General features: G+C 38.1%; 5 protein-coding genes and 4 long non-coding RNA genes across 12 annotated transcripts; 3 read left to right on the top strand and 6 right to left on the bottom strand.

Annotated features, from left to right (window-relative positions):
* Nucleotides 1-507: 507 nt before the first annotated feature.
* On the top strand, nt 508-5,295 carry LOC145988733 (uncharacterized). Its single transcript, XM_083123895.1, has 2 exons — nt 508-899; nt 5,032-5,295. The coding sequence occupies exons 1-2, from the start codon at nt 613-615 to the stop codon at nt 5,099-5,101; spliced, it is 357 nt and encodes a 118-aa protein (XP_082980021.1). The 5' UTR covers nt 508-612; the 3' UTR covers nt 5,102-5,295.
* Nucleotides 5,296-8,641: 3,346 nt separating this feature from the next.
* LOC145988792 (uncharacterized) lies at nt 8,642-16,802 on the top strand. Its single transcript, XR_014441788.1, has 3 exons — nt 8,642-8,804; nt 9,692-9,770; nt 15,983-16,802. It is a non-coding gene; the product is annotated as an uncharacterized LOC145988792 (long non-coding RNA).
* Nucleotides 16,803-17,010: 208 nt separating this feature from the next.
* On the bottom strand, nt 17,011-18,318 carry LOC145988857 (isocitrate dehydrogenase [NAD] subunit gamma, mitochondrial-like). Its single transcript, XM_083124144.1, has one exon. The coding sequence runs from the start codon at nt 18,305-18,307 to the stop codon at nt 17,150-17,152; it is 1,158 nt and encodes a 385-aa protein (XP_082980270.1). The 5' UTR covers nt 18,308-18,318; the 3' UTR covers nt 17,011-17,149.
* A 4,353-nt stretch (nt 18,319-22,671) lies between these two features.
* LOC145988921 (uncharacterized) lies at nt 22,672-27,443 on the bottom strand. Its single transcript, XR_014441803.1, has 4 exons — nt 27,243-27,443; nt 23,636-23,717; nt 23,097-23,193; nt 22,672-22,828 (listed from the first exon to the last, which is right to left on the bottom strand). It is a non-coding gene; the product is annotated as an uncharacterized LOC145988921 (long non-coding RNA).
* Nucleotides 27,444-30,159: 2,716 nt separating this feature from the next.
* Nucleotides 30,160-38,233, bottom strand: LOC145988999 (uncharacterized). Its single transcript, XR_014441805.1, has 4 exons — nt 38,102-38,233; nt 32,940-33,033; nt 30,516-30,591; nt 30,160-30,302 (listed from the first exon to the last, which is right to left on the bottom strand). It is a non-coding gene; the product is annotated as an uncharacterized LOC145988999 (long non-coding RNA).
* A 1,807-nt stretch (nt 38,234-40,040) lies between these two features.
* LOC145989064 (uncharacterized) lies at nt 40,041-50,752 on the bottom strand. The gene is made up of 4 exons (XR_014441807.1): nt 50,554-50,752; nt 46,705-46,792; nt 41,243-41,318; nt 40,041-40,150 (listed from the first exon to the last, which is right to left on the bottom strand). It is a non-coding gene; the product is annotated as an uncharacterized LOC145989064 (long non-coding RNA).
* A 7,431-nt stretch (nt 50,753-58,183) lies between these two features.
* On the bottom strand, nt 58,184-144,140 carry LOC145994042 (cilia- and flagella-associated protein 65-like). 4 transcript variants are annotated; one of them, XM_083130128.1, is made up of 12 exons: nt 144,003-144,140; nt 141,885-142,053; nt 133,285-133,426; nt 130,171-130,313; nt 120,453-120,672; nt 114,508-114,935; nt 111,624-111,894; nt 108,671-108,904; nt 105,203-105,400; nt 82,998-83,507; nt 73,229-73,461; nt 58,184-58,411 (listed from the first exon to the last, which is right to left on the bottom strand). In XM_083130128.1, the coding sequence occupies exons 2-12, from the start codon at nt 141,971-141,973 to the stop codon at nt 58,192-58,194; spliced, it is 2,688 nt and encodes an 895-aa protein (XP_082986254.1). In that variant the 5' UTR covers nt 141,974-142,053; nt 144,003-144,140; the 3' UTR covers nt 58,184-58,191. The 4 variants fall into 4 exon arrangements, with proteins under 4 accessions (XP_082986254.1, XP_082986271.1, XP_082986265.1 ...); XM_083130133.1 differs by lacking the exon at nt 58,184-58,411 and adding an exon at nt 72,251-72,502; XM_083130145.1 differs by lacking the exon at nt 82,998-83,507.
* Nucleotides 144,141-144,160: 20 nt separating this feature from the next.
* Nucleotides 144,161-189,869, bottom strand: LOC145994065 (cilia- and flagella-associated protein 65-like). Its single transcript, XM_083130153.1, has 5 exons — nt 189,647-189,869; nt 177,908-178,002; nt 169,955-170,174; nt 167,088-167,350; nt 144,161-144,319 (listed from the first exon to the last, which is right to left on the bottom strand). Exons 1-5 carry the CDS (start codon nt 189,708-189,710, stop codon nt 144,296-144,298), a joined length of 666 nt encoding a protein of 221 aa, XP_082986279.1. The 5' UTR covers nt 189,711-189,869; the 3' UTR covers nt 144,161-144,295.
* Nucleotides 189,870-190,324: 455 nt separating this feature from the next.
* Nucleotides 190,325-212,972, top strand: LOC145994070 (uncharacterized). Its single transcript, XM_083130157.1, has 5 exons — nt 190,325-190,474; nt 192,197-192,441; nt 201,335-201,563; nt 203,365-203,511; nt 207,933-212,972. The coding sequence occupies exons 1-5, from the start codon at nt 190,381-190,383 to the stop codon at nt 208,262-208,264; spliced, it is 1,047 nt and encodes a 348-aa protein (XP_082986283.1). The 5' UTR covers nt 190,325-190,380; the 3' UTR covers nt 208,265-212,972.
* The last annotated feature ends 9,867 nt before the right edge of the window (nt 212,973-222,839 follow it).

Consider the following 222,839-nt stretch of genomic DNA (forward strand, 5'->3'; position numbering starts at 1 on the left):
CACACCAGAACAAAAATATAATCATTATTAATTATTTCACTGAAGTTATATTTTTGCAGAGCTAGTCTTTATCTTGACCTCAATCAGTTTACACGATACTACTGAAACTCTAAAGTTTAATAAAAACAAAATCGATCAGCAGAACATAGCGAAATAAAACATCCGCAGAGCTTACTTTTCATACTCAACGAAGTAGGAAACGATATGTGTCTTGTTACTGTTCGCAGTGAATTGCTTAACTATGTAAAAAAATGCTTAATGATTTTATAGAGCTTTACATCTACCGATTGAAAGTAATAAAACTAGCAACCGAAAGCCGGAACTTGTAAAACAAAGGGTATTTTTGTTTTCGATGATGTCTCAAAACTAATCAAAGCCTGTCATTTATGTTCAATGTTTGGATTATGCAAGTTAAATGTAGCGTTTCATGTTGCCTTGTTGCAACCACTTGTGAATCAGCATAAACTCCGATTTCCATGGTATTTTGTTGCGCCATGGTGTTCTTCTTTCTTGACTTTGGTGCGTGTCAAACCAAGACAGCATTCAAGTTAGACTGCTACATACTCACGACTGGTTCGTCGAAAGAGGGAGAGGTACCACAAGCTTTTTGGAATGAGGTCGTGGATTCTATTCAGTTTCGTTCTACTGACAGTGTTGGGATTACAGTTAGTCAATGGTAAAGCTAAGAAGAGCGCCAAAACAAGTTCAACCGTGCAAGATACAACCTCTGTGACAACCACACAAAAGCCCAAGACAACTGCGAAGTCGAAATCAAAGAAAACTACAACTTCCACGACCCCAGCTGCAGAAGAAGACGAGGAAGAGAGTCAAGATGACCAGGAGGATGATGAATCGAAAACAATTGAAAAACCGAAGAGGAAAACTAAAAAGATAATTCCGTGTGTATAGCTTTTTTCTTGTTCAACACTAATACCATACACCAATCATATTTATAATGTTCTCTCAACTTAAAGTTGAAATAAACCCTAGTTGCACCAGTTAAGTTTTCTTCCAAGTAATAATGATCTGATTTGTTGATGAAAAGATTGATTGATTGTTTGAATTTAAAATTTTGGGTGCGTCAGCACTTAGCCTACTTTGCACCCGTCACATGATTCGGGGTCCAGGCCCTTACCTTATCTAAAAGATAACTAAGAACACAACTGTAATGTCGGAGACTAAAATATTCCGACTTCAGTTAAAAGCTGAGACTGTAAAGGGGCACTCAGCACGAGCAAGGACAAAAAACAAGACAACACACACACACACAGTCCAATGAAGATTATACTGGCCGTAGGTGCAGACGCCAGCCTCGTTAGTTTGCAAAATGCAGGCCAGGGTGTACTACGTGGAAGTGAGGTTGACAATTGACATAGAAGGGTCACCCCCACTAATTTATTTATTTATTTGCCTCTTATTTTTTTGCGGCGGAGATTAATGCTCATGCCTCTTCTTACACTCAACCACATACAAAAATAAAACTCTAACACAAGCATTTGGTTTAATTTGATTTGATATTTAGCTTCGCTTTTCTTCCACTTTTGGCTAATCGCGACGATAAGGATAAGTGTTTATATGATGAAATTGATGAATGGGCACTCATCAAGAACATACAAGCTCAGATTCGAACTCGGAACTGCTGGCGACATATCGCGCTGTGCTAACCACTCCGCCAAGGAGGTGGGCTCAAATAGTGGGTGCCCAGGAACATCCTATCTAATATGGTGCCACTGTTGATGTTGATTGATTGATTTGGTTTTTGAAGTCCACTTTATGCACAGTGAGGCTAATTGGGACTGGACCTACAGTTTAAAGTGGGATCCGAACCACTTGTGCCTCCACCGGGTATCGAACCCAGGACCCCTTGATTACAAGACGAGGAAACTACCACTGCGCCATCGGGAAGGCTCTACTGTTGATGTTACTAGACTCCCATATCAGATGATTTCATTAAACATAACGTAACCATCAACAGTACACTGGACACTTTTTACCACATCTTCCTGTACCAGCTCAGAAGAATTTCACTAATTCAGGTACTGGTAGCAATTTTCTGCATTTACAACCGTTGAATGCTGAAAAGTTTGACAAATTTCACCATTCGCTGCGTGTAAAGTTTAACATACAATACGGTATTAAATTGCACTCAAACATTCTAACTCCAGCCAGTAAGGTACATGTAAGATATTCCATAATACAAGAAACGTAGAGAAAATCTATACTCTGTCTCGGTTATCTCTTGAGCAAGGGGAATTAAGTGGGCAGAGCGAAGCAGTACACGCTCCTGCGAAGGGTGGTAACCCCAGTCGCTATCCCTTTCCCTCTCACGTGTTCATTGGCGGATCCGTCTCGCGTTACTACTTGAACAGAGACTTGTTTTCGTTCGCTTGCTCCAGAGATAACTGGGACACATTATAGTTGACAGATAAAGGCACTATCAAAAACAAGTTTCTTTCTACATGGAATTCATAATTATGATTGATCTTAAAAGCAAGCTTGATACATCGAAAATCCTTCACACGATAAACACTTGGATAATATTCATTGTTCTCAATCAACGAACAAAATGTGAAATTGATTGATTTATTGATTTATTGACTTGGTGTTTAAGTCCACTTTTTGCACAGTAAGGCTAATCGGGACTGAACCTACAGCTTAAAGTGGGATCCGAACCATTACATACCTCCACCGGGTATCGAACCAAGGACCCCTTGATTACAAAAAGGTGAAATTTATTACACTTCTTGATAGGAAAACGAAGAAATTCTATAGAAATATATTTTTTGAAAAATATACACAAAGCTCGTGTCAGAGTAGGCGCAAATCCAAGGGCGATAGGGGCGAACGCCCCTCCAAACTGCCAATATTTTGAATATTAGAATGCCTAATATTCTTGAAGAATCAAATATTGTCTTTATCAAAAAAGTTTAACAAGCTTCAGAATATTTTCTAAAGTTTGATTCAATCAACTTTATGGTCATGACAGGCTAATGGGAACTGGACCTACAGTTTAAATTTAATCTGAACCTGAACCACTGTGCAATACGCCTCGAAAGGGGATCGATTGATTGATTTGGCGTTTTAAGTCCACTTTATGTACAGTAAGGCTAACCATCGGGACTGGACCTACAGTTTAAATTGGGATCCGAACCACTATGTGCCTCCACCGGGTATCGAACCCGGGACCCCTTGATTACAAGGCGATGACGTTACCACTGCGCCATTGGGGAGGCCCTCCAAAGGGGATCAAAACTGAGACCCTTCACTTTACTCCTCATAACTGATCGTTCAGTTTAGCGTGGCAATGGGAGGAATTATGACAAGGACCTACAATAATAACAATCTATTCCAGCCCTGGGCGCTGTAGGACGTTAGCTTGCTTTCTGTTTACAGAATGATATATAAAACAGTGCAAGTGTAGGTTAGAAATGGTTTGGCGAGGTAAGGTTCACTATTGAAATTCGCCCCTCCAAACGGTAACTTCTGCATCCGCCACTGTGACAGAGTAAGAGGAATACACTATGCTACAGTCCAGCAGAATTAACTTGAGAGAAATGGCCGCTCTGTGAGTGATGCAACTGCATTGAATTGGCTAGAGCGGGGGACTTCCCGCTGTAACTTGCCAACGGAAACTAGTGTTTTTTAACAGAGTTCCCGTTGGCCCGTTACAGCGGGAAGTCCCCCCCTCTAGCCAATTCAATGCAGTTGCATCACTCACAGAGCGGCCATTTCTCTCAAGATAATTCTCCTGGACTGGAGCTAAGTTCTCCTGGCCAAGGACCCTCAGCTATATATTTTACACTGGGTGATATTATTTACATTAAAATTGTTTATTTTTGCAAATTCTTGAAAGTCATTCCGACTTTGTAATACAGTAAAACCTCGTTAATCCGGACTAAAGGGGGGATAAGTTGACCGGTTTAACGAAAGTCGGGATTGACTGAAATAACCTAAAAGAACAGTAGAAAGTGCATTAAAACTCCGTTTATAGCAACAAAACACATTTATAATGGTGTATTTAAAGGGCATAGGCCTAAATACACTATGCAGTACAGTACAAAGTCAGTGGTTGACTGCCTTTTCTTTGGGAAATTCTCTTGTTGACTTCTACCCACATTTAAAACCTTGCATTGTGTTTTTTGGGGGGGAGTTTTGCCTGTCCGGATTAAGCGAAGTCCGGATTAACGAAGTTTTACTGTATTATTATTAATTCAGTGTTTTGACATCTACCCACACACTGATATCTCAGAACATCCAGGCTTTTCTTATTCCTCTTTTGCAAGATTAGCGCCTCTCGTTAGTACTAATCGCTGTCGAACCAGGTTTTTCACAAAACGAGAAATAGGTTTTTGAAACAAAAGTGAAATTTCAGTTTTCACGGTTTTTCGTTTCAAAAATAGTTTCTCTGATTTCGAGAAAACAGAAACTGACCAAAAATTCCAACCGTACAGTGGAATGCACAAGTATTGTTCGGTAAATTGTCCATGACTACTTTCACTAATATTTCTCTTGCATCCTACGTGCTATTAAGTAATGTATTTTACATATGCTGGTGAAGAAGTTGTCCACAGCTTGAATGTCGCTTAGTTTCAATTCTTGAAACTCTGAGTGCGCAAAACTTCGTAATACTTATGCAACCCACGCACGCTACTGATGGACAAATTCTACTCTTAGAATCAGCCGCACAGATAACAGTAGGCTAATTGTTTATCGCCAGTTTCGTTATTTTCTTTTTTTCATTCTAATGCTGTTTAAAGAATGGATTTGTACTTGTGGAGTAGATTGTCCTATGCTTATTTGTGCCTTTACTTTCAATTTTGACCTTCTCGATTTAACAAAAGTGGCAGAAAAGCGGAAGTAAAATTAAACCAATCAATCTTTCAATTTCTGAACCCCACGTTGCGGAAAACAGAATGAATAAACACGGTAATGGACAATTTACTTATTACATTGGCCTTTGGCTGTACCAACAATCGAAGCAGTTCTTGAAAGCAAAAACATATTGCAACAATTTCTCTTTCTTTGTTACAGATCCTGGAAACGCGACGATGATGATATAAGTGAACCTTTGGGTCAGTGGAAAATTTCTCGACGCTTTTAAAGGAAGAGAAAGTGCCACAGAATCAAACCCGACAGTCGGCATTCTATTTGGATGTGCCAGAATTTTTCATAATTACAATATGTTAGAGTAATTAATTTTAAAATGCTAATAGCGTGCAAATAAAATGTATCTTTGATTAGAGTAATTAATTTTAAAATGCTAATAGCGTGCAAATAAAATGTATCTCTGATTTTATATGACTGAATTTCATTTTTTAACCTTACACAGACAGACAGACACACACACATACACACACATATCATGAAAAATTTCTCTACTTCTTGTAATCTTATTTGCATTTAATTTAAATCATGACTCGTTCAATTAAATTTCCGAAGGAATCCAGTTATGATATCTTGTTGTATCTAGGGTGTTCGAGAAAATGCACATAAGTCACAAGCTGCGATTTTCGGTTGCCTTCTCTTGTTGTTCTAGTGTCTCTTAAATTAAATATTATAAGTAAAAAATACATAGAGCATTTGTAAAGATTCTAATTACTGCTGATGCAACATGTATTTCATGTCTGTGATGTCTGCTATTAGAAGAAAAAAAAACATTAAAAAGATGTCTGCTGTAAAATTGTATTTCTTGACTTAAGTTCTTTTTCCCCGAACACCCTAGAGATTACTGAAAACGTGTTCTTGTAAGTTAAAAAGTACAGTATGGAAATTCAGTAAAAGGTTTGTGCTACTGCGCATGCGTTATAGAGTTTTCACACAAAACACTAAAAAAAAAAATCTCAACAAGCAATAATATACATATGAAAAGAACATTCGTATAATGCTTAATTTATTTTCGTAATCATGGAACAATTAGATCTGACTATACCGCGTTTGTTACAACCTGTCCCGGTTCCCGCGTTAGTTGCTCCCTGGCTTTTCTCGGTGCTGGGGAAAGTCAAAGCCAGGCAGCCAATTAAAATACGCAACGTCGCAACAACGTCTACGTAAGCGCCTCTCTTCTGGCTTCCATTCGCTCCTCGCTGCCCAGCAGACGATTTTTTCCTCGTTTCTCATTGGCACCGAAACTGTCGAGCGCTCCCTAGCGCGGGAAAGGGGACAGGTTGTAACAAACGCGGTATAGTATAGTGGGATCCATGAGTATTACCGTGCAAATTGTCCACGACTATTTTCATTAATTTTTCTCTTACATCCTATGTGTCTTTAAGCGATGGATTTTTATGTATGCTGGTGCAGAAGTTATCAACAGCTTGTTTTGAGTTTTTTTTTAATTCTTAAAGCTCTTATTGGGTCAAATAAAGTGCACGAACATGGTGATGGACAATTCGCACGGTAATACTCATGGATCCCACTGTACCTTACAAGATGAAGTTGACTTTTGAAGCACCAAAATACAAGAAGTAACTAATTATACAGGGTGTCATATACAGATTCATATAGAGGACATCAAAACAAACAACTTTTCTGAGTAACATTTTTCTTGTTGGTGCGTCGATTCGACGCTACAGCCGTTCAAAAAAGACCGTTTTGCCGCCGGGATGCTGGCAACCCAACACAACATTTGATCGTATCTGTGACGTCATTTCCTGCGGCGAAACAGCTCACGGCAGGATTGCAAAGATCACACAAATTTTGTGAAAAATGACAAACTACCAATAACATTATTAACTGTAAAACGAAGCGAGAAACGCGTCCAGCAGTCCGAACATCATATCCTACCAGCCAGAAGATCAGCAGTCATCTCAGGGAAAGGGGGAAGAGAACCAAAGATATGAGAAATGGTAAAAACGTATTCAAAATGAAGTGTCCATATCGGATTTTATCTCAGCCTACGTATCAAATATCAACAACAATAAATTTTATTGGACTTGCAGCTTACATGTGGCTGTTTACGCCCAGCTACATGTCAAATATTTGCAAATCTCGTTGTAAGGTTGATATCTACAGGTTTGTCCATATGCCTTGTGGTACTTTAGTGCTGATAACGGAAGTATCCGAAGTTCACGTTGTTACATTACGGCTAAAACACGTACAACCACAGTAACAATCTAATTATGAATCAGTAGCAAATATACTGCCCTGTTCACAGTTGCAAACTATTACATGTGTATCCGGTGCATAGATAAACACAGTCGTCGGAGAGCTTGTTTTATTACTACTTATATCCCTGTATTTTCAACCATTTTTGCCACTTGCCCCATAATGCCCTGAATATACGTTATATTATGTGTTGCTTAACTTTGGAATTTTGAGTTCTTTCATTTCTATTTTGTCATCTGATCAGTGTGTCACAGACAACTAGTATCAGAAGAACGAAGTGGATAGACTAAATTGTAGATGCCAACTTGGTAACTAGATTTACAAATATTTGACATGTAAGCTGAGACAAAATTCGATATGACCACTTCCACTTGAATTTTATTTTCTTTCTACCATTTTCCGTATCGTTTGTTTACTTCCTGTTAGGTTACAGAACGTGTTTTCTCGCTTTGTTTTAAGGTACATAATGTGTCATTTTTCACAGAATATGAGTGTTCCTGGTAACCCTGAAACGCATCGCTTCACGACGGGATATGACGTCACAAATGCAATCAAATGTTGTGTTGGGTTGCCAGCATTCAGGCGGCAAAATGGCCTTTTTTGAACGACTGTAGCACCGAAACTACGCACCAACGAGAAAAATGTTACTGAGAAAAGTTGTTTGTTTTGATGTCCTCTATACGTTTCCGTGGTCCGTGGGCGCCATTAAAATGACACCATGTATATTCTATTCATCTGTATGTCAGTTTTTTTTTCTTTTGGTACTTAACCAATTTGAGGATAATTTTCAGGGTATGAAGGAAATCAAAGGAGTGAGACTTATAATGTCAACTCAATAATTAATTCAAAAATTTACATTACACCTGCGATTTTTGTATTTCTTATGTGTAACTATTCCCTTAGGTTTATCAATTAATCGCACAACGCACAGCGGCTGTATTATTTTAGTTACTTGTATACTATGTATTATTCCATAGAGTTTGCATTAAATATGACTCTCATATAATGTAGCGCTGTTCAATCTTTCCATCCATGAAACCAACATAAAAACTTTTCGAACTATTTGACACAGATCTTCAATGTTTTGGGGCAAATAAAACTGGCATTTTTATCACAAAAATGTTTAAAATGAGGAAATATATCCACATAATAAAGGAATATTCAACCCAGAATGACATTAAATTATCTGTGGAGTTTAATTTTGATATTTGTCAGTGTTATCTTAGAACGGAACCACAGGTAAACGTGATATACGCTATTCTTATTATACGTTATACGTTAAATACGTTTATCTGTGACTCAACTGTTAGAAGATATTCTTTATCGACAACACGCGCATATAAGATTTTTTTAAAAAATGGTATGTACACATAAAAATGAAGTCAGGAGCGATTGGTATAACGGATGAGCGTAAATAAAAAAAAATAATTGAGTACTATACGGGTCATATACCTCGACAACAATAGAAGTGACATTAAAATCCGTGAAATGTTTTTAGGGGTAATATAAACAGTTCTTTTTCACTTTTTAATTACATACTCGAAGGTACGCACATGTCACTGGAAGAGTAAACGAGATATTGCTGATACAGAGAAGACATTGCAAGAATGATCTTAACAATTCACTTCGCAGTTATAATATTTATTGTTTTCACACCACTAAATGCCATGAATAAGAACAAATGTACCGTTTTTGGAAAACAGGTAAGTCACAACATTCCTTATAACATAGTGTATTTCGTTTCCTGGTTTGTTAAGTTGCTGTTTTAAGTCCATTTTATGCTCAGATAGGCTAGATAGGCTAATCGGGACTGGACCTACAGTTTAAAGTGGGGTCCGAACCGAACCACTCTGTGCCTTCACCGGGTATCGAACCCGGGACACCTTGATTACAAGGCGGCGACGGTTTCTTTCCTAATAATTACACTACTATTATCCGAAACTCGTATGTAGTCGTCTGTGATGTTCCGGACGAGCATGTTTGTTGGGATCTATTTAGAATTCCAAAACATAAGACGTACAAAACAAGATAACCAAGAAACTACATTTATACTTAATACTGTTTAAAAATGATTTCGTGCCGTTTCACTTCTTATTAACTTATAATGGTAGTATTCGACCTAGAAATTTAACGTACGATGTTTGAAACGTTATAACTAAATATGAAACAATGATACCAAACGAATAATTGTAGAAGATCCTAAGTATTCTTGAACACATTGGTAACAAGTGTTACAGTGTGCAATGTAATCACGTAAACGGAACAAATGTACAAAAGTGGAATTTTTTTTTCTGAACAGAACTTCAATAAATAGTAAAGGTATTGAAACGAGCATGTGTTTCCTTCCTTCCAATTTTTCATCGAACTCAAACATCCAGTTTCGCTTGTTCATATTACTAAAACAACTCGTACATCGCTACGAACTAATTCTCACAGGAGCTCTTCTACAGCTTATAAATCACTATACTAATATTTTAATTGTCAATTCAAACATCAGTTTCCACCACAGATAATTGCTTTAAAATTGAGAAACGAAATTGATATATCTCAGATCTTTCTTTTAGTTTTCATTTTTTCAAAAAAATTACAGTGCAAGACAACGGAAGAATGCTGCGAAAAGCACTACAAGTGTCGAAGAGTAGTAACGCAGAAAGGCACCGTATGCTGGCGTAAGTATTGCAAAAAAATATATTATATATGTATCAATTAATTTAGGATAATTGCGGTGGAGTCAAAATTGGGGAAAATTGCGATCATTTCTTGGAAAATGCATTTTTAAAAGTTACAGGTAGGACAATTACGAAGATTTGACTTACTCTGAATGGTGACAAACAAGCCCCATTCACGAAACGTTGCAATCTGACCAGAAATTTAGAATATTCAGTTGGGTATGAAATTACATATGCAACTGTACAATTTATTTCCAACAAACTTGGATGAATTCTAGCGAAAATAATATTAATAATATATATATTATAATATTATTGATTAAACCAATTCCCCATGACAGAACTTTCGATAGTTACCTGTTATCCTCGAAATCAATTATTCTTTTTTTAAAAAATGTAGTATCAGCAGTTATGTTATAAACTGGAATCGGTTGTCTATGGTTATACGTGATATATATCTTATAAAGTATATACCTCCCTTACAGGAACGGCGCTACAGGGGGGCTGAAGCCCCCCAAAACAGGTCTCAGCCCCCTCCCTAGATCTTTGTAGTACGATAAACGCATTTTGACCGAAAACTTACATGTATATTTTCCATTATAAAACTTCAATTCGGGCAAGTACAATGCTCAAGTAGCTTTTCTATTTTGGTTAGGTTGCTTTATTACGATGCGTTCTAAAATCAAAAAGGGGGCCAGCTGTGGTCACTGAAGCACTGAGCATTTGATACTAAGTAATTAGCTAATCATGAGTCGACAAACTTGCTACGTAATCTATTGCCTGCCTGGTAGGTGGACGTGTTCAGTGGCTTGGAGATTGTTCTTTAATTGTTGGCATATACAGCTAAATGAGCACATAGCCTCTAAAAATCATATCGCTATATTTCGAAATAGTCTAACAGGTGTGACAACATTATTTTTTACAAGTAGGTCGACGTTCAACATCTAAAGAAGCGGTATGTTTATTTTCGGTTTGTTAGTTCCTCATTCGAGTACCGACAATTGCACAAGTGTTCTCACTGGTTTCATCGTTACACTCGTATCTATCCTTATCGCTGCAAATACGATGCTAATGGAATCAAAGAGTACACAAACTACCTAATTCTTAAATGCTAAGAATTGGAAATATTAAAGAAAAATAATATTTGATTTGATTTATTTTACTTCGCTTCTTGTGCCACTTTTGGCTAATTTGCGCAGATGGGGATGAGTGATGATATGATGAAATTGATGAATAGACATCACAAACGTCCATTCCCAAGCCAGGATTCGAACCCCTGGCCTCGCAGCGCGATGTGCTAACCAATCCACCACAGGGGCCGGCTGGAAATATTAAAATTGGGCTCCCAGTGCCGACAGTCTAGTAATAAAACTGCTGTTCTAAGATGTCCCGGGTTCGATCTCAGGTGTAGGTAACATTTCATTAAGTGGTTCGGATTCCACTAGAAGCTGTAGCTCTCGTCCTGATTAGCCTCTGTGCATATAGTTAACCTCAATACAAATCCATCAACTAATCATTGCAATACGGTGCGAAAATCAGCACGCTTGGGCAATTTTATTGCTCACAGTCCTAATCCTACATGTTCATTAATTATCATTTGTGAGGTTCGAAAATAATTTCTGCAGTACCGCCACAGTGGTCAAATTTGATCCCGTATAGGAGAATCAATCTTTGAACCACATCTAAAGCTATTGATCCAATTCTGATAAGTATGCATAACTTATTCTGAAATAAAATTATAATCTTCGGCAGTTATTTTCTCTAATCAAAGTGCCCAGTTCAAGAGTTGCAACTATATTCATTGCTTTATGTCAATGTATTTGTCTCCTAGTGGAGGTGAATTTGTAGTGAAAATATTTTTGTTCCTTGAGTGTGGCACCTCATTTCTCGCATCCTCCCCATTTTTAGCCCCACGTTCTGAATTCTAGTCGTCATGGCAAAGAAAATGATATCATTAACACACTTTCTATTCAAAAATGGTATTGTTTATTTGATGCCTTCTTTATTAAGTTAGTGCCGCTTTTCTGAAGCACGAAAAGCTACAATCTTTTGCCGCTCCCTATGTTGTGATTGGACAATGTAGAGTTAATGGCTCTCTATGAGGCAGAAGGGAACTCAAAATAAAGACCCTTCAGCAGCTGCTTGCACTCGCTGAAGCATTCAAAATTGCCTTTTACGAACTTTATAACCTTTGTGCTATTGAAATGTGCATACCCCATCAACGGTAAATCAAGTGTTACCTTCGCAATCGAACTGGTAACGAGAGGTTGAGTGCTCTATCTATTCTGTCCTTTGAAGAGCTTGCAAAATCTTTGGATTTAAACAAGGTTGTAGCTGCTCATAAAAGCAGATGAATCTTATAGTATTTCTTACCGTGGTTCGTTTTCTCATTTTAGCAAAATAGTACTCACACTCTTTACACATAAATAGTATTACGTGTAGTCAGTGCCGGATCTACAAGCCTTGGGCCCCCCCGCAAAATATTACCAAAGCCCCCCCTACCTACACCCACACGCACCCACCCAACTCAAAATTTTTAAATGAGAAGGGGGTTGGTTATTTGATTGTACACTGTTTTCTTACACCTGGAAAATAATAGGTACGTTTGTTACAATCATGCAGTCGTAAATTTTCCTGATTAAAGATTGGTTGAAGGAACCTTTACCCTGGCATTTCTCGTGAAATTCTAGCCTGACTGCCACGTGGGAAATCTGGGGTGGGTGATCTAAGGTAGGAATTTTTCCGGCTTTGTTCTCGTATAAAGCAGCTCTAGGGCCCACCCAGTCTCAAATCAAATGGTATCGGGGGGAGGTAAAGGCGGTCGCAGCGTGGTGCTGATCACATCACCTCCAAGATGGCCGACATCGAAAATATGTGGGGCCCTACCCAACTCCCCCCATTCACTAAATGTGCCTTCATGGCACGGTGCTATATGCATAGGGAACTTTAGCTTCACCTGTATATATTGCATTCCTTTCTGTACCCCTGTGTAACTACGTTTATTTTTTACATACACGAACCCTCTACTATGTCACTAGCTGAGGACCCCCTAAAAGCTCACATGTCTCCGGGCCCCCCAACCTGCTCCGCACTGCGGGTTTTTGCGGCTTGTAGATCCAGCACTGCGTGTAGTATCTATACATATATCCAGCGAGTTGATAATGAGTGTAGTTTTTATGGTGTATTTTATACTGTTCATATGAATAGTAAGTCTATGATATTATTCCACTCAATAATGGCTTAGGAACAGAAAACAATATAATTATTGCATTGTATTTCACGTTGATTAGTGACTAAAATAAATTTTGTATATTATGGGACAAAATGCAACATCTCGGTTCTGATTTGTTCTGATGCAAAATATGTCACTGGTAAAATTATACGGTAGTAAAGTTTTAAGTTAATACCTTTCAGCCGGTATTACTTAGCCCCCCGAGAATTTGAGTTCGAAATCTGTAGACCCCCCCCCCACTCATTTCAGGCTGGCGCCGTCACTGCTCCCTTATGGCGTAGTGGTAACGTCGTATCAAGGGGTTCCGGGTTCGATACCAGGTGGAGGTACATAGTGGTTCGGACTTCACTTTAAACTTTACGTCCGGTCCAGATTAGCCTATGTGTGCATAAAGTGAACTTGAAAAAAAAACTAACTGAATGTAAGGTATATTACAGTTTTGACATCCTACTATCCCGTGCCGTATTATGATTAGATAAATTAACTAAAAATATATATTTTAAGCCCCCCACCAAATTAAATAAAGACAAGCGCATCAATTAGTGTCACTTCAGAAAAAGAAACTGATATCCTACTGAAAGTTATTTGGAAACAATTACAAACCGTAGATGCCCATGGAGATTATAATCACCCCATATCTTCCAGTATAGCACCTTAGGTTTCCCGTCCAATGGGCGTACACCAAATTGCCAACCCCACTTCCACGTAGTGCACCCTGGGCTGCATTTTGCAGACTAACGAGGCTCTGGCGTCTGGCCTCACAGCCAGTATAATCCTCTGTGGGGCTTTTCTTGTCCTCATTGTGTGCTGAGTGTCTCTTTATACAGACTTAACTTTTAACCCAAATAAGAATATTTTAGTCTTCCGACATTACAGTTGTTCTATTTCAGTTATGGACCCAGTATAATGTGACGGGTGCGAAATAGCATAAGTGCTGACGCACCCAAAATATCAAATTCAATCAATCAAACCTGTCCAACGTGCGAAGTAAAATAAGTCAAACCGCAATTGTCTGTGGGACTTTACATTTTAAACTACTTTGATCGCAATTGTCCGTGGTCGGACACCGTACCAATGGTCTCCGGGGCAGAGAGTATATATAAGTCCTGTAAATTATTATTATTAAATCAAGAATAATTTTAGTAATGGAACTTCGAACCAACAAGTTAAGATGCTTACAACTTTTGAATAGTCTGCTTTTATGTTAATGCATGTATTTTTCTTTCCCGTGAAAGAATACAATGGCGAAGTGGAAAAGACAATCAAAACGATAACCGTTCTTTTATTGACAAAAGCTCGTCGCCGGTGTACGTAATATTTTGATCATTTGAACAATGCAGTTACAAGTAACAGTTGCATTTCTTGGGTAATTCTAACTGTAACTTACTACTTTCAAACGTAAGTAACTGTAACTGTAATAGGGTTACTTTTTGCAACAGAAGTAACGTGTTCATCAGTTACTTTTATAGTTACTTTACGACACTTAAATTGTTAACTTGAAAATTTGTAACGTAGGAAAAGAGCTAAATTTGGCTACTCTGTTACCAACCAGGCATCTTCTCTGGATGGTAGGGTGAAAGGATTTTCGTTGAATCGCTTCAGGCAAGGCAGCTAGACATGGGTGCATGCTAATCTTAGATTGCATGCTTTATTGCAATACGTCATTTCTAAATACGCACGAAGATTCAGTGTTTTAGAGGATTTCTGCATTCATTTTGAACATGGTAGTCGAGATAGCAAGAAGTAATTGTTCAATATGAGCAAATGTTTTAAGTGTATGCATGCATACATAGAGTAAAATAAAATTAATGATCATTTACACAAAGCTGATTCCTTGTTCCATCATTTTCGGTTGTTATAACATAAATACTATAAAAAGGTAAAGGTAAAGGTAAAGTGTTCCCCTGTGCATAGCACCACGCCATGAAGGCGTATAGGGGGTGTGGGGGTAACGCCCCACACTTTCTTGATCCGGTCGTGAGTGGGGGTGATGTGATCAGCATCACGCCCCTGACCGCCTTTACCCCCAAGGGTTTCCACGTTTTTCGACGCTGGGTGGGCGCCGGGGCCGCTTCCACCGTTAGAAAAGTTCCCGGATTTGAACCGGCCGGGGATCGAACCCGGGACCTTTAGCATGGTAGTCAGACGCGTTACCGACTGAGCCACCGCGGCCATCATAAATACTATAAAGTATATGAAATATGGTTACATTATGTACCAGCAGTGCCCCCGCACTATGCTAAACTTTATCTACAAAGGAAAATATATTGTCCTTGCCCCGCCAGTTTTAGCAATTTGTTCCCCGGTTTTGGGACCCAATCGCCGCCACTGTGTACCAGAAACATAAATATAAAAACATGTAAGTCTTCATATCCTGTACAATAAGTATAATGATCACTGATGTGTGCAATTTATTTGTAGGAAAATTTACAGAAGGAAGTAACGGTAGAAGTAACTTATATTTACTTTTCAAGTACCACTAAATGTAACTGAGTTACTTTTCAAGTACCAGTAAACGTAACTGAGTTACTTCTTTAAACGAGTAAGTGTAATTTAGTGGATCAAAAATCCACTAATCCGAACACTGCAATATTTCAGGTTAGCATTTCATGCAATTTGGTGCCACTGTGGTAATATCTATACATACGTGAGCAGTGGCGGCGATTAGGTGGGAGGTTTGCCCATGCACTGTAGCATCATAATGCTAAGCCTTGTCTACCAAGAGAAAGTAAACATTCATTGCCCCTTCATTTTTGGCACCCTATCGCCGCTACTTTACGTGAGTAATGGTCCTTAAAATACTAAAGATCAAACACACAGGTGACGTATTGACAAGACGGATATTAATTTTTTAAAAGTACTTTCCCAAGTGGAAAAATTCTGCACATTAGCCTATACGATTTCTAGCTTATTGCAGTTGCTTTATGGATATTTTACAATCTACAAAATTAACGGTAACAATTACAATAATCTATTTCAGCACTTCCATGGTGGGAAACTACGACGTCAACTCCATTCGCTACTCAGATCCCTTAGTTGAGGAAAGGAAGTTCGAAGCAAGGAAGCCGATAAGAGATCATGATACCAAAATAAATAGCCAAGTTTATTCAGAACACTATAACTCATTTCAATGCGTACATTCCCACACTTACTTGTTAGTGGGTTCACAGCAATGGCGAAAGCATGGTTTCAAAGGCACAATTTTGCATCTAGACATTGTTTTCGCAACCAGCAGGAAAGTATGAAATCCAGAATGGCAAGTGCCACAAAGTTGCTGTTGTTTCACATGTCTGCTGGACACACGCACATATACATACATGAAGTGATAAGGAAAAACATGTAACATTTTCACTTCTAACTCTCTCTGCTTGGATTCTCAGTAATTAATACAGCACATTGATGTAAAGGATCTGGCGTTATTTCCCTTACGACTTTTGTAACTTTTACCTTCAGTATATTTTTATGCGTTAATATTCCTAGTATATGATTTGAGGTGTAAGTGAGAGATCATTTTGAATTTTAAATCTTGCACTTTAAATACACTATTTCAAGAGAATGGATAGCTATTAAGTTGTCGATGCATGAATAACATGGTCAACACTACGGAGGTTGCAATCAGGCACCATGTAAGAACACTTCGTAAACTAAAATAAATATTATATTGTATGCTTAAATAAGCTGGTAATACATTTTTATCTAAACGTGAATTATCCAATCTCAACAAATTAGAGTACAAATTTGCATATACGTTCGCAAGAGAAGGCACTTTCCCTCTGGAAAATATATGTCACCGTAAAATTATTATTACACACATATAATTTTATTTCAGTCACAGTAGTTTATGCTAATTATTTAAAGGTGTTGCAGGAGGATGGTAACTTCAAACTGAAGGAGTATTTTTTGAGGGAGCGACACTATTATAGGGGAAAATATGTCTCGTTTGTCCCTCCCTGGAAAAAATCCTGCGGACATCCATGCAAATTTGTATTAATATTAAAACGAATCGGCCAAATTTCAATATATTTGTGTATATTTATTTATTTATTTCACTTCCTAGTAATATTGCTTAAAAAATTCCGAAATACAGGATCAAGTGTTACACAGTTAAAACCGGCGACACATGTTTACTTGATGGTTGTGTCGTAATCTAGTCGCTTCCATGATCAGTCCTGTTCCCACCACGCGGCTTCTCCCTCATGTAGGCTCGAGTATGTTTAATAATGTTCAAAACGACGTCAGAAGTTGTCGCCGTTCCCTGTATGTCAGACGTGTGAACGCGGTCCTGGTTGACGGTCTTCTCAACCGCCTGCGAAATGACTTCGGCGTGGTAGGAATGTCCCAGATGCCTCAGCAAATCCACGGAAGCGTTCAACATGCAGACGGGGTTGGCTATGTCGAGTCCTGCGATCGCCGTTCCCGTGTACCTGGACCCGGGCTCGAACATTGCATACTGTCTCCCGTAATTCTTTCCAGAGACCAGTCCCGGTCCACCGATCATCCCGCATAAGACATTGGCAACGATGGATCCGTACAGATTGGTCGAGAGCAGGACGTCGAACTCGTTGGGGTTCTTCACGAGCTGCATGCAGCAGTTGTCGATGATGATATTGTCCTGTTGGATGTCCGGGTACTCCTTGGCAACCTTCTCTGCAGTTTTCAGAAACGTCCCATCCGAGAGCTTCATGATGTTTGCCTTGTGGACAACCGACACCTTCTTCCTGCCATGTTTCCGTGCGTACTCAAAGGCGTACCGTGCGAATCTATCGGTGTTCTTTTCTGTGATTATCTTGAGCGACTCTATGACTCCCGGCACGGCCTCGTGCTCCAGAGTCGAGTACTCCCCCTCTGTGTTCTGGCGAATCACGACGACGTCTATGTTATCATGGCGAGAGGGCACGCCTGGGAATGACTTGCAGTGTATGACGTAAACGTAGAGGTCCAGCTCCGTTCGCAACGCTAGATCTCGCGACCATACGCTCGGATTCATGCTCTTCGTCTCGACATTGCCCTTGATGGCGACGCCGTTTCTTCGGATGGACGTGATCGCGTACATCACCTGCTCGTTGCTCTCCTCCGAAATGTCGATCGTGACTTCTTCGAAATCAACAGGTGCTCCGACGAACCTGAACACTTCCTTCACGTATCCCATGAGCTCCGGTCCAACTCCCGAACCAGGTAGCATGGTTACCGTGTCTCTTCCTCCATATTTGGCATTTGGGACCCACGGAGTCTGAGAGTAGGAGCGAGCGTGGAAGATTTTGGCCTGGCGGAGTCTGTAAGCTACTCTTCCAAGCAGAGCACTCATGTTTTCGAAACCATAAACGCTAATTTCGACCTAGGCTGACTTCACATCCAATTCCCGGCTGCAAAAACGGAGAATAAATATGGTGAAACGAACCAGTCAAAATTCACTGCAGCACCTTGAAAGCCCAACAAAACCCGTAGGTAGAGACATTTGTATTCCCAGGCTCCGTAGCTTGCTGCAAGCCCAATGGCATCAACTACCTCCGCTAAGAAACCTGGGAATATAAATGCATCTGACTGAACAAGTAGGCGTATACTAAGGGTTACTGTTTCAGTATAAAACTGGAGTGAGTTGGAGCACTTAAAACTTCTGTGTAGAGTAATGACTCAAATGAAGCAGAATAAATGGCTTTACAGTGTCAATAACAATAGTGGCCGACCTCCGCGATGGAGTGGTTAGCACACCGCGACCTGGGCATGAATGCTCTTTCATCAATTTTATCATATCATCACTCATCCTCATCTTCACGATTAGCCAAAAGTAGCAGAAAAGCGAAGTAAAATCAAACAAATCAATTATATCAACAAAAATAGTGGAGATGTACTCTTATAGTACCCACTAGGCAGCAAAAATTTTCAAATGGAAGTATTGATTTAATCTTAGCTTCAAATTTTTAAAAACCCAGCGCAGCTTTTGCCTCTGAATTAGACTTACATAGGACAAATCGGAACGACTTGAGATGACCGGACCCTTCTCCGATTTTCTTCATATTTGGCATACTCAGTAATTGAGGCCTCCTAATCACGAATCTGAAGTTAAAATTTGTCGGAAACGTCTAGATATTGCAAAATAAGCGAAAATAAGGCGTTAGTTTTCGTAATGGAAACAGTAGATTTTCGCGAAATTTTTTGTTTCTCAACCAAATATATTTATTCCTGATACTACCACGACACCAAATTTTAACTATGTTTGCCTAACCTAACCGAAATAACCTAACCACGCGCCAATGGTTCGTGGGGCTAGCGCCAATGGTTCGTGGGGCTAGCGCCAATGGTTCGTGGGGCTAGCGTCAATGGTTCGCAATTTATAGACGTGACTGACAATTTTTAACTTCAGATTCGCGATTAGGAGGCCTCAATTAGTGAGTATGTCAAATATGAAGAAAATCGGAGAGGGGTCCGGTCATATCAAGTCATACCGACAAATCATTTCAGAACATTTGGACTAAGAGTGAAACTAAAACATTTCCATAGCTATGACAAACCCCCTCCCAAAAAAATGAAATTACGAAGAACCTGATTCATTGGTAGATAGTCAAATACATACATACATGATATATCCATAATCAAGGAGATAGTCTCTGCAAGGGTAAAACTTACAAAATAAAAACTATCGCAGAATTTGCACACACCAAATTGGAAGCAAATAACTGATAGGAACACGGGATCAAATACACAACCTACTCAAATTTCAAACGGTTCATGAAACTGAAGCAACCAGCAGGTCCTCTAAAATTAAATGGTATGTTAACACTCACATCGTATCCCAATGTATTTTATGAGCTCACTCAGGAACCAAACCCAGGATAAACAGGACTTGATTGGGAAAAAATGGCTAGTCATTGTTAAAAGCTGGAACATTATGTTACTACCTTTGATGATTAGTTTTCTTTTTATGAAAAAACATTACCAGGTCTCGTAGAATAATACATGAACTCAGTTGCATGGATAACCGATTCCTTGTTATTTGAAAGGAACTGATAGCCCATCAACAGTTCAACTCAAAAGAATAAAATCAGTTGGTTTTTCCATGTTAGCGCCTAACAATAAAAATGTAATTTCCATATTTGTTGGATGCTAATAGCATATATATAATATATATATATATATATATATATATATATATATATATATATATATATATATATATATATATATATATATAATAAAGGAAGGCTAAACACAAGAACATAAATAATCCGTCTTACAGTGTGCTAGAGTGAATAATGTGTTATAAATAACTGATATAGCATAAGATGTTAAGAGTGCAAATATCAACAAGACACTATCAACATTTTGACTTACGTCCATTAATAATTCTCAAAATAATAGACAGCATAAAGATAACTCCACACACAATATTATGGAAGTAGAAAAAAATCTTATCTAAGTATTTTACTGGTACTGAGATTTCTATACTACAGGCACAGATTACTACAGGTGTGTTGACTTCCTTCTTCTTCTTCTTTTTTCTGACCCTATCAACTGTTAGTCGATTTTAGTCATCTTTCTGAGTTTTTTGCAAAATATATTTAGTTCACTATGCACTTATTTTCCACAAAAAAATTACACATATCCATAAAGAAGCCATATAGTGGGAGGAATGGGATCCTTGAGTATAGTAATTAGAGATGTAGGGAATGGAACTCCATGGCGACGCAAACCATTATATAATTTGTCCTGTTCTCTGTCGAAATTAGGACATTGTAAAAAATATGTGTGGCATCTTGATTAACTTCTCCACATGTGCAGGCTTGTTTTGTTGTAATATCTAATCGTGCTAAATGTTCATTACTGCGAACATGACCTGTACGTAGACGTATTATAAAAATATTAACTGATCTTGGAAGATTATATGAGTAGTATCAAGGTTTAGTTTGTGAATGTTCTGCAAACCGGTCATCATCATCATCATCAACAATTTTTATTGGACTTACAGCTTTACATCTGGCTGTTTACGCCCAACATAAATTTTCATAGTTGATCAAGGTTATCCAATATTCATAAAATAAGGTTGAGCCACAGATGGTGGAAACGTGTTCAGTGGCTGCTAGAGACACGCAACGCTATTATAACTATATAGAAGTTGACACAACTGCGTTTTGTGCTCTGATGACGTAATGTAGGTGTAAAATGAAGTTATCTACGAAAGCTGGCCCGAAAATCCGTGCAGCTGCGTTGTATTGCCAAGATTATCAAGAGTTTAACACCTGCACGTTGCAGCACTGTTGTATTATTGACATTTTCACACTTGCATTTTGAGTTTGAGATATTTTTTCTTAGTTCTTAAGTCCAATTTATGCACAGAAAGACTAATCGGGTTTGGACCTACAGTTTAAAGTGGGATCCGAACCACTATGCGACTCCACCGGATACGAACTCGGGACCCTACATTACAAGACAATGACGTTTTCACTGCGCCATCGGGGAGGCACTCGCATTTTGTCTCCGCATTTCATGCCAAAAACTAAGTTACGTTTCTTCTTCTACTTTTAGCTATGGATTAGAGCTGTACGTAACAGGCAGCTAAATAAAAATAAATCAATAAAAATAGTGAAAATTTGGGAAAGCTCAGTTTATACACACATGCACGCACCATGAAGCACACGTCAGGTAAAGTAGACATTGTATATGGTGAAACATGGAAACGGAATACCAAAATTTTGCAATATCAATGAGACACAGCTCTTGAAATTCAAGGTAGACACGAGTGAGAAGCGAAAATCGTTAGCACTCTCGCCTGGTTCCGAGTTCGATTTCTGGTGGGAGCCACGAAAATTTCGGCGTTGACCCAACATCGTGAGAACAATTGGGGAGCTACTTGAAAAGAAGAAATAGCGGGCTCCGGTGTCGAAAACTGCCGCGATGGGACTCGAGACGCTGACTACGCATAACTCAATGAAAAATCCGCTTTGCAGGTCCCTGGCGCATATAGTCCTTACAACGGTTATAACCTTATAGCCGTCTATGTAAGAAACATAGAATAATTAAGCAATATACAAGGTGGTGGGAATTAACTAGGCATTGAAAATTTGCTTTATTTTTTGTAATATCTAAGCAATCTCAATGAAATGCCAGCTCAGAATTCAACGTAGGCACCGGCGGCATCTACCAGCTTCCTCAAACGAACGGGGATGGAATCCACGGTCTATAGGAACTTTTTAAAAAAACATCCTGAATACGTGCCTCCAATTGTTCCACAGTGCGGGGTTTTGTCTTGTACACTTCCTCCATGCCCAGCACCACAGGAAAACAACGTCAGAGGGCGTAAGGTCTTGACTTCTGATAGGCCATTCGTGATGTCCTCGTCGTCGTCTCAGCCAATGTCTCGGAAAATTGTGGTAAGTGCAAAGTGTGGCGCCGCGCCGTCATGCATGAAAACCAGCTCACCAATGTTTTCCTAGCGAGATAAGATTGACCACACATAACCTTGAAACATTGTCAGGTAGCGTTCGCCATTGATGAGGTCATGCAGAAAATATGGACCCACGACCCAAACATCGTCATATTGTGATTCCATAATGTATATGTACAGAAAATTTCATCGAGATTGCTTAAATATTACAAACACTGCAGCAAATTTTCAATGACTAGTCACTTCTCACTCACACTGTATAACAATAAGAGCACATATATGAACCCTCCTTTTGCAGTAGCTTTTATTCACTTGCAATATTTACACCAATCATAGAAATACATTAAGCATTTTGCATGTAGAATGTAAGCAGACAATTTATTGAATTGACTTTCTTACTGCGGATCAAATATTTCTTTGCTTGCATACTAACGTCTATTCAGCGACCTGTAATTAAAGATCAAAGAAAATAATTAATTTAGCATTACCAAGTACTAAAGAATATATGCAGTTTTTATAAATGGCAAACTTCCATGAGGCTTTCTTCATCTTTAATCTTTTTTTTTTCTTTTTTTTCATAAATATTGCTCCACAAATTCCTCTGCAATGTAGCCAGGAAGTATCCATTAAATGTAAAACCTGAATATTTTGGATCACATGATAAAGGATCGCAACATCAAGGAAACATGTAATATCTATACATGTAATTCCTCACCTTTGGCGTTCCGATTTTATCCTATTCCGATCACGTGGGCTGGTTGAATTTCCATGGGATAATTTATGTCTGGGGGGCGTGTGACCACCGGTTCGGACTGAAAAGAAAATGTAACAAACATTATCATCCCCAAATAATCAAATGTATATTTTACTATTGCTTACTGTATACGTACCCCTGCCACAAGTAATTAATAAAAAGTTATACATAAAGTGCTTTTGAAAACTACTTGTCTCTTTGAGAAAATATACTAAAAATAAAACTAAGGGTAATATTATCATTAAGAATTCACTTCTGTTCTTAATGATTTACTCTACTTATTAACTACTTTTCTCACCTACACAAATAATTAAATATTTTTTCTCCCTTTAATACATCGTTATCAGAAATTACCCTACGTTAAAAATATCAAATAAAAGATTTGATTTGTTACATAAAATGAACGCCTATGTCCCTCAGATCGTATTTGCTTCTCAAAACATCCAATTTTAAAGCATATAACTAGTTATAGTTATCATAATAAAAACAACATATCATACCCCAGCAGATGTTAACTTTCGATTTCCACGGATCACGCCTACAATGCAAGTTACTGTGACAGCATCTGGTAGAGGCAGTGCACTGAAAGAGAACCAACGAGATTCACGATCACAAGCAGCATTCTTCAAAAATAGATATAAAAAGAGTCTTGTAATTTTATTATTATATTTATATGGTAAATTCTTATTACAAAATTATTAGATTTATTAACTTTTGGAGTGACCAATTATTTTAAGAACTATACATTATTAATTAGCGTCATGGTGGAATTTACAAGTTTCCCCCTGAATTGATTGAGTTTTTTTAAGTCCACTTTATGCACAGATAGGCTAATCGGGACTGGACCTACAGTTTAAAGTGGGATCCGAACCACTATGTGCCTCCACCGGATATCGAACGACGTTACCACTACGCCATCGGGGAAGTCCTACTTATAAGACACTTTCATAAGAGTATGTGTGCGTATATACAATACTTGCTTCATAAAGTTTAACCAAAGGTTTCCCCGATGGTGCAGTGGTGGCGTTGTCGCCTTGTAATCAAGGGGTCCTAGGTTCGATACACGTTGGTTCGGATCCCATTTTAAACTGTAGTTCCAGTCCCAATTAGTCTTACTGTGCATAAAGTGGACTTAAAACGCCACATCAACCAACCAAAGTTTAACCACATCCTGCAGAAATGTGTGTGTATACATATTCATTGGTTAAGAACACCTTGCTCTATCCACTTGCGACTTTACAGTTTGTGTTATCCCTATGACATAAAACAAATTTTGTAACAACGTTTCTAGCCTAGAATGAGTTAGCGTAATCAACAAAATAGATGACCTTGAGGAAACTACAATAGACCCTATGACAATACTGCTTATTAAAAAGACAATGAAAATGTGCTGAACCTAATAATCTCGTTAAATATGCGAACAGCTTTATGCTGTACAAAAGTAATTCTACCCATTTTGATATGTCACATGACCACTATTCATTTAAGAAAATGAGGTTGACTCCAAGATGGCGGCTTTCAAGATGCCAACCATCTTTGTGGTATGGCCAAGATGGGTTTTTGGCTTCACCCAGTGGCGGCTCGTGGTCTAACTTTATGGTGGTGCACTTCAGCATCGCGTCCAGAAGAAGTGTCTTATAACCCTCTCAAATACACGCTCTTTTTTTTCGTACATAATGATGTTAAATGTATTAGTAACCCAAGTTATGAACACCTTTTACTGAAAATGAGGCTATGGGAGAATTTTATTTCATAAAAAATATTAATTTTTACAAATTTGAAATACCGCGGCGAATTTTCCGTCGATTACGAAAAGAGCGATGCTATTGGATATAGATAATTCAACATTCGATAACCTGACAAAATCACTATAAACATAGAAATGCCGATCTACAATATTCAATATTATTGTCGCTTTGCAAAATATTTAGTAAACACTTTCCCCTTCGCTCAACTGATAAATGTGAACAAGAATAATTAAATTTGCATACAGGAAACAAGCAGGATCGGGCGACTACCCAGAGCGCCAAACTGGGGCATCCTCCTTGATTAGAGCCAAATCCTAAGCGTGAGTTTATTTTTTAGTCCACTTTATGCACAGAAAATCAAATAGAGACAGACGATCTACAATTTAAAGAGGGGTACGAACCACTATGTGCCTCTACCGGCTGCGTGGCAATTTGTTTTAAAAAAGTTGGATTTATTGTTGACAAGAATTACTCGAAGCTACTGCTGAATAACTTAATAAGTATATTGCAAAATCATCTAAGCTCAGAGATTATCGTTGTTTTGATGTCATTACGTAGGTATTAAATAAACATATACCTACAATAAACGTATTCTTTAACAGCATTATAGTATTTAAAAAATAAGGCTATTATTTCTCGTCATTAAAACCGTTAATATATAACATGGTTATGATTTATATTGGAGGATGTGGAACGTAGGGGGAGCCAAAAATCCATCTCGCGTGGGTGAAAATTTTATCTTGAGCCACTCCTGCAAACAAAATAGCCCATCTAACGCAACGACCACATGCAGAAAATCAGTTGCAATCTATCTAACAGTTGTTTATTTCTAACGACCGACTGACCAAACCAACAGACTTAAGCGAAATAAAGAGAAGACAAAAAATATTAAAGAAAATGACAGTACTCACTCAGTTCACACTGCCCTGCTTCGTACTTCAGAATTTGTTTTCCCTTCCGCCTTATCTGTCTTATTACTGCAGTCGCTGGTGCGATTTGTACGTACGAGTAGCTAACTTCCCTCCAAATATTCAACAACGTTAAATAATACGTATCTGCTTTCGCTATGTATAGTTTCATCATGCTCACTTTGCAATGAAAGAAGAACGAGCTTTTGATAGTGTAACAATTTTGCAACACAATTGAAAGAGCTGACTGATCCACGCCCCATCCTGCCTGAGCGGGTGGATAATTCGACTACAGTGCCAGAAGAACAGTTTATTTTGGCCAAGCAAAGGCAATGCAAGACATTGTTTAAAGCACGCATTTCGCATTCAGTTGTCCTCTCCTCCCTCCTGTCTTCTTCTTTGCCCCTGTCATGCTCGGAACAGGGTGGGCGAAGATACCATAGAAATGTTCCTTTTCCCCCAAAAAAATCCCTCGACTTACAGTGATGTGTGTGCTGCCTCTACTGCGCCACACGATCTCGAATGGAATGGGATTGCAACACTGCTGTATCGTGAACACAGCACTAGCAGTGTGAGTTTAGACCATAATACCGCGATGTAGAGGAGCAAATCCCTTCTCTTTTCTTGCGTTCTGCAAACAGCGGCAGACGAGTAAACGGCGACTTGTGTGCGAAGCGAACATATCTCAGCGGCAGGCGCTGGTAAATCGAAGCCGATGGGGCGATTGGGCTTCGGAACGTTTGATGTTTTGAAGGAGATAGTGTTCAGTGAATAAGTTTAATAAAAAATAATTACATTGCAGATTTATTTGGGTGTGCACGTGCGAATAGGCAGAAGCGGCTACTGGCTTCACTCACATCATGTTTAGGAATATTGGATTGGTGTGTGTCAGCCCGTTTGTTTTTGATAGGGGTGGTTTTACACTTTGAGTCCACGATGTAGTATTTCAATTCCCTTCTATATTAATTCCGTTGCTTATTCTTGTGTCGATGACCTAACAAAAGTAAACCACAGTATAATAAGGACCTTGATTTCACTGGTTTCAATATGCAGACACGAGTAACATCCCCACTTCATTCTACGAGAGCAACCTCAATGCAAATCCCAGTGTTTTTAAGTACCGTTCTTTCCTTTCAACACACCAGTAGATGGCAAGTTATGGCACATAAACCACGGGCCATTTACACTGTCTCTGAAGAAGTTTTAGTGTCTTTAACGTGTTGTGCATGTCTTGTGCGGGTCCCTTTATGCAACCTTCAACTTCTAACCTTTCTCAAAGGGGCTTTTTACACCTCTTTTTTTTTAAGGTCCAGGTAAGAATTTAAAAAAAGGAATTTTTCCTCATATACTTTGAAGGATGCAAAATGGCTGTATGTGTCAACGCACCCAAAATACATTTAAATTAAATTAAAATTTAATGATTTTTTAAATTCATTCACATAAACACTTACCTTTCCTCCCAATTTAATACAGTTTGTTTTCCGAATCTTGGGGTACGACTGCACAACAAACAACATGGTCAAGATCAAACGTATCAGTGTGAGTTTCATCCTCTTCTGCACACGAAACTTCTTGATCCAATAACTTTCATTTGGCGAGACTTCTAAATGTACCAGATCTCAATAACAATGGATTTGCAGTGTTTTACTCTGAACATTTTTCAATGAACGCTGCTATCGTTAAGAGCGCACTAAATTCATTGGCAATTCCGTCAACTATGAATATATCGATTGTGTACTGTGATTTTAAAAATAAGTATACTGCATGTTTTCTGCAGAAGAAATGTTGAGCAATAAATGCAACTTACAAGAGCGAACTTAACAGTCGAGATTATGGCAACGAAAATTCTTTGGTTCAGATTACTTACATGCCACTGTTTCAATGGATCAATGCGATTTTCTTGGGAGTCCATTAAAACACGATAAAAATATATGTGAATGCCTAACATAATGTCAAAGTTATGCCATTAGTTTAAATTTTATAAAATATACATTTTTTCCTCTTTGTGTCTGATTTCCATCTTGTTTTTGCCATTATGTCTTTTGAGCAAAATGTTTGTCTTTTTCATGTTAAATGTTACTATAGGAATAGAGTAAATGTCAATTCCGATTTGTGATCGAAAAGTACTTCTTATAAAATCACAAATTCGAAATTTAATTAGCGAGAAATTCACAATCAAGAATATAATTTAAGGTTTCCCTTATTATTTAAATAATCACTCTAAATTAATAATAATAACCCGTGACGTAACAGCCCCCAGTGCCTACCTCCGACTGCCGGCATCACTCCCACCAGAGATGAGCGATCATCCAACTAGTTATGGGGGGGGGACGTGTGGTCAATACGACGAACCCCCAGTCATAGTTGTAAGTTTCCTATTACCGGGTCACGCTACTCATTCGCGACCGGTCCCATACACGGCCGAAATTTCTAGAATAGTTGTTACCCTTTCCCCAGAAGCCTCGAACCCGCGCGCAGCCGGAACCTTGTGCATTATACCTCACAGCCACTTTGCGGGACATTCTACATTGGATTCATATGGAGACTTTCTACAATAGTTGTAACTTAGGGAGAACATAAAAGTCGAATAGAAAACATACCGAATGGTAGCTACACGGTGTAGCCTACACCAAATTAGTACACAATACGAATTCAAGTTAAGTTCTCATTTCAGCTTTTATTTATAACTAACAGTTGGGCCGAAAAGTTCGTAGGCTGACTCATAGATGGCGTTACTAGAATTAAATCCATGTGATTTTTACTTAGTACTAACCTTCAAAAGATACGTGTATAAATTTCACAGCTGCCGGATAATTAGTTCGTGAGATATAACATTGTGAGTGAAGCAGCTTTTGTTATTGTGAAAAAATGGATAAAAAAGAATTTCGTGTGTTAATAAAGCATTGCTTTTTGGCGAAAAAAAATACTATTGAAGCCAAGGCTTGGCTTGATAAACATTATTCGGACTCTGCACCAGGAAAATCAACCGTTGAGAAGTGGTTTGCTAAATTTAAACGAGGCGAAATGAGCATCGAAGACGATGCACGCAGTGGACGCCCCAAAGAGGCTGTTACCGACGAAAACATCAAAAAAGTCCACAAAATAATTTTAAATGATCGTAAGTGAAGTTGATCGAGATAGCTGAGATTATTACATAGCGTTGTTGGAGCGTTTAAAGGATGAAATCACGAAAAAACGGCCCCATTTGAAGAAGAAAAAAGTGCTGTTTCATCAAGACAATGCACCGTGTTACAAATCAATGAAAACGATGGCAAAATTATATGAATTAGACTACGAATTGCTTCCCCATCCACCATATTCTCCAGATCTGGCCCCCAGTGACTTTTTCCTGTTTGCAGACCTTAAAAGAATGTTCGCTGGAAAGAAATTTAGCACTGATGAAGAGGTAATCGCCGAAACTGAGGCCTATTTTGAAGCTAAAGAGAAATCGTACTATAAAAATGGCATCGAAAAATTGTATGACCGCTATAATCGTTGTATCGCCCTCAAAGGCAACTATATTGAATAATAAAATCGAATTTTGACAAAAAATATTTTTTACTATGTTAGCCTACGAACTTTTCAGCCCAACTGTTACATCGAAAAAAAAAAAGAAGCGACCAAGCTGCACTTCATCTAATCACGAGCGTATCCAGCGAGGGGCAAAGGGGACTTGTCTCCTCCCCTTCCATTAACAAAAGCTGAACATTTTATTTCTGTCCATTGCGTTTACGTGGAAAGTGAAGGTAAATATTATTCCATTTTCAAATAATTCAAAATAAAGCATTGCCCTCCCTGGGGGTGCGTGGTTTGACACACCTGGGAAAAAATCTGGGTACGCCCATACATTTAATCACAGTGTAGCAAGCATTCATATTCGGTATTACTCGAATGCCAATGTTGTTATACAACAGCAAATTCTCATATATTTATGCATTACTGTAGTATCGTGTAAAGTTATAGCAATACCTGAGTATCTGAAATTTCATACAGGGCTTGAGTGTATACTAAAAGATCTTAAACAGATCCTCCACACGTGTTGTATAAATAACCCTGTAAGTTTCTTGATTTAAGTAGTATCATAATTTTAAAGTATAAAAAAGTTCCTCACGTTCGTTGTGATATTGAAAGTCAAATTTTTCACATTTAAATGGCGTAAGTGGAATCCACAACCGCACTGAATTTTTCTTTCATTTCCCTTTATGCACATCAGTCATAAAGTGACAACATCAATTGGAAGACATAATTGTGGACAAAACATAAAACTTACCAACAAATTACATTACGGTTTATAACGTACTTTACTGATGCAAAAATCTGTATAAAGCATGTTCAATAACAATAAAAGGGCCATCAACTCTATGGTCGCTCATTTTATTGTACACGATTACAAAAATATATTAGGTTAATTAAAATAATTTGTCCATTTACAATTATGTGCAATTACTGAATTCCCTTGTGAAGCTCTGTGGTCATTCGGAAGAGGAATTTAATCTCCATTTTAGGACAAGCTGAAAAGAAAACCAATAAGATAACGTTAACTTAATGAACATTTTATAAGCTCTGGGTTATCATAGCTATAATAACAATAGTAACAACAATCACGAATAACATTGAACGTGGAAATATCACATCATATCGTTAATGGTTAAACCAAATTTTCGTTGTCACCTATTCTAAGTTGAAAAAAAAAAAAAAAAAAAAAAACCAGTTCTTGTACTAACCTTACATCCATTTCAAGTGACGCGTTCTTTGAAGGACGATTGAGTTTTACATGTGGGTTCCACAAGGAGTGAATTGCTGGGAAAAGAAATAAATGATAAATGATTATCACTGTGAAACGTAGTGAACAAATGTCAAATTCGCTATTTGTCAAAAGCATTAAAATCTAAAAATTTCAATATCATACATAGAGGTACAATAAATTGGAAAAGTGTGTTGGGCCTCCCTGATAGCGTATTTGTAACATCGTTGGCTTATAATCAAGAAGTCCCGGGTTCATTTGCCGATGGACGCAAATAGTGGTCCAGACAGTAGCACCAGTCCCGATTAGCCTATTTTTGCATAAGGTGGACTAGAGACAACTTTTGAAAAGAGTGTTGTGTAACTTGATAGAAAGCACACAATTGGTTCATGCAGTAAGATTCAGATTACAGGTTCTGATCTAGTATCATAATGGCGGACAATTGAGGGAACTACTTAAATACGAGCAATTAGTGGACTACGTAGATGGGATTCGAAGTGCTGACTACTGTAACCTAATGTAAAGCCTCCCTGATCGATTGATTTATGTGACATTGGCACGTATGTTATTTCAATTCTCAACAAACCATGGGAACCGACGCATTAAAAGTCGACCGGAACCAAACTCGCTCCATATACAATGATTTACATCGGGTACAAACTAAAGATACAATGACAAGACACTTGTCAATATTAACATGTCTGAGGTAACAACTACGAGCAGAACTAATGGTCAATATGGATAAAAGAGTAAACTTGTTTTGAGTCCGCCTTCTGCTCAGCTAAGCTAATCAGGACCGGATCTACAGTTTAGTGGAATCTGAAAAACTGTACAACGTGCCTCCACACGAAATCGAACCCGGGACGCCTCGATTACAAGGCGACAGCATTAACCACTATTCGAACATTACAAGTGCACAACTGATTGCTTGGGTCTTAAGGGCAGGAGGAACAATTTGTGTCCAGCCAGACGCGAGGGCCCTAAACTACTACTTCCCCGCGGTGAGCTGAGGAAAGAGATTTCTGTGCGTTGGACGGTCATAGGAGGAGGGAAAAAACTTAGCATTATGCTTATGGGAGTATCATTTCACATTTTTTCGATCAAAATTTGGATGGCACAGAAAAACACATGAACGGAAAGAGGACAGGTTAAAGATTTGATTGGCAGGCGGAGAAGTCGAAACTTCCATTTGATTAGCCGTAACTTCAAGTTCTTGCGTATTTTTTTTCATAAAGAATACATGGGATTCTGAAAATTTTTATTCATTATTGTATCTAGCTTAATAACTAACTTAAAAAAAAAACATTTCCACTTGCAATATTGTTCACTTTTTCATTATTACTTTTTTAGCAGCAATGCCCATTCCGAAGATATTGAAATAAATGCACACTGGTGCCGGCTGGACCTTTCGCCGTCGGCAGACCAGCCGTTTTCGAAATTTCCTCTTTTCCAAAAACCGTCATGATTTGAAAATTCTGAAGAAACTACACATGCTTAAAATTCCTTGTACTAGGGCATTCACATTAATCTTCGTGAAGTTTGCTTTCGTTGTTGTCTGCATATGCACATAGCCACGAAACTATTGGGAATATCTAGACAACAACGGAAACAAACTATACGAAGATTCACGTGAATCATCTTGAAGAAATTCTAAGCAGATGTATTTTTTTTTGTTTTTTTTTTACACACACACACACACATGCATTACTGAATGTACATAATGGCAATTAGGAAAACCTCTAAGCGTACAGGGTTGAAGAAACATCCTTATTGACTTTCTGCAGTCGGATTACTAGAAAATAAAAAAATGTGAAGGACCGTGAGAAAGAATACCAGGAAGGTAAAACAGTGACAAGGAATAAAAAAGCATTTCTTACAGTAGAAATGGTTTACACATCACAATGCATTAGAAAGGACAAATTAATTTAAAAAACAGATATTTAAAAAAAAATCATTTACAGTGTAGCATTCTATGAGGCATTTCATGTCTTTCTGTCTAATAAATAAATCACAATAAAGATTTGAAATATTAGCCCCAAACGATGGTAATTAAACTATAAAATTTTCCATATTTGTTTTAAAGTGTGGATAAATTTATTGTTCAATAATGTGTCAAAACGTTGCGGAACATATTGAACAAAGATATTTAGCCAGATAATTGCAAGATTATGGTAACAGCATGCTTCAAATCACACTATGCCTTACCAATTAAGTTGATATTATAAAGTGCAAATATGTTAATTGTTTACGAGTGTCATATACTTGCAATACTTGATTACGATCTACTGTGTAACTTGCTTTTGTTTTTTTGTTCATAACTTATAAAGTCTAATTTATATAATTCACATTATAATTGACAACGATACCTTTTGATTTTGCAAATTAATATTGAAAATATGCTTACGAAGACATTTCCAAGTCCACGATGAACTTCCGCTTTGTGAAAGCGACAATGAGCAAATATCGTCCAATAGGCAGCAATTTTTCGTAGTCTTACACTGTAAAAGTGAAAAAAAAAAGAAGAAAAGATTACGGTAACTGATATATGTTTTACGTACATGTGTTGTTTGGATGAACATCTTAATAGGCAGGAAAGTGTGCTATTTGTAATTCAGAAGTTGGATTCAATGTCTTTAGGATTCTCTTATTTACAATGAAAATACTTAATGAACCTAGTGAAACGTCAGTAGATTTTATGAAAAATATCTAAATGGACGGAGAATTTGAAGGTTATCGGACACCTGTTTTTGTTTTGCCTGCATTCGTGTTTTATTTCTATTGCATCTAATTTATCTGGTTCGGGGCGTGTATAATAAATATATGCAATAAATAAGAATTATTGCGGTCAACCAGGTCTTTTTTTTTATTTTAGAAAATTCATTTTTTTCTTTACCAGTTTTTGTCATCAGATAATTGTTTATAATTTCGGTAGATGGCATCCTAGGCGATTGCTCATTTCGCTCGGCTCTACCGCTGTCCATTATCGATATTAACGTAAATTTTTGTGGTAACAAGTCTTTTCAAAACAAAATTTTCCCTTCAACAGTTGATCTTTATTGCATTTGCTGGTGTTGTTGAATTGCCATTACGTTTGGAATACATTCTTTCCGAAACATAAAAATTACAAGGAATAACCGCATAAGGTCACTTAGTCACATAAGGTAAACCGGGGTATTAAGGACCACCAAATTGCTATTTCATTGAAGAAATTCATCAGGACCTGTCCAAGAAAACACAAACAAGATACATTCTTGAATGTATATTCTCTAGTTTACATTAATGACAACACAAACGAGTAGGAATAGAATGCAAAGGCAAAACAACAATGAATTGAAAGGTAGGTTGTATGGTGGGGCAATTAGGACCAGATAATGAGGTATCAAGGACCGGTCCACTTTTGAATAGTACGTCCTTCTTTTCGAAACACAATAATCTTGAACTACGTCACACAAGTCTTGTTTGTTCATTCCAAAACTCCACTGAGCAAATAGAATGAAGCACTCCTCTAATTGTGATTCTTCTGCAGCTGTTAATGTAGTAGACGTTTCCAGGATGCGCTTTTAACTTCATACAGCCGCTCAGCAGTTCTTTATGGCGTTTTCGGGCGTCTGCCTTTTGGATGGTTCCGTTTCCCGGTCTTAACTACGCAGCTTGCACGTTATTTGTGTGCAGAGTACTATTTACACACACAAAAGAGGATCACAGACCGTGCACACGGCTGGTGCGCCTGCTGCTTCGCATTTCTTTGAGCTTTTTACGAAATTCTAGCACACGGTCCTTAATGCCCCGTGGTCCTTAATATCCCGGTTTACCTTACATTTGTTACTAGTGAATAATGGCGTATTTAAGTAGGGGCTATAGGGCTTGGGCCCCCTTAAATGTCCTCAAACCAAACAAAAATACATTATAATAAGTTGACTTTAAATGAATGGCTTATTGCAGAAAGGGACCTGAGTCACTTTTGCACAATTCTGAGAAAAACAAGAAAAATTGCATAAAATTGATAGTGTAAGAAAGAAATGTGCCGTTGTTGGCTCAAATATTCAGCATAAAGAAAAGTTAATTTTGCAACCCTCAATGCACCCCCCTGCAGTATGCTGCTAGAGACAGTGGAGATGAAAAGGTGGTGACTCCGGTACCTTTCTGCAATAAAAGTGGAAACTTTGAGAAATAAGAAGAGAAATATCCTACAAACGCCCGTTTGTCATTGCCACATAAGCTAGGTTAGGTTAGGTTATGTTATATATGCCACAGAAAATTATAGATTCATCAATGAATGACAGTGTACTGCACTTTCTAGACTTTATTGTCGTGTTTGAAGTACAATAATGTACGAGGTAATACATGCATGTGATACTCTACATCTGAGTCTGTTTCATTGCCGTGTGTAGTGGGCCACTGAAGAATATCTTCATAAAATCCTTTGACGTCGTCTGGTACATACGACAAGGCAGTAAGCTTGATCGGCATACGTGCAACTGGGAACGTACGTGGCGTAGGAATTACAATTCTTGCACCTTTGGACAGATAGAAGGTGTGAGACGTCAAACCTTTGATGAGTACGGAAACCTTGACAGAACCCTTATCTTCAACACAGTATTCAAAGTAATGATTCTTGCAAATATGAAAATACTGCCTATTCTTGTAGGAACACATGGTAGTTTTCACAGATGCCACATTTTTTTGTAGACATGAGGCCACCACGTTGCGAAATCAATAATGTTACTGGTGTCAATAAGTTTGACAGTATTTTTACCGCTCGAGCTGTATTACAGATTAGCGTACACAGTTCGTACAACGTATAAATGCGGCTAAGTTTATTGCAGAAAAGGACCCGAGTCAGTGACTCAGGTACCTTTCTGCATTAAAGTACACTTTTCACTGTGCATTTTCTTGGCTATAGCCTCGTGTGACTGACGTCCTTTCTGCACTAAAAGATGTGTCTGTAACTAGGAAAATAAAAAATACCATTAACTCCGATACCTCAAAAATGTGACTCAGGTCCCTTTCTGCAATAAGCCATTCAAATGTATTATTTTGTACTGATTTTTATAGTGAATGGTCTAAGGTATAGCCTGACAAGTTAATTCTACGTACTGGTCTGGCCTTGAGACCACGAGTGGTGCCAGATCAGCAAAATTAAGCTAAAACAAATATGACAATCTATTTTTACTGTGTAGATTGCCGGCTCATATCAGTTTATCAGTGGTTCATTTGATTTAATCCGGTCTTTGAAAATGTGTGCGGTGCGCGGATCGTAAACTGTAGTATTACGCACGCGCGTTAACGTTTATAACGAAGAGAAACTACTGGGCGAATGACTTCATTTTCTGAATGCGACATCGAGCAGTGGCCTGTTTTTCTTTTAAAGCCGAGTGGGGTGGGGTTATCGTACAACAATCACTACGGGAAGGCAATCTGATAACACGCCTGCCTGTGTTCTTTTTTAAAGCACTGAAATGTTCTTGCTCTTTACTCTTGGCTGCATATTTTTGAAATGCAAAAATCAAATCATGCCGGGTCCAACGAAATCCACAATCTGCTCTGGAAAGCCCCTTAGAAGACAGGCCAGAGAAATTGTTTACAATGTTGCAACATATTTGCGAAATCAGAAGGAGTTACATAAACTTAAGTATAATGTTGTCGAGTCCACAAGCACCGCCACGGGAGTATCTAGATGGATGGTTTCTCAAGTTTTAAAAGAATTGGATTGGATTGATTTGTTGTTTTAAGTCCACTTTATGCACAGTAAGGCTAATCGGGACTGGACCTACAGTTTCAAGTGGGATCCGAACCACTATGTGCTTCCATCGGGAATCGAACCCGGGATCCCTTGATTACAAGGCGACGACGCTACCACTGCACCATCGGGGAGTTCAAGTTTTAAAAGAAGGAAAAGAGTCGTTGGCGAAAGGTGAGCTGAAGTTCTGTACTCAGACAGGTAGAAAACAGCCCAGAAAAAGGTTATACAAATTTCGTTGAAAATCCTCAGACCATTCCGCTCCCTCCAGGTTGCAACACTGAGAACCAACGTCGCTGCGGAAAATGGAGTGGGGAAATGTGGTGTGAGCTGCGCAACAGCTATTTGCAGCGTCTTGTTTTTAAACTTGTCAAGTTATAGTCAGGTGTGTATTGCAATTATTAGGAACTACATGAAAAATAGTGAAACTTAAATCCTAATTCTGAAAACCATGCATCGTGTATTACTGCTTCATATTTGCCATTACCTTTTTCCTGCCAAAAGAGGAATATAAATTATAGTAATATTAGGGCATGTTTTAATGATTCGATAATAATAGCAGTTTCTTCTTGGCCGTACAACTGCAATGCAATCACTTGAGTATACGTACTAAAAAAAGTTTCCTCCAAAATGAAATCGTACAAACGTCACTGATTGCAGCGCAATATTTTAAAACCAAAATTTGGCTCATCCCATTCTTTTTTGAAGGTGGATATCGAGGACGTCTTTAAAGGGGGGTCCAGGTGGGTACGATAAATTTCCTAGGTACTAAAAATATTTTTAAAATATATATAAAAAATGTGTGTTTGTTGTGTAACTTGAAGTTTTTTATTTTCCAGAACTTACATGAATCTAAAATGCGATAGCAATTCATTCATTTTTTTTATTGAGAGCGTTTACGAAAATTAATTGATGATAATATTAATATGCATAAAAATAAAGATTTCATTTTCATCAATTGGAAATAAATTTTTGTCATCGTAAAAATCTTGCATTTTTCTATTTATTTTCTTTGCAAAACAGCTTTTTTTAATAAAATAAATTTAGAGGTCTCATCAACAAATATGATAGATAATGAATGTATGTGGTTTTATTTTTCCTGATGGTAAGAGACCTGTAGGAAGGCCAAGACGAAGATGGAGGGACAACGTTGAGATGGACCCAAGGGAAATCGGTAGGGATGGAAAAGAGTATATAGAACTTGCTCAAGATAGGGAAAGATGGAAGGCCTGTGTTGCTGCAGCCATGAACCTTCGGGTTTAAGAAGGCTAGGGAGTTAGTTAGTTAGTTGTTTTATTTTTGCATATTTTACACCATCTTTTAACATTTGCATGAAATAATGTTGTTATACATATTAGGCCTATTCTTAGTAATTAAACTATTATTCCAGTTATTATTATAGGTCTACTATTATATATAATAATATTATTATAGTCCTAATACCCCTCCCGAAACATATTCCTAGATAGGTGGGTTTATCTTTCATTACCCCACGCCCTCCGCCTTAGGCACGAAAATCGATTAGGTGTAATAAAGGGGTCCTGGGTTCAATACACGGTTGAGCGCGTAGTGGTTCGGATCTCATTTTAAACTGAAGGTCACGTTCCGATTAGCCTATCCGTGCATGAAGTGGACATCAAACAAAAACCTCTAATTGTCAAACCTCGGAATTGTCACTCACTAGTAACATTAATCGAAACTAAACCATAACTTCGCTGGCTACAAAGGACAATCACGTACTAAAACCAATAGTGTACTTCAATAGTGCACATTGGAAGGCAAGGCATAAAATGGCGGAAACAGACATCAAAACAAACCATACTCACTTCTTCGTATGTTTTAGTGCAGCACAGAACACATAAAGCCACGCCAAGTAGGAGTAGAAGTGTAGTGAAGCAGGTCCACTTAAGCGTCATGTTGAAACGTATCGGCTTGAGCGTTAAATTTATTTCAGCACGTGTAGCGAAACATAAAGATTAGCGTAGAATGTTTTCGTTCCACTTCAATGGAATGTTTACAGTGTTGGCGCGTGAATATAGGATACCGATTGTTCTATCGATGTAATCATTGTTCATGCTTACACAAACAGCAAGGAAATAAAAACGAATGACTTTTTCTTGGCGATACGTAAAATGTTAGGAACTCGTTACACCCAATTTCAATTACTAAAGAGAGAAAATTAGAAACAAAACAACCAGTGGCGGCGATTAGGGGACGAGGGGGGCAACTGCGCCCTACTTTTTACCACTTTTGCCCATGCACTATGCTAAATCTTATCTAGAAAGGGAAATAAACTATCCTTGCCCCCCCCCCCCCCAGTTTTTGGCAGCTTGCCCCCCGGTTTTGGAACCCAATCGCCGCCACTCAAAACAACATTACAATTATACCTAGGACTGAATCGATACCCAAGCTTGAAAACTGTAACAATTAAAAGTTGTTCAGAAAATTGATTAATATTATTAACAATAATAATTCCACTTCAATTATAAGAATCAATTTACTACAGTTATGCTTTAAAATGTTTTTAAAAAATGCAGCATAAAAATACCTGGTTTTTAATCGCAAAATACACTTTTTTAAACATAATATTGGTACAAAACCAACGGAAACTTCGAATTTTACATAATTCCGTGTCGCGTGGCATTTTTGAGGACCCAGCGAATGATCAAAACGCCAGAAAAGAATCGGTAAATGAAATCCAACCGATACCGCAGCCCAAATTATATCATTGTTTGGAAATGTAGAAGAAGGCGGTGTTAACAAACTTTTACACACCTCGTTCACGAAAAAGTTTTGAAAGTTATTTTAAAAGAAGGCTGGCCAAAGGGGAAGGATATCCTAATACACATTACACACAGAAAAATAAAATAGTATTACTTACCTATAGCCTAAACAGTTATTCTGTCTTGTTTCTTCTAACAGTGCAGCCACATGCTAAACACGACACAATAACAAATCGCATTCATTAATTCCGATAAAATACAGACCTCGATAATGTCCTGGGCTAATCAAACTGATCTTATGCTTCACTTCCGGCTTAAAATTCCAGCGGAAAACAGACCACCCTTTCTTACTTTCATAAGTTTTGTATGCATTACTCTGTGGATGTGTTCAGTTTCAATTAAACATTCTAGATACAGTCAAGGGCGCTCGCAGGATTTTATCTCTGGGGGGGGGGGAGGGTCATAGAAACTTTTTTATTATTGTTATTACTGCTTTTATTGTTGCTATTAGATTTTATTACTACTACTACTTGTTTTCTTTAAAATTACATACATTTGTAATTTCCATATTCTGTATAGGCCTATCTATATACAATTTGCATAACTGTATACAGCTGTTTTTATAGTTAGATATTAAGTGTAATATAAACTGTAAGCTTAAATGTAACCCTACCTCAAATAATAGTTGCTGTCACTTACGGCCTGTAAGTCACAGAATACAACATTTTTTGTTATAAAATATCTCTACAGTTTAACCATTCCAATTACATTAACTCTTTCCAGAAATCTCAGAGGTAGGGGAAGTGACCACCTGGCCCCACCCTGCGGGCACCCTTGGATACAGTACAAAGCATGCTCACTTAGTGAAAATACCAACGTGATTACGGTTTTGTTATTTGATTCCGCTATTGTTTAGTCACATTACAACCATACACTTACTCCGTTGGCAACAACTAATCTGTCGATTGTCGACCATTATTGTCAATACATGTAATTGTATTTCTCTACAGGGAATTCATATAGGAAAATAAATAAACTGGAATAAGTTCTGGTATATTTTACTTGACAATACATTTCCTTACTGTGCAGGGTTTTTTACGAACAGTTTCATTATGAATCGTTGTAATACAGCTTACCACACGAAGTCACACCCTGAAATATATTGATGATATTAATATACTGTATTTAGTAGTGTGCAAATATTTTTTTTTTATAAAATAGTCAAGATTATTCAAATAAGGAACTGAACGATATAATTTAAAATATACTGACGAAGTCTCTCGAAAGAATCACACGTCACCTACCAAAATGAAAATTCAAAATTACATATGGCGAAATTTCTCAAAGGATTTCAAAATTTTATGCTCGTAAACCGCAAACCGGTCTATAACAGCAAATACAACATGTCAATTAAATCTATCTTCAGTTGCCACAACACAATCCAATGCTAACCTCATGGTCCTTGCAAATGAGTAAAAATAACGTAACTGTAAGTTACAAAACAACCAGCACACAAGCATAGTGCCTGTTTATTTCTAGTCTTTTTTTGGGAAATGGGTCGGCGCCCTTTTTTAAGTCCTCTTAAAACACCCCGCCTAGCAATGATGATTATTTTGTGTGGCAAGAAGAGCATACAAAAATTCGAGTAGCTGTAAAATTTTTAAAATACCGAATTATGGATCTCACATGCTTCCGTATTTATATAACCGGTTGGACTTGGTAACATTGAGTCGCTACCGTCCAGTTATTTATCCCAGCCAACAATAAAAATATGTACAATCACCGGCAATAAAAATGGGACACCTATATCCTGAAATACTCGCTTCCCTGCAAGGCGTTATGTGCGTTGCATAATTCTACGGCGAAGGTACAAGTTGCCATTGGTAATTTTTATTAAAATGCAATTTTCGCCGGAGAGTTAGGCAACACACACAACGCCTTGCAAGGAAGCTAATATTTAAGTATATGTGTCACATTTTCATTGCCTGTGATTGTACAAAGACAGAATTTATGATAATTTGCCTCTGCTTTCAGTAATCCGGCACTATGAATGACTGCTTTTCGAGCACAATCTAGAATATTTAATATAAAAAATATAGTCCACTATATTTTTCTTTTCTCGATGGTTATTAACCTTACCGAATGTTATTCTACAATTTGATAATAAAACAGAAGCATAAATATAGCGTACGCAAAGAACGGTTACATGAGTTAGAGAGAGTAGGTTTTTCTACAAATACTTACTCGAGAGCCATAGAAATTGTACGGTCTTTGTACGAATTGTCCTTTTTGCGAAGCACATTCAACAGTGTTCCCTCGGCTAAAAGTAGTAGAGTAATATTATTTCAGATAGATTTCGGTGTCAAAATTCGCTAACGCATTAACAGTTAGAAATACTGCAAATTAGAACAACTGTGAAATCACGTGCTTACCGTTCACTGTAAGAATGGATTCACTGAAAACAAATGCAAGTGACTGCTGGTGAATTTCCATGGCAGCTGTTCCACAGGCATTCTTCGCGCAGGAATACAAAAATGCAGCCATACAATTCTGCTCAACTACTGTAGTTAAGTTGTTGATCCTTATTTTAGGAACTGCATATATATGGACAATCTTAAGTCGGAAGTAGCCAATAGGGAAGGAGTCCGGTCACAATTCATGTTTACAGTGTCTTCTTTCTTACAGTGAAAGGTGGATAGAAAAATCGTTTGGATATTATAATGAACGCTATTGTGAACTTAAAGTAAGTTAATGATACTTTCATTATCTCCTCTCCTCTCAAAAAGTATTGATTGATTGATTGATTTGCATTATTTTACTTCGCTTTTTGTGGCACTTTTGGCTAATTTGTGAAGATGGGGATGAGTAATGATATGATGAATGGACACTCACAAACATCCATGCCCAGGCCGGGATTCCATCCGGGGACCCCTGGCGTCGTAGCGCTATCTCCAAACCACTCCGCCACGGGGGGCGGCTCTCAAAAAGTATTAACATGGAACTTAAGACTGTTTTTGATTTTTGTAAAGTTCAAGTAGAACCATTAAAAAAAAACATATAGCTTAGCTTTCTCGTCATTTTTAAAGATTATATTTATTTTTACATTTCTTCCCAGAATATTTTCAAGGAACATTTATATTCACTTAGTAACACGAAATTAATTCCGTGTGGACACACAAATGAAACGTGAAAGTCAGGACAATAGTTTTTCTGCCAGTATGTAGTGAAATACAATGCAATCACTTACACCTTTCATGAAGAAGTGTGCATGACCAGAGCCGTAGCTAGAGACTTCTGCGCCCGGGGCGAGAATAAATTTCGGCGCCCCTTACACTCGCCTTGTTGAACTTCTACCATTGTTTTTTTTAAGGTAGGGGTAGAAGTATTTGTTATTGTGCCTTACTTAAATAATGTCGTTCATTCAAATTGACGTTTCATTTATGCTAATAATTGTAGCAAGTTAATCCTAGAAATGAAACTAATCCATGCAAATATATATATCTTATCATATGAACAGCATATACAAGGTTGTCATTTTAATGGCGCCCACGGACCACGGAAACTTATAGAGGACATCAAAACAAACAACTTTTCTCAGTAAAATTTTTCTCGTTGGTGCGTCGATTCGACGCTACAGCCGTTCAAAAAACACCGTTTCGCCGCATGGATGCTGGCAACCAAACACAACATTTGATCGTATCTGTGACGTCATATCCTGCGGCGAAATAGTGCACGGCAGTGTTGCAAGGAACACACAAATTTTGTGAAAAATTACAAACTACCAACCACATTATTAGTTTTAAAACGAAGCGAGAGACGCGTCCAGTAGACTGACCATCATAGCCTACCAGTCAGAAGATCAGCAGTCATCTAAGGAAAGGGGGAAGTGAACCAACGATATGGGAAATGGTAAAAAACGTATTCAAAATGAAGTGTTAATATCGGATTTTGTCTCAGCCTACATGTCAAAAATATCATCAACAATAAATGTTATTGGACCTAGAGCTTACATGTGGCTGTTTACGCTCAAATACATGTCAATTATATTTGCAAATCTCGTTGCAAGATTGATATCTACAGGTTTGTGCCCATATGCCTTGTGGTATTTTTGTGCTTATAACGGAAGTATCAGAGTTTCACGTTGTTACATTACGGCTAAAACACGTACAACCACAGTAATGATGAATCAGTAGCGAATATACTGCCCTGTTCACAGTTGCAAACTATTACATGTGTATCCGGTGCATAGATAAACACAGTCGTCGGAGAGCTTGTTTTACTGCTACTTATATCCCTGTATTTTAAACCATTTTTGTCACTTGACTCATAATGCCCTGAATATACATTATATTATGTGTTGCTTACCTTTTGAATTTTGAGTTCTTCCATTTCTATTTTCACATCTGTTCAGTCCGTCACAGACAACTAGTATCAGAAGGACGAAGTGGATAGACTAAATTGTAGATGCCAACTTGGTAACTAGATTTGCAAATATTTGACATGCAAGCTGACAAAATTCGATATGACCACTTCCACTTGAATTCTATTTTCCTTCTACCAATTTTCGTATCGTTTGTTTACTTCCTGTTAAGTTACAGAATGTGTTTGCTCCTTTTGGTTTACGGTACATAATGTGGCTTATTATAGCTATGCCATTTTTCACAGAATATGTTTGTGCCTGGCAACCCTGGAACGCATCGCTTCATTACGGGATATGACGTCACAAATGCAATCAAATGTTGTGTGTGTTTGCCATCATTCAGGCGGCAAAACGGGCTTTTTAAACGACTGTAGCGCCGAAATGATGCACCAACGAGAAAAATGTTGCTGAGAAAAGTTGTTTGTTTTGATGTCCTCTATACGAATCTGTTGTCCGTGGGCGCCATTAAAATGACACCCTGTATATTTCTTAGGTAGCAGAAGAATCTCTAAGGATCATTAATGTAATATTTTTTAAAATACATGAAACACTTTCAAATACCTTGCAAAGTCATTGTACAAAAAAGCTAAAATCATTCAGTATTAATGTAATGTTTATAAAGTAAAACCTTTTTACACTGCAACATGCTATACTTATGAGCTGAAATCAACAATAATAAAAACAAAAACGTATTAAGAACTACAATCAGTACATGCTTATTTGACAATTCTCCTGTGCGAAAATACTAGCTACAGTTTCACTCTTGTTGCCATTCGAGCAACAAAGTCATTAATAACATCATCGAACACAAGTGATTGAACTCTATACTTCTCAACAGACAAAATAGCCAGGTTAGTCAGCTTTCCTTGACTCAAGGAAGAACGCAAGTAGCTTATAAAGTAATTCTTTATAAGTTTTAGCTTACTAAAACTCCTTTCACAAGATGCAATAGACGAAGGTAGAGTTAAAAAAGTTTCAATGAAGTGACAAAATTTGGGTACAACTCAATACATGATATTTTATGAATGAATGAGAGAGCAGCAAGTGGTGACAATTCTGACAAGCATTCAAAGTGAAAGTCTTTAAAAAATGCTTGCGCATGATGTTTAAAGAACAACAGTTCATGAAGTAACTCACTTCCGTTGATATCCTCGGGGTATAATAAAGGCAGATCAAAGACTCCCTTTCTCAACGTTTCTTCTGAGATAACTGCCATATTGCTTGGAATAATTACGGAAAAATCCTCCAAAACTCCTTTCATTAGCTTGAATCGATCGCCTATTTGTGACAAAATTTAATCCAATGCACAAAATAAGCTCTTCCTAACTTTTTGTTCTTCATTTATGGCTACACTTTTATCTTCTGCAACTTCATTGAAAAACTTGGTTTTCTTTTTGGGACGCTGTTCTCTACTTGCAATGTTCATATAATCACAGATCTGTTTGCTTTTCTCAAAAGCGTTCGTCACAATTGTTTCTCGATTGGCAGACAGAAAGCTTTGCAGTCCCTGTAAGTGACTAACACCTATATATACTGTAACAGACTTTTCTTGTAGCTGTAAGTTAACGTCGTTAATAGATCGAAGGATATCAGCCCGGCAGAATAAGAACACAAGAAAGATAAACTTCTTAAGGCTGTGTAGCAAGCATTGGCACCGTGTACTATTTCGGGTGACTCTTTTCAGAGGACACACAATTCCTCCAAAGCTGCACAGACATCCGGAAATTGTGTACTTGGAGATTGTACTGCCTTTGCTTTTGAAGACCACCTAGTTGCTGATTGACTCTTCACAGTCGTGTGGTTTCTATTTCCGGCGTAGAAGAATCATCGTTAGCGTCTGTGGATTCAACATTTTTCTTGAAAAACTTCGATACAATCGTTGCACTTCTAATGTCCTCTTTCTCTCCTATCTTATTTCCTTTCCTGTTTTGATCCCCAAAAAGTTTCTCGGAAGGCACCACTTATAATAATTACACAATTTCGGATGCACACAGCTTCATCAAAAGCACGTTGACTATACAATAGTCCTCCCGAAGTGAGTGTATAGTTCGTAGTAGCTACATCTAAACTAGAATAGCACGAGTGCTTTTGTGAAGTTATGAGAGCGTCAATTCTGATTCCCTTTTTGCCCGGTCGCTCCCTTCTTTTTCGCAAATTTTGTTTATCGTAATGCTCTGAATGGGTCATTGTCGCATATGAGAACGCAGCCACTACTGATCAAACACGTCCGAGCATTGTGTCTCGATGCCAAGCAGCATAGACTTTTATTTATTATTGTTGTTCTAAGTGACGTGTACTCTCGTCCTGTACACCTTTTAGCTATTTGAAAGCTGCCTGGAAAGATCATTGAAAGTGCCAAAAACCATCACGACGTTTTCTTTTAAATGAAATAGCTTTTTTGAAGAGATATTAGGAAAATTTAGTACAGTTGTTACGACATGCAGACTGCAGTTTACACCAATAGTATTTTTACAACTGCATACACTATTGGAAGGAACTATTCACTAAGAAGTTGTAAAACATATCCTCACTAACAAACAAATAATATATATAAATTGGATATTTATTTATTTTCTTTTCTTTCAAATCAATATCTTTGCAAACTGGCAATGATATTGTTTTAATAGGGCGCCAAAACTTTCGAGGGGATCGCATGCATCCTTTATTACAAGTAATTTTCAATGTTTTTTCCTTGCCCCTTCCATCAGCGCCCGGGGCGACCGCTCCGCTTCCCCCCTAGCTACGGCTCTATGCATGACCTAGATACGCGATGTTAAAAAAATAAGTGAAAATTCAAAGACGTTAAAAAATCAAATTAAGACCTAGTATACTATCAATCAAATTAAATTTAATCATTAACGAGTTGCGGCAGTGCCAATGAAATCTCTCAAAGGCATGTTTAGAATGGAATAAAATGTTTGCAAACCCAGACTCTCGTCGCTTGCACAGTAGAAAGAACATGTTGCAATTTGGTACCTGCAGACCCGGAAATATAGGTCTACATGTGGATCAGATGGTTAGTAAAGATATATTGTAACCATGTGGCTCTTTTCAAAGCATTCTTCCACTGGACTGCATTGTTGGGCATGTCTTGAGATAACAAGCTACCATAAGTCTCGCAAAAGTCGGATGTGTTGTGTGTGCAGAAGATCTACATAAATACGTGACATCATAACAGTCCCCGTTAACACTATTTATCCAGGTTACTAAAGTTGCCTCTAGCCACTCGGATAAGAAAAATCAAGTGAACACTCAGGTTCTAAACTGTATGCTACTCGTTACTTACGTTCACACCTCCAAGTCCATGCTTCTGAACTACTGGCACTAAGCGTGCAACGGTCATTTTGGAAACAGCAGTCATTCGTTGTCTTGCACTGCAAAATAAGGAGCGTAATTGTTGTATCAAGTGCAAAAATATCCGATTTCGTTCGGTCGTGCTAGTCACAGTTCAGTCAAGGAGTTTGATAGACTTCTGATTGTTTGATTGATTTGTTGTTTTAAGTCCACTTTATGCACAGTAAGGCAAATCGGGACTGGACCTACAGTTTAAAGTGGGATCCGAACCACTGTGTGCCTCCACCGGGAATCGAACCCGGGACCCCTTGATTACAAGGCGACGACGCTACCACTGCGCCATCGGGGAGGCCTAGTGTGTAGAGGACAACAAGATGAACTTTTCTTGGTAACGTTTTGCTCTTGAGGCTTCGTTTCGACGCTACGAAACCATTTTTAGCCATCAAAACCATCAAAATCGGCGTTATTTTTCATATTTTGCGTTTCTATTTTAGCACATTTTCTGCCAGATATACTTGAAATTATACTTTTGTTGCTCACATGGCTTACTTGACAGTTGGATACGTTGGGACCGATTTTCGAAGAAGTAACTTTCCATTATTTCTCTCGCGACAAATACCGATGTTACGGCTACGGTATGACGGTAGGTGTGCACTCGATCACCGCCAAAATCTCACCACTTCGCTCGGTAACGCAAAAACGTTTCTCGCTACCTACCGAGTGGTGGTAGGTGCGTACTCGTTCTCCTGTCAGAACTCCACCACTTTGATCTGTGGTGCAAAGCAGTGACGGATTAAGGTGGGTGCTATTGATGCTGCAGCATTAGGCCCATTCCTGAAATAGACCCAGATGAAAACAGACGAGAATTTTCCGAAAGCTGAACAGTTTTCTTTTGCTATATTAACCTGAAAATAAATCTTAGAATGAAATTTGGAGCCCCAATTTCGGACGCCTAGACACAGCGTTACTTATTATACAGCATCAGGCCCAATTTCGTCTTAATCCGGCCCTGGTGCAAAGCGTTCTAGCCTATAGAAGGAAAATCAATTTGTCTCTCTCTCTCTCGGATAGAATGTTGGAAAACGTGCGCGCTATACGTGAAGAAATAAACTCGTATTTGTCTTTTTAAGCCTACAACATAGGAATGTTAAATTTGCGCTGTATTTCTCGTTGCTCGAGCACAAAATGTGTTGAAATGGTCGCAATCGCATTTTATGCCAAATTCGCGTAATTTCGTGATTTCGAATGCGTGAACAATGTGATCAGAACATGTCACATGCACATTTATAAACACTTTCTTGCAGCAACATCATCTCCCTCGCATCCGAAAGTAAAGCTCTACCATGTGGAAAAACTCCTAGAAGTACTACAAACAAATCTTCAATGTCGCACACGTATTCTACTTTGAGCCACACAGCGCCAGTAGGAGCAGAAAGTAAGAGGCCTTGTCCCTTTCAACAAGGTAGGCTTATTGTGCATAAAGTGGACTTTAAACTAACATTCAATCAACCCTTTCAACAATGAAACGCCGAGCTTTGGCAACGGTGGTGGCCGGTTCGCTGACGTGGTTGGTCTTCGCCGAGACAGGTTCCTACTGTCGCCTGGCGGGAAGCCAGCACAGTTATACCTTTTGCCCTATAAAACGGAATTTGCTATCCTGCATATATGCAGCCGTGCTGTATGGATTCACGGTTGCCATTAACAATTATATTTTCTGTCGGTAAACTAATATTTGTTTTACTACAGTGCGGACACACACACTGTGCAACCAGTAAATTAAAGGCCGCCCTCTGTAATATTAATACACCCATAAATTACTTTATGATACATCTGAACAGAACTTAAAAATTACATGAAATTGGATATGCTACATATTATGTGCATATGAATGTATGATTTTAAGGTGGGAGGAGAGGGATTCAACACTGCAACTTCAATCTACTGGCATTTATACTGATGTGATTATGTTTCCATTTGCATACCCCGCCAAAAAACTAACTAACTCTGTAGCCTTCTTAAACCCGAAGATCCATGGCTGCAGCAACACAGGCCTTCCATCTGTCCCTATCCTGAGCAAGATCTATATACTCTTTTCCACCCCTACCGATTTCCTTTAGGTCCATCTCAACGTTGTCCCTCCATCTTCGTCTTGGCCTTCCTACAGGTCTCTTACCATCAGGTTTCGTACAAGAATCCTGTAAACTCCTCTTTCCTCTCCCATTCGTGCCACATGGCCTGCCCACCTAAGTCTTCTTTATTTAATCATTCTAATAATATCTGGACATGAATACAAATTATGTAGTTCTAAATTATGTAACCTTCTCCACTCACCTGTCTCCTCATCCCTTTTAGGTCCAAATATTTTCCTAAGGATCTTATTTTCAAATATTCTCAATTTATGTTTCTCTTTCAATGTAAGGGACCAACTTTCGCATCCTTATAATAATACAGGCAAAATTACTGTTTTGTATATTTTAACTTTTAGTTTCTTAGATATTATACGAGAAGACAAGAGTTTATGAAGAGAAAAGTAACATTCATTTCCTGAATTAAGCCTGCTTTTTATTTTCTCTTTGATATCATTTTCATTTGTTAGTATTACTCCTAAGTACTTGAATTTGGAAAGTGGTTGAAACGAGTTGTTATCAATAATTAAAATTTGATTATTACCTAACACATGGTTTCGGCCTGTAATCATATATTTAGTTTTCTCTTTGCTAACTTCCAAATCTATCTCTTTAGCTGCTTTGAAAAATATGTTAGCATTATTCTTAATTATTATCATCCCATAATAAGTCTACATCATCTGCATATGCTAACAACTGAGTCACACCGTTTAATTTTAGTCCTTCGTTAGTTTATTTTACCTTCCTAACAGCATATTCTAAGGCAAAATTAAAGAGCAATGGAGATAATGCATCCTTGTTTTAATTCATCATGAATTGTAAATTTGTCATACACATTAATACCCACACGAATTTTGCTTTCCGTTTCACTGGTGCATATTTTTATCATATTAACAAGCTTCTTAGGTATTCCAAACTCGACTAATATATTATATAATTGATCTCTTTTGACTGAATCATATGCTAAAGGCCCAAATAATGAAATTACAAATATGCCACTGAGTGGGCATTTCCCCAAAGAAAAAAGCTTAATTCGCAAAGTGATTATTTTGTCTTAAGTGTGGAGCATTTAAAATCGCCCGATTCATTGCTGATCCCTATAGGATAATACATATATTAGAATAAAATTGCTTAATTTTTAATTGTAATAGTTATTTTTAGAACTGAGCAGATACCATTTTGAACCGATGCCGATACTCTTATCGATCCCCACTGATATCGATACTTGAAAATTGCAATAATTAAAAGTTATTCAAAGTATTCATTAACAATAGTGAGTAAGTATTCCTCTCAAATTATATGCATTAATTGATCAAGAATTGTACTTTAAAATATACAAAACTTACATTAGAATATTAAATTACATGTTATGTCATCAAAAATTTAAGTTCTTTTGCAAAAAAACTAGTTTAAAATAAGGAGAAACATCTAAATTTGCATAATTTCCAGGATAATAACCCGCGAAAGTGTCGAGAGGCATTTCTGCAAAGCCTATGAATGACCAAAACGCCGTAAAAGTATCAGTCAGTATCGGTAAACAAATTTCAACCGATACCCATATATCGTTCAGCCCTAGTTATTATTCTGTAATAGTAATAATGGTTCTACTCAAGGTTTAATAATGGCCACTCCCCCCCCCCCCAATAATTCCGCTTTTATAAATTATGCTCCGTCCAACTATCCGAAATTTTACCCCGGGAACGGCCCTGACTTACCTCCTCAGAAGTTTTAACGCAACACAATCCCGTGCAAGCCAAACATATCGCAACAAGAGTTGCCAGTGCAACCGTCACCAAACTCATCCTAAGAAGTTTTACTCGCTATTTGACCGTTCACAAGTTCGGTTACGCCGTGTAAGAAAGTAATATACGAATTTCACTGCAAGATGGCGTAAAGTACGTGTGGGTCAAGAATGGAAAAAAGTGCGAGTACGGAACAATACAACATCGATTAGAATAAGATTTCAGTATTGCTGAATTCAATTGTGCTTATCGCGTTCACATGCAGTAGTGTTTCATTCCAAAAGATTGAACAATGGCAAAATCTATTTGGAAGTTGCACGAACGAACCGATAATAAAAATCTCTAAGGCAGGTGATTGATTAAGTTTCCAGTTCCATGGAATATTGCATCATGCAAGAACTTTTTTGCCGGAAGAGGCATATAGAACATGCTGTTAGAACATAACTATTGGAAATATAATATGTAGACTTTTCTCGACATTAAAAACAAAAGAACCCTACACACACACACACAAAATACTACTTCACAATCATATCCAGACAATCACAAGAGTTCGTTTAATGCCTGTATGTATCGCGACCTTGCCCTGGTGACTGGACGAGACGGTGAAATCGGAACAGTTTGTTCCGCCAGCTGTTGAATCCTCGTTAAAGCTAAGTCTAATTCGTGTTCATTTTTACTTAGCATTCCTAACCCGCGTTCTGAAGCACATATTTCCTATAAGGAACTCGCACCTACAACTAAAAGTTATAAAAAAGACCGGCGTCTCCAACCATGTTTCCTCCTTCCCTTATTTTATTAATTTATTACTGGGATGTAAGTAAGAAAAGGTACTAGCGAGAGGTTGTGTAACAAGGCTCAGACCATTTTATGTTCGGAGTAACGCCTCCGTCCTCCAGGTACATACCTGCGCTCTATCTTCCTCGATGTTCACTCGCACAAACCAAATCCAAAACTGATCTCGAAATTTCCTTCCGATCTTCTCAGATCGGTTCGGTTGCTTCGCTATACAAATTCCAATACCTGTCGATTCAGATCCGTTTGTCAGGCTGGTACCTTTCCACGGATGAGGCAAGTAATGGAATTTGTAAGATCTGCATTCCAAACCGACGAGAACATCCTGTCTCCGTAATGTTTCGTTTTCAAGTACACCTTCTAATTTTTACCTACAAGTCAACAAATTTGTGGTCAGATAAAGTAATCGAGACTGGACCTTCCAAGATTGCTTTTGAATTTAATTGCTTTATTTTACTTCGCTTTGGTGCCAGTTTTGGCTAATTTGCGAAGATGGGGATGAGTGATGAAATGACACTTACAAACATTCATGCCCAGGCCGGGATCCGAACCCGGGACCCCTGGCATCGTAGTGCGATGCGATAACCACTCCGCCACGGGGGGCGTGAAACTCCCAAAGAATCCAAACCATTGAGCAATGTTCCTCAACCAGGAAACAAACCCAGGACCAGCTGATTATAAGATACTAGATTTTTTTATTTAATTTTGTGTCGCTTTTCTATCAGTTTTAGGTAATCGCGACGACGACGATGATATGATGAAGGGACACTCACAAAGTACACCTATGCCCAGCCGAGATTCGAACCCGGAACCCCACGCGTCTTAGCGTGTTGTGCTAACCATTCCTACACGGAGCTCGGTTCAGCAGATTTTTGTGAAATAAAAAAAGTTCTACATTATTTGTATTAACAATGACTGCAGAAAGAGAAGTTTGAGAATTCATGTCCTCAGGAGAAACTATCACGAAAAAAGGAAATAAATATCAGACCTAGAGTAGTGTCGCTTTGTGTCAGCAGTTAACGTTATTGCCTTGTAATCAACAGGAAAAGGATTGCTCCAACATTTATTGTTCGTTGTAATCTCCTGCTAGAGGCATACTTGTTTATAATACTTAGTGATCTCTTTGGAAGGGGCACGTGTCCCCGTGCCCGTCTCATCAAATCCTCGAACGTAGGCTGTTGGAAAAATCTTATCCAAATAATTGGTTTTACTAAATGATATTTCAGGAATCTTCCAAAATTAAGGACGCCTCTGACAATGGGGTACTGCAGGTAGGGGATAATTCAGCTGTGGCCACCCAAAATGAACGTGTCAAAAAAATTAGGGAATACTAGAATAAACCCGGGATTACAATTCTGACAGGCAGTAATCAAGTCGTGTTTCCCCGGGTTGAATAGTCTCGGGTGGAATTTTCCCGATAATGTTCCTACATATACTATCTGATCAAAAGAATACGGACATATACCGTCAACCCTAGACACGTTTCCCGTACTGGACTTAATATGGGGTGGGTCACCCTTTGCCATTATCACAAACCGTTCTCTCCAAGGAAGATTTGTCACCAGGCACCTACACGTTTCTGGAGGAATGGTTGAATGCCTGAAGAGCTGTAGCCATTGCAAGCACTGATGTGGGGCATTGTGGTCTAGAGCAAAGTTGAGGTTCTAATTCATTCCACAGGTGTTCTATAGTGTTCAGATCTGGACTCTGGTTAGGCCAGTCCATTTCAGGAACCCAATTGCCCATAAACTAGGGTGACCAAACACGTACATTCAAAAGGAGGGCAGGGCATGGTGAAAAAGGAGGAAACAGACATAAAAAGAGGACACCGCAAAAAAATTGCAGCACATTTACGATTTACCATTAATTTCATAAATATATAAAATGGGCTTCTTCCAACATATAACAACAATCTATTCCAACCCTGGATCCCTATTTTTGCAAAACAATTTCGTTCCTGTTTATAGTACTTCTCCTTTGTATAGACTAGTGCAACTGTAGGTCGGAATTGATATTCTGTGGGGTGAGGTGAGATACCCAACTGAAATTCAACCCTACCAACTGTAACTTCTGGATCTGACACTGTTTTCCAGTTTCGGGATTCGAACAAGGGGCCTTTTGCATCGTAGCGCTATGTGCTAACCACTCCGCCACAGAGGCTGGCACTTTGGTATTTCATAAATGTAAATATTACTTAATAATAAAATTTCTCATTAAGCGTCTCTGTGTCGCGTATGTATAACTCCAAAATGAACTGCAGTCTGGGACGCGTTGAAGGCTCATTTGGCCAAAATGATAGTGGTTGAGCTCCCAGGTGCTCAATGAGCATTGCTAGAATACTTATCGCTCCTCAAGTGATATGCTTTACATGTAAAATAACACCTGGTTAATCGTTATGGGTGGAAACATTTTTCCAAAAAAGGAGGACATTTACCGATTCTTAAAAAATCCGCCCAGACGCCAGACAGACACCTAAAAAGGAGGACATGTTCAGATAAAAGAGGACAACCATAAAAAAAATCACGCACAGTCTCTGCTATGTGACAGGAAACGTTGTGATGCTGGTATAGACAATGGTCATTACCAAACTAGTCCTGCACCGTGATGTACCTGTACCTGTACCCTGCCATATTGAGAGTGTCATGCAGTGTTGCAACAGGGCAGAGTCCATTCCAGGAAAAACATTCCCACACAGATACACCACCTCTTCCAAACATCAATGTAGGCACTGCACATGAAGGTAGATATTGTTCTCCAGGTATGCACAACACCCAAACCTACCATCCAACAGGCACATGGTATAGCATGATTCGCCACTCCAAATCACACATTTCCACTGTCCAGTGGCGTTGCTCTTTGTACCACTCAAGCAGCACCTAATTCACACTGAAAGGTCTGGTGTATAGGCAGCAGAACTATCGCAAAATACTATCGCATGATGCTGGCTGTACTGTTAATAGTAGTGTGGAACTCTTGGTTGATTATTTCCAAGGATGACTGGAGTTTTTCACGAATCACAGTCGATTTTGGCAACTTCAGAAGGGTTAAAATGTCCCCGACAGACTTCATGCTCACTTGCAACCAATGACCAGTGCACATTGGAAATCAATCAGTTCTGCTGATGGCCCCATTCTGCTGGTACATCGTTTCTATGACCACATTCAATACCCCACCTTCTGTCATACAGGTCTATGATGTCACTGTGACATCTAGGCTTCAGTTGATCAGATAGTGTACACTGTACAGCAGTGCTGAGATCGTAAATGTCACCTCCATGAACCCCATGGAATGGTTAAATGCACATGGGGTACTCATCACTGATGTTTACTATTAGAATTCTTTGTTATATTATTATTCATATTAATATTATTCACTATCTCGATGCCTAACCTATCTTACAAAAAAGAAGTAAGGCTAAAATGAATGATTTTGAACTGATGCTGCTGGCTTGGCAAATAGTGAATATTTTGTAAGTAATCTATAGCCTATAAAACATCCAAATGGAACAAAAGAAGCAAATAAGTTCTATAAAGGTAACAAAGTTCTGTTACAATGTCAAACTTCACACACTCTGCACATTGTGAGTTCCAAGGTTAGACAGATAATACAATAGTCAGTTATTGGTGGCAATATACACACAAACACCATGTTATGGTTGTTGCAGTTCAATGTGAATGTCAGTGAGGACAGGTGAACCAAGGGGTACTTCAAAGAGCATGTCTGTATGCTGTTCGAGTGTAAACTTGGAACAAAGAAAATATGCCACAATTTCAACAATGATGGGGGTGAACGAGCAGACAGTGCAGCGGTGGTTTAAAAGATTCAATACGGCAATGAATCCATCGAAGATGAACCACGTGCTGGAAGACCAACAGCCGTAGACGACGATGCTCTACAGGTGACAATTTGGAGGAAGAATTTCATGTCAGTGAAGAAACCATTTGGCAATACCTTCATGAGCATGGAAAACTCTTTAAGATGGATTTGATGGGTTCCACATGCCTTGAATGCAGCTCAGAAAGGTCACCTCAGCTTTCAATAGGTCCTTGGAAACAGTAGTTTTAGTTCTTGTTAAACAATGAATGAATTGGTTTAAAAAATTGAGGGAAAAAGTTTTAAACTGACATTTTTCATTTTCTTGTTAGGAGCTTGTCCTCAATTTTATTTCAGTTAAGGGGCTTATGCCCGTACTATGTGATAGGCAAAAATGTACTGATCAGTAGCAGCTTCTGCCTATTCACACATTAGCACGTGCACACCCAAATAAATCTGTAATGCAAATTATTATTATTATACTTAATTCTTGAACTCTATCTCCTTCGAAACATCAAGTGTTCCCACGCCGCTCCACCAAGAGAGATGCTGGAGAAGCCTGCGATCTGTGATATCAAACCACGTAGACTGAGCTGAGGCTTGAACACAATGTTAGTTTCGCTCCCTATGACACTGTTGCAGCAGTCGTGTAGAGGATGATGATTAGGACTTTTGGCTTGAGCGCCGTGTGAGGGGAGGTTGCATCATTTAGGAAAGCCGTGAACGCAGCGATCGGTGTGACAGAGTTGAGGCAACCCATACATCATTGCAAATTGAGGGATTCTTTTTTAGAAAAGGGGAATTTCGATGGTATATTGTCCCTCCAATTCTGTCCCAAGCATGACAGGGGAAGAAAAGGGGGAAGGTGAGGAGGGCAACTGAAAGTGTGACAGGTGTTATAAATATGCCTGATATTGCCTTTGCTTAGTGCATCTTGGCCAAAATAAACTGTCTCTGTGGCGCAGTAGCCAAATTATTAACGTGGAGGGAGCGTACATTATCAGCCAGCTGTTTTGCATTGTGTGTGGCTGTTACTGAGTTGCAAAATTGTTTAGCGCTGTCAAAAGCTCGTGCCTGTTTCAATGCAAACTGTTTGATTTCATGATGAATAGGGAAACTGTACATAGCAAAAGCAGAGACATAATATTTAACACTGTTGAATTTTTGGAGGGAAGTTAGGTACAAAACCTGTAGCAACTGCAGCAATATATGGATACCGTGGAAGGGAAGGAAACATTTTGAAGTATGAAGCAGGGCAGTGTGAACTGAGTGAGTACTGTAATTTTCTTTAAGATTGATTTTCTCTTGATTTCTCTTGATTTTCTTGGTTTGATCAGTCTGTCATTAGAAATAAACAACACCTAGATAGATTACAATTGATTTCCTCCATGTGGTAGTTGGATCGGCTTCTTTGGTGTACGCCAATGTTATTATTCCCCTTGTTCATTAATATTAGTGGAGCAGAGGAGGAAGTTTTTATGAAATATTTTGCAAATCGACAATAGTATTGATATTGTAGATAGATATTTCTATGTTTTGAGTGATTTTGTCAGATTATTGATGTGAATTATGTACATATTGCACAATAACATCGCTCTTCTCGTGATTGGCTGGATAATTTCCGAAATATTTGAAATTTGTAAAAAAAATCAGTGTTAAAAAAATTATGAAATATATAGCCTCATTTTCAGTGAAAGGTGATCAAAACTTGGGTTGTCAATATATTAAGCATCATTATGTACACAAAAATGGGTGCGAGTATTTGACAGGGGTGCTTTAACACTTCTGGATGCGAGACTAAAGTGCACACCCATAGAGCCAGACCACTGGTACTGATATGCCCATAAAATAAAAATCAAGGAATGTAGTTTAGAAGGCGAGCAGATTACTGAGTTTCCTTGCTGTCATGTCTGAAGAAGGATTCCTTTCTGTACAGGGTACTAACAAGCAATGAGAAGTGGTTCTTTACAGTTTCGTCGTCATTGGCTAGCATCATACAGACCTGTTGTAAACAACAGACACCACCACTGAATCAAGGGAAGGTTATGCTCTGTGCTTAGTGGACTGCTCAGGGTCTCCTGCACCATGAAATGCCGCTGCCTTGCCAGATAAACAACTCAATTGTGTACTCTCAGCAGCTGGAACACATTCACGAGAAGCTGAAAAAACGTGGCACTAGCACTCGTGCATAGGTTCTGTCTACTAGGCAGAAAATACGAGGTCACTCGTGACATCGTTCTCCACTTTGGTTGGGAAACACTGCATGCATCCACCTTATTCCCCAGACATTGTCCCATCTGATTACCATATGTTTTAACTAACTAACACATGGCACAACAGCCCTTGTGAGGACCAAGGCCTACCTACTGACTGCCGGCCTCACTCCCACATGCCTCAGCAGAGGTGGGCGATATAATCGAACCAGTTACAGTGTGAAGTGAGGTCAGCACGATGAAACCCCAGTCGTTTTTGTAGGTTTCCATGACAAACTTACACTACTCATTTGTAGCTCCCCAATTTCCTTACCAATCCCATACACTGGCTGAAATCTCAAGAGAAAAGTTGTTGAGCTTCCTCTCCCCAGGAGACCTCGAACCAGTGTGCCTGATCCCTTAGACCACATAGCCATGGTGCAGAGACAACCACATGTTTATGTTTTAGTGACACCATATATTCCTTGCACAACTAATGTAATGAATTTCTGTATTGTTGCCAAGAGTGGTCACTAACTTACCAATTCCCTTAAAATGTTTCACAAAGATCTATCTCATGGCCATTTTGCTTTAAATTTACATTTACACCCCTAAAATTGTTACCTCCCGCCACATTAAAATTCTGGATAAATCCCTGAGTATAATTACATTTTTCTGAAAACTTAGAATGTACAATATTTACTGCTAAAGCAACACACGATAAAACACAAACTTAATGTAAATTAAATCATAAATAAGAAATCAACATAATTTTAATTGACACACAACTATAACATTTAAAACATAACATTCATTTAAACAAGCAAGGAAAATGCAGTGCTTCTGCTAGTGCTTCAAGTATTAATTCATTCAGTATAATGGCAATCAAAGTATGTGGAGGCACCTGTAATATAGCCGTAGCCCTCTCATCCCTGTGTTTCTCATTGACTATATATTGAGTATAATATGGAGTCTGCTCGTCACTTACTTTCTGAACAATATGTCTGAAAGCATTATCATGCAAGGTATCCCTGAAAGAAGAGAAATCATCTGATGTGTTACTTTTTCCAGTTTAATGGAACTTTTATATGTAATTAACTTTAACTGTGGAAAAATTCTCGCTGATGTAGCATATTGCTTGTCAGGTTGTGTATTTCACCACATTTCATTGGCGCAGCAACGTAAGGGCAAGGGGTGGAAAATTACCCCTCCCTGGCTTTTTTCTCAATGTTCGTTCTTGATTCTGCAAAAAAACAGGGAAAATACTGAACAGCAAATTTGCAAAGATGTACTTTCGAGTTCAACAAATTTGTGACCACATTGATGTGGTACCAAAACGATCTTGCTGCACATCACGGCAACAGTATCATGAAAATTACCCATCAGAAAGCATAGAAGAGTACTCTCATTGACAAATATTTGTGCCATACCTCGATTCACTTATTGCTGTCTTGGATCTACGATTTTCACCCGAGGACCAGCATTGTCAGGAACTGTTCATTTTCATCCCAAAATAATTCAGACTATTATCATTTGACAAGTACAGCAACTTGGTAACAAAATTGACAACTGTGCATTCCTATATCCTCGATAGCCTGGAGGCTGAGGCTGGTTTTTAAGTGGAGCAATGGAAACGAAGACTCCCTCATGCCTTCAACATTCGAAAACATGGTTCATACATCTTCAATCCTTCTGTAGCTGCTGCAGCAAATATTGCCGTGACTTTACTGGCTACAACGTGCTCTATCAAGAGATCTTTCAGCACAATGTGACGCATGAAGACATGGCTAAGATAAAAAAGTTCAACCATGTCGCATGATCGACTTTCAGGATTGTGTATGTTAAGCGATTCACCGACTAAAAGTGCACGGTGATCCAAACTTTGACTCTAGAGTGATTGACTTATTTGGCAGAGAGCCAAGGCATTTCCATTTTTTGTTTCGGGAATAGCTGTGGTGATCTCCTACAAGTGAAGGTAATGGTAAACACTCATATTTTTATAATATGTTCATATATTTAGCTTTGTGTTTAGTGTTTCATCAATGAAAAGTACTTGCTATCCCCGAGTTTGTCCCCCTCCTGCCAAAATTTCTGGTGGCCCCTATGCTACACTTCAATAAAATCTACATTGTTTGAAACTTCAAAATTTCAGCTTTATTTATACATGATTTTAAAATAGTGATTTTTTTCCCCACAATTCTTTGCTTTTCTTTCTTTTCAACAATCACTTCAACAAACTTTTTACAAACTTGTTAAACCGACTGCCGTGGCTCAGTCGGTAACGCATCTGACTATCATGCTAAAGGTCCCGGGTTCGATCCCCGGCCGGTTCAAATCCGGGAACTTTTCTAACGTTCGAAGCAGCCCCGGCGCCCACCCACTGTCGAATAACATGGGTACCTGGGGGAAACCCTGGGGGGTAAAGGCAGTCAGGGGCATGATGCTGATCACATCACCCCCACTCACGACCGGATCAAGAAAGTGTGGGGTGTTACCGCCACATCCCCTATACGCCTTCATGGCATCGTGCTAAGCACAGGGGAGCACTTTACCTATTTTTTTAAACCGACAAATTTAATAAAGAATTATTATTATTATTATTTAATATTTTACATTATTATTGCATTCACACTTTTATATCTAATTATCACATTCATCATGTTTCGTTTATCTTGTTCTTATCATAACTTCTTATCTGGTTGGATAAGATGACAGTTGATAGATAGGCTCTTGCCCTCACAGGCTGTAGTGCCACGGTTTATTTATTTATTCATAACTTCATATTTTCTTATCTTCTTCTTTCTGGTATTCCCCATTCCTTTTCCCCTACTCCAAAGTTCATAATGTCAGTTGAAAATCAAAGCATAAGGAGATATAATGTTAGGATGGTGCTTGTGCAAAGAATGAGAAAAATCATACATGAAGAATGTGCTTGGGAAACTGGAACAAAAGTACAAAGTGAATTTTTAACAAATTTGAAAATTTGTCAGTAATTGTTCAAAACTAAGAAATGCAAAAAATTGTTGCATCTGAGTTAAAGAAAATACCATTATTAAAAAATCAGACCAATGGATTGTGTAAGTGCAGCTGTAATGTCACAGTTAAAAAATTATTTTTCATTGTATCTCGTCACTAGATTGAAGTGAAGTTTAACTCAGCTGGGACAAGGATGCTTTGAGGTTCAATTCTGACTGTATTGGATGGCATATCACTTTCGCACTTATATCTGGCTTGTAGACAGAATATTCTTTCCTCTTAATTGTACATATTGCTTGTTGAACTTATGCTACAAAATAAAATTACATTTAGAAGCATTGCATTTCCTGTCATGGCAACACAATGGCACATCATTCAGTGCCTTCAAAAACACTGCTTTAAGTGCTGAAACATTGCCTAAAAATAAAATACAGTGATTGTAAATACAAAATGTATATTTTTATCATTCTAGTCTGATGCTCGATACTATTAAATTAACTTCGAGAGTTAATTTCTTCTAAAGCATTCAAGTGAATCTTCATGTGGTTTGCTTTCGCTGTTGCCAAGATATTATCTATAGTTTTGTGCTTGCGTTGGTCTATTAAACTGTTGATACTATCTAGACGAACTACATGAGTGCTCTAGAAGGAATTCTAAGTACATGTAATTTTTCAGATTTTGGAATATTATAGCGATTTTTCAAAAGAAGAGGAAAATTCTAAAACAGCTGCCCTGGCATCAGCCAAAGGTCCAGCCAAGCTTTAAATGAAAATTTTAAAGCAATGGCTTCCATTTGCATGGAAAGCCATATTTGTACACATTTTTTATTTTTTTTTATTTACAAACATCTGTGTTGGTAACACATTTACACATTACAACACATTTACCTTGTGATTGGGCTCACATAGATGTACTACGTAAAAACTTAAACAAAAAATATAGACTTTAAGAGTATTTTTAATTTAAATTTCTACAAACAACTGTTGTATCTACGTAATTAGGGTTTATGTGAAGAATCCATATTCATGACTTTGCAGACTAAGGTTGTTCATCTCAGAGTGCTTCCCTGTGGAAACCTAAATTGGTGCATTTACCCTAGCTGTACCAGATTTCACCCTCTGTCGTGGAGGGTATCGTAACGCAACTCCCATGCTGCGTTTGGGATCGAACCAAGAACCTCTAGGTTTAATTGGGTGATGTAGCTATTCCTCATTCATCTCTCAGATGGTTATCACTCGCTTGGCCTAAATGTGATAAATGCAAGAGGTTACCTTTTAAAGGAATGGCGATAGAAATTAGCTTAGATTAAATATGGGTTTTATACTCTCCATGACTGAACCGATATGGATTGGTTAAGAAAAGGATATTACTTGCCTTACAAATATATGAAGATTGTTCCTACACTTGTCCTCTCAACTATCACTTGTCTGACCTCCCTGTCAGACATCGAATCTATCACACACCATCGTCCAATAATCGTTCTCCACTTTGCTCCTCTCTCACAATCCGCAGACCTTACTCTCTCTCGTATTCTCGCCAACTGCCCACACCTCCTGACAATTCCAACACTCTTGCCACATACGACTTCCAAGTCAATCACCCGACCTTTGCCTGATTACTTACTCAGCATTCCTTTCCCTGCTATCTGCTAATCTAAGACTTTACTTTGTACCCAATACCTTGGGTACGATACGCTCCTCTACCCCCTAAAGAAAATCTTTTGATTTTCAACTAAAGATGAAAGATTTAAAGTTCTATTCCATATCGATCCTTTCTATGGAGAGATTTTTTTATTATAAAATATAGTATACTAAAAATATTGTAATAACATACCATTACCCAGAATATATGTAAATGGAATAAGATAGGTCCTGAAAATATAAATATATCACAAGTCTCGATAGAAGAAAGAGAAGAAAAAAAAATACATGACTGCGTAAGGCATATAAAAGGTAAACACTGGCACGTGAGTTTGTTATGCTAACTCGACAATCTGCTCGTGCGCGTATTCATTGAGAGGCTTACGCTCCACACCTGAGTTCCCATACTACGTGATGACGTAGCAAAGTCCGTGCATAAGCATGCAACACTCTGACACCACGTGAGAAAATTATAAAAGCATTGTTCCACAAGAATGGATCTTGTCAAAATTTATGACTCAATGACACACTAGCGAAGTAGTGTAATCGATCCTGCAAGCACTGACACTGTACAACACTGTTATGTATTTGGAAGTTAATATTTACAAAATCAGCAACGTTTGTGATACTCATCCGAATTACACTTGCACACATATGTCATTATCGATGTAAATTTCACCGTCTCTTACTTTATTGTATCATTTAAATATCGCTGTCGTTTTTATTTATAATATATGTCAACTATCACAATAAAGATTTAATTAGAAAATTTGAAGTTAATCAAAATATATACACTGTATCAGTAACTGTCCTTGAGTAATAATCTATGTACATAAATTTATGTATTTGAAAATAAGAATATAATAGTGTTCGATAGATAAAATCACAGCACTAACATTTGTCCATAAAATAATCCTTGAGTTATCCTGATTCTCACAAAAAGTTCAAGTAAAATACCATAATTTTACTCTTGTTATCATCACTTAATAGTCTCTGCGCATAGCAATGAAGTTTCTTCTTGAACTAAACCACGTATATATGTATATATTAGTTCCTTGTGGCCGTGAAAAATGTTTTTCACTTTGATGCATTAATTTTGCAGCTACAAATATTGTCATTGATGAAAAACGTACAGTAGAGAACTGTATATCGTCGAATTGTGAATGTGAAGTATTTAGTTGTATGTAAATATTCCTTCAAATCTATGTATGTATTATCAGCGTTGAATATCGGGTCTCACTACTACTTGACTTCAGTAGGAGTTAATTAGAATAGAATGAAGGAGATCCGTGTTAAACGATTTGGTGCTTATCGACTGATTTCGCTGAACTGCGTAATTAAAATTGATGAAAGGTCTAATTGTAATTCCTGTTTCCACGTGTCGAAAAAAATAAAAGAAAACTCTCAGAAATAAAACTCTTGAGAAATTCTCAAAAAAATCGTAGGACAAATAATTCCTCTGCGTCCTTCAGGTGTAAATTGACTTCTTATTTCTCCAAGGTTTTAGCTGGTGACCATCTCTAGACGTTGACATCTGTGAAAAAGCTGAACTGAGGACTGTTAACATGGTTTCATAATATTGTTAAAATGTTCATTTCACCGTTAAAATTTGAATTATCTGTGAGGCAATTCAGGTAGGTTTTGGAAAGGAAATTTGCTTCATATACCGAACAGGCATTTCCTCCTGATCGTTAGTGTAATGTTGTTTGTGAGAGAACTTAATATGTCGGTATGTGTAGAGGTTTTGTTGAGACAAGGGCGCCTCTAAGTCACCCTTATTTTAAAAAAATAGTGCTTGTAAATATTACAAGTATGAAAAATCTTGTAGTTGAGGGTTGTTACATTTTAGGAAATGGAATTTGAAAAGGAGTACCGATTCAGTCATAACATTTACTCTTACTATAAATTACCCAAATTCTAATTAATGCCATCCTTTACACACCAAATATAATTAGAATCTTGAAAAGAGAAAAAATATAACTACTAATAATTACTGAAAACAAATTGAACTTTATATATGAATTGAACGTAATATTGTAAATACTCTTGAAGATTTTATGAGTGTATACTGTATACTACTGCAAAATTTAAATTATAATTGGTTTCTGAATATGTATGAACGCTTAAATTGACTGAAAATATCTATAAATAACAATTGAATGAAATGAAATACTTTATATATTACCTAAAAAATAATGTGTCGAACGATCGTCCTTCTGTTAGTATAATATTGTTAAAAATAACGTCATTAATAAAGATTAATTGTAAAATATCCTGTGCACTTGCTAATATTGTCCACATAAATTGAAATACGTAAAATAATATTCTAAGAATTCGAAATTTCGTTGGCCATTATGGACTCTTTCTCCCCTAATGATATTGTAATCAGCCTAAGAATATTGAAGGAAAATAATATATTCACCTAACATTTAATGACATAAAAATGAAAACTTAATTGCAATTTATATTCCAAATGTTGCCAGATGAAGAAATATCGTTCTGAACGGATATAAGGTTGCATGTTCTTTTGTATCCTTGAAGTCGATAGCCTGAGTTGAAAGAATGCTCTGTCGGCAGTTCATTCAGTTCCCCGGCTAATGTGGAATGTGAGATATCTGCTGTTTAATTTGCAACGTGTTGGTTACTTCATGTCAAGAGAGAATGTTGCTCCTGCCGATGTAGGTAGATATCGTTGCCGCAAGAAACGAATAGAATGCCTAACTTGCATATTTCTTCTGTTATTCTGTCTTTCTGAATGTAACTCAAGTTTCCCCATTGCTTAAGGAGGAAGGACATTTCCGTTGCACCCCGGTTGAACTTTATCCTTTTGCTGACGACAGATAATTTACCATGAAGACGTTCGAAGTTGACTTTGGATATCGCTTCGAGAAGTGTGAAATACATGTGAGGGAAATTTTAAGTGGGAATATTACAAGATGGGAAATTTCTACCATGCGAAAAAAAATTAGGAAGTACTCTAAGTAACTTGATTATAAAATTCAATAAACTAATCGAGTCGTATTTGGAATTAAATATCCCAAATTAGATGGATCAATGTAATGTACATGTTTAATGAAAGATATTTTACTTCTTCAAGACTGTCGTAATTCATCTCATGACTGTGTCGTTAAATTGTTAATAAAATCTGACAAGTGGCTGCTGATAACACATGATCGTAGCTGTATGTTTAAAATACTACTTATTTCTCCTATGCCCTTAATTGACTTATTAATCTTCATATTAAATTTCAAATCTAGCTTTTATGTAAGGTTATATAAGAAAAATATACAAAATAATTAAATCTCAATGTAAAATGCGTATAATTATAAAAGTAACCTTAATATTTATATTATTTCCATGTGATACATTTTATGTGAGCTTTATAATTATCCAAGAACCAAAATATTCACTATTCTCTTCGTATTATTATTATCTATATTATAATTCTTAATATCGCAATTCTTATTTAGTTATTATTGATCTGTAACTCGTTTTATTGACTAATTTACTGGCTGTATGCATATTCAGCTCTTATTATAACTGTTCTCTTTATTCTAACGTTATTTAAACCTTATAAAACTGATCTCATATTTCTGTCATTTATTTAGTTATTAAAATTATAAATGTAATTAACTTAAATGTAACAATTGAAATATTAAAATGTGTACTTGTTTAAACCCTATTTTGACTAACCACGCTAAATCATAGAGAATTTTAATTCTCATTTTCCTTACCGAATGTGTTTAACACATTTTATTCATAAAAAAATACTAAAGTCTATTATCGACTTACACTATTTATCTTTTGTAGTTCACAAAAGATTATTTCCAACAGTTCTCTGCAGGCCTACAGAAATCTGAGGAAAATTCCTTGCGCGCAATTGATATTCATCACCATTCCCTTTGTTCACTATCCGTGAATACAATAATATTAATTATTATTATTTTTGCGCGTTACTGTACTTGTTGTTCATTATTATGAAACCTCGATGTCTACGTGTTATAACTAATGATTTTAGTGTGGTAATAACTAGTTTTACACTTCCGTGCAATTATTAAGGGCTAAACAATAATATTTCACATAATTTTAGTGTTTGTTAGTTTTAAAAAAAAATATTTGCAAGATGTAAAATTTATGTAGTGCATCAGAGTACTGAAAAGTAAGTTACGTACAGGGTAAAAGGTATGTTCTCACTCATTCACTCCTGACTGTTCCTGTTCTTCAGTCTCATCATCACCATTTACATTCTCATCGCCGCTACCGTGTTCTGAAGCATAGTATTTTTTCAATCTCTGAACCGAAATTGAGTCCACGACTGTCTGTCCCCGTTTTGTCTTATATTCCACTTTGTAAACATTGGGATTTTCTTTTGCTATAATTTTACAAGGTCCTTTATATACTCCCGAAAAGCATTTAGCGGTGTGTACACGATGACTACCATCGTATACTAGAACCAATTCTCCTGGTGTAAATTCAATGGACTGATGACGTTTATCGTAGTACTTCTTTGCTTGTCGGTGGCGTTTCTGTAGAGACTCATAAGCTGCTTCTCGTGCTTTTTCGAGAATCTTGAATCTCATCTCGTTGTTTACATTCACACTGGGCGTTAAATGTAGTCCGCTCTCCCAGACTAATCTAGGCGTAAATCCATGAAGAAGAAAAAATGGACTGTTCTTCAAATTCTCCTGGTAATTAACATTGTACGACCACACGGCCGATTGCAAGTATAAAAGCCAGTCTGTGTGTTTTGAGTTCACGAAGTTTTTCATAAGTCCCTGTAAAATAGCATGTGATCGTTCCAATAATCCAATTAAATTGTGATTAGCTGCTGGAGCGAATTTCAGTTGGATTCCACATTTCTCCGATAGTTCTTTGAATAAACTAGCTGTGAATGAAGTACCTCTATCCGTATCTATACGAGACGGACATCCAAAGCGTAGAATTACATTTTCAAAAAGGAAGTTAGCTGCTGTCTCACTTGAAGTATCTGCTACTGATTGAGCAATTAAAAATCGAGTACCATGATCGATTGCACTTAGTATGTATTTATGGCGAAGCAAACCACTTGGTGGATACGGTCCGCTAAAATCTAAAGCGATTCTATCGAATGGTTTCTGTGAGTTGAACGTTAAAAGTTCTCCATATGGCGCTCCTTTTATGCGCTTATTCTGCTGACAAATTACACACTCCTTGACCATTTTCTGAATATGGTTCTTCATGAATGGAAAGTAAATCCTATCTAGTGCATTTTTGTATGTTTTAGTGAAGCCGTAATGCGCTCCTCCAGCTGGTAAACTATGCAATGTCTCAATGACAGTGTTGCGAAGTGACTTCGGTATACATAATAATTTTTTAGTCGTAGCTCCCAGTTTATGTTGTCTATAAAGAAGTCCATTTTCCATAACATAATAGCAAGCTTGCCTCTGCAGGGAGGGGTTGGGTGGGTTGTTGCCCCCCTCGTCTTCTTTTCCTTCCAAAATTTTCATGATATTTCCAAAATAAGAATCCTCTCGTTGGTGTATAGCAACATCAATTGTCTCATCTAACAATAACAATGTACGTGGCTCTGGAAGCTCCTCGTCTTCATCCTTTGGATCATGTTCTGTTTCTCTGCTGATAGCATCCGCCATATTTTGTGTAGTTTTGCAGTGAATTGGCGTAAAATCGAACTCGGCCATCAACGTGTACCATCTAAATAATTTGTTTGAAAGTTGCGTTGAGGATCGAATGAATGTGATTGCTTGATTGTCGGTAAATAATTCGAAATGTCGGCCCAGTAAGAAGAATCTGAATGACTTAAATGCGTATATGATTGCCAACAATTCTTGCTCGATGGTTGAAAGTCGAGTTTCATGGTCTTTTAAAACTCTACTGCAATAGGAAATAGGCTGAAAATCACCGTTCGCATTCGGTTGTAAAATCACCGCGCCAATAGCCTTACTGCTTGCATCCGTGTATACCCTTACTTCTTTTGATGGATCATATGCCATTAATACAGGAGCTGTAAGTAAAGCCTCTTTCAACCTGTCAAACGCAGTTTGCTGTTCTTCCCCCCAGAGAAATTTCTTCTTTTTTCCTATCAATTTTTGCAAGGGAAGTGCCATCTCGGAATATGATTTTAAAAACTTCCTGACATAAGATGTTAATCCGAGAAATGTGCGAACTTGTTTCACGGTTGTCGGTGTCTTATATTTCTTGATAGAATCAATGATTTTGTCATTGATCCGATAGCCAAATTTTGAAATTTTATGTCCTAAAGCAATAATCTCAGTGTAGCCGAAGTGACATTTTTCTATAGCAAGTTTCAATCCCGCGGCCTGTAAACATTGTAACATTTTCTCCAGAGTTACGAGCATTTCTTCAAAGGTATTTCCAAAGCAAAACAAATCGTCCACATAATGGGCAAAGTGATTGGGATCCAAATTTGAGCAAGCAAGGTGAATGCAACGAGTCATCGCACTTGATGAACTGACGTGGCCCTGTGGCACGACGTTCATTTGATACTGTGACATTCCTGGTATTGTAAATGCTGTATATTTCTTACTATCCTCGGTGAGAGGAATATTAAAGAATCCGCTCTTCAAGTCTGCCGTACAGTAGTATTTCTTACCCCCCATATTGTATAATATTTCATTGATGTTATTCACACCCAGAGCGTCAAATACAGACGAAACATTCAATCTGCGATAATCCTGGCATAATCTATAACCCCCCTTTGCCTTCTTTACAAGGATAACTGGAGAGTTAAAGGGTGATTTTGTAGGAGAAATAACACCTTGCTTTAATAAAGTCTCAATCTGATCTTTAATTTCATCACGAAGGTGAACTGGAATCGGGTAGGATTTTAAGTGAAATTCTGTGTCATCTTTTAGTTGAATTCTATGTTTATAATTCGTGGCTCTACCTATATCATCCTTTGACCACGCAAAAACATGTGGATATTTCATTAAAACAGCCAAAAGTTGCTCCTTTTGCTGGGGTTCTAAATTCGGATTCACATCAAACCGACTAGGGTCCGCCCGTCCGTCACTGACGTTCCCTAACTCTTCCGTCGCAAAAACCTGTGCCTGTTCACCAATTTCATCCTTATTCTCATCATTAGTGTTACTCATGATTGGCCTATCCCATGTTTCAGCTTTCCCGATAATAGTGCCTTTCTTAATTGTAACATTATAATTTAAAGGATTTGTGATCCAAATGAGATTCGAATCCGGATTAATAATTGCTCTGGCAACCATCAATCCCGTTTTCTCTTGAAACTGTAGGTCCGGTTCCAAGAGTGTCCTATCTTTGTCATATGAATTAGCCAATTTCAATGGTATGCATAAGTGTGTCCTAGGTTTCACTTTTATCTTTTTAGCAGCTATGAATTCTGGTTGCAAAACATGATGTAACAAATGGGAAACTTTGATTGACACGTCAAAAGCTTTCTTATTCTCATTTTTAATTTGGTTTCTAGGAGGTGTGCCAAATCTATGCAATGTAAGCTTATTTTCCTCAAAATCTAACTTAGCCTTTTGTCCCTTCAAGAAATCATTTCCTAAGATAGTAATTTGATTAAAATCCTTAACAATTCTAAATGGATGAACAAATGTTTGGTTATGTATAGAAAATGGTAGTAACACAATTTCCTTAACCGTCAGTTGACTATTAGTGACCCCTCTAATCGCAGTATTTATATTAAATCGCTTGGCATTGACTGGTATGTTCTTATCTCCAGTTACCGAAATTTGACTTCCACTATCCAGGATGAACTGTCGAATTTCCCCATCTACTTTCACATTGATGTAAATCAGATCTTCAGAAGGAAAAGTAGAAACCGTTAGAGTTTTCCCCGTAGGTCCTATACCTAGGTCCCCGTCATATGCAGGTCTTACTCGTTTAAAATTGCTTCTGTTCCTACGAAAAGTAGAGTAATTTGCATTAACAACCTGATTAGTATGGTTATTTGGATCTTCGCGCCCCTGTTGTTGCTCCAAAAATGTTCGCGGCGATGAAGATGAAAAATGCGAACGCTGAAATCGAGGGTTACTGCCATTGCGCCATCGCCCCCTATGCGAGCTTTCCGACTGTGTGTCGAGATTAATATTGTGGTTGTTATGCCAAGTATTTCTATTCTGCCACTGAGTGTGGGCTCTTGTGTTACTATTATTATAATAGGTTCTTCTATTGTTTCTATTTCTAGGAACATTTTCTCTAAGTGGATATGAGAATGATGACTCAGTGAATGAATGTTTTTTCCGATGTTCTGTAAGTGCATTTACTTTAGCCTCAAGATTCTGAAATTGCAAAACTAAGTCTGACTCATGAGATTGGAGTCCCGTGTTCGACTGTAATTGATCAAGGTCTTGTTGCAGTGCATTTAATCTTTCCTCGATCTCCCGATTAGCCTGAGAATAACTTATGTCAACATGACCATTGACCGTGCGCTGCAACGTGATAGCTTGCTGAGACGGCATGTAGGCTCGACTCGATTCAGAACACGACAGAGCTTTCATTGTCTCACATTCAGTTTCTAGAATTTGCCGTTTTTGCACAAGATATTTGAATTGTTCAACATTTTTCAGGTCTCGTAACATTTCATGCACTAAATCATATTCCCTGTTATAAACTTCTTTCATAAAGTTAGGTTGTAAACCCCCTCTTATTTGCTTAATTTGCTCACTAATGTCCATGGCAGGATCTAATTTTAATAACAATAACTGTTTTTCTCTCACATATTTTGAAACAGGTTCATTTTCCTGATGGAAGCGTAATCTGATTTGTTCTTCTAATTGAAAAGTATCCCCCGGTTCCGTAAATTCTTCCACAATTTTAGTCTTTAAAGTTACAAAATCTATATCCTGTGCTTCCTGAGTTCGACTCCAACTATTTAACCATTCCAATGCTGAATCACCCAAAAATGCCGGTAGCATTTGTCTTTTCTTTAAGTCATTCCACTCATTAAGAATAGCTAAACTTTCAAATTTGTCGATGAATTTTAATACATCCTCGTGAATGTTACCTTGAAACTGGATAGTTTCGAGAATGTTGGGGTGGATAAATCTAGATTGCGCCATGATTCTATGATTAGCCTATGCGCAGGAAAAATGCTTGATTAGCTTAAAATTAGCACTAAGTTGCTTGTTTTCTTTTCTCATCCCCCCGTGACTTTGACAGGACATTATTAGCAATTATTTACTCTCCCGGAAATTTGATAAGTTAGGTTCAATAATCGCGTAACAGAGTGACGACAGTACCGAACACATCTTTAAAATATTTAACCAACCTTAATGCAACATCCTAATGTTAATTCTCATCTTTTCACAAGCCAATCGCCGAATAACCTAGTTAAAACTCTACTCTTATTTATTTGCGCCTTACCGCGTAGCATATTGCTAGGCCTACCTTTTGCTTTCTTTTCTTGATCTTTGGTAACAATTGATAATTAATACAACGTGAAGCGCTAACAAGTGAAAATTCCGGCGCCATATCTCACGTACATAATTATAAAAGCTAGAAGGCTCTATTATTTCCATCATACTTCGGAATGAAATAGATGAAAATCGCAGTATTTCACGTACTGTAGTGTTTTCTCATCACATTTGCAAAAAAATTGATGAGAAGCCCTAAGCAGACTCCACCACGTAACGCAACTCCCATGCTGCGTTTGGGATCGAACCAAGAACCTCTAGGTTTAATTGGGTGATGTAGCTATTCCTCATTCATCTCTCAGATGGTTATCACTCGCTTGGCCTAAATGTGATAAATGCAAGAGGTTACCTTTTAAAGGAATGGCGATAGAAATTAGCTTAGATTAAATATGGGTTTTATACTCTCCATGACTGAACCGATATGGATTGGTTAAGAAAAGGATATTACTTGCCTTACAAATATATGAAGATTGTTCCTACACTTGTCCTCTCAACTATCACTTGTCTGACCTCCCTGTCAGACATCGAATCTATCACACACCATCGTCCAATAATCGTTCTCCACTTTGCTCCTCTCTCACAATCCGCAGACCTTACTCTCTCTCGTATTCTCGCCAACTGCCCACACCTCCTGACAATTCCAACACTCTTGCCACATACGACTTCCAAGTCAATCACCCGACCTTTGCCTGATTACTTACTCAGCATTCCTTTCCCTGCTATCTGCTAATCTAAGACTTTACTTTGTACCCAATACCTTGGGTACGATACGGTATGTTTCGTTGACCAACGGGTGGCGAGTCAGATGTAAAGAAAATTACAATGCCAAGGTTTCTAAATTATGGATGGTGAACGAGTGTAAATGCTAATGTGGCCAAGCTACTTTTCTGGGCTGCTTCCCATTTATCTGGTTCCTGGATTGAGTCTTGATGATGGGTCATGTGGATGAGTGGTCAGAGGCATTGTTCTCCTGGACAGGCCCTGGCATGGGTCCCACAGCTTATGGTGATCCTGCAGCAGAATCAAGTCCTCTGCCCCATCAGCACTCTCACTTCTGTGAACTTCTGGGTTTCTGGGGGTCCTTGCAATCTTGCTTCTCAGACAAAAAATTCTGTTAAATGCTCTTGACACAAACATGCATACTTCATTTTTGACAAAAACACGAAATGTGAAATAGCACACCATCATTTTAATTTTCCATGTTTTTGAAAGGCGCGAGTCACGTTTTCCCACAATTCTGTTTCAAAATGATATGAAATGAACTCTTAAATACGAAATTTAGAATTTATTTGTGGACACAAGACTTTCTGAAGTTTGAATTATGCTGTGTTATGTAAATCAAGAGAAAATTTATTAATTGTGAATTAAATATTTGAGAAACAAAAATGGACTCCTTTCTTTATGCAGGGATAACCTTAATACTTGAATAACTACATAAATGTGCTATTAGAAGGGAAATGTTTATGTAATAAGTAAAATTTTAAAGTCAAATTAAGGATTATACTCACCATTTTTATGTTTTATTACCATGTTTATTTTAGCAACAAAATGCCATTTTATATATCACATTGATCCTGAAATGTCCTCAGTTTTTGTGCCGAAATATTGATCTTTTATTCACCATAAATATGTATTTGTGTTGAAATATCGAGCAAACAAAAAAGTACAACCTTTTCTTTTTAAAGGATCTGAAAATTAAAAACTTCAGAATTCTATATGTGAAAAAATCGTGCCTCTTGCAATGCCTCTGACAGCATATGGTGCATGCCATATAGCTAACAATCACCAAAGAAGTTAAGACAAAACATTCTCTACTTACCAAAGAATCTTCTCGAAGATATCCCCACAAATCTTTCCTTCTTCCTTATTCAATAATGCATCTGGCATAGTCCTCAGATACATCCGTTCAGTAGGAAATGACAATAATTGATTTTTCCATTTGATCTTTTCATCTATGTGCACTGAATCTACAATACATGTGCTCACCATTAGGGAAGCTGTTTGAAATTCAGGCTCTTTCAAGCCATAATGCTTGTAATCCCCAACAGGTTCCTAAAAAGAGGGGAAAAAAGACAATCAAGTATTTGTGTTGTTAACTGTACTCACATCAACATGCTTAGAATTATACTGAACAAAGTTGCAGTACAGCCTATTATAGCAGAAGTTGTAAGGAAAATGAGACATTTGAATACACCAATGAAAATTGGGTATAAGGGCCCACCTTTTGTAGCATAACACAACAATGGCCGCCATTTTGAATTTCCGTCCATTTTTTAAATGGGAAGGGGGTCATGTGGAGTATCAAAACACATTAAAATTTTGCCAGGAATTCATTTCTGGAATCAGATTTTACATAACTGTTACGGTGTAGGTATTATTGGTATCCAAAAGTAAAAAAAAAGGTAAAGTGTTCCCCTGTGCATAGCACCACGCCATGAAGGCGTATAGGGGGTGTGGGGGTAACGCCCCACACTTTCTTGATCCGGTCGTGAGTGGGGGTGATGTGATCAGCATCACGCCCCTGACCGCCTTTACCCCCCAGGGTTTCCCCCAGGTACCCATGTTATTCGACGCTGGGTAGGCGCCGGGGCCGCTTCCACCGTTAGAAAAGTTCCCGGATTTGAACCGGCCGGGGATCCAAAAGTCTGAAAACCTTATTCTGTTGCAGGTTACATATGATGGTGTTGACGAAGCAAGAGCGAATTGAGGTGATCCTGATGTCTGAGGAACGAAGCAGTCGAGTCGTTGCAGCAGATTTCAATAGGCGCCACACACAGAGACCACCGATTTTGCATAACACTGTTGCATGTCTCCTATCCAAATTCAAGGAAACTGGAAATGTGTCCGACAGGCGACGTAATGGTCGTCCCAAATCTTCCACTGACAAGATAACCTCACGATGGTCTTGGCTGCCTTTGCAAAGAGCCCACAACGCAGCACTCGATGTCTTGCAAGTGAAATTGGTGTTAGTTGTTCCTCCATTACGCGTATTCTTCATAGCAACAAATGGCACCCATTTAAGATCCAAATGCTGCAAAAACTTTCAGAGGATGACCCAGACAGACGTGTCGAGTTCTGTATGTGGGCATTACGTCAACATCAGAACCACCCTACATTCCCACAGAGTATCCTATTCAGTGACGAAGTGAACCAGCAGAATCACCGATATTGGTGTGATGAAAATCCCCACTGGATTGACCCATCCAATGTTGTTGGAGATGTTAAAATCATGGTGTGGTGTGGGATATGGGGCACCCATGTGGTTGGACCGACCAATCTTCATCGATGGAACCCTTAATTCCGAGCGGTACTTGGACATGCTGAGAGACACTGTCTTTCCTTCTCTTTTAAATGAAGATGGTACATTCCCTTCGTCTATCCAACAAGATGATGCTTCGCCACCCTATGGGCTAATTGTTCGTCAGTGGCTCGATGTCCAGTTGCCTGGGCAATGGATTGGCCGGCGTGGCCCGATGGAATGGCCACCAAGATCACCCAACCTCACACCTATGGACTTTATTTTGTGGGGACATTTGAAGCAACTCATTTACGCAGAAAAAATTCATGATGTTCACCATCTGCAACAACGAATTACGCTGTGCTGAAGTGAAATCGTGCCAGAAGTGCTTCTGCTAGTGTCTGCTGACTGGATTACGCGACTGGAGTTATGCATTCAACAAGACGGTCGGCATATTGAACACATCATTTAGTCCTCCAGTGTCAACTTTGGATGCCAATAACGCCTACACTGTAACAGTTATGTGAAATCTGATTCTAGAAATGAATTCCTGGTAATATTTTAATGTGTTTTGTTACCCCACATGACCCCCTTCCCATTTAAAAAAAAATGGACGGAAATTCAAAATGGCGACATTGTTGTGATATGCCCCAAAAGGTGGGCCCTCATACCCAATTTACATTGGTGTATTCAAATGTTTCATTTTCCTTACAACTTCTGAAATAATAGGCTGTAGTGCGACTTTTGGACCACCCTGTATAATGACAGATAGTCATGTACAAAAATAATAGTACAGAATTAATTTACTGCACTGTAGGCATGCAACAGATTAATTAGTATGGTAAAATTATGATAATTTTACTGATCTATCTATAATTATCTTACAATGTAGTGTGAAAATTCTGGCATTTTGTTATAATTTTATGGATATAAACATGTAATCTCCATTCACTACTTTTTAAAAAGTGAATGCCTAAATATGCATTGTAGTCATCTTGTAACATACATTTAATAAGGGTTAAGGAGGTCAATGAACTGTTCACGTTCTTCAAGGACCATCTGGAATTCTATATCGGATTGATAGAATATCAGTTATCAGTACTGGCAAATTTTATGTGGGTACTTTATCAGTGTCTGCCAAAACTTTCACATCGGTCCATTCGTAATACATTGGAATAAAGTGCTTACTTATTCCTGAAACTGATTTATTAGAAGTTCTATTATTTTACAAAAGGTAAAGGTAAAGTGTTCCCCTGTGCATAGCACCACGCCATGAAGGCGTATAGGGGGTGTGGGGGTAACGCCCCACACTTTCTTGATCCGGTCGTGAGTGGGGATGATGTGATCAGCATCACGCCCCTGACCGCCTTTACCCCCCAGGGTTTCCCCCAGGTACCCATGTTATTCGACGCTATTATTTTACTACATTTTTAATTCCCTTAAACATGAACAGAACAGAAAGTGTCAACCAACACAGACTATTAGTTCACTTTTCTTTTATATCCTATGTGTTTGAAAAATATAATTATATTGATATTATGTGTGGATCCCCTCATCTATGATAATCATCCCCCCACCTCCTTTATTGCCTCCATGTTGAATCATAAAACCATCCTCCACTTATAGCTCTCAATCGAATATCGTTCCACACCATGGCTGTGCAGTCTAAGGCATCATGCAACGTGTGCAGGTTCGAGTCTCCTGGGGGAAATGGAACAACTTTACTCCTGAAATTTCAGCCTGTGTATGGGACTGGTGGCCACCCACCATCATGAGGAAATTGGGGGGCTACGAATGAGTAGTGTAACCTGGTCATGGTAACCTACAACTATGACTGGAGGTTCATTGTACTGACGACATGCCATGCTCTAACTGGTTGGATGATCTGCCATCTCATCAGGTGAGAGTCAGTAGAAGCCTATCTACTGGCAGTCAGTAGATAGGTCCTTGTCACGCAACGGGGTCAACCAAACATCCCCCAACATAGAAATTTGCACTTCAAGCATGGGATGTTATGCTCTCGATCATTGCCATCTATGTTTCAATTCCAAGATTTCATCAGGCAAAATTGAATTGAATTAAAATGACGGGCAATTTGCCAGCTATGTATTATGAGCTATTATCTTTGCACATGAGTGAAACAGAGAACAATTTTTTTTGTCTAATTTTTCAGGCCAACCTTCATCTTTTTTTCAAGAAACGAAAAATTGCATGCAATGTTCATTGGTCAGTATTCATTGTCTAGTGAGTTAACTTTTACTTATTCTAACACTACGTATATTTCAAGAAAGTACCTTTTTCTCACATCTGGAGGTGAACTTTTATCTTCTACTATTGCCAACGGCAGGGAAAACACCTATGAAGGACTAATTACTCCATGGTACAACCCTTTTAGGACCAAGGCTGCAAGTGTCTATTCATTAGGTGACACGTAAAATCAACTTTGGCTATACGATTTTGGTACAAAATTACTTAAAATGTGGATATATGAAACAATAAAAGTATATCGGAAATCAACCTCAGTTTTGCTGCTAGGAGCGCATGGGTTACTGCAATATCCCGGTGCATGTGCAGAAGTAAGCGATCACGTTGTTGGTTCACGTCACCCCAAGTGGTCGGTTACTGCATTCAGTGCCTCGTGTGCAGTGAGCGGGAAACGATGGTTGGTGCAATCGCTGCTCCTGCCAAATGTGAGGTTCGCAGTGTGATCTGCTTTCTTCAGGCTGAAGGACACAGTGCAGGTGAAATCCATCACAGAATGAGTGCCGTGTACAGAGATAAGTTCATGAGTGAAGGATGTGCGAGGGAATGGTGCCGGAAGTTTCGAGAGGGATGAACCGATGTGCACAATGAAGGTGGCCAGGAAACACAGTCTATTGTGATGGATGACATTGTGCAATGTGTGGATAGAGTTATTGGCGAGTGCCACACTTTCACAATATCGGACTTGTCTTCTGAATTTCCGGAAGTCGGGCGAACAACACTTTACGAGATTGTGACTGTAAAGATGGATTATCACAAGTTTTGTGCAAGGTGGGTACCCAAGCAGCGCATGGGGTCGGCATTGCAGTTTCTGGAATGCTATCAAACAAATGGTGATGCTTTTCTGTCCAAGATTGTGACAGGTGACAAAACATGGGTCCACTTTGGAAATGTTGAAATCAAAGAACAGTTGAAACAATGGATGCATACGAACTCGCCAAACAAACCCAAAAAGGTGTGACCAATGTTGTCCAAGAAGCTTATGGCAACAGTGTTTTGGGACCTACAGGGGGTCTTTCTGATAGACTTTATGGAGCCTCGTACGACCATCACTGCGGCAGTGTACAGTGAAACCCTTAAAAAACTTCGACGGGCGATTCAGAACAAGAGGCGAGGCATGTTGTCCTCGGAGATTGTTTTGGTTCATTATAATGCATGCCCACATACAGCTGAGGTCACACAAGCCTTGCTTCAAAAGTTTCAATGGGAAGTGTTTGACCACCCTCCCTACAGCCTGGACCTCGTACCCAGCGACTTTCATTTATTCGCAAAGATGAAAGTATGGTTGGGGTCACAGAGATTTAAGAGCAATGAGGAGCTGATGAACAGGGTTTGGGGGTGGCTGAGCTCGCTGATGGCAACCTTCTTCGACGAGGGCATACAAAAGATGGTGCTATGCTATGACAAGTGTCGGAATTCAGGTGGCAATTATGTTGAAAAATAGCATATGTATGTGTGCAACTCTTGCGCATAATAAATTTTAGTTGCCTTTATATCTGTTTTATTTCGTGCCTCCCAGAGGTTGATTTCCGAATAGCCCTCGTATGAGGATAGATTAGCAACACATTTGGAATGTTGAGATTGATTGAATCAATCTTTGCAAATCAGTAAAAAAGAAAAGCATATGAAAGTCTTGGCACACAAAAAATTAAAACATAAAAACTGTCTAAAAATATGGAATAAGGAAATCCAAGAGGCTGTTGATAATAAGAAGTCCTGTGTACTTGGAAATGGTTAAATTCTGGAGACATAGATCATAGAAAAATTGTCAAGAAAATCACATAATGAAGGTTGAGAAAGATTTGTAAAAAAATTGGAAAGGGATCTCACAGGAGCCCAACAATGTGGTTTCAAAGTGTTTCAATGGCTTAAGGAAGGTTGTTCAGACAGGTTAGCCATAACTGGAATTACAGCTGGAAACAATATTTTTCACAACTATTATACAGGGTGGGGCAGTCAAACCCCCTTTTTCTAAGGTGCGCATGCACTGGAGCTGCTTGTGGTGGGGCAAGTAGGCAGTGACCTTGACATTCTACACACCGGGAAGTTTAGTAATAATGCAGCATTAGACCGGTGAACATCACTGTTTCGCTGTTAAAGCATTTTAATTAAATGGTGAAAGCTACGTACATGCACGACGTGCATTCTGACAACAATTTTGTCTGCTGCCTCATGCTCCTGTCCCAGGAAGGAAAGTCATTGCTGGTTGGGTTCACAACTTTGAAACAACAGGTCAAACAACATGAAGAAGAGGTGGGAGTGCAAGAAGTGTGAGGACACCCGAGAATGTGGAGGCTGTACGAATTGCGATGACTGACAAGAAACCCTCAAAGATCTGCCCAGCACCACAGTGTTCTCTTAGAATCTCGAATTGAACAATGAGAAGAATTTTGCAAGATGACTTACACCTACACCTGTCAAAAATTCAAATTGTGCAAGGATTAAACCCCGGTGATTAAGTGAACTGGGCTGATTTTTGTGAGCACATGTTACAGCTCATTGAAAGGGACCCACAGATCATGGAAGAACAATGGAAGCCTTTCAAATAAATCAAGGACTAAGACAAGGATGTGGTCTTTCTCCATTATTATTTATTCTGTACCTTGATAAAATATTTCAGGAATGGAAATCTTTAAAGCCCTCAGGAATATATATTGACGGAAAGGCAATACTACAAACAGTAATATTTGCAAACGACCAGATATTGATGACAGCAAGTGAAGATGATCTACAAACGTGTTTTCCAACTTCAAACAATTCTTACAAATTATAACATGAAAATTTCGGAGGATAATAGAAAGTCAATGGCAATAAATATTAAAAAAACCTTCCTACTTCCTACAGTGAAAATAGTGATAAACGATAAAATAATTGAACAGGTAACAAACAGACTTTGTATATTTGAGCAGCCATGTTTCGCAGTTCGAACACCAAAAAAAAGATGTTGAGAAAAATTTAATAAAATATAGTACATTAAATAAAATTTCGAAAAGAAATTTTGGATAACAAATGAGAAAAGAAATTCAAATTAGATACCATATCATAATTTCAAAACCAGATATTCTAAATGGTAGCAAATGTTGGACTCTTTGTCATCATAAAACTAGAGTAAATGATTCACAAGTGAGATTTTTGCGGTCTTTAAGTGGAGCAACCTTACGAGACAAAATTAGAAGTGAAGAAATCCGAAATAAATGGAAGGATGTAGCAATGATGGAATATATTTAAAAATATCAAGTTAAAGTGGAACAACATGTTCTGAGGATGCCAGATATCCACTTGCCTTGAAAATTATTAAATTACGGACCAAAAGGAGATGTTGATATTACATCTGACTTCCATGCAAGAGACCCAGGTTCGATTCCAGGGGAGGTTATCTAAAGTCAGAATTTTTCCAGCCTTGTCCCATATATAGCGTATATATAAAGTATAGCCTTAAATAAAAGTAAGGGAAAGATGGACAAGATGGGGAGGAAGGATAAAAAGGGGAGATTACAAGTTCTGCATAAAGTAGTGATGATATCCATCGAATGGGTAGCTAACTACACTGCTCGCCATAAAAATTGCAACACCCAGAAGGAAATGAGATAGAAACACGAAACTTGGCAAATATGGAGTTCATAATAAGATAAGAAAATGATTACAGTTAGAGCTCGGTGGTATAACATGTGACACGTAGAACATGGTTGCATAACCCCAAGGAGCTAGTAGCGTGTACAGCCTCCACGGGCGGCAATAACTGCTGCAACATGGCGAGGCATGGACAGAATGAGTCTATCGATGTCTGCTTGTGGTATGGCGTCCCAAGCAGCTTCCACACGGTGCCAGAGGTCTTCAACATTACGTGCCGGAAACCTGAGTTGGGCCAGCCGGCGACCCACCATGGACCAGACATGTTCAATTGGCGACATATCCGGTGAACGTGCTGGCCAAGGAAGCAGGGGCATGTGGTTAGCTTCCATAAATGCGAGGACATTCCTTGCAACATGGGGGCGCACGTTATCCTGTTGAAAAGTGGCATTATGCAGTGCATGGATTAATGGGACAGCAACAGGGGTGAGAACCTGTGTGATGTACCCTTGGCTGTTCAATGTCCCTTGAATGCATACGAGACGCGAAGGAACACCTATGGCGATGGCACCCCATACCTTGATACCCAATGAAGGCCCTGTGTGATGATGCATGATGCAGGCGTCATGAAGCCTAGTGCCACGGTGCTGCCACACGCGTGTACATCCATCATGATGTTGTATACAGAAGCGGGATTCATCAGAGAACACTACAGCATTCCACTCCGCCATCCATGCACGACGGTCTTGGCACCATCTCAGACACAAACGAATAAGCTCTAGCATCAGAGGAATCCGCAACAGTGGGTGCCGGGAAAAAAATTCCCCGGTTCGCCAAACGACGAAGCATGGTTCATGGGGACACTGGACGTTGTAAAACATCCCGTACTTCATGCGCAATCCTCGTTGACGTGGCCGTTCTGTCTGTAAGGGCCATGCGTATCAGACGACTGTCCTCTCGTTCCGTCGTCCGACAAAGACATTGTGAACCTCTACGTCGCTCTACAGTGCCTTCCTGGACCCACTGGTTCCATACACGGATCACTGTGGATGCATTCCGTCCTACACGGGCACCGATCTCACGGTAGGATAATCCGCATTCACGGTATGCAACAATACGAACTGGGAAACCTGCTGGAATCGCTGCCGTATTCGACAACGTGGCATTGCTGACCGATTTTAACACACTACACTCACGACCATGCACTTTCACTGCTCTTCTGCACCTATCTGACCTGCTACAGGTACCACTTACCAGATGGCATGGCAGGCGCACATGAAGCATGACGGCCTTGAACACCTAATCATTTCCTTCTGCACCTCTCCTCTACACACTGTGTACATTTCGTCCGATTCCTATTACTCCTTCTGGGTGTTGCATTTTTAATGGCGAGCAGTTTACATTCTATTGTGATTAGATCCCCATTTCAATTCCATTCATTATAGTTTACAAAAACCTGTATACAGTGGAACCTAGATTTTATGCTATTCAGAGGACCAAGCTGGAAAAACTTAAAATGTGGGAAAATGTAAAAATGTTCGCAGGAAGTATCGTTCGGAGTATGTGACAAAATATATAAGCAACAGTGTCTGATAGACACTGGTTGCCCAGTTAAGGGTTAATGTGCATCTTTGTTCTGAAATGAACGCATTTCATTTTCTTACTTAATTTATGGAAAACAAAAAAGCCACAAATTTATACAATTGTTTAATTAGACTAAATAATTTCAAATGAAGAGTTTTTAAACTGGCTTTTAGTAAATAATAGCAATTAAAATGAAGAATAGGAAATAAATATACTGCACACTCATAATCTATTTTAATGTAGCTTTCACATTATGGCAACTGTTCTCACAACTCTTGAATGTTCCGTCAGTTTAAACTGTCAGTTACTTACTTGCTGGCCTAGAGTTGTAGTTATGTAGTTGTTTCATTGTAGTTTAGTCGTTCTTGTGCTTATTTACTTACATGTGTCATCTTTAAAAAAAATCTGAAGAAACGTTTTGGAAAATGAAGATCTGTACTGCAGCATATAAGAGCCAAAACTTTGACAACTGTACTAAGCTAAACAATTCCATTTTGTTTTTGTAATTTGCAAAATTAAAAAAAAAACACTATGCTAGCTTCCCCATTTGCAACTCTCCCCTATACATGTGGGTAACCCTGGGGGAAGGGGGGGGGGGGGGAAGGCAGAGAGTGATGTTGATCACATCACCTCCAAAAATGGCCTGGATTGAGAATGTGTGGGACCCTACCTCCAAATCCCCTTGTGCGCATTCGTGGCATGGTGCAATGTAAATGGGGAACTTTAGAAAGGCACGAAAAATTATAATACAGTGGAAGCTCGATTTTACGATCTCCAGAGGAGCAAGCTGAAAAACTTAAAATGCAGGAAAATGTAAAATCGAGGAAAATTTTATAGCATTTTGCTGTGTTGGGATTATCAATGTGGGAACATGTAAAACCTGGGAACGTAAAATTGGGATTCCACTGTAATAATTTGAAAAATATTTGCTTACTGGTATCTGTAAACCTCCTTCAATTATAATAAATTCTTCTTGCCTCCTAATTTTGATTTCTTCTATGATTCTCACATTACTTTGATACACATCTTCAGCTGATATGTTATATATGTAACACTGAACTTTACACTGCACGACTGATGGGAAGCAATAGCTCTCAATGGCAATTCTGCATCCAACGAATTCGCCTGCCTTCAAAACTCCACCATCCGGGATCATGCTGATCTTCAATAGATCATTAACATAAATGCTCTTCCACAGAAATCTGTATGTATCATTCGAGACATTCTTGACGAAGACAACCCTGTGTGCTTTCGAATGAATTGAAAGTGTCTTGATTATAAGCTGAGATGCAGAGAGAACTACTGGAATTGCTGGAACCAGTGTTAGATTTTGGTCAGGAGTTTTCTCTCGTAAAGCTGGAGTGTGGTCCTTAGTGTTACAAATTCCATCACCTTGAATCAATATTTCTTGAATTCTGTTCCCAAACCTGATTGGCACTGTTACCTGAAAGTTGAATACAAGTATAAATTATTTTATCGTTTTACACATGGGTTGTAAATTTAAAAGTGGTAACACTGTCAGGAAGAGGTGATAACACCGTGCATGTGCTATTAGACGATGAGTATTGTCAGTTGGGGCCCATGTCGATGTGTGGAGTGCCAAAAGTGGTTGGTGCAGTGAGTGCTATTGTGTATGTCTTCTTCTATGGTGCTCCGGTCCGTATTCGGTCTATAGCCTCCCCAATCTTCCTCTTCCATCCCGTCCTATCAAGGCTACCCACTCTAACCTTTTAGCTCTTATATAAACTGAGATGGGTACATCTTTGTAAAGTTCAAGTAATTCCTGATTGGTTCTTATTCTTCAAATATCTTGCACTTTTATTGGTCCAAATATTTGCCTCAGTATTTTCCGTTCAAACAAGTCCAAGTGTTTCACTCCTGTATATAATTATGCTGCGAATTAGTGTTTTATACAAAGTAACTTTGGCTCTATGGTTTACTCCATGACATTTAATCAATGGTAGTAATGAGAAGTATGCTTTATTGGCTCTTTGTATTCTATTTCTTACTTCTATCATCTCATCATTTTTGTCTGTGATGAATACTCCTAGATAAGGAAAACTTGATACCACTTCCAATTCATGTCCTCCAATTTTTATATGATTTTCCTTTGACTTTGCTTTCTCAGTTTGGACTAATATTTTTGTTTTATTTGTGTTCATTTGTAATCCAATGTCCTTCCCTTTCTCCTCTAGTGTTTCCACTACTTCTTTAATTGATCTTATGGATCTTCCTATGATATTGACGTCATCTGCATACTCAACTATTTTGGTTAACTTATATTCTAATGTTCTTCTGGTATCTATCATTAGTTTCCTTATCACATATTCCAGAGACAGATTGAACAAGAGTCGTGCCAAGCCATCTCCTTGTTTGAGACCTTGTTTAACTGAAAAGCTCTTTCCCATATTTGCTTGTATCTTCACACATGCCTTGGTGTTCTGCATCGTCATTTCTACCAATCGAATTAATTTTGAGGGTATTCTGAATGTACTCAATATGTTTCCAATTTTAGTTCTATCAATGGAGTCATATGCTTGTTTAAAATTGACAAAGACTTGTGTTATTTCTATGTTCCCTTTCCAACACTTCTCCAGTATCTGTCTGACTGTGCGTATTTGATCTATTGTAGACCTGTCTTTTCTGAAGCCAGCTTGGTACTCTCCTAATGCTTCTGCATATGGTTGCAGTCTTTTCTAAGTATGCTTGTCAATATCTTGTATGCTACACACAGCAACGATATTCCCCTGTAATTTTCACACATTTGTTTATCCCCTTTCTTGAATATGGGGTAAATTATACTCTCCATCCAGTCATCTGGCATATGTTCTAGGCTCCAGACTTTGCATAGGAGTAAGTGTAGGGATTCTAACAACTTATTCCCTCCATATTTCCATATTTCTGCTGGTATCCTGTCTTTCCCTGGTGCTTTGTTATTTTTTAGGTTCCGAATGGCTTTTCGAATTTCTGCTAGTGCTCTTCTGGTTCTTGTGACTCTTCTTCCCTACTTGGGTCATTTCTTGGTCCTCATTTTGGGGTTCTGTGTTGTTCAGTAACTGTTCAAAATATTCAGTCCATCTAATTAATATTTGCTTTTCATTCCCCAGTAGTTTTCCCTCTTTATCTTTGCAGATGTTTGTTCTTGGTTTAAATCCTATATTTCCTTGTATGCCATGTATGTATTTCTTTGTTTAAAGTCTTGATTGACTTTATTTATTTTCTCCGTTACATGGTTTCTTTTCTTCCTACGACATATGTTGTATACTATTTTTCCTAGCTCTTCCAGTTTTTTGTTTCTTTGCTCTTGTTGGTCTATCTAGATATGACTGATATACTGTATCTCTTTCTTGGATGGCCCTTTTGCATTCTTCATCAAACCATTCCTACCCTTTGTTGTACTGCATTGGTCCTAACACCATCTTTGCGGTTTCCTCTATATTTGATTTTATCTTATTCCATATTTCTTCTGTTTTTTGCATGCTGTTTGTGCCTACTTGTTCTAGTTTGTGCACTAATTCTTTCTTAAACCTCTGACTATGTATCTTTCCTGTGACTTTCTTAATATCGTACTTCTGATTCGTTTGTTTTGTTTCTTTGTTATTTTGTTATTCGTCCTCTGAGACTACTTTGACTAGGTAATGATCTGTTCTGCAACTGGACCCTCTGTATAATTGTACATTTATAATGCTTGTTGCTCTCCTTCGATCTATCAAAACATGGTCTATTTGATTGTTGGTTCTTCCACCAGGTGATCTCCATGCATACTTTTCTATTTGTTTTCTGGGGAACATTGTGGACGCTATTATCATATTTTTACTACGTAATTGCCAGGTCTACGAGTCTTTGACCATTATTGTTAGAATTTTCATGTAAACTGTGCTTTCCAATTGTTTTTGTAAATTTCCTCTTTGCCTATTTGTGCATTCAGGTCCCCCATTATCATCTTCACATCGCTGGATGGTACACTGTCTATTGTCTTTTCTAGTTTATCATAGAAGTCATATTTTATTGATTGTTCTTTTTCTTCTGTAGGTGCATAGACATTTATAATGGTTACATTAAAGAATTTAGTTCTCATTCTTATTTTACATATTCTCTCATCTATAGGTTTAAAATCAATTACGTTCTCTTTCATTCTTCTCTCTATGAAGGCCACCCCTGCTTCTATATTTCCTTTCTTTTTGCCACTACTGTATATAACATGTGTCTTTGTATCCCATATATCATTATCTGTCCACCTTGTTTCCTGTAGGGCAGCTATTGTATGTTATATTTAATCAGTTGGTCCGTGACTATTTTCAGGGCCCCTTGATTGAGAAGTGTTCTGATGTTCCATGTACCCATCTCAATGTCCACTATCCTTTCGCCTTGGTCGTCTTATTTATGTCCATCCTTCCGAGGCTCTGATTGTGGTTTCGTACCTGTTGGAATTTTTCAGGGCTGAGTTGTTGGCACAGCACCCAACTCCCAACCTGGGGGACTACAATATTCTTTCAGTGTTTACTCCCTTAGCCTTTGAAGTTCCCTTCTCCACAAGGCAGTGGTTTCCCTCTTCTCCCAAGAGGGTGTGTTGCCTCTTCCGCCATCTCTGCCATTCCGAATGTCTCCTTCTCCACCACAGATGCTGTTGAGGTCTTCACCTTATCCCTGGTAAGGGGCCCTCACAAGGTGCTACCATCCGGAGCCAGATGGAGCAAGGTTTTTTTTAAAGAGGTATTACTCCTCTTATTGTGTATGTACGATGTTCAAATGAACACCATTGTGTTCATTGCCCTAAAACATGTTTGCCAGGATAAGGCAGCGATTTTGGATCAAAATCCAGGTGGGCCGTGGCAAAAATGCACGAGAATGTCATCAAGACTTGCATTAAGCCTGTAGCAACAATACCTAGCCATATCTGATGGTTGCACAATGGTCACAATATCGGGAACCCAGCAAGATGAAATTTTCATGTTCTCACTTAACATCCCAACCTTTTCAAGAAATGCACTTATCCATTGTGCAACTATCAGATACAGGCTTCATGCAAGTCAAGATGACAATTCTCCTTCGTTTTTGGCACAGTCCACCTGTATTGTAATCCAAAACTGCTGTCTTACCTTGGCAAACATGTTTTAGGGTAGTGAACAAAATGGTGTTCATTTCAACCTCGTCCATACACAACAGCACTCACTGCACCAACCACTTTTGGATCTCCACACATCAACATGGGCCCAAACTGGCAATGCTCACCATCTGACAGAACCTGCATAGTGTTATCAGCTCTTCCTGACAGTGTTGCCTCTTGTAAATTTACAACCCATGTGTATATATATATATAAGTAAAGAGCAACTACACAATGAACAGGTCTTACAAAAATATACTATCTGATCAAAAGTAACCGGGCACCCCATGGCAATAGTGAACTGACACGTAGACATCACAGTGATGTCACAGTCTGGTAAAAAAAAAAAATAGAAGCAGGGCATTGCATAGTGTCCGTAGCTATGAAGTACCAACAGAATTGGGTGGTCAGTAGATCCCAGTGACTTCGAATGTGGACTTGTTGTTGATTACCACGGGTGTTAGAAGTCTGTTAGGGACATTTCAATCTTTCTGTAATTGCTGAAATCGACTGTTCGTGATGCGATTGTGAAATGGAAACGTGAAGGAGCAATCACAACAAAATCGTGAACAGGTAGGCTGCATATACTGACAGACCAGAACCAACATTGTTGAAAATGGTGGTGTGTGAAGTGCCAGTCATCACTGGAAACAATCACCCGAGGGTTCCACACTGCTACTAAAAATACAGTCAGCACCATGACTTCATCAAAAGCTGAGTGTAATGGGATTTCAAGGCATAGCAGTTGCCAACAAACCAAACATTTCTGGTCTGAATGATAAGCACGGCCTGAAGTTGATTGATTTAATTGGTGTTTTAAGCACTTTATGCACAAAAAGGCAAATTGGGACTGGACCTACAATTTAAAGTGGGATCCGAACCACTGTGCCTCCACTGGGTATCAAAACCCAGAACCCCTTGATTACAAGGCAACGGCACTATGTCATTGGAGAGGTGGTATAAGAGTGATGCCACTGGGCAGTGAAGAACTGGAGACGTGTTTTGTAGTGATGAATTACACTACACCATGTGGCAGGTGGATGGTAGGGTTTGGGTGTGCCGTATGCACGGAGAACGATAACTACTTTCATATGTAGTGCCTACAATGGAGGTTGGAAAAGGTGACGTTTTTCCAAGAATGGACTTGGCTCTCTTGTAACACTGTACAACACTCTCGCTGCAGCATGGTACAAGGACATTTTGACCAGCTGTGTACTTCCTACAGTGAGAGACCAGTTCCCTGATGACCATTGTGTATACCAGCATAACAACACTGCCTGTCATAACGTTGGGACCACGTACGTGAATGGTATGTGAACAATCGGGTTCTTGAAATGGACTGGCCTTACCAGTCCAGATCTGAACTCCACTGAACACCTATGGGACTAATTAAAATGGCAACAATGCTCTAGACCCCAACGTCCCATACCAGTAAGTACCTGCTCTGGCTACAGTTTTACAGGAAGAATAAACTGCCATTCCTCCAGAAAAATTCAGATGGCTGGTGGCAAGTTTCCCTGGGAGAATACAGGCTGTGATCAAGGCAAAGGGTGGACCAGCTCTATATGAATGTCCAGTAGTGGGAGTGTGTCACAGGAATAGTGTGACTATAGTTTCGGGTAGATATCAGGATACTTTTGATCAGTGTGTGTACTAACACTAATTCTTAATGGTTTTCTTGTATTTTGCTACTTATCATCACTCTACCACCTCTTTATGTTGATTGTGATGAAGAAGGTGAATGATGAACAGTCACATGCTAAACTTGGGCACCTCAATGGCCCAGCATGGTACACTTACGACCTCGCTTCATCATTGCAATACACAAAAAGAGACAGAAATGTAGCATAAAATAAGAAAAACACAAATACTTCTTATTCAGTATAATAAACACTACATTTATAAATATGGGTTTTAAGGCCAGTTCTCTTGTAATGTTTTCAAAACTATTGCACTTTATTTATTTGGGGAAACATTTTTTTAACATAACATCTATACCAAAAATGCTTTAAATGCTGATGAATAAGAAGATTTGAGGTCACACCTATTTGGAATGAGAAGACAAAAGTATGGTGTTATTATTAATGCTGAAAGTTAAGCCAATTCTTGAATTTTCTTCATTGTGATATGGAACTGGTTGCTTTATTTTACTTCACTTTTTGTGCCACTTTTTAGCTAATTTGCAAAGATGGGGATGAGTGATGACATGATGAAATTGATGAATGGACACTCACAACATCCACGCCCAGACCAAGATTCGAACCTGGGACCCCTGGCATCATAGCATGATGCGACACTTGAGAGGGTACAGAAAACATTTATAATATTTATACATTTCAAAATGTACAGGATCTATTATGCATACTCAAATGTATTGGAAAGATTAGAATTGGTGGGATTAAGTGTTACAAGATTACAGATTGAATCCAAATATGGTAACAGTATATTTTATGGAGAAATTGCTTGTGTATTCTTACTATGCAAAATAATGCAGAATACCAAGACACAGCATAAGAACATATTGCCTACTAATGCTGTTGATGACTAGCAAAAAATATTTTTTTAAAAATGCATTATTGATTGACTGGTTGATTGATTTGGTTTAATTTACTTTGCTTTTCTGAAATTTTTTGGGTAATCACGAAGATGAGGATGAGGGATGATATGATGAATTGACACTCATAAAGAACACCCATGCCCAGGCTGGGATTCAAACATGGGACCCTCGGCATCGTAGCATGCTGTGCTATGGTGGGCAAGAATACATTATTAAATAGCCACATTGGTAAATACAAAGAAAAATCTTGTTAAAAATAACACAGAACACATAAACAGCATGATACAAGACACTTCATAAGTTTGTCCAAGGAATCAACTCCATCTCGGAGTCTGGGCTGGTCGATATATGGCATAAAAGGTTCCGATGATGTTGCTTGCTGTGTCTGCCGGAATAGTCGTTGCAGTCTTGGTAAGTTTCTGGTTGTCTCGATTGATGGCTGAGGGAGATGTTTTTTTTTAGTTTGACTACATTGGCGTTGAAATTTGAATTTTTAATCACGTTTACACCTTCCTTAATATTCTGTTAAAAAAATACAGGAAACCTATTAATGCACGTGGTGAATTTAATTACATGTATTTTATAAGTTTGTTTTGCTATTTGTAACATATTTTTATTATATTTGAATGTGTGTATTGTTCATTGGTTAGAGATAACAATGTCTATTCATGTATTTTGATTTTAATCTGTGATCAAACTTTTTCACTCTCGAGTTAGACCCTGAATTATCTTCACGAATTATATTATAAATTACTTTTTAACACTATTATAGAAGTACAGGGAGAGAAGGCAGAATAATAACAACAACCTTCCAGCATCATTCCCACCAGGACAGTCCTACAATCATTTGTATAATGTGCTTGTTGATGAAAACCACAAAAACATGCCTGCTCTGGAAACTGATTATAAGGCAATGGATGGAATAAATGATATATTGTTTGCATGCCATCTTTCCTTTCAAAATTTATAATCTTCCTAGCAGGGGTGTCCATCCATCCCAAGACCCTGGATGCAGTCCCCCCCAAATTCGTTCATCATAATCTCCCAAACCCCCACCCCCAAAAAATTGATAAATATAGAGTAACTGATTTTAATTTAGATGCAATAGCTGGAATTGTTTTGGAGTTCGACTTGGGAATATTACATAGCTTCATTCTGGAAGGAGACAGGATACAGTATAAAATATTTCATAAATATAACTTTTTACCTTCATTTTAAAAGTTGTTCAAAGATAAAAATGGTAATCGGGGGTCATTAGTATAAGCTATCGGAACTGGACTTACCGTGTCTGCTAGCGCCAGACTTGCACTCCGATAGGTTCACCTAACTGTTTAGGGTGGATCCATTCCGATTACGGGGCCTTGGATGAGTCCCGCATCGTTATTTTTTGTCACTACCTCCCCGTGCCGGGAGTGGGTAGTTTGCGTGCCTGCTGCCTTTCATAGATGTGGTAGCCGTTTCTCAGGCTTTTACAGGGTCTCTACTAAATGTTTGTCTTTAAATTCCAGGATTTTTCCAGGTTTGTCCAGGTCTATTTATATTATTCTCCAGGTCTATATTTTTTTAAACAAAGAAAAGTTGAGAAAAATTTGCAGTAACTAACAAAAGCAAGCTGAGTTCTCACCTTTAACTGCCGTGTAATTCATATCCCTTGGTAGTAGTATATTTTTTACATTTTGTTTTTACTACAAAAGTTCTAAAAATTATTAATTTAAACTCTAAGCATATGTTAATTTATATAATTACACATTACTGCATATTCTTCTTGGACGGGGAATGGCCAGTTACTTCATTTTTACAAAATTTACTCATACTCATACAAATTTATTCATAAAATATACTCATACAAAATATACTTTTCGCTTGTACAATAATTCTGTAAGTAACAAAAACAATGTGTTCAGATTGGAGTTCTTTGAGTACAACATTTTCTAGTATAACTTTCTTCCTTTTCTTGACATTTACAAATATTACCAGCAGCTATAAATGAAAGCATATGTTCTCATACATGTTCACACACTGTGTAAGGCAAATAAGAAATTGCAGAACAAAACCTAATAATCTTGATTCTTATACTTTAGAGTTGAATGTGGCTTTTACCTTTTTTGCTGCTGCAACTGCTTCAGCTTCAGCATCAGCCAGCAGCCTTTTTATTTCTAGCATTTTTATTTTCTCTTTAAGGCTTTTCTTTTCTTGAGATTCTCTGACTTCTTTTTCACTACAGTCTTTCAAATACTCATTCCTCCTCCTTGATGCATTTCTAACATAATGAATCATGCTCTTCGTGATATAAACATTGGATATTCCTCCAGCAGCTTGTACAGCATCTAACGCACTTCTTTGAGCAACCAAGCTCTCGTCTTGTAGATTTTCCACAAAGTACTCTCTGTTAACGGAGAAGCTCCTTTCTACTGCAGCGTTGCTGTGAAAAAGAACACAAATTTTATGCATGAAGGTGTTAAAAGCACTAGAAATGCCTTACTTGGTGAACAAATCATGTAGGAAAGAATCTAATCTCTTGTCTTTTTCACTGAAATTTAACAACTTTTGTGTTATTTCAGGATTCGAACAACTTTAAATACTCTCGTTTAACCGTGTCAGCAACTACAGGTGCCATTTGTTGCTTTTCCACAAATGTCTCAAGAGCAAGTGTGATTCATGACTCTCAAAGGGTTTCATTGACCATAGTTTCTGAAGACAAGCAATTGGCGCCTCTCGTAACTTTGAACTTCAACAGGCATTTCTGCATAAGCTTTTTGCACAGTTCTTGCAAAAATTTTCTGCATTCTCCTTTAAAACTGAGAACTTCAATATCCTTAACTCCTTTAAGATATGTAGCTGCAGAAAATCCAAGATCAACTAACCTAACTGGTTTTAAGATTTCCTTATCATAAACATCTAATGAGAGCAAACTCTTTGAAGTAGCTGCACCCTTTAAAATATCTCCTTTTACGAAGCGGCTTAACAAACTCCATATCAAAGTGTTTAAGTCATTACAAAGAAACGGAAGCAGTAGACTGTCTGTCTGGTACTTTACGAGGAATTCTTCTAGCTCTACAGATATAGAAGAAAGGAACCCCAATCTCACAAGTAAAAGTATGTCACTGATGTGGGTCTTCACTTTACTAAAGTTTGATGTTCCAAGTTGTTTTGTTTTCACTGCATCGACATAAATTTTTAAGGCAGGAATCATGAGCATTGAACGATTGATCACTCTTCAATTTTCCACCCACCTAATGGAGCAGAACTTAAGAGGAAATGCCTGTGTTCTTGAGGCTGTAATGAAGTATGCCCATCTAGATGGAAAGTCCTTGAATAAGTAGTACAATGATCTCAAAAACTCAGTTCTTTTCCAACCAGCTTTGTTATGCAGTCTTGAAAGCCCCATTAACAATATGTAACGACCATGTTCCTGTTTCCAAGAGCTGTGGACCATTACCAAATTCTCCACTCAGAAAGGTCTTCAAATCGCTGAGAAATTTCAAATTAACATTTGGGCCATCAAGAGAAACTTGTAGTAACTTAGAATAATCGAGACCCTTTTCCTTCCAAGTGTTTAAAAATGCATTCAGCAAATCTTGAGCAGTACAATGACCAAGGAATACTGACGTTAAATATCACGTCAACACTTCGCAGTGACAGACTATGCTCAAGTATCCCCATCGTCGCCATCCACGTACTCACAAAACATATGCTCTTAAGTGAAGTGGACATATGTAGTGAAAATGGTAACTTTGAGAAAAATCCAGGTTTTCTTCAGGTTATCCAGGTTCCAGGCTAATTCTAGGTTTCCCAGGTTTTCCAGGTCAGTAAACACCCTGTTTTATCATTTTGCCTTTTTTCTTTTCATGAGTTGTTTACTGCTATCATTTAAAAAAAATTGATTTTCTCAAAATTTCAGGAGGAGCTGCAGCACAATCACCTCTCTAACCCTCACCCCACGTATGAGTAGTGCACGCACAAATATTTATGCTGCAGTTGTGTTCATACACAGAGCCGTAGACAGTGAAAATAGAATTTGGTGCCTCCTGCAACAAATTTTCCTCCTATGCTTAGAGTAAAAAATTTCTGGATTGAATCTCAAGTACAAAATTCACTTCCTGCGACAAGTTAGAAATGCACATTTTACATTATATATTTTTCTGTTGTATTGGGTTATTTACAATGCGTTACTATGTAGTATATTTAGTACAATTATTGCAGAATAGGGAAAAGACAATACAGTAGTACTTCTAATTGAAAATCGTTAAAATGGTGCACCTAGAGGAAGAAATCGCGCGGGCCAAGTCCTGTGAATACACCGAGGGCCGGTTTTTAAATGACTGGTCAACTTTTTGGTCAGCCAACCACCAGTTGGACTTCATCTCCAGTCTTAACCAACACGGGGTTTTTCAATGTAAAAATAACCAAAGGTTCGTTGAGCTTAAGTTGGGTGCGTAACAATTGTGAGTTTGCAATGCTGAGCGAGAAATTCAATCCCACTGCCATTTAGGTGTGTAAATTCAAATCAAATTTCGCCTGGTGTGAAAAGGTAGGACTACAATAAGGCACATGCGGTTGTTGAAATTCATTGTTTACATTGAAAATACAGAACCTAACATGCTACGTATTTCGTTCCTACAAAAAACCATGAGGAGAAAACACTTACAGTACATTTGGCTTTTTTCTTGAAACAGATCGACTTCACAAAACACAAAATGGTAATATGGTATAATAGTTCAGGCAAATTAGGAAAAAGAATGGAAAAAATTCGAACAGAGATAAAAATTGGTAGATATCACCAGTATAGTATTTCAAACAACATACTAAAAGTCCCCGACAATCCGAGTTGTGCTCCGGTCGCCATATTGAAAAATGGCGGATGAACGGTGACATTTGATCATAATTGCTTTATTAACTAAAAATGGTAAAGGCTGAGCCGAAAATGTGTTCAGACATAAATTAAAGAAAAGAAAATTTCCAATAACTGTAATAAGATACATTTTTGTGATTTAAAGAACTATTTCACTGTTAATAATATATGTAATTTCTTTACAGGTGCTGGCCGTTGTGGAACTTGTATGTAATGTATGTGATCATTGGAAAACAAACTGAATAACCTTTTTGGCAGGCAACAATGGATATAACACAATATTGTATTATTTGTGAACAAACGTTGAGTGAAGGTGACACTGTGGTTGTGATAAAAGGCTTAAATGCTATAAAGAGCAGCAGTTTACGTCGAAAAGATCGAATATTAGAGAAATTGGAAAATGAGACGAACGCGAGGTTACATATTAAGTGCCGTAAAGACTATACTCGTGAGAGTAGTATCACTGCTGCAAGTAATCGTTTGCCACAAAATTCAATACTCCTTCGATCAGCAGTACATATATTTGACTTCAAACGTGATTGCTTGTTTTGCAGTGAAGTTTGTGATTTTCAAGCAGAAACGAAAAATAATGTGAACAGACGAGTTAAAATATTTGAAGTTCAATCCTTAACATTCAAGGATCAAATCATTGAGGCTGCCATCAAGAGGAATGATGATTGGCGAAGGACAGTGCTTGATCGAATTCGTACCGTTATGGATCTAGTTGCAGTTGAGGCTAGGTATCACCATCCTTGTTTCACTAAATTTACCTACATCGGGAAAACGTGGGAGGCCTGAAGATGAGTGTATTTCTGCAGTTATGCTGCTACCTTGATGATGATAACAACGAGTGTCAGTACTCGATGAAAAAACTTATGACAAAGATGAAGAAATATCTTCCACAAGATACTGATGTCTAAGAATAAACTCTTAGGAAACGCCTATGGGATCACTATGGAGAAGACATGATAATAACAACACGTAAAGGGCAAACCTCTACAGTATGTTTCCGTGATACAGGATATAAAATATTATCCAAAAGTTGGTACACACAGAAAGAAGAAGATCCAAAGAACGAAATACTTATCAAAAACAAACTGAATGAATTATTCCTGGTCAGCAACAATTTCCTCATCACTTAACATTGCAGAACTAAGATACAATATGGTTTCATTGTAGGATGCACATAAACCCATGCTTGATAACATATCAATAAGATTTCTTGAACCAAAATGTCTACGTAGATGAACTGCAAGTCCAATCTGAATCACTGAATTGAAAGCATGCTCAATACACACACATGTTCTTTGGATGGAGTCTTCATTTCCTTCTATTCGTTTAATAATCACACCCTCTGTAAAGACCCTTAATGTATCTGGAACCATATCATCAGCTGTCTTCAAGCATTCATGTGGATTTGGATACATATCTTTGGCATATGTTTCAGATCGTATATCTTCCCGAATTATTGCGTCAGCAGTTCTAACAATACTAAGTCTTTCGTTCTTTGGATCTTCTTCTTTCTGTGTGTACCAACTTTTGGATAATATTTTATATCCTGTGTAGCGACAGCCACTGTGGTGTAGCGAAAGCCGCTGACTTTTGCTGCCACCTAACGGGGGAGGGGGGGGAGAGAAGGAACTCCTTCCGCCTTACCAGACGCGAGGTGATTGACCCCTGGAAGCAGGGGTGAAAGACAGGGGACACAAAGAGCACAGTGTACTCGAGGCATCACGGAGACAACGACGGGAGCGGCCTCCTTCGGAATTACTCAGTGTTTGTAGTGCAGCTGTAGTGTTCATCTAGAATAAACAAGAAGGTAAGACAACATCCTTTGATTTGGTGATTATACCCCAAACTGGTGACCCCGACGTGATCTTTTTTTGGGGGCCGTGAATTGTGATTGCCCCCTTTGTGTACCATACCAGCCGGATCGAACAAGTGCACGCTAGACGATGCACCCAATTCCCCTTTGTTCTGGATGCACCAACTACACCGCGATGACAGAGGAACTTCAAGCGCAGCTCGATCAACTCAGGTGGGAAAACGAGCAACTCAGACAGCAAGCACTTCAACCGAGGACTCCAGCACCGCACGCAGTACAATCGCAACAGGATTCCGTACATCGAGTGAGTGTGAAGCTCCCCCCCATTCTGGCCCGAGGACATGGAATTGTGGTTCTCCCAAGTGGAGGCCCAGTTCACCATCGCCCACATCACCCGGGAGGAGACAAAGTTCGCATACCTCGTGGGACAGTTAGAAGGTCGGTACGCGTTCGAAGTGAGAGACATTATACGTACACCACCGACAACCGACCCTTACACCCGGCTGCGGACAGAACTCACGCGAAGATTTTCCCTGTCTGAAAATCAACGATTGCGGCAGATTCTGATGGAAGAAGAAATGGGCAGTCGCAAACCGTCCCAGTTCCTACGTCACCTCCAGTCACTCGCAGGCACCACTCCCATGCGTGACGAGTTGCTGTGTACGTTGTGGCTATAACGCCTGCCCGCTCAAGTTCAAACGATTCTGCAGGTGCAGTCTTCGGAACTTCCGCTGGACCAACTTGCCACGCTCACGGACCGCATCGTGGAGGTGAGCCCCCCCATGCTCACCCCCGCGACAAGCAACATCGCCGCACAGTCCGTTTCGCCCAACCCGCCGGCTATTCCTGGACTTCCTGGACCACTTTGAGCTGCTACCGGATTGTCGCAACAAGCGCCTGCTCGATGGACGAACGGGACTCTTGGCTCCCTGCCAGCCAACGAACACCACGCAACCCAGCATCAAGGCCTTGTCGGACGATTCTCCATACAGCGACGTCCTAGCCGATTTCCCGACGCTCACGTGTCCCGCCAGCATGCCGCGAGAAGTGCGTCGCTCCACGGTTCACTACATCCGGACCACCCTGGGCCATCCCGTGTCCAGCCGACCTCGCCGCCTCGCTCCAGATCGCCTACAAATAGCCAAGGCCGAATTCGACTCCATGTTGCGCGAAGGCACCGCACGTCGCTCCGACAGCCCCTGGTCTTCGCCGCTGCACATGGTACCCAAGAAAAAGGAGGGTTGGAGACTGTGCGGGGACTACCGTGCTGTCAATGCCCGGACGATTCCCGACAGCTATCCAGTGAGGCACATCCACGATTTCAGCAACCACCTCCACGGATGCACCGTCTTCTCGGTCATCGACTTGGTCAAGGCGTACACACAAATTCCTGTCAACCCAGACGACATCCCGAAGACAGCGATCACCACGCCATTCAGGTTGTTCGAGTTCCCATACATGTCCTTCGGACTACGCAACACCGGACAGATGTTCCAGCGTTTCATCGACGAAGTGCTCTCAGGACTGGATTTCTGCTTTCCATTCATCGACGATATACTCGTCTCATCACGCAACCACGAGGAACACCGCGAACACCTCCGCGCCCTCTTCGGACGTCTCTCGGACCACGGCATCCTGATTAACACCCAGACGTGTCTGATTGGGACCCCCTCCGTCACGTTCCTTGGGTACGAAGTCTCCGCTGCCGGCACACAACCGCTTCCCGACCGCATCGCAGACCTACAGGACTTCAAACGTCCAGCCACGGCTCGCGGCGTGCATCGCTTCCTCGGCATGATCAACTTCTACCGTCGTTTCCTGCCATCCTCTGCCGAACACCAAGCTCCTCTGCATGCTGCCATCACCACCCTCCGAGGATCCCAGCCATTCCCATGGACGCCGGACCTAGAACAAGCTTTCGAGGCCTGCAAGACCAGCCTTGCCAACGCCACACTCCTGGCCCATCCGCATCCCGAAGCTCCACTGGGACTTTTCACTGATGCCTCCGTCACCTTCGTCAGTGCATGCCTGCAACAGTTCGTCAACGACTTGTGGCAACCCCTCGCCTTTTTCTCCCGGAAACTCACCACCAAGCAGACCGAGTGGCCACCGTACTACCGCGAACTTCTCAGTCTACGCAGCCGTTCAGCACTTTCGTCACATCCTGGAAGCGCAACACTGCACCATATACGTGGATCACAAGCCCATCACCTACGCCTTCCAGCAGCGGCATGACAAACTACCTCCAGTGCAACTCAACCAACTTTCCTTCATCGCTCAGTTCACCACGGACATCCGCTACATTGAAGGCACCTCTAACGTGGTGGCGGACGTGCTATCGCAGGTGGACGCAGTTCGCGGGAACACACCCTCCCCGATCTGCACTCCCTCGCCTCCGCCCAAGAAGAGGAAGATGAGCTCCGTGAGCTCCTGAACGGCGATTGCGATCTCCACCTCCAGCTCATGGACATACCTGGCACCGAAGTCAAACTCTACTGCGACACCTCCACCACGAAACCCCGGCCGTATGTACCCGCCGCCGCATTTTTGATGCCTTGTACGGCCTCAGTCATCCCGGTACCCGAGCATCCACGTGCCTAATCGCGTCGCGTTTCGTCTGGCCCAGAGTCCAGCAAGACTGTCGCGCTTGGGCCCGATGTTGCCAATACTGCCAGCGCACCAAAGTTTCCCGACACGTGCACGCACCATTGGGCAATTTCGTTCCTCTGTCTGCAAGGTTTCAGCACGTGCACATCGATCTGATCGGGCCTCTCCCATCAGCGGGACCCTATAAGTACTGCCTGACAGCCGTGGACCGTTTCATCCGTTGGTCCGAAGCCTACCCCTTGGAACGCATCACCGCGGCGGACGTCGCGACGGCCTTCATATCATGCTGGATCTCGCGATTCGGTTTCCCTGCCAGCATCACCACAGATCAAGGGCGGCAATTTGAATCCGAACTCTTCCGTGAACTAGGACGGACCATCAGCTCCGAGTGCCATCGCACCACCAGCTACCACCCATGCACCAACGGCATGGTCGAGCGCTTTCACCACCACCCTGGCTCCACCTGGATAGAAGCCCTGCCCCTCGCGCTCCTTGGGATTCGCGCAGCCATCAAAGATGACCTCGCAGCATCGCCTGCCAAACTGGTGTATGGCGAACCTCTCCGACTCCCAGGAGAGCTCATCGTGCCAGCAACAGCCACCCGGATGAAAGACCCTTCCGACCTGGTTTCCAGACTTCGGCAACACATGGCTCGCCTTCGACCACAATCCGGTTCCCGTTTCAATCAATCCAGCATCTTCGTCTTCAAGGACCTGTCAACCTGCACCCATGTCTTTCTCCGTGACGACTCCGTACGAGGCAGCCTCCAACCACCGTATTCCGGACCACACCAAGTCCTAAGCAAAAACGGCAAGACCTTCACCCTGCGACTCAACGGTCGTGAGACCCGCGTCAGCATTGACCGGGTCAAACCAGCCTACACCTGGACGGACGACGTCCCACCAACCAAGGATTACTCAGAGACACCAACGCACCCCCCCACCAACCAACCACCATCGGCGCAACGTCAAGAGAGTCCGTCACCAAAAGGTGACTACGTCACCAGTTCTGGTCGACACGTAAGATTTCGCCTCCCACACAAGGTGTAACCCTTTTTCTCCCTGGGGGGCTGGTGTATTGACAGCCACTGTGGTGTAGCGAAAGCCACTGACTTTTGCTGCCACCTAACGGGGGGAGAGGGAACTCCTTCCGCCTTACCAGACGCGAGGTGATTGACCCCTGGAAGCAGGGGTGAAAGACAGGGGACACAAAGAGCACAGTGTACTCGAGGCATCGCGGAGACAACGACGGGAGCGGCCTCCTTCGGTATTACTCAGTGTTTGTAGTGCAGCTGTAGTGTTCATCTAGAATAAACAAGAAGGTAAGACAACATCCTTTGATTTGGTGATTATACCCCAAACCTGTATCACGGAAACATACTGTAGAGGTTTGCCCTTTACGTGTTGTTATTATTATGTCTTCTCCATAGTGATCCCATAGGCGTTTCCTAAGAGTTTATTCTTAGACATCAGTATCTTGTGGAAGATATTTCTTCATCTTTGTCATAAGTTTTTTCATCGAGTACTGACACTCGTTGTTATCATCATCAAGGTAGCAGCATAACTGCAGAAATACACTCATCTTCAGGCCTCCCACGTTTTCCCGATGTAGGTAAATTTAGTGAAACAAGGATGGTGATACCTAGCCTCAACTGCAACTAGATCCATAACGGTACGAATTCGATCAAGCACTGTCCTTCGCCAATCATCATTCCTCTTGATGGCAGCCTCAATGATTTGATCCTTGAATGTTAAGGATTGAACTTCAAATATTTTAACTCGTCTGTTCACATTATTTTTCGTTTCTGCTTGAAAATCACAAACTTCACTGCAAAACAAGCAATCACGTTTGAAGTCAAATATATGTACTGCTGATCGAAGGAGTATTGAATTTTGTGGCAAACGATTACTTGCAGCAGTGATACTACTCTCACGAGTATAGTCTTTACGGCACTTAATATGTAACCTCGCGTTCGTCTCATTTTCCAATTTCTCTAATATTCGATCTTTTCGACGTAAACTGCTGCTCTTTATAGCATTTAAGCCTTTTATCACAACCACAGTGTCACCTTCACTCAACGTTTGTTCACAAATAATACAATATTGTGTTATATCCATTGTTGCCTGCCAAAAAGGTTATTCAGTTTGTTTTCCAATGATCACATACATTACATACAAGTTCCACAACGGCCAGCACCTGTAAAGAAATTACATATATTATTAACAGTGAAATAGTTCTTTAAATCACAAAAATGTATCTTATTACAGTTATTGGAAATTTTCTTTTCTTTAATTTATGTCTGAACACATTTTCGGCTCAGCCTTCACCATTTTTAGTTAATAAAACAATTATGATGAAACGTCACCCTTCATCCGCCATTTTTCAATGCGGCCAGAGCACAACTCGGATTGTCGGGGACTTTTAGTATGTTGTTTGAAATACCATACTGGTGATATCTACCAATTTTTATCTCTGTTCGAATTTTTTCCATTCTTTTATGACATTTTGCCTAATTTTACTGTACTATAAATAGTTATTCTTTTTCTTACGGAACGAGAGATCAAATACAAATAACTAGCTATATAATAAGAAAAAATAAGTTGACGTTTGCACGTATATTATGAGTACAATTTTATTCCCAGTTTGTACAGTCAACGGCAAAGATAATGGTAGGCAAATTGCCACCACTATTTTCACTACTTTCTTATTCTACATCCTGTGTTGTTTTAGTGAATGAAACTATGTTGGTTCAAAGCAGACATTGTTCTCTGCTTATTGACGTATTTATTTCAATCATTGTCATCACATTGTGTAATTCAGACCGAATGAAAATGGTGGTGGACAATTCGCCTGCTGTTTCTTTCGCCGTTGGGTACACATATCGTACCTGGGAGAACGTTGCATCACAGAGAAGTTAAATATTATCATTAAACATTCAAACATTGCAGCCAACTTTTACAAGTATCTCGACTCGACGATATTCCAAGCATTTTTTTTTATTTTAAGATTGCGCAAAATAAAATATAGAATCAATGCCCAAATGGTGATAAATGAACTATATAAAAAAAATATTAAAAAAACTGTCTGCAGCAGGACTTGAACTCGCGACATAAAATGGAACTTCCACTACCAGCTACTGCCTTCATCCACTACACCAACTTGCCACTTTGAAACTGGCTTTACAATAGGATAGATGTATTTGGTGCATGTAAAAGTCTGGAGACAATTTCCTTTGTTCTACCTGTTACTACACACTTCATTTGAACTCTGCCAAGCACAACAAGTTTATTTTTGAACCAATGTAACTTTTTATTTAATTATTTCTCGTTCAATGTGCCTGATCTGGTGAAGATCGATCTTCTTATGAGGTAGCCATGTTTGTTCGAAACTACCAGTCATCTCGCTGACCTCCAAATGAAGCACGGATCAAGTTTACAGCCACTTAACTTCCAGTTGAGGAGTTGACCGCTGATGAAAAACCCAAAATTGCAGTAACCCCTAGTTATTTGCCCAACCAGAACTTTGATCGCACATTGAAAAACCGGCCCTGAAAAGGTAATAAATTTGAAGCAAAATTCTTGCAAATTTGCCATTGCGATGCTCGATTTGTGGGACAGTCCGTTTTCCTGTCGATTTGGTATTTTAAAGTCCACTTTATGCACAGTAAGCCTAATCGGGACTGGACCTACAGTTTAAAGTGGGATCCGAACTACTATGTGCCTCCACCGGGTATCGAACCCTGGACCCCTTGACTACAAGGCGACGGCGGTTTTCCTGTTGAAGAAGCACTTCTTGGGCTGTTGGGGAAGTGATCTATTCACCTAATGAACTGCGGCATCATCTCCTGAAAATTCACTAAAATATTCAAACAACACTTGTATAGTAGTATACAAACACTAAGGATTATATTTTTAAAACTGATGTTATTAATCAACACTAAGAATATTGTTCATGTCTGGTAATGCAGTAGCCGACCTTCGTGGCAGAGTGGTTAACACAGCACACTATGACGCCACAGGTTTGAATTCCAGGCTGGGTATGGGTGTTCTTTGAGAGTGTCCCTTCATCAATTTCATCATATCATCACTCATTCTCATCGTCTCCATCAGCCCGAAGTGGAACAAAAGCGACGCTAAATAACAAAACTCAAATCGAATCAAATCGTAATACAGCTGTAGTATAATTCTTGACAATCATCTAATCAAAATGCCAAACATGGAAAATTGCAACTGAAGTGAGCAGGAAAATTTTAATATCTATTTCTTTGCAAACTTACAAAAAAATTAATTTAATGTAATTTGGTGTCAATGTTTTTACAGGATGCCATGACATTTACTCTTTCCTAGATTTTCTCCATTTGCTCATGGATGCCAACAACAAAAAGAGTGCACCACTAAGAACCAGGGTGGAAAATTGATACAATCTCAAGTAAATGGGGAGACAATCTATAACTCCAATAACATTTTTGTATATAATATTATCCCAAAATATGCCACCCTTGTACACTGTGAGCAGAATTGCGAGGGAAGCGAACAAGAACATTTTTAGGATACTTATTACGAAACTTTAATAGTGTGATTTAAAGTGTGCAGGTTATTGGCCCACAGCACCTGACCTTGGTGATAGGGCTGCCACCTAATCCTCCAAGCAGGCTAATTTTATGTCGGGGTATTTTCCCCTAGTCTTTGAGGATTCCTCCTCTCCACAAGACAGTGGCTTTTTCTCATATTTATACTCGATGAGAATGAGTGCCTCCTCCGCCAGGTATGCGGTTCCAAAGGTCTCCTTCTCCGCCAGTTGCTGTTGAGGTCTTCACCGTAACCTGGCAAGGGGCCCTTACATGGTACTACCAGCCGGTAAGAAGGAAAAGGGGGAGGCCTAGACAGACGTGGCGAAGATCTGTTCACGCTGAGGTCTTGGAGGAAGGAAAGAGCTGGAATGCAGTGAAGAGAATTGCCGTCAGTAGGACCAGGTGGAGATGCTTTGTTGATGCCCTATGTTCCACAGGGAACAACAGTAATTAAGTCAAGTCAAGTATTACGATTGATTGATTGATTGAGTTGGTGTTTTAAGTCCACTTTATGCACAGTAAGGCTAATCGGGACTGGACCTACAGTTTAAAGTGGGATCCGAACCACTATGTGCCTCCACTGGGTATCGAACCTGGGACCCCTTGATTACAAGGCAACGACGCTACCACTGCGCCATCGGGGAAGCACTAAGTCAAGTATTACGAAACTGGCAATAATACTACGCGTAATTTAATAAGGAATCAATATTTTCACAAGGCGCCGTGAGCTTTACTCCTTCCAATTTTTTTCTGTGTTTGCTCCTTCAGCACCCACTTTGCCTCATTGCTTGTAGCATCCTCTTGCCTTCCCCCATAGCTAATGTAGTGTTTAACCATCACTCATCCACATTAGCCTGAAGTGGCAGAAAAGAAACGTAAAATAAAAACAGTTACCCGTGGACTTCTTGTTTAGTAGTTGGTGCTATATTTCACTTCACTGCATTCTCATGTATCCAATGTTTGTTTTAGGGGTGAAGGAACAAAGGCAGATGGTTTTGACACTCACCGTCACCTCGCTTAGCGAATAATCCAGAGTAAAATCCATTTGATACCATTCAACTTCTAAATGATACAGAAAAATGACAGTCTAAATAATGATCATTATACGAATTTTATATCATAGCACTAAATATTGTCCCCCCTCCCCCCCTGTCCAAACTTAAAAGTTCGATCCTCTCTTACTGTGGAAATTCTGTGCCAATCTAAGACTTAACATTGATATCCAATATCTGGATATTCCACCCTCAAGAGTCCTCCCAATTTAATGCTCCATCTCCCCCCAACTAGTAGAATTCCCATCATAATCTAAGACTTAACGTTGATAGTCAAGAGTTTTATAGTGTCCCCACAATAATTCACTTGACAATTTAAAACTTAATACAAACTGCCTCCCCACCCCCCCACCCCCCAAAAAAAATATTGCCTGTCCCTTAGCAGTATATGAAATGATTATTACATGTTAACGAAGTTCAACTTCTGTCCAATGCTGATTTTTTTATTCAGTGAAATTCCCATCACAAAAAAAGCAAATGAAAAAATTCCCCCAAAATTTGAATGGATGCAACCTGCCTGCGGGCACCCCTGCTTCCTAGCACAGTAAATCAAAAGAAAGCAAATCAATACCTGGTAAGTGTTCATTTCCACAGGATGGAACAAAAATGCCACAGCATGCAGCTTCTTTGGTGCAATGGCTCCTTTTGGGTTCAAACAAGATATTATCTGTTGATCGAAGTTCCTTTTCCTAAGTTCTTCTAAGGGTCCAGTGTCAATTTCATATGCTTCTGTTGCAGGACTAGAAGAGTTGTTACAAATCCACAGAAGCTAGGAAAAATCAATACATTATTAACAAATATTTGTGGAAGTGAAAGATGAACATTAAAATAACAGGGTGTCTATCAGTCAAGAAAGTCAAGAAAAAGTAAAGAAATCAAGAAGTAGGTAAAGAAGTTAATAAAAAGTCAATCAATTATGCTTGTGGTCAAGAATTTTTGCTATCACAATGACTGACGACTGATTGATTTAGTGTATTTTACTTCACTTTTCTACCCCTTTGGCTAATAGCGAAGATGAGGATGAATTGTGGTAAGATAAGATGGGTGAAGGGACAATCAAAAATATGTAGGGACAACAACACGAGCCCCACATAAAATTATACTGGCTGCGAGTTCAGATGCTCGAGCCTCACTAGTCTGCCAAATGCAGTCCAGGATGCATTATTAGATGAGGCAAGTCTAATTCCCTTGTTGAATACAGCTTCAGTTTTCATCTTAACTGGCTTTTTGGCAGGAGTTTTTCATTAAATAAATATTTATTTTATTAATTGCTAATTTCCAACTTTACCTAAGTAGGGATCATGTAAATAAAGGTTAAGAAAAACGAAGATAAAGGTATTTTGGTAGACACCCTGAATAACTGTAATAAAATGCAAGGTACATGGGTACTAACAGGTAATTTGAACACACTGTATATATTTACTTAAAAAGTGGACGTAACTGTTCTTTGATCAATATTTTAGACACCAAAATTTATTTTTTCTGAAATTTTTCATTTCGTGGCATTTTATAAATTGTGCCCATGGACTTCCGCAGGATTTTTTCCAGGGAGGGGCAAGGAAGGTATTTTTTTCCAGGGTGGGAGGGCAAACAAGGTAAATTTTCCCCAATAATAGTGTTGTTCCCTCAAAAAAAAAATTGCTTAAATTTGAATTTATCATATTCATGCAATAATTAAGACATATAATTGTGGCTGAAATGAAATTATATGTGACAAATATATAACTTTTGTTTGACTTTCATTTTCCAGGGGGGGGGGGGGCATGGCCCCCCATTCTGGACACCTGTGATTGTGCCTGTCCAGTGCAAACCAAGATCATGGAAATGCATAGCAGTGCTACCTGAGATTGAACTTGGGAAACTATTCATTGGTTTGCTATGCTAGCCTAATTTCTGCAGATTAATTCAAACTGTACTTGTCATGACTGATTTTTTATTATTATTATTCCACTGTTTTAATGCACTAGATACACACAACTGCATTATGCTGACCACTAGAATTCAGTGTTCTAAGTTAAGCCTGTCACAAACTTGTATCAAGGAAGTAAAATATAGGAATGGGATAGACTCTATCCATATCAACTGGTATAGGCAAAATTGCCAATAATTTCATCAATTTAATATTACTGTAAATATCTTGAATTTAGTGCAAGATTCCATTGTCACGTTTTAAATGAATATAAATGTACACAACACCATGGTTTTGTAAAGTTAATATAAAAATTCATAGTTCATTTTTTCAGCTAAAAACTCCTGCAGTTGCCTGATTAACCCTGTGTTAGGTACACAATTTTCTGTAACGTACTTAGGCACATGGGTGATGCTTGTCATGCCACTCTTTATCTGCCTTTAAAGCCTTTAAAGTATGAAATACTCTGGGAACTATTCTGTGTATGCATGCTTTTGTGTAGCTGAATATTCGTTATATGCCCTTGTTCTAAGCTCAGCTGTGTAGTTCTGCCCTGCTTCTAAGCAACGTAATAGTATGCATGCTTGAGTGACGGTTGCCAACCTTGTGCCTAAATACGTAACAACCGAAGCACTATCATGTTTACTTTTACTTATGTAGTTACTTACACAAACGTCTATGTCCTGCTCTTCCTCACTAACCCACATCTGGGTAACATCTGAATCTCTTGGGTGCTGTGTCTTTTAACGTTTTGACATTTTTCTTGTTACACATTTAATCATGTAGTTGGTAACTGCGACCCAAGCATGTGAATGACATTAACTTTATAATACAGGGTCCAGCAGTTAAAACTGACTGTTTTTAATAACAAATAATAAAAAAAAATCATGGAACGAAGTCAATTTAATACATGCTGTACTACATCTCCAAGCATTTAAGAAAATAGCATCAATGGCAGTTTCATGCTGTTTCTTCACAAGGACAGTTCATTTTTTGAATGACTCCTCAAGCCAGAAACTCATTCGATGTTTGCGTGATGTCGAGCTTTACGATGCCCACCTGGTGTTCTTTTCATTGATGATGCCATCTCCTAGAAGTTCCTTATCCACAGTACAATGGAATTCCGACTGGAAACATGCAGACTACGGCGAATGTTAAAGAGCCGACAGAAGGCATGCTGCGTTGCCACCACACATTCATTATGAAAAATGCCTCAACCATAAAAATCACTTTCTTGTGCTGAACACTGCTCCATGCTGACTGAAATGCTTTGAAATAATAAACAGCTGAATGTTGTTACTTCAAGCAACTTTTGTTCACTGTTGATTTAAAAACCGCCGGATTCAGTTGCTGTGCCTCAGAGGTGTGCTATTCAAACAATGAACTGTCCTTGTCAAAAAAAAACCTGCATGAAACTGCCACTCAAGCTATTTTCCTAAAATGCTTTGAGATATAGAACAACATGGTGGGGGGCTGGCGCCTGAATTATATTAATTTTTTTCTACCCCTGAATATCAGTGTTTTATATCAGTACTCTGTTGCACAATAGTCCTTTGAAGACTAAAATGTGCCTACTAACTTTTCCTTATGATTTGACACACACAGCATATGTACCAAATGGAATTTCAGCAAAAATGCAGGCTTGACCAGGATTCGAACCTCGGTCTCTGGCAACTCTATGCTGGGAGAAACTAGGCACTGTTCACGTCATCAGTGTTTCAAAGAATCAAAATGCTTGGTAGCTCAGTTGGTAGAGCAATGACACGGTATGCCAGAGACCAGTGTTCAATTCTTGATCAAGCATTAATTTCTACATGGTGGCTTTTTGTTGAGTGACGTATTGTCACCAAACCAAGTATCACCACTGTTTAATACAGGAACTCACTAGATCTTTTTCAGTAGCTACCCAATTGTCCTCATGATCTTGGGTCCAATCCAAAATTTTGAAGTCCCCACCGGGAATGAAACCATGACCACTTGCACCAAAAGCTAGAGTCTTGATTATTTGGCTGCACATTGATTCTTTTGTAGAACCATCAAGACTGGTAAAATTGATCTCAATTTTCACACTGATTTACATTTTGATTTGTTACATGATACATTATAGCAACTAAACACAAGCCTACTCACCTGGCAAACTGGTCTTAGTTCTCCGATATATGTACTTCTGAAATTAACTTCAGGAAAGATCCTTTCAGTAAGATAAAGTCCTTCAATGGCAAGGTCATTTCCTTTGGATTTATTGGTTGTAAAGTGGCCAATAAGCTTCATGGTATGCTTGTGAACTTTGAGAGTCATTGATAATGAATATTCACCTGCTGCCTTGTAAAATACTCTGCATGTTAGAAGTTGCTCTTCAAAAGGCTAAAAATAAAAGTTTTATCACATGTAAAAAATTATTATTTGCAAGAAAACTTGACTGTTATGTATCATGAGTACGTTGACACAGTGACTACTTTAACACAATAAAAAAATCAATTATTTTAAGAACTTCAAGGCTAAAATTTTTATGTGGTGTTATCTATACCGCTTTTGGTATATCCTGTCACGTTCTCCATGCTTGCTGGTCGTTGATTTTTTTTCCTCGTTTCTCATTGGCACAGGAACTGTCGAGCGATCACTAGCACGGGAAACTTGACAGGTTGTAAGAAACGTGGTATAAACCAGAAAGGCAGAAAGTAACACTGCTTTAGAATATAAAAAAATCTCAGCAGCTGATAATATTACAGAGGCATCACATTTTGGGTTGAGCTGATAGCAATACTAATATGCAGTACCTCAGCTATGTGTAAGGTTTGCAGCTGCTGAGGGAGTTGGCAACCAAAAAATTTAATGAAATCTATTGCAAAGAGGAAGGTATTACAGATCTTAAGAATTATTATAATAATGCAAAGAGTACTTGCATTACATCTTTGCTGTTGCTTATTTTCAATGCACAGTATAGACCATCCTTCAAAAGCCAAACAAAACTAGAAATAAAATAATAGGACTGACCCAATACCGATGCCAATGTATCGGTATCGGAAAGTATCGGTTGGAATTCATCTACTGATACCAGATGATACTTTTCCGTCATATTTGTCTCTCACGGAGTCCGCAAATATGCTGCTATAGTTTCACAGTGTGTAATTACAATGGAAATTATGCAAAATTCAAACTTTCCTTTTATATTCCAAACATTTTGCACGAAAAACTCAATTATTTTATACATAACGAGTATCGGTAGTGGGAATTGGTAAGAGCATTGGCATCAGAATCGGTATTGGTTCAAATTGGTATCGGCTCAACCCTATAAAATACCCATAAATAGAAGAAAACATAATTCTAGCATACACTACACCATGAAGTTCTGCCATCTGTTGACAGTTCTGTAGCTTCCAAGAATACCTTTCATGGTGCTCAGTGTGCACTAATTGTCTTTATTTATTTTATTTTAATAAACCGTTAACAAACCTCTCTTCCTCCATAATAATGTAAGCACAGTAACCCCCCCCCCCTAAGTTACATAAGCAACGCATTCCGTAAACCTTTATTTTGAATTTTGAATGTTACGTAAGTCGAATTTTTAAATTGCTTACGTGTAACTTCATAAGAAACTGCAATATTTATTATTATTATATGTATGTATGTATATATATGTATATTATTTACACAGTATTATTTTATAAATGAAACAACATGCAGCAGTATTTACTCGGATAGATATAAACTATAAAAGTATGAAAAATATGTAAAAGAATATAAAAACAAACTGAAATCACACTTTTCAAGTAGAAAAAATGTCTTGTGACAGCTCCGTACAGTTATTACGTAACTGTGAATTTATGTAAGTCTGTATGCATAAGGAAAGGTAAAGGTAAAGATCCCCGTGTATATAGCACCATGCCATGAAGGCACATTTAGGGGATGTGGGGGTAGGGCCCCATACATTCTGAATTTAGGCCATTTTTTGGAGGTGGTGTGATCAGCACCACATTCCAGCCACCTTTACCACCCAGGATTGTCCTCAGGTACCCAGTGATTCGAAGGTGGGTGAGCCCCAGAGTTGTTTTATGAGGGGACAAGCCTGGAAAAATTCCGACCTTAGATCACCCACCCTGGGAATCGAATCTGGGTCTCTGCAAGGCCCCTGCAGCTCCTCTAAGTATACATACTCACTAAAAAATTATCCTCATGGTTCCAATGGAATACTTGTACTCAAATTGTTATAATGATCTATCATCAGTACCCGTGGGAATCAGTAAGCATATTTTCATTGGTTACCAGTGATTTTGGTTCACCTCTACTTGGATGAACAGTGAGAGAAAGTAAAAGTTGGAAGTGACGAAAAATTTGCAGATCCCTGGTTCCAAATATAGTGCACTCGCATCCAATATTACATAGGACCTGGATCTAGCAATCTCTAGTAAAACACACAAAAAAATAAAACTACCTGACTGGATCTTTTTATGGAGCAAACAATTCAGATATATTAAATGGCACTTTGCCTATAATGCTGTCCTAAACATGGTTCACAGGGATGGACAAAAAAAATTGGATGCACGTTATCCAGTTCCAAAAATATCCAGATCTGGCAATAATCAGGTTCCTGTACCTGGAACTGAAGATCAGGTTCCCTGGACTAAAACTCGGGCACCTGAATCCAGAACAAAAAATCAGGTCCTGGGTCCAGAATCCAAAATTAAGTATCCAGATCTGCACACCCCTAGTAAAAATACACAAACATTAAAACTATCTGAATGGATATTTTATGGAGTAAATAATTCAAATACATTAAATGCCACTTTGCCTGTACAGTAAAGGTTAATATCTAAGCATCTAAGCCATCTAGGATGGCCAAAAAGTTTTGGATCCAGCTTATCCAGTTGCACAAATATCCAGAGCTAGAAAAAAAAATGGGTACCTGGATCTGAAACTGAAAATCAGGTACCTGGGTCCAGAAAAAAAATTGAGTGTCTGGATCTGGACACCTCTAGTAAAAATACATGAAAATGAAACTAAATACACTGATATTTTAATCTCTATCTCTATGAATATTTTATGGAATAAACAATTCAGACACATTAAATGCCACTTTTCTTACCTCCAGCTCTCCTGAACTTGGTTCACAGGTGAATAATCCTCTATGATTGCATAACTGTATTTTCTTTCTCAGAGAAATATGTGAATTATCAGCAACTGTTGGGCAGTCACAGTCAAAACACTGTTGCAACAACCATGAGACTGGCAATTCAGAAGCATTCTGTATCACCATATAGTACACAAAGGGTGGACTTCCTTCTTCATTATCAGGGAACATCATGTGAACAGCTTCATACAACTTTGGTGGAAAAGTTCTTTGCATTTTATTCAGCCTATAGGAGGAAAAACTAAAGCTGTACACCAATGGTAAAACAGAAGTTACAATTGCAAGATGTAATTTTTAAACTTGTAGAGTTCATTTAAATTCATGCCACAACTCTGGATGAATTCACTTGTTACACTTTCAAGAAAAATTATTTTATAACAGCCTTTCGTAAAGTAAAATCAATAGGTGAATAAAATAGTTTTCCTTAAAAGACACATGGCATTATTATGTACTTGTGTAAGAAGAGTTGTAAAGCATACTTTATGCACACAATCTTGTTAAAAATAACACAAAACACACAACAGCATGATAAAAAACACTTTAAGAGTTTGTCCAAGCTATCGATTCTATCTTCGAATCATCAGGGCTGGTTGAGAGACAATGAAAGGGATGTGGTTGAAGTTCTGATGACACTACTCGATGTGTCTGTCCTAACCTAACCAGAAGCTGTCTTTCAACCAGCCCTGATGATGATTCCGAGATGGAATAGAAAGCTTGGACAAACTCTTAAAGTGTTTGTGTGTTTTGTATTGCTTTTAACCAGTATGTTGTAAGCATGTGATGCCGTAAGAAGTTTTTTACTGTCATATTTTTATATACTTCATTAGTTGGCCTCTTTGATGTAATGGTCAGTGCCATGGGCCACAGGCTCAAATCCTGTTCAAGGTTGTTTGTCACATCATCAATTTCATCTGCTCATCATTCGTCGTCATCATCACAATTAACTAAAGAGATTAACCAAAACAGATAATAAGAGAGTTAATGCAATTAAATATATATTGCATCATTCAGAGCATAGAAGTAGCTTTATTATCTCAAAGATAAATCCATAGGATGGGGGAATGAGGAACATTAATAACAAAAAATTAATTCCAATGAATATGGAAGCAGTGACCACTGAAAATAATAGAAACAGAACCAGGAAAAATCTAGATGCAGAGGAAAAGTAAGTGCTGCGCAGGAAAGGTAAGTATGTTTTACCCGTTTTAATATTCCATGCAATTTATACCACAATACTCAAAGATGATTATTTAATAATGAAGCTAAAATTTGGCCTGACAACACAAAAGCACATATTCGACACCATGATTGCAGCAATGATGATACAAAAATTAAGTAAAGAGGGGGAAGAGGGTGGTGCTGGCAGGCAAACTCTAAAGCTCACACACATTACACTATGTGCGAAACATTATCCTGTTGTATAATGTATCCCCCAGTAGTTAATGTTTTCAGCAGGAAAGATGAGTTAATTAGGAAAACATATTAATGAATACAGATAAAAATATACAGGGTGGCTCAAAAGAATGGGGAAATTTTGGAAAGGAGATTAAACATTTAGTGGAGCCAGTGAATAGTACAGAGTATGCCATTGTTGAATTTCATACCCTTTAAGTTATTTTTTGAAGATAACATCCGACAGATGACTTCTCTGCGAAGATATTCCTGCATTCTGTGAGAGACAATGTGCATGACGCGACGTAACTTTGCAACAGGAATCCTTGCAATTTTCTCTCGTATTCTTGCCTTTAGTTCTTCTGTCGTAGCAGGTCGAGTATGGTAACCTCGCTCTTAAGATGACCTCACAAGAAGAACTACCATGCTGTGAGGTCAGGTGATCTTGGGAGACATAGAATGTTGCCATTTCTTGAAATGACACAGTTGACCGCAAAGGCACGCAGCACACCACTCCACTGCTCCATAATTACTAAGTGGCAAGATGATGTGAGCAGCATTGTATATGCCATTCAGTGTTACCAACCTCCCAGGGTTGCCAGGACACAATTCAAAATTTCCTGTTTTTTTGAGTCAACCTTTATAACATCGACATTAGCATCTAAGAAATCTGGGGTGAATCACAGCTTGGTAGATCAATGGTAGAGTATTTGTACAAAATACCAATGAACTAGGTTTGATCCCTGATTAATGCTAAAATTTTCACAAACTTTTTAATAAATTAATATGATGGATGAGAATTTGTAGCAAAATGTTCTGGTTAATTTGCAAATGTATAAAGAAGGAATGAAACAACATGATTTTCATGGACATTTATATACAATTTACCTGTAATAACGTTCTACCTATCTGATATAAAATTGCAAATGTTCAATAAATAACCTGAATGGTTCATTGACCTACTTAATTAATGAATGTAAATAGGTGACTTCATTAGGTTCTTGAGTTACAAAAAGTACCAGCGTGTGTAGACATTTTGTCCATGCATTATACCTTCGAGTACATAAAAACGATGACAGAATTGTCCACAAAATTTAATATTTCTTAAATGTGGGTTTTCCCAAAACATTACATCAAAAATTGTGTTTATGTGCTTGTAAAAACCTTAAACTACAAGAGAAATAATTCTATAATGTGACCACTACATACATAGAAGGAAAACTATATTTTATAGTCAACAAAAAGTTAATGTAATGACTTGGATTCATTTTGTATAGCGTAAATTCTGACCTTAAGATCACCCAACCCAGGAATCAAACCCAGGTCTCTCATGTGGCAGACAGATCCCTACCAACTAGACAACCACGGCTCCCTCGATAGTGACACGGTACCAAATATACTTTCCCATCCCTGATATAACATATATAACCCAGCCCCCAACACTTACCTATTGATACCAAGCATTTTCCAAAGGACAAACTTGGAACTGTGATGAGAGAATTCCGAACACTGTATATCTTTCACCTTCAGCTGAGGGTAGGTTACAAAGTACTTCAACGTAAAAATCGGCACAAGAGAGCTGGCTTGACGCATGGATGAAACTTTGTTCATCATGATGTAGCATATGAAAAATTCATGTATTCCGATATCGCTTGGGCGAATGTTCACTCTCACCATCATACTTCCGCCACTTTGCAAATCACCCGAGCTGGGATGCAGTTGGACATCCTTGCACACCTTGCTCTCCAACATTGATGGACACACACATTTCAACATGAAAATAGCTCTGCATTTTCCATTGTTTTCAATTTTAATTTCGTCAGTATTACTGTCGCCATATCTTAGTGAGCCCACATCAATCATGTCTGGAACAGCCTGTAAGATTGCAAAAAATACGACCTTGAAGTAGGTGTAATCCTTCTACACTACACACATTATTTACACACATATTTACTGAGCAATCTACAAGAATCTTAGTAAAGATGTGGATAGATTCAGACAGAGAGCAATAGGGCCCCATCTCATCCCGAGATGTATAAAACTAGCAATAAGTCATGACTTGGGCCTGGATAATTAATGTAATTACATGATGTTAACATTTTTAGATCAAACCGAGCCTAAAAACATGATTTTAAATGAATTCATATTTACATATTTCATATCAAATACACATATATACACAGTGGGATATTCAGTGGAACCTCCATTTTGTTTTTCAGGGGACCAGACTGAAAAAACCTAAAATGCCAGAAACTGTAAAATCAAGAAAAATTTTATAACAATTTGCTAATTCGGTACCATCAAGATAAAATGTACAACGCTCCTTCAATATATAACCGGAAATATGTTTTAACAAATATTTATTACAAGCACCAAAAGAGCTACAGTACTGTTTCAACATAGTCCCCCCCCCCCCCCCCCAGTTCAATGCACCTATGCCAGCACTTAATAAGGGTACTAATTCCACAGGGAAAAAAATATTTTGGACGCGTGCATAACCACTCATGTACCGCTGACTGGACTTCGTCGTCATTCTGGAACCTCGATCCACTTAGTGCATCTTTCAGTGTGCCAAAGGTGTGGAAATTTGAAGGTGCGAGATTGGGTGAATATGGAGGGTGGGGTAAGCACTCAAACTTTAGGTCTTCGATGGTAGACAATGTGATATTGGCAGTGTGTGGTCTTGCATTGTCATGGAGCAAAAGCACACCAGTGGACACCAGACAACAGTCTTTTCTGCAGAATGGCTGGTTTCAAATTTTCGTGAAAAAGTTTGGAGTAGGTGTAGGTGTAACTGTTTACATTATGACCTCTGGGCATGTAATTTCACTGACACTAATATGCCTGTTCCTCCGTATCAAATCCTCCACTTGTGCAAGGTTGATTTCTGTGACTGCAGTGACAAGAGCAACCTGGACGCAGAGAATCTTCAACACTGGTTATGCTCTGATTAAACTTCTCAGCCCACTTGTACACTTGTAATCGCCTCATACAGTTGTCACCCATGATGGCCACTCTAGAACTAACTAACTAACTAACTCTCTAGCCTTCTTAAACCCGAAGGTTCATGGCTGAAGCAACACATCTGTCCCTATCTTGAGCAAGATCTATATACTCTTTTCCATCCCTACCAATTTCCTTTAGGTCCATCTCAACGTTGTGCCTCCATCTTCGTCTTGGCCTTCCTACAGGTCTCCCACCATCAGGCTTCCCAACAAGAATCCTGTAAACTCATCTATCCTCTCCCATTCATGCCATATAGCTTGCCCACCTAAGTTTTCTTGATTTAATTATTCTAATAATATCTGGACATGAATACAAATTATGTAACCTTCTCCACTCAGCTGTCTCCTCATCCCTTTTAGGTCCAAAGATTTTCCTAAGGATTTCATTTTCAAATACTCTCAATTTATGTTCCTCTTTCAATGTAAGGGACCAAGTCTCACACCCATATAATACTACAGGCAAAATTACTGTTTTGTATATTTTAACTTTTAGTTTCTTAGATATTAAACAAGAAGACAAAAGTTTATGAAGAGAGAAAAGAAGTAACATGCATTTCCTGAATTAAGCCTACTTTTTATTTCCTCTTAATATAATTTTCATTTGTTAATATTACTCCTAAGTATTTGAATTTGGAAACTGGTTCAAACGAGTTGTTATCAATAATTAGATTTTGATTATTACCTAACACTTGGTTTTGGCCTGTAAGCATATATTTAGTTTTCTCTTTGTTAACTTCCAAACCTATCTCTTTAGGAGTTTTGAAAAATATTTTAGCATTATTCTTAATTGTGTTTATATTATAATAAGTCTACATCATCTGCATATGTTAACAACTGAGTCACACCATTTAATTTTAGTCCTTCCTTAGTTTCTTTTACCTTCCTAGCAGCATATTCTACGGCAAAATTAAAGAGCAATGGAGATAATGCATCTCCTTGTTTTAACCCATCATGAATTGTAAATATGTGAGACACATTAATACCCACACAAATTTTACTTTCTGTTTCACTGGTGCATACTTTTATCATACTAACAACCTTCTTAGGTATTCCAAACTCTACTAATATATTATATAATTTATCTCTTTTGACCGAATCATATGCTTTTTTGAAATCAATGAATAGCTGATGGACATTTTGATTATATTCCCACTTTCTCTCAAGTGTCTGTCTGATGTGAAAAATTTGATCTGTAGTTGATCTGTTACGTTTAAATCCACATTGATAATCACCTAAAATTTCATTAGCATATGAGGTTAGTCTTGTTAAAAGAATGTTAGATAATATTTTATATGTTGTTGAGAGTAGAGAAATTCCACGGTAATTATTGCAGTTCATTTTATCACCTTTTTTAAGCACAGGAACAATTATGGATTCTTTCCACTGTTGAGGGATTTCTTTCTTATTCCATATTAAACAAATTAATTTATGAATTTGACATATTAACGAATTTACACCATATTTAATTAACTCAGCTGGTATTAAATCAATGCCAGGTGCTTTATTATTCTTTAGCCTTTTAATAGCATCTTTAACTTCAGTCAAGTTAGGTTCTGGAACTAAAGGTTCTGCTGTGTGTACTTCATTTACTTCTGATTTATCTCCTACATGAACATTTAAAATGTCATTAAAGTAGTTCTTCCATCTATTTAGAATATGGCTTGGGTCAGCTAGAAAATCACCATCTATATATTTTATCAAGTTTACTTTAGGTTGCCATCCCTTTCGAAATTCATTTACACCTTTATATAAATCTCTGATATTTTTGTTTTTGCTGTGTGTTTCAATTTTGTTAATTTTGCTTTTCAAGCAATCTCTTTTTTTACTTCTAAACGTGTGGTTAACTTCTCGCATTATTCTATTATAATTGCTTAGATTTGTATCATCAGAGGTATTTAATCACCTAAGTCTAGCCTGATTTCTTATCTCTACTAGATTATGACATTCATTATCAAACCATGGCTTACTTTTTCTTGGTTTATGGTATCTTATACTTTCTTTATCATGGCCACTCTAGAACCATGATAAAATTAAAGTGTAATTCCCGGTTTTCAAGGGAAACTTTTCAAAAATTCAAGGGTACAGGCAGATGCTTTCTCAGTTTCAAATGTGCATATTACAACCTCTTACCACCCACACACATATACACAAATATATTAAAAATATAAAAGGTATGTGTGATTCCAATGTATCAAAAAATTCTAATTCAATTAAACTGTGTATATATGTATATTTAAAATATTTAATTTAAGGTGCAGGGTTTACATTTGCCATTTCCCATACTTAGACTCGCTACAAACATGTCATAAATGTTACGGTGTATATACCAATCTACGACTTGACCTCATGTGATTCCTTCATGTGGGGTTTTGTCAAGGATCACGCTTACGAACCACCACTTCCAACAACATTGGATGACCTGTGTGCCCGCATCACAGCAGCCATTGCTGATATTGACCGAAACATGCTACACAAGGTTTGACAGGAGATAGACTATCGGCTTGATGTGTGCTGTGTTATGCGAGGTGCTCACATAGAACACTTGTGATTTGTTTGAAAAAAACTTTGACAGTTTACCTTTCTTAGCACATGTCTCACAATGACATATGTTTATTAGATTTCACAGAATAAATTTCTGTAATCGGGTCCATCATTTTGACTTACCCTGTATACTTTCGGCAAAAAATTATTTCTAAAATTATTGCATAGTTCTATCCAATGGCATGGAGGAAAATCCGAACCCATCACTAAACGTTCCAGAAAGTACCCGCCATCATCTGTCCAAAGAATATTATTCCCCTGCCACGTCCCTGTGTCGAAACACGCCAGCTGAAACCCAGTTATCCAGGTTGGGACAAACAAAAGTCTAAAGTTGGAAAGGAAAAGGGGATTAACCCAGGTATTTGAATTTCCAGGAATATGCTACTTACTATGTCTGCAATACGTCCACCACGTGGGCGATGACTACTTTTTAAAAAAATAAATGTTTAAGGCAAGGAGGGACAATTTCCCCTAGGTCTTTCTCGATGGGGCAGCTGCTGATCACTGTTGCCAACTTTGCACTTTTGGAGCCAGATCTGGCTCTTTCGTGCACTCGTTTGACTGTGAACTGTGGCACCCGCCCTCTGCCCCACTATGATGCCACCACTGGCTCCGGCCCATAAATACCAACTTTTGCCATGAGTGTACATTTTGCACGTGATGTGATATTCGTATAGCTATAGGCTGCGTCACCCACCTCTTCTTTCCTCCCCATGTATTTTTATATATAGCGCTGTGGCTAAGATGAAGATGACAATTTTGTTATCCGGGAACCCTTTATTTTCGATTTTATATTAACATCATTGGATTATTGAGATGGGTGATGCCGCCAAATCTAGGCAGTGAAAACTAAGAATAAATTGCCATCACTTTAAAGCTAACGGTAATAGCAGCACCCTCACCCCTCCGACAACTAAAATTACCCTAGTAGGCACTTTATGCAGCCTCCGTTAATCTAGCACCTTGAAAGTTCTTTTTAGCTATATTAATGGTGAAATTTAGCTCTATTATGCACATCAGGTTTGGCAACACTGCCAGGATGGCCGTAGGAGGCAAGGAGAAATGCACTAGGCTTATGGGACCATTATTTTATTGGTTCTCTCGGGAATATCAAACATCCGATGACGTAGAAAAGTACATGGACGGAAAAAGGACACGTTGAACTATGTCATATAATAGGAAAAGTCGAAACTCCCATTTGATGAGCCATAACTTGAAGTTGATGTTCCATAAGGAATACATGGGATTCAGTAAATACTAATTCATCATATTTTTCAAAAATCGTATAAGGCTTAATAATCAACTTGGAAACTGCTTCCACTTGCCACATGGGGAGAAATTCATACTCTTCATTTCTGGCGGAGATCTTTTTAGTAGCATTGCTCATTCCGACGATATTGGAATAAATGCATGCCTGGTGCGTAATTGTCCCTCTTCGCCTTAAATATGCAACTTCTTTTGCACACAGTCACCTTGAAACACACATTTATTAAGGAGTTCAATGAACCATTACGGTTCTTCAAGGACCATTTGGAATTTTATATCAGATCGACAGAATATCGGTTATTGCTATCAAATTTTATATCAGTACTTTATTGGTATCGGCCAAAAATTCTTATCGGCCCATCTCTAATATGTAATATTGACCAAGTGTTTGATGTTAGTAACTTATGCATGCAGAGGAACTTCTATTATACATTTTCCAAGCGACTGTAGCTAAAGAACTTATAAAAATTCTATATTGTTACATACCTAATTCATAATAATTTATGTGAACTTTCGGGTGGTGTGCGATCCTATTGGGTATATAACAGATAATATACACACAGTAAAAAACAATTCTTACCAATAAGGATGCTTGTACAACAGTACAGGTTATTGGAATTGGAAAATCCAAAGTCTTGGAACCATACGACACTTCAACCTTTACTACTTGTGAGAATGTTCCTTCGCAGACTGGCCTGTACGACCACATGATATAAACAATTTGATTTGGTTCAATAACTCCTGACTGAGGCAAAACAAAGATGTTCAGTTGGTCGTCTATTGGCACTTGCAAGCTGTATCTAAAGAATAAACACACATAATTATTTTGTTTTTCATCATTATGGAATAAAGTTACTAATGAACTAACATTCAAACAGTAACATGTTATTCTTTGTAAGAAATAGGTTCATTTGAGCTATCATTTTCTTAGTATTTTCATTCCATTTCTATCCACACCATAAATTATAATGTTCACACAGTAAAACACAATAGTAATATCAATGGATAAGTTATAAGGTGATATAACACAGAGTAAAAAGCAATAGTAATACCAATGGATACAAAGTACAGGAATATGATGATTGTTCAGTATGAAAAATGCTAATTTGGAATTAAAATATGGAAAATATAAAAATCATACATTCGGGAGGAAAAAATAACCAGTATAATAAATAATAAAAATCTACAGTGTGTTTCAAAAGTCACGTAACCCAAACTTTGATAGCTTATAACATTAAAACTGTAAGCGATATTTACACCTGTTTTTCTGTGATATTTTTCAATGCTCAACATTATCAGATTAAACCATACAGGAAATTCTATAAATTAATAAGTGGAAGTCAGTTTAACATTTCTCCAGAATGATACTTTTGGGGGAGAAACATATGAGTAAGAAATTATCGAAGTGTCATAATTAGACTTCAGATATTTGATGCCATGTTAATCTGTGATTTACGATGAATGTGGATTATGTGCAGCATTTGATGGGTTTGGAACTGGCGATTATATGGGTCAAGTGAATAAGTGCCATTTCACCTTAGTTTGCAACACTAGTAGGTCAAAATTTTATCAACAGTTGGAGGCAACATGTGGCTAAGAATTGGCCACACATTTACATGAAAAATAATAAATCATAATATATTTTTTAAGCAATAAAGAAATATGTCAATGGATGAGACATTGTAATGTAGAAAACCCAGAGTAACCCATCTCTTACTGTCTTTATGTTACAAGCGATTAAATTTTGGATTGTGCAACTTTTGAAACACACTGTATGATGAAATTCTTGAAGAAGACTGTGACTGATATGTAACACCAAGAACTCAACAAAACATGTTCTTTGTACACACATGTAACTCAGCCAAAGAAAGAACCCTATAAAATTCAAGCCTGAGAACATTTCTTCTGCACAGAATATGTGAGGCACACACAGGTTACAGACAATAGGTTTACCTGACAATAGTTTGCAAATAATCGCACAAGCTAAGTCTAAATTAGAAGATAATTTTGGAAATCTCTCATATTCCTACATTTCAACCACCAAAAACATACAAGTAATTACAGAAAATGATCCTAATTACAAAAAACATCATTGCCTGAAATACTTTATAACATAGTGTCTTCTGCATAATCTGAAATCATAGTAGTTCCTCTGAAGTTGTAATAACTAATTTAGTTATCTCCTAACTCCCTGAAATACATAAATCTGAAGGTGTTTATTGTTGCAGACATTTCATCTTTGTCCTGGCCTTCCTACAGGTTGTCATACAACCAGGTTTACCAACAAGGATCCTTATTCCCTCCCATCATGGGTTACATGGTATACGCAATGAAGTCTTCTTGATTTACCAGTGATTAATGTAATAAGAGCACGGGATGAATATAGATTACACTGGGGAACAGTGAAATTGCGGCACAGTGTTTGAGAGCTAAATTAGGGCAATTTCATGCTGCTGAATAATGATATAATAATATATTTCCTGAATTGGCTCTAATTTATGAAATAAATGCAACTAAACCAAAATGGCGGAAACATAAGACATACATATAAATGAACTTCCAACAACAATTTAATATTTCTTTTTGTGATTACAATCATTATTATAAAAATAAATTTATATAGGCCTATGATCAAAATAATTAAGAAAATATGTACACAATGAAGTAACAAACTATGTGAAACGTTTTCTATACGATTTCCTGCTGTATTGCTTTTGAGGACAATCCCTCTGTAAGCTCCAACAGTAGTCGGCCATCACGTGGCGATCCCACCGTCCCTGGTACCTTTCTTCCATTATCCTTATATCCTGATGGAACCTTTCTCCCCGTTCTTCACTAAATCACCAACGTTCTCAGGGAATCTGTCAATGTGGCTGTGTAGAAAATGTATCTTCACACTCATATTAGCTCCCAATTTCTAAAAATTTTTCAACATATTTCCAAATATATCGGAGTACTTTTCTGCTCTGTGATTCCCCAAAAAGTTTTTGACGACGGACACAAAGCTCAGTCAGGCCTCAGATTCGATGTAAGACATGTAAGTTGTAAAATTGGCATCATTTATGAGTACAAATTTGTGGTGGTCCGTCAAAGATTCCTGCCTTCAATTTTTCAATACTTAGTCCTGGAAAAGTGTGGCATATATATTTGAAACAATCACCACTTGTAGCTAAGGCCTTGATAAACTGTTTTATCAACCCAAGTTTAATATGCAGTGGCGGAAGGATGATTTTGTCCCTATCTATCAGCGGTTCATGAATTATATTAGCTTTTCCCACTAATATTTTCCCGTGGGGGCCAAACTTTTATCGTCCAATGCTTTTCTCTAGCACGACTATCCCACAAACATAGGAAACAGGGATACTTTGTGTACCCACTTTGCTGTCCTAGTAAAAAAAATCACCATCTTCAAATCCACACACACGAGCCACTTATGTTCAGCATATTCAGTTATTTTCTAAAACCATTTTTATGTTTTGGTATTCTTCCTTAAGGTTTGTTGAGTGTCCGATATATTGCCTAGCGATGCTTCATAAGTTGCCTAGCAACAATTTACAAATAAATAAATAAGTTTATTATGGGAATTTCAGCCCATTATCAAATTTTCATATTACCGAGAAAAGCGTAGAGTAATTTTACCTCCTATATTTTCGATGGTGTGTTTATTTTTATAACTGGAGTCAATTCAACTGAACCAATCATACAATTGGCAATAATAGCTGTTTTGTGTGCTGAAACTGTTATTAAACTTTATGCCGCAAAATAAAATCTTTTTTTTGTTCCCCAGTGTTATCCAATCCAGTATTGCTAACATTCTCCACTCTCTACTCTTTTTTCTTATCTTGACGATGAGGATGCAACATCCTCAAAATCTTGATAGCTTGTTTGTTTGAGTTTTGTTTTAATTTCACTTTATGCACAGAAAGGCTAAACGAGACTAGACAATTTAAAGTGGGATCTGAACAAATATGTGCCTCCACTGGGTATCGAACCCGGGACCCTTTGATTACAAGGCGATGCTGTTACCACAATGGTATCAGGGAGGCCTTACTGTTCAGGTAAGAATATATTTTTATCATTTGTAGATGACTCAACATCAAATAAAATAAATGGAACACAACAAAATGTATTAAAAGTTTGAATGTTTTCCAGTTCAGCACTAATAAAATAAGTGAATATATGAAGGAAGATTAAAAAGCTCTAAAAGAACTCGAGAGTGCATCTTACTAAATAAAAACATGTATCTGAAAAGATTCAATAGGATATAGTGTTCAGACATTTTGCAGCTGATTTAACCTTTCCCTATTTATTCCTCGATGTCATTGCAAAACTTGTGAATCATTGGATGATAGCAATTTTTATTGTGGGATAGTTATTTTAATTTGATTTTTGTTATTAGCATCACTTTTCTACCTCTTTTGGTTAATTGTGACAATGAGGATGAATGATGATATGGTGACATTAGTTTCAAACCTGGGACCCCTGACATCGAAGCATGCTGTGCTAACCACTCCACCACAGAGGACAGCTGATAGCAGTTTCATTCAGTTATTGGTCACCTATGGCTGATGAAGACACATTGAATTGAATTGAATTGAATTGACTTTATTGCTGGGCGAGGTTCAGCTGTTGCTGGTCTACCACCTAACCCCAAAAAGTACAGATTAAAATTAAAATAAAATAAAATTCAAGATTACAAAGAAAATGAACAAGAAAGTACAATAAAATACAAATGGAATAAAATCTTATACAATAGAACAGATAAAAACTAAAAATTAAAATTAAATTCAGATTACAAAGAAATTGATCAAGAAAGTACAATAAAATACAATAGGAATAAAATCATATACATTGGAACAATATTGGCAGTGAATTAGGTAATAAAGTAACTGAAGTCGACAAAGTTGATAGTAAGAAAAGAAATTCTGGCAACTCACAGTATTTATCATTATTCATAAGTTGATTTACCCTGCTTCTGATCGTTGATCAGTGATTCACGGAGCATATCGCGAAAACGTCTGAAGTTTTGATTTTTGGTTAGATTTGGTAGTGCATTCCAGGCTTTGGGTGCTGCGTAGCTGAAAGAGGCCTGATAAGCTGAAGTTCTGCAACGAGGTAAGCTGAAACTGGCAGCGTTTCTGGTTGAATGCGAGTGAATTTTGCTTCTGAAGTTTAATTTCGAAAAGAGGTAGTTTGGGCTCTTGCTATTAATTATGTTGTGCAGTGTACAAAACAAGTGCAGTTTTCTCCGCCGTGCCATGGAAAGGATTCCGTGCTCATTAAGCACAGGGAGAATATGTTCACACTTTTTTGTTCTATATACATATCTAATGCATGCGTTTTGAACTTTCTGTATTTTTATTGCAAGCTTTTTTGTTATTCTTAGCCCGTAAACGACATCACAATAGTCAAATAGGGGGAAGATAAGAGACTGCACTAGGTTTAATTTTATCTTAGGAGAGAGGAAGTCTACCAGAAGATAGAGGCTTTTTAATATCGAATACGCCTTGCCACATTGTTGTATCACCTGCTCAGTCCAATCGAGCCGCTGGTTCATGATCAGTCCTAGATTTTTTACTGTTTCAGAAAATTTAATACGCTGTGTGTGAAGAATTATTTCGCATTCATTGATGTTAATATGTTTCAAGAGACTGCCTGTTCCGATAATTGTAAATATTGATTTGTTTGAATTTATTACTAACCCATTTGAAGCGCACCAATCGCTTATGTTCTTTAAATCTTGGTTTAAAAGTGCGACCGCGTCCTGCAATTTTGATATGCGTGTGGATATATACAATTGAGTGTCGTCAGCATAACAGTGAACGTTGCATATTTTCACAGACTTGACTAAATCAGCGGCCGAGAGCGTGAATAGCAGCGGACCAAGGATCGAGCCCTGAGGCACCCCAGCTCGTACCTGAAGTGGAAAAGATAGCTCCCCTGTCTTAACCCGCTGTTTTCTCCCGCTAAGATAATTTTCGAACCATTTAAGTGCAGTCGGCGAGAATTTATAATAATGAAGCTTGGCCAGAAGGAGCTTATGCGGTATAGTGTCAAAGGCCTTGCTAATGTCGAGCAACACCAGTAGCGTTACGTTAGATTGATCCATCGATTTAAAAATGTCGTCGGTTACTTTTAAGAGCGCCGTTTGTGTGCTATGGTGAGGGCGAAAACCGGATTGCTGCCGGGGAAGGATATGAAGTTTGTCAATATGCTTTCGAATTTGATCATTTGCAATTTCTTCGATGATTTTTGAAAGCACCGGCAGAATGCTGATGGGCCGCAAGTCATTCACAGAAACCGGGTTCTGTTTTTTAGGGATGGGAATTACCGTTGCCTCCTTCCAAGAATCAGGGAAACTGCCCGTGGAGAGTGAGTAGTTGATTATGTGCGTGAGCGGTGGGAGGATATGATGAAGAGAGAGCTTTAACATTTTTATTGATATGTCATCGGATCCAGATGCATTTGATTGGATTTCGTACATCGCTTTCCTGACGCGAGAACCATCCACCTCGCAGAAACTGAACGCCTCTGCACCGTGGTCGAAACTGCTGGCGTAACATTTCTCACATTGCTGCGAGACTAGCTCTTCATTAATTTCCATTTTGGACGATACGTTGACGAAATGGTTGTTCAGTGCGTTTGCGTCATTTAGTGCGGGTGGAAGGCTCTCCATTTTGTTTTTCCTGCCATATCCCAAGCTTCGCAGGTGTTGCCAAATGTGTTTCGAATCGTTGGATGAATTAATGATGTATTCAAAATATGCCTTTTTTTCTTGTCTTACGACTGAAGTAGCGAAGTTACGCAATCTCTTATATTCATTCCAATGGGCAGGATTATTTGTTCGTTTAAATTTTAACAGCATGTTGTCGCGTAACCTCATAATTAATTTAACATTATCTGTAATCCAGGGTACTATTCGTTTTGTTGCACGAACTGTTTTCAGAGAGGCGTGTTTACCAAACACTTTAATCAGTTCCTCCGTAAAGAAACGCACCTTGTCGTCAATGTTTTCGTAGTGCATCAGAGGATTCCAGTCGATGCTCTCTAGATCTTCCTTCAGAGCATCCTTCACTATCGCACTGTAGTCCCTGTATGTGATCGTTTTGCCCTTACTTTGTGATTTCCCGTAACGTAAAGAGAGATACGCTAAAGAGTGATCAGAATTACTGACTGGTACCGTAACACCAGAATTGATAATATCACTTACATTATTTACAAATATTGGATCAATGAGCGTTCTAGTAGTGGCGGTAATTCGCGTTGGTTCAGTTAAGATTTGAGTGAGGTTAAACTGATTAACAAGTGATTGAAGATAGGAAGTGTCGGGTTCGTTTGGTTTCAAGAAATCTACATTAAAGTCACCTAATACCACTAGATGATGGACTTTATGGTTAATATCTGATATAATATCTTCTAGGATTGATAGCTTAGAATAGGGTATATCTCCGGGTCTGTAAATCCCACAGATCCCAACTGTTTCTTTCTTTAAACGAATTTTTACTATTATATGTTCAATATTTGTTTGTTCTTCCGAAATATATGAAATCTCTTCAGCTTGCAGTTCAGACCGTACATATAATAAAAGCCCGCCTGCATTTTTGTGTTTTCGGTCTTTTCGCAAAACTGAAAACCCAGGGATATTTATGGTTTTGTCATCAATGTGTCCTTTGAGCCACGTTTCGGTAACTAAAAGGGCGTCCACGTTCATTTCCTTTACGGTGTGACGTACTTCGTCCAGTTTGGGCATCAGGGAGCGAATGTTTACATGTGCGATAGTGAAAGAGGAGGGAGGGCGGGGGGAGGCAGCAGTGGTCGCGTTGGCCGGGGGCGATTTTCTTGGAAGAAAGCAAAGGTCTGTCCCCCCGTTTGCCACTGCAGCGGGGGTTGAGGGCGATGGAATGCACTGTTCCGTTAGAGGAGGTTCACCCAGGAGTGGCAACATTTGAAAGTTTAACATATACCCCGTGAATTCTGACGACCAGAAGCAAAATAAAATCTTTACCTGTGCACATATTTTCCACAAAATCTATAAAGTTGATTGCATTTAACAGAAAAATATCAACTGTGATATACATTTCATAAAGATTAAAAAAATAATGAAAAATAGTAGTAAAAAATAATAATATAAAATAAACTTAAAAGAAGAATGAAATTAAATATATTAAATAAAATGAGGATACTTGTGTCCCAGGTAAGTATCACATAATGCATCGCGTCCCAGTCTATGTCTGGTGCTTCATTTTAACAACACAGTGTAGTTCGGAGGAGGACAACTTATGCACTGGATTTTGAATGATCATTCCTATTCTAGAGTCCCCGGAGCTGTGCCTCTCTCGTGATATAGTTCTTCTTGCCATCCACGACGACCACAATTTTTCCATCTTGGGTGTATACATTCTTGGTATCGAACTTTTGGATGGCTTGACGTAGAAGTTGCAGTCTTGCCATGCACAGGTCCTCCCTGATTACAATGCCCGAGTTCTTCAGTTTGCTTTTCTTCCTGAAGACTGCCGACCGTGATCTGTAGCTCGTGAATTTCACGATTATGGGTCTTGTTGTTCCGGGGCGGTTTTGTCCAACACGGTGCGAGCGACAAATATCTTCCTGCTTTAATTTTTGGCCCAGCTGTTCTTCAAAAAGCGAAAGCGCAATATTGTCCGTGTTTTCGTCTTTCTTCTCAGGGATCCCGAATATACGGACACTGTTACGTCTCTGGTATTGTTCTAACTCGTGAATGTTTTCGTGCAGCTCCTGTATCTCATCATCTTTGCTGCGGAGCTCCTTGCGTAGGTCTTCGAACATGTCGCTGTTGAATTTCAGCGAATCCTCAAGCCTTTCCACCACGATTTTCGTCACCGATTCAATTATCGCGTCAACAATTACTTTCGACACTTCAGGTGTTTGCACTGCCCGCTTTACCTCGTCGCATATCTGCTGCATAAGTTCACCCTTACCTGCATTGCCAGACGGTGATTTGACTGCCGTAGTGCCGCTGCTGCCTCTGCGCGATCCAGGAGCCATGGTGTTGTGGGAGTTTTCGCTTCAATAATATTCCACAAGAACCACAAAGCTGGCACTTCCTTGATATTTTTCAGTCCGAACCGCTGCACTTACACTTCACACTACTTGTAATGCACCAAATAGAACTCTATAGCTGCTACATATGATTATAAATGTATGAGTTAGCGGGACGCGATTTGAACGTGTTCTAGCGCTCGGCGGCCATTAGGTATAAGTTTCATTAACCAAATGAGCAGTACATATGCAAATTTTCAACTGACACACACCCCTGTAGTGAGTGTATGTGTGTATTACACAATAATATAAAAATTGAATTACAAGTACTTTATTTTTCATAATTATCTGGCTCAGTCAGTAACGTGTCTGACTACCATGCTCAAGGTCCCGGGTTCGATCCCCGGCCGGTTCAAATCCGGGAACTTTTCTAACGGTGAAAGCGGCCCCGGCGCCCACCCAGCGTCGAATAACATGGGTACCTGGGGGAAACCCTGGGGGGTAAAGGCAGTCAGGGGCGTGATGCTGATCACATCACCCCCACTCACGACCGGATCAAGAAAGTGTGGGGCGTTACCCCCACACCCCCTATACGCCTTCATGGCGTTGTGCTATGCACAGGGGAACACTTTACCTTTTTACCTTTTTTTAATAATAAAAATGGTACTAACTGTTATATTTTTTAATTCTCTCATTAATTTTAAGGGCTGTTAAATGATTTAATGAAATTTTGTCATGTGTATTATGCAATAAAATAAAATAAAATGCGGTAATATACATAACTCTTCAGGACTATTGTTCATAATTTAAGTAAGCCAATGTGTCTTTAGAAAGTCTACAGAGTGTGATACGCTTCAAAGCAGGGGTGTATATACAGAACATTGTCACTGACAGAACAAGCAATAAGAATAGCACCTGTTCAAAGCATAATTCAATGGAGAACGAAGTTTCAATGTGTAGCTGACAGATGTCACAATACTTAGAAGTAGAATACAGATGATCGTTTATCTACTTAGAAGTATATAAATGAACATCTGTACTGCTCCATGGATTAAACAGGAAATCAATCAACTGTAAAGCCAAAATAATCTTCAAAGAGGAATGGTCAACGTTTGAAGTCACCAGAATTGAGAGTAGATTGCAGTATGACTGGATCAAGGGTGGTAGGGCAACAGCATGCATGTTATGCCCGACTCCTGAATTTGAAATCTGACTAAGACTTGTAAAACTTCCCTTTCATCTCCATTGAATTAAGATTACAGTGCTGAATAGAAACTTACCTAAGCTTGTATCGTGTTAAGTTCCTCATAGGTACCAAAGTGTCCACTCTGCTGTTGGGATATGTTGATGGAAAGTGGACACAATCATCATCACCTATTGATATGCATGGATTTTCTGCAAAACCTCTAAATAAAAGATATACCTGAAAGAAAGAAGAAGAAGAAAATAATAATTCCACTTTTTCAAGTTATTAAAATTTATGAAATCACACAAAAATTTACAAACAATGGCATCACTAATAATAATTTTGAATGGTTCTTAAACAGAAATTTAATTCATATATCTCTATATATTACTGCTGAGCTGATACCACTTTGAACGAATTAAGTTCAAAATGTTTTGAAAATTACCACGAAACTTGTAGTCATCTACAGTCAGTGACAAAGAGCGCAGGACCTGGTGTTTCCAGAGAGCGGATCAGGTTACATGGCACAGTGAAACTCACGATAGAGGACATTAACTCAAACAGGAGAAGGTACAATATATTAAGAGTATTTATTTATTTATTTATTTATTAACGCCTTGTTTTAAATGGCAGAGTTAAGGATGTACAAAGTGTTTTCTTCCACTCAACTATACACATAAAATTATAGTCTACATTATTATATTAAACACAAAGTACATTAAGTCATTTCACATATGTCCACACACACACACACACACACACACACACATTATACTCATACACACAAGTCTTAACACCCTGAATATAACACACAAAATACAAAATATATAATACACAAAATACTAAATATGCAATGAAAGAATGCAAAATTTAAAATTGTATTTAAGTAACTGCAAGGTATTTTAAGAATTCGTTCACTTGCATATGCCCTTTAGTCTGCTTGACAGACTAAAGGGCATATGCAAGACTATAGGTTGCCTATATTAAGGGGACCCTTGCTGGCTTCCATGGCAGAGTGGTTAGCACAGCATGCTACGACACCAGAGGTCTCAGGTTCAAATCCTGGCCTGGGAAAGGGTTTTCTTCGTATGTTCCTTCATCAATCTCATAACAACATCAGTGATTTTCATCTTTGTTAAGTGAAATGCATATATGCGAAGTACAATAAATCAAATCAATCAATAAGGGTCCCTTGTTACCGGGGACGAGGAACGGAATAGCCAATGCGCTCATGGTAACAGTTCATGGATGGAGGTACTATTGCAGTTTTCCATGCTTCAGCAAGCTTCGAGTCTTCTGCTGCATGGCATCACTGAAAAGACACTAGCAGCAGGCTGTGGACTTGCACATAAAAACAAGGTTTATGCACCACATACACAATTATAACCCCTCAGAACTAAGAAGTACATCATGTTTACACCTTTCTTTTACATTGCTTTTCTGTCTTCTCAAGTTAAACCTGCAAATTGAAGAAATGTATGATAGACTCAATACATGTGGTGTTGTTGTTGTGTGTGAGTTTCTTTAATGCTGCCTCTCTACATCTTTTGAAAAAGATGATTAAAAGAAAAACAAATCAAAATATCCATATCAGGGAGGCAAAAATCATGGTCGTATAGCTTTCCTTACCCTGATGGGCAATATTGAATGGTGCTTCTAGCTCATGTGCAGATTTGCATTTTTTTGTTTAATGTACACCAGCAGAAAAAGAATCCTGTACCAGTCGATTAGATGTTTATGGTACGTGTACCATAACTGTAACAAAAATTCTTAGGAATTAATATCTCCACAAAGAAACAATAAAATAAAACAGATTGGAGAACAGGAAAAAATCATATTGAGAAAATTACCAAGTTCAGCAGATCTTTTGTAGATTACAATTTCTTGATGAATAAAATTAATGACTTGCTCAAATCTTGCCTAGCATTTTTACGCACTCTGTGAGACCCCTGGACTCCGATAACGTATTGACCTGTACGGCTGATTAAATTTCAACTGGTACAACTGGTATCAGCTCAACCTTATTTTTTTAAAAAAATATTTTTACTTACGAACACCTATTGTTTCAAATTAGTGTTTACAAATATGTGAAAAATCAAAATATTAAATTGTTACACAATAACCATACTTAATATTAACTGACATTTTCAAGTTTTTGAATTATTTTTCTGTAATGGAATGTACAGACTGCCCCACGACTCTTGTAACCATAGATCCATTTCCCTGAGTCGTCTAGATTTTCCAAGATTTCCAAATTGGTGGCAACCCTGAGTCTTTTTTTCTCTTTCTTACTCTGTTTATTATTATTTTTTATTGATTTGCTTTATTTTACTTTGCTTTTTGTGCCACTTTTGGCTAATTTGCGATGGGGATAAGTGATGATATGATGAATAGACACTGACAAACATCCATGCCCAGGCCAGGACTTGAACCCCGGACCCCTGGGATCGTAGCATGATGTCCTAACCACTTTGCGATGGGGGCCAGCTATTACTCTGCTTATCTATGATACTTCCTTTTCCTATTTTTCCTTCCTTCTCTTTTTATTAGGGAACGTTACTTGCTGTCGTCACCCAAGATTTGTTGAGGTTGTTTTTATTCACCCTGCATGTGTTGATTTTTGTTAATTAGAATCCCTTTTCTACCACTTTTGGCTAATTGAAACGATGAAGATGAGTGATAACATGATGAAATTGATGAAGAGACATTCACAAAGAACACCCATGCCAAGGCTGGGATTTGAACCTGGGATTCCTGCCCTGGCATCATAACATGCTGTGCTAACCACTTTGCGATGGAGGTTGGCCCCTGTGCTTGTGTGTTTTCAAGTGTATTTCATTTAAAATATAATGTATATTGAAAGTGAATACTAGGAGGGTACAAACAGATTCTGCACCTTTGGAGGCTGTAAGTACTTTGACCCCTCCCTCCCCCTCTATCAATTGGCACTTATGCTTACAACTTCATTGTTTCATTATATCACTTTGTGCTTCAGCAGCTAGGGCAGGGCTTTGTATTTTTGTTCCCTTTCTACATGGATATTTGTATGTATTTGGTTAATTTGATTCCTGGGTAGAGACAGACAGACAGAGAGAAAGAACCAACCAACATTAAAATGCAGCATTTCACATTGATACTTTCTCTAGCCTGCAACTTCAAAGGATCGTTTTTAGTGAGAATGAGAAATTAAAACACACTGCTACACTACCTCATATTCATTGCAACCATTCAACTGCAAGGTCCATCTTTCCATATACGGCGACTCCGTGGCCAGCATGGGCATCAGCTGCACAACAATAATCTGATGGCTCCCAGTTATGATTCCTTGAATTGGTTTCACCACGTAAAAGCTACAAGATAATATATTTTAATTTGAATTAGACCCACTTTATGCACAGAAAGAGTAATCAGGACTGAATCTAAAGTTTAAAGGGGTATCCGAACCACTGTGCAATGTGCCTTCACCAGGTAAATAAAAAATTGCCTAGAATTCATTCTAGAGCATTGATGTACTTTCACTGTTGTTTAGTATTTGCAATACTTTTGTGGCTACGTAAGTCGACTTTCCATCACAGGTATCTAGACGCCAGTTAAAACAAGCCATGCGAAAATTCATATGGATTCTGTAGAAGGAATTCTAAGCAAATACAATTGTTTAGAATTTGGAATATATCAGTTCCTCGAAAGAGCAACTTTCAAAAATGGCTTGGCTGAAGTTCAACAAATGTCCACCTGAGCCCTAATTAGAGCCGAGTCAATACTGATTCTGAGATATCAGTTCACGAACATGGTACAGAGAAACTCGTGTCACGCTATGCCACATGTTTGAACAGACTTTGTGATTATGTATAAATGCAGCTTTGGTAGTGTACTTTCATGTAAATACAAGAACTGTCCTCCATATTCCATACGCTATTTCTTTCATGCTAGTGCAACTAACTTTTTAACTGACCCTAGTAAATATCCTGGAAATAATGCAAAATGCACAATTTTCATAATTTTGGTAACAGCAATGTGGGGAGAAATGGATTTTGTGATTAAATGTTTCTCTTATGCGAAATTATGAATATATTAAAGGAAAACTCTAGTAAATATGGTATAGTTCCAATTAAAAACCGTATTTTCAAAATTATAAATACAGGGCTATTGTAAATGATATTCCCGATTACAAAGTGTGGTAACTCACGTTTATTTATTCATAATAACATGCAACTTATGTTAAATAAAAGAAAAACTCAAAACGTTTTAGTGTCTGGGAAAGCTGATGTTTAGTTACGCATTCCGCCGCTAGGGCGACAGTAAATCAAGATGGCTGGAAACGAAGACAGGAGAGCATTTTGTGTCCTGGAATTTCATGTACAACAGTCGGTTATTTGTGTCCAACGAAGTTTTAGGATGAAGTTCGGGTTAGATCCACCAAGCAGGCACTCAATTCGGAAGTGGTACATACAATTTAAAGAAAGTGGGTGTATCTGCAAGAGGAAATCAACAGGCCAGCCAGGAGTAAGTGATGAAACAGTTGAGCGTGTGCATGCGACTTTCGTCAGAAGCCCCGAAAAATCAACAGTTCGTGCAAGCAGAGAATTGAAGCAGACAACAGTGTGGAAGATTCTATGAAAACATTTGAAATTTCATCCTTACCAATTGAAATTGTTGCAGGTGCTTAAACCTACACACAAGGATAGGAGACTTAGTTCAGCGTTGCTATGCCAAACCTTACGCAAATAGATGGTTTCATTGAGTCGGTTGTCTTCAGGGAAAGTAAACAAACAAAATGTGAGGATCTGGGCTTTGGAAAATCCCCATGTTTACGAAGAACACGTCCGTGATTCACCCAAGGTTAACATGTTTTGTACGGTTACCTGTAACAAGGTGTATGGCCCTATGTTCTTCGAGGAGGACACCTTCACATGTTGCAGACATGGCTTTTTCCCACAGCTGAAAGAGGACATGGCAAATTTTATTTTCCAGCAGGATGGGGCACCCCCACATTGGCACCGGGATGTCCGGAGGGAACTCAACAGAAGGTTACACAATCAATGGATAGGACGAGCTAGGCATGAGGATCAGGTTCTGCTTCCTTGCCCCCCCCCCCCCCCCTTCATTCGCCAGATATCACCCCATGCAACTTTTTTTGTGGGGTTAGTTAAAAACCAAGTGTATGAGCCACCCCTACCTAACAACTTACCTGAACTTAGAGTATGCATCCAAGAAGTAAGTAGTTGTTTGCGTCCATTGACTCCGAGATGTTGGGAAGAATTTGACTATCAGATTGATGTGTGCCGAATTACAAAAGGCACTCATATTGAGCATCTTTGACATGGAACATAACACGTATGTATGTAAAAAACCTTTTTGAATTTTTCTTTCATTGGTACCAGTTTCATACATCAGAGACACATTAAAATTGGATATTTTGTGTTTCGCATGGTTCGTACTTACCAATTCTGTATTGCGGAACATAGTTCAAGATACCATTATCTTTTTTTAGATGAAAACAAACACAATTTTTGGTAACAGTTCCAAATAGTGGAGACGGATTTCTTACTTTTTACAGAAGAAAGTACTTACGGAAATCATTTTCTGTAGCATTCTTGAGGTTCAGGAATGTAGTTTTTATACTTTTCAACGCCAATTCATGTTTTCTTCTGGAAAAATATCTTTCCAACACGGAATTGCTGTTGCCGCCATTTGCTTTCTGCACGTGAACACGATGTTCCGTGTTTTAGATGACGTAACCCCCAAGAAGTGTTGCAAACCATGCCATGTTTTTGCAAGAAGATGACGTGTCTAGGATGCGTTGTAAAGTTTTTTAACTATGTTTGCCTAACCTAACCTTACCGGAAATGGTTTGTGGGGCTAATGCTAATGGTTTGTGGAGCTAATGTCAATGGTTTGTCGAGCTAACATCGATGGTTTGTGAGACTAACGAGGTATTAGCATAATTTCCAATCCGGCCACAAAATTAGGTATTTTTCAGTGAATAAGGTTCAAACACTGCATTCACACTCCAAATCATCATAACACTGCCACATCGCACGATGAACCAGTAAGCTATCGCCATATTGCGTGTTAGAGAACCGAGAAAAGGAAGAACAGTAAGTACTTATAAATGTAAGAAATAGATATTATTTCCATTAGACATTCATTATTACACCTAAAGAAATGTTCCTCAATGCAGAATTGTACGTTAGCAATGTAACAAAGTGCGAAATAAATGATTTCTAGGTGTCTCCACTATACAGAACTAGTACCCAATTTTTCGCATAGGGAGTAATTTTTTTTATTCCTATTTTCGCTTCCGTAACACACAATATGACAGCCACAACTTGACTACCGTTGTGGGGTATGCAGTGTTTCCAACCTTCTTCACTGAAAAATACCTACTATCGTGTTCGTCACTTGTGCAAATTGTACATTATGCACGGGTAGATGATGGATAGCCCCACGAACCATTTCCGATAAGGTTAGGTTAGGCCAGCATAGTTAAAAAAAGGGGGGTTGGAAACACTGACAGGGGGTTACGTCATCAAACGTATGCAGCATCCAGTTCACATAGCGAAAGCAATGGCACTTGTGCGTGGGTGAGATATTTTTCTTCAAAAATACATGATTTCCAGGTTAAATAGATTCCACGATGAAAGAAAATACCTCGACCAATGTTGGAAACCTTAGAGAAACTCATTTCCATAAGTAGTTTCTTCTGTAAAAATGAAGAAATGGGTCTCCGATATATACGAAACTGTTACCCTTTCATTTAACATAAGTTGCATGTCATTGTGAATGAATAAACATCAGTTATTAAACTTTGAAATCGGGAAGATCATTTACAATAGCCCTGTACTTTGAACTACTTTAAATTGTTTCAAGTTCCAAATATTGGCATCAGTACTGGTGAGAATTGGTAAGGATATGGGCAGAGGTTTCAGTATCAGCTCTGCCCTAGCTTTAAGATAGCATGTTTTAATTTTTTTTAAACTTTATAAATATTAATATATGCACAATAACATCTAAATAGCATGTAGCATGGTGAAAATAGTGAATGCTGAAATCTCTCTCCTGCACACTCAGATTTGCTGTTTTAATAATGCTATAAAATATTACAAAATAATTCTACATTTGAAAACAACATATAAACAATATTACTAACACTGCTAACAGCTGTTAGATGACACCAATATTATTGACATGATCTTACTTTTATTATCAATGTGTCAAAATTCTTTAACCAAAAAAGGTATAAAATTGATATATACTGTAACCAAAGAGTTGAAAAAAGTTGGCTTTTTTGAATGGATGGTTCTTTTCTGATTAAAGCTGGCTTTCTTGGGGACAAAGACTGGAAATTTTGGATTTTTTTGCCAATTCCAGCTAACATATTTCACTTGAAGTTTCTATTTTGAGTTTAGAGAATTGAACATCATATTTTGCAACTACCTAAATAATTTTACATATATGGTGTAGCAGCCAAGAGATGGATATTGGCCAGCCATTGCTTCTTGTTACTAATTTGTTTGAGCTTTACATGTGTATGTCTACCAATAGCATAGTATAGGGTGGGCCATCTGCTGGTTTCTTTTTAAAAGTGCGATAAAATAAACACCGCGCAATATTTTTCAAAGTTTGTTGCTTTATTGACAAGAGTACACCTTTCGATTAGTTATGGAAAATAATTTCATTCAAAAAGCTACCGTGGCTCGCTTGGCAGTAGCCCATTCTGGCAACCCAATTTTGCAGGACATTATCGATGGTTTGGGGCTGTATTGCACGAATAGCATGATCAATATTGTGCTTAAAGTGCCTGAATAGTTTCTGTATTGTCAGCATAACATCGATCTTTAACGACACCTCACAAAAAAAGTCCAATGGCGTCAAATCACAGCTTCGCGGAGGTCAGGCAACCTCACCAAAATGGATGATTACATGCTCATTGAACTGAGTGCGCAAAAGAGCGATTATCGGACGGCTTGTGTGGCACGTAGTGCCATCCTGCTGGAACCAAAGCTCGCCCACGTCTAAGTCAGCAGTTGCTGGAAAAAAAAAAATCGGTTATCATGCTCTCCGTTGACCGTAATGTTGTTGCCATCGTCATCCTTGAAGCAAAATGGGCCAATAATGCCACCACTCCACAAACCACACCAGTCACACGCGGAGGATGCAGTGTGGATTTTCCGAGTCCTAAATATGCCAGTTTTGATTGTTGACATATCCACCCAGATGGAAATGTGCCTCATTCGAAAAAATGATTTTGTAAGCAAAATCGACGTCACGTTCGAGCTGCTCTAAAGCCCACACAGAGAAGCGATAACGAAGCGGGTGGTCATTTTGCTTCAATTCCTGAGTAAGTTGCACCTTCGAAGCGAATAATCCAAGGTCTTTATGCAGAATTCTGCTCAGGCTAGTGCTGAGATCTGTGGCGAGTTAAGGTTTTTGGGTTCTCGGCAACAGCAGCAATATTCTCGACTGAGTGCACTGGACGAACACGAGGATAACTTGTGTTATCACTTAGCATGCCACTCTCACGAACGTCCGTACAGCAGGTACAGTAGGTGCATTATTTCGTCTGAAATTTCTTTTCAACATTCGCACTGTTTCGGCAGCACAGCACTCACTTTGGAAATAAGTTGTAAATATTTCCCTCCGTTGTTCCAGCATAAAACTATTCATTTCATACCGCGGAGATATGCTAGTGTGTTTCTATCAAGGTTTTGAGCGTGAATGAGCTGTCAGTGTCAAAATAACATGTACTTTAAAAAGAAACCACCAGAAGGCCCACCCTTTATATCTATGTTCTTCTTAAAGGTTTGCATAACCACTTTTTGTAAATGTAAAATAATAACATAGTTATTTTTAGTGGTTTTTATTTTATCTGCGACGATTTGTGCTGGTTTCCCAGAACGTTTTCAAGCTTACACCAAGATACACACACAACTCACAACCTCACATGTCTAGTCACTAAAAATAACTGTGTTAGATTATTTTGCATCTACAAAATGTGGTTACGCAACCCTTTAAGAAGAACTTAGATATACTGGTAAAGAAATTTGTTCACCACAAGCAAGAATTGAAACTAAAAATGGCTAGAAACTGTGTAAATATAGCATTTATAAGGAAGTGCGTTGAAGAAGGAGTCACTCCCAGGTTTCTGAAGTGGGGATACAGACCATTGAGTGCAGCAGGACAGGAAGGGAAGGACAAAGCAATGGAGATGGTGTTGAAGAATGGTGTGAAGGAAGCATATGCCATACAAAGTGAGTTGAATAGGTCATGCTATGAGGCTTACAAGAAAGGAGGAACCAGTGGCGTATGCTGGGTTTAAAACCTGGGCTATCTCTTTTTATCATAATGTTCAAATGGGAGGCTCTTTTTTGTTCAATTTCTTGGATTTTAAGGTGATGTGACATTGCGATTAAAATACATACATTACAATTTACTAATAATTATAAAAATATCACTGTTTCCTTAATATAAAAACAATAAGGAAAACATTTCAAATATTTCATGGTTATTTATAAAATATAGAGGCCAATATTGTGAAATATTTATGTAGGCCTACGTGCAAGAACAAAATATATGCATATAATTAACTTCTTACTTTGAATATTTAATTTGGACAGGAACTCCATTCTTATCTTGGCAACCTCTGTGGTAAAATGGTTATTAGCACAGCACACTACGATGCCAGGGGTCCCGGGCTCAAATCCAGGCATGGACATGGGTATTCTTTGTGAATGACCCTTCATGAATTTCATCGTATCATCACTCATTCTCATCGTCGCGATTAGCTAAAGTGGCAGAAGAGCAACGCAAAATAACAAATCAAATCCATTCTTCTCTTCTATGTGATGCCAGAGGCCTTCATATCTTCACAATTTGAAGTTTATCCTCATGCAAAAGCAGAGTGAATTGATTCAGCAATAGTTCGTTAATTATGTCATTCATTTTTGTTCACTACACGACGCAGCACAGATCATTCTAAACATACATACGTAATTCACTCACTCAATACACTTAAGAAAATCCACACAGTAAGAAACCTAATTTTCTTAAACTTCCTTCAACGCGATTTCCACTGGCAAAATGCCCTTTGTCATCTCCAGTCAGTCAGTCTACCCCCAGCCAGTCATAAAAAAAAGCAGCAGAGGGGTTGAAAGATAACATCGTAAAGCGTGATTGGTTGAAGGTCAGCGGCCTGTGAGTTCTGCATGTGTTCGATGGGACAGTGCTCCAGGCGCTTGTCAGGGAAGAATATAACCGCTGAAGTCTGGTGGTAGTTTTAAAGGAAAGGAGTCCATTCCCATGTATAGAGTGAGCACAAGGAAAACAAACCTTGGACGAAAAATCCCCTTTCTTCTGTTCAACTCGGGCCATTAAGGAAGCATGGTCCACTCTCCTCGTGGGAGTACGGTGCACAGGAGTCGCGGGTTTTATACTATCATTTTTTCCCACGGTGGTTGTTTGAGAGTGAAGCATCAGTCACATTTGATCGATAATTTTCTGTATTTAATGTGGGCTTCGGCGATAGCGTAGGTAGCCTAGAATATACGCACCTGTGAGGAACCATAATTCACCCAGTAGTATGGGATGCAGTGAACGAGGAAGTGCAGGAACTAGTGAGGAAGGAAAAGGAAGCCAAATGGAAGAGTGCAAGTATAAAATTAGATAAGCTCAAGAGAGAAAGGAATAAACACCTGTATGGGCATGAGGGATACAGGGATGAAGATGATCAAGCTGCCAGTCAGAACATTTAGCCTGTAGACCCCAGAGAACAAATTACAAGGTTGAAAAATGGCCGGTTTTTTGGTTGGATGTTTCTTTTATAAATACAAATGTGTTTTCGGAATGGCATAAAGTAATGTTGCTGCCTTGTAATAATCAAGTGGTCCCAAGTTTAATCCCCAGTAGAGGCATAGTGGTTCAGATCCCATTTCACACTGTAGGTTCATACAAACATTTCCTATTCTGAAAAAATGCCAGATTTTTTAAAAAACGGATTTCTCTCTCTGTCTCTCTCCAATCTGATTTGTTTCTGCCTCAGTTTTAGGGACACTGTGTGCTAGGCCAGTATTTCTCAACCACTGGGCTGTGAGAGGTCCATTACAGCTAGTTGTTGACAACTAATTTAAATCTAAATGTATGTTTACCTATGAATTCCATGTCGTAAGCTATATTTTAAATTTAGAAACAAGTGTATTTTTAGAGTGGAGAGAAGTGAAAGCCATGAAAAAAGAAAAATACTGCCAACTCTTGCTTTGAAACGTTTTCGGAAAAACTTGCCCCCCCCCCCCTAAAAAAAAGCCAGTTTTTTTTCAATCACTTCCAACTCTACTTATGACACAATAGGAACATTACAAAACTGAAAATTTAACACATGACAATATCTGTAATGAATTATGAAATCCATTGCTACCAAGCCAACATCCATGGTTGAGTAATTATCCCAGCCTGGATATGGGTGTCCATCATATCATCATAACTCATTCTCATTTTTGCGATTAGCCAAAAGTGGCAGAAAAGTAAAGCAAAATAAACTAAATTATTCCATCAACCATTGCTTTCCTGATTTTACAAAATATATAAAGTAATTTAAATACAGGAAGAATGCAAAAATCTTCCTACATGAACGAAGCTCTCTTAATGATCAAAACAGTACATGTTAAAACTTTCTCATTCATATCATGGACAGTAGTAGTGGCCAATGAAATTAATTGAAAACAAAAAGCAGTTTTGCAAAATAGTAGGTATAGCTAGCTTTGTAATACATTTGTATATTTGTTTCATTATCCAAAAAAATGAATTAAAGCTTACCTTTCCAAAGGAGGTATAAATTTGAAAGTAAGAGGAAGGTGACCAAAATGCTCAATGAGAAATGAGGTGTACTGTGGACTTCTGGGCATGCACGCAGGTAATACAATATTAATAGAAGACAGTCGGTAATTTGGAATCCATGGATGGCATTCAGGTTGGAAGGTGCTTCCTGTAAATTAAACTATCAATATATATAGAAATATATAAAATAAGGAACACATAATGAACTTCAATAGAATTATAAATAAACAAATCAATCAGTATGCATCGATGTATGGGGTTATTCAAGATTATTATAAGGGTTTCCATCCCAAGTAGCCACAACTGTTGGGCTAACTAGTGTTTTTATGTGAGAAAGGCAGAATTTATGCTGGTTGACAAATTAATGTTAGTCTTACGTTGTCCCCACAAATGTTCCCAATGTCTTCCAAACTATGGACAAGTGAGTCAATATCAGTTTTAAAAACTATTTTCTCCTGTTAAGACCACATTGAACAGTATGCTGTAAATTCTAGAGTGCAAAATAAATTACGTGTAGCAATGTTTCTATCCAAACATTTCAGCCACAGCACCTAATGAAAATATAATATTTCGTTAATGAAAGTAGAACCTATTCGTAACTTGGAGTTACTTGCCAGTTTTTTTGCCTGCCATCATGGATGAATCATATTTGTGTGTTGTGAATTGCCTATGGTTTGTCTGCTTTTCCTTAGCAGAACAAGAACATTATTACAGGTATCCTTGTGCAAGTGTTTCATATATTTGTCTACTTGGTTTGGGTTATAACTTTTCAACTCACAGAATATGAAACTGTAAATTGAAAAGTTTTTTTTTTGGCAATGCTGTACTTGCTGAGAGATTATGATTTCAAACTGATGACTCTTCAAGAGGAAGTATTGTGCATACTCTGGTTTTCCAAAACTAAGTCCATTATCACAATGGACCCATTCTGATGCCTATATTTAACTGATTCCAATATAAACAAATATTTAACAGAAATACAATGCCATTTTCAACTTGGCAAAAGTAAAAATGTTACAAAAACATTCTGGTATACATTTAAGAGAAGGAATAACATTATGAGATTTGGGAATGTTGCAAGAAACTACAGTTTCAAAATTGCGTGTTTTAAAAATGTTTCCTTACAATAAAACACTTTACTGTATTACTCTTGCCAAAACTATGTCAATGTGTCCTCTGTGGTAAACATTTTGAAAGTAGGGAATTTAATATGGGTGAGAGATTAATCAGTATCAGTTGATGTAGGTACCTAGTTGTGCCATAAGTTCTGATACACATGCCAGGGAGTAGAAATAAAACACAGTCCAGTGGGTTCAAATCAGGACTGCTCGAGGGCCAGGCACATTGTTCCTGAGCCACCACTGGGTGGTCTTCGCTTTGTGTGCCGGGGTCGAGTCTTGTTGAAACGTCAAATCCTTTCCATGGAACAAGGTTTTCTTGAGGGGCTTCACCACAGGCTCTAAGATGGTATCTTGATACATTTTTGCAATGGTTTTAACCCCTTTCTCACAAAAGTGCAGCTGTGTGATGCCTTCAAAGCTAACGCCTCACCACGCCATGATGGATGCAGGATGATGGGAACGCTGCACACATTTCTTCTTCTGCTTAGCTTCTTGAGCACTCCGAGCATACATACGATCATTCTGGCGGTTATATATATATATATATATATATATATATATATATATATATATATATATATATATATATATATATATATATATATATATATATATATATATATATATATGATTGTCAATGGGAACTTTTCTTGCCATTTTGGGCACTCAAATACCAACCAAAAAAGGTAAAATACCCAATTAGCAGACAACGTAACATAAAGAAGCATTAGTTCCTCTTCCTGCAGCATCACCTAGTGGATTCGAACTTCAGAAACCTTCAAGAGGTGGAAAATAGCATTGTCGTCCTATCGGCAGCTGTCCAAAAGATGGCAAAAGTGTATAATTCCAACAGAGGTCCATTCCTTGATTAAAATGCAAGTCTATTTTTCATGAAAAACATTTTCTTTCTTTAAAAAAGGCAGAGAATTAATTTGCACACCTAATGTAATAATTCAAATAAAATGTGTATACGTACCTATTACTTTCAGTGTAAAAGGAATTGGACCTTAACTTCTCCGATACTTTCTTCATCAGCAGCTTCAGCCAATGAGACAATGTTCTGCTGAATGAATTCTTCCCTTGTACTTTCATTTCTAAACATGTTTACTTCATTTCTACTTTGGCAAGCTTTTGTACGTGGAACCTCAGCTCTCCACCAGAATGCACATCCCTCCAGCTCTGCTGCGTACAAAAGGTCTACAATCGTTGGGTTGAAACGGACCTCAAAGATTGCAGACTGTTTGGGGAAAATATCCACAACTGGTGGATTTATTTCAAATACCTTTTCAGCATCTGTAAAAAGGTTGGGAAAATGATCATACGTTTAGTTTACAAATTAAAACTTTTTAATTATGATATCTGTATATTTGCCAGTATTTAGAAACATCTCTTCATTGAAAAGTGCTTGGTATAGTACTTCTGCGAGTGGATATTATTACAGTAAAACTTCTCCTAATGGACATTTCTGAAATTCCCCATCAGAGGTACATGACAGCATATAGAGAAGTTACTTCTCAACAATGGACATTCTTAACAAACATAAATGCTGAAAATTATACACCAGAGCCAACATAAAACTTCCAAATAATGGACAGCACGAGGGAAAAAAAATGGCAGTTCCTGAAAATCGCAATTTTGGACAAATATATTTATTGTCTAGTAGTAGTTAACTTTAAAATGAAAAATGAAAATTAATAATATCTAAGAGGAAGAGAAACTTAGTGTTTGAGATACGGCTTTCGGACAATTCTCTGGATGTTTCTAAACTTTATAAATGTTTCTATGTACACTAAAACCTATGTTGAAAAGCCGGTAGAAATAACAGAACAAATTTAATCAAATACTTTGTATATTTGATTGACGGTGTTTTCATGCATGTATGAATTGGTGTGGGTGGGGGGCTTGAGGCCTAATTTTTCTGTTGCAGTTTCCAACAACCATTTGAAAAAGAAAGATAATTAACCACTTCATTATTTTCACAAAAATGCAGATCAGTGACACTTTAAGAAATAAAAACGTTATCCTGAAATTACAGACTGAAAATAAAAAAAAAATGTGCAGTACACATTGTTTTTCCAACACACCTGCCTACAAAACTGACCTTTTAACTTTTGAATAGATTTATCACGCTTGCAGAAAATATCAGATTATTTCAAATAATTTGGATATATCCAAAAATAGTAACATAAAACCACATTATATAAAATTATATGTACATCAACTCTCTAGCCTTCTTAACACATTGGGGTCTCACGACGGGCATAGCCCACAGTGCCCTTAAAGTCAATGTGGACGAAAGACAGGCATAGCCCATCCTGCGGTATGCAATCACTTTGCCGATTGAATTCTATGTTCGTAGTTCGTCTCATGTGCGTGTTCCTTCAAGTCCCTTGGTTGAAATTCCGACCGCTAGGTGACTCATGTCCTATTTTTATCTCGCAAATGCGACTGTTTGTTGTCGGGTTGATGTACGTTGCATTGTTTAGAATGGCGTCATTAGAAATTCTGCATTCCATTTGTTCATTAGGTCAGTGGTGAATGTGTATGTAATTTATAAGAAAGTAAACAGGGAAAATCATAATATGTCTCTGGAAGAGTTCATCATTCAAGTAGGGGAAGCGCTACTCATCAAAGTGGACGAAGTTATTCAAGGTCAAACATCAATGTCAACTACAGCAGATAGGCTAACAGGCAGTCATTTTTCAAGGAAAATCCCCCCTACAGAGAAAAAGTCAAGGCCCTGTAGGTCATGTAAAGTTTGTGGAGACAGGCACAAAAAAGAAACTGGCAAGTGGGCACGAAAAGACATTTTACTGCCCCAGCTGTGGCGTTGCTCTCTGCATTCCTGAATGTTTCGAACTTTTTCATAGAAAAGCTAATTACCTGTAATTTGTAATTATTTTTTCTTATGTGCACATAAGAAGTATTCTTATGTAAGATTCAAAAGATGTATTGATAGTTTATGTAGTTTTTGCATTGTTAATTATTGAAATTTACAGATTACGAACTTAAAATATCTCTATATTAACATTTGTCACAATGTTGTACTTTTCTTTTCACAAAACATTGCTGAAAAAAATATTCAAAAATGTCTGAAAATGAAAAGAAAATTTAACAAATTTTTGTTCATTGAAAAGAGGAAGTTTTGTAGATAAAAGAAATGTGTGATAAATAACAACAAATTAAAAATATTTTCTTCTATAATTTTTTGATAAACAACTAAAAACCACAGACCAGAGGTAAAAATGCTGTATTATGAGGCCAGACCCGAATGTGTTAAACCCGAAGGTTTATGGCTGCAAAAATGCAAGCCTTCCATTCTTTCCCTATCCTGGGCAAGATCAATCCAATCTTTTCCATCCTTACCAATTTACTGTAGGTCCATCTCAACATTATCCCTCCATCTTCATGTTGGCCTTCCTACAGGTCTTGTAAAATCAGGTTCTCATATCCCATTCGTGCCACATGGAATGCCCATCTGTCTTCTTGATTTTATAATTCTAATGATGTCTGGACAGCAATACAAATTGTGCGGTTCTAAATTACTTACCTTCTCCACCCACCTGTCTCCTCATCCATTTTAGGTTTAAATATTTTCCTAAGGATTTTATTTTCAAATATTCTTAATTTATTTTCCTCTTCTAATGTAAGAAGCCAAGTTTCCCAGCCATATAGTACTACAAGTAATATTATTGTTTTGTATATTTTAACTTTTAGTTTCTTAGATATTATACGAGAAGATAAAAGTTTATGAAGAGAAAAGTAACATGCATTCCCTGAATTAAGTATGCTTCTTATTTCCTCTTTAATATTATTTTCATTTGTTAGTATTACACCTAAGTACTTGAATTTGAAAACTGATTCAAACGAGTTGTTGTCAATAATTAGATTTTGATTATTACCTAATACTTGGTTTTTGCCTGTAAGCATATATTTAGTTTTCTCTTTGCTAACTTCCAAACCTATTCCTTGCTAACTTCCAAACCTATCTCTTTAGCTCCTTTGAAAAATATTTTAGCATTATTTCTTAATAGTATTTATACGAGGGTCACTATTTATATTTTGAGCATAACAATGAAAAAACAGGAATTTGGCATTGAAAACTGCTTTATTGTTTTTCGAAGTATTCTCCTTTATGGTCAATACACTTTTGCATTAGTTCGAACCATTTGTCAAAGCAATTTTTCCAATCTTCTTGAGACACCTCCATAATATGGTTTTTGAACGCATCAACGGTGTCTTCCACCGACGAAAATCGTTGTCCACGCAATTTATTCTTGACATTCGGGAACAAGAAGAATTCATTGGGTGCCAAATCAGGACTGTACGGCAGATGAGTCATCAATTCGATTTTTTGACTGTTCATAAAGTCGGTTGTTAGACGAGATGTGTGACAGCTGGCATTGTCTTGATGAAGAATGATCTGACGGCGTTTGTTTGTTTTCCGTATTTGACCGAAGACCTCTGGCAAACAAATTGTTGTGTACCATTCAGAGTTGACCGTTCTACGTTCCTCTAAAGGCACAGTTGCCACATGACCAGTTTTCCCGAAAAAACAGGCGACCATTTGTTTCGATGTGCTTAGAGCGCGAACAACTTTTGTTGCATTGGGTTCATCTTGAAACACCCATACACTCGACTGCTGTTTACGTTCCGGCTCATATGCATATATCCATGATTTGTCACCTGTTACAATCTTATATACGTCTTTTGAAGCACCACGATTGTATTTATTGAGCATTTGTTTGCACCAATTGACGCGAGCGTCTTTTTGAGTTTTTGTCAAATTGTGTGGGATCCAACGAGAACATACCTTTCTCACAGCTAAATGATCATGTAATATTTTATATATGCTGGTGGAACTAATGCCTATGGTTGCCTCAATCTCACAGTATGTCACATGACGATCTTGCAGTATTAGGTTTTGCACAGCATCAATGTTTTCTTGAACAACAACTGATTTTGGACGACCTTCGCGAATCTCGTCGGTGAGCGAATGGCGGCCACGATCAAATTCGTTATACCAGCATTTCATGGTGGCAAAGGATGGGGCTTCATCGCCAAATGTAGAAGTAAGTTGATCGATGCACTCTTGTCTTGATAATCCACGTCGAAAATCGTAAAAAATCATCACACGAAAATGTTCACGCGTTAATTCCACTTTATTGTTGTCGCGCAATCTCCAAGGCAACATAAACAACACAAATCAAGCTATTGACAAAACATTTGAAGTACGTTATGGTCAATAATGCCAGACGATTCCGTGCAAACTTCAAATCGCACCTAACTTCAATCAGTGTTGCCAAGGCTCAAAATATAAATAGATGCCCTCGTATCATCCCCTAATAAGTCTACAAGTCATCATCTGCATATGCTAACAACTTAGTCACACCCTTTAATTATATTTCTTCATTGGTTTCTTTTACCTTCTAAACAGCATATTCTAAGGCAAAATTAAAGAGCAATGGAGATAATTCATCTCCCTGTCTTAACCCATCATGAATTGTAAATTTGTCAGACATACGAGGGACGTTCCGAAAGTAAGTCTCGTCATTGTTTTTCACAGGGAAGCTTTATTACAAACAGAAGAATACAATGTCATAACAAAATACAATATTTTGGCTATTTTTCCACATAGTCGCCACCGACGTTGATACATTTGTTGTTACGTGAAATCAATTTTAAGAAACCCTCCTGGTAAAAATCGGTGCCCAGCGAATATAAGGAAGTTCTTCATAGCCTGTTGCACCTCTTTGTTGCTTCCGAAGTGACGCAGGGAAAAGGTGGACGTCTGATGGGGCAAGGTTGGGGCTGTAGGCTGGGTGATTCAATCTCTCCCATCCCAGACACGAATGTGTTCTGCAGTGACTCTTGCTGTGTGGGGTCTCCAAGAACAAAACCTGAACAGGAAGCCATTGCACTCGTGCTCTTACCGCGTCAAGTGTTCACCCCTGAGCACAAGACTGCAAGAATGACAAAAGCCCATTCATAGCGTACGACAGCACGCACTTCCATTTGTGACCACGTTTCTGCCATAATGGTTTGCACTCGAATGAGCTCTGGCACGTTGGTCTGCTGTTTATCTCTATTCTTCAGCACTCTGCGCAAGCGCCATTGCTCCTCTGCTCTCGCTCCTCCCATCGTGAATTCAGGAAAGATTGTTCTTTTGTTATGGCAATGTGTTTTCTCACTTTGTAATACAGCTTCCCTGTGAAACAAAATGATGAAACTTACTTTCGGAATGTCCCTCGTATTAATACCAAAACGAATTTTACTTTGTTTCATTATTGCATACTTTTATCATATTAACAAGCTTCTTTGGTATTGCAAACTCTACTAATCCCTTTTAACCGAATAATGTGATTTTTAAAATCAATGAATAGCTGATGGACATTTTGATTATATTCCCACTTTCTCTCAAGTGTCTGTCTGATGTGAAAAATTTGATCTATAGTTGATCTGTTGCATTTAAATCCACATTGAAAATCATCTACATTTCATTAGCATATGGGGTTAGTCTTGTTTAAAGAATGTTAGATAATATTTGATATGATGTTGAGAGTAGAGAAATTCCACGGTAATTATTGCAGTTCATTTCATCACCTTTTTTAAGCACAGGAACAATGATGAATTCTTTCCACTGTTTAGGAATTTCTTCATTATTCCGTATTAAACAAATTAATTTATGAATTTGACATATTAACGAAATCCCACCATATTTAATTAACTCAGATGGTATTAAATCAATGCCAGGTGTTTTGTTATTCTTAAGCCTTTTAATTGCATCTTTAACTTCAGTCAAGTTAGGTTCTGGAACTAAAGGTTCTGCTGTGTGCACTTCATTTACTTCTGATTTATCTCCTACATGAACATTTAAAAGGTCATTAAATTAGTTCTTCCATTTATTTAAAACATTGCTTGGATCAGCCAAAAATTCACAGTTTTTATCTTTTTTCAAGTTTACTTTAGGTTGCCATCCCTTTCTATGTAAATTCATTTACACCTTTATATAAATCTCTGATATTTTTATTTTTGCTGTTTGTTTCAATTTCGTTAATTTTGTTTTTCAATAATCTCTTTTTTTACATCTAAATGTGTGGTTAACTTCTCACTTTATTCTTTTATAATTGCTTAGATTTGCATCATCAGAGTTATTTAACCACCTAAGTCTAGCCTGATTTCTTATTTCTATTAGATTATGACATTCATTATCAAACCATGGCTTACTTTTTCTTGGTTTATGGTATCCTATAGTTTCTTTAGCTGCAGTTTCAATTGCATTATGCCAGACCCTGTGGCTGAGTGCTTAGCACATTGCGCTGCGATGCCAAGGATCCCGCGTTCGAATCCCGCTCGGGCTTGGTTGTTTGTGAATGTCCATTCATCAATTTCATCATTTCATCACTCATCCCCATCTTTGCAAATTAGCCAAGAGGCACGAAACGTGAAGTAAAATAAACTAAATCAATCAATCATATGCTGCCAATTCTCATTTATGTCTGTTTCATTTATATTTTCATAATTTAAATCCTGCAAAATTTCAAATCTATTTCACAGTTTAATTTGGTAATCTTTCTTAATTCTTTCATCAGCAAATTTTTCTGTATTAACCCATCCGCTTACCTAGTCGTCGAATCGACGGCCTGACTGAACGTTCGCTTCCCATACCTAGTCGTCGAATCGACGGGTTCCCGATTTTCATCATGTAGTTCCTTTTTCATTCAATAGATGGCAGAGGTTGTATGATCTTTCAAATCTATGACGTGTACGTTTGTGCTGCTAAGTTTTTCATACCATTTCAAGCGTGTTTTGTTCAGTAATTTCTCATGTAAACAAACCTTCATTTGTTACGTCTTGCAAACATGTTGCATAAGAATGTTGTAGATGATTCTGCGATTGAAAAGTTGCTTTTCGATAGCGATGAAAAGGAAAATGTGGATTTTGGAAGGGGAGATGAACACGGGGGTTCATTTTATGTTAGTGAAATTGAAGAATGTAGTGAAAGTGAGGAAGAGGTGGCTGTGGCAGGAAAAATATAAAAGGTTGAGGAATGGAAATGGAATGCAACGATGTGTGTGATCAAATTTATTAGGTGAGTTTCTAATTATCTTTCAAGTAAACTGCATATGTGCATACTTATTACTATACTTCCACTTCAATATATAAAATTTTCACGTAAATTGCTTGGATAGTTTAAACAATATTTGACATCTTGTCTTGCTGTGCAACCTTCACCGGAGATAGCCAAATTTAAATGGTATTTTGTGGCAAAAAAATTGGCATTTAAATGGTAAGCGGATGGGTTAAATTTTAGATTTTGTTGCTTATGATCAGGGTCGGATTTACCTCTTTGCCGCCAATAGGGCAAACATGCTCTGCCGTCCCCCATATCGTTTATCAAGAATGAAAAAAAAAATCATTATTTTCTGTATTACTATTTTTACTATTAACGGCATACAGTATTAATTAAATGATAGTTACATACAAAAAATGTAACATAGCGATATGACATAAATTATATAAATTACATTTTAACATTTAACTCGTTCTTCAGAGAAGATTTTTATTTCTACTTTATTTAAGTGATAGGTACATACCATCATACAAGAAATGTAACAAAGTCTTAGTCTTTGATCACTCATAATGAGCGTAAAGACGTTTTAAACTTGCCCCAACAAACACACGTCGGACACTGACACACACGAGATGCGACACACCACCTACTTCTTGAATAATATTCTCGAGCAACTAACAGTAAAATCAGGCGCGGTTGGCCTTATAGCACACAGGATCAGTGAACCCCCAGTAATATACGGCATTTACCTTGAGAATGGACAATAAACAATGTCTTTACCTTTTGACAATTTTTCGCTAAAATTTCTCCACAAGAAGTCATGTATTTGTGTCCGTAACACGGCAAATTCTTTTGCTGAGAAAGAGAAACCGCGATTCGACCGCCCTCGTGCAGACCCTCAGCTGAACCCCCACAGGAGAGCTCTTGCCATAGGGAAGGTTCGGGCGGAAGGCAGAAGCTCGGGGTAGCTATATGGACAAAATATATGGCAAGGGATACTGAGGAACCTCGATCTCCAACCAACGGTCATGCGCAGTTCGTGCTCACTCAGAAGCCGCAGCAGAAGCCAGAAGGCACCGTCCTCGCTGCGAGTTCCTCTCTTCCAGTGTTGCCCTGTGAGGTTCAAGTTTGAAGTGCATTCGTTACATATTCAATCTTCTCTGTTGAATCATTTTTGTACCGAACTTCTTGGCATTATTGCAAAATTGTGGCAGAGAAGGATGAGTAGAAATGAATGAAAGCTGGAATTAGACACGATGAATTAAAATAAAAGAAATACATTACTAAAATAACTCGTGCATGCATTCAGACATTTTCCTTAGATGGAAACACTTCGGATATGTGAAAGTAAAAGAATGGCGCGATCTTAGACAAGAAAGGAAGACGTGACAAACCCTGTCGGTGTCAATGTTTCAAGGTTGTAAGTTTTCGAAGTGCTTGGATAGTTGTTGCAAAGTATTGATGCTCCAAAGGATGTTACGTCATTTGATGCAGTGTAGGTGTTGCTGTCTGCGCAGGTAAGAAATGACCGCTAAAATGCATTCAAATTAACGGAAACATACCCTCTCATCTGTTGAAAGAAAATTAGAGACAAAGCGTGTGCTGGTTGACCAACTTCAAATTTGAAGATAGAAAAAAAAAAGCTGTAACATTCCAATGAAAGGTTCTCAGGCATATGCCATTGGTTGCCATTTCCATTTAATAATTGTAGGACCATTGTGATTAGTCGTTTTATAATTGCAGGCATGGAGGTCCGGAAGGGAAAAGGGGCCACACCCGCCTGGAAAATTAATGTCAACCTAAAACTATTTATTACACACACATATTTCATTTCAGTCACAGTAATTTATGATGATTATTATAAAGACGTTGCAGGGACTGAAGGAGTGTTTTTTGAGAGAACAGTACTATTACAAGGAAAAATGTGCCTCGTTTGTGCCCCCTAGAAAAAAAATGATCTTGCTTCCCATCCCTGGAACAAATCCTGAGGACGTCCATGATGCCCATAAATCCCGAAATGTCTTTCATAGATGCACAATTTATTGTACTTAGTTTTAGTCCTAAATTTATTCGCACACCTCTACTATGAAACCTCATTCTATGAAAAAATTATGTTCCAATCTTTTAAGCCCCCCCCCCCCATCCCTTTGTTTCCCGAAGAAAGTATATTTGAGGAAAATGAATATGTGTCATATGACTTCGGTGAACCCCCAGGAAAATAATGCACGAGCTGCGCCTGAGTAAAATAGTACAATGCGAAACCCCTTTAATAATGCTTGTGCCGACAGTTTAATTCTCAACAATTCAATGTGAATCACATGCTTCTGATATGCGGCCAATGCCTGCAGTAAGAAGCAAAGTAGTAATCTGTGGTAACAAGGAACAGCGTTCGTTAACTTATATTTACAATACACCTACTTTAAGTCATTCTATTTGTGTGTCCGGAGAAAAAAAGAGGCAATCCGAGAATTAGGTTTTCCTTATAAATTTAAAACTACCAAAGTGCCGTTCTAGGCCCGGGCCTATGAGGCCTATTGGGAAATCCGGGCCTGCTTATGATTTATCACTGAGAGTCTTTCACTCAATTTAGCATTACTAAATAATGGTGACTGGCACAGTCAGCACCTCTATGTGAATGAACGTCAATTATATTAGTATGCCTTCTTTTATCAATGAGAATATGATCTAATTACAAGTTCTACCATTTGGAGAAGACAAGGTACAGTTGGGAGCTGAGAAGACTGCGAGTGCGGGGTGAGGTTAAGGGTGAACGGGGAGGAAGTGTGGGGAGGGTAGCTTCGACTTGGTGTTTAATTTTTCAGTGTTGCCAGACATGCAGAAGTCCCTGTAGGAAAGGGTGAGAATCTGATAATGGAATCGGGACTTCCAGTGTGAGGTGCAGTCTGGCGTTCGAAACCATTTGTGAACCTCCAGCCGCGGGACATCTCAAAGACCAGCAACAGCATAGGAATTCACACTTCTTCCATGTTTACGGAAATAAATTTGTTTTAAAAATCGAATGAATGTTCTGGCATGTGTGTATAAGTAAATGTATATTTATAGAGCAGACTATGTCTACTAAACTGGGCCGCTGAAGGTTAACTATCAATAAAATTAACATGCAACGAAAAGCGGGAAAGCCGGATCGGGGGTTGAGCAAAGGTTTATTCAGGATTTTTTATTTGAGGGGTGTAAGTTTGTGTTTATGGGTGTGAAAAGGTATACTTAGAGCCAAAATGACCATATTTTTGTCCTTTTATAAAAATTGTGTGGGGTGTTAGGGCGTAGTTGGTGGATAAATCACTGAGGCCGAGACATTACAACTTCATGTTCCATAGTCCGAAAGTTGCAGAAAAGCGATGCTACATACCAAAATGTAAATACAAACGAGAGAGAAAATGTACTACTCTGTAAGTTAAAATTAATTGATCCATGTCCAGGAAAGAAGAATTAACAAGATGCTAGGAAATACACAAAAAGCATGCACACACCCTCACTTTCTTAGTCACGTTGGAAGCAGATTGCTTTGATTTGTGAAGTTTTATTTCAGTATTAGTATTGCTTTCACTTGTTACTATGTAATATGTTCCATTCATTTGCAATGCGTTTTCGTACCATGCCTTTTTTATTTATGCCGCTGCCACCCTGAAAGGAAGACGAGCTGGCTGCACACGGCGACAACAGGCAGGTCAGTTTCGCATTCCTCAGCCTCGCAGTCTTCTCAGCTCCCAACTGTATATCTATATGTTTAAAATTGGTACTTTTCACAATTAAATTCTTTGAGGTTGGAAAGTAATTAATCTTATTCCATTATCATTACTTAATTAATGAAGACTTTCTTTACCAATAGTGGGTTTAAATGTCTCTTCTTTACCAATCTGTGCATTACAATCACCTAACAGAATTCTCATATCATATTGGGAAAATTTATCAAAGACCTGTTCTAACTCTACATAAAAATAATCTTTAGTATTTTCATTTATCTTCCATTGGTGCATGAATGTTTATTAAAACAATTTTACACCACCTACCTTGTAAAAGTGCATATGATATCCTCACCACCTACCTTGTAAAATTGCATATGATATCCTAGAAAGTGTGGGGCGTTACCCCCACACCCCCTATACGCCTTCATGGCATGGTGCTATGCACAGGGGAGCACTTTACCTTTTTTTTTTATCCTATCATTATTAAATTCTACTGTTGTAAGAGCAGAGATAATTCTATTATTTATGAAGAAGCCTGTTCCAAAATTATGATTTTCAGTACCACCATAGAAAAAAGTATAATTTTTAGTTTTACAATTACCTTCTCCTGGCCACCTAACTTCCTGGACAGCTACTACATCTAATTTATACTTAACTATCTCATTAACTGTACACTGAAATGCCCCAGGCCCATAAAGACAGAACATTACAGGTGCCTAATTTAATATCCCTATTCCTACTTTACATCTCATCCTTAGTCCAGGGACCTCCCAAGGTAGTCCCCAACCAGAGATCCGAATGGGGGACTATTTTACCTCCAGAATATTTTACCTTGGGAACATCCATGGCCTCAGGTTGCTGTTTCTTGACATATATTTTTTACAGTGCAGAGATGTCAGCTCTACGCCAAACCCCCAATATGAATGGAGGACCACAAAGTAGTCCACCAACCATAAACCAACCTCTGTCAATTGTGGGATGCTCATAGAGCCATGACAGGACAGCTCTATAAATCCCAACAAAGCAAACTTTTCACCATTTCACTTTGTTGGTTGACTAATTGAAGTGAATAAGCCACTGGCGATGGGGTCATCACATTATTTTTTTTTTTTTTTAAAAAAAAGGAGCTTCAATTGATATGACGAGCAAGGTATGTAGCTTCTGCACCATGCATCCTATGCACACACCTGCCACTTGTGTCTCACATCAAAACGCTGCTTTTTTTACCTTCTAGATGACCATCATACTTTCACAAAAATTGACTAATATCTACAAAATCCTTATCTACATTATTCTATAAATTATTTATTTAAATTGATTTAAAACAGTGATTTTTCTTTAAAAGAATCCCAACTTAAATCAGTACACCTTGAGTGTAACTCTACTTCAAATAATAAATAATAAATAATAATAGTAACACCAAGAACTTGCAATTAGTACACAACACACCCATGATGTTTACAATTTTGTGAAAATGAAATTCCCTGACTTTTCCAGATTTTCCATACCAAGAACAAAAATTTTCCAGACCAAACCATTAGGCCAACTAGTGTACATGTCTGGAAGATCACTATATTTCAGCCAAATACATGCTTAGAATCTCACTAAACCTAATATTGGAATATCTACTTCACATGTAAAGGTAATAACGAGAAGGGAAACTCAACAGCAATTGACCTTGGATATGAGGAGGGAAGCAGGTATTCACTGCAGGTTCTATGACTTGCCAGTTGGCTTGTCAACGGCACTGTGATACTTGGACTTGTTCCAATTTCTTGCATTTTTTCTGGATGAAAGGAATGCAACAGGGGTCTAAGGAAAGGAAAAATAGGTTTAAACCTTCTAAATGATTTCTCTAATCAGTTAAGGTTAGGTTTATGGCATTGCACATTCAGATATAGATATCGGTAGATTTTGAATTAGATTCACAAGGTCATTGAGTGAGATGGGAATGTTTGATTGATTAATTTGGTTTATTTTACTTCACATTTCTGTCACGTTTGACTAATCGCGAAGATGACAATGAGTAATGATATGATGAAGGGACACTCACAGAAAACACCCATGCCCAGGCCTGGATCAAACCCGGAACCTCTGGTGTCGTAGCGTGCTATGCTAACCACTCTGCCATGGGGGCTGGCAAGTTTTGGATTTTCTTTGTACATGCGAAAATCTTTAACTGTGACATGCACATGCTTTTGCTTACATTAAAGAACACAATTTCACATAAACGAGGAATTGACATGTCACCCTAAAACACACGCATGTATCTGCATTTAATACCACTACATACAAAAAGAAACCTTGGCCGGCTCTTCATATTGATCACCGAAGATTGAAAAGAAAAAAAAAACTTTCGAGTGAATGGTTTCAGTTTTGAATATGTACCAAATATTATTACTATCAGTGCTTGAAGAGCGTCATTAGGTACAGCTAGGGTGACCAGACATCCTCTTTTATCAAGTCCTCCTCCTTAGGTGTCTTGGCCGACTGAGCAACTAGTATCATTCTAACTCGTTGCTTCACCCTCTGGGACTGCTAATTTTGTTTTGTTGATTTTGTTTATTTTACTTCACTTTTCTCCCACTTTTGGCTAAGCGCGAAGATGAGGATGAGTGATGATATGATGATTTTGATGAAGGGATACTCACAAAGAACAACCAGGCTGGGATTCGAACCCACGACCCCTGGGCTTTGTGGCATGGTGGGTTAACTACTAAACCACAGATGTCGGCCAGTTCCTTTTGAGTCATACATGTGCGATACAGAAACTCATAGTGAGAATTTTGATTAAGTAATGTTTACTATTATGAAATAAAGAAGCGAAAGTGTAAATTCAACAATGATTTCGCAAGAAAATATCCAGCTTTTAAAGGAAAGAAGAAACAAATCTGAGGTAAAGTGTAAGGTGGCAGTAACGTTCGCCTGCTGTCGAAAGAGTGCTAGAAATATTTGCGACATTAAAATCATATTTCTTGACCCAATCTCTACCTAAAATGTTAATTCAGTTTTGTGGAAATAAGTTAAATGAAGCTTACTTGTTACATTTACATTCACATATGGGGATATTTCACTCTAATATCCAAGAATTGGAAAAGGAGTAAAATTCAGGGGTTCAAATTATAGGTATTCTTAGTTATGATTGTCACATGTTAAAAAATAGATTGGGAGATTACTTTCATTGCTTAAAAGTAACAGGAAATTATTGAAAATGATCATCTGAAAAGTATCTGCGAGCAAGTGTTGGTATGATATTTTTATACTGATTAAATTATGAGTACTGGCAAACGTGTTGACATTTTTTGTGGTGTCCTCTTTTTTTATGATTTCTCCTCTTTTTCTTCATACGCTGTCCTCTTTTTTGAATACATGTGTCTGGTCACCCTAGGTACAGCTAATTATATTACAAATAAATGCTTTGTCAAATGACATTCCAAAGTTAGACCTCGTAAAAGATGATTGGGAACGATTCAACTCAGTATTTTTTTTTTTTAATACAACGCCCTCTAGATGTCCGAGAAAATACCAGCTTGTAAAAGGCATTGGATGTGATGCACATCTGCTATAAATAGTTTAAAAATACTTTTATATGCAGCTATGGGACCTTACAATTAAAATAAACTGAATTGAAGTGGAACTACATAAGTATGATATGTGCAGTAGTATGGTTTCTATGTCCAGTGGGTGGGAGATGATTATTCCTGGTTGGGATAGATCAAGATAGAGGGGGGGATCCTACTCATCCTCTTTAATCTCTCCCTGCAATGAAATGAATAGATATATATTTGTTTGCAATTTTTATAGTATTTCAAACTCCTGATTTTCCATTCTGTTAAATTCAAAATGAGGCCAGAACAAAGTCCACAGTTCTACATGTTTCGGATTTGTTATCTGATCTTAAAATCTGTTTTTAAAATAACCATAAATTCTAAGAAAAAAAATATTTATGTAAATTTTGCACAAAAAAAAGGAAATTTGTGTGTGCTGTTCTAAAGTTGAATATTTACCATGAATCCCCATTACACCTAGGTACCTGTGAAGTAGGGTTGCAAATTCAGAAACTTTGGCAAATGTTTCAAATTCAGAAACTTTGGCGAAGATTGCCAATTGAGGAACTTTGGCGAAGGTTGCCAATTCAGGAACTTTGGGGAAGGTTACCAATTCAGGAACTTTGGGGAAGGTTTCCAATTCAGGAACTTTAGTGAAGGTTGCCAATTCAGGAACTTTAGCGAAGGTTGCCAATTCAGGAACTTTGGCGAAGGTTGCCAATTCAGGAACTTTTGGCGAAAGTTGCCAATTCAGGAACTGTGGCGAAAGTTGCCAATTCTGGAACTGTGGCGAATGTTGCCAATTCAAGAACTGTGATGAAATTTCCAAATTCAGGAACACTTTGGATACAATAATAATGTGCTTTTTCCTGGCAGTACACAACATGATTGATTTAGTTGGTGTTTTAAGTCCACTTTGTGCACAGTAAGGCTAATCGGGACTGGACCTACATTTTAAAGTAGGATCCGAACCACTATATGCCTCCACCAGGTATCGAACCCAGGACCCCTTGATTACAAGGCAATGACGCTACCACTGCATCATCGAGGATGCCAGGCGGTACACAACAGTACACTGTAGCAGCATATTGTAGTTCATAATAAAACTAGAAACATTTTACTAACATGAAAAAAAAGTGATCATGGAGCATGATTAATAAATTAAAATTCCTATCTGTCCATCCCTGCACTACAGTGGCAACAATTTGGGAAAAGACACATTAACCACAATCTGCAATTTTCTGTTGCTTTAACTCACATTCAATCAACTAAATAAAATATCATTATAATTTTACATTGGACATATGTAAAGTTTGTAAACACCGACCATACAACATGTGTATCATATCTGCAATGTTTGCTATTAAAAGAATAAACAAAAGCCCTATATGCTGCAAAATTGGATCTTTTGTCTTAAGACAGACTAGCATTGTTCACTGAAGTATTTATTAAATTACCCGAGAGGCTTGGAATCTGTTGAAATTGGTTGAGTGCTTCAGCACAAGAGGACATTTCTCAAGAGATGGAACGAACCCGTAAATAACTCGCCAGCTCAGTGGATGGATGTATAAAACTTAAATCCATTATAAATTTAGTTTGATAAACCTAGAATAAATTGAAAACTTCTATATTTATGTATTAGGGATAGAACTGATTAGTAAAGCATTTAAAAACATAAAAACATTTTCGTACACAAATTGAGTTTTTATATCATTAATAAGGAATGGCAGGCATTACATTACGTTATCCATTAGTGTATATTCCAAGAGAAGTTCCTGTCATGTAGATCATTATCATCATTAACACACTATGGAAGCTGTAAGATGGAAGTAACAAGTGGCATGTGACAAGCAACATTGGTTACTTGGAAGCAAACCTCCAGGAGTAAATGTAACCTTTCGTACTGGAGCAACACAACAAGCTGTACATGTCACTTGCATGTTACTTGAACAAAAAAAGAAATACACATTACAAGAAAATAAAACCTTTTGCCACACTGACCTTCATACCATTCCACAAGTATAACACTATCGGTGTTGTTTGTAATGCTGACCGATTTCACCTCCCTTGTGCCACCAATGCCGCATCTTCCGAAATCCAAATTCTGCATGCTAACGGAGACAGGAGGAATGTCCTCCACATACTGAGCATAGTCCATCAAATAGCCTTCATACCCTTCACAGTATATGCACATAGGGTGCTGAATGATTGTTCTTTGTCCTTTTGCAACTGCATCCTTTGTGCAAAGTCCTACAAGTTGTATTATGACAGGAGCCTGAAAATTAATTTAATGTGGGGATGGGCCAATATGAAATTTTAGCTGATACCAATATAAAATTTACTGATAACTGATATTCTACCGATCCGATATAAAATTCCAAATAGTACTTCAAGAACCTGAATAGATCATTGACCTCCTTAATAAGTAAGTGTTTTGAGGTGACTGCAGTGCAAAAGAAGTTGCATATTTAGACATTTACCACTTTTGGAAGTAGGGAAAGGAGATTATCCATAAAAAGTATAACAAAATGGCAGAGTTTTGCACTAAATTATAAGATATTTACAGATATATCGGATCATTAATTTTACTGATACACCAATATGCCTGTATCAGATGATACCAATAGAGTACCGATTAATTGGTCCCATCCCTAATTTAATAGTTGGAAAAAAACATTGGGAGGGGGGGGATTAAGCCCACCTTATGCACAAAATTACAAGGCAACCGCATTACCACTACACCACCAAAGAGGCCCTAAAACATATCTTTATACATAAATATTTGCATGTAGTGTGTGTTAGTCACTATATAATATAATCAATACTAAATTATTTTCTCTAGGCACTAATCATATATGCCGCATCATGAAGTGTTACAAAGGATTAGGTTAGAGGTTGGGTGAAGGAACACTTAAAATAATCACTGCCAACATTCCTGTCTAAAAACCACTAATTAACAATCCTGTTTTTAAAAAAAGTTCCCTATTTCCCGTGAAACCTCTTAAAACCGGAGTCCTATAAAATCGGTAAAATACGTTCTGTTGCCCAGCCAGCTCTGGTGATCAACTTCAGTTTGAGAAGTCGTGAAGGTTATTTCCCCTCCTTCACTGTTCCACTTTCCCCTCCATTACGTCACCATTCCAACTTGAACTCTCGTTCCACCCCGGCTGCTCGGGACACTTCTGGAGTAACATGGAATCCTATCTTTCGATCTTTCTTCATTGTTCTGTCCCATTTTTTGAAAAGTTTTACCCATCCTTCCTCTAACTTACCCATCCTTACCATCCCTGTTTAGTTTTATATTTCTCCCAGTGCAAATGCTCGCAGTCTCGTAGACGTTTCTATTCAATTTTTTTTTCTTCTTTTCTAATAACCTCTCTCTTATTGATTTTATGTCCTCTCATGATTATATGTTCAGATAATCCAGTCTTGGGGACTCCTTCCCTAATGTCGTCCTCGTGTTCCCCCCATCTTATACGCATTCACATTTAATTCCATATACGCCTTTAGATTCTTCAGGGTTTCCTTCTCCTTCTTCTCCCTCTTTATATTTGATAAAATGATTCTCTATGTTCCGAGGGGCCTTCATCCGACACCTAATCCCGTACTCTCTTACTGTTTTCTCAATTTTTTTCTGATACCCCTTTAAAGTATGGAATCCCTACAAAACTAATTTTCTCCATATTTTTTTCATTCTTTCCTCATGTTTGTCCCTATGTAGATAATTTTCTGCGCATTCCATAGTATTCTTTTCATTTCGTGGTTCTTAAAACCATTTTTCCTTTCCACTTCCATTATCCATTCTTCTTCCTTTTATCTTTCCTCCTCTCCATTACATAATCTTCCTGCCCCAATTAAGAAATTTAGGAATATGTTCGTTTTAATCCTCCCTGGGTGTTCCGATTTTTTATTGATATACAGGCTAACTGTTTATGATATACCCCCGTTCTTATTTTCTTACTCATTTTGGTGATGCTAATATCTAAGAAATTAATCTTATCATCAACAAGGTTTTCCCTAGTGAATTTGATCCGTTTGTCTTGCTTTCCTAACCCTTCAAATACGATATTTAGCCCTTCCTTCTTTCCTATTATTAGAATGTCATCTACGTATCTCCTGTAAAATTTGATATCATCCCCTACTTGCTCTAGGGCCACCTTTTTTTATATAATGCATAAAAATGCTGGCTATGATTCCGGATACCGGGTTACCCATTGCCAACCCCTCCTATTGTTAACATAGAAGTAGTTATACCCAGTTACCAGTGCGAACCACCTAACGTACTCCCATGCTAATAAATACTGGACCATGCAATGTGACCACAGGACGGGATGGCCGCCATCTTGTCCGCATCGCTGTAATGGACCGTACATCTTCGTCCACAGCGCTGACTCGATGCTGGAGCACTGCAACGGCTGCGGACCTGTCTGCGTCGACAGTTCGACGCCATCTACTGTGGGCTGGACTGGTGGCACGCATGGCATTGCGTCAGCTTACATTGTCCAGAAACCCCAAACACCTAAGACTGCAATGGGCATGTGAACTCCGTTGCTGGCATGCTGAGTGGCAAAATGTAGTGTTTTCGGACAAGTCCCACTTTAACTTGTCCCAAAGTGATGGCCGCATACGTGTTAGACGCTACCGCGGTGATATCACAACATTAACTCAAACAATAGTTGCAATATGCACCTCCTTTTAGTAGTCTGAATTTTCTGATTGGCCATTATTCTTCTTCAAGGTTGGAAAGATAATTTGCAAGTCATGAATAAAATTGGTTACATGAGCTAGTTTCCTCACATTTTAACCAATTTTAAATGAACACTGGTTCAAATCCCACTTTAAACTGTTCCGAGTAGCCTTAAACTTTCATTGCCGATTCCATTGTATCACTATCCTAAGTCCTAGCATTTATCATTAAGTTATTATTTTTCAATGTACAGGGTTCCCACATGAACTCCAAATGCATTTTCCCTGAGATTTCCCCAAGTCTTCCAGATTCTTATTTTTTTTCCCCAGAGTACTTGATACACAGTTTTACTATTTTAAATTTATTTTACAATGGCCTGTTCCATTTTCCCCTATAGCCATATCATCCTCACCTTCTTTATTATTATAAGGGATGAATGAGATAGATTAACTTGTACACTATCACAGGAATAGAATTTTATCAATAAAATTACAGGAAATTTTACCAATCACCTGTACTTATATGGCATGAAAAATCCAGACACCTTGTTAATATTTTCATGTGTCATAGCATTGTAAAGTAAATGTCTAAATTCGCATTTCCTTTTCTTTTTCAAAGACAAAATCCAATGCAGTCACCTGGTTACATATTAACTAAGGAGGTAAATGAACCGTTCATGTTCTTCAAGGAATATTTGCAACATTATATTGGATCAGTAGAATATTGTTTATCTGTATCAGTAAATAATATGTAACTAGTTTACTGATATTGGCAAAAAAAAGATTTTCAAGAGATTTGTATTTTTTTTTAATTCCCTGAGATTTCCAGGCTCTCCAAGGTTTCTAGGTGTGTAACACCTATTGCATACTCAGATACTAGCTGCGTACTACAGTAATGCACCAAACCACTTAAGCTCGCTCCTACTCGCTCGAGCATTTACAATGAGATATCATATCAATGTGACAATAATCGTAGACACATGTATGTAAAATATCTGTCCTGGCAGTTTCAGCCCACAATCATCTGTTTTATTTACATATATCCCTCACTCTATTGGTAAAATAGACTAAACTACATTTTAACATGTAGATAATGACTACATTTACTTAAGTTTCAATTTCACTGCACCTTTCACCTCACAATCCATATTTGAAAGCCCACTCCCACAGACCGTTAACAGTTATACATGTACTACTGGGGTTTGAGCATATATTAGGTGCATCCAGAAAGTAAGTTTCCCCACTCGCCCACAGGTGGCAGGCCATGTGTATTGAAACCGGTTTTGCCCATGCGTGAGAGGCACATGCCCTGGCTAGTGAATGTCCTAGAAGACGCCTCCCAAAAGCCCTCGGTAGCATCGCGGCAGCGATGAAACATGGCAGCTCTTATTCCATCTCCTGCCACGTGCGATGTTCGTTCGGTGATCAAGTTCTTGAACACACAAAACATACAGCCGATCAAAATTCGTCGTCAGCTTTGCCAGACATCATGAGCAAGCAGATGGTGCATTGTTGGTGCAGGACATTTACTGAAGGCCAACAAAATGTGCCTTACGACGAGCGTAGTGGGCAGCCATCGGCAGTTATGGACGAGCTTGTGGAGCAGGTGAAGCAGCGCATATTGGAGGATCGTCGCGTCACGATCACGGAAATCAGCAGCCATTTCCCGCAAATTTCTCTGTCATTGTTGCCCGACATTGTTACCAATTACCTCTTGTTCCAGAAATTGTGTGCCCGGTGGGTGCCGAAACAACTGACACCCGAACACAAAGGAAAATGCATGGGCATGGCGTTGACATTTCCGCAGCGTTACCATGATGATGACGATTTCTCAACTGGATCATCACAGGGGATGAAACGTGGGTTGCACACAGCACCCCAGAAAGCAAGCAGCAGTCCATGCATTGACGTCACAGTGGATCTCCATGCAGGACGAAGTTCAAACAGACTGTGTCGGCGCAAAAAAGTGATGCCACGGTGTTCTGGGACAGACAAGGCATTCTGTTCATCGAGTTTCTGCCCAGATGTGAGACTGTGAATACTAACTGTTACTGTGAAACACTGGGGACATTGCGACGAGCCATTCAGAATAAACGACGCTGTAAGCTCAGTGCCGGGGTGATCTTGCTACACGTCAATGTGAAGCCTCATATGGCTAGGTGCACTGCAGCTCTTCTGGACAGGTTCAGTTGGTAGGTGTTCGATCATCCATCGTACAGCCTGGATCTCGCTCCCAGTGATTACTCCGAATTGAAAGATGTGGTTATTGGAATCCCCCAAGGATCGATACAAGGACCCCTATTGTTTTTATTGTTCATAAATGACATTCCAGCAAATGTTGAAACCACCCAAGTCACTCTTTTCGCTGATGATACTACGGCTTTAGTAGATTGTGTTAACGATGTAACTTTAATTTTTAAAAAAATGGAAAAAAGCTCTTACTGAACTACAAAGCTGGTTTTCAGCAAACAAACTTTCTATGAACAACGAAATAACTAATATAATAAAATTTGGTGTATCTAGAGCCAAAAACTCTTCTATTAAGCAAGATAATTTCACAGTAGGGCATGCTGTTATAACAGATACTAACAATACAAAATTACTTGGAATGTTTATAGACGAGTGTCTAAACTGGAAAGTTCACATAGATCATTTATGCAAGAGGCTAAACACCGTATGTTACCAATTAAGAATTTTAAAAAATAGTTTCAATACAGTGTGTATGCTAAATATCTATTTCTCAAACTTCGAAAGTATTTTGAGGTATGGTATCCAATTTTGAAAGAACCACAATCTTTACAAGTAAAGTGAAAAAATTGTTATTGGAATACACATTATATTCAGTTCAAGAATTTCAGGAATTAAATAACTTTATAAAATAAATTTAGATTGTATACACTATATAATATGTACTTTTACAGCACTAGTTCACTTCAAGAAATAATTTGTCATTGTATGTTTTACTATTATAGTGGCCGCGGTGGCTCAGTCGGTAATGCGTCTGACTACCATGCTAAAGGTCCCGGGTTCAAATCCAGGAACTTTTCTAAAGGTGGAAGCGGCCCCGGCACCCATCCAGCGTCGAATAACATGGGTACCTGGGGGAAACCCTGGGGGGTAAAGGCGCTCAGGGGCGTGATGCTGATCACATCACCCCCACTCACGACCGGATCAAGAAAGTGTGGGGCGTTACCCCCACACCCCTATACACCTTCATGGCGTGGTGCTATGCACAGGGGAACACTTTACCTTTTTTTATGTTTTACTATTATATTATGTTATATTATTATAAAAAAATTCTGCCAAATTGATGTATAGATATATATTACGTGCGATGTCACCATGCTGTATTTTGTAATGTACATGCACCAATGCCCCTCGGACGTACTTTCAGTGAGAAAATTGCTCAATAAAAAAAAAACTAAAACAACAAACAAAAACACCTGTTCTTGCACCTGAAAAAGTTCCTGTCCGGTCAGCATTTTCACAGCAACAAAGAGGTTCAGACGGCTGTCACACAGTGGTTCGGCACCCAGGTGGCAGACTTCTACGATGCAAGTATACAGAAGTTGGTCCCACGCTGTGACAAGTGCCTCAATTCCGGCGGGAATTATATTGACAAGTTACTGGACAAGTGCTGTATGTGTGGCAATAAATCATTGAATGAAATAATGTTTCCTCTTTGTGCACGACCCCAGGGAAACTTACTTTCTGGATGCACCTAATATCACTCATATTGCCTGTTCAAGCATTATTAATTCGAGCGAAGAAGCATTCGATTCCGAATGCTAACAAGTTATCCATGCAAACTATTTAGTGCTCGAGAGAAATGCTCTATCTGCAGCACTCTACTGTGCACCTATAGATTCAATATCCTGGCACTGATAACCACTACACAATGGGGGTCATTTCACCACCACCATAAACCAATCACCTAATTACATGATTACAGAAACAAAGATGAGTTGATGATCTCTCTGCTTTTCCCTGCAATATTTTGTACTAAGAAAAGCATTATGTGCAAAATAATATATTTTCATCCATACCTGGTGCAGGATAAGACATGTCAGTTCTTTAAAGTATATCCTCGGCTTCCTTGGTCGAAATTTTATTACAATATGGACACTATCTGCAGCCTGGATAATTCCACTTGCAGGATAACATTCAAAAGTGCCAGAGCTCATAAGATCAAACTGATATGTAGCTGGCACTTTGGATGCATTAACCAGTAGAATATCTTTCAAAACTTCTGCATTTGGTTGCTTGCAAACAAATGTGCAAACATTTTCATCTGAAATAATTCTTGGACCTAAAAAGAAAAAGTAAATCTGCATTGCAAGAAAATACACAGCAATACATATGGAAAAAATTATCAAGGTTTTTAGAAAACAGTGTCACAACAGCCAGTGAGGGTCAGGGCCTACTGACTGCCGGTCTCACTTTCCCCTACCGAGGTGGGAAATTATGCAACCAGTTACGGGGTGATGTGTGGTCAGCACAATGAGCCCCCAGTCACTGTTGTAGGTTTCCGTGACCGGGTTACGCTACTCATTCGTAGCTCCCCGATATCCTCAAGATGGTGGGTTGCCACTGGTCCCCTTACTCATGCCGAAATCTCAGGAGAAAGTTGTTACGCTTCCCCTAGAAGACTCGAACCTGCGTGTATTCTGTAGCTGGATACCAAAGCCTGATGCCTTAGACTGCACAGCCTCTGTGCAAGACCATTATAAAAATTACACTGATCAGAAGTGCAGAAAAAGACTGCAACTAGATTGAATGATTGATTTGGTTTATTTTACTTCACTTTTCTGTCACCTTCTTACTAATTCGGACGATGAGGATGAGTGATGATATGATGAAATTTATGCAGCGACACTCACAAAGAACATCCATGTCCTGGAGGTCGGCACATGCAACTTTAGATGGTTAGTGAAAGAATAAAGTATTCTTAATTTTCTTTTTGATATTCTGGGCTGTGTGAAATGCAGATATAAAGTGCACAACATATAATAAATTTCTCAGGTTATTTAATGTCTACGTAACCTTTGGAAAGTTTGAGAGGCAATGTCATCCCCACCATTCAATGAATGAAGTATAGCAGAGAGTGGGAGTTTGTTTCACATAGAATAGAAAGGTATTAGTTTAGTAGATGTGTTTCAGCCTCATGGGTTCTGCTTACAAGCCTTTGTCACAAACATAAAAAGGAAACTACTAATTATGCTGCTACAATGAAAATATTTAATATAAAACAATGCAATGCAAAACAATAGAATATAATCAATCAAAACTAAAAGTACAAAAAAAAAATCATGCAGTGCCTTCACATATTAATGCAGTAGACAAATACAGGTCACAGGGTCACCATTGTGCTTGAATTTTCAAATCCAGTTCATTTTTTTTTAAACAATTCAAGTTCACTTATGAAAATTTCCATTACTTCTTTTAAAAAAATAACAAGGTTGTTTTTCCCCCCTGTGTATCAATCAGAACAAGAAACATGCCATTATATGTAAATGTTTGCACTCTTAGTAGCCAAATTTTAAAACCTGCAGCAATATGGTAAAGTCAGACATGGATTAGAATGTATTGACTAATTATTAACCTTTTTTAGGAAGACCATTCCGGTGTAAGAATTAATTACTTTTATTCCGATCTGGTATTAATTGATAAATTAATGTTTTAAGGCCACATTTCAAAATGTGTAGCTTTATCTTAGTTGGATTCATAACTTTCTTAGCCTGTATTTGTAAAAAAAAATATGCTGGCTACTGCATTATTTATTAGTTTTATCTACCCCTGTCCTACATTAACATTTAGAAAAACTGAAAAACAAACAGTTACAGTAATAAATAATAATTATTAGGGCTACGATTTTTATGGCCTAAAAATCACCAAAATATGCAAAATAAAATATGCTCTTATGACCTAAAATTTTACAAAATATGCACTATAATTTGAAAAACTTATAACTGGACTGTTTCAAACACCAATGTCTAACAAGCTGAAATATTTTCACATATACGTACTATTTTTATTTCAGTTAATGGGCCCCCGAGTTGCAAAGCTAAAAGAATACTTTCTGTAAAGGTTCAAATAAAAATGTAAAAGATTTTGCTGCAGTACAAAAAAAAATAACCATTGAGTGGACATGGAAGTAAATGACTGTATATTCTTGAAAAAGCAAAAATATGCTGAATATGACCGAAAATCCATCAAAATTTGCTCTATCACGTAGAAAAATAGCCAAATATGCCCTTAAAAAGCACCTTAATTCAATTAGTTTCTTCACAATATGAATTTCTATACATTTAAAAACACATCACCCTTACCAAAAAAAAAAATGCAAAGCATTAAAATCCCAGCTCTAATAATTATGTTTGATGGACAGAAGTAAGTTCTTTAAGGATTCCAGTGTAATTTTCTGAAACTATTAGAGCATCAACACTTACGCTATTTGAATTGTCAACTGCAAAAAGCCGACCTCCTTGGTGAAGTAACGCAGCATGCTACGATGCCAGGGGCATGGGTATTCTTAGCGCGTGCTCCTTCACCAATTTCATCATATCCTCATCCTCATTGTCATGATTAGCCAAAAGTAGCAAAAAAAGCAATGCAAAATAACAAAATCAAAGTCAACTTCAAAACAGGCAACATTATGCATGAAATGAATGGATTTCGAAGTACTTTCAGCCATATCAAAACAATGGAAAAATAATACTCAAGAGGGGCAGATACATTTAAAATATTGTTCATGTCAATCTTGCCTCGTGGAATGTATTTGACATCGGTGCCACTGATTCTATGGATACAGATTCCTAACTACCAAAAGGAAGTGCATCCAAATACATTTAAAAGGGAAAAGATTACAATACAACACATAATCTTATATCTCAAGATTACAGAGACCACTTACCTTTGCTCTTTCCTTTTACAATAATTTGTCTTGAAACATTAGAACTGTCAGTAATATTGAAGTAATCAAAGTTAACTGCATCAGGAACATTTGGATTATACAATATCTTCAGCTCACCTAGTTGACCTGGTCCAATTTCAATCCTGTATTCATTGAAATCAAATGTATGATCCAATGGGTTTGTATATGGATCTCTTTTCACTTCATATGTCTGTACTTCCTACGAAAGAAATGTTCTTAAAAAAGTTCAAATAAGCCCTGTTGTATATGACAAAAAATATAATAACTGTTACTTTTAAAGTGTTTTTCTATTCTTGTAGCAATGTTTTGTTCTGGTTCCTCAGGACTTTTTTTGCATCAAGAATAAAATTTACTTTAAAAGTAATATTTATTGCATTTCTGTATTTAGCATGTATATCCTGCATTTTTCTTACAGAAAATTGGATGGAAAAAATGGGGCGCAGCTCACACTTGAGATTATTAAGTCATATATTTAGTCTGTTTAGAATTTATTATTTATTGAGACTGTTCCCCCTGTGACTATATGCTGCAACCGAGAACCGAAGTGAGGGTGGTGTGTAAGAGCAGTGGCCATGGACTGTGTGCCACCTGAGTTTAATTTTCCTAGCTGCACACAGCACCATGTGACAGGCATTCATTTCTCACAATGTAGTCGGAGTTGTGGACAACTAATCTGCTCCCAAATGGAGGTGTACGATTTCAGCATGGAAGGTCAAAAGTGTACCATGTGGTTCCTGTGGAAAGAAGGTGTTCCTACAGCTATGATTCATAATCTGCTACAAGCAGTCTGCGGCTGGAGCGCCGACTTGTCAAAATTATTGGGGGGGAGGGGGCTCTGATCACTAAAATAAATTAATGAATGACTCACTCTCTCCCTTTTTTAAGTTTTAGCCTCAGTGTTCAGAATCTCATAAAAGCCAATGAATTCCTCAAAAATATCAAAATTTTTATTCACAGTTCGAATGCAGAATATTAATTGTCCATGGATGGATATGTCACAAGTTTTGTCAAACATAATAACAAAATATTCCCGACTTTTAATATCTGCTACCATGGAGCGCAAAACAGATCTCCCTAATATATCAATGATCTCGTTCTGAATGTCATGTGAGAGCCATTTGTAGCCCGAACGTCCCATCCACTACCCTAGTTCATGCACATCGTCTTTTGAAACTTTTTTTAGTAAAAATTATAACAATACTCATAATTATATACTTAGTATATAGTAATAAGTCATGTGTTTTGCTGTCTCTGGTCATAGCCCCCCCCCCACAAAGTTGATGGTCTAGAACATTTCAAATGTGTATTTAAAGTTAAGTTCATTTGGCACAATTCAGAGTAAACTTCACAAGAGAAGCAAAATAATACCGGGTGTCCGAGAAGTCTTTGTATGATAATAAAAATTAACTGTACCTGCTATATGCAACATAGACATGAAAAAATGGTACCAAAATGTTCGGAATCTATTCACGTTTTTTTGTTTCAAGTTTCTGTAACGTTGCAGTAGTGTAGCAGTGCCAGTGTCCAGCAAACCGGAAATGTGCACAAGTCAGGAAAAAGCTGAATGTATCCTGTGGTTTCACGAGAGCAGGTCACAAAAAACAGTGCAGACACAGTTTCAAACATCGTACGGAAAGGTGCCGCCCGATGTTAGGAGCATTAAGTCGTGGTATGACAAATTCAAGACCACAGGATCTGTTGCTGACGGACCGAGAAGTGGCCGACCATCAACCTCAGACGAAAGGGTGGAAGATGTCAGAGTGGTTTTTGTGCGCAGTCCGAAGAAATCCGTGCGTACGGCCTCACATGAATTACAGATGCCAAAAAGTTCTGTTCATGATGTGTTACACAAACGTTTACTGTTTCGTGCGTACAAAGTGCAAATCCTGCAGGCTTTGTTGCCCAATGACGGCAAACGCATTGACGCTGATAATGGCTAGCTGGAACGTGTTGCTTTTTCAGACCAGGCGGTCTTTCGTGTCAGTGGTTTAGTGAATACACACAACGTGCGTATCTGGGGTAAGGAGGCCCCTCATGAGGTGAGGGAGTCGACCATGGACAGCCCGAAGGTGAATGTTTGGTGCGTGCTGCTGCATGACAGAATAATCGGACCGTTCATTTTCTGTGAGGACACCGTAACACCTGGAGTGTAATTGTTTGCTATTCCGCAATTGCTAGAATACCACCCACATGTTATCTTTCAACAAGACGGTGCACCGCCACATTGGAGTCTGGAGGTTCGTTCCTATACCTTGATCAGAAATTTCCTGGAAAATGGATTGGTCGAGATGGACCGACAGTGTGGCCTGCACGATCTCCAGACATAACCAACCCCTTTACATTTTTTATGGGGTTATGTGAAAGACAATGTCTACAGAACTCCTGTATCCGATCTTGCAACTCTGCAACAATGGATAACGCAAGTCATCACATCAATCCCTCCTGTGATGTTGGCTAATGCATGGCGAAAAGTTCAATTTCGACTAGATGTACTCCGTGCTACCAAGGGTGCTCATGTGGAGATATATTGATTTCTTTCCTATTGCCAATAAAACTTGAATAGTTTCCGAACATTTTGGTACCATTTTTTCATGTCTATGTTGCATATAGCGGATACAGTTAATTTTTCTTTTCATACAAAGACTTCTCGGACACCCGGTACATTAGATCCTCTTAAGCAAAATTATTTGGAGGTTCTGCCCCCACATCGTTAACATTGGGGGGGCTCGAGCCACCCCAAGCACAGGCCTTTGGTCTGTGGTGAATCTGCTCCAAGTTGTGCAACTGTGTCCCACTGGGGAGGCAGGTTTCACAGTACCATGCCTGACATTAATTTCTATGTCAGACATCTGCTGAATCATGCCAGGGGATCGAGATGAGCGACAACATACAGGGTTGGTTTCATAACAAGCACTCACACTTCCAGCTGTGAAAACTACCACCCAGCGGAACACAGTTGCACGACTTGGAGCAGATTCACCACACACTGCTTGTACTGGATTATGAATCACAGCTGTAGGAACACCTTCTTTTCACAGGAACCACATGGTACACCTTTGACCTTCCATGCTGAAATTGTACCTAGGTACACCTGGCAGCACCTGACTTACCCAGAACTCTGATTACACTGTGAGAAACAAATGCCTGTCACATGGTGATGTGTGCAGCTAGGAAAATGAAACTCAGGCAGCACACAGTCCATGGTAACCGCTCTTACACACCGCCCTAACTTCGGGTCTTGGTTGAGGCATATAGGCACAAGGGGCACAGTCTCAAACAATTCTGAATCGCCCAAATATATTACTTACACTACTGTATACAGGACTTCTACTTTTCAAAGAGGGTTGGGATTGTAAGGTGGATATTACATAGCTGCAATCTAAGGGGGGGTAAGGGGGTGGGGGAAATTTTAAATTAGGTTTGCATTTATTACTTTTGTTTTTACCAAGTTCTTTACTGGTTCCATTAAAAAAAATTGTTTGTCTCAAAATTTCAGAGAGGGGTGTATCCTAATCACCTCCACTACGTATGCCGCTGATTATATATGCATATATATTCTTCACAACACTACCTATTTTGTAAAAAATACAGAGATAACCAATGTCCTCATTTGTGTACCAACAACAGTTTCTGCTTGTCACTCTTGCTAAAGTCATGACTTATCACATGTTGCATATGTTACACAGACAAGTGACAATGGAAGTGATAATAAAGAAATGAAATGTTAACTACTACCTGAACCCCTACATTTCCCCTGTACCATTATTGGAGAAATATGCAACACTGTAATACTTCTCAACATAGATCCACCACTGCATTTGAAACCCTGACATGAAAGTGATGTGGCTGGCTCTTTGCCTGCAGGCTGGGAGCTCCAGCGAACTGCTGTATCTGCGCTCCTAAGACTGCTCACTTCAGCAACCTGCCGAAGCAAAGTTCGCGATGCAGAAAAGACAACCAACCGACCGACAGGTATCGTGGCTTTCCACATCCGATGGTAACCCTCGTGATGTGGACAAGCTGAACCCCAACCTCCCACATTCCCTTTGAATGTGGAACCACGGTTCATTTTGGGTATCCAAAAGGAACCCTACTCCAACAACGAAATTGCATACTGGCATGGATCGCTCAAAGGTACTGCGGCCGAATGGTCACGTTATCTGCCTGGTTACTTGCATGGTGGGCAAAGTTAGGTCAGCACACAAGCAGATTTACCAGTCCTGCTTTTACATCCGTCAATTCCTGGCGACTTGCAAGCATAAGTGGAAAGACATTCCCATGTGCCTGCCGGTGAAATACCACTACTCTCACATTTCCTGTCTCAAGCGGTAGGGTGGGACGTGGGTGTTGGACCTCCAGCCCCAGTGGGTGCCGTTCACGATACAAGACCCATCGGTCGCCGGCTGACCTATTCTGGGGACGACGTCAGGTGGGGAGTTCATCTGAGGCAGAATATCTGTCAAGGGCAGCTCACTGAGGCCAAAAACCTCAGGTGGAGCGAAAGGACAAAAGCTGAGGATAAAATGAACCTCTCTTGCGACGGTCTAAGTTCAGTTCACATTCCATGTTGGTTGGTGAACAATCATACGCATCCCCACATTAAGAAGAGCCAACATTGAAAAATCAAAAGGGCGAGTCACTATGAACGCTTGGTGACCATATACCAGTTATCCCTATAATAACTTTTCTGTCACTTCCCGCTGGAAATCCTCCTTAAGTAATGAGGAAGTCCGTAGTTTGCATATTTTCCAAGGTTTCAGAAATCTTGGTGCTAGCTAGTATAAAGAGTGGTCGCAAAGTGAGCGTACCACTTTTCAACACTACGATGGTTTGGGTTAATTGCTTGATATGGTCACATACCTGATGGTTTAAGAGTCCAGAACATTGATATGGAGACTGTCACTTTTATAACATCCAAATTCTGCACCATGCTCTGGCAGATGTTTTGTGGAGATTATGGGGTCAAGTACAGGAAGGCATCTTTCACAGATGCTTGTAACTTTAGTGTTGTATGATACCAGTTATTTCAGGCTATGTCGTTTATGAACCACCAAAGATGAGGTCGGGATTTCTTGGAAGTTCCGTTAAGGGAGCTGGGTAATCTTCAGAACCTCTTGCCCAGTAAGGGTCATATTATTTAGGTAATGATACACTTGCAACACAATGTGTGCCAGAACATTGTGCAGAATTCGGCTGTGCTACTAAAATGACGGTCTCTATCAGAGGTGAGGGAGGCGTCCGGTCATCGGCAGATGCGGCGATGACTTAGCAAATTAATAAAAATACTGCATTTTAAATATTTTAGAGAAGAAGTAAAAAATAAGTCAGAATATTCTCACATTTGTGAGAAATAAGCCAAGTGACACCATGAAACAGCTAGAAATATGCTAGAGATTCGCTAAGTTTAGCGCATCGGAATGAGAGCCCAGTACTATTCCTCGTGGCCAACACTCGCGGTACGTTTCCTATTGAAGGCAATGGTGTTTGCTGGCCCAGGTCATCGCAGAAAATGTGTGAATCTCTCTACCTGCTCGGAAGACATCCGACGACCGCTTGGAGTTCTGGTCATAAAAGGCCTTTTTTTAACAGCTCCCATGTTTACGGCAGGGTTTCTCTGATGTCATCAGGATTAAATTTTTTCCGAGTGCTCTTCCCACCGTTGTAAAGCATGCAATGCAATGATCTAATACATGCAATTAGTGATGTCATGAGTGAAAAAAAAAATTAAATAAACTGAAAAATCAGACATTCTTTCAATTATGTTAGACGAACCATCTAATGTTAACAGTAGGTCTCAATGTTCAACTGTCTTGAGATCTGTGCATAAGGAGGAGGGTTTATTGGTTTAATTGATGTGAGTACCAATTGTATATCTGACAGGTTATTTGTTCATGTAAAAATTGTCAATAAGTAGAAACTGGAGGATAAATTTATTATTGCTCAAACTTATGACGGGTCGCAGTTATGTCAGGGCATGCAGCAGATTTGCAAAAGAAGGTCCAGGACAAGTACCAGATGGCGTTAGTCACGTGTTGCTACGCTCAAGTATAGAATGAATGAATGAAATACCATGTATTCTTATCCACTTTGTCATACAAGAACGTTAAAAGAAAACCATCCCATCCTTTTCACAACCCAGGTGGTGTTATAAATCATGCTTAGTTAACACAGTTGAACAATACAGGGAGCCAATAATTGACTCTAATATTTTATGAGAACTGAAATGGACCAGCAGGTGTGCACAGCGTATGGATTTGTGCACTTTTTGCAATGCTTTCAAACAAATCCGGGAAATTTTCTAACATTGGAAGCGGCCCCCGTGCCCACCCAGCATCAAATAACATGGGTACCTGGGGGAAACCCTGGGGGGTAAAAGCAGTCAGGGGCATGATGCTGATCACATCACCCCAACTCATGACCGGATCAAGAAAGTGTGGGGCGTTACCCCCACACCCCCTATACGCCTTCATGGTGTGGTGCTAAGCACAGGGGAGCACTTTACCTTTACCTTTTTTTTTTTCAAACAATATTTTTACTGAAGACATTCTCCTTTGATGAAAAGATTCTCTCGGGTTATTGACCAGGTGAATTGTGGAGAAGATTCCAAGCTTTCGTCATCTTCAGGGTAGAAGTGAGAGTGACGTTAGCTATTGAAAGCTTCGAATATTTTTGGCATTTACCGAGGACAAATAATGTCACCCCCTTCTTCCAGGTTGGAAGATCGACTCTGACATTTGACAAGTCTTGTGATGACTACGTAAAAATGTGACGCTTCACAACTGGTCTCCATACCGACGATCTGGACTTTTAAGTATCACATATACGTACATATCAAGCAATCAGCCATAACCATTGTAGCCCACTTTATGACCACTCTGTACTTCTGTTTCTGAGTTCATCTTTGAGTAAAATTCCACAGAATCTCTAAATAGAAATGTGGCTAAAACAATGAATTATGTGGTTATTGGTTGGTTGATTTGGTGTTTAAAGTCCACTTTATGCACAGTAAGGGTAATCGAGACTGGACCTACGGTTTAAAGTGGGATCCGAACCACTATGTGCCTCCACAGAGTATCAAATCCAGGACCCCTTGATTACAAGGCAACGACGCTACCACTGCGCCATCAGGGAGGCCCTTTATGTGGTTATTATATTATATTTATAGATCCTGGTAAAATCTGATTTACCTTGTAGCCAAAAAAAACTAAAATAAATAGCACGCAACTCATTAAAATCTTTGGTCCCAACCTGAATGTGTTCCTCCCTGATTATGACCCAGAGAAAGGGTCAAAAGCTGGGAAATAAGTTTTAAAATGTATTTCATGATGTTTCCTTATGTTTTCTGGCTACAAGATAAATCAATTTTGCCATGATTCTTCCACCACGTGAGATAAGAAGTTTTCCTTTAAAATTTAATGTTTTACTTTTCTGCCACTTTTGGCTAATTGTGAAGATGAGGATGACTGATGATATGATGAAATTGATGAAGTGACTCTAACAAACAACACCTATGCCCAGGTCGGGATTTGAACCTCTGGCATCGCAGTTCGCTGCACTAACCACTCTGCCAGAGGTGGGCAATTTAATGTCTTTAGATGTGTTAATTCATACACTTTTTATACCCAGCAGACTGCCATCTCAGAGTGATCAACACAGTGTGCTACGGCGCCAGAGATCCCAGGTTTGAATCCTGGCATGGACATAAATGTTCGTTGTGAGTGTCACCTCATCATATCATCACTCGTCCTCAACTTTACAATTAAAAAGCAACAGAAAAGCGAAGTAAAATAAATCAAATCAATTTTACCCAGTGTAGTTTAAAATGGCTCTACTTAGTAAATAGTACAAAAAAGAACAAAAATAATCAATGCAAGTGAATTATCAACTACATAACAAAACCAATGACAATATCAAAATTTTAACAATACATACATTGCCATTATTTTCTATCTTTATTATCCTTGTTTTGACAGTGCCTGCTGCAACTTCTCCCAAGTCAAAGTAGTATCTGTTCCAGTTGTTGTAACCTATCAAAAACAGAACATTAATTTAATTCTTTACATAAAATAATAATTTCTTGTTACTTTATCATAATCAACACAAAACTGTTATTTGATAGAGAGAAATGACTTTTGCAACATGAATATGAAAAATACTATTTTTTCTAAAAAAAAAAAATATTGTGTAAATGTTTTTCATAGGGATGTACCTTAAACAATGATCTCAATTTTCACACCCATCTGGATTCTCCATCAGAGATTGTGAAAGGAATAAACATTATCAGATAATGTTAGGCAGATTCATGCATAGTAAAGGAGGAATTGGCTAAATATGACTTCCTGGTGTTGATGAGGCTTCAAGCTTTTTACATGTTATTAAACCACTTACCTATTATAACTTGTGTGTAACGTTTATTCCATTCCCAATCTCTGATGAAGAAACCAAGCAGGTTCGAAAATTTGAATCTTTGTTTAAGGAACATGTCTAGCCATTAGTGTTTTCTATTATTTATGTTGCTGACAAGATGTGGTGTAAAGTTCAAGCTTCTTTACTGACCTATATTTCACACTGAGAGGCAATTGATCTACGCTTTACGAATTTACTACATGCACACATAACCAAAAACTCAATATGCTGACCAAGGCAGAAATTTATTTTATTTTAAAACATAAACTAAAAGTTACGTTTCAACCTTCTACCAAGGTCTTCTTCAGATCTGTACCAAATACAAATGAAACAAGGTACAAAACAGGAAGATATATATATGTATACACAAAAATCACTCCCCTCCAGACACAAGAGTATTAGAAAGTTGTTTATCTGAAACATTCCTTTCCAGGTGTTCCAGCAGGTGCCCTTCTCCTGTCAACTGTTGTTTCACCTGGAACATGGTTGAACTCCTTATCTCGCACTCTTTTTCCTTACCCTTTCTTCCTTCTTTTCTCCTCCTTCACTCTTGTCCTTTCCACTCTTTCTAACACCTTCTTCCATTCTTTGTTAATCTTCAGTCCCCCATTCCAGTTCATTGTGTCTTCTTCCCTTTTCTTCTCTATTTCCTTGGCCTCCTTCCATTTTCTCACTAGTATTCTCTTCTCCCTTCCTATCTGCTTAGCCTCATCCCACTCTATGTCATGTCCTTTTTCTCTCATGTGCTTAAATATCGCATTTCTCTCTCTCTTAAGTCGTACATCATCCCTATGTTCTTTCAACCTGTCTTTCAGCCTCTTTTTCATTTCTCCAATGTTCACACTCTTGACATTCTTTACACTTTACTTCGTAGATAATCCTTCCCCTTTCTCTTCTCTGTTTTCCTTTTTCACGTTTGCATTCTTCGCTATTCTTAAGATGCTTCGTCCTCCCTTCCTGTAAGTTTCAATGCACACTTTACTAAGCACTTTGTATATCATTTCTGTGGTCTTCCCCATATTCCTTATGCCAAACCACCCCTCTTTTCCTTTCTCTTCCTCTTCTCCCCTGAAACTTTTCTTCCTTCTTCTGTTTATGTCCAGTCTATCCTTCTTCTCGTAGCATTTCTTTTCCAGCTGTTTCCATAGGCTATTTATTTTGCCTTCTTTCTCACATTCTTTCATGCATATTTTCTTGAATCTGTCCTCCATATTCTTTATAAAATTTCTTTTTGTCACCTCACTTACATCACTTCTTTTGTGACAGAATACCCCTGCTGAACACTGCTTCTCATGCCAAGTGGTTTCAATTCCTTGTCCTCTCTTTCATTGCATCAATGTATGTAGGTAGCTTATCTTGTCGCCGTCTTCTATTTCGAGTTCCAGCAACATCCCTCTTTCTTCATCTTGTATTCCTTTGCAAATATGTCGAGCTGCCTCCTTGTTCCCTTCCATATGCCAAAATAATTGTCCACATATCTGCAAAACAGAATTATTTTGTCACCTCCTTTTTCGACCACTTTCTTTTCCCATTCATTCATTACAAACTCAGCCAATGCTGGGCTTAGGATAGAGCCTATATTCAGTCCTTTACTCATTAACATTATTTTATCCCCCATTTTACTGTAACCGTTATTCCAAATGGTTTCCAGCGCCTTCACTATCCTTTCACTGTTCTATTCTCCTATAATTTCTTGTCCCATTCTCTTTCTAACACTGTCCAAAATGTGTCCCCTCTTGATGCTTGGGAACATACTTTTCACATCTAAACTTGGTCAGCATATTGAGTTTTGGTTATCATGGAAACAAGGCTTAATGTTGTTATCAATGCACACATAAAATTTTCACCTTGTAATCAAGGAGTCTTAGGTTCAATATTCGATGGAGACATATAGTGGTTTGCATTCCATTTTAAACTGTACGCCTAGTCCCAGTGGCGTACGCAAGGGGGGTAGGGGTTACCGAGTTTAAACCCCCCTCTTGAGCTTTTGAAATATTATGGAAAATGCTGTAGAAAAAATTAAAAATGGCTAATTTATCACAGTCAAAGATCTGCGACAGTAATAATAATAATAATAATAATTTGAATTATTATTCCCATGCAGCATGAAGAAAAACACAACATTTCAAACACAATCTAAGTGGCCGCAAAGTTCAATTTTGCAATGTTTTTTGCAAAAAGTCACGCAGTGACTCTCGCGAGAATTGTGAAAATTCCTTGCTTCGTCCTTATTGCAAACGTTCTTCCCGGTACTGATTTCACATCCCCTTGTGAACTCTCAAGTGATGCTGAGTCTACATCCACATCATTAAATAATGTTGAAGAAGTGCTGTGAATCACCTAGAAGTGATAAATGTGTTGGAATGTCTATAAACTTACTTTTCAATGAAAACATAGACTCAGTGGAATTAAGCAACATGTATTCTTGCGCTTCATCATCATCCTGGGCAAGTTCCATAGGTAAAGGTAATGTAAATTCCCCCGTGCATATAGCACCGTGCCATGAAGCACACGGTGGGCCCCAAAGATTCTCGATCTCGAACTATTTTGCAGGTGATGTGATCAGCACCATGCTCCGGTAGCCTTCATTCCCCAAGGTTGCTCTCAGGTTCCCAATGCTATGAGGCTGGGTGCGGAGACAAAACTGGATAAATTCCAACCAATTCCGGGAATCGAACCCGGATATCCCACGAAGTTGTCATTTCATATTTCGATTATTTCAATAAATTTAATATATTTGCTTGTTTTTATGTATTTTCTTCACACTTAAAATGTCACACTTATCATATACAAATAACTGTTGACTAGACAATTATTTTGAAACAAAAGAAATGTAATTTTGTTCTATTTCTTTCATAAATAGCAGCTGCATTAGTAGTAATTATTAGTAGTAATTAAACTAATTAATTAATTAATTATAAGAATTATTAATTAATTTATTATTATTATTTATTAATTAAAGTATAATAAAACAATGCTAATGTGAATTTGTAGAAAGTTTTCAAAATAACACCCCCCTTGATGAAATCCTGCGTACGCTACTGCCTAGTCCCAATTAGCCTTTCTGTGCATAAAGTGGACTTTAAAAAACAAACTGTAGTTAAATATTTGGTACATTTCAATACAGGGCTAGCATAAATGATTCATTCATTTTGAAAAGGCTATATTTTCAAAAGTATTACACGTACACACACATGAAAGATATATGACAAGAACCACAAACTCACCAAGTTTGTATTGTGTATTCCAGGTGGCAGCACGAGATCATTATCTTTCCGATCGGATGTGGCAGTGTGAATTTTGTCGACTAGAATTTTGCGTCAACATGCGGGAAGCATTGGAGGACGAGGATTTCGCCACAAAGTTGATATTCAGCGATGAAGCAACGTTACACTTATCCGGGATTTTGTCTTCCAACAAGACGGGGCACCCCCTTATTGGAACATCCCAGTTCGTGACTACCTGAACTTCCGCATCACTGGATTGGGCATATTTGTGAGGATGACCTAGATTTGTTCCCCTGGCCTCCTAGATCTCCTGATTTAACATCCTGCAACTTCTTCCTGTCGGGGTTCGTTAAGGACCTTGTTTACGTACCCCCACTACCGCAATCCTTAGTCGAGCTCAAAGAACGCATCAGTGCTGCAGTGCAGACCATTGACAGGGCTATGCTACAAAATGTATGGAATGAGCTCGAGTATCGTCTGGACATGTGTTGTGTAACCAAAGGGGCACATATCGAACATTTGTAGAGGGTGTATAAACTTGGTGAGTTTGTGGTTCTTTTCATATATCTTTCATGTGTGTACGTGTAATACTTTTGAAAATATAGCCTTTTCAAAACGAATGAATCATTTATGCTAGCCCTGTATATGCAGGCGTGGATAAATTAAGAAGCACCACAATCACTGGTTTCTGATTTGTGACAAATTGGAAAAATTCCAACCTTAGATCACACACCCTGAAAATCGAACCTGGGTCTGCAGCATGGCAGTCAGATGCCCTAATCACTAGACCACCGAATGTGGTAATTCAGCTAGGAAGAAGTACTGCCAAAGGAATGCATCTTGCCAGGCTTGGAATGGAAGAGGAAGAAACAGGTTCATGTAGAACTGATGCCATCAGAAGAAAATTCTGTGGCTGACATACCAACGATTTTTCGAATAAAAATCATTGAAGCAAACCTGATTCTTGGTTCCATCATTTTTTATTTGTTGTGATAATATAAATATACATTATGTACCAGAAATATAACTCAATAACTGTAACTCAGTAACTTTCCGAACACTTTTTACTCACTTCAAGAATGAAAAATGTTAATATTTCAGCATTTTTTTCTTTTTTGTTAAAAATGTACTTGGGAGTGTTGACAAAGTGCTGATAAAGAGAAACTACAGGTCTTGACCTCCACAAGACAGTCCTCATGATGGTGAAAGCATAGGATGGACTCAGATAGGTCTACCTCAGAAACAGACATGCCCAGCTCATGTTATCACAGGAGCTCCAGCAAAACTTGTTCTATTCATGTTCTCATTTCAATAATATCATGTATACATCAAGTTTGAAGGCAATTGATTGATCTGGTTTGTTTTACTTTGCTTTTCTGCCACTTTTGGCTAATTGCGAAGATGAGGATGTAATGATCAATTTCTTCTTTAGACTTCTTTGTTACTTAGGGACACACACAAACAACACCCACTTCCGGGCTGGGATTTAAACCAGGGACCCCTCGCATCGTTGAAGGTGATACATAATCGCTTTTTGGCTAGATTTCTTGAGAATAATTGCAAGATTTGAAGATTGTAATACAAATAGGCCAACGGATGAATATAATAGAAAAACAATGCATCCTTACATTCAGATGTTTCTCCTTAAAGGTGGAAACACTTCGTATAAACAAAAGTGGAGAATAGCATGATCTTAGACAATAAAAGAAGAAACTGACCTTGTAAGTGTCTTGTATTATTATTTTTTTTAAGTTCTTAGATAGTTGTTGAAAAATACTAAACAATGCATTGAGTGAAGCTAAGAGTGAATAGTGCTGAGGTTACATCATTTGATGCAGCAGGTGTTTCTGTTTGCACAGGTCGAAATAATAGTTAGAAATGGCAGAACGACTGAAGATGACCGGACCCTTCTCCGATTTTCTTCATATTTGGCATACTCACTAATTGAGGCCTCCTAATCACGAATCTGAAGTTAAAAGTTGTCGGAAACGTCTAGAAATTGCAAAATAAGCTAAAATAAGGTGTTAGTTTTTGGAATGGAAACAGTCGATTTTCGCGAAATTTTTTTGTTTCACAAGCAAATATACATATTCCTGATACTACCATGACACCAAATTTTAACTAAGGTTGCCTAACCTAACCACACGTCACTAACTAACTCTCTAGCCTTCTTAAACCCGAAGGTTCATGGCTGCAGCAACACAGGCCTTCCATGTTTCCCTATCTTGAGCAAGATCTATATACTCTTTTCCATCCCTACCGATTTCCTTTAGGTCCATCTCAACGTTGTCCCTCCATCTTCGTCTTGGCCTTCCTACAGGTCTCTTACCATCAGGTTTCCCAACAAGAATCCTGTAAACTCCTCTTTCCTCTCCCATTCGTGTCACATGGCCTGCCCACCTAAGTCTTCTTGATTTAATTATTCTAATAATATCTGGACATGAATACAAATTATGTAGTTCTAAATTATGTAACCTTCTCCACTCGCCTGTCTCCTCATCCCTTTTAGGTCCAAAGATTTTCCTAAGGATCTTATTTTCAAATACTCTCAATTTATGTTCCTCTTTCAATGTAAGGGACCAAGTTTCACACCCATATAATACTACAGGCAAAATTACTGTTTTGTATATTTTAACTTTTAGTTTCTTAGATATTAAACGAGAAGATAAAAGTTTATGAAGAGAGAAGTAACATGCATTTCCTGAATTAAGCCTACTTTTTATTTCCTCTTTAATATAATTTTCATTTGTTAATATTACTCCTAAGTATTTGAATTTGGAAACTGGTTCAAACGAGTTGTTATCAATAATGGGATTTTGATTATTACCTAACACTTGGTTTCGGCAAGAAAGCATATATTTAGTTTTCTCTTTGTTAACTTCCAAACCTATCTCTTTAGCAGTTTTGAAAAATATTTTAGCATTATTCTTAATTGTATTCACATCATCCCCCAGTAAGTCTACATCATCTGCATATGCTAACAACTGAGTCACACCATTTAATTTTAGTCCTTCTTTAGTTTCTTTTACCTTCCTAACAGCATATTCTAAGGCAAAATTAAAGAGCAATGGAGATAATGCATCTCCTTGTTTTAATCCATCATGAATTGTAAATTTGTCAGACACATTAATACCCACACGAATTTTACTTTCTGTTTCACTGGTGCATACTTTTATCATACTAACAAGCTTCTTAGGTATTCCAAACTCTACTAATATATTATATAGTTTATCTCTTTTGACCGAATCATATGCTTTTTTGAAATCAATGAATAGCTGATGGACATATTGATTATATTCCCACTTTTTTTCAAGTGTCTGTCTGATGTGAAAAATTTGATCTGTAGTTGATCTGTTACGTTTAAATCCACATTGATAATCACCTATAATTTCATTAGCATATGGGGTTAGTCTTGTTAAAAGAATGTTAGATAATATTTTATATGTTGTTGAGAGTAGAGAAATTCCACGGTAATTATTGCAGTTCATTTTATCACCTTTTTTAAACACAGGAACAATTATGGATTCTTTCCACTGTTGAGGGATTTCTTCTTTATTCCATATTAAACAAATTAATTTATGAATTTGACATATTAATGAATTTCCACCATATTTAATTAACTCAGCTGGTATTAAATCAGTGCCAGGTGCTTTGTTATTCTTTAGCCTTTTAATAGCATCTTTAACTTCAGTCAAGTTAGGTTCTGGAACTAAAGGTTCTGCTGTGTGTACTTCATTTACTTCTGATTTATCTCCTACATGGACATTTAAAAGGTCATTAAAGTAGTTCTTCCATCTATTTAGAATATCGCTTGGGTCAGCTAGAAAATCACCGTCTTTATCTTTTATCAAGTTTACTTTAGGTTGCCACCCCTTTCTAAACTCATTTACACCTTTATATAAATCTCTGATATTTTTATTTTTGCTGTTTGTTTCAATTTCGTTAATTTTGCTTTTCAAGTAATCTCTTTTTTTACTTCTAAATGTGCGGTTAACTTCTCGCTTTATTCTATTATAATTGTTTAGATTTGTATCATCAGAGTTATTTAACCACCTAAGTCTTGCCTGATTTCTTATTTCTATTAGATTATGACATTCGTTATCAAACCATGGCTTACTTTTTCTTGGTTTATGGTATCCTATACTTTCTTTAGCTGCTGATTCTATTGCATTACGTATGTGCTCCCAATTCTTATTTACGTCTGTTTCATTTATATTTTCATCATCACTTAAATCCTGCAACACATCAAATCTATTTGACAGTTTAATTTGGTAATCTTTCTTAATTCTTTCATCAGTAAACTTTCCTGTATCAAATTTTATAACTTTTAGATTTTGTTGCTTATGATTTATCACTGAGAGTCTTTCTCTTAATTTAGCAATTACTAAATAATGGTCACTGGCACAGTCAGCACCTCTATGTGTACGAACGTCAATTATACTAGTATGCCTTCTCTTATCAATGAGAATATGATCTATCTGATTATGAGTTTTACCATCTGGAGAAAACCAGGTATATTTATGGATATCTTTATGTTTAAAAGTGGTACTTTTCACAATTAAATTCTTTGAGGTTGCAAAAGTAATCAATCTTATACCATTATCATTACTTAATTCATGAAGACTTTCTTTACCAATCGTGGGTTTAAATGTCTCTTCTTTGCCAATCTGTGCATTACAGTCACCTAACAGAATTTTCATATCATACTGAGAAAATTTATCAAAGACCTGTTCTAACTCTGTATAAAAATCATCTTTAATATTATCATCTTTATCTTCCGTTGGTGCATGTATGTTTATTAAAATAATTTTACACCACCTACCCTGTAAAACTGCATATGATATCCTATCATTAATAAATTCTACTGTTTTAAGAGCCGAGATAATTCTATTATTTATAAAAAAGCCTGTTCCAAAATTATGATTTTCAGTACCACCATAGAAAAAAGTATAATTTTTAGTTTTACAATTCCCTTCTCCTGGCCACCTAACTTCCTGGACAGCTACTACATAACCACACGTCAATGGTTCGCAATCATTTTGCAATTTCTAGCCAAATTTTAACTTCAGATTCGTCATTAGCAAGCCACAATTAGTAAGTATGCCAAATATGAAGAAAATCGGAGAGGGGTCCAGTCATCTTCAGTCATACCGAAATGGCTTTCATGAACATAAACAAGCTAATTTTAAGATATTTTTCTCATCCCCTGAAAGGAAGTAAAAGGAAGGAGATAAAGCTAGTGGTCAGCCCATGACAACTTAGAACAATGTCAGAAAAGACCATGTTTTCAGTGCCACATATCCATCAAAGGGTCACAACTTTAATATCTAGTGTGTGCACATTTTAGAGGTTATGATTTCCCTTGTGGGTCCAGTTTTTTTAAAATTATTAATTGATTTGGTTTATTTTACTTCACTTTTGGCTAATTGCGGTAAAACTGTCAAAGCCGGGAATCGGATTTCTTCAAATTTACAGAAGAAAGGTTGTAGAAGTGTTTTCTCACATTTTTCAATGTATTTGGCCGTTAATTCATGTATTTTTCTATAATAAGGTCCGTCCAATGCACGAAAGCTGTTGCTTGTATTTCCATCCATGTACTTGAACCGGATGTTGCGAGCATCTGATGACATAATCCCCGGTAAGTGTTTCCAAACACAGTTTTACACTATATTGCCCAACCTAAAGCAACCTAACCTAACCTTACCGTGATGGTGCATGGGGCTATCGTGAATGGTTTTTGGGGCTATTCGTGGATGGTTTTACAATCCAGAATGGTTTTTTGGGCTATGTGTGAATGGTTTTTGGGGCTATTCGTGGATGGTCATACTATCCCAAATGTTTTTTGGGGCTATGCATGATTGGTTTTTGGGGCTATGCGGGAATGGTTTTCAGGGCTATGCAGGAATTTTTCTGTTAAGAAGGTTGAAACACTGCTTTGCCGTTTGAAACACAACGCTAGTCAAGAAATTGCCTGCCATTTTGCGTGTTCAGGAAGCGAGAAAAGAACTAACAATAATTACTCGATATGTCAACAATAGATATTAATTTTGTTAAAAAAGCAGGTACTATTATAGTATGGGGGTGACACCTATAAATCAATATTTCACACTTTATTACATTGCTAACATACTATTTTGGAATGCGGAACATTTCCTAAGGTGAAATATTGCATTTCTAACTAAGATAATGTCTATTTCTTACATTTACGAATATTTACTGTTACTTGTTATTTCGATTCTGTAACACATTATGGCAGGCGATATCGTACTGGTTCAATGTGCGTTGTGCGAGTGTTTTCTCGATTTATGCACTGTTGCAACCTCGTTCACCGAAAAATACCTACTTTCGTGCCCAGATTTGAAATTATGCTAATACCTCGCAAATTGACGTTACCTCATAAACCATTGATGTTAGCGTCACAAACCATTGACGTTAGCCCCACAAACAATTCACGTTAGCCCCAAAAACCATTTTCCATAAGGTAAGGTTAGGTTAGGTTAAGTTAAGTTAGGCAAGGATAGTTAAAAAAAAAAAAAAATACTAGACACGTCATGTTCTAGTGAAAACACTTAGAGTTTGAAACACTGACTATGGTGTTACGTCATCTTAACAGACGGAACATTGTGCTCTCATGCAGAAAGCATATGGAGGGAGCAGAAACAGCATGTCGGACAGAGATTTTCACAGAAAAAAATATGTATTCGCATTAAAATGTATCAAAACTACATTCACGAACTTCCACAATGCTACAGAAAATGATTTCTGTAAGTACTTTCTCCTGTAAATTTGAAGTAATCCGTCACCCCTATACTATAATGTTACCAAAAAGCAAAATCCCTTGTTAAACAATCTTTCGCAATGCAGAATAAGTAAGTACGAATGTCAACAATTACAGAATAAACGAGTTACAGCCGATTCCCGGCTTTGACAGTTTTACCCTAATTGCAAACATGAGGATGAGTGATGATATGATGGAATTGATAAATGGACACTCACAATGTACACCTATGCCCAGAATAATATTGGAACCCAGGACCTCTGGCATCGAAGTGTGTTGAGCTAACCACTCTACCAAAGAGGTTGGCAGGTCCGCCTTTGATTAGCCCTTTTTTGCTTCTAGGTATAGCTTACAATTTATATTTTCTGAAATATAATTTGTGTATGCTGTATCAGAGGATTTACATCAATGATTTATCCACAATTTGTGCCCTCCCAAATACTTTTCCAATTTTTATGAAAAAACATCAGATATTTTTCAATGAGGTTCAATTTATTGCCATTTGAGCACTAAATTTACATCCATCCTATAAAACCTTATACTTCCAAATGAAAAATGGTATACAAATCTCTCATGTAATCCCCCCCTCTTTCTGTTATTAGTTATTTGTTAGATACGGTTTATTTGTATAAACTGAATGTACGTGACTTCAGTGAAACCCAACGCAAATAATGCATGAGCAGCACCTGGGTTGTTACTTTAGGCACTAAATTCAGTGATTCTCTCAAAATGATCAGTAAGATTACGGCAGTTAGGTTCAATATCAGTCCTCTTGATATTTCTGTCGACCTATGTCTTGCAAGTGATTCAAATTACAAATAATTGATGATAACGGGTAAAGTAACTGGAAATTTCAAAGCAGTCGACTTTTTTATTTTTATTTTTAGAATTACGTCTTTTTTTTATTTACTAAAGAGCGAGATTCAGCCTTAGGGGCACTACCACCTAACTCTTTAATGTACCGTAATGCGAAACACATGTTTCACATAGTACCATTTCAATTCCCGTTGTTCCCATAATGGGTACTTCTGGGCTCGAAAAACTTTTCACTAAATCGTTATAATTCCACGAAAATTCGAGGTGGCTTGCACATACCAAACCTTGTGTATTCCAGGCGTTTGAAACTGTTTACGAGCTGAGTGGCGTCATGGTCTATGTTCCAAGTATTATTTGGCTTATTTTCATGGATGGAACCTGGGGAATATTTATGTACGTATTAATTCTACAGGAAAGGCTTTGCTTGTCTAAAAATAACATTACCTTCTCTCAAAGGAGATTTATTTCGAAGTTGTGAGCGACTTGTTAACTTGGCCAAACTATTCATTTCTAAAACTATGTTTGTATGCAAAACATCACTATAATTATAATTAAAGAATAATGATTTATGAACTGCCGGAACTGCATAGAAATTCCTATTCGAATTCAGTTTTCTAATGTTAAAATATTTAGCAATACACTATAAACAGGCGTTGTTTTCAGCGCCATTGACTATTACCAGTGTTGCCATCATCGTTTGAGCGACGAACGGAGATGCAATTTCCCTTCAACAGGACAAAAATTCCCGTTAAAATTTTGAAAAACAAGACAAAATGTTTTAAGTTTACATATTCTTTGGCTGGTCGCTTCTATCGCATAATTGAAACTACAATGAAAACCCATTGAAAGTTTCTGAAAAGATATTAATTAATAAATGGGCTAATCCATAAACCATTTTGTATATCTATTGCGAATAATCCTACAGCGCACTGACACCAACAATATTAAAATATCATAATTTACTTTAATGTATGATAAATACCATTTATTAACTTTCTTAGGGTGTTTAATAGTGACCAAGTTAGTGAGTGTCACCTGATCTAATTCTTAAAAGTACAGATTAATTTGTACTTTATGTTCGGCATAGGACAATTAGTAATACCAACTATGAATCATTCAACAAGTATGGAGATGGAGAACAGTTAGCAAGTAGTTGCAGCAAGTTTTAATGTATCAATATGGTGAAATGTAGTGTGACTTACTGTAATTTATTATTTTCTGTGTTGGGAATAATAGTACACTTGGTTGGTTCTTCAGGTAGCTATGTAAATTGTGAGTATGACAATTATGGTCTATATATATTGTTTATATGTTGTTTCCCTTCTAATATGCGGGGTAATTCTGATCGCTAATTTAAGTACAAGATGGTGATTAGCAGAAGATAATTAGAGAGTCAGTGAATTGAAATGTGTGAAGTTAGCCTGACCCTCCAGTTGAACTATCCAGATGAGTTACTGGCCAATCTTTATTATCCCTTGCCTTGCCTCATTTTCACTCAACAGGTTGGTAGTCGCCAGAACTTTACTAGTGTTTATACCTTCCCAGAGAATGAGTCTTCCCCGAAGTAGAGTAATACAGGGTAATTACAGAAAATATAAACAATCCTGGAACATTGCTACTCTGTCATTTATTGACGATTCTCAAAGAGAAATATGTGTTTATCAGCAAAATTAGGCATTTGTTTATCACCCACACAGTACAAGGACACACCATGGCTTACTCTGTAGATGCCCACCCCAGATTCTTTCAGGAATATCAGTTATAACTTTTGACACCGGAGCAGTGAAGAAATGTACACCCTATCCTTTATGTAACTCCACAAAAGAAAATTGCATATGATGAAGTCAGATAGATAATTGGGGATAGGATATCCATTTCTGGAAAACCAAGCCATTGATGCCAACTTGTCCAATTCATCGGGTTTGGAGTGTGTTTTCATTTAAAGAGATATGCATTGTCTTTGGAAAAGGAGGGTGGGGCCTCATCCAATTACAGATTGAAGTTTGCCGAATCATGTTTTGGGAAGTTCGTTACAATTTGTTGTGCACAGAAGTGTCTCAGTATTCCAGTTAGCACATAGCTTAAATTAGCAAAAGCACGCATGTATTTGGTCATATTTATAGTGTTTTTAACATTTCACCAGATATTGTTTATAAAATGTGATTTTTGTTTGAATTTTCTTAGAAATAAGTGACAATTGGGCGAAGTGCATGGGCGATTTCTTCTTTCATATCTTTTTACAAAGTCAAGTAGATTCTTAGGGCCTAAGGGCTTTTATTTCTAAGGGTAAAAACACAGTGAAGCACATCACACATCACCAGAAACTCGGGAGGACAAGTTTCCGGTAATTCAAAACCATGGAGTTAAATGGGGAAAAGCATAGTGGAGCCCCGCTCATCGCGAGAGGTTCCCAAGAAGAGACATGTTTTAATCTTGGTTCCCTTGTATCAAGTGGAAGGCTCTGTGATTGGTCCACTCAAGGTCACTTCTACCTTTTTTGGAAGACACCCTCCTTTTCCCCCATTTTTTTTACATAGTTGTCGTTAGCAAGCTTTTGGTGGTCAATGTGCCTGTCCGACAGCCGGTTCATTCATTATATCTTGACATTTTTATGGCTTGACCAGACTCCGTGCGGTGAGCAAGGGTCCTTGTGTCTCACCATGTTCTTACCCTTAAGTTTAGGTCATAAGGTTCTGAGCCCTAAAAACAAATCATTAATATTTTGTGACTCAGAAGTTGTCATATTAAAATGCAGTGGACTCTCTTTAATTCAAACTTAGATAATTTGAATAGAAGTTTTTACTGCTTGAAACCAACTTTATTGACATGATGTGTTTGTTAACTCGAATTTAGGATTATTCGAACATTTTACATGTCCCCATGGAGTTCGTATTAAAGAGAGTCCACTGTATGCAACATTTACTTAGGAATAGTGTTGCCTGGATACATATACACATTTAAAAGAAAAGAAAATGTTAATTTTATCTTTTTCAGATTCAATAGAAAGCTACAAAGTCTGTTCACCATTAAAGAAGGAGAAGATACACTTAGACATCCGACAGGGTAGAAGTGGAGCATTTGTAAGGGAGAAAAACTACTTTGACAGGTGGTCAGGTGCCTATGAATTCAACTGCCGTTTTGAAGTGGAAACTAAGTCTTCGTTTGGAATATTTGCTGTCATTCAGCGCCTTTCCTTGAGGCAAAATAAAACTACAAATGATTGTATTGACTACATTCAGGTAACTATGATATTGTGAAGTACTGTTGAGGGGGAGAAGGGAGAGGTTATTCACCCACTGAACCCCTTCCGAGAATTATGTTGATTTCGATGTTGTACATAATGTAAATTTGGTTTCAGCATGCAGAAAACACAAATAACGGAGATATTTGATACCAAAGTATGGCCCAAATAAGTAAAAACCTGCCATCTTGAGTATTTTCATTGCTTTTAATTAGTAAAAACAGTTTGTATGCACACTGAAATAGTGAAAAAACACATCGGAAATTGCTATCAGCTCCAAACCTAACACTCCCAATGAGGTAAAATTATAGCTGCTGTTGTGGAATGTCGTGTAGGGTTCTATATTCACTTACATGAAGCCCTAGGTCAGTAAGGTAACAAACCTACTTTACTTCACAATAACACACTCAGTGATCTAAAATCAACGGAAAATGTTCATAAACCATGCAAAATATTTCACTTTCTCGAGGCGTTCAGAGAGTATTTGGTACCATTGGTGATATTTGATATTGATGGAGAAATAATGCAAAATTACCTCATTTCACCACATAATTGTCGCAAATTTTGTGCTTTTTTTTTTTTTGCAAAAAAGTGGGGTGTGATCTGAATCTTTTTTTTAAAGTACCAGTATTACTGGTGCTTAAAAATAATGGAGCAATTTTACAATACCGTACACTTCCCCAATTCCATTCATATTTTGCATACTCAATAATTTAGGGCTCCTAATCACGAGTCTGCAGTTAAAATTTGTTGCAAAAAAAAAAAAAAAGCAGGGGGGGGGGGTCCATGATTGCAACCGACAATGCACGATTGCTCATTAGTTACCGCAAGATTTTGCATTTCCAATACTTAAAAAACGAAATATATATTCCTGATATTACTACGACCCCAAATTTTAACTATGTTTGCCTAACCTTACCGTGAATGGTTTGTGGAACTACGCGTGCATGGTTCGTGGGGCTACCGGTGCATCGTTCTAAGGGTTTAAGGCTAATTGCAACCAGACACCGTCAAAAAATGTCAGTTTTGTAGCACTAAGCAACAAATTTTAACTACACAATCATGATGAAGTGTCCTAAATTATTGAGTATGTGAAATATGAATGAATGCCCCATATTATTAATATGTACTCAACTCAAAGTGACTAAAAATAGCTTTTTTAAAGCAAAAATTATGAATGAAAGGACTTTATTTCCTACCTTTGAAGATGCTATCTTCCTCACACCACACATTACTGAACAAGTGAACGCTCCCTGCGTAAGTGATTCGCAACATCACGTCTTCATATCATCAAACATGGTTTCCATGCTTGTATACAGAGAACGATCCTGGTAATTGAAAAGCTTATTTTACAACTTCTACACGTCAATTAACAATTTCAACACGTCACCTCCACATGTTAACGTCAGATACTGCATCGGGACTACGTATTTCGTGAGTATAAGAGGTAGGATAGAAATTACAGATGCTTCTGGCATTGTTAAATCTTACCAAAATAACTTATTACTGGGTAAATTGTCTTTGGTGCAATATTAGGATGCACAGAATAATCATGAATATACGTTAAAATGGAATAGTCTAAAAGTTGTAATTGATTTGTGCATTATAGTTGAAGTATTACACTGGAGAAAATTTACTACAGTGTTGTGAAATACAAATTACAAAATTTAATCTGTGTACGATGATTCTGCACTGTTATTATTGTTTTCATTATATGACATGCTGATGTTATGTTATGAAATGTTACAAACCAATTTTATGACTGGAAAAACAGGATGCAACAATTATGCAGTGAAATACGATACATTATATTTTCCTAGGGTGACCAGATGTCCTCTTTTATCCGCACATGTCCTCCTTTTTAGGTGTCTTAGAAATCACTAAATGTGCTCCTTTTTTAGAAAGAGTATAGCATCGACCGTAGCAAATGTTGTGCATAGAGAATGCTTCCACAATTTTATTCATATCACTTGGGGCACGTTAAATATGAGAGCAATGCTCACCTACCGTCTGGGAGCTGAACATGATCACTTTCCCGACTGAGTCATTAGTAGGGGCGTGTGCAGTGGCGTGGCGTGGGATTTTTAAAAGTGTTACCGGTTATCAGTAGGACATCATTTCAGGGAGACTTGGGCACCTCCCCATCTCATGCTCCCCCCCACTCCAATGTCTTCCAAGTAGTTCATATAATATTAATCTGGTACGTCTGCAATTCAATACTAGATTTTGGTAAAGTTATTAATCAGAAAAAAAAATGTTGACATAAGGACTGAAGTGAAATCGCAAACATTGGTTGTTTACACAATAATACGTAATTTGATACTTACAGAAACATCGAAGGCTACTTATATAGCAAATCAATCCGACGACTCTTCTTTGAAAATAGTTATATGATGCTGGGGTCCCGGGTTCGAATCCTGGCTTGGGCATGGACGTTTGTGATGTCTATTCATCATATCATCACTCATCCCCATCTTTGCAAATTAGCCAAAAGTGGCACAAACGAAGCAAAATCAATCAAATCAAATCAAAAAGTTCTATGATGCTGTCATAAAGTGAAGTTTTTCATTTGAATTTGAATTTTTTGGTGCGTCATGGTCCATGTTATCCACACCTGAATTCCACACGTTTTTTTCACCCGAAAATAAAGTACATGGCCAACAAAAGAGTTTCGACAACTGTGCACATCCACATAACCACGGATAGTCGTTATACCACGAAACATTGAAATGTCGGTCATATCCAGCAGACGGCTTGGTTTTTAAATCGTTCAAAATAGGCTTTGGCCTCCCTTTCGCCACATTTCGCTTTTTTCTGCAAAAGAACTAACCGAAAGATTGCTTCAAAATATCTTCTATCGCACGATTACACACACTGTTCAGATAGGATGAACCCACCACCTCGGAACTCGGAGCAAGCTCCATTAATTAATTGACAATGCCCGAAAACAACATAAAGACGAAAGACACCACTCACAAAACTCGCACTGCACAGTCCCTCCCACAAACCGTTGTTTACTTTTGTAACACGTGAAGCACACTCCTTGCCCCTTCCCCTCTCAGCATCGGCACTTCCCCAATATTTCCTTCGGAACCTGCAAGAAGTCCAGTTCTACTACTGTTGCCAACTTAGTTCTTTTGAAACCAGATTTGCCCAAATCGCAAAACTTTTCGTTTCAAATAAGACATATGTAGAGTAGATGTAGTCTTCATCTGTTTCCTAACTACTCCCACTCCCATGTTTCGCTAAATCCCCAGAAATATAATTTCTGACACCACTATTATTTAATATATTTTACGTCCTTTGCTACTTTTAAGGATTTCACTTTATAGGATAATCGTGACGATGAGGATGCATGGTATGGTGAATTATTGAAATAAAATTATTATTTCTTTGTGTATGTAATTATTAATTTTTATAATTATGTAAGTAAAATAATAACAACGAACATTGAAATAAACATTTCTTGCTGAGGCTTCGAACCTGCGACACCTGACACTTCAGAGCGTGCTAAGATAACAATCGGGAAATTATGCTGGTAAGTAATGTTTTCACCCAAAAACAGTTCTACCAACTCAAAATCGTGGCTTCAATCTGAAATTATTGCATTCCTGCGACAACGTATGTCAATCTCAATCAACAATTATCACAAATTCCTGTAACCGAAATAATAATATATGTGTGAAATATAGAATTGTGGTTGACATTTTTAGAAGGACAGCGGACCCCTTGACCATACCCATACCTCTCCTCTCCTTCTTGCCCATGTCGAAGAAGGACAAAGAGGATTTTCGTAATCGCTGATATATCACTTGGTAGTTTGCTTTTCCCCCAGTGTGATTTGATTTTTTTAAATTTTGATTTGGCGATTTAAGTCCACTTCATGCACAGTAATGCTAATTGGGACAGTTTAAAGTTTAATCTGAACCACTTGTTCCTACACCGGGTATCAAACCTGGGATCACTTGATTATAAGGTGGCGACGCTACCACTGCGCCATCGTTCCCCAGTGTGACTGGACACCTTCAGACTAAGATAGACCCGATTAGGCGACTTATCTTTTCTGTCAGTTGAATATGGCAACACATCTGTATCTGGGAAGGATCACTGGCAACTGTGCCGGCTAAACAGGCATGGCAATAACTCGCCTCCTCCTCCCGCTGTAACAGTCTTTGCCACTACGCGAAGTCTTCCTTGCGGTGGCTCAGGGCTCTTTCCTCATGTTGCCTGAGGAGGGTACCGGATCAGTCCTCCTCTTCACTTTTGCCGGTGTCAGAAAAAATGTCAGTCTGCAATGTTTACTTTACGACAATGAGGGTCACTATTTATATTTTGAGCCTAACAATGAAAAAACAGGAATTTGGCATTGAAAACTGCTTTATTGTTTTTCGAAGTATTCTCCTTTATGGTCAATACACTTTTGCATTCGTTCGAACCATTTGTCAAAGCAGTTTTTCCAATCTTCTTGAGACACCTCCATAATATGGTTTTTGAACACATCAACGGCGTCTTCCGCCGATGAAAATCGTTGTCCACGCAATTTATTCTTGACATTCGGGAACAAGAAGTCATTGGGTGCCAAATCAGGACTGTACGGCGGATGACCCATCAATTCGATTTTTTGACTGTTCATAAAGTCGGTTGTTAGACGAGATGTGTGACAGCTGGCATTGTCTTGATGAAGAATGATCCGACCGCGATTGTTTGTTTTCCGTATTTGACTGAAGACCTCTGGCAAACAAATTGTTGTGTACCATTCAGAGTGACCGTTCTACGTTCCTCTAAAGGCACAGTTTCCACATGACCAGTTTTCCCGAAAAAACAGGCGACCATTTGTTTCGATGTGCTTCGAGCGCGAACAACTTAAGTTGGATTGGGTTCATCTTGAAACACCCATACAGTCGACTACTGTTTACGTTCCGGCTCATATGCATATATCCATGATTCGTCACCTGTTACAATCTTATATACGTCTTTTGAAGCACCACGATTGTATTTATTGAGCATTTGTTTGCACCAATTGACGCGAGCGGCTTTTTTCTTTTTGAGTTTTTGTCAAATTGTGTGGGATCCAACGAGAACATACCTTTCTCACAGCTAAATGATCATGTAATATTTTATATATGCTGGTGGAACTAATGCCTATGGTTGCCTCAATCTCACAGTATGTCACATGACGATCTTGCAGTATTAGGTTTTGCACAGCATCAATGTTTTCTTGAACAACAACTGATTTTGGACGACCTTGGCGAATCTCGTCGGAGAGCGAATGGCGGCCACAATTAAATTCGTTATACCACCGTTTCACAGTGGCAAAGGATGGGGCTTCATCGCCAAATGTGGAAGTAAGTTGATCGATGCAGTCTTGTCTTGATAATCCACGTCGAAAATCGTAAAAAATCATCGCACGAAAATGTTCATTATTGTTGTCGCGCAATCTCCAAGGCAACATAAACAACACAAATGAAGCTATTGACAAAACATTTGAAGTACGTTATGGTCAATAATGCCAGACGATTCCGTGCAAACATCAAATCGCACCTAACTTCAATAAGTGTTGCCAAGGCTCAAAATATAAATAGTGACCCTCGTATTACCAGTTTATGTACGTAATAATATTTTAAAAGCGGGTTCTTGAATTCTTTATATTTTGGTGTTACCTGCGGTAACAGCGGCTACATTGACGCCACGCCTCTGGGTGTTTGGGATCCAGAAAAGCCGGTTAAAAAAATTCCCATCCCGATTCCGACTTCAGGAAATGATTTCCAGACATTTCGAGATCCCGAGCAGTTCGGAACTTCCAAATGGTCGTTTTAAAAAGTGGTTAATTCTTGATGTTTTCTGCATTATAAGTATCTTGACACTTCTCTGAAATTGTTAGCTTTTATTTCAGAAATCGAAAGAAAGGGAAATGACGTCAAATTCGCGATTTCTACAGCATCAGGAATTTTTTATCCGTTTCTGAAAATTTATCGGGAAATTGCGGATTTTATCCATCCCGAACATCAGGATTTAAAAAAATTACCCATCCCAAGCAAAAAATGTTCTGCCTCGCACACCGCTAGTCATTAGTATGTATTATTGTAACTCCTTGCTTTGCAATCTGAGACTTGTGAAACACATGTAATTTGAGCAGTTCCTTTTTGACTGACTGATATGGTTTATTTTAATTCCCTTTTCTGCCACTTTTGCTAATCGCGAAGATGAGGATGAATGATGATATGATGATTTTGATGAAGGGGCACTCACAAAAAACACCCATGCCCAGGCTGGAATTCGAACCCGGAACCTTTGAAATTGTGATGCGGTGTGCTAACCACTCCACCACAGAGGTCGGCCAGTTCATTTTTGAGTCATACATACGCGATACAGAAATGCATAGTGATAATTTTGATTATTAAGTCATATTTACTTTTATGAAATAACGAAGTGAAAGTATAAATTCATCAATGATCTTGCAAAAAAATATCCAGCTTTTAGAGGATGGAAGAAACGAATATGAGGTAAAGTGTAAGGTAGCTGTCACTTTCCTCTCCTGTTGAAAGAGTGCAAAAATGTTTGTGGCAATAAAATCATATTTCCTGACACAATCTAAACTACCTAAAATTTAAGTTCTCTTTTTGGAAATAAGTTAAAGCGAAGCTTACTTGTCACATTTGCATTCACTTATGGTGATATTGCATTCTAATATCCAAGAATTGTAAAAAGAGTAAAATTCTGTGCTTCAAACTATAGACATTCTTAATTATGATTGTCCTGTGCTAAATAATACGATTAGGAGATTGCTTTCGTTGCTTAAAGGTAATAGGAAATTATTTAAAAAATCATCAGATATATATTGATTAAATTGAAATGATTAGGAACGGGAAAATTTTCATGGAGAAGCACCTTTTGTGTTTCGGGGGAGGGGGAGAGATTGTGTATGCGAGTGTGCGTATACAAAATGCCTAATTTGAGGTCGCAGAGGGATTTTCCTGGCATTGTTGGAGAAAATATGTATGACTATTTTCAAAGATTTGGGTGATATCATTCAATAAACATTTCATATTTACTGGCTGATGAGACGAAATAGTTTTCCAAATGGAAGAAATTTGGAAATTCCTAATGAAGGTAAGCCTTAATTTTTTAATTTTTTTTTTTGTCATTAAAACTAAAATTTGCCTCAATTTTCCAGAACTAAAGCAATGTGAATATCTTAATCATAGAAGGATCAGTAAATATGCATGTAAAAATAACCGATTTTAAATTAATGGCACCGAATTTTGCCCTAAACCGCGAAAAAATAATACTGAATTGCATCGAAATTCAGTTGAAAATAAGACTAAAACTTCACGTCCCTAATTATGAGTAATGGGAAATGAGTTGCCATATTTTGCGGTGTCCTCCTTTTTCACCATGCTCTGCCCTCTTTTTGACATTTATGTGTCTGGTCACCCTATATTTTCCCCTCTCATTAAATAATTAATTGTTGCTCATCATAACTTGCATCTTGTTTTATTTATATAATGAGGTATATATATAAATTATTGAAAGTGTATCAATTAGATTTCAGGTTGTGAATTAGTTCACTATGGTGGTTATATACAGTCAGAAAAGTGTGAACAAAACAGTTTAAATGTTTCAGAAGCGTAATTATAATGTTATCGCCATTTATATAGAATTAAAATTAATACAATGTTAAACTAAAATGAAATAGTTATTAAAAATAGCCTACAGCACCCAAAGATTATGTCGAAGAAAAGTTAGTGAAGATTATGGAATCAAACCTGGCTGCTTGGTATTTGACGCCAGTGTTCTACCAAATGAGCTACTGAGGTGAATGCATCCAAATTCCCCACTTCTTTATTGTTGATGTTTTTACCATTCATGGAATTATTTATAAATACAATTTAGATTAATGGCTCTGCATGCAGCGTAGAATATATGCTCCTCGCACACGGGTAGAAAAACAGGATTGTTACGTGTCTGGAAAACAGGGAATTTTGCAGATCGTCTGGAATTTATGTGCACTTTGGATTATGCAAGAGAAACAGTTGCAAAATGAACAAGCAGTTCACTTCCATTTCTGGATTTGGTTCTTGTGATTCCACTCCCAAAAAAGATTGAGTTTAGAAACTTGTTTCTTTCGTTCTTATGATTCTCAGTCTTGTGCAGAATTATGGTTCCTTCGAATTTCTGTAATAAAGTTTCACTTTTATAATACTAGATATTAGAAAGAATATCAAAGTAGAACTTGCAGTCCAGATATCTGATTGATAACTAAAGTACATTGACAATATGATCATAATTATCGGAATGGTTGGTGAAGATGAGGTTATCGTCTATTATTTTATAGATCTTAGACTTGTTGGCATTTTCTATAGAATTCCTATATGAAACAAAAATTTCTCCAGATGCTGTGTACTTATAAATGTAAACAAGAAAGCAGCATTTTCTACGACACTATAAATCTGACATTGGAAATTTCTATTATGAGTATAGTATGTGTTTTTTAATAATTATGTGGCTTGTGTATTATGTGTATCATTAAATCAGAATAATAAGCATGCAATTATAATTTTTTGCACTGTCGGTAGACAAATTTTAAAATCTGCAGTAACATGGTAGAGTCAGCTGTGTATTAGAATGTATTACATAGTTTTTCATGCTGTTAATGGTTGAGCCTTCTTTAGGAGGACCACTCAGGTGCAGGAATTAATTGCTTTATCTTGTATTAAATTAATACGTTAAATGTTTGAAGATCACATTTGAAAATATATAGCTTTATCGTAGTTGGATTCATGGCTTCATTAGCCCGAATTTGAAAAAAGAATTGCTGGCACTTGAATTATTTTTAGTTTTGTCTACCTCTGCACTCCATATATATAAAACAGTGTTAATCTTCCTTGCAGTTTACACCTGATAAAGGGTCAAAAAGTCGAAAGATCTGCGGCTACTGGGACAAAGCAGACTTCAGTATTGGTCCAAGGAAATATCCTGCAGAACCGATCCCAAACACTTCCATGACAAATAGTTTTTTCGACCCTGGGGGTGAAATGGAAGTGAAAATTCATGTTGGCAAAGTTAAACTGGGTGATAAAGAGCAACTGGACCTGGAAATTCTTTTCACAGCTTACACTGGTATGTATCTTTTTCGTTGTCCAAACGACTCAATAATTTTATTTATTTATCTGCCTCTCTTTGACCAATAATACAGAGGGGTCCAAAAAAATGTACTCACTGTTTGTAATGCAATAATTTCGAAACAAACAGACTTATATGCACTAATCTCATGTGGATATGTAGTGTAACTGTTTAATTTGTCGCGGGTAGGTGGAGCTGGCAATTTGCACCGCGCATGCGCGAGTGTTGGAGCGATCACGCCAGTACAGTGGATGACAGTCTAGTAGCAACAATGGCTGCGGTACAGTAATCTTTTGTGGAACGCAAGGCTGTATTGAAATGGTTCTGGAAGTACGAGAATATTCAAGAGGTTGAACGCCAGTGGCAGAATGAGTTTGGAACGTGGCCTCCAACACGTCGAACAATAGCCCGTATTTATGATAAGTTCTAATCCAATGGAACTGTTCATGATGTTCACAAGGCAAGATCCGGCCGACAATAAACAGCTACAAGTCCAGAGTCCAGTGCTGTGGTGTTGCAACATTTCACCTGATCACCGCAAAACTCAGTAAACCAGGGAGTACGCGAAAGTGGTGTCAACCGGTCTAGCGTAAGACTCATTCTGAAGGGTGCACAGTGGAAAGTGTACATTCCAAGACTGCTACATGCGATCAACGAGGACGATCCAGATCGTAGGGTCGAATACTGCGAATGGTTTGAGCACATGGTTCGCGAAATGCAGGGACAGTTGTGTGGTCTGATGAGGCGTAATTCAAACTTAATGGTACTGTGAACCGCCACAAATGTGTCTACTGGCCGCCCGTCAATCCTCACGTTTATGTGGAGAAGGCAGTAAATCTACCGGTGCTTAACGTGTGGTGTGGTCTGTCATTGCGTGGTTTGATTGGTCCCTTCTTCTTCAAGGGTACCGTAACCGGTGAGGTGTATCTTGAAATGCTTCAGTCAAGGATTTTACCTGCCATCCGAACCCTGTTTGGCGATGAACTGTTTTACCTGCAGCAAGATGGAGCCCCGCCTCACTACCATCGCGATTTCAGGTCGTACCTGGATGACACTCTCCCCGAACGGTGGATAGGTCGATGTGGTGCTATTGAGTACCCACCTCGGTCCCCTGATTTGACAACCACTGGACTTCCACCTGTAGGGGACCGTCAAGAATGACGTGTATCGCCAAAAACCAACTACACTCAACGAGCTACGTGAAAAAATAATAGTATCATGTGCTGCCATTATGCCAGATACACTGACGGCAGTACTACGGTCTGCAGTTCGGCGACATCGGAGTACTTTAGAAGTTACTGGTGGTCATTTTGAACATCTAATATAACTCTCTCTCAGTGCCAAAAATTGTACCAACAAGTCAATTTTGTCAGAAGATATGGACTATCAAACAGTGAGTACATTTTTTGGACCCCCCTGTATTGAGTGGTAAAATCACTATTTCATTATTAAGGTTCCAGATTTCAATCCTTGAATAAGCATAGGTTTTCCTTCGCAAATTGTTAATATTTCTCCTCTGAAATATTGTTTGAAAAATTCATATTTCTTGCATAAGATGCAACCTTCTTGCAAGAGACCAACATTTTTATTGAAAATTTAAATTTCTGTGTGCCTTCTTACCAACTTGCACCTCTTCCTTTCTTGATGGTGTTGACAAAATGTCAGAAGCTTAATTCTTTGTGTGATTGTTACTGTTATGTGTCTACAGGTGAGAAGAACAAGTGACGAATTTTGTACAAGGCACTTGTCTATTGATTTTCTGTTTTCTTACGCATTAAATTTTCTTATTGATTTCCAGACTGCTATAAACTGCCATCTTCCAAGAGCTGTGGAAGAGGAAAGTGCATTTGGGAAGGTTTCCAATGCGATAGCTATGTGAATTGCGGATTTGGTTTGCCTGAAGATGAATCAAGTGAATGCATATATCCGTCTTTGGATGATAATGGTAAGTACGAGCTAAATTTTGGTCATTATTTAATTATTTCCGATGCCCAGTCTTTACCACCTAAAAGGTTTTTTTTTTTAATTGCTTATGTCTGAAGTTTGCTTACAACATTACAATATCTTTGTGGATTTTTGTTTGATTTAAGTTATTTTAATTGTGGAGAAGTTACCTATAAGTTAGCCTAGACATTTGTGTTATTTGTTAATGATTTTGTACCATGCACTGCATATTGTTGCACATGTATGAAGAGTAGTTTGATAATACATTTTGTGGTTCCTGTAGTGGAAGGACAAGTGGCATTGTGGAGAATATAATAAATTTGGAACGTAGTCCTCACTATCCTTGACACACTTGTTCAAGATGCATTTCACCTGTTAGTGCAGAGACGTTCAGGCACCACCATTTTCAAAAACGAGAAAAGGTCTTCCAGCAGGTGCAGATGTATACGTAATTAAGGGGTCCTGATCCCCAATAGAGGCAGGCACATTGCACAGTGGTTTGGATCCCACCTTAAACTGTAGGTTCTGCTCTGATGCCCACTGTACATATAGCTGCTGAAATGTACCAATATGTAAAGAGCAGTGGCCAAGTGCATTAATTAGGTGGTTAACTTTTGATATCGCCGTCGAACTTCCGTGGTTTGAGTCCTGACCAGAGTGCGGGTGTTCTTTGCGAGCAGCTTTTCATAAATTTCATATAATCATCACTAATTCTCATCATTGCAATTAGCCAATAGAGATTGTAAATAACAGAAATAACAAGTATAGGGTGAGCCTAAAAGAAATAGACAGTTTCAAAGTTTTACAGAAACGAGTTTTAATAACATGGCTGAAATACATGGTTCGGAGAGTATGTCCTGAAGTTTACATGGCTAAGTTGCAAGTGTTGTGTGTGTGACCATTTTGTAACACAACAGATATCAATGTGGTAGTCCAGTTCTCCTCTCCCAGGACTTTTCCCCTTGCACAGACAACCACTTTCCTCAAATTTCTTGCTCCAGTTGTAGATGGACTGCCTTGTGGGTGGTTGTTTGCCATACTCCGTTCTAAAACTAGGCTGTACAACAGTAACAGAATTTGTTTCTTCAAATTCAAGCACACAGAAAGCCTTTTCTACGTGGCTAGCAGCCATATTGCTCGACTGACGTCAAGGGCACTCACATGGTGTTGAAAGCAAATGAAAAGTGGATGTTGTAAACTTGAAGACTTTCTCTATAAATCAGTACTAAATACTTCTGATAAAACAAAGACTTTTCAATTTAAAAAGCATTTAATCTGTCAATTTCTTTTAAGCTCACCTTGTAAATATTAGCATCAATATTGATGCTTTTCGTAAACTTAAACCCAGAAGTGATTCTGGCATTCAACGCATTCCTAATTATATTTTCAACGGGTGCAGTAATTTACTTGCTCCTGTTTTGTGTAGCATCTTCAACAGGTATCTATCAAGTGGTACATACCCTAAAATGTGGAAAGAAGTAACAATTATTCCTATCCCAAAAGCAAAAGGAAACATTGAGGTATCTAATTTTAGACCTATTTCAATTATTAATATTTTTAGTAAGTTGTTTGAACAGATTGTTTTCAAATCACTCTATTTTAATTTAAGAATAAGATTAGTATCAACCAACATGGATTTATGGCTGGGAGATCAATAAGTACAAATCATTCAGTATTCTTAACTGACATCTCTCAGGCTTTTAGCAATAGACACCAATTAGATGCTATCTACCTAGATCTGTCTAAGGCTTTTGATTCTGTAAACTAAGCAACTATGGTTGTACACCAATTTATTGTAACTGGTTTAGTAATTATCTTACGCACAGATTATTTAAAGTGAGGTTTCAAAATGCTCTTTCGAAACCTGGTTTTATCAACAAAGGTGTACCTCAAGGGTCTCCCCTGGGTCCCCTTTTGTTTATTTTATTTCTAAATGATATAGAAGATGTTGTAAAGCATTTGAAATGTCTTTTTTATGCTGATGACTTTAAGCTGTATGCAGACATTAATGATGTCAATGACCATTATAAACTACAAACGGACATAAATGCAATTAAGAAGTGGTTAGATGATAATCAACTCTCTATCAACTTGTCTAAGTCAGTTGCAATGATCTTCTCACGCAAGAGACAGCACTCCTGCTACAATTATAACATAGACAATGTGAATCTTAGTCTTATAGAAGATGTTAAGGATCTTGGAGTTTTTCTTGACAGGAAACTATAGTTGTCACCTTGTAATCAAGGGGTCCCAGGTTCGATAACCGGTGGAGGCACAGGTGGTTCGGATCCCACTTTAAACTGTAGGTCCAGTCCCGATTAGCCTTGCTGTGCATAAAGTGGACTTAAAACACCAAATCAAGCAAACGCTTGAGAAGAGGTGCAAAGAATATGAAAAGAGAAACAGGAAGGGAAGCTACACAAAATGTCTTTTTATTGTCTTATCTTGCCACACACGGCTCCTAGTATGACCCTCGTTAACCCAAGTTTCTCCAGATAGTATATTTTCCTACCGTCGATACGAAATTGACATATTGCACGAAGATAGCATCTTCTCCAAAGCACTATGTCGTCACGGTCAATAAGAGCGCTGCGATTCTTTCGGCGCACAAATTCAAAATTTAAATGAAGTAGCACTTTGTGCACCGTCGAACGACTAATCTTGCAGATGTCTGGATTATTATTAATTTCAAATAATAATTTGTCTAAAGTAGGCAACTTTTTATCCAGGAAGAATGCATGCACTTTCCTTCTGATAGCGGGAAGTGCAAAATCGTCAAAATTGCGCGATCCGCGTTTTTGTTCGGCTCTCTTTCGTTTCAGAGTAACCACCTTACCACTTGCTTCGATTTCCTTGCGTGCTGCGTAAATACTTGTTTTCGAAACACCTGTGCATTCAGAAGTCAGCGACACAACTTGGTCCGCACATCACTCTGGATTCTTCCGTGTAAGGTAATTGAACACGTTCAGCACAATTTTCTTCTCACCACTAGACAAAGGTTTCTCACGGGGATGCTTGATAACACTTCCGGCTGCAGCCATTATATTAACAAACAATGACACAACCGATACAACACCACGTAAAATCTCGAGAACCACCACACGACAACCGAAACTATTCCTCCAAACTTTACTATTGAGTCATTGACCGCTATGGGACAGGTTTGCGGGGGTTCACAGCACAGGAAGCTATAAATAACCGTTTGCTTGAAGGTGGAAGCAGCCTTTTCAAGGAAAATAGTGTTTCCAAATATGATATTTTTACTGTGTACCTTAGCAACAAGAAATTGCAAGAAATAGTATGGTTTTGTTACGCAAAGATACATTAGAACATATTCAACTTTGTAGTTGCAAAGTTGGCTGTTCAGAAATTGGATACGATATCAGCTTTGTGACAATACAGAACAGGAATGGTGCGTTCTCTTTTAAAGATCGGGTAGCAACACTGCAGTTGCCAAATTCACCCATCTGCAAGTGAAAAACCCGTGACCCCTCCCTCTACGGATTCCTTCTTCGAAGCAGTTGCCAGTGTATACAACTGGCACATTTCTTTTACATAATTTGGGAATGCAGATTTATGAATCTTGGCATGTTGTACTGGGATTTAAGGAAAGGATAAATAGACAAAACATTAAAAATACACGTGTGTAATATAGGGATTCGCTTGGCATATGCCAGTCACTGGCAATCGAAATGGCATTTTCTCATTCCGTCAAGTACAGAGTTTCAAGACTAAGACAACTTAATTCTGAGAATTAGCAACACTGCCCAATGCAGAGTGATGGACAAGTGGCTAAAACGTCCTTCATTCCAATGTGTAAATAACAACGTAAGTGCTTTACTAATGGATGATTATGAATCCATAAGCAAGGGTAAGGCTAGTAACTGCTTGGAATAGCATACGACGCTATATATTTCTAGTTGTTTAGACTTTTCTAGATGCACTATTTATGAGGGTTCAAAATGTCCGCGGAGGAGCTGTTGCCAGAATCCACCAATAAGGCCGCACTGGCTTTCTCCAGAACACGTGCTTTTGTTTACATCCACTTCATAGTAAAAAAAAACTGACTTTAGTTATAATGATTTTCATCGAGACTAAAGATTAATTTAATTGTATTTTAATCATTCATCAGGCCTATTTTAATGTACTTTTCATGTATACTTTAATGCATATGTCATTCATATGTTATTTTACCTCTTTGTATTTAGCATTTCTTTTGTACAGTCACATCTTTATCATTCAATCTTGTATTATAAATTTATGACTTTTATATATTTACATGTATACGTACTGCTGTACTTAGGCCATCCAGCTGTTTTTCAGCAGGATAATACTAGCATAAATAAATAAGGTACGAATGTGTTCAGATTTAAATGTAATAAATTTCAAGAATATAACTTAAATATCTCATGTATATTGCAGGTGAGACAGACTCAAGTGCCTTAGTTAAAATAATCCTAACCATAGTGATTCTAACGAACATAGCATTGCTATTGGTATTCCTTGCATTCCTAAGACGGAGAAAGAAGTTGTGCTGGGCAGAGAGATCATCGGACATACCAGAAGAGAGAAGGGTGCAAAGATCACCACGAACGTCTCGATCATCGGATGGGGAAACAGGTTCACAAGCCCCAATCGCACTAAACAGACTTTCGTCTCACAGTCAAGACTTATCTCCTTCCGCCCCTCGCGAAGAGGACCTCCCGCCTTCGTACGAATCCTTATTCCCTGACATAGTGACCAATAAAACTTGACAGTGGCAGAAACCTTTGAAACTATGTGTAATCAGCCACTGGAAGTAACGTACGAGAGCTGCTTAGCCAAATCAGCAAGTTTTTCCAAAGCAACTGCTTTGTATTGCAGAGCTTATAGTAATGCCAACATCATAAACTGTGATAATATTTAAATAGTACTGTAACTGCAAGTGTATATTTGCAGTCAGTGGCATGCCCACGGGAAGAGGGTTGGTGTGGGTCATAACCTCCTCCTTTGATCCAAGGCAGGAAAAGATGTCAAAATTATGACTGAATACTAAAAAAAAGCATACATAACTCCCCTTCCCTTTCGAAAGTCCAGGGCATGACACTGTTTGTGGTAAAGGAAACAATTGTAAAGCATATTTACACCCCTTTAATTTCTTTGTAAACTTTTCTTTTCTTTTTGCACATGATTTGTTTGATTTAAATACATGACATGTATTTTTACAAGTAATTTTTTAAAACTTCATGATGCAGCCGTTTTGCAAAACAAAGGTAGCTTTATATTTTAAAGTATTTACACTTCTCTCAGCAAGTATTGTGTGTTGATTTGTAATAGTTACTTACATGCTGTCTGTGATTTTTGTTAGTATTCTTAAAATTTAAGTCAACGTTCAGGTAAAGAAGTAAGTGGTTAGTATACACTTCTATGTAATCTGATGCTTCAGTTGGCGTGAAATGAAGAAACTTTATAAGGTTTTACCATGTACTTGACTTGCAACATGATATACAATCTCAGCATTTCTTTACTATATATTTTTATTTACTTGTACAAAATGATATTTATATTATATATTATTGTAATTACAGAATTAATTTTAAGATCCACATCTAAGAGATAGTGGCATGATTTCAGTTCTTAGAATATTTGCAAGATTTATCAATTCTGGAATGAACTAATAGCAATTCTGTGTTGAATTGTTGGTTTTTGCATTACAATGCCATGGTAAGAATAGAAGTTCTGCGCAACTATGATCAGGGTGTGATGGCAACTTTAGATTTGAAAACAAAAATGCAGCTATGATATTCTTTTCCTGAGTATATATTAAAGAGAAGAGTGTGTGGAACAAAGTTACTCTTAGAATGATTTTAGCTACAAAATAAGAAATAAAAGAAAACAATTTGTTAATTTGGTATTTTTTTCAAGTGTGTTACTCTCTTGTATAGTTATCCATGTCTACAGTGCAAGAAATAAATATTGTACCTCTGGGGTAAAAAATGAACCTTGATAAATATTTCAATAATGCAAAAACTAGCAGAAATGTCTATGTATCTCAGTGAGTCATTATGGTATTTGATGCCAGGCAGTTAGATCTAATTACGACAGGAATTTCTTCATGTGCAATTAATGGACAGTTGAGATCTCAATTTGTATGTACAGTGGGATGCAAAAATCATTACCAGTGAAATGCATGGAATTTTACTGCTGCTGCTGCTGCAGAGACTACCATTTTGTATAAAACAAACATAGTAAGAGATTATTTTCCTGGTAATATTTATGCACCCCATTCTAAATTGTACATTGACTACAAAATATGCTACCTTAAGCACAGACACTAATTTTTTATGTAAGATAACACATTTATTTGTTATTTCTGCATGTGAAAGAAGCATTTGCGTCAAATAACTTCCATTTATATAGTAATTATTTTTGTATGTACTTGCTGCATTGTATACTTAACCTGATTCCTCATGTGACCTTTGCAAATATGTTGCTGTAATTTGTCAGCCCTTTTATTTGCTGCAATCATTAACAAAGAAAGAATGTGTGTTCATGGACAAGAATGGATTACTTAATTGATTGCTTAAGATATTAACATTAGTAGTGACATACTTTGTGCCAATTTTGTTCTTTGTTTTGCATTTCATGTTTATTATGAGCCTTTCAGTGTGAGCATTAGGAAGTGTGTTTTGCTCTTTGCAACATTGTTTTCATTTGTATGGGTCTTTCAATATTTTTAATCAGTTATGTTTGTCAAGGACAAACGTTATTTTATTCAAAACAGATAGAAGGTTCGAGTAGCATTGTCACAATACTTGTTATCAGACTTTGGCTTTTATTTGGTTAATTCCTCAATTACCATGTTGCCACATTGAGTTTTTGACATTACAGTCCATATAGGCTGAAGAAATGGTTACTAATAATAAGGAATATGTGTACTTTTAGTGGCTATAAGGCCAGTCTTACAAAAATGTAAGGAATAAACGAAAAGTAATGCTTCCAGCTTTAGGATTCATGAATAGATGGCAGCACCAACACAATACAAGCATTCACTTATTCCTTGATGCAGTTGTAAGAAAAATGTGTGAAGCTGCAGCTCTTGACATCCAGCCAGTGGCAGCAATTAGGGGGGTGGGGGCACTTGCCCCCCCCCCCCCCCAGTTTTTGCCACTTTTGCCCCCGCACTAGCTAAATCCTATCTACAAAGGAGGGAAATATACTGTCTTTGCCCCCCCCCCCCTGTTTTGAGGACCCAATCACCGCCACTTCATCCAGCAATGGAATTTGAGTGAGATCAACATTCACCGATGCTTAGGGCATGTTTATGGTGACATCACCATCCATGTAAGCAGTGCATCGCTGGGTCAAAAAAAAAGTTCCAGTGCGAACAAGGTAGATTTCCTATGACTAGCAAAGTTTCCGACATGTGACAACATCAGTTATGTGATACAGATTTGCTTGTCACATGTTAAGTGTAGCAGCAATATCTTTATGAGATGTCTTGCATTTATTCTGCACTAACCTTTTTCTGTTGCCACCAGTCATTCATCCGTCGTAATTTCAACAAAAGGACATGGGTGTTCCACAAGTATTATTTTATACGATAGCAATTTGATCTATTAGTTATATTAACTAATAATTTATGAAATTTAAATTTATGATCATTGTATATTCTTGAACATATTCTCAACAAGGTGTATAAATTCTCCCTAATACAATCAAAGACGTTCCAATTCATCCTTAAAAAAAAAAACAATGGAGAAAAGGGTGTCTAAAGAAAACAAACACTTTTCCTATATTTTCTAAACTGCTTAAACGTATGGAACTTCAATATAATATAAACTAACAGAATAAAGTTCTAAAAGCAAGCTTTTTGATATTCAAAAATGTCGGATATCCATATGGGTGGGAATACACTGTATGAAAGGTTAAAATAAAACCCGACATAATGTGAAATGCAATGATGGAGGTAGAAATTGTAAGACATTGATGGGGAAAAAGCTGTATAGTTGACCCTCCTGAATATTTTGTGTACCTGAGGGCATTCTGGGAAATGCCAAATGTATCAACCTATGCTTGACATCTTTACTCATTCATTTGTTTTTGTTTCTTCCTTCGGTGTTGGCCTTTCTGGAGTATAATTTTGTAATGGTATTCATCCAATATTCGCTTGTAACTTGCTGCTACATTTAAATTGTCATTGCCTTTTTTGTTTTATTTAGGACAACATTTTTCTTCACAGTTTCTGAATTGTCTTTAAAAAACCTATTATTTATGATTCATGAGATGCAGCATTACATAAACGTAGTTTGTAATTTTGTTTTGTTTGTGAAAAGATTGATTTAATAGTAACTCACGTTAATATTAATATGAATGTGATTAATTGATATGCTATTGCTTGCTTAGTACTGATAAAATTACCACTAAGTTATCAATCTGATATTTCTATAATTTTAGTTGAAAATTCTGCCATTTTCTTATAATTTGTATGACTATATAAGGCCATTCTCAAATACCCTTAGTTTGTAAAGTAGATCTCTAAATAGGCAGTTTTTGGTTACATATATTAACGAACGAACAAAATACACCATTGAGGTTCTTCATACTTTATATCAGAGTCTTACAGTTGAAAAATAAATCATTTAAAAATTCAGTTGTACAGTTTCTTCCCACCAAAAAATATTCTATTGTTATTAACTTGTGGAAATGCTGATGAAGATAAATATTAGGGAAGGGACAGGTTAATCGGTACTGTATCGGTATTGGCCGTTACAGGCATATTTATTGGTAAAATTACCGGTCTGATATGTCTGTTAATATGTTATAATTTAGTGCAAAATTCTGTCATTTTGTTAGTTTTTATGGATAATCTCCATGCCCTACTTTTTAAAAAAGTAAATATCTGCAGTCACCTGGAAACATTATTAAGGAGGTCAGTGAACCCATTTAGAATGTTACATTTGATCAGTAGAATATCGGTTATCGGTATCAGATAAATTTTATTTTGGTACTTTATCGGTATTGGCCCATCCCTAATAAATATATAATTGACATTGTGCATTATATATTTGCCATTTTATACCAAATATGCCCATCCCTAAAATGCTTTTTATCTGTCCGTTCATATATTTTATCAATGCACACCTTTCAACTAATTGCCAATTAAACTAACTTCTTGTGTGTGAACATGTCTTATTTTGTAAAAGCATCTTTTACCATTGTATACATTTTGTGATTTTTGTCTATATATATATATATATGCATATGTCTATAGTCTGTAAATGTCTTTATGCTCTTACCTGTGTACATATTATTTTTTTCTTTTCTTGTAACTTAATTGTAACTATAAAAAACGTGCCTTATACATAGATATATATATATATAACTAAGCTGAAAAATTTTGAGAATTTGTACATTAAATGTATATTTTTTTAATTTCTAAATATGTCATAACTGTTCTTATTCAATCTTGAAATATATTGTTGTTATATTTACCATGATACATATTTGTAAATAAAGTATTTTCAATAAAATCTGGTTGTGGAAAATTGTATTTTATTTTTTGCCAAATCTATTCCACAGATAACAGTAATTTTTGATATGCTCATTTAAATAAAAACAGGTGATTCAAATGACTGTCAAAATTCCTAAAGCCACTGTATACTTGAAAACTATCGTCGTGTGAGATCCAGATGAACGTAACTCCGATTATGAAATTTACAGGAGAGAGGAAATAATTTATTCTTAGGAATACACCTGACTAAAAAAAAGTCCGTAAATTGGAGGTATAAGACTCCATCTTACTGGTAACGATTAGAGATACATTGATATGATTCCAAATAGAGTTCTTCATAAGAGAGATGTTAAAACCGAAAACAACATTTTTGGAGTTACGTTCCTCTGGTTCTGATACAACATTCTTCATTCCTCAATATAATTCCAATTGATATTGATGCATGTATCCTGTCACTGTGCCACTGCATTGTACAGTTACGGACACTTCTGGAGTTGTAACTGTCCCATTGAAACTCAATAATATTGCTACAATCCAGGCTTGTCCATTACTACCTACTGTCTCTGGTATGATCCCTTAACCAAATTTGCATGTGCATTATCTTGGCACCAACCATGAGCACATTTTCCAGAAATTCAAACTATCACGAATTGTGCTATGTCTAAGTATGAGAACACTATACTGCCTGTCTCTTGCCTGCCAGCTTGAATCATCTCCTATCTTTACATGTTTGCTTCCATTATAATCTCAGATTACTTTGTTTTTAAGGCTAATCAGGACTGGACCTACTGTGCAATGTGCCACCTCCAGGTATGGAACCTGGTCCCCCTTGATTACAATACAACAATGTTAACACTATATCATTGGAATGTCCAAGTCAGGCTAGTCTTCATTAGTAATTTCTGATTGTGTGTGAATGTGTCGACCCAATTGTGAACTGTTATATGCCACAAACTATTTGAAGTATTTATTTATGAGTATAATTGTTAGGAGGCACTTTTGCTCCTCCCCTCTCTTTCACCAGGGTCCGGAAGTTCAGGAAGGCCATACAAAAATGAGCCGCTCAAAGGACAGAAGTGACGAGGACCATCGAAAGTTAAAATCCCTTTACATTGTGATAGTAGCAAAATAAAACATGTCAAAGTTTTTTTGTTACTTATTTCATGAAAGAAGGTAGGAGCAGTGGCGTGCGGTGACGTCGACACTTGGGGTAGCAATCAGTGGCATGCCCAAGGGAAAAGATTGCAAATTGAGGAATGGCTATTAAAAAAGGTACATGTAACTCCTCCTCTGTCCTCTGAAAACAAAAAAAGATTTGATTTGACTACTAAGCCAGAAATCCCAGGTTCGAATCCCGGCCTGTTCACAGGTGATCTTTGTGTGTGTCAAATCCCCCGATCGATTTGACGCCTTGCGACTTTTACATTTGGAGCCACATGAAACACAGTTTACAAGGTACCGGTAAACTCGCAAGAAGAACTCAGGGAGAGGATCTTAACAGCTGGTAAACACGTCAAAGACACCATCACATCACGAGACCAAATATCCGTAAAAACCTGTGTGCCTGCATTCGTAACGGAGGTGCCCATTTTGAGCAAGATGTGTAATGTTCTTTAATTGTATTGTTCATTGATTCCATTCACATGAAGATGAATGATGTATTATTTCTTGTACACAAATGTGAATGTTAGCAACATTTGTACCTTGTTGGATAGCAGATGACTCAAGGAAGTAATTAAAGTAATTTGTACGCTTCGTGTCATACCATTTTTGTAATTAATACGTTGCCAAGTAAACTAAGAGTGCATTTTTTTTTATCATCACTTGTAAGTTTAGGCCCACCCGTTACTTACATGTGATTGTTATTTGGGAAAAACTTTTTTTTTCAACGAACCAGTTATTTGTTAACTATCAGAAAATGCTGAAATAAGTTCCATACAATGAGCAGTTTTTTCTCAATTCATCTTTTTATGTGGAAAATTGTCATGTTTTTTTTTTAAAAAAAAACAATTGAAAATCGGTTATCTCGAAAACTACTAATTTTCGGACGGGGTATCATATGGTCAAATTTATTGCAAATTGCCTCTACTTTAACCCCTTTCAGGGAATACATCTAATTACCAGTCACCCTGTATAATTAAAACTCTACTAAGATGAGAGAGAGAGATGCGTGAGCAACTGTATTTGTTATATCTTCCGTATTTGAAGAAAATAAAAGAAAACATAATATTTCCAAGCATTTTATTCTGCACATACAGGAATACGTTTCATAAACGATAAAACTATATTTGCACATCCCACATTATACATACATATTATACAACGTGTATAAATTTGTGGTGTACAGTGACATGCGGTGACGTCGACACTAGTGGCGTGCTCAAGGGGGGGGGGGGTTGGTGTGGGTCAAACCCCTCCCCCCTTTAGGGCCCAATATTCCTAAAAAATAGAACGTCAATAACAGGAAAATATTGCAAAATGATGAATGAGTGCTAAAAAAAAAGTACATGTAACCCCCACCCCCATTTGAAAATAAAAAAATATCTGATTTGACTACTAAGCCAGAGATAATGGGTTCGAATCTCGGCTTGGCCATGGGTATTCCTTGTATGTCTCCCTTCATCAATTTTATTGTATCATCTTCGCGATTAGAAAAGCGAAGTAAAATAAACCAAATCAAGCAATCAATCAATGATTTGATTTAATTTTTGTTACTAAGCATCGCTTTTTGTCACATTTGGTTAATTGCGAAGATGATACGATAAAATGAATGAAGGAACAAACACAAAGGACACCCAGGCTCAGGTCGGAGTTCGAACCCGGAACTCCTGGTGATGTAGCGCGCTGTGATAACCACTCCCGCACAGTTGCTTGATTTGGGTTTTAAAGTCCACTTTATGCACAGAAAAAAAGGGTAACAAAACATACTTTTTTGTAGTTTCTTCAATAATATTCATTTGGCTTTTTGAGTTCTGAGATGCATTTTTCACTCCAAATTATTGCATTATTCACTGCAGAGTACAACACACAGGAACAAGAATGCACGCTCATTACGGGTTCGAATCCCGGCCTGGATTGTTCGAAGTCCCTTCATCAATTTCATCACTCATCCTCATTGTCGCGATAACCAAATGTGGCAGAAAGGCGAAGTAAAATAAACCAAATCAACAACAATATGAACGTGCATTCTCTTGTCCAAAAAATACATTCGTTAGAGGCCACGAGGTATATTTAAATAAAACACCATTAAAACGAGAGCGAGAGAGAGCCTGAGCAAATATTTGTAATTTAATCATTATATATTCCATATTTGAAACAAAGAAAAGAAAGAAAGCATAACATTATTGTCTGCAAATAACACGTTCCCATTTCATAAATAATAAAACTACATCCCATACATATTGTACAACGTGTAGAAAGTTGTGGTGTAAATACAGAGAATATAAGTACTGCAGAAAATTTCCCCCTAAGTTCTTTAGAGAATTTACAAAGAAATCGAAGGGAAACCAATTCCCTATCTGTCCTATAGGAGATGGACTGGCGGACCTGAGAGCACGGGCTTTTAACCATTGCAGCGGGAGCAAGGGAGGTAGGGGCAGAATTTTTCACTTTTCCTTCGGGCGGCCGTTTCTATACCTGGAACTGGTGAGGCGTAGGAAGAGCGAGCTAGGCTAGCTTTGCCCGCGGATCGCACCGAGGGACGAGAAGCGCGTGAAAAAAAAGTGTTGCATATGAACTGTGTCTTTAACAAGATTTTATTGTGATTTGAAAATAATTAGAGATGTGAGATTGATTGATCTATCTCTGTTAGATTAGCTACTCCTCAGTGCACGTCACTGGTGGCGTAAATACAGAGATCATAAGTACTGCAGAAATGTCTCCCCTGCGTTCTTCAGAGGATTTATAAAGGAATCGAAGGGAAACCATTCCCCTATCTAGGTTCATATAGAAGAAAGACCGGAGTACCATTGCAGTGGGGGCCGAGGGGGCAAAGGAGGTAGAGGCAGAAATCTTCCCTTTCCCTTCTAGCGGCCGTGTCTACCTGGAACTGGTGAGGCGGAGGAAAACCCAGCTAGAGTAGTAGTAGTCTATGGGCCAAATGGCCATAACCAAGAATTCGGTATAATTTGGTGGTATTTTTTTTCCACAGTCTTACCCCCACTCACTGAAGGACGAGAAGCGCGTGAAAAATAAGTGTTTTATGTGAACTGTAGCTTCAACAAGACAATAAATATTGTGATCTGAAAATTATTAGAGATGTGAGATTTATTGATCTATCTCTGCTAGATTAGCTACTCCTCAGATCACGTCACTGGGTAGGAGAGAGGAGTTTCCTAGCATTTAAATAACTTCTTACATTAAACATTTAACAGTACTTTTCACAAATCTTGACATTGCTCTGAAATTTTTGTGAGTACTATACCATCAAATGCCATTGGAGAGTGGTCGTTCAGTGTTAAACAGAATTAAAACTGGCCTGAGAAATTCAGCGTCGATGTCCTGCAAGAAATTGACTTGTTTGCTGCCATCAAAACCAGAAAGAAACAGTTTTAAGTGACTGTTCTCTTGTTAAAACATTGTTTTATCGAAATTCAATGAATAATTTTTAATCAGTTGTATCTACATTTTATAGTTTACAAGTTTTAATACAGAGCATCGAAGTGAAGTACCATAATAACACAATTGTTAATAATAATAATAATGTCGGCCGGCCAAAAACAAAGGATAGCCTAGGGCCCAAATTTTATAAATCCATCTCTGTCTTTCACAATAAAACAGCCTCTCTCCTCATAGACATTTCAATGAAAATTGCAGGCTCGAACGGGATTCAAACCTAAGCGTCTGGCATACCATGCCTCCGCTCTAACTGAACTTCCGAGACAGGCCTGGTTTTTCTTGATTTTTTGGCTGCAATATTCCACTTGCGTGTGGAATTTTGTCTGTCACTGCCACTGAAATGGGATCTGTTGCCTTTTCCCTGTATGTCAAGAGACCTGGGTTCGAGTCCTGGTTGAGCCTGCATTTTCCACTGAAGTTTCTACGTCGTACATGTCCCGTGTGCCAAATAAAACATGTTCCTTCTTTGTTGTTTCCCTGAGCACAGTCTTTATTGTTTATATGGAGGGCGCTTGTTCAGAAAATATCTAGCACCTAACCTATTTTATTGCCAAATTCGGTTGTACTTTACAATTTTCGTAACTATTTATTATCACCTTAACTCTTTGTCATCTATGTGCTGACATTACCTCGTATATACAATTGAAAATAAAGTTTTCAAAATTGAATTTTGTTTATAGTGTACAAAGATTTTAAAATTGAAAGTAGCTTTGAATTATGTGCTTAGGCATGATGCAAGTAAATGGAGGGGAAGATTTTTTTGAAATTTGCAAAAAATAAAAAAAACAAAATGCTTGGTTCTGCAGCATCGGTGGACTGAGAGACATAAACATTTGTAAATTTTTATTCTGTATTGTGACCTGTAGGCTGTGTTATACAAAATGTAAATTACTTATTTTGATTAATATTATCCATCTCATGAACATCTAACGGAGTGACACCGCACCGCTAAAAATGCGCAAAATTTGTAACGACTAAATCTCCCATAAATGTAAATTTTCCAAATTTATACTTGTTCACTTTTCAAAAATGCTTTGTTCATGGAAATACTTGACACGCCACTGACTAGAGCGAATAAATGAATTTGTAACGTCAGCAAGACTGAATCGGCTATTGTTAAACCTATCTTTCTGCACCCGGTCGGGTGATAAAGGCTGAAGATGGCTCGTTTCTTGCCAAGAAACAACCTACATGAAGATCACAACGATTTATCGATAAGCTCATGACAACACTGAAGCAAACTGTCGTGTTATTTTTAGCAATTTGAATCCTGGGTAATAAACTTAGAGCCAGATTTGAGAGAGAATGTCATGGTAACATCTGATCTTATGATTGATCGTATTTTGAAGATTGTATGCCGATAGCACTTCTATCATTTATTTGTATCCCTCCCATCATTTCTGTGTTTCTTCTGTCTAGATTTGTCTTTCTTTTCTCATTCCAAGAATCTAGTTTATCCTTACTTAAACTCTCTCCTGTTTATTTCTTTTACTGATTTCCCTCTTCTACTTCATTTGCTTTTCCCTTCTTCGATTTCTCAATTTCTTTCATTCATTGTCGCTCTCTGTAGCCCCTCTGTGTATCTCCTGCTTCTATTTTCTCCTCCTCTCTGACGCACACACACACACACACACAGACGCACACACACACACCCACAGACACACACACACACACACATATTCACTTCTCTCTGTGTAGTTTTGTTTCTTTCCTTCCTTTTTCTCTCTCCACCTCCCTTTCACTTCTTTCTTTTCTCTATCGCTTCATTTATTTTCTATTTTTCCCTCTCCCTTTTCCTCTCTCTATCGTATCTTTTGTTTCCTTTCTCTTCCTGCCACTCCATTTATTTGTCTTCCCTCTCTTTCTCTCTGCGGTCTCTTGCAGACAGCACACAATTTTCTTATTTCTATTCTTTCTGCCCTGCTCTCTCTCTCTCTCTCTCTCTCTCTCTCTCTCTCTCTCTCTCTCTCACACTCATCTTTCTCTCCCCATCTCTCGCTGTCAACTCTCTTATTTTTTTCTTCTCTCTAGCTCATTTTTATTCCTTTTCTCATTTCTCTCTCTCTCTCTCACGCACAGTTTTCATTCTTTTTCCTCTCAATCTCTCTTGCTCACTGCTTTTATTAGAGCAACTCCGATGGCGTAGTGGTAACCTATTGGAGACACATTCTCGATTAGCCTATCTGAGCATAAATTGGACATAAAACAAACTTTGACACTTCTTTTATTTCATTCACTGCCCATCTCTATTTTAACATTTCTAGTTTACGATGGCACAGCCCACATTCCACTCCAGGGCACCCCCCTTTTGGAGAATAATATGCGAGAGTCTATGGTTGAGGACTTCCTAGCGGCGGCCCTGGTGGCTTCAAGGTGTTTAAAATGTGGTGAAATGTCGACTGACAAGTGTGAATCCTCTGTTTTCCCTTGATCATAATACTCCCGCACTTTGGAAAATACTCCCCCCCCCGCCCCCTCTTCTGAATGACTAGTAGGCTAATGCCTCCACTTCATTTCAATATGATTGACAAGGAGAGCAGGTAATCAGATCGCGCTTGAGATCCTGACAAGAAAACATTCTCATTACACGCTAGATAAAAGGCACAATGAATAGAGGCAGTGTTGCCAGCCCTCGATATTTCCCATTTCAACAACTCATGGCCATAGTCTCTTCCTCCCCCCCCCCTTCCATATGTTTCGTAAACATTCTGCGATTATTCTAAATTCAAATATTCAATAACAAAGAGATGGGTATAATGTTCGAAATTGCTGAGGAGCGTGCGCCTGGATATCCGTAGGATTTTCCCAGGGAAGTACAAGGAAGACTTTCTTTTCCAAACAGTGTTGCCTTAAAAAAAAAATCCTGCTTCCATTTGAAATTCTGTCGTTGCTGCGACGACCCTGTACGTCCATAGCCGTGCGCACAGGGGGCAGTTGCCCCCCTTAATACTCTCACTTAGAAATTTATTGTAGATGAATCTTATCACTAGGGCTAGTGTTGCCCACGGGACGAGACGGAACAGGCTTTTAAAAATTCGAGACGAAACGAGATTGACCATGTGTCATAAGACAAACGAATATTTTCGAGACGAGACAGCATTTCCACGAGACTCCACGAGACGAGACAGGCCAAAGTCTCGTCTCGTGGGCAACACTAACTAGGGCTAGGATTTTGATGCAAATGCATCTTTTTTTGTTAAGGCAGAAACATTGCATAAGTAAATAGGAACGTGTTTTACACGTAAGTGAATAAATTGGGATGCCTTTGTTAGGGCATTTTTTGGCATTTTTTAACCCTTTTTGGAGTAAAGGTCATTTTTTAAACTTTTTAAACCGTTCAAGTCATTTTTCGGCCTTTTGAAAGTCATCTTATGCATTTTTCGACATTTTGGTGAAAGAAGGGGCATTTTACATGCAAATGGAACCCTTTGAAGGAGAGAGGTTCCCCTCTCTCGTCTCATTGCCTTCGGTGCAGTTCTGAACGACTGTGTTTGAAGAAACAAAGAAATTCTGTGCAGTATTGTTGAAACAAGCTGTTGTGTAACAATTCAGCTCAAACAATGTGATTTTCCCCTCTATCAGTAAATACATTGTCGCTGAACGGATTATTGTTCAAAATTCCTCTTTAGTTGTCATGCCTTTGAAGGCCAGTATTGTAGCGTTTTTGCACGTGCATGTGTACTTAGAGAGCACGGGGATCAGGGGTGCCCACAGGGGGGTTTCATGACGCGCCTGCGTCATGGGAATTTTTTGGGGGGACAAAATTTTATACCAATTCTATATATATCTTCACACAAAAATGTGGGGGATCATATAGTTTGACTGACTTGTTATTGATTTTTAATTTTGGTTATTATGTATAGTTTTTCTGTGGGATCGGTTTGGATGGAGGGGGAAGGGCGTGGTATTCGCATTAATACAAAGTTAGTCGAGCAGACAAACTGTGCAGAATAAGTTTGACTAACAATGGCAGTGTATCTAAAGTAAACACATATTGCTTAAATATGCTGTATTATACAGTGACGCAACCACAGAGGGGGCAGGGGGGGTCATTCCCCACAACCTTTGACGGAAGTCAATTCTAGGAGCGCAAGGGGGGACAAACATTGACGGCCAAGGGCACCTGCAGGGGGTCACAGAGGAGCAATTACCCCCTTCGATTTCAAATTTTATGCAATTAAAAAAACATTTTGTAAAATTTTCTTGCTTGCTTCGCTCGCATTATCTGCATTTCTCGTTTTCGTCAAGTTCAGAGCTGTAGCAATGGGGCGGCGGGAGTTGGCCATGGGCGCCGAATGATCTAAAGAAAAAAGTTGTAAAAGAGAGAATGCCATGGCGTCTAGTGAAATTATTTGCGCCCTATTAAATCAATATTGTTTTCAATTGCAACAATTGGATCTAAAAATTTTCTTGCTCGCTTCGCTCGCAATCTACTTGTTTTTGTAATGTAATGTATTTAAATAATATGTGTTGTATTATGTATATTTGTATTGAATAAGCTTTGAATACGTACACAGTTTAGTGTTAGCTTGTTGCATATCTAGTATTTTCTTATTTTATGTCGCTCCATGTCGCATATGTGTAAAACATATCTTGTACATGAAGGTTACACATGTATCTTCGGAATGCATTTATCATTCATTTTCTGCCATTCAAAAATACAGTTTGTGTGCTTGGTTTCCATTATTAGCTAATGTGAAATTGACGGTATTGAAAAAATATTTCCAATCGTTTGTTTATTTATTTATTTATTTGAGAAAATTTCAGATACAGCACAGGTGGCCATTTTACACTGAAATTGTTAACAATGAGAAAGCAATAATTATAATAAGCATAAAAATAAAAAAATAAAATAAATAAGTAAAAATAAATAAATAATTAAGAGTAACAAAACAACATAAAAGTGAATAGCAAATGAACAAAAAAATAAGTAAGAGATGGCACTATGTGATATTAATTACAAGTATTTCTTCTGATAGAAGACCGAAAGGCAAACTCGGAGGAAAATATATCAATACTTGAGGGGAGATCATTGTATTGTGCTGCAAGTCTATAAAAGAGAGATCTTTTTTGAATTTCCAGTCTAGGTTTTTTTGTATAAAATAACCTTGTATTGCGAGTTGTGCGCATAGGTACTCTAAAGTGGAATTCCTCAAGGAGTGTGTTGCAGCGGATTTTGCCATTCACAATTTTGTATAAGTAACTGAAATCATTCTGCA

This window comes from Lepisma saccharinum, chromosome 1, assembly GCF_977018435.1.
Source record: "Lepisma saccharinum chromosome 1, izLepSacc3.1, whole genome shotgun sequence".
In the NCBI taxonomy this organism is placed as follows: Eukaryota; Metazoa; Arthropoda; class Insecta; order Zygentoma; family Lepismatidae; genus Lepisma; species Lepisma saccharinum.

What these genes read in the sequence shown, in the direction of transcription:
- LOC145994042 (XM_083130128.1), bottom strand. Translation starts at nt 141,973, where the DNA reads ATGCCCAGAAGTCCACAGTACACCTCATTTCTCATTGAGCATTTTGGT. An exon ending in AAAATGCTTGGTATCAATAG is followed by an intron (nt 111,895 to 114,507) that starts GTAAGTGTTGGG and finishes TTCCTCCTATAG; the next exon opens with GCTGAATAAAATGCAAAGAA. An exon ending in AACTAAGACCAGTTTGCCAG is followed by an intron (nt 105,401 to 108,670) that starts GTGAGTAGGCTT and finishes GATTTTTCCTAG; the next exon opens with CTTCTGTGGATTTGTAACAA.
- LOC145988857 (XM_083124144.1), bottom strand. Translation starts at nt 18,307, where the DNA reads ATGAGTGCTCTGCTTGGAAGAGTAGCTTACAGACTCCGCCAGGCCAAA.
- LOC145994065 (XM_083130153.1), bottom strand. Translation starts at nt 189,710, where the DNA reads ATGAATAGTTTGGCCAAGTTAACAAGTCGCTCACAACTTCGAAATAAA. An exon ending in TAAATCTCCTTTGAGAGAAG is followed by an intron (nt 178,003 to 189,646) that starts GTAATGTTATTT and finishes TGTTTTTGATAG; the next exon opens with GTTACAACAACTGGAACAGA. An exon ending in CATGTCTTATCCTGCACCAG is followed by an intron (nt 144,320 to 167,087) that starts GTATGGATGAAA and finishes ACCTTTTTACAG; the next exon opens with ATGCTGAAAAGGTATTTGAA.
- LOC145994070 (XM_083130157.1), top strand. Translation starts at nt 190,381, where the DNA reads ATGGTGAAATGTAGTGTGACTTACTGTAATTTATTATTTTCTGTGTTG. An exon ending in TTCAGGTAGCTATGTAAATT is followed by an intron (nt 190,475 to 192,196) that starts GTGAGTATGACA and finishes TATCTTTTTCAG; the next exon opens with ATTCAATAGAAAGCTACAAA. An exon ending in TCCGTCTTTGGATGATAATG is followed by an intron (nt 203,512 to 207,932) that starts GTAAGTACGAGC and finishes TGTATATTGCAG; the next exon opens with GTGAGACAGACTCAAGTGCC.
- LOC145988733 (XM_083123895.1), top strand. Translation starts at nt 613, where the DNA reads ATGAGGTCGTGGATTCTATTCAGTTTCGTTCTACTGACAGTGTTGGGA. An exon ending in AAAACTAAAAAGATAATTCC is followed by an intron (nt 900 to 5,031) that starts GTGTGTATAGCT and finishes TCTTTGTTACAG; the next exon opens with ATCCTGGAAACGCGACGATG.